Source organism: Osmerus eperlanus, chromosome 3 (genome assembly GCF_963692335.1).
Source record: "Osmerus eperlanus chromosome 3, fOsmEpe2.1, whole genome shotgun sequence".
Taxonomy (NCBI): Eukaryota; Metazoa; Chordata; class Actinopteri; order Osmeriformes; family Osmeridae; genus Osmerus; species Osmerus eperlanus.
In genome coordinates this window covers 16053366-16334373 of record NC_085020.1, presented here as the reverse complement: position 1 = coordinate 16334373, position 281008 = coordinate 16053366, and the positions used below count along the sequence as shown (strand labels likewise).

General features: G+C 41.2%; 5 protein-coding genes and 1 long non-coding RNA gene across 21 annotated transcripts; 2 read left to right on the top strand and 4 right to left on the bottom strand.

The window, feature by feature from the left end:
- Positions 1-16648: 16648 nt before the first annotated feature.
- On the top strand, positions 16649-31991 carry ndufv3 (NADH:ubiquinone oxidoreductase subunit V3). The gene is made up of 4 exons (XM_062457407.1): positions 16649-16758; positions 26409-26505; positions 28338-29966; positions 31688-31991. Exons 1-4 carry the CDS (start codon positions 16714-16716, stop codon positions 31855-31857), a joined length of 1941 nt encoding a protein of 646 aa, XP_062313391.1. The 5' UTR covers positions 16649-16713; the 3' UTR covers positions 31858-31991.
- Positions 31992-56719: 24728 nt separating this feature from the next.
- Positions 56720-96005, top strand: fkbp7 (FKBP prolyl isomerase 7). Its single transcript, XM_062457454.1, has 4 exons — positions 56720-56978; positions 94326-94477; positions 95278-95405; positions 95506-96005. The coding sequence occupies exons 1-4, from the start codon at positions 56770-56772 to the stop codon at positions 95665-95667; spliced, it is 651 nt and encodes a 216-aa protein (XP_062313438.1). The 5' UTR covers positions 56720-56769; the 3' UTR covers positions 95668-96005.
- Positions 95407-169408, bottom strand: stat4 (signal transducer and activator of transcription 4). Of its 13 annotated transcripts, none has more exons than XM_062457384.1 (24): positions 168871-169408; positions 168476-168607; positions 155933-156068; positions 154155-154253; positions 153619-153711; positions 153006-153084; positions 139787-139872; positions 139050-139201; positions 138408-138566; positions 138021-138128; positions 137611-137703; positions 137320-137340; positions 136712-136805; positions 136339-136422; positions 135822-135905; positions 122970-123068; positions 100464-100599; positions 99807-99859; positions 99582-99676; positions 98382-98518; positions 98053-98244; positions 97908-97953; positions 97523-97634; positions 95407-96721 (listed from the first exon to the last, which is right to left on the bottom strand). In XM_062457384.1, exons 2-24 carry the CDS (start codon positions 168601-168603, stop codon positions 96698-96700), a joined length of 2310 nt encoding a protein of 769 aa, XP_062313368.1. In that variant the 5' UTR covers positions 168604-168607; positions 168871-169408; the 3' UTR covers positions 95407-96697. The 13 variants fall into 13 exon arrangements, with proteins under 13 accessions (XP_062313368.1, XP_062313381.1, XP_062313376.1 ...); XM_062457397.1 differs by having other exon boundaries at positions 97523-97575; XM_062457392.1 differs by having other exon boundaries at positions 136339-136380.
- Positions 169409-210507: 41099 nt separating this feature from the next.
- LOC134016904 (uncharacterized) lies at positions 210508-211214 on the bottom strand. The gene is made up of 3 exons (XR_009929706.1): positions 210965-211214; positions 210769-210871; positions 210508-210579 (listed from the first exon to the last, which is right to left on the bottom strand). It is a non-coding gene; the product is annotated as an uncharacterized LOC134016904 (long non-coding RNA).
- Positions 211215-220646: 9432 nt separating this feature from the next.
- On the bottom strand, positions 220647-227618 carry LOC134017587 (ribosomal RNA processing protein 1 homolog B-like). The gene is made up of 16 exons (XM_062457372.1): positions 227402-227618; positions 227000-227082; positions 226836-226893; positions 226604-226689; positions 226416-226477; positions 226067-226196; positions 225925-225989; positions 225619-225824; positions 225401-225489; positions 225206-225303; positions 225056-225075; positions 224824-224964; positions 221686-222971; positions 221398-221571; positions 221055-221121; positions 220647-220887 (listed from the first exon to the last, which is right to left on the bottom strand). The coding sequence occupies exons 1-16, from the start codon at positions 227529-227531 to the stop codon at positions 220715-220717; spliced, it is 2868 nt and encodes a 955-aa protein (XP_062313356.1). The 5' UTR covers positions 227532-227618; the 3' UTR covers positions 220647-220714.
- Positions 227619-252824: 25206 nt separating this feature from the next.
- On the bottom strand, positions 252825-276640 carry wdr4 (WD repeat domain 4). 4 transcript variants are annotated; one of them, XM_062457367.1, is made up of 11 exons: positions 276480-276640; positions 276272-276340; positions 275858-276004; positions 275629-275785; positions 275425-275537; positions 260954-261014; positions 260709-260810; positions 260483-260592; positions 254065-254251; positions 253853-253922; positions 252825-253282 (listed from the first exon to the last, which is right to left on the bottom strand). In XM_062457367.1, the coding sequence occupies exons 1-11, from the start codon at positions 276560-276562 to the stop codon at positions 253074-253076; spliced, it is 1308 nt and encodes a 435-aa protein (XP_062313351.1). In that variant the 5' UTR covers positions 276563-276640; the 3' UTR covers positions 252825-253073. The 4 variants fall into 4 exon arrangements, with proteins under 4 accessions (XP_062313351.1, XP_062313352.1, XP_062313353.1 ...); XM_062457368.1 differs by having other exon boundaries at positions 252825-253285; positions 260483-260547; XM_062457369.1 differs by having other exon boundaries at positions 260483-260547.
- Positions 276641-281008: the final 4368 nt, after the last annotated feature.

Genomic DNA, 281008 nt, shown 5'->3' with positions numbered 1-281008 from the left:
AATATTTTCATCTGGTAAGAGCAGCGAAACTTATGCCAAATTTAGAATGAAGTGAATACAAATATCTCTACAAGCAATAGAGTGTGTGCGTGTTCACGAGCAGGGAAGTTAGATTTCGGCAGGGGGTCGGTTTTCGGCTTTCTAGAACACAAATAATAACTGGCACTGCACGTATTATTATTGTAAATTAAATTATAATGGTTCGGAAATTAAATAAGGTTAGACCAATTGAGAACCACTGGTGTAGGGTATATTGTATCAACTTCAATAGATTAGAGTAGAATATAATTAGCATAGCAAACTGGCTGGTAGTTACACTAGTAGATCCCTAAGTAATATGCTTTGGACAACTAGCTCTTACACTAACAGGATAACAGCTACAGTAGCGCTCATAGCAAGCATAATGTACTATTATTTATGCTCTTTCCATAGCATCACAACATGCTCAGCATGGGCTTCAATCAAATGTAGCTCAGCACTGTCCCATGAAACACAAGCGGACCAGCCAGAAAATCGGAGTCGTGGATGTAGGGGGTTAAATATTGGCCAAACATTTAGTCATTTAGCAGACGCTCTTATCCAGAGCAACTTACAGTAAGTACAGGGACATTCTCCCCGAGGCAAGTACATTTACATTACATTTACGCATTTATCAGACGCTTTTATCCAAAGCGACTTCCAAGAGAGAGCTTTACAAAAGAGCATAGGTCACTGATCATAACAACGAGATAGCCCCAAACATTGCGAGCAGCCAAAACATGAAGCATACATTGTGGAAAACCAAATAAGTGCCAAAGGGAAGAACCATAAGAGCATGCAGTTAAACAAGTTACAATTGAACAACATGAAACTCCCCACAAGAGTGCAAGGTAGAAAAAACAATCAACAGTAAAATATTTCACAGCGAGTACAAGAATTTGAAACCGTTACAACCAACAAGAGCAACAAGTCTCTCAATACGAGTCATTGTGATCCTGGAGGACACTAACATCAGGTCCAGCCAAGCATTCCAGTAGGGTGAAGTGCCTTGTCCAAAGGCACAACGTCATCTTGCACTGCCAGGAATCGATCTGGCAACCTTCTGATTACTAGCCCGCTTCCCTAACCGCTCAGCCATCCGACTCCAAAACAACCAAAACTAATTCCCCTATGGTTTAAATATCATGTAAAGCAAATTCCATGATTTGTTTCTCAGTACATTATATACGTGTGAAATGAGTTCCTGAAAGCATGTGCAAAGCGCGAAAACGTCGCACTGAAATGTGGAGTTAGACCGTTAAACAGTTTATCTTCCGTTTTCAGCTCAGGTTTTGTATAGGCGGAGCCAAAACCCGACCGATCTACGTCACAGCGATCTATGTCAGATCACAGACGGTTGCATTCTGTTACTCAGCTGGTACGATGCAAAGACAAAGTAATTAATACATAAAACACTCAGAGACTGCAGGTAGGTCTGTTCTGATATCTGCAATTGATTTAGCTAGTGTTGCTGTTGTTGCTAAATTCAATACATTTTAGGGGGCGGAGATTCAGCTCCTTCAGACGACATTCCCCCCCAGTCTCAAGCAGAGAAGACTGTTGATTTTCTCACGATTTCAAAGCCTAATTTAACATTTGTCTGTTTTTTTTCAGTCGAGTTTGGATGGGTAGTTAACAACACATTCTTCTGTGGTATGATGAACTTAAAACTCCTTTTCAATTCCACTTTACAGGATCTTTAAAGGAAGATGGGAAACTGAACAGTGTTTTAACATGAACCAAATTATGTCAATACTAATGGAATTACAGTTATTTGACTATGGGTTAAATCAGAGCAAGAATGGTCAAAGTAAGGTTAAAATGAAAACATTTAATAACATTACAAATGAATGACAAGGCAAACATGTTACAAGATGAAGGTTAACTCTTACCTACACTACCATTATCATTAGCGGCTGGTGATTTTTATTTATTTATTTTTTTGGGGGGGGGGCAAATAAACAGAAAGCATCACTTCGAAACTGTGCAAAACAACCACCACTACTTTATTTAAACAACTATGTATTTAAGAAGAGCAAGACGATACGATACAAAATTCAAGTTACAAACAACAGTGGCATCTGGTCAATAGAGGGCGCTAGGGCGCCAGCCTCTGGTGAAAAGTGTTTTAGATTTTTGTTTTTCATGTAATATATTTTCTAAAAAATAACTACTCATTTTAAGCATGACTGTGTTAAAAATACACAATAACGTGTTATGTATATATACATACTAAAATGCAGTTTTGGGATAAATGTACTTCATGCTCGACATTTGGGGCGCTAGAAAAATCGGCCATCGAAACGCCTACCAACCTGCTGGCGATAGGTGAATTGCTGACCGTTGCTAACAAGAAACACATATTTAGCCAATCAGCGTCCTCAAAAATGATGCCTAAAGAGCGCTGAAATAATCACCCCAAGCAACGAATTACAGTATAGAAGTGATTTTGCAACTGTAGGGCCTACTTTACGTAATTGAAAATGAATGACTCCGGACCGGACTTCAGCCATTCTCAAATTCTGTCAGATATCCTCTCCAAAATCCTTTTGAGAGGAGAACTTAAGTGGAGAAAATAAAAAGAAGAGTTTGGCCCAGATCAACCTGACATCAAAATTACACAACAGGCGAGCGAAAAGGAGCTAAATCCTACAAGAGAGGTTTTTCCCACGATTGGTAAGCTACAACAGAAAGGCCTGGCTAGCTGGATGCAGTCATGTCAATGCCTTATTTTGCTTCCCGTGCTTGCTTTTTATAACATTCGGAACAGATACAGCATGGACTGTTACAGGAGTTAAGGACATTAAACATGTATCTGAGAAACAAGTGCACAAAGGCACACATGGAGAATATCAAGCTAGCCATGCTAGGCAGAGACAATATCGCTATGCAACTGGACGAAGGTCACCGGCTTGGGGTGAGGAAACACAACGAAGAAGTGGATAAGAACAGGCACGTTCTATCAAAGATAAATGATTGTGTTAAATTCATCTATAAATCCTTAATAATTAGTTTTACAGTAATAGTTGTGTTGTGTTTCCTAATAATACCAGGGAGAGTGGCTCAAGTTCCCAGATGTCCGTGGTTTTCAATATTTCTGAACTGAGTGTAATGATATTGTAATAAACCTCGCTTCCGCTATGGAGTGTAGAGAGTCACTTCAGGCTATTGCGAGTACACAGCTGAACATAGGAGAGGGAACACTCGGGGTACAACAAGGTTACTTTATTAGAATTCATAAAATAAGGTACAGCATGGAGCCAGGCACACAGATCTTCCGGCGCACAAGTTAGAGAACCCGCACATAGAGACCCCCACCGGGCCAACCAAGGTGTCTGTCACTTGGACAGCCCCTCTTATATAAAGACCCCCACGGGGCACGGCACGGCACACTACAACCCCACGCTCAGATCCCCTTAGGGCACAGCACGCAATGGCCACACGGTGCTATCACGCCCACACTTCACCGCAACGTCACACGTGTCTCGGGACCGCTGGCAGGGTATTGTCGTGGAAGTTTTTGAGAGAATCAATCGTTTAAGCTGAAGTCGGGTGAAGTACAGAGTTAATGTTTATTTGACGTATGACGTGAACATAATAACGTTTTCAACATAACATCATTGACACACAAACATAAGACAATAACACAAAGACAATTCCATACAGCTCCATCTAGCATTCTAGAATGGGACTGCGAGAATCCAGCCCACCAGCACTACTGTACCCAGCTGATGGCCCTGAACCCCCCAGAACATTCTTCAACAGACCATTTTATAGATACGACAGTTCTCAAAAGTCATTGGTCCATCCTACAGACATGCAGCTATACCAAATCTCTTCTGTTATTGGTTAACTCCTAAGAACAATACAGTTGAATCCACATTGTCTACAGACCAACTGCTTCTTCCCCCCTGGTGACAAAAACTCTCCCAGGTTACCCAGACTTCCCGTCTCTAGACTTCACGTCTCCTAGTTAGGCGTCATAAAACTGCAAATGGCATCTCTACCAAATTGAGTTGAATCAACATTCATTGTATCAAGCTTCTTAACCAAATGTAAACTTCTCCTAAAACACATTCATTATACATAGGCCCCAAATTTATTTCACATTATCTCTGTCGTACGGGTGCACAGTTGCCTCCCGCGGTACTCTAGCTCTCTGCTCTACACTCTAAAATCGTGGCCTACCTAAAACTACCCGTGAGCGGTAGTGATGTTATGCTCGATACCGTGCTCACAAAGCGGTATTGACCATTCTAAACAATTTGTACTGACACAAACGTGTCGAGCGTGGCTTCAAATGGGCAAAAACCACGTGATCACCTGTCGAAGTGTCGAAGTGACGTCCGAAGCAGCTGAGACAAACAACGTTTTAGTCAAACGCTTAAAAAGACATCAGAAATCACTAATATTCGTAGGTTATAGAGGAGACAGGCCTATTTACGGACGCTAGGCTATAGAATATATTAATTGACAGAACCAGAGATACAGATAGATTGCCAGAGCTAGATAGACACAGAGCTAGATAGACACAGAGATAGATAAAGATGTGAGATATGAGAGAGTAGGTGTACACAAGCACATACATCTTTCTCTAGTTTTACCTTCAAATGTGGCCTTTCCCAGTTGCAAAAGCATGTTCCAAAACCTGAGCCGATAGTCTACATTATCAAACAATAAGTTATTCATTTACATTTAGTCATTTAGCAGACGCTCTTATCCAGAGCGACTTACAGCAAGTACAGGGACATTCTCCCCGAGGCAAGTAGGGTGAAGTGCCTTGCCCAAGGACACAAAATCATTTTGCACTGCCGGGAATCAAACCAGCAACCTTCTGATTAATAGCCCGACTCCCTAACCGCTCAGCCATCTGACCCCATTTAGCATATACTTCCTCTAAAACGAGGTCCCCGAGACTCGAACTCGCAAGATCAGTCTTTAAGGGAGAGCTCTTACCACGAGGCCATACGGAACCTAACTATATTTGAGAATATTGCTATAAGAACCGGAACAAAAATATTATGAATGTAAAATAGCAAAGACGTTACATTGTTTATAATACAACAAGATATATGCTAACATATTTTTGACACTAACAAATCGACTCATTTGTCACATAACCTTTATTTATCAAGTTGTCAATGACGATTGTGAGACTGACGTCTCGAGGACTTGACGTCACTTGATTCCTTCCATCGCTCGATACAGTCGCCATACCATAATTCGACCAGCAGATGTCCCTATGGAGAAGATGTATCGAACGCTTCGAACGCTGACACAATTGTGTCAAATAGCTCGTTGTTTCGGAAAGCTTCGTTTCCCCCATCACTAGTGAGCGGTAGCTTACACAGAATGGACAATTGGTAGATATTAAAAGCGCTATACTTAACTCTCCAGGGGTTTGAGACCCTCCCCTGGGGTCTGCGCTTTGTGAGGCCCAGACCAACAACCTCCCCTATCGATCTTCTCCCTTTTATACACCTCCCGACACTCCCTTCCACAGGTGCAGCCACTTGCTTGATTGTCAGCGCAGCGCTTGACTGCTCCCCCTAACTACTCCCATCATTCACTACAATATTTATAGTCCACAAATGTGGACATTTGCCTGTGTGCATTAATTAAATAATTACTATTTCACTGAGAACTTGTATCATGCAGTGTTTTTTTCAATTTTATTAGGATGGTTACTGAAGGATTGAAATTCTTTGTGTCTATTCCAATATGTAATGATGGTATTCAATGACACAAATCTGTGTTCTAGAAAGAGTGGTCTGGAGTCGCAGAGGTCCAATAATATCAGCTTTAATGCAGCAGTTGGAAATCAACAAGTACAGAGCTCTGGGGTTGTCTACGTTTCCCTACCCGCAACAGAGTTTGGGCTGGTTCACGAAGTCCAACTGGCTATCTTTCCCTGCCCCAGCATATCATATACAATGCAATTGAAACACAAGTATCAAAAAAGGGTTCAGCTTGTTCTCTCGTGCATCAGGGAGTTGTTCTTGCCTACGCGTCCCACCTGCTCGGGTGCCATCTCCACCCGGTTTCAAGGTTGTTTCTGAAAATGAAGAGATAGAGACACAAAGAACAGCCTGCTTCCAACACCCAGTGTGAGACCCAATGTTTAAGCCTGAGCACACTTCTAAGTTCATAACTTTAATAAGCACAATGCATAACTTTAATAAGCACAATATATTCTTTATTACTGAATTGACTGAATATTTCACAGCCCCACCTAGAATAATTTTCACCAGCCGCCACTGCATAAGTAGATAGTGACTCTGAGTTGTTGTTGTTTTTTTACTATATCCTACCATCCACTACCAAAAAGCATGTTAACTACTTGAACATCCAGGCAGCCAACACCGCTTCACATAACAAGAGCAGGTGAAGCCCCGGTTGTAGCGTCCTCGGTCACTAACCTGCTGCTGGATTTGTAAATCGTGTTAGTCCTTTATCCTCTTTCTTTTTTTCTTCCAGCGAACGTCTTTTGAAAGGCTTTTTTTGTAAATCAATGACAGAATTTGGTTTAACTGCTGCCATTAACTCAGGTTGCAAGGTTTTGGCAGAGTGACAGATTCGAGAATCAGATTGGATAAAATAACATGTATCCAAGGAGGAGAATCTTCAAGAAACCAATTAGAGACCAGCTTTAGGTCACATGCTTGCCAAAAGTTTAAGGACTTTCATAAACATTCATTTGTCCGTGCCCCTGAACTGCATGAAACATCTTGTATTTATATTACTTATTAAAACAATTTTTTTATTAGATGCTGAGGCGATTTCTACCAGCCAGCGCATCGTATGAGTAAACTATTTTATTTTTATATTATTTTTGTGTTTAAGTATACTTTTTTCTGGAATTTTGATTGGGGTGGCGCCCTTTATTAACGAGCTGCTACTGCTAGCAATGCTACAGTAAGTTACACAATGGGTTGTGAGAGCCATCAAGTTGGGAACCTGTCGAGCAACAGATTTTAGCATATGAGAGGTGGGGGCAGGTTGACACCCAGCATTACATGGATCTTGCATATTGGGGGAACCCCCTATTCTGTTCTAATATTTCTTTATCTCACCTGCCTCTCCAATCAGGCTTAAATCTATATATTTTTTTTAATCATATTTTCTTTTCTCTGCACACGCTTTTTCTCAACTTCTCAACTTCAAATCTTCAAGAGAAAACGATCCCTCATTCGTAAAACCACAGTCATCAATCCACATTTAAGTTTGCGATAAACTAGCGTTACCATAATTGTGTTTCATGTAATTTATGTTTGGACAGGTATCTGCTCCCAGACCGTTATTCATGCTCAAATTACAACCCATATTTAACCACGTTGAACAAACAATGACCTTAAAAAAAAAAGAATATCTAAATTCCCCCTTTTTTCTTTTTAAACCTGTAAGTTCCAACTTCACAATTTAACAAGTGTACACAACATAAGCCCGTAAAACACAAAACGTCTCACTTTTCTTTAACTTCTCACTTCCCAAGTCCTTCTCACTTCCCACATCCGTCTTACTTCATACAATACAGAATACCCCTTTGTCTCTGCCTATATTATTCGCTAGCCAGAAAGACTCAAATTCTACATCTGCACAGGACACTCCTCATCTCAGATTTGCTGTTACGCATATCTTAGTTCTGGTCGGTCTGTCCATTTGGTTAGGATTTATTTATATATTTTTATCACTCACTTTTCTACCACCAAACTCAGATACAACAACAGCAGCAATAAACTCACAAATGCAGAACTCTAACCTTAATGGGACTCAAAAAGCACACGGTCTATCAACTTCTCAGCCAACCTTCTTATTCATGATATTAACATGATATTTACATAGTTAGCACATAAACATATCATACTGACAATGATCGCTACCATATGAATGAGAGATTTTCCACTAAATAAATGTCAAGCTTATTTACGTTTTTGGGGGCATATTTTCAGTTAGCAGATGGTACTGTTTGAATCGCGATTCCATCTTCTACTGCCGGTAACGTCGTAGAATAATCTTCAAAGGGGGTTCTTTATTAATGAATGCAATATGAGTAGGCTACCCAGCTAACACATGACGTTGCGGCAACGTTGCCAGTAAGTGCTCAGTTGGTAACCCGCGACGTTACCTTCTGGCAACGTTGTGGCAACGTCGTAGCAACGTTATAAAGGGAATGTTGCCAGTTGGTCCCATGGACAACGTTGCCACAACGTCGTACCTTGGTCGGCTGGTTACGTTATTTTTAGACCCGTGGGCAACGTTGCCGCAACGTCGTACCTTGTTCGGCCGGTTACGTTATTATTAGACCCGTGGACAACGTTGCCGCGACGTCGTACCTTGATCGGCTGGTTACGTTATTTTTTGGTCCCATGAACAACGTTGCCGCGACGTCATACCTTGGTCGGCTGGTTACGTTATTTTTGGTCCCATGGACAACGTTGCTGCGACGTCGTACCTTGGTCGGCTGGTTACGTTATTTTTTGGTCCCATGGACAACGTTGCCGCGACGTCGTACCTTGGTCGGCTGGTTACGTTATTTTTGGTCCCGTGGACAACGTTGCCGCGACGTCGTACCTTGGTCGGCTGGTTACGTTATTTTTGGTCCCGTGGACAACGTTGCCGCGACGTCGTACCTTGGTCGGCTGGTTACGTTATTTTTTGGTCCCGTGGACAACGTTGTCGCGACGTTGTACCTTGGTCGGCTGGTTACGTTATTTTTGGTCCCATGGACAACGTTGCCGTGACGTTGTACCTTGGTCGGCTGGATACATTAATGTTGGTACCATGGGTTAAGTTGCCGTTAAGACGCTCTTTGGTCACAGGACAACGGATCTCGAGTGCAATATGGTTTATCCAGAGATGGTGATCACACTGGACTGCTCTCAGTTCTGACACTTTTGTAATGTAGCCATGGTCTACATGAATTTCAATCACACACAATATTAAATGTTGCACCCAGCAGGTAGAAATGTAGACAATGTATGTAATTCATGTGCAGCTCAGCCCCAGCATGTCATTTTCTCATATGCAGGAACATAGCTTTAATAAATAAAAGACTGAATTTGGAATATAATTTAGTCTTTCATTCTTTACTATAAACATGTACAAAAGCAATCAATGTGTGATGTGTAACATGATTAAGCAAACATTCTTTGTACAGCACACCAAAGCTGTATGACACACAATGCAAATTTGTGCTCCAATAATTTTGTAATACAAAATTGTTAAATGTGACCAAAAGGTAAGCGACTCTTAAGAGTTTCATTTCCAAAGACAAGTCATCACAGAATATTACAATTCTTCCTTACGCCTGGGACACACTGCCTGCGATCGGCTGCGATCTGCTGCGACGCGCCTGGAAGCGCCTCCTTTTTTCTTTCGGCGGCCATGTTATCAAATGGGACCGACCACACTGTCTGCGAAGCGCTGCGATCGCCTGCGATCTGCAGCGATCGTTTCGGCAGCTGGTCGAATTTTTTCGCGAGACGCTTGTGAAATCGGCTGCAGGATGATGAAATACACCATATTAGTTGATATATTTGAATAAAAAAACATGTTATTAAGATTTTACTCCATTAATTGTAGACTACGGTGAACATTTGTAAAGTTGTAGACTTTATAATTACACAATGTTGGTAACGAACGTCCTTTGTGGTTACCCTGATGAAAACGAATGAAAATAAACGGATTGATCCGTTGAGCTAGCATGCCCGTAGTTGTTTTGTTTGTTTGAGAGAAACGAGTTGTCACGCGTTGCACACAACACACACGCAGACATAGCCTACCGAGAGAGAACCCCCAAGTCGATTTCTAAAATCAGCATCAAATGAATTCTCGAAGTTGAAAAGCACAGGGAGTTGTTATATGTCAGCAACAATTTTACAAGGACAACGTAGATAAGGATCAATGCTGGGATATAGCCAATGCCATGTTTATGTACCATGTCAGCGTAAAGGAAAGCTCAGAGTAGCTGAAAGGCTTGGTGACCGGCGCGGAGAAATGCGCGTCTGGTGTGAACAGCTTTTGCTCAGTCGTAGCCGATCGTGGCGCGGCGCGTCCGGGCGCTTCGCAGCCAGTGTGTCCCAGGCGTTAGCAAACCTGCCCCTCAGTCTGCCCCACTTTGCGCATGCCCATTTCAACGCATCGCTGAAACTGGGGTTTCAGAAGAGATTTTGCAGGGGTCGCCTACCAGGAGAAATTTCTACTGGCGCGGATGTCGTCACATAGTGAAAAATTAAAATGGTCAGTTTCTCCGATTGATCACCTAGGCTACAAAGCGTTAACAATGTAACCATAGCAATGAATGTAACGGTAAAATGATTCTGTTTACGTCACGCGAACCTTGAGCACAGGCGACTGTTTGCCGAAGTATAAATGCAGCAGCCTGAGCGACACTTTTTTTTTTTCGGCGGCAACCATTTCAAAAGTGTCCGCGACCTAAGTATAAATTAAGCTTAACCCTCGTGCTGCCTTCGGGTCACATGACCCAAAGGTTCATAACGAACCATCGTTGTGTTTACCCAATTTTACCCAATACAAAAACAAATTAAAATAATTTTCTTTTAACCTTTGCAATGTGGGGGGTCTGAGACAGCCCAACGGTTAAAAGAAAATGCTTCACTTTGTCTTTGTATGCGGTAAATCTGTCGCAATACGACGGTGGGTCACAATGATTGATGGGTCAGAATGACCCGAAGATAACACAAGGGTTAAGCGACGGTTAAAAGTGTCGACCGAGACGTCATTTCTGTCGGCGACCTTTTCAAAAGTGTCTGCGACCTAAGTATAAATTGGGCTTTAGAAAAAACCTTGTCCCAAAATAGTTTATTTAGCCCTGAATTTTCAAAGACTGTGGAGCTACTGTAGCGTGGCTGATCACGTTTTGATCACAGTCGGTCATGGCATGCACAGCAATGGCGTCTATATAAGTATCATGTCACTAATTTTCCAATTTGTATCATGTCACTAATTTTCCAATTTGTTTAGATGCGTGAGTTCTAAATATTTCCGACGCTTCCACCAGTTCTTTTTCCAAAACGGCAGCTAGGTAGCTTTAATTAGCTTCCGTTACCTAGCAACCTAGCATAATACTCGTAGCAATGCTACTACCTGCTAGTGTTACTTGTTAGCCTACTAATTGTACATTTTGAAGCCATACTATAGCGTCTGTCATATAGTTTTTGTCTATCGGAAAATAGTCGGTTGGAATGTTCAGTGTAGCGTCACACTGTGGGGCCCTGCTTTCGAACGATCACATATGTGCAATGCTACTCCTTTAATATCAATATGCTAAAACTATGTACATAAACTACATTCGACTACAGAGCAGACACACTGAAGAGGTGCCAGTGATGGACCTACAGGTGGCCCAAACACAGGCTGAACTCCAAGACCTTGAGGAGCGCCTTAAGGTGCTGGAGTTGCGAAATAGACTGGTAAGTGTTTGGAGATGCCATGAACTATGGCTTACACGCAGCGTTCTACGTTCACATTGGTGCTGACAATAAGTTCATGACTTCTAATTCCAGACGCTGTGATGAAGTGGAAGACGGGACTGGGAGAGAAAGAGGAGACACTCAAACACACCCCGGCAGCCCATTCAAAACAAGCCAGGTGAATGAATCATGATTGCAGCTTCCATATCCAACCTTTCACATGGCTATGTGACAAAAATCTAGAATCACATATTTTTTTGATGTATATTATTTTAGATGTGATTTTTTTATGACTTGTATAGCCCCTTTTTACACGTGCAATTATGTTGATAGAACACTAACTTATTTTGTGCTTCATTGTCAGGGCCAACAGACAGGACCTGTAGCGGGGAATGGCAGAAGATTTTAATTCACTGTTTGGCACTTTGTTTGAAATAAAATGACAATGTTACATGGAAATGCTGCCTTGTTTATGATTAGCTGGAGTTAGGCTACACATCACACAAACATAGTCATCCTAAAGTTGGCTACCATGTAGCCTATTATACAAGTAGCATTTTGGGCAAATGAGGTCTGCATATGAACCGCCCCAATATAAGCAGTAGAATTGAGAAATATAGGTTACTTAGTTAACGTTGCAGTTACGGACTGGCAACGTCACAAAATTACGTTGCTAGGAGGTCGCGGTTACGGACTGGCAACGTCGGAAAATGACGTTGCTAGGAGGTTGCGGTTACAGACTGGCAACGTCGGAAAAAAACGTTGCCACGACGTCGCGGTTACGGACTGGCAACGTGATTTTGTGACGTTGCCATTACCTCATGGCGTCTTTCACTTCCCACGTTGCCGCAACGTCGCCGAAGACGTTGCGGTAACGTATGTTTGGTCATCGAATGACGTTGCGGCAACGTAAGGGCAACGTAACTGTGTTAGCTGGGTAAATGCCTGAAAATATCACGAGAAGGGAAAAACTTAAAAGGACGTTTAAGTCATAGAGATTAGGTCAATTTTTACACCGGTCTGCCAAATTTATTCGTTTTGATTCAGCTATGAGGCTGCCTCTTGCAGGGGAAATGAGAAGACATCTATTTCATTCTACACTTCACTCGTATTTTGAGTTGTAAATGAGCAGCAAAAAAAGGATGCTTTTAAATCTATGTAATCTTTATAAATAATAAGTATGCATTTTTATATAAAATATACAGAAATATCAGTTGTAAAAATGGCATTAAAAAACGGACCCCTGTGCAACCGACGCAAGCAAGCACACCCTACAATTTCCCCAGAAAATTGTACCCTCTCTAGTTAGGTAGGAGAACCCTATTGTTATTGGTGGTATTATTAGGGTTCCTCCGGTAGGAGAACCCTATTGTTATTGGTGGTATCATTAGGGTTCCTCCGGTAGGAGGGAACCTATTGTTTTTGTTAGTATTCCTATTATTATTATATTTCTCCGTTAAATGGCTAAATAACTCAAAAAGTCCTTGACCCGATTTTTTCAAATTTGGCCCAATGATACAACAGGTCACTCACTACTCCCAGACCGCTAATGGCCCATGTACGCCCATAGGTGGCACTATAAGCCACGCCCAAAGTCTACGTGATTTCCCCAGCGCCCCATTATTCCAAAATGCCTGAAAATTGGTATACATACCTTATTTCTCATGGGGAACAAAAGAGCCTCAAGAACCCATAAGGTCCACCATGATAGATTTTGCTGTACTGTCCAAATTTGGCACAACCTTCAAAACCCTTCTCCTCATGAACCATAGATCCAATTGACTTGAAAATTGTTACAGATTTGTAGAATACATGTCTTTCTATAGGGTCAAATTGAATAAGGAATGCAATACAAAATGGCTGAAAGAAGTGTATTTATGTAAATGTCCACATTGCCACAATATCTTTGTGTTAATAAATCAAATATAATTTTGACTGATGGTTTTTCAAACCTTTGTGCCTTCAAGATGACATCATTCTGAAGTACCATATGCAATTTCACCTTGATATGTCAATATATGATTGAATTCAATTGAATTGCTCCACAGCGCACATGCTCCAAATTCTCAGACTCATCCTGCCCCTTGACACTAGGGTGACCACCTGTCGCGCTTTGCGTTGTGTCGCACAGCATTTTCACCCCTTGTCCTGCACGTCCCATATTGAAAATGCTGTGCGATACAGCGCAAAGCGGGACAGGTGGTCACCCTACTTGACACACGCGCAAGCTTGGCGAGACGCACACACATCCTCTCTGGAAATTGTGTGCTGACCAAGCCCCCACCCTCGGTTTTAAGCTCCTGTTTCATTTCGCTTCCAATCGCAGATCGCCTTACGAATATAAATTATTTTTCGGCGGCCATTGTTGTTTTCAACTGGAATCGCCTGATAGTGTTGGAGGCAGCCACGTTCGGTAAGTCCTATTTTTACACATTTTAAGCTAGAATCAATGATTGGTTTCGTGAAAGTACACTACTCTTGAATTATGGTGAAGGTTTTAGCACTTTTAGACCTTTAGATCGTGAGTCTGAAGTGACGGAAAACCGAACTCGAAAAGTTGCTACTGTAGCTCTAGCTTTTTTCCTCTGTGTTTTTAATTAGTGAGTAATTTTGCATCTCGGCGAATTGTTCATCAAAAAGGTAGAGGAGGGCAGCCTTTAGGAGAAAAAGCAATTCCCCACAGACCTGTCGGCTCAGAATTTTGATTTGGGGCGTGAAAGTCTTTGTAATAAGCCTATGTGCCAGGGAGACCGCATAGGCTTAGGCGGCAGCCATGTTTTGGTCGCGTCATGTTCATAAGTTCACCATTTTACAGTTAGGTCTACACGAAAAAGGTCGAGGAGGGCAGCCTTTAGGAGATGTGGGAATTGTGCTTTTAGCCAGATGCCCCGATTATTTTTGTGATTTGTGGACTTGCAATTGGAGTGATACTGCGTCCCGGGGGTACATTGTTTTGACGTTAGCCTCAGAGTCAGGCTCGGCTCGCCCACTGGCAGTGTGTAAACAATTTTGTATTTCACTCAATTCTACTCCAAAAACGTCAGGGAGGACTGCTTTTTGTAGACAAGGGCCTGCTAAAGATAGCCAGTATATCTGACTTTTCAAGGTGAGCCTGTTTCATTCGTCATATGCCCTGAGAAAGCGACCTACGTTAGCCAGGCTAGTTTAGCCAATTTCAGTAAGTCAGGCTATTTAAAGGTCTCTGACAGTCAGAATCACTGTTTACAGGCAAGGGTCTAGCTGGTCTTTTGTCAGATGTGTATATATTGACCAGTTTAGAGCTAAATACTCTTGCCAGAGCCTGGAATCGAACCCGTGTTTTGAGTGACTTTGCATGGGTCTCCATCAGGTCAACACATTTGGATTCAAGTTCAAGTAATGCCACTGCATTTCACAGTCAAAACTGTAGTTTATGTCAAGTGTAGATGGATGTAACTGAACTGACATGGATCCTTTCTTCACTTTTACAGGTCTGCAGGGTCATGCAGAGGCCTGCTCAACAGAGTTCAACAGAGGATGCTGAGAGCAACAACAGAGAATGCTGAGGGCATCACAGACCCCTTGCTGGACTATCCCTCTCTAGCTGGACAGCTTCATTCAGCCTGGCTGCCCGCCCGCCCGCCCTTCCAAGATGGCGTCCCCATTCATTTCTATGAAAAGTGCTCAGTGGCGCAGCAGTGAGGCAAGCTGAAACTGGACCGCGCCATCTTTCCACTTCCGACTCTTCCGGTCTAGCTTTAAACAGTGGCTCTTTTTTTCCCTAGCTCCGAGACCTCGTGCACGCTTGCAACTAGCTGTACACGTCATACTTTGCGACAACCAGTCGCAAGCATAGATTTATATGGTTGCGAGCGTGTGAGCTAAGGCATTGCAGTGGCAGAATGGGGTACAAGTCCGATAAGAATCAGAGACATGATGCAAACTTTACGGAAATGTATGCTGTCACTGTATAGTATTCCTTTCACTTGGTTTTTAGAAATAGGCTATAGGGCTAAATATAGGGCTATTCTAGATGGAACTCATCACATATGTAGCTTTTTTTCTTGTGATGTGAGTATGATTTCCAACGCATTGTATCGGATTAAATAAACTGTTAACATGAACACCTAGCTCCGTCGTTGTTCTCGCCAGGCAAAGAAAGCTTAATAGTTATTTTGGTAACAGAAATCTTCCATAATGCAGACTTACCATAGCTTACTGTCAACTGTATATTCAAACGAAATGCCACAAAATTCACACTGCCTTCAATTTACATATCAGTGTAGAAATGTGGCCTGTGTTTTATATGTTCAACCTACAAAACCAAACGCCTATTAATGGATATAACGTGATCTAATAAGACCTGGAAATAATGTAATAAATAAAAGCTTGAGAAGCGTGTCTAAAATATACTTTTATTTAACATTTGCCTTTGAAAGGGGCATATTAACAGAACTAGGCCTATATACAAGACGTTTCCATCACATATAAGTGGGGGTGAAACATAGTCACTGAGGACCTTCATTGTCCCACAAAAGCAGTCTGGCTTGATGACACGATTAAAAAAAAACAATAATGGGTGTGTTTAACAAAAGCTTCTGAAGGCAAGACTAATCATATTTATATCATTTCTTATTGTGGTTATCAGTTAAAGTATTAATCTTCGTCTTTGCTCCAGATAGACATGTCAACAATCTATGCTCACGCTTAACATAATATATTTGCTATCATGTCATGAACGTAAAAACGTTCTTGACAGAAAAATCTAATCTGTTTTAAAATAACGGGAATAAACTATAACAACATTTCATGTATGTGTAACAACCATTTGCTAAACTTGCTACAACAGGGCAGGAAACTCAAGCCATTTCTCCATTCAATATGGCTCATTCAGCTCCAGGTAAATCGGTTATCGGCCAATGTGAACTTTTGTGCTCGTGCCCTGTTAGTATCCGCGAGCACATTTGCAGGCAACTTTTATTGATGTAAGCAAATAAATGGGGTGCTAGTTTACCCATTTCGGAATGGTTTCAAACTTAGCAAAAATCAGGAAAAATTATTCTATGAAAAAGCTAGTAGTATGAGCCAGGTTCGAGAATCGAACAAAAATTATTGGGGGAGATAGTTTTGTAAATGTTGACTGGAGTTAATAGAATAAAAACGACCGGAAAAGCCGGAAGTCTAACAAGAAATGCAATACCACCTACATCCACCGGGGCCGTTGCTTCAAGCCGATGGGTGGGGGCTTGGGTAGTAGGCTACCGAGCGGTCCATCGATACAGAAATGGCGACCTCAATACTTCGAGTAGGACGACTGACGTCTCTCAAGGTAATGCCTTTCAAACAACCAAATGTGCGCAGAATTGTTATCATTCTGAGATAATAATGAAATGAACTTTAACGCGTGGTTGTATAAAGAAAAAGCTATTCTTTTCCAGATATCTGTAATGTCCTTCCTGACCTATATCTTGCTAGCTAGCTATAGCTATCTGCTAGTAGCCTGTATATAAATGTTCGTTTTGCGGTGGTGCAGAAGCTAACTAGTAGGCTATTATAGGGTTGCCACCCGGTTTTCCCGGGATTGTTCTCTGTTTTTAACAACTGTCCTGTTTTTTTTAAAATTATAACCCTGGACACAAATTGACCCCTGGCCTTTATTTGTGAAAATGCAGAGCTGCCAAATGTCACCCCAAGGTTTTTGGAAAAGTTGGCAGCCCTGAAAATGTATTTCTCAAGTTGAATGTCATAGTTTTAAATAAAACGTAATTTGTAAGTTCCTTCTACTGCTATTCTTCCTGGCTATGTTAAAACATCCAATGTTGTGTCCGTAAATGGGTAAAACACAGCGAAGATTGTCCATGTGTACGACGTCGTCGTCCTAGTGTTGTGTCCGAGTGTGCCGGTGTTGTGCCACCCGACGCATGACTCGCTGGATAGGCACCCACTCGCGGGAGCTCGCGCGAAACCACTCGGAATCAAAGAGTGAAGGATTTCGTCTTGATATCGCAACCAAACAAAGGGGAGACAGAAGTCTCACATTATACTTTCTTTGTTATAGAATTCAAGAGAAGAATGTTGGTTATCTGTGTAAATATCAGATGCTATTTTCAGTCGCGCCCCCAGACATTTTTCATAGGGGTGGCCAGATCGGGCAAGGGAAAATCTTGGGGTGGCACACAAATCAAAACACATTTCAGGAATTATATTTTGCTCTCCTACTTAATAGGCTAGATGTCAATGTGAGAAGTAATAATTGTATACTGATATACTATGGTCTTTTACTGGTAGGCTACCGTATTTTTCGGAAAACAAGACGTATTTTCCTGGGTCAAAATGGGTCTTCGGTGCTCCAAAATATATATATATATATATATTCCTTTTTTTCTTCTTTTTTCTAATCAATGTATTTATTCTCCCGCAGAAACTAAACCTACATTTTGGAATAGGTTAATGTAATAGTCTAATAGCTAATGTAATATTGCACATATTTTCGTCCTATTTCCCCTAAAGCAATAAAGTTAGGCTACTTAAAGACACCTTACACGCATAAAGTTCTAAATGGCATAAATGCTGCCAATTAATAACTTATTGTAAATGGTCAGTAGCCTAGCCTATCGATTAAGGTAGGCCACTCTGAAGCATGTACACTGTCTGCTTCATTTGATCTTGATAGGCTAAGCATTCTGTAGCAAATATTAACAATAAACCCACTTTTTATTCATTAAAACTACTTCAGCATAATGCACCTAAAATACAAACCTGCGCAAGGGCAGCAATCGCTATCGAATCAACAGACATGTGCAATTTAGCTAGCAGGGGAAGAATACAAACAACGAAAATCACCAGTTAACTTGATTTAAATTTGCAAGAACTATAGACTTATACAATAACAGGCTTAAATGAACTGACAACATAAGTTATACAACTTACAGTTCTCAAGGACGCATACACGCAATCTCAACTGCGGTGTGAAGCGCGTGTCCGTGCAATTCTCCAACATGCACTCTAACAATCACTGCTGATAGACGGCCTAAAATTTTGTACAGCCTGATTTCTAATACCGTGGCGGCAGAAATTTAGAGGAAACGCTGCACTATATATTATCATTCCAGGTTAAGAATACCAATGGAGGCTGCGTTGGAAATCGTAAATCAAACTTTTGTCAGCATTTTGAGTGGAAATTTCATTTGCATTTCTACAGGTGTATTCGTGCACGTTGGGCTGGCCCTTGCAGCGGAACGACAGTTTAGTGGCCACTCTGTCCATTCGCGCACCTCACAGTTGCGTATTGATCAGACAAGAAGACATGCTTATCAACTCGATTACTATTGATCAAAACAGAACGAGGGTTCTTGAAACATACTATTGAGAACATATTCGCTGACAGGCATTGCACGCGTGATGAACACATCTTTAAAAAAATAAATAAAATAATAATCTCAGACTTTTTTTGACTTTGGCGCTCGGGATTTGTCATTGGCGCTCGGGAAAACGGCTTTGACGCGTGCCAACATTTTCTCTATGCAGGAAAAACCCTGGTCTGAGTAACCCACCCTACGGGGCAGGCTAACTGCATTAAAATCACATGCCTTTGAACCTATACATTAGTATGAAGAGCCATGTGAAATACTTTGAACCTGCTACACAAAATACATTTCCTTTGGTAATCATAGCTGGGGTATATTTCCTCAGAATGAGATGTCAAATGGAGCAAGAATGTTGGTTCGCGTTCGTTACTATATGGTTTGAATGACGAATTTGAAGGATTTTGTGTTGAAAATAGCATCTGATATTTACACAGATAACCGACATTCTTCTCTTGAATTTGTTGTGGCTAGCTTCCGCTAAAACCAGGTTGCTTCTCAAGAAAGGCTCGGGAGAGGCTGTTCAAGTTCCAGTGTTTCCGCTATGTTGATTTGGTATCACGGTATCAGAAATACGGCCATACAAAAGGCCGTCCATCAGCAGAGTGCATGTCGGAGAATAGCACGGACACGCGCTTCACACCGCGAGCGGGCACGTGCGCCACTCGGCGTTAAGGGGAGAGAAAGAAAAAAGAGACTGCCGCTGTCCGGAGGATAACTAGCCAGTTGAGATCGCGTGTGGGCGTCCTTGAGAACTTTAAGTCGTATAACTTATGTTGTCAGTTCATTTAAGCCTGTTATTGTATTAGTCTATAGTTCGTGCAAATGTAAATTAAGTTAACTGGTGATTTGATTGTCGTTGTTTATATTCTTCAACTGCTCGCTAAATTGCACTTGGCTGTTGATTCGATAGCGATTGCTGAACGCCCTTGCTCACGTTTGTATTTTAGGTGCCTTATTATGCTGAAGTAGTTACACGGCATTAAGATAATGTAATTAATAGAGTTTATTGTTATTATTTGCTACAGAATGTTTAGCCAATATGTCAAGATCAAATTAAGCAGACAGTTCCGTTTCATACGTTTTTTTTTGGGGGGGGGGGGGTGTTCGGACAGGCCTGCCCCCACTGCTAAAAAAATTCCTAGCGGAAACAGAGTTCAGATGCAAAGTTTCGTTTATTGACATCAACAAAGGATCATTCGTTAGGTCTCTCCAAGCACCAGAGAGAACCCAATTCAATGCATGAATACAGCAGTCATTTATACAGTTGATAGGCAGTCCTATAATTCGTACCTTGAACCTGCCTGTGTGAATAACTTTTCTGGTATCGATCTAAACAGTGTATGTCAGTTTGCCTCGGTCTCAGAAGTTTGGCACTATTTGCGCTAGCCGTTCAAAGTCTTCCTGTCGTCAGTTAAATATCTCACTATCTGGTCAGTAGGACCCACTCAGGGTCCTTCAATGGAAGATTTGTCTTCGTATGCTAATTGTCTCTTTACTCAAATATGTAATGTTCTCGTTATGACCTCTGGTGACGATCATTTCGATTACATGATCGTGTAATCAATAGTGCAATTTAGTTTATGCTTAGTGGACACATATATTAAAGCAACCTTGTTCAATTGGTAGTCTTTCGGCCTAAGTTTACCCCATAGGTTTAAATGGGTGTTTAATGCAGTTTTCGGCCCACGACAAATTCTATAACAAAGTAAGTATAATGTGAGACTTCTGTCTCACCTTCGTTTGGTTGCGATATCAAGACGAAATCCTTCACTCTTTGATTCCGAGTGGTTTGCGCGCGCTCCCGGGAGGGGGTGCCTATCCAGAGTCATGCATCGGGTGGCACAACACCTGTTTTTCACGATTCAAAGGTGGCAACCATAGTTAAGAGACTAGGCACTGAGTTATGAAAGCCAGATTACCTAATTTATTGTTTAGGCTAATACGTCAGAACGGTAAACGTTACGCACAAGCGTGGCACACACGCACAGAATTTACAAGAAATTTACAATCAGGATGACATATCGTGTACTACTCTCGCGCACGCACGCACACACAAGTTAATGTCCAGCATCAGAATGCAACCATCTTTATCCTTAATTATTGCATAGCGGCCAATAATGTTTGTCAGTCAGCAACAATTAAAACACACACTTCTCAATTGAATATGAAGGCAAATGGCTTGCAGTCGGCATTAATTCAACCACACTTATCAATTCAATATTAAGCCCAAAATAGTTTCTAAATCACCAATTGGTAGATTATTTGTACATAAAATACATCCGCCGCTCTGTTGCGGGGATTACGCTTACAATGTAGCTGGTGTAATGACGTAATATCTCCATTTTAATTGGTCCATGTTTGATATGTAACGTAGATGATTACTGGCATAACATTTATGTGCAAAGGCACAGCAGAGTTTTGCTTTTTGCCATACATGTTGAAGAATACAGGATTGAAGTGCGCAAAGTGCGAAGGGCTATTAGTGTCTGAATAAGTGGGGAAAGTGGTGAGACCAGCTAGGTTACATTTAAGGCCGATTCATACTTCTCTGTTTTTACGGAGACGGACACAGGGAACGCCCTCCAACGAGGAACTCCCTCTCTGTGCCCTCTCCGAGCCCCTCGGAGAGCTCTACGTGCATCTCCTGATTTTCCTGACTATCCGTATGTCCGTCCGTCATTTTACGGATACCCCTTGGCTGTGATTGGGCCGTATTAAGAACCGCTTGCGTCAGGGGTGGGGGCGGGGTTGCCGTGACCAACGAGACGAACCGAATCCTTTGACCGCCATTGCTGTAAGTTTTTACAATTCATATTTCAGCGAAACAGTACATGTAAATCAGCATCTGAATTAAAATGTGACGAGAAATGGGCAGTTTAGTTGCTGAAAATGTGCTTATTTTATTGATGAAACGGCTAATTTGTAAATTTGCTCCGACTTTTCGATAACCTAGCTAGCATTGCAGTGCAGCGCCACCTACTCTTCTGGCAGTGAATTGTTTTCAGCACCCACAGCCTTCGGAGTACTATAAATTCAACCAATCCGTCCGACCGTCTGTCCGTAACGGAGTCGGAGAAGTATAATTCGGCCTTTACATTTACATTTAGTCATTTAGCAGACGCTCTTATCCAGAGCGACTTACAGTAAGTACAGGGACATTCCCCCGAGGCAAGTAGGGTGAAGTGCCTTTCCCAAGGACACAACGTCATTTTGCACGGCCGGGAATCGAACTGGCAACCTTCAGATTACTAGCCCGATTCCCTAACCGCTCAGCCACCTGACTCCCTAGGTTAGCTAAGTTACTCTCCATAGAGGCTACATGTGTCGAACTTGCATAGTGTCAACCTACATAATAATTAGCAAATCCTTATCAAACCTATTTCATGTCAGCAAATTTATCAACTAGCTAGCTTAATCGGTAGCATCAAGTGGTTCAAAAGACATAGCTATGTAGTTTAAACGAAGGGCAGTTGCAGTTATTGTTTAAGAAACCAATGGGACCAAACCAAGGGACAAAACAATTATTGTCCACCTAGCTCTCGACGCTCATCACATTATATAAACGTAAACTAATATAAATATTTATTTCTACAATTGTCCACTACAGATGTACTATCCACAACCTGGATGAGTAACTAATATAAATGACTGTGATTGGTTGGTTGACAAAAAGTGACATTGACAAGCCGTCATTGTTCAAGACTTTCTGAAAAGTTTATCATGTTTCAACAAAAGGCACCTGACATAGCTAAATGACCAGCTAACCAAACCCAAACCTTCCTTTTCTCATCCCTATTTTGTTCTGTCTGTTATTGTTTAACAAGATGCTTAAGCAGCCCACAGAGCCATGCTCCTGGTGACTATGTTTTGAATGATCAGCAGCGGGGCGGGGGAGGCTAGTCTTTTTTAACGAGCACTGACTGTGCTTGTAAAAAAAATTCAGGTTCAAATTTTAGGGGCATATGCGAGTGAAATAGTTGCACTGTAGAGCCCTGGCTCTTATTATTGAGGCTTATTATTGTCAATGATGGATAGCCTACTTGCTACGAAGTTGGGGTGCGCTGACTGCGCTCACCATGCATACCTTGGGTGGAGGAGGAGGATTGTCCGGCAGCTGGAGTTGTCACTGTTGCTTCTCGAAGACAGTCGAATGCATTTTACCTTTAGCTGATGCACAACATTGAGGTGCTTATTCATTGCAGTAGTGTCCCCCCCCAGAAATGATCTTCGAACATATATTACACGTTGCTTCGTCCTTATCTTTGGCTTTATTAAAATGTAGCCAAGCAGACTGCTTACGTTTAGCCATCGTAGCTAGCAACAAAATGAGAAATGAAGCGAAGTAGGCCGTAAGCCAATTAAATAATAATTGTTTTAGTTTAAAGGCGGTTGGCAGGCCATTCGATTGAATTTTGTAATTTTATTAGACAATCGATGTATGTTTGTGCACCAGCGATTTGATTTAAATGACATGACATCTCTCGAGACATAAGTTACATTATATTGGCCTACCTAGTCTCGATAGCGGTATCGTAACAAGTTAAGAAAGCTTTATTACTTGCGCCCGGACGCAAGGAGACAAAAACATCATACGCCATTGTGCTACAAAGTTTGTCTGCTAGCATGTTGTGCTAGCTACCTATTTAAACAGACCCGCTCTTGACAGTCATTGGTTAAAACAAAGGCATGCAAATGTCCCATGGCTCTTCTTTCATTGGCTCCCTTGCATAGACCTGGCGCACGTGTGCGTGCGTGTTTACGTGTGTGCGTGTTTACGACATCAACCCTGATTGAAACACAACAACAGGATCTGCGGTCCTGATGTCGTAAAAGCTCCTTCACATAGGTGTCAAGCAAATGGTCACTAGACCTTGCGTCTATAGTCCTTGTCACACAGTATCTCCTTAAAACAACCAAAACCCCCCTCTGCTTAGTCCTCAGCCCCAAGATAAGGGTCTTGTATGTTTACCCAGAGTTCAGATTTGGGGTTAGGTCTGTCTTTGCACCCAAGGTATACTGAACTCAGAATCATTCTTATACAGGATAATAGTTACATCTTAAATTTTTCCAACAAAGTCCTGATCTGTGATCCTATCCAGTTTGTCTCTCTCCATTGGCTTTCTCAGCCGTGGATCCAACACTGCAGCTTGGAGAGCCGGATACTGTTCGAGGAATCTCTCAACCATCAGGAAGAGAGAGTTTCACCTAGTTTTGACGTCCAGTAGCATGGTGTGCTGAGGAAGTTTGAGGAGGAGCTGCTTCTCTTTCAGCACAGTCTTGGCCATTGTAGATCGCTTCATCCACACGATGACCACTCTTGATTTTGCTGCCCACCGGGTCACTGTGGCAATGCTGTAGACTTTTTGCGCTGCAAAGTGGAGGGGGCAAAGCATCCAAGTTTGAGGATGTTTAGCCTCTTCGCAGCAACATCCATGTTGGACGCATTGTCCACGGTCATCACAACCACCTTGTGCGCAAAGCCAAACTCTTCCAACACCTCCCCAATCTCCACTGCCTCTGTTTTCCCCCGTCTGCACCCGGTAGACAGCTTTGGTCCGCAAGACCTTTTTGGTGAAGTTTGCCTTGGCTGCTGTAATGGCCCATTACTGTGATGTAGTGGTCCTGCGCTAAGTTAGTCCACCCTTCGCTTGTGATGGCTACCTTGCCCACATTTGCCAGCTCTGTTATAACATTCTGCCTCTCCACCTCATATCATGCAGGGATGAGTGTGTTGGACAGAACAGTCCTGCAGGGAGGGGTGTAACGTGGATTAAGGGCCTTGGTCATCTCCCTATACCATGGTGATTCTACTGTTGCAAAGGAATGCAACCCTTTCACTATAAACTTTGTGACAGCCCTGTGACACTCCTCCACTATATCAGATGGCATCCTCCTGGCAGCCAGGGTGAAGGGAGTTTGGTGCACGGGGGGTGGAGCTGTGGACTCGCAAGCTGGGGTGAGCTTGAGCTGACCATCAAATGAATCAGTGTTTCCCCTACCATTATATAAAGGGGGCGCCCCGCCCCCCCAACGGCACCCCCCGCCCCCCCCTGGAAGGTCAAGTTAATAAAAATGACCTTTCCTATAAAACGTGTCTATAGCTTGCTTTTTTATTAAACAAACTAAATGGCCTTATGTTATTTTTCTTATTTACACGACAGCATGTCATTTCTGTCTACATGGTCGCCCCCGCCTGCCGCCGCCCCCCCCCCCCCCCAAACTGAAAACCTAGGGGAAACACTGAGAATGAATTTGGCAAATGTTAAACATATATATTAGCAGCACCCACACAACCCACGCCACACTTTATGTAAACAAGATTACTGAACAATATTTATAACAATAACTTAAAGGTCCCATGATATGCTGTTTTTGGATGCTTTTATATAGGCCTTAGTGGTCCCCTAATACTGTATCTGAAGTCTCTTTCCTGAAATTCAGCCTTGGTGCAGAATTACAGCCACTACGAGCAGTCCCACAATGAGCTTTCCTCAGGACGTGCCGTTTCTGTTTCTGTAGCTTTAAATGATAATGAGGAGGCAGTGTTTCCCACACATACACTAATTCGTGGCGGTGCGCCACAGAATCAACACCGGCCGCCACATATTGCGTTTTGTTATTTTATTTTATTTTTTTACGCTATTTAAAACACGCAGCTTATTCGTTCAGCTGCATTTCCTTTCCCTGCTCTCCCTCCGTCTCTCGGTCACTCACACGTCTCTCACATACAGACACGCAGTCACAACGTCAGCACACGTTAGCAACGACGCATAGATACGCCGTTCTAGACAGACAGCGATATCAGCGAGCCCTTAGCATTAATACCATAGCTAAAAGTCTAGGAAAGTTGAGGTTACTTTTCGCTAGGTACCTATGAACATCTTAATCTTCTAGACAAGTGGGTTCCTCTTCGTAATTTTGGTGAACAATCTCACATGCCCTACTTACCGGTGTCATGGAGCCGACCAGCTAAATGGTTATTTAGCACTAGCATTGCTACCTGCATATACCTACAGCTGGCAGCTCAGTTTTTCTCCTAGATTCAGACCTAGCCCCAATAAATTGTAGAGCTAGCTAACTACTACACTTCTGTAGTAGTGCAGTAACTACTACACCCCACAATTTCCCCAGAAATATTTTCAGGCTTTAACCAGTGCTGCTCAAGCAGAAAGACGGGGTCAGGCAGAGAAAGAGATAGATTTGTTAGGCATTGAAGAAAGAATAGGAGAGGAGGACAGCATCCAACATGCTGCTGTGAGAGAGCCAGCTGAAGCAACAGGTGAGATGGACAAACAGATGTAGAAACAGGCAGGTAAGAAAGCGGGTCTCAGGATAAGGGAACTCATTTCTATTCTTCCATTTCTGGCAGATAGGACTTGAATGGGGTGTGAATTTCGTATAGGGTGTTAAATGTGTGTATTTTGATTTGGGCGTGTGTTTCATTTTTGATAAATATTATTAAATATAATAAAGTTCTGTGTAACGAATTATTAACAAAGAAATTATTTTAACCCCCCCCCACCCTACTTTTTCAGTCAGTTGACCCATAGTGGATATCATGTTGGTTTAGTTTTTCCATATCTTTAGTATGAATTGATTTGCTTTTAAATAGTGTCTACAGCTCGAGAGCTGGGGCATTTTGGGGACCCCATCATTCTGCACCCAGGTGGACGAGCCGATGAAACCAGCTAAAAAAGCGAAAACTAAGAGTAAGGCCATTGATTTCCTTCTCATTACCTTTTGTGTTTTGGTTAATCTTTCAATGCTTTAACAGTTTTCTTACCTGATCAAAGCTGGACTTAGACAAAGTGTGTACTACCATGCTATTTTCTTACAATGACAATTCAGTTACTTCCAAAAATACAAAAAAAATGTTGATTTTGTCATTTTGTTGTGTTTATAAGGTGTCAAAGTTAATGGCATCAATAACTGAAATCATTCCATATTTGATTAATTTTATGTATTAACCAATTGGTGCTTTTTATTTATCTTATTTTGCGTCACTTATATCTATATTTGCATCTTTATTTTAAGTAGTTGCAGTAAGTCATGGGCATGTAGGTTAAGGAAAATTGAAACCATGCAGTGTTTTGGCTACATGCATTATGCAGCAGCGGCCCGCCTCTACCGAACCATTGCTGCCGCTGCTTTGGAATTCTATTAAATGTCACAAAATCGCAATTTTACAACTGCGGAGCTATTAGCTCCATGGAACTCAAATGAACAGTCGTCCGCGCTCTGTTAGAAGGATGAGCAATTAGAACTGTGACAGGACGTCAATCTCTCACAAAGTCATGACTTAATAAATATCATCGCAAGTACAGCAACGCATTTTCTCCTCTGCTCAGTCAGGCAGTGACAAACAGGGCAGAGGATATATCGCATTACACTACCGAGAACTAGAAAAAAGTTAGATTTAACTAGCTAACGTTGAGATATACTTTACAGTTTAAATTAACATTTGCAATGTATTATTTATTGATCATGGCTAACTAATTATACATTTCATAAATTGTGAAATGTTCCAGATAGCACTAACTTAAGATAGCACTAGCTAGCTACCGAGAATGTTTTTGAACGACTTTACTTGAGCAAATAAAATACTATTGATCTGATTTTCAAATGAGTTTATCATATTTTCTCTTTTTGGAGCAGAAGAGTCAAGAAAGAGATGAGAGCGAAGGAGGAGAGGAAAAAAAGACTAGGCACAGGCTGAGACAGTGAATATGTTCAAAAGTTTGTTGCACTAGTGCATAGTGCCTGTGATAAAATTGGAGGCACACACACATATTCCTGGTATTATAGATGGGCCACAGTGCCCGCGATAATGTCGGTGACACACACAGATTTCTTGAATTATAGGGCAATGCCCGTGATGCAGCTGTTGATGACAGTTCTTTTAAGTGGTTTTGGTACCTAATATTTCTCAGATCACAATTGAAATGATCTGTCATCTATGAAGTACTTGTTCAATCTCCACATCTATTCTAGTCAAATGGCCAATGCTGTGGTAGCCTACATTTATGCAAATGATTATGTAGCCTTCATTTGTCTGCTGTTTCCTATGTTATACATTTCTTATTATGTTGATCAAAATTTACTATATTGTTTCTCTGTTAAATTGTCTTACCACCACAAACATCCAAACATCGCGGTAGCCTACTGCACACTGTATTATAGAGAGGACACCTGCAAGATATGAACTTTGCAGACTGCCCGGTTCTTTCTCTGATCGTGGGAAACTATACCCATTCTAATTTGTACACACACACGTGCGCACCACCCATATTAAACAGCCCCCCCCCCGCCGCCGCCATGGAATCCAGTACATGATGTGGAAAAAAGACACATGTAAAATGTATTATTGATAGACAGTACACACACACCTGTACACTTATATCTCACTTAAGGTTGGTATACTGTAGTAGGGGACATTGAATGGTGAGGTTTTTTTCTAAGCTTCCCAATCGAAATAAAGTATACCATTAACTATGTACTTTTCATTGAAAGTCTCTCTCTGTCCCATTTGCCATTTCCTCAGTTATTGAGGCTCCAGGCGGGAGGGCTTCACTACTAGCCTACAAGACTGTTGTTGGCTTTCCAGTGAAGCTTTTTGCATCTGGAATTCTCCAAACCCCGGCCTTAAGTGAGATTGAATCGCTGACAAGCCCAGTTACTGTTGAAACTTTAGTAGATACAACAGGAGCAGCAGCAGCACCTGCCGTTGCCAAAGCTACATCTGCTGTGGTTGAAGAGCAAGCGACCACAGAGGAATCACTTGAGTGTGCTGCTAGTACTGTGGTAGATGTTGCCCCTCCAGTTGCCGCAGTGGAAGACTCGGTACCCTTGTCAGAAAGTGTTACAGTTGCCACCACAACCCCAGTGGCTGAGGAAGCCACTACATCAGCATTTGCTCTAGAAACAGCCACAGAAGCACCTACTCCAGTCGTTGAGACTGTAGCCAGGAAAGAGTCCTCTGCCTCTGCTGCACCCGTCATGGATTCAGCTCCTGTCTTTGAGGCTTTTCCATATTCTGAGCCTGTGAGTCTAGAGGAGGCAAGAGAATTAGTTGCCATTGAAGTAATGAGAGCAGAGCTTCCTGCCACCCAAGTAGCTATGGTTTTTGAAGCTGCCACAGTCTCCGATATTTCTACTCATGCAGCTCCTGTAGTGGCTGAGCCTGCAGTTGCCCCAAGTGCTGAAGCTCTTCATGAAGACATTCCAGTTGTAGCCTCTTCTACAGCTGATCCAGTTGTAGCTGCTGCTGCCTCCTCTAAGCCTGGAGCCCCACCTGTTGATGTATCCTCTTCCTCATCTAGTGACTCTGACTCTGACGATGAGAAGTCTGACGATGAGGAGTCTGAAGTGAAAACAAATGGTCAATCAAAGGAAGCTGACTTGGCTACACAGAAAGTTAAAGACCATATTGGTGAGACCGGGCCTGTATCAGCAATGCCGGCTGAAGATATTTTGTCAGCTGTGCCTGTGGTCACATCACCAGTGACTACAGAGGCAGACTACAGAGTTGTGGAAGCACAAGCTGCACCAGAAGTAACTGCAGTTAAAGAAGCTCCCACAGTCACTCCAGAAACTTTAGCCAAACCTACCTTGGAAGTCGCTGGAGATGGTGCCCTAACTGGAGGCTCTGAAGAGTTGATAGAGGCTGTACTAGAGATTGCTGCTGAACCTAAAGAGTTGATGGCAGAAGCGGCTCCAGGAGTTGAGGTGACCACTATAGAAAGCATAGCTGGAGCTGTGCATACGGTCCAAGCAGCAAAAGATGCATCTGAATCAGTCCCTGCAGAAGCTGTAGGTGAAGTTATATCGGTGGCTGAGGCTCCAGTGGAGGTTATCTCAGTTGAAGCTCTCGCAGAAGCTGCTGCAGAAGCCATACCAGCTGAACCTGCAGCTAAAGCAATCGCTGTTGAGGCTGCTGATGAAGTTACAAATGAATCTGCCCCTGCTGCTGAGGCTGCCCCTGCTGCTGAGGCTGCCCCTGCTGCTGAGGCTGCCCCTGCTGCTGAGGCTACTGCTGAAAATGTATCTGAAGCTCCACCAGTGGAGAGCACAGAGGAGCTAGTAGACCCTGCCCCAGTTGTGGCTGAAGCTGCAGGAGAGGAGCTGCAGACAGAGGCCCAGGCGGAACCTGAACCGGTTGAGGCGTCTGAGGGTACACACCACACCCCCCTAAACCCTTTTGTCTTCTCTGTGGACCTTTTCAACCACAAATGTTCATGCTTCCAATTTCATTCTGAACACATACTGTTAAATGGTAGAAATCTGTAAAATTCACGAATGCTTGAGCAATGTTTTCAGACAGTGTAACCAATTTTTCAAGATTCACATTAGAAACTTCAATTAAAAATAGCATTTTATGTAACAGAGGTTTGGCTAACAGTCACTTGCATGAATATTTACACAGCTCTGTTGTCTTGCTTTTGAACTTCTCTCTTCTAATGCACTCAACTACAGTTTCCAGTAGTTCCAGGAAGCTTGAGTTTGGTGTCTTCTTTTGGTGTTTTCAGGCTTGCCTGTCAATGGTCCTTGTCTAACAAATGTTCCCTTCTACAAGCTACCCAGACCATCACATTATAGCATGTCAATTATTGGGATGAGGGGGGGCTATAATTTAGGATTTGACAGGCAAATTTTGGATTCTTGTAACACAAAAAATAGCACAAATCTGGGGATGCACCAATTAATCCACCTCCTTCACTCGGGGTAGCACAGGCAGAAAACGTATTACTCTATCTGCTAACTACTTTAAAATTCCCAATTACTTGCGACCGATTGTGGTGTCTGAAAAGGCATCATGCTTAACTAACTTTTCTAAAATAGTAAATGTGGGCATATTTCAAGGTTTCAGATCAGGATAAAATAATTTCCTCTTGTAATTATATTTTTCATTTGAATTTATTTTATACGGTCTAAATGGGGTATAAGTATTTTCTTATTAAAATATATAGAGAAATAACCATAATCAGAAGCAACATTTTAATAAAATTTATGACGGTATAAGGTTACAAAAGTTTCAACATCGATATCGGCCAATGAATATGGTCTATCAGTATTGGCCAATTTTCTTATTGGTGCATCTCTACAAAAATTGAATCTTACTTGCACTTGACTCTCCCTCTTTCTGACTCAGACTTGCATTTATTTCTTAATTTTAAATAATTCTTTATTTCTATTTTACATCCAGTGTTTTGCATTGTTGCATTAATTAATTTCCGTTTTATATCTGATTAATATTATTTGCTAAGGATTTTTTGTGCACTGTGTACAAACGAACAGTACATCTACAGATACAAGATACATGTAAATTGTAGAGTACATGCTAACAGTAATTACACAGCGAACCAGAATGGAGCTCCAGTCTGAAAGCCTCACATCTTTTGACAATAATTCCACAAGAAGCTGGATGTGATTGAGATCTAAAGACGTTTGTTGTCATTATGTCTCCATTCATTGTTTTCCTTTCACTCTATCTCTCACTTCAAAATTACTCAGTCGATTTGCTCATGATTTTGTATGGGAATGGGTTTATTAATCTGTCTGTTTGGATTATGTGAATGACCTAATTTGTATTGGAGTACAATATTTTTTTATTTTGTCCAGTTTATAGTTTCAAATAAGCAAGTAATACAATTTTACTGTTGGATTGCAGTATTGCAAATGTAAAGTAAAGTAAATGTCCCTTTAGTCTTACTCACAATTATTCAATTTGGTCTGAAAAATAAATCTCTTTTTTGCCTTTTATTCTCTTTCACTGAGGAAAAAACTCAATTTAATCTGTAAGAACATGTTGGTAAAACAAGAGACAAAAGCAACAACAAAAGATGCCCGTTCTAGATGTCTTACTTCTGTGTTTGTTTTCCTCTTCCCTTTCAGAAGCAGCAACAGCACCCCAACAGGCTGAGCCAGAGCCATTTGACATCAGCACATATAAGAATTACCAACACCACAGTTACAACCCCTACACATTTGCAGACCTGGATTTGGAGATGTTCAAGTACCGTCTACCACAGCCCTCCTCCGGCAGACCTTCTCCTAGACATTGAGATTCACTTACCAGTCAGGAACATCGAGGGAACAACAAGGATGTTCCCTCTATTCTGCCGTCCTTGAGAAATGCTTATGATTGTGATAGTGAAAAACACTAACTACACAAACTATTAAAATACAGCTAGCTATTTTTCTGCTTAAGAGATTGTCATTTCTAATAGCAGAAAGATTATGGCTTTTTTGTTTTGTCCAAGGGGTTCATTTGAACAGTGCAGAGAATGCCAATTATCTTTACCAAATCATATCAACTGGATTCAGTGATGTTGACGCACATCAAATTGTTACCAACATTTGAATAGAAACTTTGACCAGTGTTGGTTATATGGATCCTCTATAATCAATACTCATTGATAATGGTATAAATCAATATGATTAAATATCTTATTACAGAGTTTTTGTTTCAGCTCTTGTATTAGAACAGTGGTCTCAGATTAGTTCGGCATCCCAGGAGGGTGCCTAGACACCTAAACACATCTCCCATATCATAAATATGCATGAGACAAATGCCATGCGTGTGCTTACGCGATGACGCAATGCAACAGCTGTGGGTCCCGATTGCTGCAGCCGCGTGTCAGTATGACGAAGATTGGCACTCAGGTAAACTGTCACTCAAAATCTTATTTTTCCAATCCCTATCAATCAATCAGGGCCGCGTTCTATAAGGCCCAGGGCAATACGGACACCAAAGAATAACTGGATGTTGTTAATTAGTGAAGCAACAGCAAAGCACGGAACAATTCGTTAAAAGGAGGCACAAATATGTCGGTGTTTTAGGGACAGAATAGGATTCTGGAAAAGTACGGGCTAGATTGACACAAGGCCCGAGCTTTCCCCTTCTACAGTTGAAGCGGTAGACAATTGACAAGACAAGGGGAGGGATGGGCAGCTGTCCCTCGCATGATTGATTGACCGTGGGACAGTATTTAAAAATATATTTATAAAATAAAAACCGGTATGATTATAATGCATTATAATCTTTAATTGCATGCATGCTAAAGATACAAAAAAGGTAAACTTACGGGCTAGCTAGCTGTCTTTTGTGTCTTTTCTTTGTCCTCTCCGGTATACGAGGGTTACAGTCCCTGAACGAGTCATTAATTGTGTGGAGTCAGATTGTGTTTTTTTTCTTTGACCAAGAAGTTACAGAAATCCCGAGGAGAGATGGAGAAAGGTGGGGGCTAAAAGAGTCCCGTTACGTTGAGATCTTACAAAGGTTATCCCAGAGGGTATACCCCTGGTTTATAAATTGGTTCTAATACAATTGGAAGAGTTATACTAGAGCAAAATTAAGTGAATAGACGGTAAACGCTAACCAGCTGTGTTGGTCAAAGAATGGTTTGAGGAAATGTATGTGAAAAATTATGAGGAAGCGATTAGAAAGTTACATCAAAGATTGGTTTAGAGAGGATCATGGAAGGTTATGAAATGAAACAAGAGAACGTTTTGTGGATGTGAAGAGGTGATTGGTTTAAACACTGATGTTTTGAAGAGGAAACTATGAATATACTTTGAGGGTATATGGGATAACATTTTAAGTCAAAATAGTAAAATCTAGGGTTTTTAAGAGTTTTGATAAAGGTATTAGATGTAATTTGGTTAAAAATGAGAAAGAGAAAATAACAAAATGTATTTTTATTTGGAGTTTAATTGTAATTTGGTTTTAAGTTTTATTTGAGAGTTTTATCAGAGCCTGGCATACTGATTGGGATAAACAGTTAGGCTGTGATAATGTTGTATTAATAAATGGTATTAGTGCATGAAGAGGGTTATTATAACATTCAGTTCTGAAATAATTTGGGAAGACTCAAGTCTGATAAATTGTGGTTATGATGGTTTGAGCTAATTGGCTCGTTTTGAACTGCAGCAAAACGAGTTATGAAGTTCTACCTATCTGACCTTTATAGAAAATATAGTTGGGAAAAATGTTTGGTTAATAGATACATTAAGAACATTATTTGGTCTATATTTCATTTAAGAAGCATACGGATTCTGGTTTGGCATAATGAAAATTGCTTTTACATTTACATTTAGTCATTTAGCAGACGCTCCTACCCAGAGCGACTTACAGTAAGTACATTGCCTTGCCCAAGGACACAATGTCAGTTGGCATGACCGGGAATCGAACTGGCAACCTTCAGATTACTAGCCCGACTCCCTAACCGCTCAGCCACGTGACTCCCGTGTGAGAAGTACTAGCCATTATAAAGGCTATCCTTTCCCGGTTTTCTGCAACCACATGGCGCGCACATCCAGAATGTTTACAAACAAATAATTGGTCTATTAATTGCTTTTTACCTGACATCTTTGAAAGGCAGCAATGATTAATGCATCCATAGCCAGGATATAATGATAAAATATGACATGATTTTAAAAGTGACATATAACATCGACTATGCAAAACACTTAAAATGTATTTAGTGCTAATAAAATTATTAAGCCTATTTGGAAAAATATGTTTATAATGTGACAATATGTTAGTCATTGTGTAATAACGAAAATATGACTAGTCCTAGACTCAGGGGCGATTCTAGGATCAGACCTTTAGGGGTGCTCAGCCCCCAACGACAATGTGACATGAATATAGTGCCTTGGAAAAGTGCTAACCCCCCTTGCTAATAACAGGCATGCAAACAGTTCAGGGGTGAAAAAGGTTAGAAGGATGCAGCAAACCCCCAACCTTATAGGGGGGTCCGGGGGCATGCTCCCCCGTAAGAAAAAAATAAATTGTAAAGGGGTGTTTGACTGTTTTTTGGGGGTATTTCACACTGTTCCTTAAGGTCTCCGAATATGGTATGTAACATTGGTTGGGCTGAAAATGGCCCGGGTGCTGTTCTATGCCCCCTGATACTTCCAGTGAATTTGTCCCGGGAAAAAACGCTAGGTTTTCTCCTTTTATGGTATGCTCATGAATATAAAGATGAGCTGCGCGCTGATTGGTTGTTTTACAACGAGTGAAGCTGCGGAGTAAAGACACAACACTGCCAACAGCACTCACTGAAACAAGAAGGTGGAGACTTGAAATAAAAAAGTACAAATAAATCTATTGTGTCTACACAACACTGTTTTCAACAGATTGACTAGATATCATTTGAAATGATTACGTTAGTTGTTTCCACTTCTGTTGTCGAAGCAAACAGGATCGACTTAGGTGGGTAACATTAGCACTACAGCTTAGCAAACAAACTATCGTGATTCAACTTCAACTGCTTCAGTTAGCTCTAGCTATCTTGCTGAAAAATAGATCTGGACAAACATGCATCTTGAATTGTAGATTTACATGACAACACAGGTTATTTATTTGAATGAATCACAGTCAGGAACATGAAATAACGTTAGCCCCATTGCCAATAAACTAAATCATCACACATTCTACCGATGCTAGATACAGGCAGGATACGTTAGCATTGGTAATAACTAGTGCTGTCAAACGATTAAAATATTTAATCGCGATTAATCGCATTAATGTCATAGTTGACTCGCGATTAATCGCAATTAATCGCACATTTTTATCTATTCTAAATGTCCCTTGATTTCTTTTTGTCCAATTATTTTTTCTCATTTTAATGCTCTTATCAACATGGAAAAGTGGATCGGATTGCTTGGTGCAAATGTAAAAAAAAAAAATTGAAAACAACATTGCAATCGCCTGGCTTTGACGAGGGGGCGGAGAATTCGCATCAGCTGTGGGCTTGCCATCAAGTGGTATTTCAGACAGGACGTGCTGTGATGATAGCTCAGTTCACAACGACAAAACACACAGATCACTTTGGTCTTGTCAATGGAACCATTTGGCAACTTTTTAAAAGTAAACTTTCCATTCAGAACTTATTGGCATCCATTTCGGCGTCTCGCGCTCGCCATCCACTCAAAACGTAACGTTAGCCTACTACTCTTTAGCCGGTGTTGGACCGAATTCTCACTCCCCCGCAGAATCCCACTCCCCTACGCGTGAACGCGCACTGCCTTCCTAGCGTATTGCTAGTTGTAGTTTGACGAACCGAGGAGATTTTTACAAGCCTAGGTTGGCGATTTTTACAAGCCTAGGTTCCCTCGTCTTAGGCTTTGAGGAAACTGTCATTAGGCTATTTAATTCATGTTTCATCAAAATATAAGTTATGTTGTGCTGCACTTTAGAGCCTATACGATTAGTATGTCGTGCTACTCGTAAAATCCGAATGATTGTCTCAAGAAAATAGACGTACTTTGGAGCTGCACTTGAAAAACGATGTTGATGTCGATGTTGTGCTACACTGTCCTATTATCGGAATGAGGGTAATATGTGAATTATGTTGTAGTTGCTGTTATGTCACTGTCTGGTAAAAGCCAGCATCCTTTGTATTCATTTGTACAAATCACTTTTAGTAGAACTATTCACTTGATTCTTGATTACATTGTACTTGCTGTTATAGGTATACTTACTAAATGCACTATATGCCAATTCATTGGCATATAATCGTCTGGTAAATGAGTATAACTACATTATTTTACAAATGTAGGCTATATAAAAAGGCCCCTGCTCACAGGTCCCTCCTACCAGAATTCTACTTCTATTTCCCTCTCAGTAAACTACTTTCCACACAACTGTTTTGTGTTTACAATCATATCCATTTTATAGATCCTGCTTCCCACAGCCTAGTTTGTGTCTTCTAACTTGCAATGTACAGTGCTTGGTTTTAGTACCTGATAAGCCAAGCCTGGACCCTCCCTTTGTGAATGGCTAGTGAAAAACATCTAATAAATGATGACATTTTGATTGGTTCCATCACATTTATTTTAAACAAAAAACTATAATGATATTTTTAACAATAGGTAGAAAAAAAAGAAAGAAAGTGATCATTTAAATAATAGGTTTTAACAAGTTTGAGGCTTGATCATGAAAACAGGTCAGGGATGTTTACGGCAGGCAGAATTTTGGGTAAACATTAAGATTAATTTGTGGAATGATAATGAATGATCAAACATTAGGAATGGCAAAAACTGTCACTGTCACCTATAATAACATTACCACTTATACAAAGAAATACCAATGCTTCATTATAAATGTGTCTAGTAGTGAAAAAGGTATTGTATTCAATACCAGTTGACAAGCTATTACCCAGTTAGTGTCGCCATCCAGATTGTCCACATCCCCGCATAGTTGGGGTGTGTCAGATCCTATAGCCCCAAGATATGGGGAGGGGGGGGGGGGGGATTTCAGCAGGTATGAAAAACTGTGTTGCCAAAATCCTACTCCACTTCTAACTTTTACATTTATGCAACTAGTATCAAAAACCTTTTATGGCACACTACAGGGCATGAGGAGCCATCAAAATAATTTGGGGGGGGGGTGTCAAATGTTATAATCCCAAGATATGAGGGGGGGAGGATTTCGGCAGGTATAAACAACAGTGTTGCCAAAATCCTACTCCCCTTCTAACTTTTACATTTATGCAACTAGTATCAATAGCTTTTTATGACACACTGTACAGGGCATGAGGAGCCACCAAAATAATTTTGGGGTGTGTCAAATTTTATAATCTCAAGATATGAGGGGGGGAGGATTTCGGCAGGTATAAAAAACAGTGTTGCCAAAATCCTACTCCCCTTCTAACTTTTACATTTATTCAATTAGTATCAAAAGCTTTTCATGGCACTCTACAGGGCATGAGGAGCCAGGTATGTTTTTCATACCTGCCGAAATCCTCCCCCCCTCATATCTTGGGATTATAACATTTGACACCCCCCCCCCCAAATTATTTTGATGGCTCCTCATGCCCTATAGAGTGTGCCATAAAAAGCTTTTGATACTAGTTGCATAAATGTAAAAGTTAGAAGGGGAGTAGGATTTTGGCAACACTGTTTTTCATACCTGCCGAAATCCCCCCCCCCCCCCCCCCATATCTTGGGGCTATAAGATCTGACACACCCCAACTATGCGGGGATGTGGACAATCTGGATGGCGACACTAACTGGGTAATAGCTTGTCAACTGGTATTGAATACAATACTTTTTTCACTACTAGACACATTTACAATGAAGCATTGGTATTTCTTTGTATAAGTGGTAATGTTATTATAGGTGACAGTTTTTGCCATTCCTAATGTTTGATCATTTATTATCATTCCACAAATTAATCTTAATGTTTACCCAAAATGCTGCCTGCCGTAAACATCCCTGACCTGTTTTCATGATCAAGCCTCAAACTTGTTAAAACTCTTATTTAAATGATCACTTTCTTTCTTTTTTTCTACCTTTTGTTAAATATATCATTATAGTTTTTTGTTTAAAATAATTGTGATGGAACCAATCAAAATGTCATCATTTATTAGATGTTTTTCACTAGCCATTCACAAAGGGAAGGCTACTAAAACCAAGCACTGTACATTGCAAGTTAGAAGACACAAACTAGGCAGTGGGAAGCACTGCCTAGTTTAAAGTAGTTTACTGAGAGGGAAATAGAAGTAGAATTCTGGTAGGAGGGACCTGTGAGCAGGGGCCTTTTTATATAGCCTACATTTGAAAATAATGTACTCATTTACCAGACGATTATATGCCAATGAATTGGCATATAGTGCATTTAGTAAGTATACCTATAACAGCAAGTACAACATAATCAAGAATCAGAAGTGAATGGTTCTACTAAAAGTGATTTGTACAAATGAATACAAAGAACGATGCTCGCTTTTACCAGACAGTGACTGTTGATTTTAGTGGGGGTCTTATGCTCTCATACAGTGATCTGATTGGACGTTACGTATTGCTGTATTGTATATAAGCAGGTGCATAATAAATGATTGTTCTCTTTCCGGTAAAGTAATTCCGATGGCGAGCTGTGTCACTTATTCCTCCGTAAATGTGTAGATAAAGTAAACCGGTTATCCTATCCTAAGATGTACAACGCAACAGGTTATGGGCCCAGGCGGGACGTTGGAAACCGATGGAGCAGGTTATGCTTTGACGGAGATGAAAAGAACTACGAGATATGGGAAACGAAGTTTTTGGGCTACCTACGTCTTCAAGGGCTGAAGGAGACCATATTGCAAGAACCAGGCGAGGACGATGTTAATGACGAAGTTAAAAACGAAGAAGCCTATGCCGAGTTAATACAGTTTTTGGACGACAAAAGTCTGTCTCTGGTCATGAGAGAAGCGACTGATAACGGCCGAAAAGCTCTGACCATTCTGAGGGATCATTACGCAGGTAAAGGAAAACCACGTGTGATAAGCCTATACACCGAGCTAACGTCTCTACAGAAGGCAGCTAATGAGAGTGTCACAGACTACATAATTAGAGCAGAGACTGCCATTACAGCACTTCGAAATGCCGAAGAAAACCTTAGTGATGGACTTCTAATAGCAATGATTCTGAAGGGGTTGCCGGAGTCATTTAAGGTATTTGCCATCCACATAACCCAGGGTGACGAGAAGATGGAGTTTACGGAGTTTAAAACCAAGCTGAGAAGTTTTGAGAGCACGGAGAAGCAAAATGCTAACTCAAGTGATGACGGTGTGATGAAGGTGACTGCCTCAACCTCGGGAGCTGGGGGAAGAGAGAGCATTACTTGCTTCAACTGCAATCAAAAGGGGCATATAGCTAGAGCATGTCCGAACGAGCAGCACCAGCGACCGAAGCAGTGGTGCAGTTTTTGCAGAAGTCCAACACACAGAAATGCCACGTGCAGACGGAGAATGGGAGATGATGCAAAGCAAGCGATTGATGCTGAAGAGGAAAACGAACATGGATATGCGTTCAAGATAAGTGAACGACAAATCAACGGATCAAGACAGAGAGGCCTGATGGTCGATACGGGCGCTACATCACACATAATAACTGACATTGAAAAATTCAAGAACTTTGACAACACTTTCCAGCCAGAGAAGCACGTTTTGGAATTGGCCGATGGAACGAGGACGTGCGGTGTCGCGTCAAAAAGAGGTGATGCAGAGATCTTTCTCATTAACAGCGAGGGCCAACGGGTGAAAGCGACGCTAAAAAGGGCGTTGTATATTCCATCCTATCCACAGGACATTTTCTCTGTGAAAACCGCGACGACCAACGGAGCTTCAGTGAACTTCAAACAGGGCCGTGACCAGCTCATCCACAAAGACGGGACCAGGTTTGACATCAAAGAGTACAACAGACTGTACTATCTGAACACTTATAGTGGTGAGAATGATGATGAGTGTAATGCATGTTATGATATCCAAACCTGGCACGAGATCCTAGGTCACTGTAACTATGATGATGTCTCTAAACTACAAAATGTTGTAGAGGGAATGAAAATCAAGGGGCCAGTCGATAGATCTAACTTAAATTGCGAGGTCTGCATACAAGGGAAATTTGCTCAGAGCAGAAACCGAGAACCAGATGAAAGAGCAAAGGCAGCACTTGATCTAGTGCATACTGATTTAGCTGGCCCTATCGAGCCAGAAGCAAAAGATGGTTTTCGATATGTTTTATCATTTACTGATGACTACACAAGCGTAGTGTTTGTCTATTTCTTAAAGGTTAAAAGTGATACTGCCAAAGCAACCGAGAAATTCATTGCTGACACTGCCCCTTATGGGAAGATAAAGTGTATTAGGTCAGACAATGGCACAGAGTACACAGGGGGAAAATTCCAAGCTTTGCTGAGTAGGAATAGCATACGACATGAGACCTCAGCACCTTACTCTCCTCACCAAAACGGAACAGCTGAGAGAAACTGGAGAACTCTATTTGAGATGGGTAGATGTATGCTTATCGAGAGTAACTTGCCTAAAGAATTGTGGACATATGCCGTGATGACTGCTGCAGTAATACGCAACAGGTGCTACAATAGTCGGGTCAAACAAACCCCATACTACATGCTGACGGGAAAGAAACCAGACCTTTCGAAAATGAGAGTGTTTGGAACGGCGTGTTACGCATACAAACAGGACAGGAAAAAGTTGGATCCCAGATGCGAGAAGGGAGTGTTTGTAGGGTTTGACAAGAATAGCCCAGCACACTTAGTCTACTACCCACATACAAGGAAAGTACTGAAGCACAGGCTTGTGAAGTTCATTACGAAGAATGTAGTTGAACATGAAACTCAGACTGACCTAGAAATGACAGATGATGCTCATGGGAAGAGATTTGCATCCCCCATGCCCAGACACCAGATAACTGATCAGACACCAAAAGAGGACCAAGAGTCTAACTTGGTAGATCCAGAAATGACTCTCAGACAAGAGACAGACAACAGAGGTGCCATACTGACAGAAGATAGTTGTACACGCTACCCCAGAAGGGATAGGATCCCTCCTAAATACTTGAATGATTATGTGTCTGATGTTGATAGTGAGGATCAGTTATTTGCCAATCTTGACTATTGCTACAGGATGGTGTGTAGTAGTGTACCACGAACTTTTGGTGAAGCCATGGATTCACCAAAGTCACTGATTTGGGCTGATGCTATGAAGGAAGAGATTAGTTCCCTCAAAGAAAACAACACATACACATTGACCACACTGCCAAAGGGTAAGACTGCAGTGGGGGGTAGGTGGGTGTTTGCCGTCAAAAACAATGCTGACGAGTCTGAGACGTATAAAGCAAGATATGTTGCTAAAGGCTACAGTCAAGTAGCTGGAATAGACTACAAGGAGACTTTTTCTCCAACTGCGAATATGACATCAATACGTACTCTGATGCAAATGGCAGCCCAATATGACCTTAAACTCCATCAAATGGATGTCAAGACGGCTTATCTTAATGCTCCTATAGATTGTGAGGTTTACATAGAGCAACCAGAAGGATTTGAAGTCAAGTCAGAGACAGGTGAAAAACTTGTCGGTAAACTGAACAAGTCACTATATGGTTTGAAACAGTCTGGACGGAATTGGAATAGGGTGTTACACGATCACCTCAGTGAAAATGGATTTACTCAGAATCCAGCAGACAATTGTGTCTACTACAAAGAAACAGCGAATGATAGGATCATACTGATCATCTGGGTTGATGATCTACTGATAGCAGCTAGGGACAGTGATTCACTCAATGATGTGAAGAAAATGTTGACAGCAAGGTTCAAAATGAAAGATCTTGGAGAACTTAAGCACTTTCTAGGCATAGATTTTAACCAGAGTGAGGGAGAGGTAAGAATGAACCAAAAGCGATACATATCAAAAATACTGGAGAAGTTTGGCATGTCAGAGTGTAAATCAAGGTCGACCCCATGTGAACAAAAATTAAACTTGGATGGTGATGAGGAACTTAGCGATTCTAGGAGATATCGAGAGGTGATAGGCAGCTTGATTTATGTAATGACATGTACAAGACCAGACCTAAGTTGGATAGTCAGCAAGCTTTCACAGTACCTATCACAGCCAAAACAACAACACATGATGGCGGCCAAACATGTGATGAGATACTTGAAATGCACAATCAACAAGGAGTTATGCTATAAGAAAAGTAAAGAGGCACTTAAACTTGTGGCATATAGTGATGCTGATTGGGCAGCAGACCTGAGGGATAGACGCAGTACTACAGGGTATTGTGTAGGTCTAACTGAAAAGGGTCCTGTTGTGTCATGGAAATCAAAGAAGCAGCCAACAGTTGCGTTATCCACATGTGAAGCTGAATATATGGCTTTGGCTGCGACTACTCAAGAATGCCTATACCTTATACAACTATTGAATGGAATGGATAGTGAGTGTAAATATGTGCCAGTCAAAATCTTGGAAGACAACCAAGGAGCAATTGCTTTGTCCAAAAATCCTGTAAATCGTCAGAGATGTAAACATGTTGATATTCGTTTTCATTTTGTTCGATCAGCACTCAATGATGGCAATATAACCATTGAATATTGCCCAACAGCAGAGATGGTAGCAGATGTTATGACTAAGCCTGCAACAAAGTTTAAGCTTGAGCAGTTTAGACATTTTCTTTTTGGAATGTAGCCTAAGCTGCCAAACAAACGTCAATGTGACAGATTGTTTTATTTTTGATTATTATTATTTATTTATTTTTGTGTGTGTATTATGAGAGCAAGTGGGGGTGTTGATTTTAGTGGGGGTCTTATGCTCTCATACAGTGATCTGATTGGACGTTACGTATTGCTGTATTGTATATAAGCAGGTGCATAATAAATGATTGTTCTCTTTCCGGTAAAGTAATTCCGATGGTGAGCTGTGTCACTTATTCCTCCGTAAATGTGTAGATAAAGTAAACCGGTTATCCTATCCTAAGATGTACAACGCAACAGTGACAACAGCAGTCGCAACTACAACATAATTCACATATTACCCTCATTCCGATAATAGGACAGTGTAGCACAACATCGACATCAACATCGTTTTTCAAGTGCAGCTCCAAAGTACGTCTATTTTCTTGAGACAATCATTCGGATTTTACGAGTAGCACGACATACTAATCGTATAGGCTCTAAAGTGCAGCACAACATAACTTATATTTTGATGAAACATGAATTAAATAGCCTAATGACAGTTTCCTCAAAGCCTAAGACGAGGGAACCTAGGCTTGTAAAAATCGCCAGCCTAGGCTTGTAAAAATCTCCTCGGTTCGTCAAACTACAACTAGCAATACGCTAGGAAGGCAGTGCGCGTTCACGCGTAGGGGAGTGGGATTCTGCAGGGGAGTATGGCGTGAAATTAGTGCCAGGAGAGCGAGCTCTGTAAAAACGATTTGTAACTTGCAAAAAAGATTTGTGTCTCTGTAGAAAATGATTCGTGTACTTGCAAAAAAAAGTTTTGTGTCTCCGTAGAAGAAGGCAAGATTTGTGTACTTGCAAAACAGATTTGTAACTTGCAAAAAAGATTTGTGTACTTGTAAAAAAAAGTTTTGTGTCTCCGTAGAAGAAAAAGATTTGTGTACTTGTAAAAAAAAAGTTTTGTGTCTCCGTAGAAGAAAAAGATTTGTGTACTTGTAAAAAAAAGTTTTGTGTCTCCGTAGAAGAAGGCGGGAACAATGCTCCCAAAACCGTATAAGCCAATCAAATATAGCCATTTCTGTGTCTAGTATCATTGGACATTTTCGTCTGTCTATCACACAAAGAACGTCAGCGAATAAGAACAAAACTAGAATGCTGATGATTTCAATGGCGAGTCATTTGGTAAGTAGTTCAAAATATCCATGGGCATGTATCTTTAATGCAACATTTAAAGATTATTCGGTTAGCACACTCTTAACAGTATAAATTAATGGATAAGAGTCGTAGTAAGTTGAATAGTTTTTTAATGTAAATATGTATTCGGATATTTAATTAGACGACCAGTCATTAAACCTAGCATTAGTTGGACAATGTGCAGCTAAATGGCAGGGAACTGCCGCGAAATCACTCAATATAGTTAGTGGTTTTCATTCGAAATGAAAGCTGCAGTAAATAATACACTCTAGAGTGAAAGATCCATATCTTTTTAATTTATGCGCTTAACTTTCCCAGCCAACATTTGAGATCTATCCAGTGTGTCCAGCTCATGTTTAGTTTAGCATGGCGAATACACCAACATTAAAAAACATGTAAAGTTGTGAACGCTTAGTATGATGCTTACCGGCTGCAATTTAGCTGCACATTGTCCAACTAATGCTAGGTTTAATGACTGGTCGTCTAATTAAATATCCGTATACATATTTACATTAAAAAACTATTCAACTTACTACGACATTAATTTATACTGTTAAGAGTGTGCTAACCGAATAATCTTTAAATGTTGCATTAAAGGTACATGCCCATGGATATTTTGAACTACTTACCAAATGACTCGCCATTGAAATCATCAGCATTCTAGTTTTGTTCTTATTCGCTGACGTTCTTTGTGTGATAGACAGACGAAAATGTCCAATGATACTAGACACAGAAATGGCTATATTTGATTGGCTTAGATGGTTTTGGGAGCAGTGTTCCCGCCTTCTTCTACGGAGACACAAAACTTTTTTTTACAAGTACACAAATCTTTTTCTTCTACGGAGACACAAAACTTTTTTTTACAAGTACACAAATCTTTTTCTTCTACGGAGACACAAAACTTTTTTTTACAAGTACACAAATCTTTTTTGCAAGTTACAAATCTTTTTTGCAAGTACACAAATCTTGCCTTCTTCTACGGAGACATAAAACTTTTTTTTTGCAAGTACACGAATCATGTGAGTGAGAATTCGGTCCAACACCGGCTCGCAAGCCCAAACAAGTGTGTGCGGCGTGCCTGTTGTTTTGTTTTCGGTCTAGCTAGATCCGGTGTGGTGTTGTAGTTTTTCTAACGTCAGTAGTTGTTGCAACAGCATGTGAAAAAAACTACAACGTTTGCTAGGCCAAAAAGAACGTTAATCGCGCAATAAAAAAATTGACGCCGTTAAAATGGGTTTGCGTTAACGCCGTTAATAACGCGTTAATCTGACAGCACTAGTAATAACTATTAGCGACAACATAATACTACAGCTTGCTGTTGTGATGAACATAAGGTCGGAACAGCACCTCTTTTCAGCAACAGCTTCATAGCAAATCATGCTTTACATTGTCCCAGGTTTTCAAAACTGTCCTCGGTGAAATAGTTAGAGCAAATGTGTAATTGAGGGTCGAACTGCACAGGGTTCTTCTCATAGCCAATTAAACATCACAGCCCGTCAAGTGTTTGATTCCTTAGGAAGACTCTGAAAAGTGTCAGCATTGCATGTACAGCCTGGAACACTGCATTTACCACCGTAGTCCATTTTCAATATGCTAGAAAAACATTCTTCTTTGTAATTCTGTGGAAGTACACAAAACAGCACGCTGCAATTTTTGGGGCGTGACAAAGGTACAAACCAGAGCCAAAAAAGGTGGAGGCTTTTTCAAAACGTAGCGTTTTTTCAGCTACAATTTTTAATTGTGAGATTTGCATAGGAAAGAGGTGTCAATGGACTTTGGGGTTCACTGTATGTCCATTTTACAACTGTGACAAGGTAAATTCGGTTCTGCAATCAATGACCCCTTTAAAGCTAAACGCATGAATCTGGTGCACTTTGAGAGCAAAATTAAGAGGCTAGATCTATGTAGAATCTGTGCTCTTGTAAACAATGTCATGTTCTTTTAACCATAAAGAATTTTTTTGTATAGCATTGGTTCCACAGCCAGTTGGGAAGCACGGGTAAAATGCTGTGTTGGCCACGGCCACGACCCTCTACGCCCCCCCCCCCCCCTCACTGGATAACAATTAATACATTTATGTATTATTATGCAAAATATTGAATGAATTAAAAAAATAAGGATGTCCCTTTCTTCATGAACTACCAGCATCAAATGATAATAAACAGCAAATGTTTACTCCTCGACAGGTCTGCAAACGCCTTTGTAAACCGAGATTTGCTAAAACGTTTGTTAACCGAGACCGTAGGTCTGTGGGTGACAAAACTTTCGTTAGACGTTGTAGCAGAATCACGTTAACAAATCCAGGATATGCTTTTTGTCCATTGGTTGTTGCGTTAAATCTTACCCAGAAACAATAGTGCTATTTTCTGATTGGCTATTGCGTAGACTCTTTCTTTTTTTTGATTGGGTGATAAGTGGCAGGCTCGACTAAGAACTCCAGGGGAGACGCGCTTGATTCCTGCCGGTTCCATAGTGAGAGAGGCGCGGCCAGAGAAATTTAGGTTGGGCACTGCGGCATATTAAATATATTATAAATAGTTTTTCAGCGTGAGAAATACATGGTGTGGCGGGAGTGTGTGACAAAAGACCGAAATGAGTGACTGTCACGCTCAATGCGTGACACTTGAGAGCCCTGTAATAATAAGAACACTGTGTTAAAAATAGTGGTGGGCATAGATAAACATTTTTTATCTAGATTAATCTCACTGTAATCTTGGCGTTAATCTAGATTAATCTAGATTAAAATGGCTCATTTTAACTCCGCCGAAGGCATTCAGAATGTGTGCTGCCCAAATAATGACTAAAAGTAAGTCTTTGAGAACGGGTTTCTCAAGCCAGGTGGCACATTAGACCAGGAGCTCATCTCCTGTTTACAAAATGCATCACAAACTGCTTGATAAAGCTGTTCTACTATGATAATTGGTGATGAAAATAAATTATGTTCAATAAGATGTACTTGTGTTTATTAACTGTTTATTAGATTAGTTAGCTTGGCTGATAGTGCCTCGGTTGCACTCAAATATCGTAGTTTGACGACGACTCTTCCCCTGCGTTACATCAGTGCTTGGCCCGGCATCTTCCGCATTAGCTAAGGGATGCTTTGCGTTTAGGTGGTATTTGAGACTGGAAGAACTCCTACAGTAAACTAATTCCGCATAGCACAAGGTGCAAACAACCTTAGTCTTGTCGAGGTTTCCATTGGGAAGCTTCTTAAAAATACATTTTCCCTGAAGCAAACCAGGCGGCTTCATAGCTGCATCCATGTTAGCACGTCACGTTTGATGTGATAATTTCATACACAAGGCATACACACAGGTTCGAAGACTCGTTCTCGCCCCCTACAGTGCAATTCGGCTAGGTATACATCCGTGCTAAAATATCAAGGTGAAAGTCATCATAGCTTGCGTAGTATAGACCCAGCTCCCAACCCAACTTTGAGAATAGATTAACGGCAATATTTTTTTTATCGCCCGATAACGGCCAACCACTAGTTAAAAAGAAATAGTTGCAACCATAAAGGGTTTGAAAAAGTTTATTTTGAACATAAGTTCTAATACAATCTCTCTCATTTGAATAAAAATCAATAATATGGCTGATGGTTAATTAGTATGTAGGTTAATACTACAAGATATGATGCTTCAGTTGCCTTGCAGTTTGTAGTGCTGAATGTTTCGACTACCTTCTTCTGTGTCTTTAGTTCCTTTAGCTTTGTACAAAAAAACTCTAGCGGCTTAAACACCAAACTTTGGTGCTTGGTCTCCAGATGCCTTCGGAGTTTGCAGGGTCTCATGCTATCGTTAGCCAGAACCTCTTTACCAGGGCCAGCCCAAGCCTTTATGGGGCCTTAAGCAGAATTGATTTGGGGGCCCCTTGGTGACGCAGAGGGGCATAATTTTTTTTAATCCTTGTGCTGCCTTCGGGTCACATGACCCAAAGGTTCATAACGAACCATCGTTGTGTTTACCCAATTTTACCCAATACAAAAACAAATAAAAATAATTTTATTTTAACCTTCGCAATGTGGGGGGTCTGAGACAGCCATACGGTTAAAAGAAAATGCTTCACTTTGTTTTTGTATGCGGTACAGTTGTCGCAATACGACGGTGGGTCATAACGACTGATGGATCAGAATGACCCGAAGATAACACAAGGGTTAAGCTGTAATTTCATGTGCTCTTGGGGGCCCTCTGGTGGCCACGGGGGCCCTAAGCAGCCGCTTAGTTCGCTTATGCCTTGGGCCGTCTCTGCTCTTTACAGACCACACATTATGGCTTTGGAACATCGGCTGGCCTTGTCCAAGAAAATCCCAACTTTAAATATACATCGTCATACTTTCTGCGCTTTCTGCTGGCTTCAGACATTAGGTGTTGTAGCAGAGCCAACAGACAAACCACGTACCATCACACCTTTCCCCTACCGCCGACAAGGAGAAAGGGGGTTTTCCCCCTTGTCCTTATCTCCAGAGCAGGAGCTTCAAAGCTTCTGGCCCAGCATGGGGTCAGAAGGTAGACCAAAATGGCCTTACAGTATGGAGACAAAGGATTTTAAGGAAGAACTAACTTTTCTGGATTTACAAACATATTCTCAAGGACTACATGGCTCATGGACACTATTTCAATGACAGTAGTTACATTTACATTTACATTTAGTCATTTAGCAGACGCTCTTATCCAGAGCGACTTACAGTAAGTACAGGGACATTCCCCCCGAGGCAAGTAGGGTGAAGTGCCTTGCCCAATGACGCAACGCCATTTGGCACGGCCAGGAATCAAACTGACAACCTTCAGATTACTAGCCCGATTCCCTAACCGCTCAGCCACCTGACTCCCAGATATCAAAATGATTCTAATCTACAAACTAAACCATTTATTAATATTGTATTGTTATATTTTGAAGTATAAGCAATACATGGACATTTGAAATAGCTGAACTCTGAAAAGTTATCAACCACTTCACACCCATACGTCAATCTCAGGATGGACGCCCAGGTGGGAGTAACTGACCAATCAAAGAGTTCACCTCCAAAAGGATACCCCCTTTCTCAAGGATTATAAAACCTTGACGCACAAGCAATCCTTGCTTTTTCGCAAGGATTCACCGGAAGTGTTCACGACACATCTGACCTATCCTTCTCAATCAGCAACTCACTGGACCACTAGGAACTTGAACGAAAGATTCCTTTGCTCTAACCGTTTGACAACGACGAACGGAACTTTGACTCTTCTTCTTCAAACTGACAACAGTAACTGCGATATTGCTACATTTCTTACTTGTGAACATTGGCATATTGTGATTTAATTTGTTACGTTTGATTTTAGTTTGCAAATGATTTAACCTAACTTTTGTTAGGATTAGTTAACATACTCTCCCATTGTTCTCCAGAAGCCTATCTCTCTCTCTCTCTCTTGCCCCTCCCCACACGCTCTCAACCTACCATCTTGTACCAACCCTCATCATAGTTTAGGACCTACTGTATACAGTTCAACTCAACTCACTTTCAACTAACCTATAACTTCTCTGGTATTTGTTCATTATAATTACATTTCCTTAAATAAATCATTGTTAATAATACTCGCGTTATCCCTCACGTTATCTGATCTGCTCTACTTTCATAGAATTCACTACTTAAGATTAGACTAATTATTACGAAGGCTATTATTCAATAAGGTTTCCTCTGTCCCTTTAACAAATAAGATTTGGTGCCCCTAAGAACTACATACTTAATTATAAATTAAGTATTGCTAATCTTAAACGAGCAAACCCCGCTACACCCACTTCATGCGAGCTTGCAAATGTCTTACTTTCTTAGCCTACAGCAACAAATATGAGATGCGACTTGAAAATCGGCAATAATGTTTGTGAATTTGTGACGAATCTGGTGATAGAGGCCGACGGCAGCTGCTGCTGTTAGGTGAACATACAGATCACATGCTTACGGAAACCAGGTAGTCTGGAAACTAGGGCGATAACCAGGGGCGTCGTTAGACCCTTTTTACTGGGGCACGTGCCCCAGTAAAAAAACTATTGATGTCCCTGCCAAAGCTGATATCAAACTTGCGTCCCTGAACTCTTGTATAGTGGGTTAAGCAAGGGGAGTTTCTATATCCTAGTAGGGCATTGTGCGCAGCAAGCTTGAAAGAAAGAAAAAAAGGGATATGAAGGGCCTGTGTCCCAGTAGAGTTTTATGTCTAACAACGCCTCTGGCGATAACACATCTTGATTTAATTTTTCTCTTACTTTAGGATTATGGAATGCCGTGTTAGTCAAAAATAAATAAATAAATATATAGGTAAATAAATAAATACATAAATAAATATGGCTATGAAATAAACCCAGAAATAAAAAAAACATGGCAATAAATATATAAATATAGCATCATATATTATATATGAATCCATTTACTTACATCAATAAATAAATACATTTACTTATTTCAAAATGATGTTTTTGTAAAGATGACATTTATTTATTTCATGGGACTTTTATTTCCTAACGCCACGTATATTTCCGAACACCACATTTATTTCTGTGCTCTAGTAGATCAAATTGATCAGCATGGCTTGTCAGGAGATATCATTTTGGCACACATTGAAGATATTGTAGAGGTACTTGGGCTGATAAGAACATAGCCATTGATCACAAAGTCTTAAATAGTTTGAGACTTATCGAGCACTGTGTTCGTGTGCAAGATGTACATGTAGTATGGGGGGTGATTAGTGACAGGTAATATTAGCTAACAAAGCTAGCAACCATCGCTACGCCTAAAGGCCGAATTATACTACTCTGACTCCGTTACGGAGACGGACGGAGTCGGATGGATTAGTTGAATTTATAGTACTCCGAAGGCTTTGGGTGCTGAAAACAATTCACCGTCAGAAGAGTAGGTGGCGCTGCACTGCGATGCTAGCTAGGTTATCGAAAAGTCAGAGCAAATTTACAAATTAGCCGTTTCATCAATAAAATAAGCACATTTTCAGCAACTACACTGCCCATTTCTCATCACATTTAAATTCAGATGCTGATTTACATGTACTGTTTAGCTGAAATATGAATTGTAAAAACTTACAGCAATGGCGGTCAAAGGATTCTGTTCGTCTTGTTCTTAATACGGACCAATCACAGCCCGTAAAATGACGGACGGATAGTCAGGAAAATCAGGAGGTGCACGTAGAGCTCTCCGAGGGGCTCGGAGAGGGCGTTCCACATCGGAGAGGGCGATCCCTGTGTCTGTCTCCGGGAAAACGGAGTAGTATAAATCGGCCTTAACAAAGAAGACAATCACTGCCACCGCTACGTCGCTACTTCTCCAAAGCAGACAATCATTGCCACTGCTACGTCACTACGTCTGCCATTATGTGGATAGCTAGGTCGATAAGAAGGCAGCTAGCTATAACTATCTAGCCTCACCATTATGCCATGCCGGTATTACCATTTAGTGAGACCTGAAGTGAAGCCAGACCATTCAAGACATTACCCATACCTTTGGATTTACTGCTTCAAATTGAAAAGTGAGGTGATCCTTCGATTAAAGTCAAGTTTCTTAACACGTTGTCAATATTAGCAATGAAAAGTTGCAACTAACCAAGACGTGTCCAGACCAAGACCCATTCAACACAGTACACAATACCCGAACCCATCCATCCATCCATCATCTTCCGCTTGTCCGGGGGTCAGGTCGCGGGGGCAGCAACCTAAGCAGGGAGGCCCAGACTTTCCTCTCCCCGGCCACTTCCACCAACTCTTCCTGGGGGACCCCGAGGCGTTCCCAGGCCAGCCGAGAGACATAGTCCCTCCAGCGTGTCCTGGGTCTGCCTCTTCCCAGTGGGACGTGCCCAGAACACCTCACCAGGGAGGCGTCCAGGAGGCATCCTTATCAGATGCCCGAGCCACCTCAACTGGCCCCTCTCGACGCGGAGGAGCAGCGGTTCTACTCTGAGCCCCTCCCGGATGACCGAGCTTCTCACCCTATCTCTAAGGGAGAGCCCGGACACCCTGCGGAGAAAACTCATTTCGGCCGCTTGTATTCGCGATCTCGTTCTTTCGGTCACTACCCACAGTTCGTGACCATAGGTGAGGGTAGGAACGTAGATCGACTGGTAAATAGAGAGCTTCGCCTTTCGACTCAGCTCCTTCTTCACCACAACGGACCGATGCAGAGCCCGCATCACTGCGGACGCCGCACCGATCCGCCTGTCGATCTCGCGCTCCATCCTTCCCTCACTCGTGAACAAGACCCTGAGATACTTGAACTCCTCCGCTTGGGACAAGATCTCCTCCCCGACCCGGAGATTGCACTCCACCTTTTTCCGGTCGATAACCATGGCCTCAGATTTGGAGGTGCTGATTCCCATCCCAGCCACTTCGCATTCGGTTGTGAACCGCTCCAGTGAGAGCTGGAGGTCACGGCCCGATGAAGCCAACAGGACCACATCATCCGCAAAAAGCAGCGACCCGATCCTGAGGTCCCCAAACAGGACCCCCTCAACGCCCTGGCTGCGCCTAGAAATTCTGTCCATATAAGTTATGAACAGAATCGGTGACAAAGGGCAGCCCTGGCGGAGTCCAACCCTCACCGGGAACAAGTTCGACTTACTACCGGCAATGCGGACCAAACTCTGGCACCGGTCGTACAGGGACCGAACAGCCCCGATCAGGGAGTCCGGTACCCCGTACTCCCGGAGCACCCCCCACATGAGCCCCCGAGGGACACGGTCGAACGCCTTTTCCAAATCCACAAAACATGTGTAGACTGGTTGGGCGAACTCCCATGCACCCTCCAGAACCCTGCCGAGGGTATAGAGCTGGTCCACAGTTTCACGGCCAGGACAAAAACCACATTGCTCCTCCTGAATCCAAGGTTCGACAATCCGACGGACCCTCCTCTCCAGCACCCCTGAATAGACTTTCCCAGGGAGGCTGAGGAGTGTGATCCCCCTAAAGTTGGAGCACACCCTCCGGTCCCAGAGCCTTAAGGAACTCCGGGCGGACCTCATCCACCCCAGGGGCCTTGCCACCGCAGAGCTTTTCAACCACCTCGGCGACCTCAGCCCCAGAGATAGAAGGGCCCCCCCCAATGTCCCCAGCCTCCACGTCGGAACGCGTGTTGGTGGGATTAAGGAGGTCTTCAAAGTATTCCTTCCACCGATCCAGGACGTCCCCCATCGAGGTCAGCAGCGCACCATCCCCACCATATACAGCGTTGACAGTGCACTGCTTCCCCCTCCTGAGTCGCCGGATGGTGGTCCACCGAACCCAGATAGTATAATTTATGTAATTCTTCAATATTAAATCAAACCACGACCACCCGACTCGTTTTAATGACCATGAAGTGGAATAATATCACACTGTTGTAATTATGAAAGATGGAGAATGAGTATGGATTATATTATTGAAGTATGCCTTTTAATCACCTTTGTACTTTTATACTTTTATATGTTACACTACTGGAAAAGCCTGATGCAAAGCCACTGATTGTTTAGTATTTCCCCTAAGATATAGAAGGAAAATTAAGCTCAAAAAGTGTTATTTTGGATGATTGGGGCTGGGTGTGAAAGAAGGCTATAAGATCAGGTTCCCACCATAGAAAAACAACAAAACGCCCAGTGTGTCTGGCCATCAAGGTCAGAGCAAGTCTAAAAAAAATAGGGGATTTCTCTTTGCACCTGTAATTTGAAGCCTCTAGAGAGAGAGACCAATAGAGTGTAAAATGAATTATGCATTTGTGATAAACAATATTGTACCAATAGCAAATGTACAGAACTGATAAGGTTTTGATATAAAAGGTTATGTCCGGAGAATATTTCTCAGTCTGATTCTGCAGAATTTGGCTCATGTTTGAAAGGAATCACCCTGTTTGTATTGGATTCTGATTAAACACTTTGCATCAAACTCTGGAGGTTTTTGTGCTGTTTTCAAAACTTAGAAAAATTAACCCAAGGACTTAGTACTTTGATTTTCTTCATCAACCAGTCAGTGACAAAACGGGTTTGGCTGCTCAGGTCTCTGCCAATACAGCCCAACATTAGCTAGCCGAAATGCCACACTGATGATGTCCTATTATTATTTTCCCCATTGATAGCTAGCCAGCCACTTAGCCTACAGTTGCCGACTTGAGACCGGTTATAGCTAACATACCACCTAATGGAAGACGTAGCGGTGGCTAGGGGCGTCTTAATAGCACTTGAGGCCCCTGGGCTATGGAATTTTCTTTCATTTTTTGAGGCCCCCCGCCCACAATCAATTTATTTTTGCCCCCCTAAGGATCCGTCAATATTTGGACTACATAGACAATGTCTGCGTCAAAAGTTTTGTCTTGGTTGCGATTGAGTTGCTTGTATTTTTTATTTACGTTCGGTTGCACGGTTTAGGCTGAAATTCAGTTTTTGTGGCAAAAAGTGCTTTGTGTCAACGAAGGGAACTCAGTGCTAGCCTACGTCACAACGTCAGCACACGTTAGCAACGACTCATGGCTCCAACGTGCATTGCTGTTGCACAGCAAGTATCTTATCGTGCCATGGTGTACTAGCAGCATTATACATTTAAGCAATTCAAGACTTGCGTTTACAGTAAGTAATGTCACATTTAATAATGTATTTAAACTAAAGCTTGTGTGGTGCGTCGCTGTCTTCAATGCCACAGCCTAAACTTTATGTAAAAAGAAACGTTTTTAATTTCAAACAATCCCCTCAGTGTAGTTTGGCTAGCAACAGCAACTAGGCTAGCTTGCTCGTAGCACAATTCAGCTTCTCCAAGCAGGGCTCTAGCAGGACTGAGACCAAAAAGTCGCGTTTGGGGGCATTTTTTCAGTTAGCAGATGGTACTGTTTGAATCGCGATTCCATCTGAAAAATACTGCCGGTGACAACGTTGTTAGAATATCTTGTCTCAAACGGGGTTTCAGCTTGTTTCATATTAAATGGACCCATCTGCAACCAACGCAAGCAAGCACACCCTACAATTTCCCCAGAAATTGTACCCTCTCATCTGAATGGTAAACCTCGGAAGCTCTAGCCCAGAAAATGGCTTCAAAGACGTTTTACCTTTTCACGCCTTCAGAGAGGTGTGGTCGTTTTGTGTAATCATTAGAAACGTCAAGCACCAGCCGCAGTGAAAAAATAGCTAGCAGGTGCTTCAGCACCCCCAAGAAAATCCAAAGCACCCCAATAGCACCCCCAAAAGTAATTTCTGGAAAATCCGATCGGAGAATCGGATGTTAATTGTATGGAGTCTGACACGTAGCAGTCCGCTGATACGTTTAAATTAACGTTCAAATTAGCATCATGAGGGGCCAAGTTTTGCTAATTTATTAATAGTATTTATATTTATATATAATATATATATATAATTGCAGCTCCCCCTGTCAATTATCTAGTACCCCCTCAGCACTTGCATTCAAAATTATCTGGTGTTTTATCACCCAGTATTTTTGCACTGACTACATTGTAACCTGGCCCGATTATGGTTTAAGTTATGTGTTAAGTTGTTGGTGCAAATCGCATTTTAAGAGTTTAACAGGTCAAACAAAGAAAAATGTATCCTGATTTGCCTATTCATTCTATTTAGTCCGTGGATGTAGGCTAAAACGAATGTATGACAAAAATGTATGGCGAACATGCAGAAGGCATGCTTGAAAGTTGACACAACTACTGGTGAAACATTATATTTAAAGGTACTTGACTCGAGACCAGGCGCACAGGAAGGTATTTTGAGTGGGGGTGCTGAGGTACTGTCTATAATCTAGGCTACAGTATTGCATGGGGAAAAAATAAGCATATATATATATATATATATATATATAAGTTGCATATGTAAAATAAAAACTCGGACATGAACATGAACACTCTCGGTCTCTCGCTCACTAGCGCTCGCTCACACACAAAAAGTTCTAATTGCCCCATGTTCGTTCACGTTCTTCTTTATTTTTCGTTAGCTAGTAACTACATATAAATCTTTTGAGGTTATAACCATCAACTACATACTTGTGCAAGGGAGCCCTTGCAACGTCTGCTGATAGAAAACAGGCCTGCCTGCAGTCCAGAACTTTCAACAGTTGAAAACATTTGGTGAATCATGAAACAAAATATGACAAAGAAAACCCAGGACCGTTGAGCAGCAGGAATCCTGTATCAGACACAAAAGGGACAACATTCCTCTCCCACAACTCCAGCAACTGGTCTCCTCAGTTCCCAGACAGATACAGACTGTTATTGAAAGAAGAGGGAATGATACACAGTTGTGAACATGGCCTTGTCCTAACCGTTTTTTTTTTTTTTTACCTTTCATCAGTTTAAACATTTGATATGTTTTCTTAGTGAATAACATTTGGGTTTATGAGATTTGCCAATCATTGTATTCTGTGTTTTATTAATTTTTTCACAACGTCCCAACTTTTGGGGAATTGGGGTTGTGTATTGATCAAGTTAAAGGGGAAACTTCTACTTTGAAAGAACAGGTAGTGCTGACTAATCATTTGGCCAATGACAGGCCTTTCACGTTTAGCTCCACCCACGTGAGAAAAATCGAAATATCAAGTCGTTTTACGGTTTATGTCTAAAAGACGAGATAACAAAATAACAAGTCAATATCCGTTTTTCCGTTTTTGAAAAAAAACGGATTCACAAACATTTTTATTATTCCTGCTTGTTCCGTTTTGATGGGATAAGGAATTAAACTCACGTACACGTGAGTTTAATTCAAATCAACTTGAGCCATTAACCTTGGCTCAAGTTGGATTTACTTTTATTTTGAAAATCCGAAAAACATTGCCTCTGGCAGTAAGGACATTTTCCAGACCCTCCTTGACTTGCCACGAACACAGCTATACTAGCATGATGAAGACATCGTTTATTTTTCAACGGTATTTTCTACAAATGTATGTCCTCGCTCATTTTGTTTTTTCTAATACATCAAACGGTGATGTGAAAATAGAGGTTTTATTCAAACCTGAGATCTGCACAGAGAGAAGCACAAAGGGAAAACTTCTAAACGCACACTATGATGGATACCTTGCAAAAGACGGATCTCAGTTCTACTGCAGGTATTTAACACAAGAAAGACTAAATCATCAGTTTTTAAGTATAAAGGTATTGGTTGTGTATGGGTTCATGTCATGGACATTATCCATGACATGAAATGTCACCACTATCAAATATTACAGACGAAAGTTTCAAATCCTATAACATTTGTTACTTCCAAGCCCTCACGGTGTTTCATATCGTTAATGGAGCGGTAAAATAATGTAGAAAGGTTATTGCCAGGGCTGTCAAGTCTCATACATTCGCCGTGATACTCACGCATTTCAACCATTTCTCAGCGAGGTGAAGATAGTTTCATATTCGACATTCGACATTCGTCTCACATTCGGAAAACGCTACTTTGCAGCGTCGAGTTAGGGACCGGGTGAAAATTACCCGTACAATTTTGAAAAATTATGACTTTTATAATGATTTTATGACTATAAAACCTCAAACAAACAGCAGAGTATTCCAACAATGTCTGGTATACTTCCACAGCCTTTAATTTTTCAATAATGTTTTTAAAAGAATGATATAAAATCGCTAATCTCTGAAAATAGCATGAAATCCTTGCTAATCTCAATATCTTTTTCAAATTTGTATAAAAAAATCTCAAATATACACCAGATTATTCTAATAATGTCTGGCCTACTTCCACACCCTTTACTTTTTCAATAATGTTTTTAAAAGAATGATAGAAAATCGCTAATCTCTGAAAATAGCATGAAATCCTTGCTAATCTCAATATCTTTTTCAAATTTGTATAAAAAAATCTCAAATATACACCAGATTATTCTAATAATGTCTGGCCTACTTCCACACCCTTTACTTTTTCAATAAAACTTTTTTTTAACCCTTGTGTTATCTTCGGGTCATTCTGACCCATCAGTCATTGTGACCCACCGTCGTATTGCGACAACTTTACCGCATACAAAAACAAAGTGACGCATTTTCTTTTAACCATTGGGCTGTCTCAGACCCCCCACATTGCGAAGGTTAAAAGAAAATTATTTTTATTTGTTTTTGTATTGGGTAAAATTGGGTAAACACAACGATGGTTCGTTATGAACCTTTGGGTCATGTGACCCGAAGGCAGCACGAGGGTTAAATGATAGAAAATCGCTAATCTCTGAAAATAGCATGAAATCCTCGCTAATCTCAATATCTTTTTCAAACTTGTGTCAAAAAATCTCAAATATACACCAGATTATTCTAATAATGTCTGGCCTACTTCCACACCCTTTACTTTTTCAATAATGGTTTTAAAAGAATGATCGAAAATCGCTAATCTCTGAAAATAGCATGAAATCCTCGCTAATCTCAATATCTTTTTCAAACTTGTGTCAAAAAATCTCAAATATACACCAGATTATTCTAATAATGTCTGGCCTACTTCCACACCCTTTACTTTTTCAATAAAACTTTAAAAAAAATGATAGAAAATCGCTAATCTATGAAAATAGCATGAAATCCTCGCTAATCTCAATATCTTTTTCAAATTTGTTTCAAGAAATTTCAAATATACACCAGATTATTCTAATAATGTCTGGCCTACTTCCACACCCTTTACTTTTTCAATAAAACTTTTCAAAAAATGATAGAAAATCGCTAATCTCTGAAAATAGCATGAAATCATCGCTAATCTCAATATCTTTTTCAAATTTGTATCAAAAAATCTCAAATATACACCAGATTATTCTAATAATGTCTGGCCTACTTCCACACCCTTTACCTTTTCAATAAAACTTTTTTTTAAATGATAGAAAATCGCTAATCTCTGAAAATAGCATGAAATCCTTGCTAATCTCAATATCTTTTTCAAATTTGTTTCAAGAAATTTCAAATATACACCAGATTATTCTAATAATGTCTGGCCTACTTCCACACCCTTTACTTTTTCAATAAAACTTTTTAAAAAATGATAGAAAATCGCTAATCTCTGAAAATAGCATGAAATCCACGCTAAACATCATAACTCTAATCTTTATTACTGTGGTATTAGTCATTTATTAAAACAGACATTATTTTTAGTGCAGGACATTTTCAGGCACTCCGTCTGTTGCAGGCAAGGCATTTCCAGTCTGTTTCTGTTCTGGCGGCGTTGAACTCTCTGTGGGTCATGTCCAAGCACTCTGCATGATACCACCTCATGCATTCAGAGCATGCAATCTATATAATGTCAAGTAGAAGAGTATTAATGAGAGTAGCAATTGTTTTTCATTCAGACGTCAAAGGATTATTCCAAACACTATTCACTGAATAAAAACTGTGTTTAAGATATAGCAAAACTGTTCATTACTATGGGATTAACATCATCCAATTTCAAAAGACTAGTTATACTTTCTCATTACAAGCTATGCAATTTGTAATACTGTAGTCTGACCTTCATGCCAGAGGGAGATATGTTGCCATTATCACTGTATGTTTAGCCTGGTTTTTATTGTTTTTAAAGTATGTAGAGACTCTCCAATCATCTGGTTGCTTTGTAGTTACACATTTCTAGACTAAACTGATAGTCATGCAGTTCCAGTGGAGACATACATTTAGTCATTTAGCAGACGCTCTTATCCAGAGTGACTTACAGTAAGTACAGGGACATTCTCCCCAAGGCCAGTAGGGTGAAGTGCCTTGCCCAAGGACACAACGTCATTTGGCACGGCCGGGAATCGAACCAGCAACATTCTGATTACTAGCCCGATTCCCTAACCGCTCAGCCACTTGACTCCCTTGACAATTTCTTCCACACTCTTCTTTCATTGGCTCCCTTGCATAGACCTGGTGCGCGCGTGTGTGTGTTTGCGTCATCAACCCTAGTTGAATCTCTGGTTCTGGTGTCGTAAAAACTCAACCATATAGGTGTCAAGCAAATGGTCACCAGAGTTTGCGTCTCCATCTAGCCCTTGTCAAACAGTATCTTTTTAAAACAAACAAACCCCCCCTTAGTCCTCAGCCCAAAGATAAGGGTCTTGTGTGTGTACCCAGAGTTCAGATTTGGGGGTAGGCCTCTCTTTGCACACAAGGAATGCTGAACACAGTATCATTTTATACAGAATAAAAAAGTTACATCTTCAATTTTTCTGACAGGCAGACACTCCATGTGATGGGGTGTGTCGAGGGGTTACATCAGAGTAATCTTACACATACCTCTCTCTCTCTCTCTCTCAGTATTGACTGGATTCAAAATATTCCTTACATATAAAGTGTTTTACCTAAGACTTGACAGCTGAGACTGTCAATGGAACCGTTGTGGTGGATGTGATCCTGTCTTCTTGTATGAAATGATTACTCGTCTTCTATTAGCGAGGATTTCATGCTATTTTCATAGATTAGCGATTTTCTATCATTTTTTAAAAAGTTTTATTGAAAAAGTAAAGGGTGTGGAAGTAGGCCAGACATTATTAGAATAATCTGGTGTATATTTGAGATTTTTGAAACAAATTTGAAAAAGATATTGAGATTAGCAAGGATTTCATGCTGTTTTCAGAGATTAGCGATTTTCTATCATTTTTTAAAAAGTTTTATTGAAAAAGTAAAGGGTGTGGAAGTAGGCCAGACATTATTAGAATAATCTGGTGTATATTTGAGATTTTTGAAACAAATTTGAAAAAGATATTGAGATTAGCAAGGATTTCATGCTATTTTCAGAGATTAGCGATTTTCTATCATTTAAAAAAAAGTTTTATTGAAAAAGTAAAGGGTGTGGAAGTAGGCCAGACATTATTAGAATAATCTGGTGTATATTTGAGATTTTTTGACACCAGTTTGAAAAAGATATTGAGATTAGCAAGGATTTCATGCTATTTTCAGAGATTAGCGATTTTCTATCATTCTTTTAAAAACATTATTGAAAAATAATTAAAGGCTGTGGAAGTATACCAGACATTGTTGGAATACTCTGCTGTTTGTTTGAGGTTTTATAGTCATAAAATCATTATAAAAGTCATAATTTTTCAAAATGGTATGGGTAATTTTCACCCGGTCCCTAACTTGACGCTGCAAAGTAGCGTTTTCCGAATGTGAGACGAATGTCGAATGTCAAATATGAAACTAACTTCACCTCGGTCCATTTCTCACGCAACACCTTGTATTTCTCAGAAGTAAGGGATAACTTGTTATCGATAAACGTATGGTAATGTCACGACAAACTTTTGATAAAACTTGAGATCCCTGGTTCTTGCCTTTACCGAATTAAGTAGGGCATTGAATGTTGTCCCAATTTTGCTTGTACATATGCAGACGTTTGAACGTATTGGGCACATAATGTTTTTTTGTAATTATTTTTAGCTGATTTCAAATATTCAGAGTACGTGTTAGTAAACATTAAATAAATAAATAGATAGGTAAATAAATACATAAATAAATATGGCTATGAAATAAACCCAGAAAAAAAAAAAAGATGGCAATAAATATATAAATATAGCATCATATAATTTATAGCATTTATTTATTTCATAGGACTTTTATTTCCTAATGCCACGTTTATTTACTTTTTGAGACTTTTATTTCGTAACGCCACATTTATTTCTGTGCTGTATTTATTTCCAATCCAACATGCAAACGAGGGGCGTGGTTATCTTCAGACCAAAGCAGCTGCACAAGATCGAAGGCAGGTAGGGACACTTGGATTGGAGAGATGATGGAAGACAGACTGAATCCCAATACTCCCCCTTACCCCTAGCCCTCGTTCACGTGCGTTCACGTGAGAGCTAGTGGTGTCCCAATACTCTTTTTGAGCTAGGGGTAGGGCTAAGACGAAGGGGTATACACCCCTTAAAACCAAGTAAGATCGGGAGCTTACTTGAAACCTAGGGCTATGTGAATACTGCGCGTCCGGCAACAATGGCGGCCAGATCATGCAGAGTCCGATAAATGTAATATTTTCGGCTTAATTAATTGATAAAAAAATTATGACAGTCTTGTTTTGTGCTATACACAGTCCTGTACATATTGTGACGATTCGCTATCTCCGTCACCGAGTACGTTCCCCACCCGGGTGCAGGACAGCAACAATGAGACGCTGAGACGGACAATTTGCAGCAATATCTCGGTTATATTTTCTTTTTCTTTTCAGCGGAGCCAGAACACTAGTAGACACTAGTAGTTTGCTACGCTAATGTTACTTGTATTGCTAATGTTGGAGATATCGATACGTGCTAGATGACGTACCCGTAACCAAGTGGCGTCCCATTTCTTAGGGAGATGTAGCCCTTACCCCTCAGTTTCGAGGGCCAAGGACTGGGGGTAAACTAAGGGCTAGGGGTAAGGGGTAGGGGTAAGGGGGAGTATTGGGATTCAGCCATAGTGTTAGAGATGGCATGCTGGCCTTAGTAGATCAAATTGATCAGCATGGCTTGTCAGGGGATATCATTTTGGCACACATTGAAGAGTTTGTAGAGGTACTTTGGCGGATAAGAACATAGACACATTGATCACTAAGCCTTAAATAGTTTGAGACTTATCGAGCACCGTGTTCGTGTGCAAGATGTAACTACAGGTAGTATGGGGGTGATTAGTGCCAGGTAATGTTAGCTAACAAAGCTAGCAAACGTTGCTACGCCTAAAGAAGACAGTCACTGCCACCGCTACGTCGCTACTTCTTCAAAGCAGACAATCACTGCATTGATGTAGGTAAATGGATTCAGCTATATAATTATATTATGCTTTATTTATTGCCATCTTTTTTTAATTTCAGGGTTTATTTCATCGCCATATTTACTTATTTATGTATTTATTAACCTATTTATTTATTTAATTTTGACTAACACGGCGTTCCATATACCTGATGGCAACCCGAATAACAAACTCAGTCACTATTCTTTAATAATTGACTATTATAATTGAATAATCATTTATTATTAGGATCTTATTGAGAGGAGGCGCAAATAATTTTGTTTTATGATCCACAATGACAAAAAAATATCATCATTTCATATCAAATGTAATTAACGCAGTCTCTTTCATTTTCAAATGTTCATTGCATGGATTATCCAAGCCAACATGTTTATGTGGGCCCCACATGGGTTACACTCAGGCAACAACGACATCTTACCTGAGGCCTGTTCCATAAGGCCGCTCAAAAAAGCTGGACTTAAAGTCCCAAACCTGACTTGAATTAGCTTAACAAGTCAAGCGGGGCTAAAGCGGTTCCATAAAGGCCAATTTCAGCTCACGAAATCCTACTAATTCAAGTCAGATTTAAGTTGTCAAGCTATGACATTGTTTTAATCAATACCTATCCAGTAGCCTAACTTTTTAACATGGTTTTTGTGTCGGGAAAATGTAAGATAGACGTATGGATGTAAAGGCCATATAGCAGGTTAAACACTACTGTTGATTAATGGGTACATGAAGCACTCAAGATATGTATATCATTTAAAATATCTCCAAATGGTGTCTCCAAAGGGTGTTAAAGACCAGTTTTTGTTGTTTTTGGTGTTAGCATTAGCATATTAGCGCAAATCGGCGATGATGTCACGTTTGGGGAGTCGTGGAGGAGAGAAGTCTCAGCCTAGTACTAGAGCTATGGCGACTGACTGGGATGAAGAGGTAGCAAAAACCACTGATGTGTATGATGGCCCGCAGCCGTATAATTTCAAACCAAGTAGACATGAGAGGGCAAATGAGGAATTGCCGAGACCTGATGGCCGTCAAAGCCAATAGAGCTCCGGACGTCACGTGACTTTACTGTTTACGTCGCCATTTTGGCAGGAAAGTAGTGGCTAAAATGAACGGCGCCAGCACGGATTTCAACCTGTCCGAGTTCACTGCGCACTTTAATTCAAAAGACATAGGCAGCTATAAAGCAAAACTTGATCGATTAAACATTAGTGATTCATATAATTCTCCCGGAGTTATTTTTACGACCTTTACGAGTGAAACGGAAGGCTTCCCTTACCTTCTGTATCCAGATATTTACAACTCTCTATCAACTTTAATTCGTCCTACTCTGGAGAGTCTTTGAAAGCCTACAAAAGCCTGGAGGGATATAAATGGACGCAATCAGCTGGATTAGTGATGAATATTCAGCTTTGAAGTCTACCGGCTACAAATTGCTATGTGTAACGTTAATGCAGTCAGTTTTATAACTTGTATTGCTAGCTAGCATTAGCTAGTCTGTAACGTTCGTCAACGGTTAGCTACTAACGTTTGCTAACGTACATTATATCACACTTTACAGTGTGATATAATGCACTATAATGTACACTTTAGAGTACACTTATAGTGTATTTGAGGTTTACTTTTGAATACTGTAAAGTAGCCTGTGTAGTGCACTTTCAGTTCATAAAGTATACTTCCTAAAGTACTTCAAAGTATACTTTGGAATACTCTAAAGTAACCTGTGTAGTGCACTTTCAGTTAATGAAGTATACTTCCTAAAGTACTTAAAAGTATACCTTGGAATACTCTATAACCTGTGTAGTACACTTTCAGTTCATGAAGTATACTTACTAAAGTACCTCAAAGTATACTTTGCAATACTTTCAAGTGCACTTTCAATTAATGTAACTTCAAGAAGTAAACTTAATAAGTGTCAATTTACTATGATTTACTAATATATTTAAATGTTTAGGGGACCCTCAAACGCCGCTAATCTTGCGTCATTTCGCGAGAAGAAGCCCTCGCCAAGTGACACTGCAGATTCTTAGCTGAAAGAAGCAATTAACTGTGTATGCACTACATTTAGTCATTTATCAGACGCACTAACTTTATAATAATACAGCTCTTATGAAACGTAACAGTCATTTAACTCATGGTTACAATGGTAAACCAGCACAACAATGACAATTACCACGCAACAAAACACTACATTCTAAGCAGACACATTTAAAAAACGAAATTCATGAAGTTACATTTGTATTTCGAACAAACGGCAAATTTTAACACTATTTACCGCCTTGCATCATGGGAATTGACCAGCCAATGAGGTCCGTGTACTTTGCGGCCAATGGATTTTCGTTTTGAAATAGCTGTTTCCCGACTACCATTTAGAAATAGGAAAACAAAAAACGGAAAACTACCCATTCCGTTTATATTATAGGGCTTCAAAATGTTTTGGCAGTAATTAAGGTTAAAGCTTCAGTACCAAAAAAGATTCAATGTGCAATGCATAATAGATTTTCCTAGACATGAATAATTAGAATGAGATGGATCTAAAAAATGTAACCTGTAATGTACTTTAAAATTATTGGGTGTGCTTTGCCTTCGGCAAGGGCACAACCTTTGTTCTCTCACATATATATTTATTATTGTGAGAATGCTATTCAGCATTCTCACTATTGTTTTTCAACTTCTTAGTTCTTCCGCTGGTTTTTTGGCCTTTAACTAGTCCTGCATACTTTCACCGATTCCTACAATTTTTGTATCAAAACGTTCAGCTCCTTCAGGAGATGTTGGCTATGACTTTTGGTATTTCTCACTTTTATACTTTTTAAGACATTAAGGTTTTTGTGCAAATTATTCTCCCATTAAAAGTAATGGTAAATCCTTTCAAATCATTAAAAAGCTTCCTCCTCTTTCAAACGTAACTACTTCAGCATACTTTCAGCTAGAGACACCATTCAACCTTTAAAATGTTCACAAGACATTCAGCCAATTTTGAATTATGACAGTTTGAAATACATTAAAATGTTTGCTCCTTCTTGATTTTTATGAAAAGTCCTTTTTCTGATATTCAACTAAATTGTCAAACAAATTCATCTAACGTTCATATAGTTTAACTTACAGAAACAAGTTATACCTTAAAATGTAGGAAAAATGTTCCTCTTTCAGCCAATGTAACTATTAAAGAGCTCACACTTACAGATTTTCAGCTATGAGCCTTGAAGCGAGAGCAGCCTTTCAAATTCTCTCACTAACTTCAATGGAGAGGTGTGTAAAATCCGTCAGAGAAAGCAAGAAGGAAGACGATTTCGAAACTGCCGGTAGACACATTTCTGACCGCACAGACATATAAAGGACATCTCTAGTTTCGGCAGAGTCTTGGGTCTCAGAAAATATTTTATTGATTGGACGTGTAGTTTTGCGTCTAGGTCAACTTGTTTGAGGTGTGGATGCTAGGTAAATGTTTGTTTTTCTCTCTGCCTAGCTCGTTAGCTATCACAGCTGCGCCATCACCGTGGCAACCAAACAGACACGCACCATGAAAGCAGAATTGGGTACACGTTTTCGAAACTGCCAAGAGTTGTATTTATGACCGCACAGTCATCTAAAGGATATCTATGGTTTCGGCAGAGTTTGGGTCTCGGAAAATATCCTTATTTTTTGGATTGGACGTATAGTTTTGCGTCTAGGCTAACTTGTTTGAGGTGTGGATTCTAGCTACATTTCTGTTATTCTCTCTCATAATCGAGCTAGCGCGATGGCTCTCCATAACTAAAAACGTTTAGACTTCTTTTCCACAATCGACCAAATTGGCCAAACATGGTATGTACATTGAGCTTAAAGTGTACATAATCTAGCTAGATCGTTTTTATTTTAGCAAGTTTCACAGAAATCTGCAAAAATTGAGGCTCAAGACTGTCAGAGCTGACCGTCACGAACAGCCAAACCGGGGCTGGGGTTGCTGCAGCTGGCGTTAATCCTACGAACAAACGCTTCGTAAATGGAAAGTTTTTACTTTTAATTGACGATATTGAACACAGATGTTAAGTAAATTGTCTTTACTCTAAATATCTTCTCCGTTTTCAATTTGAAGCAGTAAATCTAACACAGTAGGAATTCTCCCACGACATCCGCTCGCTCTGCTTTGACTAACAAATATGTTCTCAGTCCACCATAGCTACATTAGACGAGCTAATTTTCGAGCACTTTCGATACAAGATACAAGCCATGTTAGAGTTGATATATATATATATATAATTGTGTGGTCAATGTAGAACATCAGACAGATTTGACATATGATCTTTTGTTATGGCCATTCTAGTGACACTACGACTGTCATCATACGGCGAAACCAGGTCACATAGCTAGCTACGTTTTTCCAGACATAATATTTGTTACCTAGCTACAAACAAATGCTTCGTAACTGAAGAGTATTTACTTTTTATTGGCGATATTGACAACAGAGGTTAAGGAACTTGTCTTTAATCAAAAGATGGTCTCCGTTTTCAATTTGAAGCAGTAGATATGGCTTACTGTAGAAAGTCTCCCATTGCATCCTCTCTCTAGCTTAGCTTCGGCTACAGATGGACGACAATCACGATGCATGCATTATTCACGCCTACGGTGTTAATACAGTCTGTAAAAATACCACTTTGACACACTTGCAAGATGATCCGCTGGTTAGATGTAGCATGATCTTATTTACTACCCACAATAGTTCAACTTTTTTTGCAGCAGCATTTTAATCAGTTAGCTCCAGGTCCTCTCTAAAATACATTTCAGACCTTTTGAAACCTGAGCAAATGACTTTCTACTAAATTTTCAAATTCTTCTGAATTATTTCTCTTTTTGCATTGTTCTTCTCTTTTCTGTAGTTTTATGCCTTCGTCCAGCTCCTGCCCCTTTCAAAAATACCTTTCGGGTGCTTTGAAGCTTCAGCTTATAACTTTCTACAACATTTTTACTATTTTCAGCTTTTTTAGCATGGTCAGCTATCCCCATTCAGGTTTTCGGCATTCTCACTGCTGTTTCGCAGGAACAGCCTTTTCTAGTTATTAATTATTTTTGCCCCCCTAAGGATCAGTCAATATTTGGACTACATAGACAACCTAGGTGTCAAAAGTTTCGTATTGGTAGCGATTGAGTTGCTTGTATTTGTATTTACCCTCCGTTGCACGGTTTAGGCTCAAGTTAAGTTTTTGTGGTGAAAAGTGAAGCTAACGGTGGCTAATTTGCTAGCCACAGTCACTGACGTTACTAACGTCACTACGTCACTAACGTCTCGAAAACACGCGTGACAACCTGTAGCAGAACATTCGTTTCGCATCTGTTAACTTGGGGGATAGCTAGGCTAACTATAGCTTTACTGCAAGGCAGCTGCAGAAACGCCACAAGCAAAGAGGCCACTATTTACTCCTTTTACTTTGTGATGTGAAACACAATTGTGAAATGTAATGTACAATATTAGCTGATATTAAGGAAGTAGGCCCACATCTACTTTCGGAAACAGTAGTCTACTATTTCACTGAAGCATTAGCATCATGACATTAGCCTCTGTTGCCCAGGCAACACATACTACAGTGGTCTATGATGCATCTGTTTTCAATCGTTAAAATGAACATTACTCACAAATACATTATCGTTGTAGGATTTATGACATTACATTACAAGTAAACGATTTGTTGGTGAAATTATCATTACCTGTGGTTTCAAACCAGTGTTGCTCACTGCAACGCTGTAGCCTACACGAGACACACTACAAAAACATCTACACAGCTGTTTAGGAAGTCAAACGGCGACAACATGTTCGGCACTCCCCTTACTTAAATAAAAAGTCTTTCAATAGGTGAAACTATCTGACTACTAACCTGAACTTCATTGCCACAGCCTAAACTTTGTCAATCTGTTCATGAAAATAATTTCAGCCTAAAACGTACAACGGAACGTTACATCGAATTCAACCAACACAATCGCAATCGCTACGAAGACGAACACAGCAGTAGTCTAGTACTGTACTGTAGTAGTACAATTTACCGCAGTAGCGGTTAGAACTGGTACTGTACTGTAGCGAGTGGTACGTGACAGTGGAGCGAGTGGTATGTGACAGTAGCTAGTGGTGCATGCCAGTGCCTCCACTGGCACGTGACAGTGGCTCGTGGTACGTGCCAGTGCCTCCACTGGTACGTGACAGTAGCTAGTGGTACATGCCAGTGCCTCTACTGGCACCTAGTGGTACGTGCCAGTGGAGCTAGTGGTACGTGACAGTAGCTAGTGGTACATGCCAGTGCCTCCGATGGTAGATGACAGTAGCTAGTGGTAGGTGACAGCGCTTCCACTGGTACATGACAGTTACTGTTCTGTTGATAGTGGTATGCAAGTGTGTCGTGGCAGTTGCATTGGGTGTCTTGCAGCTTTTGTTTACTGTCGTGTAACTGCCCCGCGGCCATTTTAGATAGGAGAACAGGCTATAAACTTTTATTTAAAAAAATAAGATAAACTGTTCGTGCTAACAGACTCCAAACCATACTTTTGATGTCTCACTACAAGCTCACCATACAAAGTAGTCGATTTAAACATTATATTGCATATAGTGTAATTGTGTGACTGTAATATAAAGCAGACTTGTACACACGTAATGAATTAGTAACAAATTATTTTACTCAGAGTAACTGAATTTAAGCGTGCACATGAGCCACCGTTGTAGACTCTCGTCTCTAATGCACATCGTTGTGTTATCAGCGCCTCCTAGTGGCGTATATCATTAATTGTAATAACTGAAGTCAATATAGGTAGCCTACATTTGCATTTCGATACTCTGAGTAAATATAGTTGTTAACCTGTTTACGCTCCTGTTTCGCCCGCGAGACAAAAATGCTGCCTCCCCCTTCCTCAGTTACGACGCACTAAATTCTAAAAAATATATTTTTTAGACGCTACACATGTTATACATCGTTGGAAAGCTACGATTCTTGTGCTTCCATTGAAATAAACCAATTCAAGATCAAGTCGCAATAGCAAGCAAAGTCAACGTCTTTTTCCGGTGAACATTCCTTCAACAATGCCAAAGAAAAAAGTTGTACTCACCCTAAGTTGTTCAAATAGGTCCAGGTGTGCAAATCATGCCATCAAAACTTGATCTGCGTAAGTCCCAAGGGTTCAAAGTATCTAACCATGTAAAGTAATTCGTCCAAATACAATGTTTTACGTTCATGAATAGCCATTATCCTTTGTTTCATTATGCAAGTTAGCCGACGGAAGAAACAACTTGTTCACATAAAAGTGTTATTTTCTCCGATTTATCAACGGAGTATTTACAAAATGAAGGTCTCAAAATGTCCGTTGAACCCTCCCCTTTTGATTGACACCTTGTTCGACCCAATAGGAGCTTCCATGCCCCGTTGACAGCCCTCTAAAGCCAACTAGGTCTGTGCGTCCTGCCCCCCCCCGCCCCCCCCCCCCACACTCGTTCTAAACAAATTTCTCGAACTGGCTTCGACTGGCTCTGAAATTAGCTCGTTAGCCTTGTAGCTGACAGCTAGCTGAAAATGCCAATACCTCATTTGTATGCGTCTGTGGAGCCTTCAAAATAACAGTCGATTGCGCAATATGGTTGACAGAATCAGTGTTCTTTGTGCGCCAATCCTTGGAATCAGATAAAGCACTCCAATGTGTTCATGCTTCAGTTTTTGTGTTTCAGTATTACTAATTAGGGATTTAGCTATTATATATGATATTTCTAAGTACCAGAGATGGGCCAGAGATAACAATTATGAAAAATAATACCTTTTTATTTGACCTTGACCTTGGTTACAAAGGGTCATTTTGGAGTCTCCAAAAGACCCTTTTAGAAAATTCCTGGATGTACTCTTATAAAAACATGTGTCAAATATGAATATATTGTGGTATTATGTTTGACTTTTGATTTGAATTGGGTAAGGCTTCAACCTGTGGTCCAATTTAGTCTTCCAGATAATACCTACCACCTCTAGGCCTCTTCAGGCCTCTGTTTTCAAAACAAAATCTAGGCGGAAATAGAAATTTTCACTTTCCTTGTGTTCAAGCTTCTATTACTCAACACTAGAAGGACTGACAGGGGTCCTGACAACAGGGGACATAACTTCAGAGTGTCAGCTTTCAAAAGAGATCATTTACATGCATGTACTCCAAATGGTTCAAGAACAGCTTCCAATTTACTTTGGGTATGCTGTTTAGGCGTTTTCAGGCAAATTTAACAGGAACATGAAAAGGTTAATAATAGTTCATTATTTTCATATGAAGAACCTTGTCAATTAATGACACCCTATGATTGCAAATGTACTTTCTGGGTATTATACATATTGGAAACTACAAACTCTCCTGGATACAAATCTGTTTAAATCACTCAGATATCTTTATCACAACTGAAGTTACATCATTTTAAAGTCGACCTGTGTCAAAAAGTGATATGGGAGAAAATCCTTTTGTTCGTAATGACGTGAATGTAAATGTCAGTTTAAGTATAGGCTTCATTAATAACTTCTCAGCGAGTTATTTCATTGATCAGTTGTTATGGGCTGCTGCAGCACTCAAAAGAGCAGGCAAACTAAGCATTTGATTTGACATGGCTTGAAAATCTTTCTAGCTGACATGTCCAAAAACCATTGAAATTAATAGTTTTTCATAAGTAATCATATACTTTTTGTACATTACAATGAAGTTTAGGGTGTTAACGATACAAAACATAAAAAATCTCAATTTTGACAGAAAACGATTTTCGATCTTTTATGGCTTATAGGCAACAATGAGCGGCCGCGACATCCACGCGTTTCCGCAGGCCGCCACACATACTTAAACAATTCTATTCTAAAATGGCCGCGGGGCAGTTACAAGACAGTAAACAAAAGCTGCAAGACACCCAATGCAACTGCCACGAGACACTTGCATACACTATCAACAGAACAGTAACTGTCATGTACCAGTGGAGGCGCTGTCACGTACCACTAGCTACTGTCATGTACCAGCGGAGGCACTGGCATGTACCACTAGCTACTGTCACGTACCACTAGCTCCACTGGCATGTACCACTAGGTGCCAGTAGAGGCACTGGCATGTACCACTAGCTACTGTCACGTACCAGTGGAGGCACTGGCACGTACCACTAGCCACTGTGACGTGCCAGTGGAGGCACTGGCATGTACCACTAGCTACTGTCACGTACCACTCGCTCCACTGGCACGTACCACTAGCCACTGTCACGTACCACTCGCTCCACTGGCACGTACCACTAGCTACAGTACAGTACAGTTTCGGTTCTAACTGCCTCTCATTTACCGGGGCAGCTTCTCCACACAGGGCTATATCGCATTTTGCGTTGTTACTGACAATGATCGCTACCAGTGAGCTTTTTATGAATGAGCGATTTTCCACTAAATAAATGTCAAGCTTATTTACGTTTTTGGGGGCATATTTTCAGTTAGCAGATGGTAACTGTTTGAATCGCGATTCCATCTTCTACTGCCGGTAACGTCGTAGAATAATCTTCTTTATTAATGAATGAATGCAATATGAGTAGGCTAAATGCCTGAAAATATCACGAGAAGGGAAAAACTTAAAAGGACGTTTAAGTCATAGAGATTAGGTCAATTTTTACACCGGTCTGCCAAATTTATTCGTTTTGATTCAGCTATGAGGCTGCCTCTTGCAGGGGAAATGAGAAGACATCTATTTCATTCTACACTTCACTCGTATTTTGAGTTGTAAATGAACAGCAACAAAAAGATGCTTTTAAATCTATGTAATCTTTATAAATAATAAGTATGCATTTTTATATAAAATATACAGAAATATCAGTTGTAAAAATGGCATTAAAAAACGGACCCCTGTGCAACCGACGCAAGCAAGCACACCCTACAATTTCCCCAGAAATTGTACCCTCTCTAGTTTTGACTATTTTTGCTGTATAATAATAGAAAACGTACATCCTACTCCAGAAGTGTATACCATTTTCTGTTTCTAAGCATAATTCTTAAAAGTATATCATGTGAACTATTTTCAAAGCATACTTCTTCAAAGTATATCAAAAGTGAACTAAAAGTACTATCCATATTTTAGTATATTTATAGTATACTTTAATATACTTATTTTTTGTAAGGGTGGTTGTCAGGAATTATGGGGTTCTTCTCTCTGGATCTTAGGAATCCTATAAAATGCTCTCCCTTTATCTTTTCCCCGATGCTTCAGGCATCCCGGGGCACAGCAGCTATCCACCATGTTGGATCAACGTTTATTGAAATAGGCAGCAAATTAAACTATGTATAATATGTATGTAAGTATATATGTATGTACACTCTGGCAATCCACTTGGCTCTCCACTTTCCTGCCAAAATGGCGATGACCGGTGCATGCTGGGATTGCGTGATGTCAACTCCCGGAGCTCTATTAAATGGATGGTCCGAGGAGAATGAGTGGAGAGTTGGTGAAGTGTCCTGGTGAGTTGCTATCATTTAGCAATGCAGCAACGATCTCTGGAGCTAGTCTACGAACAGTAGTGCACATATAATTTTTTTTTTTTACTGTCAGTGAATAGCACTGAGTGAAAGTCAACATTTTCTTTATATCTAGTGACAGTGATCATTCAGGGCCTGACATTACATTTTTGAGGCACTTGTCCTTTGGACAAGTAGCCCTACATTTACGTTTCACTTTTCCATGCACAAAAGTCACGTCCAGGTAAAGATTGTGCCTTTGACCAACGAAGATGAGCTGTAATATTATACAAATGATAACAATTGAGGTGAAAAAATATATTTGTTACATTACACATTTACACAATTTCTGCAGAATGAAACACTTTCTGTTATGTACTGTATTGCAGCTTCGTCCCAATATATCTACAGACCGTGCAGCTAATTTAATGCTCAACACTTGAACGGGGGCTTGTTACTTGAAAGAGGAATTACTGCGTCTTCTCAGTTACACTATCAGGGCTTGGAAATACTGTGACTTGCAAAAGTAGGCAAATGGCTAGTAGAACATAAAATTTCAATATCATTTCAGTCAATCAAACAGCTGCAAGACCCAGTGAAATGTTATATTCAGCTAGCAAACTAACGTTAGCTAGCATCGCTAACGACATTGGCTAACTCAACTTCGGTAGGCTATCCTCAGTATTTGCAAGCTGGCCAGTGCAAGTACAGTAACATGGCATTTTATTTTGTTTGAGTTTAAACTTGTCCAGTGGGGCAGGTACATTTCTCTGCCCTACAATCCACTTGTCCTGGACAATCATGTCATTAGCTGTAGTTCAGATAAGTAGACTAGTACTACCGGTAAACTTATCTAGATCTAGAAAGATATCATGCTAGCTATGGGCTAGCTATGGGCTAACTTGCCAGTCCCACCTAGAAATCCCCCCAAGATCATCCATAATTAAATATTTTCCCCGACGTTGTAAACACATTTCCGATTAGGTGTCCCATGTTTTGATGGTACTAGCAGAGACCATATTAGACATTCTCTGGTACTAGCCTAGTGTTTATTTCTAATCGATTTCAATGGTCTCTAAGCAGGCTTTGGTTGGTCGTCTCCCCAACGTGACGTCATGCAATGCATTGTGGGGGAAAGAAGAATCATTGCAAAAAGTAGCTACTTTTTCGTATTATATTCAGTTTTGTGACACCCAACAACATCAAATACAATGGATAACAGTTTAAATGTTTATTACCAACAAGCAAATTCGTTGGAAAAATAAACCTGCCATATGGCCTTTAAGTCCGAAATATACTACGTTTTCACGGACACAGGGAACGGCCTCTCCGATGTGTAACGCCCTCTCCGAGCCCCTTGGAGAGCCCTACGTGCACCTCCTGATTTTCCTGACTATCTGTCCGCTAGTCCGTCATTTTACGGATACCCCGCCCCCGCTTGCGTCAGGGGCGAGGGTTGCCGTGGTTGCTGTGACCAACAAGACTAACAGAATTCTTTGACCGCCATTGCTGTAAGTTTTTACAATTCATATTTCAGCTAAACAGTACATGTAAATCAGCATCTGAATTCAAATGTGACGAGAAATGGGCAGTGTAGTTGCTGAAAATGTGCTTATTTTATTGATGAAACGGCTAATTTGTACATTTGCTTCGACTTTTCGATAACCTTAGCTAGCATCGCAGTGCAGCGCCACCTACTCTTCTGGCGGTAAATTGTTTTCAGCACCCACAGACTTCGGAGTACTATAAATTCAACGAATCCGTCCAACTCCGTCCATCTGTCTGTCCATAACGGAGTCAGAGTAGTATAATTCTAGCCTGGTCCTAACCAGACCCTAGTACATTTAATTTGTACAGAGGGTCTGGGATCGCTCCATTGACAAGCGTTAACTTCCTTGAAGGCGGGTACTCTGTTGAAGTTTAAAACTATTGGATCTGCCCAGAGCCACTCTGATCTGCCATAACCAATCGCTAGCGTTCGCCTTAGCCAACTCCTTCACCACTACTGTAACGGAGCTAGCTGTCGTAGCTGGAAAATCAAACTTTTCCCGAACCCCGTGGGGAGGAGGGCCACAACATCATGGCCACCCAAAAAACTTACCGCAGATTGTTTTTGCTCCGTCTTTAACTTTTGGATATTCGGCAGCGTTGCCACAACGGACCGAATGAATGGCTTAGCTCGCATCTTTCTCCGCTGCCATTACTGAACTACAACTCAAACTAGCACACAACGTCATCATTCTCAGCCACTCCCTCCGTTCGCTGATTGGCCCTACAAAAACCTTTTTTGAGAAAACCGACTTATGTGCCGAATTCCCAGACCTAGTACAGAAGCAAAATCTAAATTGAGCAGAAGTACATAGGAGGGCAGAGCTAGGCTGGTATAATTCGGCCTTTAGGTTTGTTTTGCAATTGTAGGCTACTGTTAACAATAATGTAGCAATGAAAATTATACTGGGATAATTTAGATTGAGATATAGGCCTATATGCCTGATGCCTAAACATTTTAAATCACAAAGTACCTATAGCCATATGTTTAATGCATTAGGCTAAATGTTGTAGCCTATGTATTTAAGTAGATTTTCTATAAATGTAGCCTACATATTGAACTCCTGCTGGGTCAGTGTTACAGTAACGTCTGGTTAAGCAACAACACAGGCTAAGCCCGACAGGCTAGTTTCGAAGTAGAAGTTGCCATAGTAACTGAGTTCTAACTACTTTGAGCTGGCTTTATGGAACCGAATGAACTAGAAATGAGTCTGACTAACTGACATAAGCCGGGTTTATTCGGTAAACTCGCTTTATGGAACAGGCCTCTGCAGTCTAACCCGCAATGTGTTTGACATTCTTTAGCCAATAAATTACATTTTGCTGAATGATTGAAGGGCTAGACAACAAACGCTTTAATTAAATAATCACTGACTAACAACACAGAAATAAATGACAGATCAACGAGAAGGCATGTTCATTTTCCGACCGTGCCATTGCTCTGTGCAACAAGCGGCATCTACAGTCATTACATGTCAGTAACAATGCCCCTCTCTGACTACTCAGGGGTAGTCAGAGAGCACTATAAGTAGGGAAAACATCAACTTTGTCATGCCCCAAAATTTACATTTACCCGCCCTCTGGTTTTCTGGTCCAGGAACATAAACGGAGGTCGCGTAGATCTCCAACACTTTTTTAGCTAACTGCGCGCTGCTCGGTACTTCCACAGGAATTACAAATAAGAAAGTTCATAAGTTTTCAAGATATTGAAAATGGAGCGCCGTAAATGCAGTGTTCCAGGCTGTACCGGGAGTCCTGACACTTTTCACTATCTTCCCAAAGAACAAGACACTAGACAGGCATGGCTGATGTTTATCTATGGGAATATCCCTATTAAGTAGCCTATGACACTAAAGTATTAATTTGCTCGAACCATTTCACCGAGGACACTTTCGAAAACTGGGGACAATTTAAATTCAGGATTTGCTATGAAGCTGTTGCTGAAAATAGGTGCTGTTCCGACCTTAGGTTCTTCACAACCGCAAGCTGTATGATGTTGTCGTTAACAGTTATTAGCAATGCTAACGTATCCTGCCTGTATCTAGCATCGGTAGAATGTGTGATGATTTAGTTTATTGGCAATGGGGCTAACGTTATTTCTTGTTCCTGACTGTGTTTCATTGAAATAAATAACCTGTGTTGTCATGTTAATCTACAATTCAAGATGCATGTTTGTCCAGATCTATTTTTCAGCAAGATAGCTAGAGGTAACTGAAGCTGAGTTGAATCACGATAGTTTGTTTGGTAAGCTGTAGCTAGTGCTAATGTTACCCACCTAAGTCGATCCTGTTTGACCTACGTTATAGACAACAGGGCTCCAGACTAACTTTTTCCCTTGGTTGCACTGGTGCGCCTAACTTTTTTATTTAGGTGCACCAGCACAAAATTTAGGTGCACCCACATTTTTTCTTGCGTCGCCACAATTTCAAGGTCACCTTTTTATCACGCTCCATATACATTCATATATATTATGTAAATGACCTTAAACAAGAATAAGGTGTAGGTAAATATTGGTTTTATTTGACGCACAATTAAACTGTATATAAAAATATTTTAAGTGCTTCGCTGAGCTGCCAAACTAAAACATTGCAAGCAAAATAAAACATTTTAAAATAGAAAGTGCTACTGTTTAAAAGTGCTTCCCTGAACTGAGACCTAACATTTCATGGCTCAAAGTCTTATAGCGGGTCCCCCCTTGCTGTCGCATGCCCTTCAGATGGCCAACACCTGTAATTTGGCTTTCTTGCCCTTTGGCCTTGGCTAAACCAGCTTGCCACACTCTCCCTAGCATCAACATCCTAGCTCCATGGGTTAGCTCCATGGCCCAGCTCCGTAACTCAGGGGTGGGCAATTAATTTTGACAAGGTGCCACATGAGAAACCTGAAATGTGTTGGAGGGCCGCATCAACGATAACTTGAACTTAATTCTGCTCACTATTCACTTTCCCCCATTGTAAAAAGCAGTAAAGTATATATTTTGATTAGCTGCTACTGGTTATCAGAAGAATAAGGATATTCTGTAAATATTTATATAAATATTTTACATGTTGGTCAACTAGGAAAAGACTATCGAAGTAACAGTAAAAACTAAAATAATTATTACATCAGTGTTTCATTTTATTTGTAACTAGTTAATCTTCACCAACACTGAAAAGTTGTTTTGCAGTATGTTAAAGATATGCAATTGATCAACTTTATACAAAAAGCAATACTTTTTTGCAGTTCATTTTGTTATGTGAGAGGAATCCAGTGGGCTTGAACAAGTGCATCGAAATCTGGCTGAATGTCTGAGGTGGATATGCGAAGGACAGCTGACAGGTGATGATCCGAGTGTGCAATTTACAGTGCCTTGCGAAAGTATTCGGCCCCCTTGAATTTTTCGACCTTTTGCCACATTTCAGGCTTCAAACATAAAGATATAAAAATGTAATTTTTTATGAAAGATCAACAACAAGTGGGACACAATCATGAAGTGGAACGAAATTTATTGGATATTTCAAACTTTTTTACAAATCAAAAACTGAAAAATTTGGCGTGAAAAAGTATTCAGCCCCTTTACTTTCAGTGCAGCAAACACTCCAGAAGTTCAGTGAGGATCTCTGAATGATCCAATGTTGACCTAAATGACTAATGATGATAAATAGAATCCACCTGTGTGTAATCAAGTCTCTGTATAAATGCACCTGCTCTGTGATAGTGTCAGAGGTCCGTTTAAAGCGCAGAGAGCATCATGAAGAACAAGGAACACACCAGGCAGGTAAGTTTAAAGCCGGATTTGGATACAAAAAGATTTCCCAAGCTTTAAACATCCCAAGGAGCACCGTGCAAGCGATAATATTGAAATGGAAGGAGTATCAGACCACTGCAAATCTACCAAGACCCGGCCGTCCCTCTAAACTTTCAGCTCATACAAGGAGAAGACTGATCAGAGATGCAGCCAAGAGGCCCATGATCACTCTGGATGAACTGCAGAGATCTACAGCTGAGGTGGGAGACTCTGTCCATAGGACAACAATCAGTCGTATACTGCACAAATCTGGCCTTTATGGAAGAGTGGCAAGAAGAAAGCCATTTCTTAAAGATATCCATAAAAAGTGTTGTTTAAAGTTTGCCACAAGCCACCTGGGAGACACACCAAACATGTGGAAGAAGGTGCTCTGGTCAGATGAATCCAAAATCGGAACTTTTTGGCAACAATGCAAAACGTTATGTTTGGCGTAAAAGCAACACAGCTCATCACCCTGAACACACCATCCCCACTGTCAAACATGGTGGTGGCAGCTTCATGGTTTGGGCCTGCTTTTCTTCAGCAGGGACAGGGAAGATGGTTAAAATTGATGGGAAGATAGATGGAGCCAAATACAGGACCATTCTGGAAGAAAACCTGATGGAGTCTGCAAAAGACCTGAGACTGGGACGGAGATTTGTCTTCCAACAAGACAATGATCCAAAACATAAAGCAAAATCTACAATGGAATGGTTCACAAATAAACATATCCAGGTGTTAGAATGGCCAAGTCAAAGTCCAGACCTGAATCCAATCGAGAATCTGTGGAAAGAACTGAAAACTGCTGTTCACAAACGCTCTCCATCCAACCTCACTGAGCTCGAGCTGTTTTGCAAGGAGGAATGGGCAAAAATTTCAGTCTCTCGATGTGCACAACTGATAGAGACATACCCCAAGCGACTTACAGCTGTAATCGCAGCAAAAGGTGGCGCTACAAAGTATTAAGTTAAGGGGGCCGAAAATTTTTGCACGCCCAATTCTTCAGTTTTTTATTTGTTAAAAAAGTTTGAAATATCCAATAAAGTTCGTTCCACTTCATGATTGTGTCCCACTTGTTGATTTTTCACAAAAAATTAAATTTTTATATATTTATGTTTGAAGCCTGAAATGTGGCAAAAGGTTGAAAAATTCAAGGGGGCTGAATACTTTCGCAAGGCACTGTAACTAGCAAACCATCAGCCCGCGCCCACTGAATCAGTCAAGTTCTTATGTCTGCGTTAGTTTTTTTCTTGAGTCCCTTAGTGCCGATTCAAATTGTAATCCTTCAACACAGCGACCTGTTCTCCAAAACTAAGAACACAGCTTTGACTTTGACCTCAGTAAACAGATACTTAGAAGTCCATGTCTTGTTAAAAACTCCACATTCTGTATCAACCTTTCGTTTTCGAGGGCTAACCGCCTAACTCTCCTGTCGGTGAGGTTGCGCAAGCGCACATATGTAAATTGCCTGATCACTAGTGTTTCAAGACTACATATTTACAACCGCTCAACACATTTATTTATTTTAAATTTTAGATTTACCTCACGCAGGCCGGATTGGAACAGCCTGTGGGCCGGTTGTGGCCCTGCGGGCCGTACAATGCCCAGGTCTGCCATAACTGATTCTCTGGTGCTCAGGTCGTAATTTCAATCACACAGCAGGGAGCAGTGTAGGCCTACAGGAATATCTGGACCACAGCCAATCAGAGGCAAAGACCCGCCCCATCTCTGTCTCTGATTAGTTTAGACCACGATATGATCCAACCATGAGTGCGAGTTCCGTCAAAGAAGAAACAAACGCTTCGTTCCTGGAGAGGCAGCGGATGCGAGGAGGTTAGGTGCACCGGTGCGACCTAGTAAAAAAAATTGTCGCACCCGTACAAATTTTGGTCGCATATGCGACCAAAATCTGCAAGGAATTGATGATTGATTTGCAAGTGTGATGTGATGATTTAGTTTATTGGCAATGGGGCTAACGCGTTATTTCATGTTCCTGACTGTGTTTCATTCGAATAAATAATCTGTACATGTAAATCTACAATTCACGATGCATGTTTGTACAGATCTTTGGCAGGTTATTTTTTATCTAGCTAACTGAAGCTGACTTGAATCACGATATAGTTTGGTTGCTAAGCTGTAGCTAACGTTCTACCCACCTAAGTCGATCCAGTTTGCTTCAACAACAGAAGTGGAAACAACTAACGTAATCATTTCAAATGATATCTAGTCTATCTGTTGAAAACAGTGTTGTGTAGACACAATAGATTTATTTGTACGTTTTTATTTCAAGTCTCCACCTTCGTTGTTTCAGTGAGTGTTGGCCGTGTTGCGTCTTTGCTCCACAGCTTCACTCGTTGTAAACCAACCAATCAGCGTGCAGCTCATCTATATATTCATGAGCATACCATAAAAGGAGAAAACCTAGTGTTTTTTCTCGGGAAAATTTCAGAGGATGTATCAGGGGGCATAGAACAGCACCCGGGCCATTTTCAGCCCAACCAATGTTACATAACCTATTCGGAGACCTTAAGGAACAGTGTGAAATACCCAAAAAAAACAGTCAATCACCCCTTTAAAACTCCTCATTCAAAATGCATTGTAATGAGCGTGAACCAATACCTTTCTTGGTCCACAGCGTTCTGAGGAAATATACCCCAGCTATGATAACCAAAGGAAAGTTATTTTGTTTAGCAGGTTCAAAGTATTTCACATGGCTCTTCTTACCAATTTCTTACCATGGCTAACCCTTAGCCTGCGCGTAGGGTAGGTTACCCAGACAGGTTGAAAACAACAGCCTTCTGATCCAGAAAATCAGCTGTCCTGGAAACGGACCAAAGGTTCACATGCCTATAGACCTTTTTTGGAATGTAAACAATAACGGATCAGGCTAGCGTGTTTCGTGCATTAGTCGCTAGCTACTCTACCATCGAGTTAACATGACTAGCGCTTATTACCATCAATTAACTGTCTGTGAATAGCAGCGATACATCGAATAGTGTCCCCTAACCGACCCACTGAATCAGAATGTTATTTGTTTTAGGGTATAATTTATTTTTGGCTGATCTGAAATTGATAGCCTACCTAAGGTAGAGCTAGAGCTAATCTATCCCGATGTCTACCACTATTTCAAATAGTAGGCTAGGCTAGCTACCAATACAAGTACCCTACCAAATAGTATTTGGTAGAGTGCGTTTACAGTCAGTAAAGAGGCTATTGAAGCCTACAAAAGTCTGATGCCTACAACAATTTTTTATGGGAGTCAACAAACAATGTAGCTACATATTAAGACAGACGGCTTAAAAATACCTAAACCAGTTGTAATGCCTGCATACTAAAAGCAATGGGGAGGTGTGTGTAGGGCAGGGGTTTTCAACGTTTTGGAACTAAAGCCCCCCCAAGCCTTCCACATCATGTGTCACGCCCCCCCCCCCCCGCCCCAAGCCTTCCACATCATGTGTCACGCCCCCATCCCCCCATACACACACACCCTATATTTATAATAGATAGATGGGCGGGTGGGTGGGTGGATATAGAAGGATATGTTTTTTTTTGTTGTGTTTTTGTACTTTTTTAATTACATGGGTAGGTGGGTGGATGGATAGAAGGATATTTTTTGTTTTTACATGTACATGTTTTTGTACTTTTTAAATTTTGGGTGGGTGGGTGAGTGGTTGGGTGGGTGGATGGATAGATAGAAGGATATGTTTTATTGTGTGTTTGTACTTTCTCAATTACTTGGATAGATGGGTAGATGGTTGGGTGGTTTGGGTGGATATAGAAGTATATGTTTTTTTTGTGTTTTTGTACTTTTTTAATTACATGGGTAGGTGGGTAGATGGGTGGATGTATGGAAGGATATTTTTAGTTTTTACATGTAGGCCTACATGTTTTTGTACTTTTTAAATTTTGGGTGGGTGGGTGGATGGATAGATAGAAGGATATGTTTTATTGTGTTTTTGTACTTTTTTAATTACTTGGGTAGATGGGTGGGTGGATGGGTGGGTGGATATAGAAGGATATGTTTTCTTTGTGTTTTTGTACTTTTTTAATTACTTGGGTAGATGGGTGAATGGGTGGATGGATGGGTGGATAGCAAGAGCTAAAGAGGTGTCGCAGTCTGGTGTCGCTCTTTAATTCGACTAACTGCTCCTCCATGGCAACTGAAAGGTCTTTTCCTGGACAACTGAAGGGATCCCTGACCCAAGCAAATGAGGTAAAATCCTCAATGAAATAACGGCTGAATTGTTGTTTCAGCCCTTCAACATGTTGAGCGACCATATCAATCAAAGGAGAGATATTTATCCCTGTCTCTTGAACACAGTCAGTGAAGTTGGGAAACATGTCAACATTTTTATTAATCAGCTGATCACGCCAAAGATCCAATTTGCCAACGAATGCATTAACTTTGTCTGACAAAAGTAAGATGTTGGCATCTCTTCCTTGCATCGATGTGTTCAACAAATTCAACCTATCGAAAATGTCTACAAGGTAAGACAACTGCGCCAACCAAAGGGGGTCGTCCACCTGGACGACCCCCTTTGGTCGGACTTTGCATCCACAAGAAACGTCTTCACCTCGGAACGCAATTCGTAAAGGCGATGTAAAACCCGACCTCTGGAGAGCCAGCGAACCTAATGGGAGAACCTGAAATAGGAGCTGCTCATGTTCGGCTCCCATTTTCTGACAGAGCAAGGAAAACAGGCGTGCATTCAATGGCCGTGCCTTGATAAAATTGACTATTTGCACTGCCTGCTTTAAAACTGAGTCCAGACACTCAGGCATTTTTTTGGATGCGAGAGATTCGCGATGAATCATGCAGTGGGTCCACTTGATGATAGACGCAGAGGGGAAATGCAGAGGCAGAGCGGACGCAGTTTGTAATACTTTAAACTACTTGTTTTTGTACTACTTTAAATGCAATAAAAAAATACACAGAGTACACAAAATATGCTTTGTCTAATTGTAATTTTTTCTTGTAACGTTAATGGCGCCCCCCCTTCCGATCTCTACGCGCCCCCCCTGTTGAGAACCGCTGGTGTAGGGGGTTAAATATTGGCCAAACAACCAAAACGAATCCCCCTATGGTTTAAAGGAAGATGGGAAACTGAACAGTGTATTAACATGAACCAAATAATGCCAATACAAATAGAATTACAGTTATTTGACTCTATGGGTTAAATCAGAGCAAGAATGGTCAAAGTAAGGTTAAAATGAAATACGCATTTAATAACATTGCAAATGAATGAAATCAATTACAAGGCTTGAAGGCTTTAAATCTTACCTACTCTACTATGATCATTGTAAATCAGAGAGAAAGCATGAGGTGACCAAGGAGTAGGCCAGTAGGACAAGGGAGAACTGAGGAGAAGGTCTCAGGAGATGAAGAATCCACAGAACAATGCATTACAATTCCCTTTATTTACATTTAGTCATTTAGCAGACGCGCTTATCCAGAGCAACTTACAGTAAGTACAGGGACATTCTCCCCGAGGCAAGTAGGGTGAAGTGCCTTCGCCATACCGGGAATCGAACTGGCAACCTTCATATTACTAGCCCGCTTCTCTAACCGCTCAGCCACCTGACTCCTTTATACACAAGACCAAACAATCACACCAAATCTTGAATGGGGTGTGAGAGCCATCAAGGTGAGACCGTCCAGAAACTCCGGACTTTAGCATATGAGAGGTGGGGGCAGGTTTGACACCCAGCCTTACATGTGTAGCGGGTATGTTTATTTGCTGGTTACTTATTGAATAACTGCTGTGAAATTGTAGTAATTAATAAACACACCGATAAATATTCAAATTGATCTGCTGTTTTTACATCACCCACCTGTCATTTCTGAACCCAGTGTATGGTCGAGGGTTAAAAAACAGGTTGAGAGTCAGTAGCCTATAGGACTACACATGGTAATGTCAGATCCACAACAGAGTTATCTCTACTGAAGTATATTTATTGTTCAGGTGGATCCCTTGCCTGTTGCGCAAATTCATTTTAGTAACCTAAGCCAGGACACATCGCCACTGATGCTAGGCATGATTGGAAATTCCCTTCCATGACAAGTGATGGCACCCCAAACCACCCTTTTAAAGCACTATAAGCCATTCTTTACAGCAGCAACCCAGTCATCCCGTTGTCCCGTTTTTATAGGAAATGTAAACTTGTTGACAACTTGTTCTTCCCCAATCTCAACGAACAGCCGAACACAGCAACAATTGACATTGTTTAAAAAAAAAAAATTTTACCACAGTAAACTAACTAACTTAACTTTCTCACTTTTGCTTCTAAATTCGCTGACTTCCATCAAAACAATCATTCGCGCTTATGAAACCGGAAGCTTTCAAGGGCCAAACTTGACAAACGAACATTCAACTGTTGACTATAGACCTTGTAGCCTACAAAAGACAAGTAGACCTCTCTTTGTGTTTCTCAATCTGGGTTGATAAATACAAAAACAAATGGCCACCAGGTACATGGACCCACTGACCATGGATCAGTACAGTGGATATAAAAAGTCTACACACCCCTGTTAAAATGCCAGGTTTTTGTGATTAGACAAATTAGACAAAGATAAATCATGTCAGAACTTTCTCCACCTTCAATGTGACCTATAATGTGAACAATTCAATGGAAAAACAAACTTAAATCTTTGAGGGGGAATTATATATATTGTTTACAATAACCTGGTTGCATAAGTGTGCACACCCTTAAACTAATATTTTGTTGAACCACCTTTTGATTTTATTACAGCACGTCGTTTTGGGTAGGAGTCTATTAGCAAGACTCTTTGCAAAAGTGCTCCAAATCTGTCAGATTGCGAGGACATCTCCTCTGCACAGCCCTCTTCAGATCACCTCACAGATGTTCAATTGGATTCAGGTCAGAGGCCTGTTCCATAAAGGCTGCTCAAAAAAGATGGAATTAAAATCCCAAACCTGACTTCAATTAGCTTAACAAGTCAAGGGGGCTAAAGCGGTTCCATAAAAGCCAATTTCAGCTCACGCAATCCTACTAATTCAAGTCAGATTTAAGTAGTCAAGCTAATTGCGCGTGCAACCTATTCTTAAGCAGCCCGAGAGGTAGAGCATGGATTATATCGATCCACCACGGCAAAAAGCAATCCACACAGTCACGTGACTTCTTCCAGAAAGAACCTTCACTTTAAGCAGCTCCCTCATCCACCACATCAAAATAAAATGACACGCCATGATTGACATGAACGATGGCTACGTAGGTAGAGGTCCTTTTTTATTGACCTTTACTTTATTGATTAAAAAACATGACTGTCTTCACTGTGTTCCATGGTATATCTAATGCTTTGTAAATTATTTTCTACCCTTCTCCTGAAATATCTTTCAACAATGAGATCCCTCTGATCCTTTGGAAGCTCTCTGCGGACCATGGCTTTTGCTCTGAGATGCAACTAATGCTGGGTACACACCACAAGATCATCGGGCAGATTTTGGTCCGATTTCCCCCTTCCGACAATCCTAGGTAATGTCCCGACAATCCTAGGTTATGTCCCGATTATCTACAGATTATTTTATCAGATTTTCCCTTGGTGTGAGGTGTGTTAAGAGTGACCGAACTTGCTCGGAAGAACGTCGGAGCCGCCCGATCGTGATCAGAAATCCTGATGTGTGGGGGGAACCCCGAGGACAAACACCACACACTATAGGAGCAAAATGGTTAAATCTAGGATTTTTTTTTCTTATGTTTGTAGTTTCTCAAATTTTTTAAATTTTAAAATCTTTTAGTGTGTACCCAGCATAAGAAAATGTCAGGAAAATCCTACTGGAACAGTTGACCTTTATTTTTTAAATATACCCCAGCGTCAGAGTCACTTTAAATGATGGCCAGGTGTGTAATGACTTCTATTTAACATGAGTTTGAATGTGATTGGTTATTTCTGAACACAGCCACATCCCCAGTTATAAGAGGGTGGGCGCACTTATGCAACCAAGTAATTGTAAGGTTATTTTTTCCCCTTCGAAGATTTCAGTTTGTTTTTCAATTGAATTGTTGTAGGTCACATTAAAAGTGGAAACAGTTCTGACATGATTTATCTTTGTCTCATTCTTTTACATTACAAACACCTGGCATTTTAGGGGTGTGTAGACTTTTTATATCCACTGTAGGTGAAACCAGCTCAGAAACAGTGAGTTATTTAGATGTAACATTTATTCTTTACAAATAAACATACTGTGAACATTTAACTTTGTTTAACATTTCTGTCTCAAATGTGAGGACATTTTTCTAAATGTGAGGAAAGTGAGCTAAATATTCAAAATACCAGGCAGAACATTTTAACATCATTTTTTTTGGCACCCCATATGAATGTAAGTTTCAGCTTCCAAAGGTAATAGAAATTAATGGAAAATATAGCTGCAAGCAGCGATCACTGGGGCCAAGCGCAATGCAGAGCCTGAAGAACATGGAGGAGAAATAAAATGTACATGAATGAATAAAAAAAGATATGTTCAGAACCACAGCAGAATAAGATGACTTCCCTCGAGCCTCTGAAGGTGAAGTTTCCCCAGGTGAAGTTTAAACACACGTTTAACTTAAAGTTAAATTTGTAATGAATGTAAAGTAGCCTATGCTAAAGACGATTCAGCATCAGCAAAAACAGCGAGTCTATTACGTTAGCCAAAAGTCAAATCGATCCCTCATGATTTGTAAGAGCACTCTGCCCTTTGATTAATTTTGATTTTAGTAAAGACAAGAACAGCTCAATATAAAATATAAAATCTTGTTTGTGTCCATAACGTTTACTGATGGCCGCTGTTTTGTCGACCTTAGGCTACGTTACAACACACAATACAGTATAATTTTTATATGATCAGCTAAGCAGTCCTATAAAATCCACTTAGCCTTCTCTCACATATCGTTTGTGAAACGTTTTGCTGCAAAGCACAACAACCGTCGCCTTAAGCTTAACTAAAAAAGATGGGTGATCATGGGTCATTTACATTTATTTGTGGACTGTAGCCTATAAGTTTTTAATTATAATAAGTACTTGAGTATTGTATGCTGTTTTATACTTGTAATCCACTGCATCTTGGACCGAAGATTGGAAAAAATGTGAAGGAGTAGCGAAAAAACTTGTTTTCTTAAAATTCAAAATGGCGGAAATTCTATATAACCGGAATTTGACGCCATAGGGTGTGTTGAACTCGTCTTGATCCAGTGAATCCAATGGTATCCAAATGTTTGAAAATTGGTCATACGGTTCAAAAGTTGCGTGTCTAAACACAAGTCCAACTTTGACCCGTTGGTGGCGCTAGAGTGGTCTAATGGGAGACATGAAACTTGGTATGAATAAAGAAGGGACTGTCTTTAATGTGTGCCAAATTTCGTAAAAAGTTACCATATGGTTCTAGGGGCTGCCATTGACTCCCATGGTACTAGAATAATAATAAAACTAACAATAACAATGGGTTTCCTCCTTACGGAAGAATCCTAATAAAACTAACAATTACAATAGGTTTCCTCCTTACGGAGGAATCCTAAATATAGCTGCAAGCAGCAATGGCGGATTCCTCCAAAACATTGCAAACCATTGAAAAATGTATACTGTATTTCTTCGAATAAACGGCGCCCTAGAATAAACGCTGCACCAAAAATGAACGTTGTGTAATAAACGCTGCCCTCGAATAAACTCTGCACCCAAAAAATCTGAAAATGGTTATGTAATTGGTTAAATTCAACCCCAGTATTTATTACACATGTACATAACTTTCAGTTTGAAAGCTAACGTGTATGAACATTTAGGCATGCTGCTTCTGATTTTGAAGGATTTTAAATTTTGTGTCTATTCCAATATGTAATGATAGTATTCAATGACACAAATCTGTGTTCTAGAAAGAGTGGTCTGGAGTTGCAGAGGTCCGATAATATCAGCTTTAATGCAGCAGTTGGAAATCAACAAGTACAGAGCTCTGGGGTTGTCTACGTTTCCCTACCCGCAACAGAGTTTGGGCTGGTCCACGAAGTCCAACTCGCTATCTGTCCCTCCCCAGCATATATTTATACAGTGCAATTAACAGAAATTAACAGAAAGATGAAAAAAGGGTTGAGCTTGTTCTCTTGTGCATCAGGGAGTTGTTCTTGCCTACGCGTCCCACCTGCTTGGGTGCCGTCTCCACCCGGTTTCAAGGTTGTTTCTGAAAATGAAGAGATAGACACAAATAACAGCCTGCTTCCCACACCCTGTGTGAGACACCATGTTTAAGCCTGAGTACACTAAATTTCATAAGACATAACTTTAATAAGCACAATATATTCTTTAATTTCTACACAATGTAGAACACCTGTATTTGAGACAGTTGTACTACCAACGCACACCTAATTGATAGCCAATGAGAAAGGGAGTTGCCGCACTCATAGACAAACAAAGAATAGACAAATGAAACCTGCGTTTTTAGCAGCATGATTCATTTGTCACAATGCCAGCAACAAAGTTGTCTATGGCTGCACTGCAGCTACAATTCACGAAATCACCCTTACTAATTAAACACCGCCCTCAAATAAACGCCGCACCAAAAATGAACGTTATTTAATAAACGCCGCAGCGTTTATTCGAAGAAATACGGTATTCTTCACAAATTGTCACAGTATATAAAAATGCATGCTGCAGACTTACCAATGGGATAACAAATCTGAAATGCAATACCATCAAGATCCACAAGGGCCTTTGCTTCAAGCCAAGGAGTGAGTGGGGGCTTGGTCAGCCCACAATTTCCTGAAATGTTGTGTGTGCGTCTCGCCAAGCTTGTGCGTGTGTCAAGGGACTCTGTCCCCTTGAGTGTGTGAGAATTTGGAGCATGCGTGGGGAGGACTAGAGGGACAGGATTTTGGGAAAGAGCCCTAGAAATTTAGCCTGGCTCTGCCCTCCTACGTACTTCCGCTCAATTTTGATTTTGCTTCTGTACTAGGTCTGGCCATGAGGTACGCAAGTCAGATGTCTCCGGTTAATTTTCTACCGGCCAATCAGCGAACAGAGGGAGTGGCTGAGAACGATGACGTTGATGTTGTGCGCTAGTTTGTGTTGTAGTTCTGTAATAGCGGCGGAGAAAGATGTGAGCAAAGCCATTCGGTCCGTTGTGGCAACGCTGCCGAATATCCATAAGCTAAAGCCAGAGCAAGAACAAGTTTTGCTGAGTTTTGTTGGTGGCCATGATGTTGTGGCCCTCCTCCCCACGGGGTTCGGGAACAGTTTGATTTTCCAGCTACGGCAGCTAGCTCTGTTACAGTAGTGGTGAAGGAATTGGCTAAGGCGAACGCTAGCGATTGGTTATGGCAGATCAGAGTGGCTCTGGGCAGATCCAATAGTTTTAAACTTCAACAGATTACCCGCCTACAAGGAAGTCAACGCTTGTCAATGGAGAGAGGCCAGACTCTGTACAAATGAAATGTACGAGAGTCTGGTTAGGACCAGGCTACTAGAAATTAGCCAAGCATGCATGTTTAAAATATTCACAAAAAATCTACTTTTCATCTTACAGTCAACTTTTTCTCTCATTTGTGTACTAAACATTCTCAAGAGTCTTCATATGAACTTGTGATTGAATCAGAGTATCAGTTTTGGACCGGTAAATGTGTAAAGCATTATTTTAGCGCTAGCGATAAATTATATTTCCTTTATTTCCATCATTTTCGAAGATATTAAGTTTCCTTTGCACATGGGAACATGTTTTAGTGTCTTCCATGTGACATACCAAGTTTGGTGTTGATATCTCAAAGATTTGCTGAGATTTTACCCAACTTCCTGTTTGGTTGCTTTGTTGCTGATTTTGATTTGACCGGACAAACGGTTTTGAAACTCAAAAATCCTTCGATGATTTGAGTGAGGGTTGCTCTGGTGATGATCTGTGCCAATTCTGGGGAAGATTGGACCAGAATTGAAGGAGGAGTAGCGAAAAAACGTGTTTCCTTAATCTCTATTGTACAGAAAAATCCAATATGGCGGCTGTTATAGGTTCCTGAGGCTTTTTTGTTCCTCATGAGAAATAAGGCGGGATGCAAATGGAATCACTTTGAAAATTGGCAAATTGGGGCGTGGCTGTAGAGCAGGGGTCACTAATTGGCGGACAGCGGTCCGGGTCCGGACCCAGGCGGTTCCCTATCCGGACCCGGACCTATAACCGATATATTAGTATGGAATTAATTGATTTTGACGGAATGTTTCCATTTTAACCGGTCTGGATCAAAGTCCAGGGCCTATTTTTACTCCCAGTGCGTCCCTACCGCCCCACAACATTAAGCACCCCCCCCCCCCCCCCAGCAGCACCCCCCTGATAAAATAGCTTATGTTCCCGCGGCTATGGTCACTATGACACAAAGCATGGACACTTTGAACAAAATTACCCCCAGATCTCTGAGGTAAGGGCCAGAAAAATAAACCATAATTGTTCCGGACCTTGGACTGAATGGAAATTTGGTTAGTGGACCTTTTGGGTTTCTAATTGAGTACCCCTGCTGTAGAGGTTTAAAAGGCTACCTCTGCCTAAACTGACATGCACCAACTCAGAGCATTGAGTTTCACATCCTACTCATTGCATTCACTTTTATTCCCATAGCTATTGTGGTCTCAAACAAGCATAACTACATGTGGCCTACACATCAAACCACATTTTTAGTCAATTGGAGTCATGGTTCATAAGAAGATACTTGTACGTTTTCAAAATGTTCACCATACATGGTGGACTGTATGGGTCACCACTGTATAGTTTCCCATGATACATGCCTTATTTATGGTTTCCAACATTTTAGACTGATGGGGTGGAAATGCCAACACTTTGAAAATGGACAATTGGGGCGTGGCCGTAGCGCCACCTATGGGTAATGGTGGGTCATTTGTGGTGTGGTAGTTACTCATGGCCTATACCAGGGGTCACTAATTGGCGGACCGCGGTCCGGGTCTGGACCCAGGCGGTTCCCTATCCGTACCCAGACCTATAACCGATATATTATTATGGAATTAATTCATTTTGATGGAACGTTTCCATTTTAACCGGAACATCTTTTTGTTCATTTGGTTTCTATCTTCCGTGTCCAGTCCAAAGGTCAGATCAGGAGCTGTAATACTGTCATCACCATGACAACTCACTCACTCAACGTTGGCCGCAACCTGTGGTTGCACACACAACCACGCAGGTTGTGTGTGTCATTCGCAACAAAGCAGGCTAATCGATTTGCTAACGGTACCTGTTTCTTCCTGAGCGAAAGACATGGCGTGCTTTTAACCTGACAAAAAGCGAAAAGTTGATTCCAAAAATCGCTAATTTCAGACAAGTATGCATTTGTGCTGCCGGTGGGGAGCACAAAACCGATGTGTTTAATGTGCAATGAGACAGTTGCCCGCCTTGTCAATAGTGGTAATGTAAAACATCACAAAGCATGGACACAACAAAATTACCCCCAGAACTCTGAGGTAAGGGCCAGAAAAATAAACCATCACTGTTCCGGACCCTGGACTGAATGGACATTTGGTGAGTGGACCTTTTGGGTTTCTAATTGAGTGCCCCTGGCCTATACTATAAATGTTTCAGGATTTGGAGAACTGTTTACCATTGCATACAAAATCGGAAATGCAATACCATCAAGATCCACAAGGCCTTTGCTAAAGACCAAGGAATGAGTGGGGGCTTGGTCAGCCCACCATGTAGTGTCTTCCTTGTGACATACCAAGTGTAGAGGCCAAAGTACAATTCATAGTAATGTGAATAAGACTTAATGTTAAAAGGGCAAGTAATTTCATTTGGAAGTTCATGTAATGGTTAACCTGTTAAATAATTCATAAAAGGTTAAAAGCATACTAGAATTCACGTTTTTATAGGATTTTGTACAAATTGGTAAAATAATGTACTGCCTCTTTAAGAACCAGCCAACTCTGGCTACGTTACGTTGATTTTTATTTTGTGTGATTCAGATCTTGAGAGCTGTGGAATAGTGATGGGCATTCCGGCTCTTTTTCGTGAGCCGGCTTGTATGGCTCAGCTCACCAAAAAGAGCCGTCTCTTTTGGCTCCCGAACGGCTCTTTAAAAAATACATATTTTAACTATGAATTTGACTATGATGGGTGTGAAAACAATTTGAATTAAATTATTAAATGAAATCATGCTTGACCGTAACCACATATCTTTAAAAATGCATTGATTTGTCATGGCTCTCCTCCGAGTTTTGACTACTCTCTGACTGTGTGTGAGTTGGCTCGGCCCTCCCTCATGCAGGATTGACAGGAACAGAATGTGAGGATGATCGTGTGCGCCTTTAAGCCTACAAGTATTTTTTTGTTGTTCTTTGAATTAGTCAATTATTTTAAATACAATTAAAATTCATTATTTCATAATCATTTCGTTTTTATAGGCTGTATTAATCTATTAAAAATAGAGTCGGCTCTTCAGATATGCGAGCCAGCTCCCGACGTTCACCTTCAAGAGCCGGCTCTTAGAGCCGGATCGTTCGCGAACGACCCATCGCTACTGTGGAAGCGAACGGTTTTCTTACCTGTTAACTGCTAATTTCTAGCTATTTCTATTAAGAATTTATTTTTATCTCATTAGCAACTATAATAAGTGTATCAGTCAGCTCACATTCTCTCTTGTAAAGAGAGAGATTTTCATATTTTATTTCAACAACGTTGTGGAGGTGGATTTATTGGACTGTGTTGCTGGGTTTTCAATGGACATTGCAAATGGGATTAGCTGCTTGGAATAATGTTGGATAGTTACAGCGTAAGCCATTGCATATCTCAAGATTTCAAACCTCTACACCAAGTTTGGTGTTGATATCTCAAAGATTTGCTGAGATTTGACCCAACTTCCTGTTTGGTTGCTTTGTTGACGATTTTGATTGACTGTACCGGACAAACGTTTTGAAAATCAGAAATCCCTATAATACATTTTGTGAGGCTTAGTCCGGAGATCATCTTTGGCAATTAAAAAAAAATCGACCAAAAATGTAGGAGGAGTAGCGAAAAAACGTGTTTCCTAAATCTTTATTGTACAGAAAGATCCAATATGGCGGCTGTTATAGGTTCTTGAGACTTTTTGGTTCCTCATGAAAAATAATCCACATGTAATGAATTTCTGAATATTAGGGACTTATGGCATGCAAATGGCATCACCTTGAAAATTGACATATTGGGACGTGGCCTGTAGTGCCATCTACTGTCTCACATGGCCCATGTTTGGTATGGTAGTTACTAATGCTCTGCAGTTTCAACATGCCAAATTTCACAACTTTTTACAGTTCTGGTCTAGGAGCTGCCATTGACTCCCATTGCACAAGAAAAAAGCCAACAATAACAATATGGTTCCCTCCTACCGGAGGAACCCTAATAACAATAGGTTTCCTCCTTACGGAGGAATCCTAATAATATATATGTGAGAGAACAATGGTTGTGCTCGCCGAAGGCGTGAGCACACCCAATCATTCAATTTCATCCATCAAAAGTAATGGGGTGGGTTAAAGTCTCTAAAAACCTGAATTGCAACTTCTAAATCAGAATTATTCATTAGTCAGAATAAAACATTTATATAGTAAAGTAGCCGGCTGGATTTAAATGATTAGTCGGCTGTTTGGCCGGCAGCCATCTCTTACGGAAAGCCCGGTATTTTAAAGAGAACGTACTTTCAGGGACAGGTCACGTGACCATACACAGGGCCGCTGTCTCTTTACCATTGCTTTTTTCCACGGAGCATCGCTTTGAACCATATTCCACCTCTCAGGCCACTTAAGAATAGCATGCAATCGCAATTTTGATTACCTAAACCCGTCTTGAATTAGTCTGATTGTGTGAACTTGAATTGAACTTTTTTGAACCTATTCAGCTCCAACTGATTTGTTAGGTTAGTAAGGATTTGGACTGCCACTTTTCATAGCATGCTTTCGTAGCGTGCAACAGTAATCAGTTGTTTTATGATTCATGCACATGATGAAACCCAATTACATTGTAAGTGATCATACATTTAAATGTGTTTTTCAGTCGCTCAGACAAAGCCGGACATCCTCAGTGGTTTGTGCTGGGCGTTGGACAAGTAATCAAAGGTCTTGATATTGGATTGAATGACATGTGTCCTGGAGAGAAGCGTAAAATTACAGTCCCACCTGCTTTAGCATTTGGAGAAAAAGGCAAAGGTGAGTTGAGCCTACAATTTATCTTTACTGACCTCATAATGCACTTCTCAAAAAACGTTATTCCTGTCTACCGTGTTGTGTGGTTTTCTGTTTGTTTCACAGCAAATCTTGAGGATAATCCACCAGTCTATGTACAGTGCACACAAATCAGTCCCCAGCTTCTAGTGTTGTGGCCTGAAATGTACGCGCATGTCTAACAATTTTTCTTGAAAATGCATCCAACAGCTTTCTTACATTGTGAGTAAAATGACCTTATTAACAACTGTCATTTTTAACTTTTGTTTGTCTTTCACTGTGTCTAAATAAACTGCACAAACAAGCCATGTCTAGTGCTTTAAATTCCATTTACCAAAACTAACCCTTAACCACATGGGAGATACATGTCTACCCTAACCCTTGCACTATATATTTGTATAAATGCAAGCTGTGAGAAAATAATACTGTGAACTTTAACCCTTGTGCTGCCTTCGGGTCACATGACCCAAAGATTCATAACGAACCATTGTTGTGTTTAATTTAATTTAAATTAAATGTACCCAATTTTACCCAATACAAAAACAAATAAAAATATTTTTCTTTTAACCTTTGCAATGTGGGGGGTCTGAGACAGCCCAACGGTTAAAAGAAAATGCTTCACTTTGTTTTTGTATGCAGTAAAGTTGTCGCAATACGACGGTGGGTCACAATGACTGATGGGTCAGAATGACCCGAAGATAACACAAGGGTTAATCATGGTTCCAAAACGGACATAAGAATATTTTTTTATATAACATTTTCATATTTATGTTTTTTTTAAATAGATCCAGTCCCACCCAATGCTACTTTGATCTTTGAGGTGGAACTCTACTCATTGTCCAGAGGACCACGCAGCATGGAATCCTTTAGAGAGATAGACGTTGATAATGACAGAACTCTCACGAAGGCTGAGGTACCATATAATATCTTTAATCATTAACAAGTAGGATTTATGGGAGCTGGACAATCTTCTCACTAGGCACTTGGACATTGTTTTCTACTTTCTATATCAGGTCAAAGCATACTTGAAGATGGAGTATGAGAAAGGTGATGGTCAACATGATGAGGACTTCTATGAGAAGATACTGGCTGACATATTCCAAAAGAGTGACAACAATGGAGATGGATCAATTACAGCCAGGGAGTACAATGTTTATGGACATGATGAACTTTAGTACTAACAATGGCTCATTTCTAGTACTAGTTTGTTAGAATTTTCTAAGGGGAAAACCAAGACAAGTGCTTCTTTTTTCCCAGTCAATTCTCCATTTTCACAAACGTGACTTTTTGGTTGTGAGAAGAAAAAAAACATTGGGGTCAAAACAATGTTAATTAAGATTATGCCATAGGAAGTGTATTTTCGTAAGGACAAAGACAGTATAGTCTCTGGAAGAGCATGCTATGACAATCAATTGTACAAAAATGCACATAAAAATTACATAGTTGAAAAGCCAACAAATGTAGGACTCACAAAATAAATGTATATCTGATTGTACATTTGAGCTACACTCAACTAGTTTTGAAAATTGTTTGTAAATTGAACAACTCCGTTTTAGATTACACTCTTACACAAGTGACATGTCATATATTAATAAGTGCTCAAAATAAGAAAAGGAAAATATTTGGAACACAAAATAGCATTTTGCCCAAAATGAACATAGCATCAAGTTAAAATAAAAGAATATATATTTCAATGAATATACCTATAGTTGTCGTGTCTTCATATAATCTAAATTTATAGGGGATAGAAAAAACCTTAATTTTAACTTAATGTGTTCTATTTCAGAAATAGAAACAATGTTAATTTACTTTTCCCTTTTGTCCCTTTTCTTATACAATAATAATGATCGTAAAATGGACACCTTACTTAATAGTGCCTTTCCAGATGCTTAAATAATTTCTGATTTGTGTCACCTTTCTGACACGTCTGACAGGCTTTCAAGATCACATTGGGGCAATATTTTGACATTCAACATAATGGTGTTTCACTAGTTTAATTACAAATTAACTTTCTGGGAAACTGGGCTCCAGTAAAAAAAAGAAAAAAAGAAGCAATGCCCTTACATCTAAAAGAAATCCAATCGTTTTCTGAATCCTTCCCTTAACCATTCCATGTTACGAAAATCTTTTGTTTGTGGGAATAATGTGTAATAAACCAGAACGTCTCTGAGAGAAGAGAGACGTTTGTATTTCAGTCAATGTGTGTTACTCTGGGTATGGTGAATTCATCTGGAAGAAAAATTAAAGTAGGAGTCAGACAAATTTATGTCCAAGTTGTTAGTGTCACGGTACATCACTCATTAGTGTCAAAATGTCAACCATTCTGATTGTAGCTAGTTTCAAAGTTATTTAAAAGATGTATTTACAAATGTGTTCATCTTTTTATTGTTGTTGAGATGAGTGTTACTGATTTAAAACCTGAATTCAAAATGGTTGAAAGAGATGTGTTTCTTTACAATTTACACAGAATACCCCATATGAACAGAGAGAAAGATGTATAAACTCAAAGGGGTGTACAATTTGCATCACCAAATTGTATTGGCTTTGGAAGAACATTTATTATCCTAACTTTCTTTGATGTTTTAACTTCATTTTTACCTAGTTTCAGACCATTGTGTGTGTTATAAAGTAACAATTGTTGTGCAACAAGGGAAGTGTTGCATTGTTGTACTAAACCTTACCCTAGCCATAACCAGATCACAAATATGACTTTTTTGGCCTAACATTGGCATTGCCATCACTATTTACAAGTGTGTAGTTAATAACAGTTTGATTATGAACAGGAAACACCCCTATTAAAGCCTTAGGAAATACTTTATACATTGGCTAATTGTTTAGTCTTAACCTTTAGAGTGTGTTGAAATAAAACCAATGCAGAGGGAGTCCTATCAGGCTGTTTCCGTGTTCAAGCTTTTTGAGTTTCCATCTTTCAGTTTTCTTTAGGTGTATTTTTCCCTTATGTGTTGCATAGGCTTTCTGCAATATGACATATTGGGTATAATGGGGGTGGATAAAGGGTGACATACTCACAGCTGTCTCAATCTCAAAGGGCCTCAGTTGCTGGTTGAGCATGTCAAACATTCCTGGTGTCATAGGAGGTTCAGGGGATGAGCAGAGGGGCAGTGTACTGCTGGGATTAGGGCTAGGACAATTACAATAGAATAAACTGCACCAAACACAACCTATTATCTAAGCCTAATACTTTTTCATAGAGCCAAAGTGACCCAAATTACAAAAATACACTATCAAACCAAACATTTAACAAGCACTCCGAACTATTATGAATCTTAATACTGGTATACCATTATCATACATTATTATCACCACAAATCACTTCACATTGCATGTCTTGTAGCATATAGACAGTAAATCCACAAAAAAATTGGATAGTTATCAAGATAAATTGTGTACTCACTCCAAAGTGGACATGGGGACCAACATTGATGGTATGTATGGAAAGACTGCAAGAAACCACAATGTGGACTTTTAATAGCAAATGTCAACATTGAAAATGCTTACAGAAGCTGTAATTTTAAACTGAGTCACAGACAACATCTTGCCTTTGTTTTGCTGGCTATTATAATGCCGGCCAAATGCCTCGTCTTTGGGGATGTCGGGGTAGAGAAACTTCAATGGGTTTTCAGGCACTACCCCATCAACCATGACCTTGTAGTTGCGGATGATGTCAGCAAACGGCAGTGCACTGAGTCGGTTTTTTGTGTATGGCTCAACTGAAATTAACTTAGCCTCCCCTGCAGACACACACAATGAGCATTTAGTTGTCATTTGTACCAACCAAGGTGGTAAAAGTGCCCACAAGGCACAGTTGCAATAAACTTTTTCCTTCTCAATTAATCATTAGGGAATTGATAAGATAGGCAGGCCCTACCATTATCATTGTGCTCCACCCAGGTGAAAGTGATGCCGCCCAAGTGGCTCTCGCTGAAGCGTAGCAGGAAAGTCCCAGGCTCCTTATCCTTTAACAAGGCCCTCTCTGTTTCCTTACTCACAAAACCCATGATGTAACTATAGAGAGCAAAGTCACCCATTATTAATGAATAATCACATACAATTGTAGGATTTTAGCTAAATCAATGCTTTGACATTTGTTGGAATGGCTATAACATCTGAAATAATCATAGATGTCAAAAATGTATCCAAAATGTCTGAGATTTGAACCACCAGTATAATATTCCAAGCTGATATTGCAAACTATACTGCCATAATGAACGCAAAACTGTCTTTCTTTAAAGGTCCCATGACATGAAATGTTCACTTTAGGAGGTTATTTAACATTAATGAGTTCCCCTAGCCTGCCTTTGGTACCCCAGTGGCTAGGAATTTCGATAGGTGTAAACCAAGCCCTGGGTATTCTTCTCCGCCTTTGAGAAAATGAAAGCTGAAACGCTCAGTTTTGAAAATGCTGGTTTTATGTCGTCATAAATACGAAGGTTACCTCCCCTTTCTCTGCTTTGCCCGCACAGAGAATTTGGCCCACCAATGAGAAAATGAGCTACGACCGTGCAAGCGCAATATTGGTTTCCCTCGAGACATTATGGCTTGCAAACGACTGAAGCATGGCAGTTAGCCCCGCCTCTTCTTCCTCATAGCATTTAAAGCTACAGACACAGAAACAGCACATCCTGAGGAAAGCTCATTGTGGGACTGCTTGTAGTGGCTGTAATTCTGCACCAAGGCTGAATTTCGGGAAATAAACTTCTGATACAGTATTAGGGGACCACGAAGGCCTATATAAAAGCATCCAAAAACAGCATGTCATGGGATCTTTAATGGGAGAGGGAACATAGTCATTTATTTGCATGCAAATAACGTGTTACAACATATAATAGACAACAGCATTTTGGCTGAAGAGCTGCTCTACTGTGGTTTTTGAAGGAGGAGCACTCTTCTTCTATACCACACTAAAAAAGTGGCAGTTTGACCTTGTTGTCCAAAGTGCGACATGGTGAACATGGTTTTGGACAGTTTTCTATCCCAACTCCGAGAAAATGTGATGTTCAGTACAGCAGCTTTTGAGCTAGGCATAAATAAATACGAGATTTGAAGTTTGGCACACTTGGAGTCTCACTTGTCATTCCAGATCGGAAGAAGATGCTTCTTGATAAGCTCCAGGATAGAATCCAACCACATCCAAAAACTGAATGGTTTACCCAGAATATTCTCCTGTAAAACAGACCAAAAATGTATTATGTGCATCCCATTTTTTTTAATAACACATTATTAGGTATTTTTTTCAATAAATAAATAAATATCTAGTATTTTACAAAAGAAGCCTGAAACTACAAACACATACTTTGCAGAACTTGGACCAGGACACCTGACAGTCACTGTGAGAGACTTGCTGACCTAAAGTATGAAATATGAAAAGTAGAAAAGTAGTAGAAAGATAAATCATTGTATATATTTCGACTTTTTTTTTTTTTACTTCATTGAAACAATTATTATTACTCAAAGCAATTAGTGACAATAGCCTTTAACCTTAACAATAACCCATATCACATCTGCTGCTGTTGTAGTTATATAGCTATGATCCAGTTTAGTTGACTTAGGGTTGAGAGCAAAGACATTGTGATAGAGACACAGAGAATCTCTTTTCAAGGGGAAAAGAAGGCGTAAAATACACAAAGACACAGTCTCACTAGTCAAAGTCTTTAGAATTGTAGATTAAAAGTAATCCATTAATATGTTATTAAGCTTTATTACTCTTACAAATACAAATTGTATTATTGCTATGTTACAATCACTGTCAGTAAAATGTAAAACATTTAAATGTAAAAAAAAGTCCCTCCTCATTCTCAGTATTGTGCACTACCAGAAGTGTCTATCTGAGCAATGATACATCAAATATACTTCCCAATGCTCTTACTGTGATAATAACAACCCAACCCAAGACAGTGGTATACATATGTTGCATATGTTGTAGTCTGAATGTGCAATCAGCTAAGCATACCCAAGAGTTTTTCTCCAAGCATATTTAACTGTTCCTTGTTAAGACCTCGTCCAGTAAAGGTAAAGAACTGCCAGCCGAGGACCTCAGATAGCTGGTTCCAACTAGCACGGGGAGGGCTGCCAAAGAACCCCATATTCTGTTACATCAGAGAAAGAGAGAATATTTATTATATATATATATATATATCTATATAAATAAATAAAAATTATGACGCCAGCAAGAGTAACTAAATCTCACAGATAAGGAACATTTTACAACTAAACAAATTGTGGACATGTGTATCACATGTACGAAATTAAGTTTCGACATGTAAAGGGGTAGATTAGAAATCAAGAGAGTTGACTAACACAACCACCAGAAGGCAATTTATGCTCATAAGACAGTAGATTTTTTTGGGCCTAGTTTAAACTGAGCTGATTGAGCACTGACATGGTGTGTTTCATTTGCAGAGTATGGGAACTTTTAAAGATAACTTTTAATACTGGTGTTGAAACGTTTCGACAGTGGGGCCTGGAAAGCTCAATGAGTGGAGGTGATAGTTGTACAATTGACCTTTCGCAAAAGCCCTGCCCACCTTAGTTACAGTTGCTAACCCGTCAAGCTTTGCTTCGTTTACAGTGGCGTCTCTGGCACTGAATCCCTGGTGGGGCACAATAAACTTTGTATCGCCATCATCCAAATCGTCAATGAAACTACATAGCCTACTTGCTCAATGATTCTGAACACAAACGCACCATATCATTGAAATCACAAATGCACATAACCTAATGTGGAGAGAGGGATATGGCTGACATCGACAGTAATGGCATTTGATCTCACACAACCAGTATATTCACATAATATACAGAATCGCATTACAAATCCAAAGGTATCCAGCAGAATGGTCTGTGTACCTTGTGGCCATTGGTTTTTCTATTTTGCAAAATAGGGCCGCAATATCGTTTTGTCACTTTAGTAAGTCGAACACACATTTAAGTATAACGGCTTGTTTTTGGTTGTTTAAATTTTTTTGGGAATAATGAATAACCATATAACACAAATGGTATAAAGAGCCATTAATCGATGTTTTGATTATTCCATATCCTTTATGCTGATATCTGCAAAAGATGAAAAATAGGCTCGTAATATCGATTTTTCCATTTCGGATGTCAGAACCAGATGATGGGGAAATGCGTGGTTTCTGTTGTTTTGTTTTATTTTGGAATAACGGAATAACCATATAACACAAATGGTATTACGAGCCATTTACTTGTTTGTTTGATTATTCCATATCCTTTATGCTGGTATCTGCAAAAAATGAAAAATAGCCTCGTAATATCGTTTTGCCCATTTTGGATGTCAGAACCAGATTAGGGGGAAAGGCTTGGTTTCCGTTGTTTTGTTTCATTTTGGAATTACGGAATAACCATATAACACAAACGGTATAACAAGCCATTTACTCATTTGTTTGATCGGCCGTATTATGCATACTGGCACAAGTGAAAAAGAGAGAGGGGGAGAGACGTGTAATGATTGGGGGTGTTATTACTTGCGAACACCAGAGGGCAGCAACGACTAGCTTTAAAAAAAAAAATCCAGTGATCTGTAGGCCTACAATCTTGACGACATAGCAGCAGGTTCTTTAAGACACACACACCAAACTGGAGGCACATGTTGACCGAGTTTGCTAGTTAATAAATCTTTGATGAACCCAAGTTTCTTTAATATATATTAGAAACATTACAAGACGGGGCTCCAGTGTGTGTTCAAACAAGGCCAAAAGTGCCATACGGTATCAGTTGAAAAAGACAATCAGACCCGTGCAAGAAACACTCCCCAACCCTCCACCTAAATTACCGCTTTCAGTTCTGTTGTACGTTTTAATGAAGTGCATTAAGGCAATCATAGTAATAAAGTTGAGGTCATGTGGGCTACCTTTGCAGTTTACATAGACACACAACTGACAGAGACTGTTGTGGATACTTTTTTCAAAGTTCTGATCATAATCTATGTCCAAATTCAAGTTCTTCAAAGTCCAAAAACAGCCCGGAGCAGCAACGAGAGGGTTCCCCGGAAAATCTGATTTCCCTTGTCTGTGTTGCACATTTTATATCCAACAAATTACACCCCTGAACTTTAATGAAGTGCATTGAGGCAATCATTGAGCAAATCTTCCCTTTTTATTTATTAAAAAAACATTATTTTCTCACGTAACTTTTATTCAGTTTGGATTAAATGTAGAGTTAACTTGACCTAAAACATTACATTTAAATCTATTCAATTGTGCAAAAGGCCATTGTAGTGACAATACAATTGTTGTCCTTACATCCATCAATGTACAACACGTTTTAGCCTACATCAATGCATTCATACCCTGTTACACACAATTAAAAAATGTCCTTTGAAAGAAAATTACTGTTCTGCTTGTGATGATTCGTATATCAGCCTACACTTCTGTGCTTAAAGTTAGTATACTAGCTTGAGACCACCATAGCTATGGGAATGAGAGTGAATACAATTAGAGTGGTGGCTGTGTCTACATACAATTTTTCTCGTTGTTTGTTTATAATTTGCATATAAATGTGTACACAACAGTTAGTTCCAACCAAGTAGGTCTACCTTAATTGGACAGGAGGCATTCCATGAGTGCTGACATTTGACAGCCTCAGACAGCAGGGGGGGGGGGCAGTTACACTGGGGCCAGAGGTTCTGTTAGAGGGGCCAGTTACATTAAACATTATTGTTGTCATATAGTTTTCTTCACTGCAGTGCAGGCATTAACAGGCAAAAGCAGTGGCACACCCAGAAATGTTTTATAGGAGTGGCCAGATGGGGCCACTGAAATCCTGGGGTGGCACTCCAAAATCAAAAGCCATAACTGAATTTCAGGAATTGTATTATGCTGTTGTAGTATATAGGTTAGTTGAAAACAGCAGCGGACTGGGGAAGGGTGACAGGATGACAGGATCTGAGTGTGGAGATACGTGGATTTATATGCCGGAATGTGTCATGCCCCTGGCTGTGACGCTGTTTTCTGTTTCTCTTTTCCTTTGTGTTCTCCTCCCTCCCTTTCCCTGTGTGTGCATGGGCGGAGTCTCCCGGGACAGACAACCATCCTCACCTGTGGCAGATCAGAAATCAACAATCTATGTGGACCCTGCTCACCATCCAGACTCTGCCAGATTGTTAACTCCGCTAGAACATAGAACATTAAAGACTACCTTTTGAAACTTTTTGCCTCACAAGTCCGTTTTTAAGGTCCGACCATTGCTGTACCGTAACAGAATGTTTTATATACAGTACACAGTCATCTTTTGTGCATCTTTTTAGAGTATAGAGACTTGTTTAAACAATTGGAAAGCGTGAGAAGGTAAAGAAGTGAGTGGAGAAAAAAGAAGCAGAAAAGTGCAACACCCTCCCATTACCATTATCTCTAATTCACTCTCCTGAGTTTCATCTGTGTTGTATGTCTGCAAACTGCTATAGTATGGGCCTACATGAAAGTAAGTCATTGGACTTGTGTGGGGAGGGTTTGACAAGTGTGATGACTGTATTCCTCCACAGATACCATGGGCTTGGACATGGAGTTGGACCAGTTACTATTCACTTTGACTTGATGGGTGTGACCTGTGAAGAATAAATGGCACCATGCAATGGTGAAGGGCTATAACCCAGGGTTGATTGCAACTGGTGTTGGAAAACACATGTAGTAGGGCAGAATAGAGGAGCTGGGCACAAGGTACTGGTTTGGTCCCTGGTTAGTCCCCAAAAACGTGGCAGAAACAGCAGAAAATATTAGATGGCATTGCATCAAGGCCCAATTGGAGCAGAAGTCATAGGATATTTACAATTGTAGTAGGCCAATAGATCTGTTTTAAAAGTTCAGGGGTGTAATTTGTTGGATATAAAAGGTGTAGCACAGACAAAGGAAATCATATTTTCCTGGGAACCCTCTCATTGCTGCTCCGTGCTGTTTTTGGACTTTGAAGAACTTGAATTTGGACATAGAATATGATCAGAACTTTGAAAAAAGTATCCACAACAGTGCCTCTGTCAGTTGTGTTTCTATGTAAACTGCAAAGGTAGCCCACATGACCTCCACTTGTTCACTATGATTGCCTCAATGCACTTCATTAAAACGTACAACAGAGCTGGGGGGCACAGATGGCTGAGCGGTTAGGGAGTCGGACTAGTAATCTGAAGGTTGCCACTTCGATTCCCGGCCGTGCAAAAATGACGTTGTGTCCTTGGGCAAGGCACTTCACCCTACTTGCCTCAGGGGAATGTCCCTGTACTTACTGTAAGTCGCTCTGGATAAGAGCGTCTGCTAAATGACTAAAAATGTAAAAATGAAAAAAAAAGGTGAAAGCAGTCATTTAGGTGGAGGGAGGGAGGGTTGGGGCGTGCAGTGTTTCTTGCACAGGTGTGATTGTCTTTTTCAACTGATACCGTCTGGCACTTTTGGCCTTGTTTGAACACACACTGGAGCCCTGTCTTGTAATGTTTCTAATATAAATTAACTAGCAACTAGCAAACGCGGTCAACATGTGCCTTCAGTTTGGTGTGTGTGTCTTCTACTAAAGAACCTGCTGCTATGTCGTCAAGATTGTAGGCCTACAGATCACAGGATTTTTTTTTTTTTTTTAACCCTTGTGTTATCTTCGGGTCATTCTGACCCATCAGTCATTGTGACCCACCGTCGTATTGCGACAGATTTACCGCATACAAAGACAAAGTGAAGCCTTTTCTTTTAACCGTTGGGCTGTCTCAGACCCCCCACATTGCGAAGGTTAAAAGAAAATTATTTTAATTTGTTTTTGTATTGGGTAAAATTGGGTAAACACAACGATGGTTCGTTATGAACCTTTGGGTCATGTGACCCGAAGGCAGCACGAGGGTTAAAGCTTGTCGTTGCTGCCCTCTGGTGTTCGCAAGTAATAACACCCCCAATCATTACACGTCTCTCACCCTCTCCCTTTTTGACATCGATTAATGGCTCATTATACCATTTGTGTTATATTGTTATACATTATTCCCAAAAAAACGAAACAACCAAAAACAAGCCTTTATACTTAAATGTGTGTTCGACTTACTAAAGTGACAAAACGATATTACGGCCCTATTTTGCATTTGTCAACACGGGTTGCAAAATAGAAATTAGAAAACTTATAGAGTTGTATACTGAGAATAGAAGCGAATAGAATACTGAGAAGAAATCGATAACCAATAAATTAACAGTGGATTTGTGCGATCACGGACGACTCTTTCTCGCCTTAATGCCATATCCATATGTTGCCTATAAACAAGACACGCTGCATGTGCGATCAAACTGTTGTACATTATAATTACCATGGATATTAGTCCGATTTTCCAACTTACACCTGCTCCACACTAGGTGTAAAATTGATAACCAATATTGATAACCACATAAAGGGCTAACCCTAAGTCTAACTGGTGCACTAGTCGTAAATTTAAGTTGGTCGTAATTTTCAGTTCTATGTCGGACGTAGCGCCAGGCGTACGCCCAGCTGGTGCACTCGGTTCCTGAAGACTGTGCAGATATATTCAACATGTGACTTCACGAAATTGGAATTCTTCTAAGTGATGCTATGAATTGGACTGGTTGCTAATTAGCCTTGCTGGACTTTGCAGACTCCCTGGGATATGATTTGTTTATGCATTTGTTTTGTAGTAGTGTATGTGTACTTGTATGTGTTGTTCCATCCATCCATCCATCATCTTCCGCTTATCCGGGGATCGGGTCGCGGGGGCAGCAACCTAAGCAAAGAGGCCCAGACTTCCCTCTCCCCGGCCACTTCCACCAGCTCTTCCTGGGGGACCCCGAGGCGTTCCCAGGCCAGCCGAGAGACATAGTCCCTCCAGCGTGTCCTGGGTCTTCCCCGGGGCCTCTTCCCAGTGGGACGTGCCCAGAAAACCTCACCAGGGAGGCGTCCAGGAGGCATCCTTATCAGATGCCCGAGCCACCTCAACTGGCCCCTCTCGACGCGGAGGAGCAGCGGTTCTACTCTGAGCCCCTCCCGGATGACCGAGCTTCTCACCCTATCTCTAAGGGAGAGCCTGGACACCCTGCGGAGAAAACTCATTTTGGCCGCTTGTATTTGCGATCTCGTTCTTTCGGTCACTACCCACAGTTTGTGACCATAGGTGAGGGTAGGAACGTAGATCGACTGGTAAACAGAGAGCTTCGCCTTTCGACTCAGCTCCTTCTTCACCACGACGGATCGATGCAGAGCCCGCATCACTGCGGACGCCGCACTGATCCGCCTGTCGATCTCACGCTCCATCCTTCCCTCACTCGTGAACAAGACCCCGAGATACTTGAACTCCTCCGCTTGGGACAAGATCTCCTCCCCGACCCGGAGATTGCACTCCACCCTTTTCCGGTCGATAACCATGGCCTCAGATTTTGAGGTGCTGATTCCCATCCCAGCCGCTTCGCATTCGGTTGCGAACCGCTCCAGTGAGAGCTGAAGGTCACGGCCCGATGAAGCCAACAGGACCACATCATCTGCAAAAAGCAGCGACCCGATCCTGAGGTCACCAAACCGGACCCCCTCAACGCCCTGGCTGCGCCTAGAAATTCTGTCCATATAAGTTATGAACAGAATCGGTGACAAAGGGCAGCCCTGGTATGTGTTGTTTGTAACTGCAAATGCTCTCAATATATTAATAAAAAAAATAAAAAGACATTAGTGGAATACATGAAAAAGTCATTTGGGTCACAACTTCCAGGTCACCAAAAACAACATTTCAAAATCATTTTCGGACAATAGCCCGTTTTTCGATTTTGGTTTCTCAATTGAATAACAAGAAAAACAATCGTTTTTGGTTTCTCAATTGAATACCGGAAAAACGAATAGTTTGTGGTTTTTGGTTTTCGGTTTATCAATTGAAAAATTAAAGAACAAATGATACACGGATTCAGCAGATACAGTTATGATCATTGTGGTCTGCAACTGTGTTGTAGCACCTGGCACAGTGACAGGGTGGAAGTGGGTTTGACCAAAATTGTTGACATAAATGATTGACATAATTAGGCTAACAGTGCAAATCGGATATAAAAAGGCTTTTGCACAATATCCATCCAGCTAGCTAACCAGGGGCGTCGTTAGACCCTTTTTACTGGGGCACGTGCCCCAGTATAAATCTGCTGTGCCCCAGTAAAATCTAAAGTTAGAGTTTTAACAATTTACTTCATTAGTCAGTGCATTAATTTAGATTTAGATACACAGTATCCCAATCAACGCTTGTAAAAGTGTTTAACCGAAAACACAAACCTATATGCATGCAGAATTACGTCAGCGCGCTCTTCTGAGCTTTCCAAATAGCCACTGCAGCACGGACACAGAAGTCCAGGGGGGTATTCCAGAAGGCAGATTATGCAACATAGCCGGGTAAATTAACCCACCAGCAATGTTGCTACAACACTGGGTGTCAGCTGGGGAGTTAACTTACCCGGGTATGTCACATAACCTGCTTTCTGGAATACCCCCCAGGTGTCGGACTCGGCACACAAGTCAGAATTGGGGTAGGATAAGAAAACATTACAAAACTAAAGATAGTTTCTAAATTATAGGCCTACCGATCATCTTATTTTGACTAGAACATAAAAACAATATTACATGAAGCTCAAAAAAACTGTATTTGTGCTCAAATTAATGCAAAGAAATGTGCGCGCTTGCGTTAGCTATTGATGTCTCTGCCAAAGCTGATATCAAACTTGCGTCTGTTGTAGAAAAAACTTCACACTGCTGTAATTATGACGATGGAGAAATGATCATGGTTTATATGATTGATATAGAACCACTTAATCACCTTTTTTACTTATATATGCTATATTATTGAAAACCAGATGCAAAGCTGTTGATTGATTAGAATTGCCACTAAAACATAGAAGAAACAAAGGCCAAATGTGGAAGACCAGATAGATAGAGTTTAAGTGCCAGAGAGAGAAGTATGTGTGTAGGCCTCTCCCATGAAGGACTACATAGCTCAGATATTGAGAACTACAACCGCCTGATGTCAGGGGACAGATTTATGTCCTTAGACTCAGTGTCCCTGTGCAGCTGGGCGGCATGGCCCCACGTGGGCCTTGGAAAGAGAAAGTAGAGGAAAAGTACTGGCAATGTAAATTTTGTGACGATTGACCAACAGGGTGTGAAATACATAAATGCATCTGTGACCAGAGATAATGTACCAATGACAAAAGATCTTAAAATAATGGAAAGTAGATATATAGGCAAATGTCCGGAGAAAAAGGCCAGTCAGACTCCGGGGTCTACTCACGTTTGTTGGAATCAATCCTTTGTGTTGGATTCGAATAAACACTTTGCATCTTACTTTGCTGCCTTTTCCGTGCTGTTTTAAAACTTGGATATTGGATAAAAAACTTGGATATTGGATAAAAACTTGGATTATTGTACTTCGACAATTTGGCGAGCTAGCATCCAGGAGAATTAGAGGATCCCAGTCCCTGTGCGGGGAAGCCCTCGGACAAACGCCCCGGCCACCAAATTTAAAAGGTAAGCAGATTTTTTCTTTTTAATATCTGCTCAATTATGTGCGTGTCCGAGGTGTGAATCAGCCCAGGCAAAACTGATCCCTTTTTCCAAAAGAACCTATTTTCTTCAGATAAGATTAATACATTCATAGAGCACGGAGGCCAAAGTACGATGCAAACATTTTTCTGTCTATATGTACTCTGTGTGTCCTGCCTGTTGAGAAACCATGGTGCGGAAATATTGAATGATTAACATGTCACGTACAGCTATAATTTTCTGTTTGCTTGCTTGTTTAACATTCGCTATCATCTTAATCTGGATCGCCATAGCAGCAAAACACTGAGATTAGGTTCAAATTAATCGTTGCTGTGCACTTGATCTGCCAAACAACTGCTGAAGCGCATAGTTTGGGAAAGCACAGACGGCTCAGACAGGACACCCATGGTCATTTAGTTCACAGACAGGGGGTAAAGTAATCCGTGTACGGTAGCAGTATACGAGGTAATAGCCGGCATATTCCCTTGGTAAAGAGGGAATGGTTCTCTTGGTAAAAAGAGAATAATAGCATACTCCTTTGGTAAAGAAGGAGTGAATATTCATATTCCTTTGGTGAAGAAGGAATGTATGTTCCCTTGGTAAAGAGGGAATGAATGTTCATATTTCTTTGGTAAAGAAGGAATATATGCTCTCTTGGTAAAAAGAGAATAATAGCATACTCCTTCGGTAAAGAGGGAGTGAATATGCATATTCCTTTGGTGAAGAAGGAATATATGCTCTCAGGGTAGGGAAATAGATAAATAAAAAGGCCAGAATTCTTGCATGTAAATACGCTTATGTAAAATAATGAGTAGATATTAGATTAAAGTCATATAAAGACTGTATATCACTATAAATAGAGAGACGAACTCAGATCCAGTTTACACAAGTTGTAATTTGGTCGTCTGGAACTTCCGTTGGAGACAGACGGACACTGTCCCTCATTACTGTTTAAAAATTTGAGAGGAATAGACTCATCTAATTGGTTGTTAAAAAGTATATATATACAGTTTTAAATTTGGCTAAAATTCCCCCGATTGTCCTTTAAGGATTTAGTATTAGTGTGGCATTATTCAAACCGGTGAATAACTGCAAACCAAAAAGCTTGTGTAAACTGTATTTTTTACTGACAGTGGAAAAAAGTGTAAAAACCATAAACTGAGCAGCTTATTTTCTCACAAAATATTTTCAACTTGCTTAACATGAGAATGTTTTAACTATAAAACGGAGAAAAATAGGCTGACATATAACGTTTAAATAACATCCCTGACCCGCAAAATATTAATTTTAATCACAAGCCGCCCCGTAAATAGAAATAGTTTCCCTTAAACCCGAGAAATTATATTTTAGAGCGAAAACGCATGTAAAACTAGGTGAAATCCGTATAAACCTGAGGTGATCGGAGAAGCGAGAGTTTTGTGAAAATAATTCATTTGAGTGAACTAGGAGGAGAGCTCATTTTCAATGCTTCATGGTTATCGTGAGTTTATAATTGAACGTACCGACTGAACTGTTCATAAGCAGTGTATGGCCAGAAACAGCAGTGGGTTGCCAGAGGTCCCGTACCCGCAGTCAGATACGACTAGGAGTGTCAACAGTGTGATAGTCTGTGGCATCATTACTGAATACATTTTCTAACACCCACTCTCTCTTCGGGACTCTCCCTCGCGCCCAGCGCAGGGCTGCGCCTAGCTGCTGTCTCAAAACTGAAGTTGATACACTCCCCTGTTGCCCCCACCCTCGCATCTCTCTGAACTCTCTCTGAACTCTCTCCGAACTCTCTCCGAACTCTCTCCGAACTCTCGAAATCTATCCAAACTCTATCCAAACTATCTAAACTCTCAACTCTCTTTCTCTCTCTCTCTCGCCCTCTCTCTCTCTACTCGCCCCCACCCTCTCAACTCTCCCCCACTCTCCCCCTCTCTCCCCCACTCTCCCCCTCTCTCTCTCTCTCTCACACACACACACCCTCTCTCTCACATGCACACCCTCTCTCTCACGCTCTTTCTTTCACACACACACTCTCCCTCACTCACTCTCTCTCTCACACACACACACCCTCTCTCTCACACACACCCTCTCTCTCTTTCACACACACCCTCTCACTCTCTCTCACACACACACTCTCTCTCTCTCTCTCTCTCACACACACACACACCACACACACATTCACATTCACACTTCCACACCTCCACCCGTACACACAAACGTCTTTACACACACACACATACACACACACACACCCGTGCATAGGGATGGGTATCGAGAACCGGTTCTTGTTCAGAACCGGTTCCCAGTGAATCGATTCCTTGGAATCGTTAGCAAAATTCCTTAACGATTCTGTTAACGATTCTCTGTGCCGTTAAACAATTAAAATGCTACGTTTAATAAGGGATTAAAAATCGATATGCTCAGTTTAATAATGGGACACGCGAACGTCTGTCTGAATAAACTATAAAGGTTCGCGCATAGACAGACTGCAGCAAATATGGCAACTAGGAAGACGCGTTCTAAAGTTTGGTTGTATTTCACACGACAAAATGACAACAACGCCACTTGTAACGCATGTAAAAAGTCAATTTCGTCGAAGGGAGGAAATACTACAAATATGAAGAAGCATTTGAACACACAGCATGTAAAAAAGTTACTGGAACGTCATGTGTTCGATGCATGCAGCAGCGCAGCTAACGTTCGCGCTTCATCTCTAACTATCTAAGACAGAGCTAAACTGCTCAAAAGTGATCACAACCACTTGTTACTGTGTGAAGCAATTTGCCTTTATTGTGTGTAGTCGATCTAGTTATCTTCTGTCCCGTCGTTTGAAGCATACATTTTAGCTCCGGCATTCGTCTCCCATTAGTATTGATCTTATTGATCATTTCACGTTATCTTGGCGGCGTGTGTTATCAGCAAACGTTCGCGTGTCGCATTATTAAACTGAGCATATCGATTTTTAATCCATTATTAAACTTAGCATTTTAATTGTTTAACATTTTAATAATCCTGTTAAATGTTCCTGAAAACGCCTAAACAACATACCCAAAGTACATTGAAAGCTGTTGTTGAACCATTTGGAGTACATGCATGTAAATGGTCTCTTTTGAAAGGTGACACTGAAGTTATTTCCCCTGTTGTTAGGACCCCTGTAAGTCCTACTGGTGTTGAGTAATATCTAAGACTCGAGAAGATCCAGTTGAAGTCGGTGTGTCACTCTAACGAATTGACATACTAGATAATAGTGATTCAATTCCACCCACACCTATTCTACCATTGATTGAAACAAACACACACACATATTTATAAATTGATTTATAAACTAACACAGACGCTCAGCTGAAAAACTCAAAGCTTGGCAGAACACCAAATCATTGATACAGCCCCAAAAGAAGGTTTTCCCTGGCGTGTCTTGGCAACAAGCATTATATCATTGGTTTGACTCTACCGTCCAGGCCAGAGTTTGGAACAGACTGCAGTAGGCTCGATTCTGGTGACTTCCGTTTAAAAGTGCCCGTAAGGCAGACCATAGCAGTACAGGAAAGGCCAGCCACACATCCATCCCTCAGTATTACCGTTGTTCCCAGTAGGTTAAGCAAGGATTATAAAACCTAACCTCCAAGAAATGATAACACAGAGAAGCTGGTGTAGGACCCCAACCAAGCTTCAGAAAACTAACTAGGACAACTAATAAGCTATTTGGTATAAAGTAAGAAAATTAGGGAAACGGAAACAGAGTTTCCCAGGTCCTTGGTCAGCAGAACACAATACATTTATACGGGGATCATTCACGGGAAAAACAGTGGGAAAGCTTTGGATAGCCAGGTGATGGCTCCAGTGGAGGTAATACAAATAAAAAATTAAAACGCCACCCAGACGACAAAAAGTTAATTCAACAGTTCATAAAGAAATGCAATTCAGTTTGGCCGAAAGGAGGATCCATTGATTTAGCGTGCTGTGAGGAGGTGGAGGTCAACATAAAGACCCATAAATTTAAAAACCAGAGCAATAAGAGATCAAGACAGAGAAAATAACCAATCCTACAGAGACAGGAATAAAGAAAGTATAGGGACAGAGCCCCCACCAGTATGACCATTGGAGTCACCCCCATATTTAGACAGTAAATGCTAGCTCACGTATCCTTAGTATAGTTTAGACCTCATATTAAAATGTTTAAGATTCCTATATGTTTAATGTATGCACCTTCCTGCCAAAGCAAATTCCTTGTCTGTACAAACTTTCATGGGATTAAAAACCTATTCTGATTCTGATTCTAAGGAAACTAACGCAGCATCTCCAATGCAACAATCAACAGATCGCTCATTAGGGGAACGCCCCAAACTAAAAAGCAGAGAGCGATCGCTGGAAGAGTGGGACAACATTAATCAGAAATGCCAAGACTGGGAAGAGTCATTGCAAAGGATGCAGTATGAAATAAACAACCAGATGACAAAATTAAGAAACCGCTGTGACAAGATGTCCCCACCCTGGCCAACATCTGAAGTCAGACCAAACGAGGACCCCCACAGCGCATGGCAACAGCTCAGCAGCAGGGGCCGTGCACTTAAGTCATACAACAGCAGCACTGGGTGAGAGATGGAGGAAGACTGGGGAGCCAAGCAGGTGGAGAAATGAGACTGGGAGTGCCTGGAACGCAAACAACTGGCGACTCCGGTGGGACAACACCACACAGAGACAGTTTATGCTGATGAGGATGAAGGCAATGCATCAAGATGTACAAAAGTGTCTAGATGGTGTGCTAGGCCTGATGAGAATGGACGGGCCAGGACACATAGTGCATCACGTCGATAACTGCAGAGAAGAAAAACAGGAACCCCAGGCCCCAGTGATGTTCCAGCCATCACCCCAACCTCCTGCTCCACCAGGACCAATGCAGGCAGCACCAGTCAACCCCCCAGATCCCAGACTGCCACCAATCCAAGTGCATGGTGGCCCCTCAGATGACAACTATCAATCCTGGAAGGGAAGAGGTGGACCTATGCAACGCGGAGGGAGACCCTGTGGGGGAGGACGAGGCCCACCCCAACAGCAGGACAGACAAATGCAGTCCAACCACAATCTGACTGACAATCAGCAAACAGGGGCATGCTGGAGATGCGGGCATCAAGGACATATAAGAAGAAACTGTCAAACAAATCCGTACTTGGCGCCAGCTGCAGGCTGGCAGTAGAGGTTTCCAGAGGAGCCTGAGGGGGAAAAGATGTCACCAATAATCTCACTACCAAAAAAAAAAATACAAAAAGAGGGTAGAGATGGCTTCAATCTCCCCCTCTCAAGTTCATCCCACCGAACTGTAGGCTTTTCTGGGAAAACACAAGTGAAACCACTTACGGAGCCACTCACAATGCAAATTGAAGGAAAAACGATTGTAGCACCTCTACTGTACTCAGCACACACTCCCATCAATCTATTAAGAAAAGACATTCTCTGCATATTAAAAGCCAATATCGTGTGTACCCAAAACGGCCTGCAAGTTGAGTTGCATGAAAATCACTCAGCAAACCAGATAATGCCAGTGATGGTTGAAAAATAACTACAAAATGTCTTAAGTCCATTAATGAATGCAACAGCAGAAAATCCCCACAGCCAGACACCACAGCTAGCGTACTGGCTACATTTGTGGCCCCACAAGAATCTTTATTGATCCAATCATGGAAAAATGGGAACCATGGGTCCAAGCATTAGTAGGGAAACCGAAATCACAACACGTGCCGCTCCACTGCACTCTTCCATATGACGAACATCAAAGTTACACAGACTATTTTATTTTTATTTATTCATTTATTTTGCAGAGACATAGCACACCAATCAACAGCAAAACTGTACGTTAGCCAGAGTTAGCCTGAGAGGCTAATTTGTATCTACTGTCCTCTGCCAGATGTTTTAAGGCAGCCTAAAATTATGCAGACTGTTGGATAGAGTTGATGATTAAAAAAAAATCAACCAGGATATCTTTGTAGGCCCCGAAGGAGCTGCCACAGCTATAACACTCTCACCAAAATGACAAGAATGGTACCAAGTACAGGATTCTGCTCCTACGTTACATTAATGACAACTGAAGGCCATGGATCTCATGAATTAGGACCAATAATAAAAGTAGCTTTAGAGGTATTAGAATGGAGGCCCACAAATAATACACACATCCCTTGACACACGTTATTCTAGAACCTCAAGACAAGTTACAGTGTAGGGACAGCTGAGACAGTGGTAGTGAATATAAAAACACCAACAGAACCATGTAAATGTAAAATGTAAAAATATAATGTAATGTCAACTTTTTGTTGTCAATATTTGTTAGGACAGGTATCCCCAACGTTATGTTACCCTACCAGAGACAACACCCTCTCTGACACCACGCTATAGACGGGATTAGACCCATTTAGGGTCTAGTGACTGCAGGAGCACCGATAGAAACAAAAGCTCCTGTAATACACCCATCTTTCCAATAAAGAAGCCACACTAATGATTATCAATTGGTACATGATCTGCGGGCTATTAACTCCACTGGAGACTTTCCAAAAACGAATGTTTTTGATCCACACATATTACTAACATTCCGTCAGGCGCAAAATGATAAACAGTTGTTGACCTGTGCTCTGCATTTTTATGTTTCAGTACATCCAGACTCATGATACCTGTTTGCTTTCACCTTTGAAGGTAAACACAGTACTTAAACCCTATTACCCCAGGGATTCCTGGACAGCCCAGATGATTTTGATCAAGGTTGGCCCAGGACCTGCAGAATCTGCAGGTTACCAGTACCGTTATCCAGTAGGCTACATAAAGTAAGTAGAGACATATTACAGTTTTGTCAGACAACAGTAGATTATCTGGGAAGGCGGCTTAGTGGGGATACGAGACAGGTATCTTTGTCACAGATAGAAGCCATAGTCAACGCTCCAAAGCCTCAGACAGTAGGGTAAATGCTTACCTTGGTGGGAATGGCGGGATACAGCAGACCATGGATTTGTGATTATGCCCTCAAATCAGCACCTTTGCGAGCCCTTACTAGGGCTGCAGGGCAGACTTGTAATGCTGCTATATTGCAGTGGACCAAAGAGGCGGAGGGAGCTTTTTCAGCTCTCAAAAGTGACATGCAATCCGCCTCCGCCCTTGGCAATCCCGATTACTCAAAACCATTTCATCTATATGTTGCAGAATGATCTGGATATGCTACTGCTGTATTGTTACAGGACACGCCCATGGGGAAACAACCTTAGCCTATTACAGTACAGAACTGGATAGAGGCAGGACTGCCACCCTGCTATCAGGGACTGGCAGCCGCTGCTTTTGTTTTCAAACAAGCATCATCACTGACGATGGGACACTCAGTAACTTTCTACACATCCCATCAACTATACGCCTTACTCACAAACCCACATTTTGTCTTAACACAGGCCGGAAGACCTGATTACGAGGTCATACTGTCTGCACCAGAACTAACCATTCAAGGGTGTGGCACGGTGAACCTGGCAACTACCACACACCTGTGTTCATGTAACTGATGTATTTGCTATTAGGAATTCGCATGGTGGTCACCATTGCGCCAGGGGGATAATTATATGTCATCTTTAGGTCGTATGGGGGACACCATATTTAGAAGCTGCAGTCGATAGTGTACTTTGCACATTATGATGTTTCTCAGTTCAGTTTCGGCTCCCATTTCACACAGTCCAACACCAGACGGACCATTTAGGCATCTTATAGACCAGTGCTTCTCAATATTTTTTCAATAATGTACCCCCTATACATTTTTTCTCAGCCAAGTACCCCTTGACTGGCCCCAAACATGGGTGGTAAAAACTATATAAATAATATATATACATATGTATATCATGGTCAGGGTGAATACTCAATTCTGATTGGCTGCAGGGGTGGTGGACACCTACTAAGTAGCTCCAGAGAAACTGTTCACCGTTCCAAATTAGTGCGCTGACTACATAGTATGAGCCTGTTAAGTGTCTGAAATAAGTAACCATAACAACAGGGCCACAAAGCCTCCATTTACAATTTTGAAAGACTTTAACAAGTCAAAAGGTAATTACAACAATGAGTGACTTCAATATTTCTTTTAACCTTTTCTGAATTTACGGTGTCAGTGTCACGTAACCGCTTATCTCACATCCCATTCACTATTCACTGCACAACATGCCAATTTTTTGTTCATAAAAATCTTGATTTGGGGACAACGACATGGCTAGCTAGCTAGTCTTCTTGTCAAACATTGTAGCATAATTTTAGCCATCATGGAAGATTTTGTATCTATTTTTAAATAAACTTGTTTATATAAATCTCACGTACTCCTTACAGTACCCCCATTTGAGAATCACTGCTATAGACTGTGTAGACAAGACGCAACAACGTATAGGAAGACTGAGATACATCTTGGTACTAAGTGATCTGTCGGTTCAGTAGATGGGTAGAGAGGCAGTGCCAACTGCAGATCCAGATTCCCGATCAGTAGCAACATTTTCTGTGTAGAGGTCTTTCCGAGACTTGGGATCGCAATGGACCGCATTTTGTGGCCGAAACATTTAAACTGGCATTCAAACTGTTAACAATCAGACAAAGGTCTGGCTGTGTTTATCATCCACAGTCACAAGGGACAGTTGGGAGAGCAACGGTACCTTGAAAATCAAGGTAACAAAGATCATGGCTGATGGTAAGTTAAACTGGGTAGGCCTACAGACCTTACCGCCGGCACTAACGGTAATGCGCCCGAGTACCAACCGCCTGAATACTAACCACCTGAGTACTAACCACCTGACATTTCTAACACTGCATGAGACGCTACTGGAAGACTTTTTCCAGTTCCTTATTTAAGAGGACCCCTCGAGGGTCCTCCCCTCAATGGATGTGGAGAGGGAGGTAGTGTTTCAACAGGTGAAAGGTGCCACAAAGGAAAAGGAAGCAGAAATTCCAAAGAACCTGCAGACGGTTGCACCTGGAGATTGGGTCTACGGCTGAATGACCAACAACCCAGACCGCCGGCAGAGACCCATCTCCATCATTCAGCACACCAGGACCATAACACCGAATCCAGCGGCTCGATGACCCAGGAACCACCAGACTACGATCCAATGACTAACCACCAGGACCGCACGGCGAATTTTAGACGTGTCACTGGCGAAATTTAAGAGCCTCCAGTGACGAGGGTCCAAAAAGATATCACAACGTTTCAATACTGCATTGAGAGGACGCGCACTTCTAGGGTGGAGGCGTCATTACAAGGAAAAAGAGCGTCAGCGAGATGAGGTGATGGCACTTCAGCACCAGAAACAGGTGCTGACTTGCAAGAATGAGAGGCTGAGTATGACGTTGGATAACCTGCAGCGACGTTGGGGTGAATATCAACCCGTGCACCCAACAGTTCCACCAGCACAAGCTTATTATGAGTACGAGTGATTGTATTCCTAAAGAGAAGCCTTGGCTGTGGAGGATGTCATCCGACCACTTGGTCTGCCCCACCCTGGACAATTCTGTTCCCCAATTGCATATACTGCCCACTCTTGGATGCCCCTCCTTGGAGAACCAGCCCCTTCCCCAGAACCTCATCACACATCCCCTTATCCCAGAACCTCATCACACATCCCCTTTTCCCTGGACATCATCAGACATTCACCTTCACCACTTAGTATTAGTCACAATGTTTCACAGTCACGCACCGTTATTATGTATGGCATGGAGCGCTGCCCCACTGTCTCAATTCATTCAAATTCAAATATGTCATCTCCATGTTCTTGTTCCCCTGTTTTGTTTTAGTTTGTTGTCACCATATTGTATTGTTTTGTTGTCATTGCAGCAGTTTTTGTATTAATGTCATTGTTTGTTTTGTTTGTCGTGTATACTGTTCAGAGATGCCCTTAAAGTTTAGGCCCTCAGCACAAGGATGCAAGGTTATGTGGGATGTGTAAAGGTGTTAGTGTTAACTGCAACTTACTTCTGCAGGGTACAGTAACGATACAAGACCCTGTTGCTCACAAGCCCATCATAGGACCAACAGACCTTGTGTGAGAGATATTAGCTGTCATGATGAAACGTAACAAACACTTATGCTAATGAAACGGACCAATTTTAATATAAGGATTAGAACCTCAGTGCTGAGCTACTCAATGTGGATGGTGGATGGACCCTTTTACTTAACACCCCGCTATGCGTTGCAATAAGCTGATAGCTTAATCAAGTGTTGGAAAGAAGGAAAGTCCACCAGGTCGCCACGGTTGAGCTTCGCACATGATGACATTTATGTATAAGATTGAAATTAATAATACCCTGTTCCGTATATGTGATGGATCTACTGTTACAATGCATACTTGGGAAGTGTATGATTTAGTTGCCTAAGGTGTTTTTGAAAGTTTTGTATTCAATCAGCATTTATGTTCTTCCAGTGTTTCTATTGAATAATTACAGTAGTGTTTCCAGTATGGGTTGTGTTGGGACTTTGTCAGTCCCACAGGGGGAAATGTAGAAAAACTGCTGTAATTATGACGATGGAGAAATGATCATGGTTTATATGATTGATATAGAACCACTTAATCACCTTTTTTACTTATGTATGCTATATTATTGAAAACCAGATGCAAAGCTGTTGATTGATTAGAATTGCCACTAAAACATAGAAGAAACAAAGGCCAAATGTGGAAGACCAGATAGATAGAGTTTGAGTGCCAGAGAGAGAAGTATGTGTGTAGGCCTCTCCCATGAAGGACTACATAGCCCAGATATTGAGAACTACAACCGCCTGATGTCAGGGGACAGATTTATGTCCTTAGACTCAGTGTCCCTGTGCAGCTGGGCGGCATGGCCCCACGTGGGCCTTGGAAAGAGAAAGTAGAGGAAAAGTACTGGCAATGTAAATCTTGTGACGATTGACCAACCGGGTGTGAAATACATAAATGCATCTGTGACCAGAGATAATGTACCAATGACAAAAGATCTTAAAATAATGGAAAGTAGATATATAGGCAAATGTCGGGAGAAAAAGGCCAGTCAGACTCCGGGGTCTACTCACGTTTGTTGGAATCAATCCTTTGTGTTGGATTCGAGTAAACACTTTGCATCTTACTTTGCTGCCTTTTCCGTGCTGTTTTAAAACTTGGATATTGAATAAAAACTTGGATTATTGTACTTCGACACGTCCCTGAACTGTTTAATAGTGGGTTAAGCAAGGGGAGTTTCTATAGCCTAGTAGTGCATTGTGCGCAGCAAGCTTGAAAGAAAAAAAGGGATATGAATTAGGGGCCGGTGCCCCAGTAGAGTTTTATGTCCAACGCCTCTATAGTTAACCTTCACCCCCAGGGTGAGCAACCAAACTACCCAGGCCAACAACACACATTTCAAGAAGTTTAACATTACAGACTTAGACAATGCTTCCGGAAACGACATGACCACCCCAACATAGTCCATTTTTACCTGCCGCAAAGAAAGCAGAAAAGTATTTTTTTTGCTTCACTAGCCCTTAGCCATTTTTTCCTCTTGAACCACTCTGAATTGAAGGAGCAATTGTTGTCCTCTCCAGACTGAAGGATATTAAAATCCTCTGGCTGGTGTGGTCCCAAATGTTTAATCTAAATGTTTTTGCCTAATAAATTGTCAACTCAATTCATAATTGTAGTAGTGGCTGGCCAACATACGGTAACTGTGAATGATCAAGGATGACAGTTTTGAATTTGGCAACTAGCTGGGGAGAGGAAGGTAGGTAGCTAGGACTACAGAGACATTTTTGGAATGTATCGGACAGCGTTAGATTTGTCATATGTAATCAATGCGCAACAATGTTGTAAGGCTGGGTGTCAAACCTGCCCCCACCTCTCATATTCTAAAGTCTGGAGTTTCTGGACGGTCTCAACTTGATGGCCCTCACACCCCATTCAAGATGTGGTCTGATTGGTTGTCCTTGTGTATAAAGAGAATTGTAATGCATTGTTCTGTGGATTCTTCATCTCCAGAGACTTTCTCCTCAGTTCTCCCTTGTCCTACTGTCCTACTCCTTGCTCACCTCTTGCTTTCTCTCTGATTTACAATGATCATGGTAGAGTAGGTAAGATTTAAAGCTTTCATATTGTAACATGTTTGCCTTGTAATTGATTTCAGTCATTTGCAATGTTATTAAATGTGTATTTCATTTAACCGTACTTTGACCATTCTTGCTCTGATTTAACCCATAGAGTCAAATACCTGGAATTCTATTTGTATTGGCATGATTTGGTTCATGCTAATACACTATTCAGTTTCCCATCTTCCTTTAAACCATAGGGGAATTCGTTTTGGTTGTTTGGCCAATATTTAACCCCCTACAATGTTAATTGCAAATATTTACAGATTAAATAAAGAAGAAAAAAAAGATACTAAATAAATAATACCATATGTGCACTGCTCCACAGCAACATCTGGTGGGGCACCAGGCCACTAATGTAAAGACGTCCCTGTTTGTTGATTATAAATAAGTAGCTGGCTAGTAATCTGTTGTCCTTATCTAGCTAGAACTATTAGAACTGCTAATAGTATCTTACTAGTAGTAAGTAGGTCAGGTGGCTGAGCGGTTAGGGAATAGCGCTAGTAATCAGAAGGTTGCTGGTTCGATTCCCGGCCGTGAAAAATGATGTGTCCTTGGGCAAGGCACTTCACCCTACTTGCCTCGGGGTAATGTCGCTCTGGATAAGAGCCTCTGCTAAATGACTAAATGTAAATGTAAGTAGAGCTAACATCAACTAGTTGACGCTATGTTAGCTCTATCTAACTCAACTTTACAGTGGCTAGTTTAGTTTGTTGGTAATAGTAACAACTAGCTACTAGTAAGATAATATTAGCAGTATTCATACTAGTAAATAGTAACCATCATTTTAAAATCCAGTTTTGCAAATGTTCTATCACATCTAATACACTGTTAGGTTTAGCTATACAACAGATTAACCAGCTACTGTGGCTTTCAAAATGGCAGAAAAAGTAAATAATAGTAATATTAGAATTATATTTGATTTCTTAAGACATTACTTTATGTTTAAGGGGGGGGGGGGGGGGGGAGTAGCCTACTGTATTGCCTCCTAAACCCACAATGAGCAAATCAAGCATAACATTTTTATTGAAATGTAATTACTTTGTTAAAAGTTCATAACGTTTTAAACTATAGTTCATAAATCAAATATAATTTCATGGAGGTAACAAAAATGCATCAGTAATATTAAAAAACACGCTTCAACAGACAGCGTGATGGGTCATGTTAAGACAAAATGGCAAACTGTCATTCCGAAACTGACATTCATCAAAATAATTCCGAAAAATAGCGAAAGTATCTTCGGGAGTACTCATGTTTTCAAAATAGGCGTTTTTCCGTGTTTTTCACCTCTCCTTCCTGTTTAAAGACAGACAGTCCGTCTGTCCAATCAGGAGGGTCCGTCCTCTGCTAGATAGGCCCTACCTTTTCCGGTAGAAGTTAATGTTGTTGTCTTTTATGATTTGTTGAAGTGTTTTCCTATTTGCAGTTTTGTTTTCCTATTTGCGATTGTGCTTTATGATTTGTTGAAGTGTTTTCCTATTTGCTGTCGTGTTTTCCTATTTGCTGTCATGTTTTCTTCTTTGCCATTGTGTTTTATGATTTGTTGAAATGTTTTCCTATTTGCCGTTGTGTTTTATGATTTGCTGTTGTGATTTGCACTTCAGGGCCACCGTAGGTCACTGCATACACAACAAACTACGCTCTTCCAGACTTAATTAACAGCGGCATTAAGCCGTTACAATAGTAGGCATTGTTGCTATCGTGTGCCAGATTGTGACATCATATGCTAACTGTGGCTAGCAAGAAACCTACTGTTGGCTGTCCTTTTCGCCACAAAAACGTAAACGTTTCCTAAACCGTGCAACGAAATGTTACAAAAAATAAGGGGCATCATGGCAACAAGATACACATTTTGACACCTTTCATTTCTACCGAATGCAACAACTGGTGACAGCTTACCCTGGGTTCATTGGTCAGTAGGTTGTACCACATGACCGAGGCCCATCCACCTGGCAGCTGGCTCACGTTGGAGATGACCACTAGTGGCAAGGAGCAGGTCTGAAAATATGCAAAAACATCCCACACAATTGATGTCAGTAAAACATTACGGTACCACTTTATCCAAATGTGTAACGTATTATACAACATTACTGTAATGTGTCCTCGTAATGCCTTACAATACAGTAATAACGCAGTATAAACATAGTTATAGACACTTGTAAAGACTCATGAAGACTTGGGATGTATACCAATACAATAATGCATTATACTTATAATTATAATAATTATAACTACCTATAATGTCACAACAATGTTTGATCGATATTGTGAATACATGAACCCAAGTCTGCACGCTTGGCCATGACTACAACAGTGACCTTAGAGAACTACAACTCTGTATTAATTTGTCTAACGCCCCCGAGCGTGGTGTACTGTGGGAAGGCAAGCGGTGCAGAGCGTTAAAAAACGCTGTAGTGTTTTGAATGAATTGGAATGAATTGGAAGCCGACGCGTCGCCCGTTCCGCTGTAGTGGACACGCACCGTAACGACGCGTCGGCTTCCAATTCATTTTCAATGAAACAATACCCTGCGGGAGCGTCAATGCCCGGTTTAATTGAAAATTATTTGGAAGCCAATGCCGACGCGCCGCCCGCTCCGCTGTAGTGGACACGCACCGTTAGTCTTCAGACAGGGACGTTGTTATTGACAAGTAATGGTCGCTAGATGGCGCTTCTGGCATGGAGCAAAGGCACAGTCGGAAAATTTACGTGCCTTCGTCAATCTGTCATTGGGTGTGCTTTGCCTTCGGCAAGGGCACAACCTTTGTTCTCTCACATATATATTATTATTAGTGTGTTTGCTGCAAGCAAAAACACTATTGTTATTCTGTATTGTTTTCCTGTTTCTCTTTATTATTGTGAGAATGCTGTTAAGCAGTCTCACTATTGTTTTTCAACTTCTTAGTTCTTCCGCCGTTTTTTGGCCTTTAACTAGTCCTGCATACTTTCACCGATTCCTACAATTTTTGTATCAAAACGTTCAGCTCCTTCAGGAGATGTTGGCTATGACTTTTGGTATTTCTCACTTTTATACTTTTTGAGACATTAAGGTTTTTGTGCAAATTATTCTCCCATTAAAAGTAATGGTAAATCCTTTCAAATCATTAAAAAGCTTCATCCTCTTTCAAACGTAACTACTTCAGCATACTTTCAGCTAGAGACACCATTCAACCTTTAAAATGTTCACAAGACATTCAGCTATTCCCAAATGATTCAGCTTTTTCAAATATTCAGCCAATTTTGAATTATGACAGTTTGAAATACATTAAAATGTTTGCTCCTTCTTGATTTTTATGAATGAGCAGCAAGCAGAGTGGCACACTGCTGGCTGTTCTTTTTCTGATATTCAACTAAATTGTCAAACAAATTCCTCTAACTTTCATATAGTTTAACTTACAGAAACAAGTTATACCTTAAAATGTAGGAAAATGTTTCCTCTTTCAGCCAATGTAACTACTAAAGAGCTCACATTTTCAGCTATGAGCCTTGAAGCGAGAGCAGCCTTTCAAATTCTCTCACTAACTTCAATGGAGAGGTGGGTAAAATTCGTCAGAGAAAGCAAGAAGGAAGACGATTTCGAAACTGCCGGTAGAGACATATTTCTGACCGCACAGACATATAAAGGACATCTCTAGTTTCGGCAGAGTCTTGGGTCTAGGAAAATATCCTCATTTTATTGATTGGACGTGTAGTTTTGCGTCTAGGTTAACTTGTTTGAAGTGTGGATGCTAGGTAAATGTTCGTTTTTCTCTCTGCCTAGCTCGTTAGCTATCACAGCTGCGCCATCACCGTGGCAACCAAACAAACACGCACCAGGAAAGCAAAAGGAACACGTTTTCGAAACGGCAGGTAGAGTCGTATTTCTGACTGCACAGACATATAAAGAATATCTCTGGTTTAGGCAGAGTCTTGGGTCTCGGAAAATATCCTTATTTTTTGGATTGGATGTATAGTTTTGCGTCTAGGTTAACTTGTGTGAGGTGTGGATTCTAGCTACATTAGTTATTGTTGGAATGCTGCTTCAGCATTCCAAGTATTGTTCTTTGAATCTTTATTCAACTTCTTCTATTTCTTCCAAGACACCTTTCAGCGCCTTCAAATCTTCAGCTATTAAAACCGTTCAGCTATCAAAAAATTCAGCTGTTTCAGGCCATGGGTGCTATGACTTTTCAGCTTTGTACCTCTTATGCTTGAATTAATATAAATCAATATTCATAATATTTTTAACATGGGTTTCCAATGGAGTTTTCTTTCAAATCCTCTCAAACTTCTTTAATCTTCTTCAACTTCCAAATCCTTCTTCTTCCTCAATCTTTCAGCTAGAGCCACCATTTAAACTTTAAAATGTTGACAAAACCCTAAACTATTTTTAAATAATTCAGCTTTTTGATATCTATTCAACTTTTTTCAATATCACTGATTATGTTTCATGACTTTTTCAAGCCGTTTCTGAGATTTACATGGGTGTGTACGTGAAACCCTAGAGTGCAGACTGAAACGCTTAGAGTGGAGGGCAGCTTCGGATATCGTTGAAAAAATATTTCTAGTTTGCCAGCATTGCCACAATTTTCGCTCTTCATGCTTCATTTTTGGATCAATAGATAGCTAATTTTGTGCTGGTCATAGACAGTTGTCTGTTGAATCCAACAGACGTACACATTTGTTCAGAGCCCCACGAAAGCGAGACAAAGTCCAACTCTCGCCCCATAGAGACCAATGCAAATCTGGTGACAAAATCGTCAGAGAAAGCAAAAAGAACAAGATTTTGAAACTGCCGGTAGAGTCGTATTTCTGACTGCACAGAAATATAAAGGACATCTCTGGTTTCGGCAGAGTCTTGGGTCTCGGAAAATATCCTCATTTTATTGATTGGACGTGTAGTTTTGCGTCTAGGTCAACTTGTTTGAGGTGTGGATGCTAGGTAAATGTTCGTTTTTCTCTCTGCCTAGCTCGTTAGCTATCACAGCTGCGCCATCACCGTGGCAACCAAACAAACACGCACCAGGAAAGCAAAAGGAACACGTTTTCGAAACTGCAGGTAGAGTCGTATTTCTGACTGCACAGACATATAAAGAATATCTCTGGTTTAGGCAGAGTCTTGGGTCTCGGAAAATATCCTTATTTTTTGGATTGGACGTATAGTTTTGCGTCTAGGTTAACTTGTGTGAGGTGTGGATTCTAGCTACATTTCTGTTATTCTCTCCCCTCAGCGCGTTAGCAATCATAGCTGCACCATCACCGTGGCAACGACAGACACGCACCACTCAGTCTCACGCAGGTGATTGGTATTAGCTGATTAGTGGAGTCACAAGACAAAGTTTGATAGTATTTCAACCTAATACAATTTACAAGAGGTGACTCTGCAGGTGCTGCTAATATCTCCTTTACTACTATTGCTAATGGAACTGTTATATTCTACTACGCCCCTGAGTGCGTTTACTTGACCATGAGAAACACGATTACTAGCAATTGTCGGTTTATGCCATACGATTACTCCGTTTACATGTGTAATTAGTTATGCGATTACTCAATAAACACGTCTACATGATTCTTTTTTATTAATCGTTGTATGCTCCACGGACAAAACTTGCACCATCATCCTTCTGCAACAAAGTGTCGCCGTGTCTTCCTGTATCGGCCCTACTGCTGTATGTTTCATTCCATCAACACATTGAATCCAACTAAGAAAGCCGAGTAAACGCATAGGCTACATCTGCTACTGCTAATACTATCCCAACTATAATTTAATCTGTTAAAACGATAATATTCTTGTTACGACTAGCTAGCCTACTTCTTCTTCTGTTTAACAGTTCAGCTTTCAGCTTCTCCCACATTGTAGGCTATTTTAGCTCTTAGCTTTGTTAAGATGATGCAGTTCAGCTTCCACATTGCCTCTTTTGTGTGACTCACACATTTTTGAAATTCATTTCAGCTTGCGGGTATTTTCTAATTTCTCACTTTTATACTTTTTAAAATATTAAGGTTTTTGTGCAAATTATTCTCCCTTTAAAAGTAATGGTAAATCCTTTCAAATAATTGGGTGTGCTCAAGCCTTCGGCGAGAGCACAACCTTTGTTCTCTCACATATATATTTATTTATTATTGTTTATTTTCGCCCCCCTAAGGATCAGTCAATATTTGGACTACATACACAACGGCGGTGTCAAAAGGTTCGTCTTGGTAGCGATTGCGTTGGTTGTATTTTTATTTACGTTCCGTTGCATGGTTTAAGTAGAAATTGCGTTTTTGTGGTGAAAAGTGAAGCTAACGGTGGCTAATTTGCTAGCCACAGTCACTGACGTTACTAACGTCACTACGTCACTAACGTCACGAAAACACACGTGACTACCTGTAGCAGAACATTCGTTTCACGTCTGTTAACATGGGGGATAGCTAGGCTAACTATAGCTTTACTGCAAGGCAGCTGCAGGAACGCCACAAGCAAAGAGGCCAGGGTGATAACTATTTACTCATTTTACTTTGTGATGTGAAACACAATTATGAAATGTAATGTACAATATTAGCTGATATTATTAAGGAAGGGGCCCACATCTACTTTTGGAAACGGTAGTCTACTATTTCACTGAAGCATTAGCATCATGACATTAGCCTCTGTTGCCCGGGCAACACATACTACAGTGGTCTATGATGCATCTGTTTTCAATCTTTAAAATAAACATTCCTCACAAATACATTTTCGTTGTAGGATTTATTATGACATTACATTACAAGTAAACGATTTGTGGGTGAAATTATCATTACCTGTGGTTTCAAACCAGTGTAGCTCACTGCAACGCTGTAGCCTACGCGAGACACTACAAAAACATCTACACAACATGTTCGGCACTCCCCTTACTTAAATCAAAAGTCTAACTACTAACCTGAACTTCATTGCCACAGCCTAAACTTTGTCAATCTGTTCATGAAAATAATTAATTTCAGCCTAAACCGTACAACGGAACGTTAAATCCAATTCAACCAACACAATCGCTACCAAGACAAACACAGCAGTAGTCTAATACTGTACTGTAGTAGTAGAATTTACCGGGGCAGCTTCTCCACACAGGGCTATATCGCATTTTGCGTTGTTACTGACAATGATCGCTACCAGTGAGCTTTTTATGAATGAGCGATTTTCCACTAAATAAATGTCAAGCTTATTTACGTTTTTGGGGGCATATTTTCAGTTAGCAGATGGCACTGTTTGAATCGCGATTCCATCTTCTACTGCCGGTAACGTCGTAGAATAATCTTCAAAGGGGGTTCTTTATTAATGAATGAATGCAATATGAGTAGGCTAAATGCCTGAAAATATCACGAGAAGGGAAAACTTAAAAGGACATTTAAGTCATAGAGATTAGGTCCATTTTTACACCGGTCTGCCAAATTTATTCGTTTTGATTCAGCTATGAGGCTACCTCTTGCAGGGGAAATGAGAAGACATCATATTTAATTCTACACTTCACTCGTATTTTCAGTTGTAAATGAGCAGCACCAAAAAAATGCTTTTAAATCTATGTAATGTTTATAAATAATAAGTATGCATTTTAATATAAAATATACAGATATATCAGTTGTAAAAATGTCATTCAAAAACGGACCCCTGTGCAACCGACGCAAGCAAGCACACCCTACAATTTCCCCAGAAATTGTACCCTCTCTAGTTGTTGGAATGCTGCTCCAGCCCCTTTCAAAAATACCTTTCGGTTGCTTTGAAGCTTCAGCTTATAACTTTCTACTAAATTTTCACTATTTTCAGCTTTTTTAGCATGGTCAGCTATCCCCATTCAGGTTTTCAGCATTCTCACTGCTGTTTCGCAGGAACAGCCTTTTCTAGTTATTGGGTGTGCTCAAGCCTTCGGAGAGAGCACAACCTTTGTTCTCTCACATATATATTATTGGGTGTGCTTTGCCTTCGGCAAGGGCACAACCTTTGTTCTCTCACATATATATTATTGGGTGTGCTCAAGCCTTCGGCGAGAGCACAACCTTTGTTCTCTCACATATATATTATTATTTATTATTGTTTATTTTCGCCCCCCTAAAACTCAGTCAATATTTGGCCTACATAGACAACGTAGGTATCAAAAGTTTCGTCTTGGTAGCGATTGAGTTGCTTCTATTGGAATTTACGTTCCGTTGCATGGTTTAGGCTGAAGTTAAGTTTTTGTGGCGAAAAGTGAAGCTAACGGTGGCTAATTTGCTAGCCACAGTCACTGACGTTACTAACGTCGCTACGTCACTAACGTCACGAAAACATGCGTGACTACCTTTGGCAGAACATTTTTTTCGCATCTGTTAACTTGGGGGATAGCTAGGCTAACTATAGCTTTACTGCAAGGCAGCTGCAGAAACGCCACAAGCAAAGAGGCCAGGGTGATAACTATTTACTCATTTTACTTTGTGATATGACACACAATTGTGATGTGTAATGTACAGTATAAGCTGATATTATTAAGGAAGTACATCGACTTTCGGAAACAGTAGTCTACTATTTCACTGAAGTATTAGCATCATGACATTAGCCTGTGTTGCCCGGGCAACACATACTACAGTGGTTTATGATGTAGCGTTATCTGTTTTCAATCGTTAAAATAAACATTCCTCACATATACATTTTCGTTGTAGTATTTATTCTGACATTAGTAAACGATTTGTTGGTGAAATTACCATTACCTGTGGTTTCAAACCAGTGTTGCTCACTGCAACGCTGTAGCCTACGCGAGACACACTACAAAAACATCTACAGTACACAGCTGTTTAGGAAATCAAACGGCGACAGAACATGTTCGGCACTCCCCTTACTTAAATCAAAAGTCTCTGACCACTAACCTGAACTTCATTGTGTAGCACAGTCCACAGACAAAGCACGGTACCATCACACCTTCTCCTACCCCCGACAAGGAAAGGGTCTTCCCCCTTTGTCCTTCTCCCAGAGGAGAAGTTTCAAAGCTTCTGACCCAGCATGGGGTCAGATACAGAGGCCACACGGCCCACAGTATCAGACAAAGGATTTACAAGGAAGAACTTTCTTATGTGGATTTACAAACATATTCTCAAGGACTACATGGCTCATGGACACTATTTCAATGACAGTAGTTGATGTGTTATAATGTGTGTTTTTCCCATTTACTTAGAACGTTGTTTAATTGAGGTTTGATTATAACTTCCCTTCAAGTATAGTTAAGTCAGCCAATCTTGATATCAAAATGATTGTACCATACTAACAAAACCATTTACGAATGTTGTATTGTTATATTCTGAGTTTGAGCATTCCATGGACAGTTGAAATAACGGAACTCAAAAGGTACAGCTACTTCACACCTAGGCAGATCTCAGGATGACGCCCAGGTGGGGGGAAACTGACCAATGAAAGAGGTCACCTTCACGGGGACCCCTCCCCTTGTTCTTTGGAGTATAAAACCCCCAAACGTACAATCAACCCCGCTTGTTCGTAGGAATTAAACTGAAGTGAACGCGTCATTTCTAAACTATTCCTCTCAACCTGCAAATTCACTGAGCGCCCGGAACTTTGGCCAAGGATTCCGTTGTTCTATTTTCGTTGGACGATAACGAAACCATTGACTCTACCCTTCTTCAAACCGACAAAAGTAACTACGATTTGCAATATTTCTTACCTGTGACATATTGGCATGTTGTGATTAAATTGTTGATGTTTGATTGTAATTTACAAATGAGTTAGCTTAACCCTTGCTAAGTCAGTTGCCCTTGCTCGTCCATTGTTACCACAAAGGCCTACCTGTCCCTCTCTACCCCTCTCTCTCCCTCCCCCCTTTACACGCGCTCTACACAGCCATTGTGTTGCTCGCCCTCATTTGCATCCAGCCACTGTACTACTCTGACTAACCCATAACTTATCTGGTATTTGTTCATTATAATTACATTCTCCTAAATAAATCATTGTGTATAACATTCGCGTATCACTCACGTTATCTGATCTGCTCTACTTTCATAGAATTCACGATTTAAGATTAGACTGATTATTACGAAGGCTATTATTTAAATATTATTCAATAAGGTTTCCTCTATCCCTTTAACAATAAGAGGTGGTGCCCCCCCCAAGAACTACATACTTTATTATAAATTAAGTATTGCTAATCTTAAACGAGCAAACCCCGCTACAATTGCCACAGCCTAAACTTTGTCAATCTGTTCATGAAAATAATTAATTTCTGCCTAAACCTTACAACGGAACGTTAGATCGAATTCAACCAACGCAATCGCTACCAAGACGAACACAGTAGTCTAGTACTGTACCGTAGTAGAATTTACCGGGGCAGCTTCTCCACACAGGGCTATATCGCATTTTGCGTTGTTACTGACAATGATCGCTACCAGTGAGCTTTTTATGAATGAGCGATTTTCCACTAAATAAATGTCAAGCTTATTTACGTTTTTGAGGGCATTTTTTCAGTTAGCAGATGGTACTGTTTGAATCGCGATTCCATCTTCTACTGCCGGTAACGTCGTAGAATAATCTTCAAAGGGGGTTCTTTATTCATGAATGAATGCAATATGAGTAGGCTAAATGCCTGAAAATATCATGAGAAGGGAAAACTTAAAAGGACGTTTAAGTCATAGAGATTAGGTCAATTTTTACACCGGTCTGCCAAATGTATTCGTTGATTCAGCTATGAGGCTGCCTCTTGCAGGGGAAATGAGAAGACATCATATTTCATTCTACACTTCACTCATATTTTGAGTTGTAAATGAGCAGCAAAACAAAGATGCTTTTAAATCTATGTAATCTTTATAAATAATAAGTAGGCCCTATGCATTTTTAGATAAAATATACAGAAATATCAGTTGTAAAAATGTCATTAAAAAACGGACCCCTGTGCAACCGACGCAAGCAAGCACACCCTACAATTTCCCCAGAAATTGTACCCTCTCTAGTTATTATTTTTATTTCTTTTTGCCCCCCTAAAACTCAGTCAATATTTGGCCTACATAGACAACCTAGGTGTCAAAAGTTTCGTCTTGGTAGCGATTGAGTTGCTTCTATTGGGATTTACGTTCCGTTGCATGGTTTAAGTGGAAATTAAGTTTTTGTGGCGAAAAGTGAAACTAATGGTGGCTAACTTGCTAGCCACAGTCAATGACGCTACTTACGTCACTAACGTCACGCGAACTCGCGTGACTACCTCTAGCAGAACATTAGTTTAGCAGCTCGTTAACTTCTGGGAGATAGCTAAGCTAACTGCTTTACTGCAAGGCAGCTGCAGAAACGCCACAAGCAAAGAGGCCAGGGTGATAACTATTTACTAATTTTACTTTGTGATATGACACACAATTGTGACGTGTAATGTACAATATAAGCTGATTTTATTAAGGAAGGACATCTACTTTCGGAAACAGTAGTCTACTATGTCACTGAAGTATTAGCATCATGACATTAGCCTCTGTTGCCCGGGCAACACATACTACAGTGGTCTATGATGCATCTGTTTTCAATCGTTAAAATAAACATTCCTCACAAATACATTTTCGTTGTAGGATTTATTATGACATTACATTACAAGTAAACGATTTGTGGGTGAAATTATCATTACCTGTGGTTTCAAACCAGTGTTGCTCACTGCAACGCTGTAGCCTACGCGAGACACTACAAAAACATCTACACAGCTGTAGGAAGTCAAACGGCGACAGAACATGTTCGGCACTCCCCTTACTTAAATCAAAAGTCTATCTAACTACTAACCTTAACTTCATTGCCACAGCCTAAACTTTGTCAATCTGTTCATGAAAATAATTTCAGGCTAAACCGTACAACGGAACATTAAATCAAATTCAACCAATGCAATCGCTACCAAGACGAACACAGCAGTAGTACTGTACTGTAGAAGTACAATTTATCGGGGCAGGTTCTTTGCGTTGTTAATGACAATGATCGCTACCAGTGAGCTTTTTATGAATTTAAGAACGTCGCTGCTAACCCAGACAATACGATCAAAATACGCGCAACACAACATGGAAACATTCAATTCCTATGCGATTTCGTGTAGCCTATGACTCAGTGTTTCTTCGCTATATCTTTTGAAATCAATTCATTTCATAATTGCATATTCTGAACAAATGTAATGAGCACTACAATACAGACATTCACGCTATAATAAATGGAAGATAAGAAAATAAAAGATTCGAGTGGGATTCGATCCCACGAGCAAAAACACATGCCTTGGTATAATCCGTTGCATTTACACCGCGAGCTACTGATGCACATGAGTGTTTCAGGAATTCAGTCAACAATTTGTTAACTACGTTGGCCTTCAGGCAACATGTTGTTTTGGTTCTTCTGAATCAACTAGTTACCGTAGACACTACCCGAATGTAGGCTATACTCATCACGTATTTGGAGTTCCATTTATTATGGCGTGAATGGCTGTAATGTAGTGCTCACTACATTTGTTCAGAATATACAATTATGAAATGAATTGATTTCTATAGCGAAGAAACACTCAGCCATAGGCTACACGAAATCGCATAGGAAACGAATGTTTCCATGTTGTGTTGCGCGTATTTTGATCGTATTGTCTGGGTTAGCAGCGACGTTCTTAGTATGAATTTTTAATATGTGGTGTCAGAAGGAGCTGTGATGTCGTGGAAAATACGACTATTGCCTCGAAACAACCCCAAATACGTGTATAGTAGCCTACATTCGGTTAGTGTCTATGGGAACCAGTTGATTCAGAAGAAGCCAAATCAAAGTGTTACCTGAAGGCCAACGTAGTTAACAAATACGTAACGATTTAGCCAAAAATGTTGAGCTTGTATAGCTCGCTGTGTAAATCAATGGACTATGGTGCGCACGTGTTTTTGCTCTAGTGCGATCGAATCCCACTTCATGCGAGCCTGCAAATGTTTTATTTTGTCTCCATTTATTTTGTCGCGAATGGTAGCCTAATGTAGTGCGCACGTAGCCTATAGGCCTACTTTCATATTTGCCGCAGCAAATATGAGATCCGACTTGAAAATCACCAGTAATATGTTTGTGAATTTGTAACGAATCTGGTGATAGAGGCAGACTGATAGGTGCACGCACAGCTGGGGAACCAGTTAAATTGGGAACCAGTTGGGACGTAACACCGGCAGTAGCTATCTCAGATGGAATCCCGATTCAAACAGTACCATCTGCTAACTGAAAATATGCCCACAAAAACGTAAATAAGCTTGACATTTATTTAGGGGGAAATCGCTAATTCATAAAAAGCTCACTGGTAGCGATCATTGTCAGTAACAACGCAAAATGCGATCCCTGTGTGGAGAAGCTGCCCCGGTAAATTGTACTACTACAGTAGCCTAGTACAGTTACCTGTGTTCGTCTTGGTAGCGATTGCATTGGTTGAATTCGATTTAACGTTCCGTTGTACGGTTTAGGCTGATAATCAATTATTTTCATGAACAGATTGACAAAGTTTAGGCTTTGGCAATGAAGTTCAGGTAGTCAGATAGTTTCACCTATTGAAAAACTTTAGATTTAAGTAGAGCTAAGGGGAGTGCCGAACATGTTCTGTCGCCGTTTGACTTCCTAAACAGCTGTGTGGAGATGTTTTTGTTAGCTACTATACTAGTGTCTCGCGTAGGCTACAGTACAGCGTTGCAGTGAGCTACACTGGTTTGAAACCACAGGTAATGATAATTTCACCAACAAATAGTTTACTTGTAATCTATTGTCATAATAAATCCTACAACGAAAATGTATTAGAGGAATGTTTATTGAAAACGGATGCATCATAGACCGCTGTAGTATGTGTTGCCCGGGCAACAGAGGCTAATGTCATGATGCTAATACTTCAGTGACATAGTAGACTACTGTTTCCAAAAGTAGATGTATTTCCTTAATAAAATCAGCTTATATTGTACATTACATGTCACAATTGTGTGTCATATCACAAAGTAAAATTAGTAAATAGTTATCACCCTGGCCTCTTTGCTTGTGGCGTTTCTGCAGCTCCCTTGCAGTAAAGCAGTTAGCTTAGCTATCTCCCAGAAGTTAACGAGCTGCTAAACTAATGTTCTGCTAGAGGTAGTCACGCGAGTTTTCGTGACGTTAGTGACGTAAGTAGCGTCATTGACTGTGGCTAGCAAGTTAGCCACTGTTAGCTTCACTTTTCGCCACAAAAACGTAATTTCCACTTAAACCATGGAACGTAAATCCCAATAGAAGAAACTCAATCGCTACCAAGACGAAACTTTTGACACCTAGGTTGTCTATGTAGGCCAAATATTGACTGAGTTTTAGGGGGGCAAAAAGAAATAATAATAATAATAATATATATGTGAGAGAACAAAGGTTGTGCTCTCGCCGAAGGCTTGAGCACACCCAATAATAAGAGAGAGAATATAGGTTGTGCCTTGCCAAAGGCAAGCACACACAAATATAATGCATTATGAGTATTGGTATACAACATTACAAGTCTTAATGAGTCTTAACGAGTGTCTATTACTATGCTTAAACTCCATTATAACTGTATTGTAATTAATTACGATTGCATGTATAATGCTGTATAATGCATTACACATAGACTTTAAATAAAGTGTTAACAAAATTACTTGTGCAATGACTTTTAGTCACTTATGATTTACTGTGTGGTTGTTTATCAGACCACTTTGACTATTCTCATTTTGTCAGTTTGAATTCAGAAGTTGGTAACATTATATATATTGTGAATGTGTACAGTTTTAATGTGTGTCTGTGTGTGATTAATGTGTGGCATGAAAGTCACTCACTTCCAGGTCGACGCTAATGCCCTGGATGGAAAAATTTGCCTCGAAGCTGAGAGTGTGAAGCTCTTCTGTCACAGAGAGAAGACCCTGGAAATGTGTTTACATCACAGCCATGTTCAATTTGACTAACCTGTTCACACCCCATCTCCTAATCCTTGACAAACTACTATCCCACAATACAGTAGATGTTGTCTCAAGTAGGGATAGGATGTATGGGGGCTAGCAGTAATAAGTGATTGTGTCACTGTAATCCTCTAGTAATTTCTCTGTATTAATTCTGGCAAGTGGTACTGGCAAGTTAGCTGTACATCACTTTTTAGTAGTACACGGGTGGCCTTGGACTGCCCATTCATGTCTCCCCCCTGAGCTTCAGGACCAAGGTGCAGAAAGGAGCAGGCACTTGGCATTAAATACATTTATAGATATTCTAATGCAGAGAAATCTACATATTAATGCAAAGCATGAGAAGCTGCCTCAGTCTCCCCTACTTCAATAAGCTTTATTTATTTAACTTTCTCACCTCATTCCCCTTGGTTCCATTGATAACCTTCTTCTCTTTGAGCTGCTGTACAAAGTTAATTTCTTTATATTTAATTTCTCCATTCTGAACAGTGAAACAATGAAAATGAGAACAACCCACAGTGTGTACATATCAATAAAGGTTTGATCATCTAAAATTATGATCATTCTTAAGACAACCCACCCATTATGAAACATTTACCGGAAATGCTACGTGCACACACAAAATGATAATTTCTATTGAATTATTATTTCTATTGAATTCTTGCATATGCATATCAAAACTGGTTTGAGTAGCTTTACTATCACTATTTTTTGATCCAACACTAGTCTCTGGTAATGGATCTAAATGCAACAGGAGGGAGAGTTGTTACCAGATGTCTGAAGTCCACAGTGAGGCAACCATTAGAAGATTCCTCAAAATCCATGACTTTAGTGTTGTTGGTCAGGATGAAGAATTGCCGATTTCTAAGACAAGGGGTTGTAATGCCATTGCGACTCATTTAATCAAAGTGTGAGAGCTTTGCCTAATACTTGAACACATTTGATCAAGTATGGCATGTAAGACTTTCCTTTCCTACTTCCATCCAGAACACAGGGTTCTATATGTTTATTGAATCGAAATGAGACTGTTGGTTTTCACATCACTTAATGCTATCTTATACAATTTGATACAATCTGTATGGGTAAAAAAGGCCATTGGTCTCAGACTCATTGATGTGGCAGCCCAAGAGCCATCAACATATTTTTTCATCTGGTGATTTATGTGCCAAACTTGACATTGGCTAGCTACTGTTTTATGCAAATGAGAACCAACTTATTTTTCAATATTGTGTACATGTATTTATTTAACTTCAAATAAACAAAACTTTGAATCAAAGGCAGATGGATACACCACCTGTCATTCTCAATCATCTTTAAGCACTAGATGGAGTCCAAGACTAATTTATTTATTTTGAAACTCTGACTTGTGTTTACTCACACTCTGCCTGGAGGTAGGTCCCTGCAAACACAAACAAAGCATATTAGAGAGAGCTAAATTGTCTTGCTGTGTTGTTGTGTAATCAGTTGTAGAAAATATATCAGCCAAATCAACATTGTTACAACATTAAACTTTTACCATGGAGCAGTGACCTTTTTATCATTCCGTTACATTCATTGAATGAAACTACAGAATATAAAAGAAAAACAGTTTGGATTGCTTGTAATATACAAGCTATTTCAATGTAAAAGGTAAACGGTAAAATTACCAAAATAAAAAAGGGGCACTTACTTATCAAATGTTGTCTTCATTTTCAGCTGATAATCAACCTCTGGGAGTTTAACAAGCAGTCTGAACACAGAACATTTGGAAAAAAGTGAAATGCTGTTGAAAAACACATGGAAATGTCTATACTGTTGGTATTGTTGCAGTTATAAAAACGTTTTATCCACATATAACAAGGGTTGAAGCGTCGCTCGTCAGTTGAGCTTCCTGCCAATGTTGTGCACACCGGGGTTGGAACTCAGGTCCTTTGACTTGCCAACTCAACGACCACCCCTTTAAAAACACAGCTTTAAACAGAGATGGACAGACGACAATCCCAATGCCGGATCAACATCATGATGTCTGTCAGCCGTCGGTGATGGACTCAATCCTAGTTGCCTACTTTGAAGTTTAGGTAGCAGGATGTTGCTACATACCTGACTTTTGTGGAAAACTGTACACCAGTCTTGATGATAAGGGGTTTCTGAGGGTGAGTGGGCATACAAGGTTGCTTTTCTACCACCAAAGAGCTGGAAAAAAAAACACTTAATAATACATTCATATTAGTAATCATTATTATTAATCGCCACGTTTGACAACTACAGTAGATGAAACAGATCCATAATTGGGGGTAGCCTAAGGCAGTAAGAAACAAAACAATTTTCATAAATAGGCTAGAGAGGAATTTTCTGAGGATTCAGATCCATCCCATTTGCCTGATTGCAAAATGGGATCTTACATGCATAGAAGTTAGTTGCATATAATTTATTTCCCACACTCCTTTGTTAAATATTTAAAAAGTGCTGTGTGGCTAGACTGATTACCTTTTAATGAGGTGGTAAATAAGGAATTTGACCTGTTCCTCCATCTGTGGTTTCTGAAGAGGGATGGGGTCACTCTCATAGGTTACTTTCAGGATAAGCTCACCTAGCTTGTCCAGTTGACGCTTGATCTGAAACAGACTCTGGGCCATCAAGGTAAACCTGATAGAAAGACAGAGAAAGAAAGACAGATACAGATGGAGGGAGACAGAGACACATACACAGTACAGCTGTAGTACTAACATTTAAAAGACACAAGACTAAGGATTACCACACACGGCAGGTGATTAACAGGCAACAGACAGGGCGGTCGACAAAATATGTGACATGGTCCAGCGAAAAGGGGCTGTTGTCGGCATTCCATATTGTCCACTAGAAGCCAAAAACCTTTTTACAGTTTTCATTTTCTTGCATATTACAAAAGTTCAAGTGTTGAAGAAGCCACTCAATATAATAATCAACATGTAAGGATCACTAAATACTTGTTATTGTTTACCTAAGCTTCCAGTTGAGTTGTGGGCGCGTCATGCATGATGTGATTTGATTTGCATCACGGTGCAGACGTTTTTTCTCTAGGCTACTTATGGTGGTACTAGCTGTAATGTAAAGTAATGTAAAGTAATGTAAGGATGATGAATATTTTACCAGCTCTGGAGCTGGTCCAAAGAGGTGAGCAGTGGTCCACCAATGCAAGCTATTTGTTGTCTTCGCCTCCAATCCATCAACTCAGGATTGAGTTGAGATCCCATTAGAAGCTCAATCTCTTTAATCACGTCCCTCATTTTAGACAGTATCTCCTGTTGGACAAATACAAAGAAAAATATTGCATATTTCTGCAACTACAGTTTTTAAAGCTAGTTTCTCTTTGAGAAGGCCTGTAATTCATAGCACTTATATGTTGTACTTTTTATATACAGTACCAGTCAAAAGTTTGGACACAAAATGTGTCTGTATATTGACTGCTCTTTATTAACTTTTTTAATAACCTGTTTAGTCCTGTGATTGCTTGACAATGAAGGCAGCGCTATAAATAAAATGTTGAATTATTAATATATAATGTCAGTCCATCCGAAAGTGCCCAATCAAACAGTAAAGGACATGGCTCTGTGTGAATAACTTGTTTTATTAAGAATTCATGAATATTAAAAGATCATTGATCTTAACCAGAACATCCTGAATAGGCAATGACTACATACAGTATTTTGACATTCGGATGTCCATTGTTTGATACCTCCGATACCAACAAGATCTGATTACATTTTGCTATGCTGGAAATTAAGTTTTGAAACTTTTTATGGCATATGTAACCATTTAATTAAAATGGTGAGTGTATAGGAGTGTAATGATGCAAATAATTATTTCTCCCTCTAGATTCAACATACCTTCCTCTTAAAGTCTAGCCTGTTGAGCATTTCCTGGAGTCGTATCACTTCCTGTTCCATCACCTTTGTGTTCCTCTCAACAGGATCTAAAATACATGATACCAGGTATGACAGTGAGGAGCATATTAATGCATTTACAGTTCAGGACACACACACACCAATCAAAGGATCTGAGCAGGTTTTCAGTAAATGTCCCCAAATAAATAAAAGATTTGTACAATAAGATAACAGGTTCTTTAACTTGTTTATCCATAGTATCCATATGGACATTTAGGGGTGCACCAATATATCTGGTTTCAATTATTTTAGGATATTTTAATTTAAGATTGTTTATCATCTTGGGTAATAATACGTCTGTGACTGTACCAGTGCATCAGGGTGCATCAGGGTGTTCCACAGGGGTCAGTGTTGGCCCCACTCTATTCAGCATTTATATGCTTCCCCTCGGGCAGAATATTAGGAAGTATGGTCTTGGTTATCACTGCTATGCTGACAATCCAAAAATCTACATCAGCACTTGCCCTGATATTAGCTGCACATCAGGGCCAGTATCATGATGGTACGCAGGGTGGTCTAGTTTGCAGTAGTTTGCTGCAGTTTTTGGACAGGTATGGACATAAGCGTTTATTTCATTTCAGCTTTGGTAGTGACATAAATATAGAAAGTCCCCCAAAAATTCATTAATTTGTGTGCAAATACAGTTTCTTAAGCTTTATGTTTTGTAAACATTATACTGGACTTATTTTGTTATTCTGTCCAGTCAGAGATCAATTTGTAAGTTTGTTACATTCTGGTTTGTTTAATATGCAATTCAGTGGGTGAGTGAGCCTCATCATGGATCAACACAATGGTTAGCAAGCAAGCAAGATAAAATCACCAAGATAGCACCAGCTAGTTTACACTTGCAAAAGGCATTTAAAGTTAGCCAACGCAAAGTATTATAATTTATACAACTATGTGTGTACAGAAAAAAATACATATTTTATTCCCTATTGTTCGAGAAATACAATCTTTTTTACTGTTATTCAAAATTCCCGCTGTCCATTAACTGTGCTGACGGAGGGTCTGCATGAAATTAGTACTTGGATGCAGCATAACTTTCTGAAGCTGAAGTGTTCCAAAACTTCCGAAGAGCTCTTGATAATTTGGTACACAGCCTGTGACATGTAACATTGACCTAAATCTTAAATTGATTGTTGACAACTAGGGTTGGGCGATTGTCGTATCGCCAACCGTCAATGCTTCTATCTAGTGATGGGAAGTTCGGATCATTTTACTGACTAGTTCTTTCAATCTCTTTCAGTGAAATGAGCAAATCTTTTTTTGAGTTATTTCCTTAATTCTTTCGGGCTCATATTTTTTTCTTGTCAACTTCGCAAATACATCCACTGTTGCAAACAATGTTTTGTTGCAAACAGAAATCAATGCATCTAAACCACCCAAGATAAATTACAGTACAAGACAAATTGTTCATCATTTGACTGGGTCTTCGATAATAAGTCTTACTTAATTTTCACATAAAAAGTGAACAAAAGACCCGAAGACACAGTCGAGAGCCGGTGAACGGATCATCTGTTTCCTCTACTGAGCCTATGCAGGTCACATAAAAAATTAACAACTTGAATACAGTCAAGAGGTGAACGAATCGTTACATTTTCACGTGACTGGATATGCTGGCTGAACTGGTAGCACTAGCTAATTATAGTATGGATCTCAAAAGAAACCAACTGGGCCTCGATATGAAATGAAGGCAACACGGGGGCCAAATAGATCAAGGGTCGGTATACTGTTGTATGAGGAAGCCGTCAAGAGAGGTAGAGCGTGGGTTAACTTTATATCTGTTAAGCCATGTGAATCTACCCTGCTGCGTCTTTATTCTATATCTTAAGAACCCAACACGACAATATCCATCCCCACATAGCGCGTCTAACGTTAACTAGCTAGCTACCCACATACTAATGGGTTGTAGGCTATAGCCAGCTTACTAAGGCTAACTGACAAGGTTACATTTGGCAAAGAGTTAGATTATTGGATGTGTTTGCCTTTGACAAGGCGCAACCTATATTCTCTCTCATATTTATTAGGTATTGGTTTTGTTAGTATTATTATTATTAGGATTCCTCTGGTTGGAGGAACCCTGTTGTAAATATAGCTGCAAGCAGCAATGGCGCGTGCCTCCTCAACATTGCGAACCATTTCAAAATTGACATGGTACAGACATGTATTTCATACATGTACACAACATTTCAAGACAATTGGAGCAATGGCTGATTTTTATTTATTTATTTTTTCTTCACAAATTGTCACTGTAGAGAAATCCATGTGGCAGACATTCTTGGTTCTTGAGATGTTTTTGTTCCCCATGAGCAATTAGGCATGCATACCAACTTTCAGACATTTTGAACTGATGGGGTCAAAATGCCATCTTTTTGAAAGTGACAACTTTGAGAAGTGGTCTGTAGGGAAACTTATGCTCTACCCAGTGGTTCTCAACCTTTTTTCCCCACTGTGCTGCATTACAGTCCAAGTGCAAGTCTCAGGGGCCACATTTAATTTACATAAAACACCATCAATGCAAATGTACCAGATTTAATTTTATGGTTAGACTATTAGCTGTTAATACTATGATATATGTTCACAGACTAGAGTTTGAGACTACTCACCATTAATGGGACACCTGATGTTGTCGGGAGCTGACCAACTGAGTGAAATGCACACGGAAGCGGGACTTGATGCGGAGAGAATGTGCTGTTCGCAAATATATGTTGAGCCAAATATGGAAAGCACTTTAGCATTTAGTAATCTAAGGTTCTGTCCAGGGACGGTTCTCCACATTTCCGCAGCTGATGATGCTTGCTGCACTGTATGGGTGTTTCATCTTGCCTGAAGATCCATCATTTCATCTTCAAGTGATTGGCGGAGCAAACCGAAAGTTTCAGCCAAGGCCTTGATTTTTTCCACAGGGAAAGTGAATGGCTCTCTGAAATGTCCAGCAAATTTTTGTTTCTCAAAATCTGAGTCAGTCTCCATAACCTTCATGAGGTATCCATCAGCTAACTTGCTGCACAGTGCTTGCTGGTGGACAATACAATGAAATGCTAACAAGTCAATAGAATTTCTACACATTTCAGCAACAAGACCCTTGTGTTTTCCCGTCATTGCCGGTGTGCTGTCAGTAGTGACTGAGACAACAGAGGATGCCAATATGTTCATTTCTTTGCAAGCTTCACTAAGTGCTCTATGAATGTCCTCCCCCTTGTTCGTTCATGAAGCAATTTCATTGACAACTAGAGAGGGTACAATTTCTGGGGAAATTGTAGGGTGTGCTTGCTTTCGTCGGTTGCAGAGGGGTCCGTTTTTGAATGACATTTTTACAACTGATATTTCTGTATATTTTATATAAAAATGCATACTTATTATTTATAAAGATTACATAGATTTAAAAGCTTCTTTTTTGCTGCTCATTTACAACTGAAAATACGAGTGAAGTGTAGAATGAAATAGATGTCTTCTCATTTCCCCTGCAAGAGGCAGCCTCATCGTTGAATCAAAACGAATAAATATGGAAGACCGGTCTAAAAATTGACCTAATCTCTATGACTTAAACGTCATTTTAAGTTTTTCCCTTCTCATGATATTTTCAGGCATTTAGCCTACTCATTGCATTCATTCATTAATAAAGAACCCCCTTTGAAGATTATTCTACGACGTTACCCGGCAGTAGAAGATGGAATCGCGATTCAAACAGTACCATCTGCTAACTGAAAATATGCCCCCCAAAACGTAAATAAGCTTGACATTTATTTAGTGGAAAATCGCTGAGTATGAGTAGGCATTTAGCCTACTCATTGCATTCATTCATTAATAAAGAACCCCCTTTAAAGATTATTCTACGACGTTACCCGGCAGTAGAAGATGGAATCGCGATTCAAACAGTACCATCTGCTAACTGAATATGCCCCCAAAATAAGCTTGACATTTATTTAGTGGAAAATCGCTCATTCATAAAAAGGTCACTGGTAGCGATCATTGTCAGTAACAACGAAAAATGCGATATAGCCCCGTGTGGAGAAGCTGCCCCGGTAAATTCTACTACTACTGTACAGTACAGTACTAGACTACTGCTGTGTTCGTCTTGGTAGCGATTGCGTTGGTTGAATTCGATTTGACGTTCCGTTGTACGGTTTAGGCTGAAATTAATTATTTTCATGAACAGATTGACAAAGTTTAGGCTGTGGCAATGAAGTTCAAGTTAGTAGTCAGATAGTTTCACCTATTGAAAGACTTTTGATTTAAGTAAGGGGAGTGCCGAACATGTTCTGTCGCCGTTTGACTTCCTACAGCTGTGTAGATGTTTTTGTAGTGTGTCTCGCATAGGCTACAGCGTTGCAGTGAGCAACACTGGTTTGAAACCACAGGTAATGATAATTTCACCAACAAATCGTTTACTTGTAATGTAATGTCATAATAAATACTACAACGAAAATGTATTTGTGAGAAATGTTTATTTTAACGATTGAAAACAGATGCATCATAGACCACTGTAGTGTGTGTTGCCCGGGCAACATAGGCTAATGTCATGCTAATGCTTCATTGAAATAGTAGACTACCGTTTCCGAAAGTAGATGTGGGCCTACTTCCTTAACCCGTTAAGGAGTAGCGTCACACATATGTGATCGTTCGAAAGCAGGCCCCACAGAGTACCGTCACACGTGTGATTCTGAACATTCCAACCGACTATTTTCTGATAGACAAAAACTATATGACAAACGCTATAGTATGGCTTCAAAATTTACAATTAGGAGGCTAACAAGTAACACTAGCAGGTAGTAGCATTGCTACGAGTATTATGCTAGGTAACGGAAGCTAACTAAAACTAGCTAGCTTCCGTTTTGGAAAAATAACTGGTGGAAGCGTCGGTAATATTTAGAACTCACTCCTTAAAAGGTTAATAATATCACCTAATATTGTACATTTCACAATTGTGTTTCACATCACAAAGTAAAATGAGTAAATAGTTATCACCCTGGCCTCTTTGCTTGTGGCGTTTCTGCAGCTGCCTTGCAGTAAAGCTATAGTTAGCCTAGCTATCCCCCAAGTTAACAGATGCGAAACGAATGTTCTGCTACAGGTAGTCACGCGTGTTTTCGTGACATTAGTGACGTAAGTAACGTCAGTGACTGTGGCTAGCAAATTAGCCACCGTTAGCTTCACTTTTCGCCACAAAAACTTAACTTCAGCCTAAACCATGCAACGGAACGTAAATAAAAATACAAGCAACTCAATCGCTACCAAGACGAAACTTTTGACACCTAGGTTGTCTATGTAGGCCAAATATTGACAAAGATTTAGGGGGGAAAAAATAAATAATAATAATAAATATGTATGTGAGAGAACAAAGGTTGTGCTCTCGCCGAAGGCTTGAGCACACCCAATAATAACTAGAGAGGGTACAATTTCTGGGGAAATTGTAGGGTGTGCTTGCTTGCGTCGGTTGCACAGGGGTCTGTATATTTTATATAAAAATGCATAGGGCCTACTTATTATTTATAAAGAATACATAGATTTAAAAGCATCTTTTTTTTGCTGCTTATTTACAACTCAAAATACGAGTGAAGTGTAGAATGAAATATGATGTCTTCTCATTTCCCCTGCAAGAGGCAGCCTCATAGCTGAATCAAAACGAATACATTTGGCAGACCGGTGTAAAAATGGACCTAATCTCTATGACTTAAACGTCCTTTTAAGTTTTCCCTTCTCGTGATATTTTCAGGCATTTAGCCTACTCATATTGCATTCATTCATTAATAAAGAACCCCCTTTGAAGATTATTCTACGACGTTACCGGCAGAAGATAGACTCGCGATTCAAACAGTACCATCTGCTAACTGAAAATATGCCCCCAAAAACGTAAATAAGCTTGACATTTATTTAGTGGAAAATCGCTCCTTCATAAAAAGCTCACTGGTAGCGATCATTGTCAGTAACAACGCAAAATGCGATATAGCCCTGTGTGGAGAAGCTGCCCCTGTAAATTCTACTACAGTACAGTACTAGACTACTGCTGTGTTCGTCTTGGTAGCGATTGCGTTGGTTGAATTCGATTTAACGTTCCGTTGTACGGTTTAGGCTGAAATGAATTATTTTCATGAACAGATTGACAAAGTTTAGGCTGTGGCAATGAAGTTCAGGTTAGTAGTCAGATAGTTTCACCTATTGAAAGACTTTTGGTTTAAGTAAGGGGAGTGCCGAACATGTTCTGTCGCCGTTTGACTTCCTACAGCTGTGTCGATGTTTTTGTAGTGTCTCGCGTAGGCTACAGCGTTGCAGTGAGCAACACTGGTTTGAAACCACAGGTAATGATAATTTCACCCACAAATCATTTACTTGTAATGTAATGTCATAATAAATCCTACAACGAAAATGTATTTGTGAGGAATGTTTATTTTAATGATTGAAAACAGATGCATCATAGACCACTGTAGTATGTGTTGCCCGGGTAACAGAGGCTAATGTCATGCTAATGCCTCAGTGAAATAGTAGACTACCATTTCCGAAAGTAGATGTGGGCCTACTTCCTTAATAATATCAGCTAATATTGTACATTACATTTTACAATTGTGTTTCACATCACAAAGTAAAATAAGTAAATAGTTATCACCCTGGCCTCTTTGCTTGTGGCGTTTCTGCAGCTGCCTTGCAGTAAAGCTATAGTTAGCCTAGCTATCCCCCAAGTTAACAGATGCGAAACGAATGTTCTGCTACAGGTAGTCACGCGTGTTTTCGTGACGTTAGTGACGTAGTGACGTTAGTAACGTCTGTGACTGTGGCTAGCAAATTAGCCACCGTTAGCTTCACTTTTCACCACAAAAACGCAATTTCTACTTAAACCATGCAACGGAACGTAAATAAAAATACAACCAACGCAATCGCTAACAAGACGAACCTTTTGACACCGCCGTTGTGTATGTAGTCCAAATATTGACTGATCCTTAGGGGGGCGAAAATAAACAATAATAAATAATAATAAATATATATGTGAGATAACAAAGGTTGTGCCCTTGCCGAAGGCAAAGCACACCCAATAATAAAACTAACAATAACAATAGGTTTCCTCCTTACGGAGGAATCCTAATAATAAAACTAACAATAACAATAGGTTTCCTCCTTACGGAGGAATCCTAATAATTATAAGAAAAGGTAGAAACCCTTAAGGTGGCTTCTCCCCTTCGCGGCTTGGCCACCAATAAATCTCTGTTACCTCAAACGTTCCTGAATTTACAAATCTCACCCAAATGCAAAGTTTAGAAGCGTCTCCGATGTCTGTTGATTCATCTGTTGCTAAACTGAGTGCTGAAGCTGGGGCGAGCTTAGCTTTTAGTTCTGTCAAGTTCTCTGACATGTCTGAAATTCTATGTGTCTTAACTGAGCTGCACATTTTTTTATCCTGCGGATTATTTCGCTCTTGTTGCTCAGATCATCAAACAGACATTGTGATTCCAGAAAACAGTTTTTAACCCTTGTGTTATCTTCGGGTCATTCTGACCCATCAGTCATTGTGACCCGTCGTATTGCAACAAATTTACCGCATACAAAAACAAAGTGAAGCATTTTCTTGGAAATGCATTTTCTTGGAAACCAATGGAAATGTACCAGTTCAATGAGCTGGCGAGAGTTTAACTGGAAAAATTATGTAAGATATTTCATTACACCATCTCAGACATCTCATTATAGCGTTCCAGTCCTCCTGCACCCCGGACTGGAACGTGCTACAAAAACGCAGACAGGCCCACCTATCCCATTAGCGATGTTGAAATGTTAAGACATGTTTTTGTATAATTTGTAATCTTTTTGTAATTATTTCATATTTTGTTCCAATATTGCTGGTTCAATTGAATGTTGAAAAGAAGAAGAACTGGGCAATATATATATATTTTTTATAGCCTACATTTAATGTACAAATAGGCACTTATTGGATACCTTATTTTAATATTGCTGGTTCAATAGCATTGTTTTTCATTGTTTAAAACTTTAGTACTAATTGTTTAGAGAGAAGTGATCACTCAGTCTGAGACAGCTTATTAACAATGGCTGTAGGCCTACAAGTTCTGAAATAACAATAAAATATAATTTATAAAATAACAATAAAATATCCTCATTAATGTTCAATAATGGTCAAATCCACCTTTATTTTGTGATTTAAGAATAATGTCTATTGGCTTGGGTCGGGAAGGCTTGTGACTTTAAAAATATTGGTCCCCAGAAAAAAAGTTTGGGAAACACTGATCTACAGTACATAATATAATAAAATAATTTTGAGAATCTGGAGAAATCTATGTGTAAGGGACAAAGGATAAAATAAGTACTGCATGCCTGTGATCTTCAGGCACTGCAAAAACAGGCATGATTCTGTAATGGAAATCATTGCATGGGCTTAGAAACACCTCCAGAACTCATTGTCTGTGAACACAGTTTGCCGTGCCCTCCACAAATGCAGGTTAAAGCTCTATCATGCAAAGAAGAATCCATATGTGAACATGATCCAGAAACACTGCCATATTATTTGGGCTAAAGCTCATTCCAAATGGACTGAGGTATAGTGCAAAAACTGTTCTTTGTTCAGACCAATTTAAATTTGAAATTATTTTTGGAAACCATGGACCCTGCGTCCTCTGGACCAAAGAGGAGAGGGACCATCCAGCCATCCGGTTATCAGCGCTCAGTTCAGAAGCCTGCATCTCTGATGGTATGGGGGTGCATTAGTGTCTATAGAATGGGCAGCTTGCACATCTGGAAAGGCACCATCAATGCTGAAAGGTATATAAAGGTTTTACAGCAACATTTGATGCATCCAGGCAACATCTTTTTCAGGGAAGGCCTTGCATATTTCAGGAAGACAATGTTAAATCACATCCTGCATATCATGCTGTTGTAACATCTGAGACGTCAGTGCTCTCATCCCAGAAGAGTCTGGGTGCTGAACTGGCTTGCCTGCAGTCCAGACCTTTCACCAGTTTAAAACATTTGGTAGATGATGAAACGAAAAATATGACAAAGAAGAACCAGGACCGTTGAGCAGCAAGAATCCTGTATCAGACACAAAAGGGACAACATCCTCTCCCACAACTGGTCTCCTCAGTTCCCAGACATATACAGACTGTTGTTAGAAGATGGAATGCTACACAGTGGTTGTTACGGCTCCCACTCCTGCCTGTAGGGTGTGTGTGTTTTGTTTGTATGTCTTGTCTGTATAGGTGTTCCTGTGTATAGTATAGGTGTTCCTGTGACAGTGCTGGTGATGACGTCGGAGTGTGTGCCCCGACGTCGAGATCCGGAACTGGCGCGGCTGTGTCTAATCAGGCCAAATAAGACACTGTTGTCACGCATAAATGTGTTCTGTTTTGTCGTATGAGAGGAGGGGAGTCGCGCTGGGCGGCTGTTTTTTTTGTCCAGATGTGTAAGAAGAGAAGGGAGATAGTGTAGAGACCCATGGGTATACTCCTCAACACGTAGATAACTGATGTTATGCACAGTAGTTTAGGAGCGGTTCCACCTGAACCCTTTGTAACTTAGAGTTTAGAGTAGTCAGGTTAGAATTGAAATGCTAGTAGGTAGTTAATGGTTTTCCAACAGGGCCATTTTGGTCCTTAGCATAGTGCACTTTGTTTGTCTCATTGGGAATCGCTCATAGTCCCTTCTCCGTGTCTTTTTGTTCTGGTACGTCCCTTGTCTATTTGTCATTGTATTTTCACTACGGCTTGGTGCGGCTTGCCAATACCTTTTCGCAGCTATGATAATAAATGTACATAACCCATCCGTAAGACCCCGCTGCATTGCTTGTGCCTCCCTACACCGTTGACACCCTCCGCTGGCACAGTACTGACAGTCAAACATTGTTACCTTTAACATCGTACGTAACAGTGGTGAACATGTCCTTGTCCAAACCTTTTTGAGACGGGAGTCAGGTGGCTGAGCGGTTAGGGAATTGGGCTAGTAATCCGAAGGTTGCTGGTTCGATTCCCGGCCGTGCAAAATGACGTTGTGTCCTTGGGCAAGGCACTTCACCCTACTTGCCTCGGGGGGAATGTCCCTGTACTTATTGTAAGTCGCTCTGGATAAGAGCGTCTGCTAAATGACTAAATGTAAATGTGTTGCTCCCATCAAATTCAAAATTACAGTATTTTTTCCTTAAAATTGTATATTTAATCAGTTTAAACATTTGATAAGTCCCAACTTTTTTGGAATTGGGGTTGTACATTTCAGTCATTTTATATTATATTCCCTTTTGCTGAATATATGTATCCTTCACATACATACCGAGTTTTAAGTCAATTGGAGTCATGGTTCATAAGAAGATATTTGTACGTTTTCCCAAATCACCGTACATGGCGGACTGTATGGCTACTCTGTTCCCCGTGAGAAATAAAGCATATATAGCAATTTTCAGACATTTAAAACTGATGGGGTGGAAATGTCATCACTTTGAAAATGCAATGGTGGGCCATTTGTGGTACTCTTGGCCTATACTTTCAATGTTTCAGAATTTGGAAAACTTTTTACCATTGAATACAAAATCCACCAAGGTCCACCAGAGCCTTTGCTTCAAGCCAAGGAGGGAGGGGTGGGGGCTTGGTCTGGGCAGCCTTGCCAAAAGGTTTGGGATGTGTGTGCGTTGCTCCAAGCTTGCGTGTTTGAAAGGGGCCTGGATGTGTCAGTGAGAATTTGGAGCGCACGCACACTGTGGCGCGGTGTGATTGAAGGCTAATTTTAACCAAAAATCTGCATTAAAGTTAAGAACGTGAAGATGCAGTTTAACTGGTTATGTAACGTTGGATAGAAAGTTGAATTGTCACTATCAGCTCACAGCAGCCACGTACTGTGCAGTAGGCTAATTAGCAAGAAATTAAAACAGGTCGCACCGTAACGATTATTTGCATTGGCACCAGGGGCGGTTCTACACGGGGGCCTACAGGGGCCCCTGTAAAAATGATCGTCTCTTCCAATTTAAGCCAATCACATTAACGTGTCTATGTGGACTTCAACAACCTGCTATAATAACGGACATTGTCTCCTTCAGATCACGAGCAATGTCGTCTGGTAGCATGTAGGTGAAATATTGCTTGTTAATCTTATTAAACCGATTATCATACGTTATTGAATATTCTTGAGAATGGCAGGATCCATGTTTAGTCATTTTAAGTGTTTCCTAGGCTAACGTTTAGCAAGCTAGCTGTGATTGGCTAAAATTGGAAGAGACGATCTGCAGAGAATATCTTTTATAAAAAATGCATTTGTGAATCTAAACGCATCAGGAAAGTTCCAAAAATCCACACACAAATGCAGGGATTTGTAACTCGTGTTTGTCCGATTTGTAACTCGTGTTCGTCAGGTTTCAAACAAATGTAATGGGGTCATTTATTTGTGAATCACGAAATACATTTGTGAATCGCTTACATTTATTTGTGAATCGTGAAATACATTTGTGAATCGCGTTACGTTTGTTTGTGAATTATGAAACTAATCTAACTCCAGATCTACATGCCTCCGAGTGCGCAGGCAAGCGTCAAGGAAGCACACGTGTGCTCGCCGACCAGATACTGAGTGTTGAGCGAGCAAATCCGGATTCCTTGGTTATTGTACTAGGCGACTTTAACAAAGGCAATGTCACCCATGATCTCCCCAAATACAGATAATTAATTAAATCCCCTACCATGGAAGGGAAAACTCTGGATCACTGCTACACTACAGTCAGTAGAGCCTACTACACCGTCCCCCGAGCAGCACTGGGACACTCTGACCACGCCATGGTCCACCTAATTCCTGCATACAGGCAGAAACTAAAGCTCTGTAAACCTGCTGTGAGGACATCAAAACAGTGGACCAGTGAGGCTATGGAGGATCTGCGGGCGTGCTTGGACTGTACTGACTGGGATACGTTCACGACTGCTACCAATAGTCTGGATGAACTCACAGAGGCTGTGACGTCGTACATCAGCTTCTGTGAGGACTGCTGTATTCCAACAGGCACTAGGGTGAACTTCAACAACAACAAGCCCTGGTTCTCAGCAAAGCGCAGAAGGTTGAGGTTGGAGAAGGAGCAAGCGTTTAGGAATGGGGATAGAGACAGATTCAAGGAGTCGAAGAACAGGTTTAGCAAAGTGGTGAGAGAGGCTAAACGACTGTACTCAGAGAGACTAAAACACCAGTTCTCTGCTAACGACTGTGCTTCTGTCTGGTGAGGGCTCAGGCAGATTACAAACTACAAGCCCAGAGCCCCCCACACCACTAACGACTCTCACCTGGCCAATGACCTGAACAAATTATACTGCAGATTCTCAAGACAATTGGACTGTCCTGTACTACATCTTACCTCCCAAGAGGCCTCCCCCCCCACCACTGACTATAGGTGGGAAGCTGACAACCTGGTGACCAACTTAGAGCTCAATGCTCTTAAGACAGTGGAGATGAATGTGGACTTCCGGAAGAACACAGCCGCACTCACACTCACCCCCATCACCCTGTGCGGTCCATCAGGACCAAAACCTCACGCCACAAGAACAGTTTCTTTCCATCTGCTACTGGCCTCTTCAACAAGGCCAAGGACTCCCACTGACATTTAACTATTATCTATGACAAGTCCATCTGACAACCATTGCACTATGCACAAGCCACCTTGATCTCTTTTGCACCTTATTATTCTTTTTATATATATTTAAATTGTTTTAAATAATAAAAAAATGTTATTGTTTAGTTCTTAGAATGAGTTACAATACTGTATTTTTTACTTTTAATTCAAGATCCGTATATGTTTATTGTTTGCACCTTCCTGCCAAATCAAATTCTGTGTTTGTGTAAACCTACAAGGCGATTAAACCAAATTCTGATTCTGATCAGCCTTTGATATGAAAAGGGTGACCAGTGTTCAATTCAATATTAATAGCATTTTCATATTCATAGTTCCGTACCCTACAACAAACACTTCACCATCACAATGGTTATTAAATTACCGCGCCAATGATGCAAATTATTTACAGTTATAATGGGATTTCGCTTCCTATATTGTATGTGTGTACATGACATAAATACAATAATCTAAATACATTCTAAAGCTAGCTAACCAGTGCAATTATGGGTGTGATGTGTGGTATTCTAGGTTTTTGTAAACAAGACAGTGGAATGTTACAGAAATAAAGCCACGCACATACACACACAGGCTCACCTCGAGACTGAAGGGTTTTAAAACGGAAATCAAAGTCATCTTGCATGTCCTCTAAATATTTTACAGCTTGGTCCATCATCTGTAGAAATTAAACAATGAGGAAAACCAAAGACTGTTTAACTTTTTGGTCCCCAACCATACCCCCTGGTAACCCTTAAATTAGACCTGTCACCTACACCAAGATTGTGAAAACAGCTGCAAGCAACAGTTGATCAACAGCTGGTCTGTTCCTCACTGCTAATGGCATTTTTCTTTTGCATGGATAATGAGGATGCGTTCTCAAGGAAACACTAAACCTTTTGAGGGTGGTGAACTCCATTCTTCTCTTTTACAACTAGGGCTCAGAAGATAAATGAATTACAGTTGTTGTGTTCTACAGTGTTGTGTTCTAAGATTTTGAGCATTTTATTTAATCATAAATTCTTATGAAATATTATGAAAAGTTGCATGTCCAACACTGGAGGATCTATGTTTATTTGATTGCTGATCTATGTTTACTCTTTCTGCTTCTAAGCAAGAGCATAGTGTTAATTGTTAGTATTACTGTGTAAGTAGAATGCAGCCTGTCAAATGTCTGAACACTTCTAGTTAGAACAGCAGAGAACTTGGTTACCTGCACACTACTCCTTATCACAGCAACTCTGTTGTCCATGTTCTTCTGCCTCTCCATGGCCTCCGAGTTCTGCATTGACTTTTCTAAAGGACCCTGTGAAAGATTACCCTGTAATAGTTTTTTCCACGTTCTTACTACACCATCTAATCAACTCTAAATGATGGCAAAAACTGCATGAAAAAAGACAGGTGTATCACATTACTAGCATTCCATTAACAGCTATATCATTGCATCTAAACATTACTTTTAGAATAGGCTATGAAGGCATATGGAGTAAAACGTTTCTTTTTTCCAATGTCCATTTTTATCATGCAGAGATTTTTGGGAAAAGAGACTGAATTCTGAATACTTTCTGGCCGTGGTACTTTCACCTGTCATTTAACAACTAGTGATGTTAAATAGATTATGTCAACTAATACTGAACAGAATAATTAATTCCCAGCTACTAGTTTAACATCTCATTCTTAAATGATCAGGAATGGAAAATTAAAGAGTGAATAAAGGAATATCTCTGTCTCCATAATAATATGTCATACCTGCTCCTGCATACAGGCCGTTGAGATGATACGTCGCTCCTCTCGAAGGCAGGTAGAAATCACTCCCGCCATGAGCTGAGGGTTATCCTTGTATTTCCTCTAAGCAGGGAAAATAAATGGACAGAATGGACATTAAATTAATACACATTCTGTACACAAATAGTAATCATGTTGCCTAACTGACACGTTTGGTGACAGGTTTCCAAGCAACATGCACCTGTGCATTTCACTGTCCATGCCATTCTGTTCACAAGCTATTGCCATTGCCATTCATGCCTTCTGGCAAGTGCACGCAATTTAACAGTAGACTTTATGTAAAAATATGATAGAAATATCATGGCCCGTATCAGATTCAAGACCCTGGTACTGACCTTCCGAGCAGTGAACGGGACTGCTGCCGACTACATCAAGTCTCTCCTCCAGCCTTACACCCCCACCTGCCACCTACGGTCGTCTTCTGATAACCGTCTGGTGGTCCCACCTCTCAAGAGCGCCCGCTCCCAACCCAAGCTCTTCTCCTGTCTGGCCCCCCAATGGTGGAATCAACTCCCCACTTCCATCAGAGACACTGACTGTCTCCCCACCTTCAAGAAAAGGCTTAAGATGCACTTGTTCCGGGAGTACAACGGTACTTAGGAATGATTTGCTGGACCTGATGTTAGCTTCCCCCAGGAACACAATGACTCTTACTGAGAGACTTGTTGCTCTTGTTGGTTAGTTGTAACTGATTTAACTTCTTGTACTCGCTGTGAATTATATTATTGTTGCTTGCTTTTTTTTCTACAGGTACACTCTTGCACTTTTGAGGTTCATGTTGTTTAATTTGTAACTTGTTTAACTACATGCTCTTATGGTTCTCCCCATTGGCACTTATTTGCTTATCACAATGTATGCTTCATGTTTGGCTATTCGCAATGTTTTGGGGCTATCTCGTTGTTATGATCAGTGACCTATACTCTTTTGTAAAGCTCTCTCTTGGAAGTCGCTTTGGATAAAAGCGTCTGCTAAATGAATGAATGTAAATGTAAAAGAAATAAGCAAGACTTCTACACTAACAATTTAAGGAGTAAGAAGTATGATGTTTTGTCATGACAAAAATTGTGCCTACAGAAATAATGTTAAATGCTGAGGTTGCTTGAGCAAACAATGCTATCATAGACAAACAATTCTTGTATTCTAAATTTGACAAATTCTCAAAACATTTTAAGTTACTATTACGAACTGCTGTGATAAAATATTTTTTTCACATAACATGTTTCTGTTTGTATGTTTATACAATTGGCAGGTGCTAAAGGGGACTGAAAACAAAAGTGCCCTGTAAACATTCAGAGCTGAAGTTCCTCTACCCTGCACCAAACCTCTAAACCTGCGCTTTCACACTTCCTCTTGAAAAACATCATATTATGTACACACAAGCACAGGAAATAGCTGTTAAAACCTCAAGGTTCCACGTTGGTATGCTAAATGTATTTCTTTCCTGTCAGTTGATGAGAAACTGTTCCAAGAATTAAACCACACCCCTGTGAACATGAATAAAAAAATTCCAATGCTTATGAAGAGCCTCTTTTTTTCTATTCAAATCTCATGGAAACTATGCCATTCAGTTTCAAGTGAAAGTATCAGAGTACATTACTGCAATGTCTGAGCATTATTACTCTTTACATACTATAATAAAGATATCATAAAAACATAATAAAGAACTGACATTGAAAATACATTTGTATTCTCGCTATCAGACATTGTAAAATGTATTGTAGGTTTAATTAATAAGTTGGCACCTGTAATTGCTGGTTGATGATTTTCAAATTGTGTCTTTGCAGGAAGTTCAGCTCCTGCGAACAGTGTCTCTCCAGTTGAGATAGGAGATTGCTGAGGAGAACTGTAGCCATGGACTCATAGTTTGCAGCTGTGTCCCTGAGAGCACAGATTTGACAGTGTTCTGTATCACATTCACAAGTCGTTAAAGTGCACATTCTCAGATTTTATTAAAGGGTATTTTCATCAATTCTGTTTTCAACATGTAGAAATGACCTTTTACACAGCCCCCCATTTGAGGGCATGATAATGTTTGGGACAAAATGTTAAACAGGTGTCTGTGATGAAAGTTGTATTCATTGTAGGATTATGATAACCTGTGTGAGTGTCTTGAAGCAGTTTGTCATTATGAGGACCAGAATTGTAATGAAAGTCAAGCAAGCCATTATAAGACTGAGAAACAAGAAGTGCGAGACATTGGCCAAATCTAAGGCTTACCTAAATCAACAGATTTGAAACATTATTAAAAAGAAAGAGAGCACTGGTGCCTGGATTTGAATCCAGCCTTGGCTGTTTGCTGCATGTCTTTCCCTCTCTCTCCCTCTCCCTGCCTGCTGGCCTTTCCTGGCACACTTCACTTAGAAACTGTCCAATAAAGCATGAAAAAGGTGCTGTAAGAGACCAAAATGAACAGAGTGATGGAAAGAGCAAAGTATGGAGGCAAAAAAGACTACCAAATACCACCTCATCTGTGAAATGTGGTGTTATGGTCTCTGGGCATGTATGAGTAATTGTGTTGTCAAGGACACAAACCCGGGTCCACTGACTCACAAACGCGACAACTACCTCTGAACACCAAGAAAAACAGCGTTGTCACTGAAAAGTTCACTCTTTCCTGCCACGGGTGGGTGGTATTTATACTACTGAGGAGTGAGTTTAACCGATTTGATTACATTCACCCCTCTAAACTCACTCCAACACACCAGTGGCCCAAGTCGGTTGAGCTCTGTCTAACTGTGTGTATCCAGTGTGCTTCGGTAACGAGGCCAACGGGCTGCCAGGCCCATGGCTGACAAGGCCCCCTTGTCACACCAGGTCAATGGCACCTGGTGTAACAGATGTCATCACTAGGGTTGCCAACTTTGTCACTATGAAATACAGGGCAAAGGGTGGCCTGCCGCAAAAGTGCGGGTTCGGTTTTGTGTGTATATAAAGTGTATCGTTTTAAGCCATTTCTCATAATGGTAGCTAATTGGCGAATTGGCGCATTTACTTAACGTATACTGATGCGTGTGAGGGGGGGCTGTCAGGGCCGGATTAACCATTAGGGAAACTGGGCACTTGCCCAGGGGCACATGACAACTAAGGGGCCCTGGACAATGTCAACTAAAATGTTATATCACGTTATGAACGCAGTCCTGACTTTCCTTAATGTGAGTACTTTATTGCAACTCGTTCGATCAAAATGTTATGTTAAATCACGTCAAAAACAGTGTTTGTGTAGTCTAGTAGCCAGTGCCGCCGCTCCCATAACACTCACTACGCGCTGTGCGTAGGGCACCAACTCCTGAGGGGGCACCAAAAAATAGCCAACTGAAAAATCATCATAGTTATAATACCGATATTATTTTAGTATAGAAATATTAGACATGTATATTACAAAACAGGCAGAACAAGAGATGTATTTAAATGCTCACAAAAAGTTACAATGGTGCCCCCCCCCCCAAACAAAACATAAACAAATAGGCTACACACTCAACTTCCCAAGCTCGCTGTGGGTGCCCTTCCCTCAGTGGGCTGACGAACTTTGACAGTAGGCTAGGTCAACTTTTCTAAAATGGGCTTAAAAAGATAACAGGAGTCAGGGGAAGGAAAAAAAGAAAGAAAGAGACTGCGAGATGGTGCCCGTGCATCACTTTAAGGTAAGTTTAATCATTGTTAAATACGGGAAATGTGCTGCTAATTTAATGGTTAGCCTATGCATACACCTCAAACTTGCTGACGTTATTGCTAATGTTAGCACACTCAAATATGTTTTAACTTATTTAGGTGCAAGCTAGATTGAGATTTTACTGTTAAACATTATCTATGCATTTTACAAGTAACTGACGCCAGCTAGCTGTTACTTTCTTACCTCCTGTCTGACAAGATTTTACCAATTGAAAAACGGCTTGTAAAATGTGTATTTTACATAAAGCTCAAAAAACTATTTTGCGCTCAAATAAAGGCCCCAAAAATTCGCTTGCGCGCTTCGCACGCACGCATTCATTTTTGAAATCCGTAACTAGAATCACATCAAACACAGGGGGGGGGGGGGGGGGGGCTTAAGCCTTGTTGCCCAGGGCACAGAAAATTGTTAATCCGGCCCTGGGGGCTGTGATTGGATGATGACAGGAGTTGGTGATCATTCTCAAGTGTCGTGATAAGCACCAGTGTTTCTTCTATGAGGTTTTGTTGTGAGGGGGGGGCTTTTTCTTTTCCTTAAAGATTTAGGGGCATCCGACACTGGAATGCAAACCCATGCCACCAACTCACAAACGCAATGACCACCTCTTAACACTGTGTAAAAACAACTATTCCACAGAAAAGCCTGCTCTTCAATGGTTCAACAATGAACAAGGCAATGCCTTCTACGCCAACACAACTAAAATCCTGTAGTTTGTAAGTAGCCTAAACAGAGTTGACTAGGGCCAATACATCAGCTGGTCAAAAGACTGTTTCAGTCAGAGTTGTATAAACTAGATGACTGAAACCAGCTAGGTACTGTACTTGTGACTGGATAAATAGTTACCTAAAGTTGTTATCAAAGCTATGGCTAAGATAAAATACAGCCACTAAATGACAACGTTATACTTGATTCCAGTGACGGCTGGTGACTCAAAGAATTTGGGAGGACAGGAGGACAAGCACCAGCTATGTAGTGTAACATGTTCAAGTACTTATGTTCAAATGTATCATTAATCCAACTAGCAACCTAATGCAAATGTATATAACAAGGGTAAGGTAATGTAGGGAGTCAGATGGCTGAGCGGTGAGGGAGTCGGGCTAGTAATCTGAAGGTTGCCAGTTCGATTCCCAGCTGTGCCAAATGACGTTGTGTCTTCACCTTACTTGCTTCGGGGGGAATGTCCCTGTACTTACTGTAAGTCGCTCTGGATAAGAGCGTCTGCTAAATGACTAAATGTAAATGTAATTAAAGTAATCTCGCCCATCTGCTGCTAGCTAGCTACTCAGTTAATTAATTACACTCTAAACTCTAAAACCAAGAAATAATATACTTCCTCCGTCTCCTGAAATTTGAAAAAACTAATTTGAGTTGAATAACATTACAAAAATGCTCAACTAATACTCGATCAATTTAGCAGGATAAGAGCGTCTGCTAAAATGACTTAATATCCAACAACAAATGTCAACAAACTTCCCAACGCAGAGAGTACACCCAATTGAAGTCTTTTCCCACAATAATGCTCTGTGGATTCTATTTTATGATTGGATGGATGGATGTCAGTCCATACTTCGAAAGCTTTGGTTGGTGGGAGGATGTCCTTTGGAAGTTTTATCAAATTCAGCAGAAAAGCCACCAAACAGGAAGTGAAGTCATATCTCAGTAGTTCTTTGAGGCAGTGACACGAAATTTGGTACGCCGCCTCGGAACCTTATTCTGAGGATGTCCTCCAAAGATTGTGTCATGTGACTAAAAGGGGGCATGGCAGGAATCATAATTTTTGTTCAATTTTTACCAAATTTGGCACAGATGATGTTTAGACCCAGTTTGAAAAAAGGAATCAGATGGATTTTCAATTTTCAAAAACGTTTGTTTGGTAGAGCCGATCAAAGGCGGCGGGGAAGACGCCAAACGAGACGTGAGAGCATATCTCAGCAACCATTTGTCCGATTGTCATCAAACTTGGGTTCCATCATTCCCACGAGGAGCAGAGGAGGGCTGCGGTGTTATACAAGTGCTATGGTGCCATGTCCTGCTCTGGACTGCTTGGCCCCTCCATTGCTGCTTGCAGCTATATTTAGGGTTCCTCTGTCAGGAGGACCCTATTGTGTTTGTTGGTATTATTAGGTTCCTCCGGTAGGAGGGAACCTATTGTTATTGTTGGTATTCTTATTATTAGGTTCCTCCGGTAGGAGGGAACCTATTGTTATTGTTGGTATTCTTATTAGGTTCCTCCGGTAGGAGGGAACCTATTGTTATTGTTGGTATTCTTATTATTTTTCTTCTCCTTGCGCCCCAATATCTCAAAAATTCCCTAGTCATAAATTTTCTAATTTGGCACATTGATACTACATCCAAGTGGGTACCCCCACACCAAATATGGGCCACATCGGACCATAGGGGGCGCCACAGGCCACGCCCAAATGTCCGATTTTCAAAGTGATGGCATTTCCACCCCATTGCTCCAATTCTTCTGAAACTTGGTGTGCATGCCTTATTTCTCATGGCGAACAAAAAAGCCTCAAGGACCCATAAGGTCCGCCATGATGGATTTTCCTGTACTGTCATAATTTGGGAAAACCTTCAAAATTCCTCTTCTCTTGAACCAAAGGTGAAATTGACTTGAAATTTGGTACAGATATGTATCATTGACATATTTAAAAACGTTACTTAAGGCAATTGAATCAAGTACAAAATGGCTGAAATGGGTGTATTTATGTAAATGTCCACATTGCCTCAATATGTTTGTGTCACTAAATCAAATGTATTTTTGAAGGATGGTTCAAACCTAATAAGCTTTAAGGTGACATGCCTCTGAAGTACCATGCAAAGTTTCACCTTGATATGTCAAAATATGACTGAATTACAGCTGTTTGAACTTGGACCAAATCTGACAATGCTCGCCATTGGAGAAACAGCTTTTTTTAATTATCCAGTTATTGAACTTTGTGTATTCCATGCCTGGGAATGGCTCAATTGGCTGAGATGTTGTGCTGGTAATCAAGGTTCAATACCAGTCAGAGGCATAGTTTTTAATTTTTTATTCTGACCAAACGGTTTCTAGTCTCCCGATAAATCCTCCGGTTGTAAAACATAGCAATGCGTGTTTATTTGAGCCCATCACAACACTCCAATCATCTGTTTAGCGAGACTGTGTAAACCACTGCAAAACAAGCCAGGTTCACCACAGTAGCTAGCTACTTGTAGTCTACGCATGGTAGAGATAACTCTAATGGTTATCTCTAATGAAGTAAATTAATTGTTCAGGTGGATCCCTTGCCTGTTGCACAAATTCATTTCAGTAACCTGAGCCAGGACACATCCCCACTGATGCTAGGCATGATTTGAAATTTGACAAGTTATGGCACTTCTAACAACCTTTTTAAAAAAAACTATGAGTAAGTTATTCTTTACAGCAGCAACCCAGTCATTCCGTTGTCCCGTTTTTATAGGAAATGTACAAGCAGTTTCAACTTTGGACGAATCTTACAATGCTTACCACAGGAGAAACAGCTTATTTTTTATACAGTAACTGAACATGACAATATTCAGCACTGAGAATATCTCAATGTGCTGGGATGGTGACCTGTAAAGTATAAGGTCGTAGGTTGGAATCCAGTCATAGTCTTTTGGCCTGTCATAATTTTGATTATCTGTTCAGTTCAACAGGATGACATCATTCTGAAGTACCACAAACAATTTCACCTTGGTATGTGAAAATATGATTGAATTAGAGCAGTTTCAACGTTGGCTGAATCTAACAACGCTTACCACAGGAGAAACAGCTTACTTTTTTATACAGTAACTGAACATGATAATATTCAACACTGAGAATAGCTCAATGGGCTGGGATGGTGATCTGTAAAGTATAAGGTAGTAGGTTGGAATCCAGCCATTATCTTTTGGCCTGTCATAATTTTGATTATCTGTTTAGCTAAACAGGATGACATCATTCTGAAATACCATGCACAATTTCATGCAATTTCACCTTGAAATGTCAACTGTTTCTTAACCTTTGTCCCAATGTTGACCAAAGCTAATACTCTGCCCTTTCTATTCAAAGAAACAGTTCTATATCTCAACAGTTGGTGTGTAGCAGAGAGGATAGAGAAACTGCTTTGTAACCTTATGCTCATGAGTTCAAATCCCCATTCAGCCTGTTGTTGGCCAAACATGAAGTAGTTTTGCTCTCTTGTTTTCCAACTCTCGATCTTCGATAGTGTACATGTTTATAATATTTTGCCATTTTGCGGAGGAACCCACATCGCTGCCTGCAGCTATATTTATTATTATTATTATTCTAGTAATTTATCTCATGAACACATTGGTAAAAAGTTTTGAAATTTGGCATATTGATACAACATGCCACAACTACGGCCCAAACACAGACTGGCCCACATCAGATCATAGGGGGCGCCACAGGCGACGCCCAAATGTCCGATTTTCAAAGTGATAGCATTTCCACCCCATTGCTCAAATTCTTCTGAAACTTGGTGTGCATGCCTTATTTCTCATGGCGAACAAAAAAGCCTCAAGGACCCATAAGGTCCGCCTGATCGAGTTTCCTGTAGAGTGATAATTTGGGAAAAACTTCAAAATTCCTCTTCTCTTGAACCAAAGGTCTAATTAACTTGAGATTTTGTACAGATATGTATCATTGACGTATTTAAAAACGTTACTTATAGCAATTGAATAAAATACTAAATAGCTGAAAGGGGTGTATTTATGTAAATTTCCACATTACCTCAATATGTTTGTGTCACTAAATCAAAGTTCATTTTGAATGATGGGTTTTCAAACCTAATAGGCTTTAAGGTGACACGCCCATGAAGTACCATAAACAATTTCACCTTGATATGTCAAAATATGACTGAATTACAGCTGTTTGAACTTGGACCAAATCTGACAATGCTCGCCATTGGAGAAACAGCTTTTTTTTGTAGAGTAACTGAACATGCCAATACTCAACACTGAGAATAGCTCAACGAGCTGGAACGGTGACCTGCAAAGTACAAGGTCGTAGTTTCAAATCCAGCAACACTGAGTCTATCTTAATTTGAATACATGTTTAGTTAAACAGGATGACATCGTTCTAAAGTACCATGCGCAATTTCACCTTGATATGTCAAAATATCATTGAATTACAGCTGTTTAAGCTTTGGCCGAATCGAACAAGCCATGCTACAGGATATACATCTTTTTTTCGGGGGACAGAAACTGATCAGAATTTCTCAGCCTTGCGGGTAGCTCAATGGGTTGAAGCGTTGTACTGCAAAGCATAAGGCCACAGGTTCGTTTCGAGGCACAGTCTTTTGGCCTGTCATAATTTTGATTACTTGTTTAGTTAAACAGGCAGACATCATTCTGAAATACCATGCGCAATTTCACCTTGAAATGTCAACCGTTTCTTAACCTTTGTCCCAAAGCTGACCAAAAACTAATACTCATATCACGCAGTCGGAGCACAGCTAGATAATCAGCGTCAGCACCCTTGGGTACCCAGCATGCAGTGCGGCATATCAAAAAACGCAAAGACTTGTGGAAAATAGTTGGTTACAACAGCCGTGCAAGGGATTTCAGTTGTTGTGTTCGTTCAGTTAGATGTTTGTAATGTTATTGTTTGTTAGTTAATATAATCTTGTTGGTCACCCTGATTGTGCATGTTGTGTAGTTTAATGGGACCAGAGAGTCGGCTGCTGTACTGTCACAGGCTATTCTCGCAAGGAGCTGAATATGAGTGCTACCCTAGCCCAGTTGCCCACATGACTATTGTTTGTTGTGCATTGACTAAGAGTCTGGAAGGAGATCAACTCAAGAAGAGTTTCAGTATCCTGTAAAAAGTTAATAATCAGGCCTTACTAATCATAAAATCTCAGCAGTTGGTGTGTAGCAGAGAGGCTAGAGAGACTGACTAGTAACCTTATGCTCATGAGTTCAAATCCCCGTTCAGCCTATTATTGTTGGCCAAACATGAAGTAGTTTTGCTCTCTTGTTGTCCAAGTCTCGATCTTCTACAGTGTACATGTTTATAATATTTTGCCATTTTGCGGAGGAACCCGCATCGCTGCTTGCAGCTATATTCTTTATTTGTTTTTATAGAAGATACACGGGTTAGTAAGACGTTAACAGTACAGTAGTCTTTTAGCTTGGTTAGCCATCGATTGTTCTTTGCGTGCGTGTTTGTACAAAGAAAAACCTTTTATCATGCATCGATTTCTGATCCCCAAACCATCTACTACTGTCCCTGCGACAAGGGATATTAAACTCATACTCCAGAGCAGGCAGAGTGTGCTGGTCCTAGTGGAAGTACTTCCCAGTCTCTACATTTACATTTACATTTAGTCATTTAGCAGACGCTCTTATCCAGAGCGACTTACAGTAAGTACAGGGACATTCCCCTGAGGCAAGTGGGGTGAAGTGCCTTGCCCAAGGACACAACGTCAGTTGGCATGACCGGGAATCGAACTGGCAACCTTCAGATTACTAGTCCAATTCCCTCACCGCTCAGCCACCTACTCTAGGTAGGCCTACCAACGTTACCGCTGCTGTGGGTGAAGGTGAGCATGGTTTGAATGACAGCACTCCAATGCAGCCTGTTCTACAAACGTACCCCATGCGCATTTTCAGCCAAGGTCCTAGGGCATCGCTCTCGAACTTGGTTAGAGTACTCAGCCAAGCTAGATGCATGTTTCTGCTTCCCCTGTCAACAATTTGGAGCCAGAAATGATAAAGTCACCTTCAGTAGACAAGGTTTTACCAATTGGAAAACGGCTATGTTTATTTTACATGAAGCTCAAAAACTATTTTGCGCTCAAATGAATGCCCAAAAATTTCGCTTGCACGCTGCGCGCCCTCGCATAAACTGTGGAGGTCCTTATCCAGCATCACATCAAACCCATGATCATGATACCGTAATCATGATACCCCCCAGAAATGTTCACTGCCCCCCCCAGTCAAAGCAGGCTGCATCCGGCCCTGGTGAAAAGGTACCCTAAAAACAGGCCCAAATAGGCGTTAGTGAGAAAATGGGTAGATCAAAGCCATCTGGTTGGAGGTAACTAAAATCTGATTGTATGTATTTGTTAAAGTCACGTAGGTTACATAAATCTTGAAAAGAAAAAGAGATACACACAGTGATTCCTGGAAATATAGTGTATTGATACTGCAGTCCATGTGTCTTTGATGCCTTGCCCATGATGCAGCTAGTGATTAAAATGTCATTTTGTTGATTCGGTGTTGCCTTAATTGAAGTTTGTGTGCAGTTGCATACAGGCAGAGTTTTGCAGTAGATGCATTATTTCACTAACATAACACAATTCACTGATCTATACTGAAAATAAAGTATCCACTTTATATTGTCTTGATATTACATGCTAGTCAATATTTCATCCATAGCAAAATTAAGAAAACCCTTTGAATCATATTTAAAATTGCATGTCCCACTTTTGTTCTGGCCACATCTGTGCTGGAGACTAATAGCAATACATAAATCAGATTTCTTTGTGACAATATGGCCCAAAAACGTATTTTTCAATTGCCAATTTAAATATTGTTGAGCAATTAGGTGCCCTCGTTTTATGATGCCTAGCAAAGCAATGTAAATCAAATCCCTGCAGACAAGCCATCGCAAGGGCTGTGCCCAAAACAATATAACAAATTATTATAATTTTTTTTCTATATTGCATCACTCACTGCGAGGAAGGAGAAAAATGTTGACTGCACTAGAGTGTGGACAAGTCAAGTGCTTTTTTTTGAAGAAGGTAGAATTCAAGAAGTCACTGCGAGGATTGCTGGATACATTTGTCAAAACTTCCAGAGACGATGTGGCTGAGCAGATGTTCAAAGCAAGTGGTTGTGAACATGCTAATGTGGCAAAAATAAAGTGGTTTCAAAGTTTGTTTTTATTTGTTGACTATAACAGTAAAAACATGGAAGATAGAGAAAAGTCATGCTGTTATGTGCATGTAACCCTAGTTCATCCCCATGTATGTCAATGAGCAAGACCTAACATTTCAAGTTCGCACAGGACGATGCACCCTCCATGAAACAAGCCTAAACTGTCCTGAGTTGGTTGTGTAGCCTACACAGCATCACCTGCAATACTATAAATGCAATCAGCAATCATCGGGGCCAAGCACCAAAGGCGCAGCAAGCGCAATACAGAGCCCAAAGAACATGAAGAGGATAAATAGAATGTACATGAATGAATAAAACATAGGTTCAGAAGCACAGCTGAAAATTGAGACTTTAGGCACCGGTGCCGTTTTAAAAGTATCTATTTGGCACCGGTATCATATGTGTATATTTGTTTTTACGTCACACATTTTATATCTCTAGAACACTAGGTGGCGCTGTGTTAAAAGCTCTCACATACTTAGAGGGTATGCCATGAATGACCCCTACCACACATGTTAAAGGATAAATCAATATATGATTAATTAAAAAATGGTGGACTGATGGTTCGTCTTTTGGCATGGATCCTCTGACCATGCTGCTGATGAAGAGTACCGAGTTTCATTACGACTGATCAAAGTATGGCCGAGATACAGCCTCTGATCCCATGTTGAGTCAACATTCTTAAATTAATTTGCAACATCATAACTTTTGAACAAATATTAATATTAAAATTGTTGTTTAGAGTTGGTCCTTGAGACCCCACCGTTGGTCCATATACTATTCATGGTCATATCTATGAGTGTGTCAAATTGCATAATTTTCCTACTTATGTTCATAGGGCTGCCATAGACTCCCAGTGGGGAAGAAGAAGAAAAAGAAGAACAATTGGCCTCTAATTACAGAATAAGTGTTTCTCACTTTTGCTATTCTGATTCCGGCGGCAGACTATGGAGTCTGGTGGCCTGCAATACTTTTCACTTGAGGCAGCTGTTGGCAGAGTCCGCTTTAATGAGTTTCCCATAAGCTGTGCATTTTATGTGCCTATTTTCCCCAACGTGTGCTGCTCATCCGAGCAATACACTTATCGCATTTCAACTTCATGTCATGAATGTTTGGATGACCAGTTAGCTTTTGCAAAAAATAACTACAACCGTGTTAATGTTGAGCAGCCATTTCTATCGCCATTATGAGATGAAACTAGGATACTGATTGGGTGATCGATGGCAACATCCCGTTGCAACATGGTCACATTCATAAGCATTTTCTTATTGCAAAAAAAGCAAATCATTTCAATTAACTTCACCTGCCTTCACCGCACATCCTTGGATCCTGTTCAGTTCACCAGCGCATTTCAACTTCCTTCTATGCCCGGTTTGCGAGAATCAAAAGTCTCATTACCTAGCTAGTCATTAACGAACTTGTCTTACTTAGGCTTCCTTGCTGAACAACATTTGAGTTGGCAGTTAATTTTTTTTTTTATCCAGCAAACCAGTTATGTTAACCAGTAAAAAAAAATACATTTCAGCTTTTTCAGGTTTTTGGTCCTAGGCTAATTTACGAATCACTATTCCGCACTTGCATATAAGCGAGAGTTGCCTCTTGTTGACAAGTGTGGAGACCTCAGCTCCTGTAGCACTACAAGCACAGTATTCTTTCCAGAGAGCACTGCATTTCAAATGCTCCTTGCTGGATGCATGTCTTGCAAAGCCTTTTGTGCTTTCCGTTACTGATTTCCAGTTAGAGAAGCCAGTTTCGTTAAAGGTTTTTGTCAGCATTAGCCTAGACCCAATACTAAACTTCCAACATGAAAGGCAAAAGGCAGCATCAGCAACTACTGAATATTCCAGCCAGTCTCTACCATTAAACCAGCTTCTGCAAAACAAGTGTTTTGGAGTTTTATTAAACATTCGAGTGGGGTATGCTTGAAGTTAGGCTACACCAGGGCTCTGTTCCAAGATCGACAGGAGCAGTCGGAGGAGCTGGGGTGGGCTGTGGGGACACTTTTCTGACCTTGCTTGCCGCCGGGCGGGTGAAGTATTCTGCAGCTGGTGGAGATGGTAGTCCTATATTAAGTTGGGGCTCATTGGTGTTGCTGGGGCTACTGGCCTCTGCTGGGGTGTATTTGGTATATTTTGTTTTGTGTTTTAACTTCTTCTTTTAATTTTTTACAAAGCCACATTCCGATATCCATCCTTATTTTGTGATGTTGAAAGTTGAACAACCTAGCTGTGTGTTAACAGTGTTACTTTTTTCACGGTTTTAACATTGCCTACAGCCGTGAAGTTCAAATCGGATAAATAAATCTCTTGAAAAGGCACAACAAACATCAATGTCCATGGTGGTCCGATACCGCTTTGTTTCAGAACAATGTTTTAATGCTGTTTGTGCAGTGGGAAAAGAGACTGGATCAGATAACAAGCTTCAAATATTTTATGTGGGAAGATCTCAAAAGGTGTTTCATTACTGTCTCTATTAAAGCTAAGGGGGCATAAAATAAAACTGATGGAGCAAAGTCCCCCCCAGGGTGCAGGGCCTGCAGGAACCACTGTTCTATGTTCCCCTATGTTTTACTCCAATTCCAGTTATTTAGCATTTCAACCAGCTAATTATTATAATACATTTTGCTTAATCAAGTGTGCTGGATTAGGGTTGGAATGGAAACTACAGGATCATGATAGCTCTGTCTACAGGAACAGGTTTTGAAAGCCCTGTATTATACACTCACCAGTCCTGGCTCTCAATCCAGTTGGCAAGCACCTGCCGAATGTCCATAGGGAAGTTGTCATCATACAGATAGTCCACTTGCTCCAGATATTTTATTTCAAGTTGCTGAATCTGTTTCCATTGACTCATGCTGCTGAATAATAGAATAGTAAAAACGAAAAGAGTAAGGGTTGAATCTATCAAAATGTTTTCATCTTTAGGCTACAATGTACTTTATTATGTAATATCCCAAAAGTCAAATGTTGAACGATACAAAGGACAGACAGACAACTAGAAGAGAAAGTAACTATTCTTATACCCGTCAAACCCTAATCATAGTCACTAAATTCTAGAAACACCATGAGATTCTTGGAGGGGGGGGGGTATGTTTTTTAGAAAGCATAAATCAAACCCTACCTGAGTTTTTTGGTCTGCAGGTCTCAAAATGTCGATTGAACCTATGGTATTGTCTATGGAAACTAACACAGTATGACCTCCTTTCTATGCTTCCTGTATCTTTTTTACATAGACACTCCTACCACTAAGTTGAATTTCTCAATTACATTGACACAATGAATACACTGTATGCCAGAGCCAAATGCATCATATTCTACAATGTCCAGAACTATGCTTCTATTGACTTATATTTGATAAAACAGTTTGTCAAAGTTTGATATGAAAGAGGCTACGTATAATTGTCAAGATTCATTCATCAGTTTATCAACGATGTCACTAAACTTCCGGTGGCGCTGCTCTGCGGAAGAAATTGATCGTTGCTTGATAAAATAAGAAAGTAAACAAAATGTTCACTATCCTCCTTGGAACAAAAAAATGGTCCCAGTTCTCTTTGAATGTTAGACATGTGTTTAAAATGTAATCAGCATATTTATGCACACTTTAAAGTATTTTAAATCATAATGGGGAGATAATTTTCAAAGCGAATCGAACGACATTACGTAGACCTCCGGTAGAAAATCTCTTAGTACTGTGAAAATGGCCACGATATTCCTCATAGCATTTCCGGGTTTGCGAATTCGCCTTCAGAATTAGAGCAGGAATAACCGCTGGAATAACTAAGTAATAGTATAGAGTTTACCCAGACTGTGAAGTCAACACATTATATTTAGTAGTGTGACCATATTATATATGTGATCTTATTAAGACGATGAAAGCTGTCATTCTTGCCGCGGGAAGATTTAGCCACAGAATAGGTGCATTCGACATGGACTGCGGCTGCATGAAACGACCGGCTAGAGTAGCCGCTTGCAGTCGGGGAGGAGTTAAAAACGACTCTGTGAAGTCGGACATTCCAGCTTCTCGTGTTTGCTGCGTTGACGTCAGTCATGGCCGATCAAGCGCTGTTTGCTTACTTTACTTTATTTATAATTAAACTTAGTGTTTCCGTTATAACTATTATTTACTATAGTGAAGAGGCGGACTAAAACCCTTTCTTTAACACATTTTGAATTCAATTAAACAGTTTGGTCCGGATTGGAGTATTGGCAGAGCCTGTTTAAGGAGAGCCTGTCCACTCCCTATTAACCCTCGTGCTGCCTTCGGGTCACATGACCCAAAGGTTCATAACGAACCATCGTTGTGTTTACCCAATTTTACCCAATACAAAAACAAATTAAAATAATTTTCTTTTAACCTTTGCAATGTGGGGGGTCTGAGACAGCCCAACGCTTAAAAGAAAATGCTTCACTTTGTCTTTGTATGCGGTAAATCTGTCGCAATACGACGGTGGGTCACAATGACTGATGGGTCAGAATGACCCGAAGATAACACAAGGGTTAAGCCCCATTGTACCGAATTTTGTTGCAGTTCCACCAGAGTTCCACTGGGAATGATCGCGGTCGAGTGCAAAATGAATGGGAGTCTATGGAGCTAATCGGCTAAATTTGTCTCTTTCACCTGATTTTCGTTGAGAAATCTCAGATTTGATTGTAGTTTTTGCATGTTCAACATGGATTATAGTTCAAAAGTTGAATGAACGAGTACTTATGTCCTTTCGATTTCTTACAGGGTGAGTAGTTGTCAGTGATGCCGGTAACGCGTTACTCTAATCTGACCACTTTTTTCAGTAACGAGTAATCTAACGCGTTACTATTTCCAAACCAGTAATCAGATTAAAGTTACTTGTCCAAGTCGCTGTGCGTTACTATTTTGTCATTAATAGTAAAATATATAGGATTTGATTTCTTCTTGCGTCTCTGGGAGTTAAGCCTATGCGACAATTAAGTCAAGTTTTCAGCAGGGTCACGTACATACATAGACCTAACACTCAGCGACACAAACAACAATGTAGCAGGAGAGAGAGAGATGCGCATTTTCGAGTTGGAAATACAATCACTATTTTGAGTATTTGTCAGCTAAAGATGGAAATATCAAGATTCGTTGTACACTCTGTGCTGGTGGCGACAAAGTGCTATCAAGCTACAAAAACACGACGTCAAATTTGAAGAAACATTTGGAGTCGCAGCACTGCACAGTCAAACTTATAGAGACGGTTGTCAATAGGTGTGTTCGACTTCATGCAGGACCGGCGGCGCCGACAGCCGGCTGCAGCCGACTGCCTTGGAGTTGAGAATGCCATTGGCTGCTTCAAGTCAGCCGGGCTGCAGGCGGCTGCCGCCAACACCCCCGCCAACACGCCGGGGTGTTGTCGGCAGCTGCTGAATGTAACTAATAAAGTAACTTGTAATCTAATTTAGTTACTTTTAAAATCAAGTAACTTGTAAAGTAACTAAGTTACTTTTAAAATCAAGTAATCTGTAACGTAACTAAGTTACTTTTTCAAAGTAACTGTGGCAACACTGGTCGTTGTTGCCCATAACATATGGCGTGAAATTAGTGCCAGGAGAGCGAGCTCTGTAAAAACGATTTGTAACTTGCAAAAAAGATTTGTGTCTCTGTAGAAAATGATTCGTGTACTTGCAAAAAAAAGTTTTGTGTCTCCGTAGAAGAAGGCGAGATTTGTGTACTTGCAAAAAAGATTTGTGTACTTGTAAAAAAAAGTTGTGTCTCCGTAGAAGAAAAATATTCGTGTACTTGTAAAAAAAAGTTTTGTGTCTCCGTAGAAGAAGGCGGGAACACTGCTCCCAAAACCATCTATATGGAAGCAAATCGTTACCAAAATTCAAATGCAAATGAATTTCCAGAAATGCATTTGCATTTTAAGAATGTGGCTGCATAATTTGACTCATAAATGAAATTAGTAATCAATCATCCTATTTGCATTTTAATTTTCTTCTTCAAGAGTGCTCAATCTTTCACTTAATTAAAATGAAAAAGAAATAGACATTTGAGATTTAATTTTCAAAACATGCCCCAGCAAATAGATACCAAAATTCTATTTGAAATGTAAAATTTGAAAATTAAAATGCATTTCCAGAAATGCATTTTCATTTTAAGAACGTGGCTGCAAAATCGTGACCACAATTCAAATGCAAATGCATTTCCAGAAATGCATTTTCATTTTAAGAACGTGGCTGTAAAATCGTGACCACAATTCAAATTCAAATGCATTTCCAGAAATGCATTTTCATTTTCAAGAACGTGGCTGCAAAATCGTGACCACAATTCAAATTCAAATGCATTTCCAGAAATGCATTTTCATTTTAAGAACGTGGCTGCAAAATTGTGACCACAATTCAAATTCAAATGCATTTCCAGAAATGCATTTTCATTTTAAGAACGTGGCTGTAAAATCGTGACCACAATTCAAATTCAAATGCATTTGCAGAAATGCAAAATGAACGAAAGAGCATTCTGAGCGGCGCAGCAGAGTGACGTCAGTAGCCGCTCTTCTTCAGCTCCCTGCTGACCGAGCTATCCATCTTGTTCGGTAGGGGGCGGTGTGCACATCTGCATTGCATTACATTGCAAATGTGCCTGGAAATTGATTGAATTGCCGGGTCTTTAGAGGACGCATCACAGACTGAGCAACTTGATGTCAAACAATGAATAAAACAGTGGCAGAGCTACTATTAATGTGTAAATCTGTGACGGCAGAGTATGCAGCCAAGCTCTCTATGACTTGTTCTACTCGGTCACGGGCATCAGACTCAGATATATTATTAGATTCTACCTGTTCAGCTAATTCTAACAGTGTTTGCACAATTTGAGGGAGCGCCATGGTCTGTGATGCGTCATCTAAAGCAGCGGTCCCCAACCTTTTTTGCGCCACGGTCCGCTTTCATGTAAGACATATTTTCACGGACCGGCAGAACGGACTGGGAGGAAAGATAGGCCCTGGACAGCTGCGCTGCTAATGCATGTACATTCTGGGTATGATGTGATACTAGTTAGTGACTTCCACACCTAATGCGAGCGCGCGAGAAAAATAGTTTAGCTGATTTGAGCGAAAAATAGTTTTTTGAGTTTTATGTAAAATAAACAGCCGTTTTTTCAATTGACCCATCTTTAAGTTTCTTAGCCTGGTTTTCCATCGTTATATTGTTACTAGCTAGCTTTCGATGTGTCAGTCCCACTGTTGTGTGTGACTATAAGCTACGACAGTGACACCCGAAGTGCGTTCCTTATATCCAGTTCAGGCCTATTCCAAAATTTTGTTTGATTGCTGTCACGGAAGAAAATCCCGCTTGATGTTGGAAATGGAAGCAGGGTTTTCAGTGCTTTAGTGGCGATCTCAGGATAGCCTTCATCCAAAACACCAACACTGTCAAGAGGAAGAGACGAGCATGATACCGTTCAATAAAGCCCACAAACTTGCTAAAAAATGAGTAAACACACGTCTTTGCAGAGCTTTTTTGCTCAGGGGAAAAGGCCCGCGGAGAAAATCAGGTCATTTTTCAGAATAAAACGTCTTTCAGACTCTGATAATCAATTAAAAGGAAATAATGTTATTAATTCTTTTTTTGTGCGGCCCGGTACGAAATGACCCGCGGACCGGTGGGCACCGGTTGGGGAACGCTGCTCTAAAGACCCGGCAATTCAATCAATTTCCCAGCACATTTGCAATGTAATGCAATGCAGATGTGCACACCGCCCCCTACTGAACAAGATGGATAGCTCGGTCAGCAGGGAGCTGAAGAAGAGCGGCTACTGACGTCACTCTGCTGCGCCGCTCAAAATGCTTTTTCGTTCATTTTGCATTTCTGCAAATGCATTTGAATTTGAATTGTGGTCACGATTTTACAGCCACGTTCTTAAAATGAAAATGCATTTCTGGAAATGCATTTGAATTTGAATTGTGGTCACGATTTTGCAGCCACGTTCTTGAAAATGAAAATGCATTTCTGGAAATGCATTTGAATTTGAATTGTGGTCACGATTTTGCAGCCACGTTCTTAAAATGAAAATGCATTTCTGGAAATGCATTTGAATTTGAATTGTGGTCACGATTTTGCAGCCACGTTCTTGAAAATGAAAATGCATTTCTGGAAATGCATTTGAATTTGAATTGTGGTCACGATTTTGCAGCCACGTTCTTAAAATGAAAATGCATTTCTGGAAATGCATTTGAATTTGAATTGTGGTCACGATTTTGCAGCCACGTTCTTAAAATGAAAATGCATTTCTGGAAATGCATTTGAATTTGAATTGTGGTCACGATTTTGCAGCCACGTTCTTGAAAATTAAAATGCATTTCTGGAAATGCATTTGAATTTGAATTGTGGTCACGATTTTGCAGCCACGTTCTTAAAATGAAAATGAATTTCTGGAAATGCACTTTAATTTTCAAATTCTACATTTCAAATTGAATTTTGGTATCTATTTGCTGGGGCATGTTTTGAAAATTAAATCTCAAATGTCTATTTCTTTTTCATTTTAATTAAGTGAAAGATTGAGCACTCTTGAAGAAGAAAATTAAAATGCAAATAGGATGATTGATTACTAATTTCATTTATGAGTCAAATAATGCAGCCACATTCTTAAAATGCAAATGCATTTCTGGAAATGCATTTGCATTTTGGTAACGATTTGCTTTCATACATCTAAGCCAATCAAATATAGACATTTCTGTGTCTAGTAACATTGGACATTTTCGTCTGTCTATCACACAAAGAACGTCAGCGAATAAGAACAAAACTAGAATGCTGATGATTTCAATGGCGAGTCATTTGGTAAGTAGTTCAAAATATCCATGGGCATGTACCTTTAATGAATTAGTTGGATAAATTAATGGATAAGAGTCGCAGTAAGTTGAATAGTTTTTTAATGTAAATATGTATACGGATATTTAATTAGACGACCAGTCATTAAACCTAGCATTAGTTGGACAATGTGCAGCTAAATTGCAGCCGTTAAGCATCATACTAAGCGTTCACAACTTTACATGTTTTTTAATGTTGGTGTATTCGCCATGCTAAACTAAACATGAGCTGGACACACTGGATAGATCTCAAATGTTGGCTGGGAAAGTTAAGCGCATAAATTAAAAAGATATGGATCTTTCACTCTAGAGTGTATTATTTACTGCCAGCTTTCATTTCGAATGAAAACCACTAAATATATTGAGTGATTTCGCGGCAGTTCCCTGCCATTTAGCTGCACATTGTCCAACTAATGCTAGGTTTAATGACTGGTCGTCTAATTAAATATCCGAATACATATTTACATAAAAAAACTATTCAACTTACTACGACTCTTATCCATTAATTTATACTGTTAAGAGTGTGCTAACCGAATAATCTTTAAATGTTGCATTAAAGATACATGCCCATGGATATTTTGAACTACTTACCAAATGACTCGCCATTGAAATCATCAGCATTCTAGTTTTGTTCTTATTCGCTGACGTTCTTTGTGTGATAGACAGACGAAAATGTCCAATGATACTAGACACAGAAATGGCTATATTTGATTGGCTTAGATGGTTTTGGGAGCAGTGTTCCCGCCTTCTTCTACGGAGACACAAAACTTTTTTTTACAAGTACACAAATATTTTTCTTCTACGGAGACACAAAACTTTTTTTTAAAAGTACACGAATCTTTTTCTTCTACAGAGACACAAAACTTTTTTTTACAAGTACACAAATCTTTTTTTCAAGTTACAAATCTTTTTTTGCAAGTACACAAATCTCGCCTTCTTCTACGGAGACACAAAACTTTTTTTTGCAAGTACACGAATCATTTTCTACAGAGACACAAATCTTTTTTGCAAGTTACAAATCGTTTTTACAGAGCTCGCTCTCCTGGCACTAATTTCACGCCATAATAACAAGCTAGCATTCTGCTAATGAATGCTGATTGGTTAGTGAAGGACTGACTACAACCAGAGATCCCACTTGAGTTCCATATGAGGGCACTAACGAGCGAGTGCAGAATGAATGGAGGTCTATGGAGCTATACCCCTCAAAATCCACTTTTCTCAGGATATAATTTTTTGTCTAGTAATTTGAATTCTGAATTTGAAAGGGGAGGCAAAAAAATACACACTGCTGGGTGTTATATTTTTTTAAGGTTGCCTTTCTGTTCTAAAAAGCCTTTTAAAATGTCAATGACGTCATACACATCGTACGATCAGATACTCCTTTACGGCAAGCTCTGGTCGAAAATGAAAATGCATTTATGGAAATGCATTTGAATTTGAATTGTGGTCACGATTTTGCAGCCACGTTCTTAAAATGAAAATGCATTTCTGGAAATGCATTTGAATTTGAATTGTGGTCACGATTTTGCAGCCACGTTCTTGAAAATGAAAATGCATTTCTGGAAATGCATTTGAATTGTGGTCACGATTTTGCAGCCACGTTCTTAAAATGAAAATGCATTTCTGGAAATTAATTAATTTTCTGGAATTTAATTAATTTAATTTTCAAATTTTACATTTCAAATTGAATTTTGGTATCTATTTGCTGGGGCATGTTTTGAAAATTAAATCTCAAATGTCTATTTCTTTTTCATTTTAATTAAGTGAAAGATTGAGCACTCTTGAAGAAGAAAATTAAAATGCAAATAGGATGATTACTAATTTCACATTGTACGATCAGATACTCCTTTACGGCAAGCTCTGGTCACTTCCTTTTTTCTCTCGAGGCATCGACAACACAGCTGACAGGTTAGGCTCTCCCTGTCAATACACATACTAGAAAGAAAAGAGTTTTGGCTTTCTAATGTTGTTGCTAATGTTGCAAATGCTCTGACATTCTGATTCTGCTTCGGATGCCATCAAGCGGGATCTCTGGTCACAGATGTATCCAGGACATGGGCTACACAGCAAAATCGCTAGTGTTAAATTAACACCCAGTGTTCATTTTAACACCAGAAAAGTGTCTATATGCATCCACACTGTACCGTGTTAAAGTAACACTTTTAAAAGTGTTAAAAAGCTAACACACAATTTTAGTTGATTGAACACTCAAAATTGTTAAAAATCAACATTGCACCAACACTATATAACACTTTACGGTGCTGTATTCACACTACACTGGTGTTAGTGTTAAAATAAAATGTTAAAAAAGAACACTGTTTTTAACACCAACACCAGTGTAGTGTTTAGACAACACTCAGTGTTTAAAATAACTAATACTAACACTTCTGGGTGTAAATAGGAATAACTATTTTGGGTGTAAAATTCCCCATACCCCTCTAACTTCAATAAAAAATGAATGGCAGAAATTTGAGAGAAAATGACCTTTGTATTTAATACATTTACAATTTCAGACTTTACAATTCTACGCATATCAGACAAAACTGCAGTAGGGCACAATATGTTATCTCATCGTTGTCAGGTGAAAACTGCCTGTCATAAGGTCTATAATATAACAGATCATTCACACAAATGACAGTGAACACATCATCCACCTCCTCAATGCTGAATGCATTCAGGTGATCATCGAAATACATTGTCATAACTTTGGTGGTCAAAAGAAATGCTTCATCATCCTTTATAATGATATTGATAATCCTATTAAAAATAGGCATTTCATCTTCAACACTAGTGCAGACAAACATTCCAATCTGATACTCTGTTCCATAATATTTCACCCAGGAAGTAGTGGAGACAAATAAATAAATGTGACAAATAAATGTGTAGAAGTTGAACAAGGCCTCATCATAGGATACAGCAAACACAAAGTGAGCCTTAAACAGTTCATCGAAGGCAGCTACAGTTGTCTGCGCCATGCAGGGAATGGCCTTCTGGTCAAGGATGACGTAAAACGTCTGGATACTATTCTTCTTTTCTCCAACGCAGAGGAGGAAGGGCTGTGCTGATCCAACCTTTTCAAGGAAGGTCACCATGCTTGTCCCCACCTAAGAGAAAGGGAGGGGAAATTAGAAACTGTGTTTTGTTCACACCGAAGATAAAAAATATTTTCCACCTTCCTTTAAGCTGGTCAGGTGTTAAACACCTCTAAATGATTTACACATTGCATGTTGAAGACCAGATTACAACCGTAAAACACATTTAGAAAATGCAATGATGAATAAAATAAAATGAAACATCCCATTTTCGACCCATCCCTCACTAAGAGGCGTTTTCTTTCAATAGCTTTGAGGGGGTGAGATACACACAGCTGACCAAAAAAATGACAAATCATAGGTCTATCAAGTGATGTAAGAGGCGAAGCAACATTCATCATCTATGTCTAGAATATATACCTTCATGAACTTGACCACATGGTCAACAGCTTCAATGGCACTGATTTTCCCATGTCTTTTTCCTTTTGCAGTTGGAGGCAGGATGTGAACGAGCATGAATCAGAATGGGATTTATTTGCCATGAAAGTTTGCACAGACAAGGAATTTGCTTTGGCAGGAAGGTGCATACAATAAACATATACCTAAAATTTAAATATGTGGACTATCTATACTAAGGGTACATAAACTAGCAGTACTAAGTGGGATTAGAATATAATTAAATATACAATAAAATAAAATATAAGTTGCCGTAAATTACAATATAAAAATACAAATATTACAAAAAATACAAATGTACAAGATACCATTTTGTAATGCAGTGCAAAAAGCAGTGTGTTTTAACCCTTGTGTTATCTTCGGGTCATTCTGACCCATCAGTCGTTGTGACCCACCGTCGTATTGCGACAACTTTACCGCATACAAAAACAAAGTAAAGCAATTTCCTTTAACCGTTGGGCTGTCTCAGACCCCCCACATTGCGAAGGTTAAAATAAAATAAAAATATTTGTTTTTGTATTGGGTAAACAAAACGATAGTCGTTATGAACCTTTGGGTCATGTGACCCGAAGGCAGCACAAGGGTTAAGCAAGAAGTCATTAGAGTCAGTGTGGTCCCTTGGCCTTGTTGAAGAGGCCAACAGCGGAAGGGAAGAAACTGTTTTTGTGGCGTGAGGTATTGGTCCTGATGGACCGCAGCCTTCTGCCGGAGGGGAGTGACTGAAACAGGGAGTGTCCAGGGTGGGAGGAGTCGGCCACAATCTTCCTCGCTCGCCTCAGGGTCCTCGAGGTGTGCAGGTCCTCGAGGGTAGGCAGATTGCAGCCAATCACCTTCTCAGCAGTGCGGATGATACGCTGCAGTCTGCTCTTGTCCTTGGCAGTGGCAGCAGCGTACCAGACGGTGATGGAGGAGGTGAGGATGGACTCAATGATGGCTGAGTAGAAGTGCACCATCATTGTCTTTGGCAGGTTGAACTTCAGCTGCCGAAGGAAGTACATCCTCTGTTGTGCTTTCTTGATGAGGGAGCTGATGTTCAGTTCCCACTTGAGTTCCTGGGAGAGGATAGTGCCCAGGAAGCGGAAGGACTCCACAGTGTTGACTGGGGAGTCACACAGGGTGATGGGGGTGAGTGGGGCTGTGTTCCTCCTGAAGTCCACAACCATCTCCACTGTCTTAAGAGCATTGAGCTCTAAGTTGTTCTGGCTGCACCAGGTCACCAGGTTTGCCGCTTCCCACCTATAATCAGACTCGTCTCCACCAGAGATGAGCCCAATAAGGGTGGTGTCGTCCGCAAACTTCAGGAGTTTGACGGACGGATGACTGGAGGTGCAACTGTTGGTGTACAGGGAGAAGAGCAGAGGAGAAAGGACGCAGCCCTGAGGTGATCCGGTGCTGATGGACCGGGAGTCAGAGACTTGTGTTCCCAGCTTAACACACTGCTTCCTGTCAGACAGGAAGTCTGTGATCCACCTGCAGGTGGAATCAGGCACGTTCAGCTGGGAGAGCTTGTCCCGAAGCAGGGCGGGGATGATGGTATTGAAGGCAGAGCTGAAGTCCACAAACAGGATCCTGGCATAGGATGCTGGGGAGTCCAGGTGCTGTAGGGTGAAGTGGAGGGCCATGTTAACTGCATCGTCCACAGACCTGTTGGCTCTGTAGGCAAACTGGTACAGTCCAGTAGAGGGTCTGTGATGGATTTAAGGTGTGCCAGCACCAGGCGCTCGAAAGACTTCATTACCACAGAGGTCAGGGCGACGGGTCTGTAGTCATTATGTCCTGTTGGCCTTGGCTTTTTGGGCACAGGGATGATGGTGGAGGACTTGAGACAGGCTGGCACAAGGGAGGTGTTAAAGATGTAGGTAAACACCGGAGACAGCTGGTCAGCGCAGTGCTTGAGGGTGGCTGGAGAGACAGAGTCCGGCCCAGCTGCTTTGCGGGGATTCTGCCTCTTGAAAAGTCTGTTAACTTCACCCTCCTGAATGGAGAGTCATCACTGTAGAGGGGGAGGAGGTGGGAGGCCTCCTGGGTGGGAAGGGGTAGTTCAGGACTGTCCAATTGTCTTTCAAATCTGCAGTAGAACTCATTCAGGTCGTTGGCCAGGCAGGAGTCGTTAGTGGAGTGGGGGGCTCTGGGCTTGTAGTTGGTAATCTGCCTGAGCCCTCTCCAGACAGAAGCAGAGTCGTTTGCAGAGAATTGGTGTTTTAGTCTCTCTGAGTACAGTCGTTTAGCCTCCCTCACCGCCTTGCTAAACCTGTACTTCGACTCCTTGAAACTGAGAAATAGCTGAAACTGAGGATAGCTGCCAAGTCACTGTCCCATCCTAGTGAATTAGAATGACAAACGCCCACATCCTATGAGTATACACAGTCATAGCTCATAGGCGCATTGAATACTGGTGAACACAAACATTTGTGTACACTTACCATAATCATTTGATTCCTCAGACAGAAGGTCATCCACAGGAGTACCAGTGTGAAGGCCTTTGCAGACAGTGAGAATCCTCGGTTTGTAGAAGGTTGGCCACTCTGCGATAAACTTGCCTGAGATGTCTTCTCCAAAGAGCATTGTGAAGTCTTGGTCAATCTAACACACAAAAAAACATGTCAAAACATGATCTAATAATAAGTATAACAATCTAGTCTCTATTTTTCTTACCAAGCCTGGTGTATCCAAGAATCGGGGGAAGTCATCTAGGATGAGTGAAGACTGGTCTGGATCATGTAGCATTTTCTGACGGTGCTTGAATGTCGCCTTCATTTTCTCATTGACAACTGGGCGGTCCGCTGAATGCTTTATTACGGACATCGCTTCTCTGCATTCATCACCTGACAGCTGCTCAGATGTTGATGTCTCGCGCAAGGTTTTAGGGCCATCTTGATAAACAGACTTGGAGCTCCTCTTGTAGACACTTGAACTTTTGCGCTGAACCATCTTCAATCTGTAGGCCAGGTAACCCTAGCCACTGTGAGGATCATAGTAATGTTCCTGTCAGAAAAGAAGGAGACAAGACACATTGTGAATATTAATATCCATCAAAGCTGTAGCACAACCTTAAAATAAGTATTGTCTCTATACATGAATACATTAGAGTAAATGAGGGGTTCCTGCTATGTAATACTCACATAACCAGTTGGTGAAGCCTTATCCTTCAAATAGGTGAAAAGGGTGACTATTCCCAGGGCATAGGTAATGCGGACATTGACTGTTGGAACCCTCCTAACATGACAAAGATTAGATTAGTGAAATGTACTTAAAATATGTTTAACATGGTCAGTGTAAAAGGTTAAGAACAGAGTATGGATATTTTAACAAGTATTTCAGTTACTGAAGTAGACTACAATTTATTGGTCACTTACCCATGACTCTCGATCATATCCGCCACCAAGATGTTAACAAGTTTCTTTCTTGTTTGATCAGAAAGGCCTTTGGTTTTGTTGTACTCTTTAAATATGTCTTCACCCCCTGGTTTTTGATGAAGCGCTACATAAACCATCTGCAATAGTGGTCAGATGTAAACCTACAATGCATTTTTAAATTGGTTTGACATTCTACCAACAACCTGAGAACAACTCATATCTTTTGCCACCTTACTGTCAGGTGGTCCTTCTACCAGTTGCCTTCTCCGTGCTTTGGTGCACTCTGTAATTACAGTGGATCCTGAACTCACAGACTCAATAGATGAGAATGACCCCTCACCTGAGCAAAAGGAGGCCTCAGACACCTCCATCTCAGCTAAGGGGACAAGAGGGGGAGAGATTCAGTTGCATAATATTTAACTTCAGTAAAGCCACATCACCAAAGTGGCCGATTTGCTCTCAAATTATACCAATAGTGATATATTGTTGTTTCTCTTCCTACTGACAAACTAATTGTAAATAACTTTGGATAAAAGCTTCGGTTAAATGCCCTACATGTAAGTGCAATGAGAGGGGTGTTTCTGTGTCTTACCAGAGCCCCCAGTTAACACCTTGAAAGACACTGCAGCAGATCTCACTAGCTCATCAAAAATGTCATCAGCCACATCGACTCCCGAGGAGTCCTTCAGGTCCACATCACTTCCATTTGGCAAGTTAAACTTAGCTGAAACTGAGAGCCAAAACCTTTACTGTAATTTCCTGACTATTAGCCACAGTTAATACAGTGATTTAGTAAAATGTCTGCAGCCGGTGCAGCCTGTATATGGAAATGCATTTGTATGTCACTGGACTATTAGGCACCTGGTAGTTAGTAATGTGCTACTTATAGGGCTCTGCGATATGACGATATAAACCGGATGATAACATAAAAAACTGTAATGAGGTTTATACAATTTGCGGTTTATAGTCGGTAAAATACTCAGATTAGCATGCAATAATAGGTGTGACGTGAAAAATCAGTGGGCTGCCCCTTTACTTACCTTCTTGGATGAATTGGAGGTAATCATAGCTGTCATCCTTCATGGGTACGCGTACCCATTTCAGGATTCCCTTGCACTCCACTTGAACCAGCATGTCTGTGTAAAAAAAAAAAGTTTTAAACGCACAAATTTCAGGTCTCGACTACACAGATATATCATTTTTTCTAAACGGATATTAACAACATCAGTTAAGAAATAAAACTACTGACAGACACGGAGTACTATAATTGTCAAATTATGTCGCGCCAATCTAGCATACACGTTTTTACTAGTTAGCTATCTCAGCATGCAGCAACCACATGTCGCTGGCTATGTTAGCCAGCTTGCTAGCACAGCCTACTAACTTCGCTTTTCCAGTTCAGCATACCATATACTGGCGTTTAGACAGTCTGTTCATTACCTGACGGCTGTAGCTAAGCACCTTGCTCTGGAAGTGGAATCTGAGTTGCTATTAGGCTAGGTCTTGTTCATTTAGCTAATTGCTATTTAGTTCAATACAAAAAACTGACGGTTACAACTTAAAAAAGCAGAAGTTAAGAAACACATATCATTTATCATAAACATGATAATTGCGTGATTATGTGATTAAGAGAGTCTCGCTTACCTTGTGATAAAATGTACTATCTTCCTCGCGTGAAAGAAAATGGCGCAGGTGGAAAAATTATGAGACCGTTTCCCAACTGCCGTTTTCCAAGGATACGTTATGTGAGGGCGTGGCTTTGACCTACCCAATGGGCGTTAATTTTAACATCAGTGAAAAATACACTCTGATTTGACAACGTAAATGAGTCACAGGCAACACAAGCAGTGCTATTTTATAACTGTGGTGTTGTAACAACACCAACACTCTCGATTCAACACTGTCCCTAACATTTTAACACTCATATTTGCTGTGTACAACTGTCGCATTCCTCGTGTCAAGCCACTCCTGAACCAGAGACGACGTCAGAAGCGTCTTACCCAGGCAAAGGAGAAAAGGGAAAGGACTTGCTCAGTTGTCCAAGATCCTCTTTTCATATTATTTCATATATATATATTTATGTATTAATTTTTTTAAGAATGACAATTAAATCTATCTAGATAAACTATGCTGGGCCTGCGGAACCTATACTTCTTCCACAGATACTGGTCAGGGAAGCATTACTTCTGTCTCTGAAGACCATTGGGGCTGGTGGGATAAACGCTCTTTGTATAATCTGAGCACCTTCATCCACCCCAGGGTTGTCAAAGAACGGATACGCCATAATTGATTGTAACTTGTCTAGATGCACTGCTTAGTTTCTAAGGCCTTATTTTATGTCAATTAACCAATGGCTTTTGAAAACAGTTAAAGTGACATTATTTCTTAACTTGTTTATTTAAATTAATATATTTTTTGGAGATGAAGTAAACACGTAAATCATTCATGTCTGCACTTCAAAAAGTCTGAATTTACGTTTCCGAACACGGACTAAAGTGCTTTGCGCGCAGGAATTTACTCGACGGAACTGTCTTTTGAGATCCGCCTGTTTTAAATTATTTGCAACACATTTTAGTTTAGCTTGACTTTTAGCCTGACACGGACCAGGCTAGTTCCGAAGTATAAGTTACCTTGGTTACGTAGCTAGAACTAAAATAAGCCACCTTAACGGAACGGAACTCTCGCTAAAGTAAGTGAGACTTGGCGAAATAAGTCTCGCTTTTCCTTAATCGACGTTGATGGAACACCCCCCTGTACTCATAGTTCAAGCAGTGCATTTGTAAGGGTGCGTGCTGCACATTTGTCATTATCAACAGCATCTGGAAAATCAACCGGCACATAGATGCAACAGGAGCTGTACTCCAATTTAACCCTTGTGCTGCCTTCGGGTCACATGACCCAAAGGTTCATAACGAACCATCGTTGTGTTTACCCAATACAAAACCAAATAAAAATCTTTTTCTTTTAACCTTTGCAATGTGGGGGGTCTGAGACAGCCCGACGGTTAAAAGAAAATGCTTCACTTTGTTTTTGTATGCGGTAAAGTTGTCGCAATACGACGGTGGGTCACAATGACTGATGGGTCAGAATGACCCGAAGATAACACAAGGGTTAAGAATATCTTGATACCCTTCATGTGTTGTCATTAAATGTAACTTGCAAACACGTAGTTTGTTCTGCATCTTTATTTAATATTACCCTACTTATTCCTTTTTATTGAATCATCAATAACTGACAGCACGCAAGGTGATTATGACCATGTAAATAGAAATAGAAAACAGTTGAATAACATTTTATCCCACTCTAACCCATGTGTAGTGCACAATGATTAACCCTTAAGGACTTGGTTGTGAAAGGCTACAGTACAACTACATAATAGTCAACATGACTATTCAAATATGTACACGTTATTTTAGTCTCTGCTATGACAAGAGTGTACAGGGTGACACAACAAAGGTAATGCCTTTGTCTACACTGCGCTGTCTTGGGCTTGCACCTAGCATCTTCAATTTCATAATGGTTGGGTGTGATGCATGGGGATGTATTGCATGCTCCTAATAGTGAGTCGTGATGTAGGCTACAGCTTCCCAGCTGATAGTGAGAGGAGAAAGAGGTGGTTTGCTAAAGTCAACAGGAGCAAACTCAATAACAAACGACCACAATTAAAAGCATAGAAATGACAAAAATACTGTGGTTTAAATATAAGTCAGCCCACTCCATCACATTTTCCCTCATCCAGCTCTCTCTCATCCAGTGGTCCCCCATCCAGCGCTCCTTCATCCAGTGTTGTCCCATCCAGCGCTCCTTCATCCAGTGGTCGGACATCCACCTCCAAGGCACTGGGCCTCCTTTTCAGCTCACGTCAACCTCAGTAGCAATGCCAGACTGCAAGGGCCATAGAACCACACACAAACAGACAGTAAGATGTAACTAGAAAGGCATTTCCTGCAGAAAATGCGTTGGAATGCTGAAAGATGAAATTATTATTTTTTAAATTGCAGAAAATACAGAAATGAGAAAATACCCGCAAGCTGAAATGAATTTCAAAAATGTGTGAGTCACACAAAAGAGGCAGTGTGGAAACTGAACTGCATCATCTAACAATGCTAAGAGCTGAAAGCTGAACTGTTAAACAGAAGAAGAAGTAGGCCTAGGCTAGCTAGTCATAAAAAGAATATTATAGTCAGCTGAAATTATAGTTGGGATAGTAATAGCAGTAGCAGATGTAGCCTATCATTGAGTGTGTTTACTCGGCTTTCTTAGTAGGACACGGCGACACTTTGTTGCAGAAGGATGATGGTGCAAGTTTTGTCCGTGGAGCATACAACGATTAATAAAAATAATCATGTAGACGCGTTTATTGAGTAATCGCATAATTAATTAGACATGTAAACGGAGTAATCGTATTATTGGCATAAATCGACAATTGCTAGTAATCGGGTTTCTCATGGTCAAGTAAATGCACTCAGTGGCGTAGTAGAATAAAACAGTTCCATTAGCAATAGTAGTAAAAGAGATATTAGCAGCACTTTGCAGAGTCACCTCTTGTAAATTGTATCAGGTTGTATCATTGCCACGGTGATGGTGCAGCCAACTATGATTGCTAAAGGCCGAATGGCAGCTGACTGCTTTCTGTAGACAAGAGCCTGCTAAAGATAGCCAGTATCTCAGATTTTTCAAGCCCAGCCTATTTCATTTGTCACATGCCCTGAGAAAGCGACCTACGCTAGCCAGGCTAGTTTTGCCAATTTCACTAGGTCAAGCTATTTAAAAGGTCTCTGACATTCAGAATCACTGTTTACAGGCAAAGGTCGAGCTGGTCTTTGGTCAGATGTGTATATATTGACCAGTTTAGAGCTAAATACTCTTGCCAGAGCCTGGAATCGAACCCGTGTTTTGAGTGACTTTGCATGGGTCTCCATCAGGTCAACACATTTGGATTCAAGTTCAAGTAATGCCACTGCATTTCACAGTCAAAACTGTAGTTTATATCAAGTGTAGATGGAAAAAGCTTCATTTTTAACTACTAACATGGACACTTCACTTTTACAGGTCATGCAGAGGCCTGCTCAACGCAGCATGCTGAGAGCAACAACAGAGGATGCTGAGTGTAACAGCGGATGCAACAGAGGATGCTGAGAGCAACACAGACCCCTTGCTGGACTACCTCTCTCTAGCTGGACAGCTCCTCTACAGCCCTGACCCCAAGACGGCTTCATCCAGCTGGCCTGCCCCCGCCTGCCAGCCCTCCAGAGACAGTCATCCGCAACACAGACCCCTTGCTGTACTTCCCTTCTCTATCTTGACAGCTTCTCTTCAGCCCTGACCCCAAGATAGCTTCATCCAGCTGGCCCGCCCTGCCCGCCCACCCTGCCTGCACACCCTCCAGAGACAGACAGTCACCCCACAAACTACTGTGTTTACTGGCTCTGCAGATTGCTTTTTTGAGGACATTGATGAAAAGGGACAAACCAACATTTTTTACCTTCATGTCTAAATGTTTAATCCTTTCCATGTCCCAGCATGCTGACTTTGAGTGTCTTAAGTGATGAAACAAGTTCAATTGATAGACTTTTGACCTGAATCCAATGATTATTCATCTGAATAAAAAACACTCAAGAGAATTACTGCTTCTTGGATGATTTGTGCTCCACATCAGTACATCTCACACATCTGCCTTTGTTTCCATGGGATTCATGGAATTGCTAGTTTTTGCTCCACCATTTCCACCATAGTGTAATAATAAAAATAATTTAGGACAGCAATTAGATTTTTGTGTCATCCTTTCGCATTACACACATTTAGTCAATGTTCTTAAACTCAACCGATTATTGTCATTTTACCATACTGTTCATATTGAACAGACATCAGTGTTTACTTGGAAAGATTACTGTATATTTCCATCGTAAGTTTGGTCTTTAATTTCATTTGGAAGTGGTATTAAAAGGTCTTAAAAAGTCTTAAATTTGACTTGTTTATACCTGTAGACACCCCTGAAGCCCCCACCCCACTCCAGAGACAGTTGGTGACAGAGAGGTGCAGACATTAAGTTAAACATAGTGATGCCTTAAGAGTCGAGTAAAAAAGGTAGCGTTTTAAACCTCTAGGTTTAAAAATAATTAAGATTTGATTGGAACTCTCTCTTTTATACATTTATAGTTGGATTTGACATTTAACAGACATTTAATTCATTTAGCAAGTTGTTTAACTCAAACAAACATAACATAGTACATATGGTATACAAAGCTGCAGTCAGATTTGGCGAAATTGTTATCTTGGATGTTATTTTTACATATAGATGGGGTCTTGATGATGATGCGCACGCAGCTTCAAGGCAGAAAGACGCGTTCCATTTCACTTTTACTGTACCCTACACTTTTAATGTTCCCGCCACCCCCCTTTCTGAATAAAGTTCGATTGATCTGATTTGTTGATTTCTGTTGCTATGAAAACCAGTTTAGCCAAGCTAACTAACATTGTTTTTAGCTAGCTTCCATTACCATTCAATCGCTAACAAAACATTAGTAAAAATAGCTTGCTAATGCAGCAGAACTGGTTCATGCAGGAGACTCCGAGACCTGCGCTGGGAGAGAGGGAAACAGTATGGATGGGGATAGTGTGCGGGCAGATGTGTCTTTATATAGGGTGAAATGGAATAAGAAAGAAAGGGGTGTATTTATGTAAATGTCCACATTGCCTCAATATCTTTGTGTCAATAAATAAAATATAATTTTGACTGATGGTTTTCAAACCTTATTTGCTTCAAGATGACATCATTTTGAAGTACCATGCGCAATTTTATGCAATTTTACCTTGAAATGTCAACCGTTTCTTAACCTTTGTCCCAAAGCTGACCAAAGCTAATACTCTGCCCTTTCTATTCATAAAATCTCAGCAGTTGGTGTGTATCAGAGAGGATAGAGAGACTGACTTGTAACCTTATGCTCATGAGTTTAAATCCCCATTCAGCCTATTGTTGTTGGCCAAACATGAAGTAGTTTTGCAACGGACCGAATGAATGGCTTCGCTCGCATCTTTCTCCGCTGCCATTACTGAACTACAACTCAAACTTGCACACGACATCAACATCATCGTTCTCAGCCACTCCCTCTGTTCGCTGATTGGCCCTACAAAAAAATGATTTGAGAAAACCGACTTATGTGCCGAATTCCCAGACCGAGTACAGAAGCAAAATAAAAATTGAGCGGAAGTACGTAGGAGGGCAGAGCCAGGCTAGCTAAATGTCTCAATAGATTTTTTCAAATTTGGCCCAATGATACAACAGGTCCGTCACTACTCCCAGACGGCTAGTGGCCCACGTACACCCATAGGTGGCACTATAAACCACGCCCAAACTCTAAGTGATTTCTCCAGCGCCCCATTACTCCAAAATGCCTGTAAATTGGTAGACATGCCTTATTTCTCATGGGGAACAAAAAAGCCTCAAGGACCCATAAGGTCCATTATGATAGATTTATCTGTACTGTCCAAATTTGGTACAATCTTCAAAACCATTCTCCTCATGAACCATAGATCCAATCGACTTGAAATTTGTTACAGATGTGTAGAATACATGTCTTTATATAGGCTGACATGGAATAAGAAATGCAATACAAAATGGCTGAAAGGGGTGTATTTGCCTCTAGCCTGGGTGCCAGCCAAACTTAGCCCGCCCACAAAAGAATTTGGTCGGGAAGTTGGGCCCTCGGTTGGGGAAAAACTATGTCCGAACCGAACAAGAGCTGTTCGGACCAATCAAATTGTCAGGGCGGGCTTTATACGATGATGGACAGATGATCAACAGTATCGTAATCAACCACATCATCAAAGAGCGCTTGGGTTGAATTCGTTTTCAACAAACAACATACTACGCTGCTCTGATTGGTTGTAGGTCTATCCAATTGAGTGAAGAGGCATTTTTTTCCGGGTTCGGTTGAAACACGCCCAACGGAGCAGTATCAGACTCATATTCTGACAGAATTATGAGTATGACAACGTCAGGCTACATTGCCTCAATATCTTTGTGTCAAATCTAATAGGGTTCAAGATGACATCACTCTGAAGTACCATAAACAATTTCACCTTGGTATGTCAATATATGATTGAATTCAATTGAATTGCTCCACAGCGAGCGCGCTCCAAATTCTCAGACTCATCCTGCCCCTTGGCACTAGGGTGACCACCTGTCCCGCTTTGCGTTGTGTCGCACAGCATTTTCACCCCTTGTCCAGCACGTCGCATATTGAAAATGCTGTGTGATACAGCACAAAGCGGGACAGGTGGTCACCCTACTTGACACACGCGCAAGCTTGGCGAGACGCACACACATCCTTTCTGGAAATTGTGTGCTGACCAAGCCCCCACCCTCGGTTTTTAGCTCCTGTTTCATTTCGCTTCCAAAATCGCAGCTCGCCGTTACGAATATAAATTCTTTTTCGGTGGCCATTGTTGTTGGCAGGAATAAGAAAAGCGTTTGTGAATCCGTTTTTCAATTTTTGGGGGAAAAACGGATTTTGACTTGTTATTTTGTTATCTCGTTATTTACACATAAACCGTAAAACGACTTGATATTTCAATTCTCTTGGGAGTTCGCCCTTCCAACTTCATTCAGTGCATCTACTATTTCATAATTGATGTAGGGCCTACTGATATATATAAATAAAACTAATGCAAAGATGCTGTAGTCATGTTTTTCCATTTGTATTTGTATTAGTAATATTATAAGATCACAGCAATTATCATTTGTATTGCCGTTAGTGTGGTGGTGTTGCTGTAAATGGTTAGCTAACTGATAGTGCTTATAGATTCAACACCCCCTTGAATTTTTTTCACATTATAAGATTAGATTAAACTTTGTCATTGAACAGTACAAGTACAGTACAACAAAATGCAGTTAGCATCTAACCAGAATTTCAAGTAGTATTTCCAAGTATGTTACACTTACATTTACATTTTACATTTACATTTATTCATTTAGCAGACGCTTTTATCCAAAGCGACTTCCAAGAGAGAGCTTTACAAAGTTCATAGGTCACTGATCATAACAACGAGATAGCCACAAAACATTGCGAGTAGCCAAAACATGAAGCACACATTGTGAACAACCAAAGTAAGTGCCCAAAGGGAAGAACCATAAGAGCATGTAGTTAAACAAGTTACAATTAAACAATATGAACTGCTATAAGTGCAAGTGTACCTGTGGAAAAAAAGACAAGCAACAATAATAAAAAACAATATATCACAGCGAGTACAAACAATTTTAAATCAGTTACCACTAACCACAAGAGCAACAAGTCTCTGAGCAAGAGTCATTGTGATCCTTGAGGAAACTAACATCGGGTCAAGCGAACCATTCCTAAGTACCGTTGTACTCCCGGAACAAGTGCGTCTTGAGCCTTTTCTTGAAGGTGGAGAGACAGTCAGTGTCTCTGATGGAGGTGGGGAGTTGATTCCACCACTGGGGGGCCAGACAGGAGAAGAGCTTGTGTTGGGACCGGGCGGTCTTGAGCGGTGGGACCACCAGGCGGTTGTCTGAAGAAGACCGTAGGTGACGGGTGGGGGTGTAAGGCTGCAGGAGAGACTTGATGTAGACGGGTGCAGTCCTGTTCACTGCTCGGAAGGTCAATACCAGGGTCTTGAATCTGATACGAGCCATGATAGGTAGCCAGTGGAGAGAGATGAGGAGCGGGGTAACATGGGAGCGTCTGGGTAGATTGTAGACCAGGCGGGCCGCTGCGTTCTGAATCCTCTGAAGAGGGCGGGTTGCACATGCTGGGAGACCAGCGAGCAGCGAGTTGCAATAGTCCAACTTGGAGAGGACAAGTGCTTGGACTAGCAGCTGGGTGGAGTGCTCAGACAGGTATCTCCTGATCTTCCGGATGTTGTAGAGGGTGAATCTACACGACCGGGAGACCGCAGCAATGTGGGCCGTGAGGGAGAGCTCGTCGTCCATGGTAACCCCAAGGTTCCTGGCAGAGGATGAAGGGGTCACCGTCGCAGATCCCAGGGTGATTGAGAGATCGTGGGAGATGGAGGGTTTAGCCGGGATGATGAGAAGTTCTGTTTTGGCGAGGTTCAGCTGGAGGTGGTGCTCGGTCATCCAGGCGGAGATGTCTGTGAGGCAGGCCTCAATCCTAGCTGAGATCCCCGGATCGGTCGGGGGGAACGACAGGTACAGCTGCGTGTCGTCAGCGTAGCAGTGGTAGGAGAAGCCATGGGAGGTGATGATTAGTCCAAGTGAGGTGGTGTACAGAGAGAAGAGGAGGGGTCCAAGGACGGAGCCCTGTGGGACACCAGTGGAGAGCTGGCGAGGGCCTGACAGTTTGCCTCCCCAGGAAACCTGGTAGGATCTTCCCGACAGGTAGGATGAGATCCACTGGAGTGCAGTGCCAGTGATGCCCATCTCAGAAAGTCTGGCGAGCAGGATCTGGTGGTTAACCGTATCAAACGCTGCAGAAAGGTCCAGCAGAATGATGACGGATGACCTGGAAGCCGCTCTGGCAGACTGGAGGGCAGTGGTGACTGAAAGGAGGGCAGTCTCTGTGGAGTGGCCAGTCTTGAAGCCCGATTGGTTGGGGTCAAGCAGGTTGTTCTGAGAGAGAAAATTAGACAGTTGGTTAGATACAGCACGTTCAATTGTTTTCGAAAGGAAGGGTAACAGTGATACCGGTCTGTAGTTCTGGAGGACGGCAGGGTTAAGGGAGGGTTTTTTGAGTAGAGGGGTAACTCTAGCCTGTTTGAAGGCAGAGGGGAAGGTGCCAGAGGTAAGAGAGGAGTTTAGGAAATGGAGAAGAAAAGTTATGATGGAGGGGGAGATGGTTTGAAAGAGAGGGGAGGGTATAGGATCAAGGGGACAGGAGGTGGGGCGATGAGAGAGAATGAGGTCAGAGATCTCTGCCTCAGACAGGGGAGAAAAAGAGTTTAGACATTTAGTTGGGTCAGTCATGGAGGGTGAGAGGGTAGGAAAGGTGGGTTTAGGGAACCGACTGCTAATGTCAGCGACTTTTTTCTCAAAGAAGGAGGAGAAGTCCTCTGCTGTCAGGGTGGAGGGAGGGGGTGGGGGAGGTGGGTTAAGAAGGGTGGAGAAGGTAGAAAAAAGTTTGTGGGGGTTTGAAGCAGAGTTAATTTTGTTCAGAAAGTAGAGGGTTTTAGCACCAGTTATGTGAGAAGAGAAGGATTTGAGGAGGGAGTGATACTTATCAAGGTCCAGACCGCCTTTGGACTTGCGCCATCTCCTCTCAGCTGCCCGAAGGGTGGACCGTTCTTCACGAATAACATCCGTAAGCCACGGGCAGGAGGGAGAAGATCGTGCAGGCCTGGTTGACAGGGGACAGAGAGAGTCAAGTGATGCAGTTAAAGTGGTTAACAAGGTGTCGGTGGCAGTGTTAGTGGGGTGGGACGAGAACTCGTCAATGGGGGGGAGGGAGGATGTTACAATAGAGGAGAAATGGGAGGGGGATAGGGAGCGGAGGTTGCGCCGGAAAGTTACAAGGGGAGGGGAGGTAGAAGGAGTTGGAGGGAGAGAGATAGAGAACTTGAGATAGAGACACTTGTATATGTATATTACAAGTGAAAGTCAAATGAAGACAAAGGTTGCATGGGCAACCGGGATGCGGAGATAGCCGTCGTTGGGTCACCGAGGTAGACATGCGTATGTAACAACTGTAAAAATATAAACATGATGGGAATTCTAAATGTGCAGAGGAAAATTTTATGTGCAAGGAGCATGTGCAACTAAAATGCAGGGATAGCAGCAGTGAGGTTCTAATGCACTGATGATCCTGTGCACCCTGCTCAGACACAGCTTGTGCCTGCCACCAGGCGCTTGACCTCCTCCCTGTAGTCTATCACTGCCACAGAGTTTCATGCATCAACATTTCCCCTAACTCATCTACACACCATACTCCACACATGTAAGGGATACTTTTAAGTGGAAAAAAGTCACACTGTATTAATAATACAGAAGTTCTTTACCTTTTTATTCCTTAGACCAGTGGTCACCAATCCTGTTGCAGGACAGCTCCCTTTGTGTATAGGTTTCACTCCACATGGCCTTAGCTGCAGTTAGTGAGTGGTTGCACAACTAACTAGCACACACACTTTAATGTGTCCTTTTTCTGTTCCTTTGTGATGCAACATTCAAGTACCATACAAAGTCAAATTACTTTCAACACCTAACTGCTGCCTTTTTCTTTCTGCATGAAATACTCTATCTGAAATATATCCAGATGAATGTATTGGTGATACTACATTAATTTAAGAACTCAGAAAAATACTAAAAATACACAGCTGGAGGAACATTTTCATCATGTTACCTTAATCATTGCATGGGCTCAGAAACACCTCCAGAACTCATTGTCTGTGAACATAGTTTGTCGTGCCATCCACAAACGCAGGTTAAAGCTCTATCATGCAAAGAAGAAGCCATATGTGAACATGATCCATAAACACTGCCATCTTCTCTGGGCTAAAGCTCATTTAAATGGACTGAGGCAAAGTGGGAAAACTGTTCTGTGGCCCTGATTTCATCAGTTTAAACATTTGATATTTTTTCTATCGTGAATAACATTTGGGTTTATGAGATTTGTCAATCATTGTATTCTGTGTTTTATAATTTTTTTCCCAACGTCCCAACATTTGGGGAATTGGGGTTGTGTATTGATCAAGTTAAAGGGGAAACTTCTACTTTGAAAGAACAGGTAGTGCTGACTATACATTTGGCCAATGACAGGCCTTTCACGTTTAGCTCCACCCACGTGAGAACATTTTTAATATCAAGTCGTTTTACGGTTTATGTGTAAAAGACGAGATAACAAAATAACAAGTCAAAATCTTTTTTCAGTTTTTGAAAAAAAAACGGATTCAACATTTTTCTTATTCCTGCTTGTTCCGTTTTGATGGGATAAGGAATTAGTATTTGTAAATTGCAGGGCCAGTCCTTCCTATAGGCGACATAGGCAGCCGCCTAGGGCGGCATGAAGAGGGGAGCGGCATTTTCCGAAGTGCATCCATTAATTTACCCTTCCGCTCTACCAGCAAAGGGCGCGAAATTGTTAGCTTGGATGTTATCTTTACATTTAGATGGGGTCTTGATGATGATGCGCACGCAGCTTCAAGGCGCGTTCCATTTCACTTTTACTGTACCCTACACTTTTAAAGATCCTGTAAAGTCAATTCCATGATTTGCTTCTCAGTACATTATATACGTGTGAAATGAGTTCCTGAAAGCATGTGCAAAGCGCTAAAAAAACTTTGTCGCACCGAAATGTGTAGTTAGACCGTAGAACAGTTTCTCTTCCGTTTTCAGATCAGGTTTTAATGGGCGGGGCCAAAAAGTTACCCATCTACGTCATTTCGACCCATCTACATCAGATCACTGACTGCTGTACTGTTATTGTAGCCTACAACAGCTAGCTAGCTAGCTTCAGGATGTCTCCCTCCACCCGCAACTGCATCTTCCCTGGATGCAAAAACTTAAGCTGCGCTGCAACACAATTTAATTTCCCTATTGATGAGGAAAGGAAAAATAGGTGGATTGATTTTGAGAAGAGCCACGCTGATGGAAAGCTTCGGATAAACTCCAACAGCCGCCTCTGCAGTGGATAAGAGAGTCTGCTAAATAACTAAATGCAGTGACCATTTCACGGCGGATAGTTTTAACATGGACCAGAGACAGACGGGGTTCGCGGACACACGGCTTCTCTTGCAGCGCGGAGCCTAATTTAACATACTTGTCGGTGTTATTTTTTTATTCCAATTTGGATGGGTAGTTAATAACACATTATTCTGTGGTGTGGCAAACTTAAAACTCGTTTTCAGGTCCACTTTACAGGATCTTTAATGTTACCCCCCCCCTTTCTGAATAAAGTTCGAATGATCTGATTTGTTGATTTCTGTTTCTATGAAAACCAGTTTAGCCAAGCTAACTAACAATAGGTGCGTTCGACATGGACTGCGGCTGCATGAAACGACCGGCGAGAGTAGCCGCTTGCAGTCAGGGAGGAGTTGAAAACGGCTCTGTAAAGTCGGACATTCCAGCTTCTCGTGGTTTGCTGCTGTCAGTCATGGCCGATCAAGCGCTGTTTGCTTACTTTACTTTATTTATAATTAAACTTAGTCTTTCCGTTAGTGAAGAGGCGGACTAAAACCCTTTCTTCAACACATTTTTTATTCAATTAAACTGTTTGGTCAGGATTTGAGCGTTGGCGAAACTGAAGGTGTCAGAATAATTACAAAACACGCGTCAAAGTTGTCATGTGTGAGTCTGGCCAATCATGAAATAGCTGTGTCGTCATTAGAACCCTTGCAGTTGCTCTTGAGAAAATGCGCTCGGCTACACAGCCGGCAGTTCTCGAATCGATCTCACGGTACTTTGATGGCTACGTCACAGTGACCTAGCCTCGGCGCCGTCTCAAGTCGGACAAAAAGTCTAACCAGAATTCACTGTTTCAAGTCAGCCGCCTGCAGCCGGCTGCAGCGCTGCATGAAGTCAGTTCATGTCGAACGCACCTAAAGACAGAAATCCCATGCCTCTCGTCAGTAAACCAAAAGGGGTTAACTTGGTTTGTTATGGTAAACGTCCGGTGGAAATCTGCGCAGAGTCCGCGCCCATAAAACCCGACATCATTTACACCCAGTTTCTGTTAACTGGCTTGGTCTCTCTGACGGGGACGCAAGCTGGTCACCGGCCCATACAGATCCTAAGAGACACCGGTGCGGCGCAATCAGTTATGCTTACGGATGCGCTGCCTTGGTCTGCCTAGGGAGTCAGGTGGCTGAGTGGTGAGGGAATCGGGCTAGTAATCTGAAGGTTGCCAGTTTGATTCCCGGCCGTGTCAAATGACGTTGTGTCCTTGGGCAAGGCACTTCACCCTACTTGCCTCAGGGGGAATGTCCCTGTACTTACTGTAAGTCGCTCTGGATAAGAGCGTCTGCTAAATGACTAAATGTAAATGTCTGCACGAGACGTATTGTGGTTCACATGTTATGCTGCAGGGTATTGAAATGGAGACAAAGTCGGTGCCCTTGCATTGGGTCCCTTTGACATCCGACCTAGTGTCAGGGCGTTTCCGTGTTGGACTCATGGACAGTCTGCCTATAAGAGGGGCCGCGCTGCTGTTGGGAAATAACATAGCAGGTGGTAGAATGACACCAGTATTAGAAGTGTCAGACAAACCAACCCCTGAGGCAGAAGAGGAGGACCTGTCGAAGACGTTTCCAGATGTTTTCTCGGCGTGTGTGGTTACCCGAGCTCAGTCCCGAAGGCTCGGTGATGTAGTGAATTTGGCTGAGACCGTTTTTGGCCGAGATGCCAAGGGTGAGGAGCAATGCCTGTCATACATGTCAGTTGATGGGGAAGCCTAACCAGACTATACCTCGGGCTCCTCTCCACCCCATACCTGTGATCGGGGAGCCATTTGAAAGAGTAATAGTAGATTGTGTCGGCCCATTGCCCGGCTGTCCTCCCTGAGTCGGCTGGTTTGAGCCCGGCTGACCGAAGAGGGGACGCAGTCAGTAAGCCTGCCCATGTTAGATGCGTTTCTTGTGTCGATCACCCCTGAGACAGTGATTGAACAGCAGAAAGACGATGTGACTCTTTGGAAATGCTTTGCTTCTGTTGTGTTGCTGGAAGATGCGAGAGATGAGGAAACAGCCTACTTCTTGGAGAAGGGGGTTCTCATGAGAAGGTGGGCAGCACATACGCCAGACAGAGCTTGGAGCGCAGTATACCAGGTAGTAGTCCCTACACCGCTTCGGCAGCAGGTGTTGTCCCTGGCCCATGATCACGATTGGTCAGGCCACCTAGGGATAACGAAAACGTATGATCGTCTCCTTCGGCATTTCTTTTGGCCAGGGATGAAATCCGACGTAGCTAAATACTGCAAAACCTGTCATACATGTCAGTTGATGGGGATGCCTAACCAGACTATACCTCGGGCTCCTCTCCACCCCATACCTGTGATCGGGGAGCCATTTGAAAGAGTAATAGTAGATTGTGTCGGCCCATTGCCCAGAACTAGAGCTGGTAATCAGTTTTTATTAACCGTGATGTGCAGTGCCACTAGATATCCAGAGGCTAGTCCTCTTCGAAAGATCACTGGCAGGGCTGTAGTCAAAGCATTGATCAAGTTCTTTTCTACCTTCGGTCTACCCAAAGTGTTGCAAACAGACCAGGGAACAAACTTCCTGTCTCAGTTGTTTGCAAAAGTGTTACAGATGTTGTCCATAACCCACAACATATCAAGTGCGTACCACCCGGAGAGCCAAGGTGCCTTGGAGCGCTGGTACCAGACCCTCAAAGCGATGCTGCGCAAATATTGCGCGGATGCCCAGAAAGACTGGGACGAGGGTGTGCCACTAGTGCTGTTCGCCATACGCGAGACAGTGCAAGAATCCTTAGGGTTCAGTCCAGCGGAGCTTGTGTTTGGACACACGGTTCGTGGACCCTTGAAAGTCCTGAAGGAACAAATACTGGCTCCTAACACAGTAGGCTCTGCTAAAAGAAGCGTGGTAGACTACGTCAGACAAATGCGTGACAGGCTGCATGATGCATGTGCGGTAGCCAAAGAGGCCCTGTCTGCCTCACAACAAAGAATGAAACACCGGTATGACAAAAAAGCGGTAAGCCGTGACTTGAATCCAGGGGATCAAGTTTTAGTCCTTTTGCCGATCCCTGGCTCTTCTCTGTCGGCGCGTTTTTCTGGTCCCTACGTAATCGAGAGACAGTGAGACAGACTATGTCGTTAAGACCCCAGACCGGAGACGTTCATCCCGCGTTTGCCATGTGAACATGTTAAAGACCTACCATGTTCGAGAGTCGGGAACCTCACATATGTCGGCCCACCCAACTGTCGTGCCTATGGCTCACGTAGGGATTAATACAGACCCTATGGCAGAGGATGAGCAGGAGGATGGGTTGGTGGTGCGTAACACTCTCCAGCAATGTGAAAGTTTGTGTAACTCCCAGATGTTAAGGGCTCTCCACTCCCAGTTGGGGCATTTGGAGGTAGAGCAAACAAAGGACCTTATGGGTTTAATCACTGGTTTTCCCAGCCTGTTTGGGGATGTCCGTAACTGTACATCTGTTTTGGAGCATGACGTATATGTGAGGAACGCTGCTCCGATCAAACAGCATCCCTACCGTGTGAACGCTGTGAAGAGAGCCGCAATGAAAAAGGAAGTAGGTTACCTGCTAGAACATCAGATGGCAAAACCTAGCATCAGTCCCTGGAGCTCCCCTTGTATTTTGATACCCAAACCCGACGGTACCTTCAGGTTCTGTACGGATTATCGTCGGGTAAATGCAGTCACAGTGCCCGACTCGTTTCCACTACCACGTATTGACGACTGCGTCGTCACAATAGGTGCTGCAGCGTATGTCAGTAAACTTGACTTACTAAAGGGGTATTGGCAGGTGCCTCTGACCTCTCGTGCCTCTGATATTTCCGCCTTTGTTACTCCTGACGTATTCCTACAACACACGGTAATGGCGTTTGGGATGCGCAACGCCCCCGCCACATTCCAACGACTGGTCAATATTGTGTTAGGTGACGTACCCAACTGTACCGCGTACTTAGACGACTTAGTCATCCATTCTGCCGCGTGGTCTGACCATATCTCCACCTTAACAGACGTGTTTCAGAGATTGGAGAAAGCGTCCTTGAACGTCAACTTGGCTAAATGGGACTTTGGCAGGGCTACGGTCACCTACTTAGGCACAGAGGTTGGACGTGGACAGGTGCGGCCCGTGGCTGCCAAAGTGGAGGCTATAGTTGACTTTCCTGCCCCTATGACCCGTCGCCAGCTACGCAGGTTTCTGGGGATGGTAGGCTACTACCGTACCTTTTGTCGTTACTTTTCCACTGTGGTAGCCACTCTAACCAGTCTGCTTAGCCCCAAGACACCTTTTCAGTGGTCTTCCAGTTGTCAGACTGTTTTCGACTCTGCCAAAATTCTGCTTTGTAGTGCCCCAGTTCTTGCTGCCCCTAATTTTGAGAAGCCTTTTAAATTGGAGGTAGACGCTAGTGCCATTGGGGCTGGAGCGTCTCCATCCTCTACAGGAGGATGGAGACGGAGTGGACCATCCTGTCTGTTTCTTCTCACAAAAGTTCAACCCCTGCCAATCCAGGTACTCTACCGTTGAGCAGGAGGCCCTCGCCCTGTTGTTGGCTTTACAATTCTTTGAGGTGTACGTGGGCTCGAGCACATTACCTGTGGTGGTCTTCACGGATCACAACCCCTTGGTGTTCCTGAGCAGGATGTACAATCAGAATCGCCGCTTGATGCGGTGGGCCTTACTTGCCCAGGGGTTCAATCTGGAGATCTGCCATGTGAAAGGGTCTAACAATGTAGTGGCCGATGCCTTGGCATGTGTGTTGGGTAACACAAACTAGGGGTTTGTGTTTTTTTGGGGGGGGGCGTGTTACGTGTCCCACCCTGTCTGGTGTGTTGTGTGTGTGTGTGTGTTCTGTCTGTTTTCTTAGGCGATGTGGGGAGTGGCCTACACCCAGCAGCGAGTCATCACCATCACGTCATCACCAGCTCCCACCTGCATCCACTAATCATCCGTTACCAATCAACCAAGCGCATCCGTTTGTACTATGATTAAATAGGGCTGTTTTCCTTGGCAGTGGGGGGAAGAGACCAGGGGGGTGTTCCATCAACATCGATTAAGGAAAAGCGAGACTTATTTCGTCAAGTCTCACTTACTTTAGCGAGAGTTCCGTTCCATTAAGGTGGCTTATTTTAGTTCTAGCTACGTAACCAAGGTAACTTATACATCGGAACTAGCCTGATCCGTGTCAGGCTAAAAGTCAAGCTAAACTAAAATGTGTTGCAAATAATTTAAAACAGGCGGAAACAGAATCTCAAAAGACAGTTCCGTCGAGTAAATTCCTGCGCACAAAGCACTTTAGTCCAAAAAAAAATACATAAATATATATATATGAAATAACACTTTAGCAACTCTTAAGGATGGCAATGAACACATAAGAGCAGCCTACCATCCTTTGTAAAAAGTAATAGAAAGGAGAGTAGACTATAATAGTAGAAAGGAGGGTAGTAGACTGCAGTCTATGTAGGTAGGCCTAGACTATGTAGTCTGCTGGAATCACACACAAGGAAGCAAACCCACTGTAGCCAAGCCTTGACACTGTTCAGTCTGTCTGCATCTGTCTATGTCTTTGCATGTGGGACATTCTTGAACGGGCAACTATGCCAGGAAATATGAAGGGTATACCTTGCTCCAAAGCAGTACCTGAATATTATCATCAGTTTTTCAGGTAATCTTGAAACACAAAGAATCAAGGAGGACTTTTTATTCAATTGTATAAAGTATTTTCATTGTTTAAAGTAGCCTATATGTTGACAAGCCTGTATATTACCTCTCCTCTGGCTTCCCCAATATTATAGGTGCAATATACTGTCCCCATGGGTGTATCCAGGCCCACTGGAAGACTCAGGGGGTGACTGCCTGGTTGAAAAGGTGTTTCTAAAATGCCCTCTAGAGTGGCAAAAATTAGACCAAGTGCCCTACTGTCTGCCATTCACATTGTGAAATATGCTTGAGTGCACAGGATGCCCCATGCAATAAATGACAGTGTGCCCTCTATAAATGTAAAAAGAGTTCCTTTATAGTATAGAAAATGTGATGCAGTACCCTATAAGGTGCCCTTACAATGGCCTAAATTGGACTGTTCCCATGCCCTTACTTCCAATGGAAAAAGGTGCTGTTATGAAGTGCCCTTTATGCTGCCCCTACATGACAGTGTCCCAAATGTTGCCCTTTCCAAAGAAGATAATTAGATTCTGTGCCCAACAGTCTCCCCTAATGTTCCCAGTAGGGCATGCTTTCCCAAAGTGAGGCTGTGACAACACTTGGCACAGCCACAGTCTGTCACTGTCCAAGCCCCCTCTGGATCCGTGGAGGCAGACTATGTTAATTGGAAATACTCGTAATATAATAATGTTAGTTAGCCTATCAGTTAATAAATGTGTGTGGCAAAGTTATTTTGAAGTAATTTTTGATTTTGTTCAAGATGTGAAGACAAAAACATTATTAGCCCACATCAAGTGCAATTAACCATGGCCTTCTTCAGTGTTTTGAATTTTATCCTACAATTTTCAATTGCTGCCACGTTCTTTTTTGGGCTATTATTGGGTGTGCTCAAGCCTTCGGCGAGAGCACAACCTTTGTTCTCTCACATATATATATATATATTTTTTTTTATTATTTCTTTTTGCCCCCCTAAAACTCAGTCAATATTTGGCCTACATAGACAACGTAGGTGTCAAAAGTTTCGTCTTGGTAGCGATTGAGTTGCTTCTATTGGAATTTACGTTCCGTTGCATGGTTTAGGCTCAAGTTAAGTTTTTGTGGCGAAAAGTGAAGCTAACGGTGGCTAATTTGCTAGCCACAGTCACTGACGTTACTAACGTCACTACGTCACTAACGTCACGAAAACACGCGTGACTACCTTTGGCAGAACATTCGTTTCGCATCTGTTAACTTGGGGGATAGCTAGGCTAACTATAGCTTTACTGCAAGGCAGCTGCAGAAATGCCACAAGCAAAGAGGCCAGGGTGATAACTATTTACTCATTTTACTTTGTGATATGACACACAATTGTGATGTGTAATGTACAGTATAAGCTGATATTATTAAGGAAGTACATCTACTTTCGGAAACAGTAGTCTACTATTTCACTGAAATATTAGCATCATGACATTATCCTGTGTTGCCCGGGCAACACATACTACAGTGGTCTATGATGTAGCGTTATCTGTTTTCAATCGTTAAAATAAACAATTCTCACATATACATTTTCGTTGTAGGATTTATTCTGACATTAGTAAACGATTTGTTGGTGAAATGACCATTACCTGTGGTTTCAAACCAGTGTAGCTCACTGCAACGCTGTAGCTTACGCGAGACACACTACAAAAACATCTACACTACAGTACACAGCTGTTTAGGAAGTCAAACGGCGACAGAACATGTTCGGCACTCCCCTTACTTAAATCAAAAGTCTAACTACTAACCTGAACTTCATTGCCACAGCCTAAACGTTGTCAATCTGTTCATGAAAATAATTATTTTCAGCTTAAACCGTACAACGGAACGTTAAATCCAATTCAACCAACGCAATCGCTACCAAGACGAACACAGCAGTGGTCTAGTACTGTACCGTTGTAGTACAATTTACCGGGGCAGCTTCTCCACACAGGGCTATATCGCATTTTGCGTTGTTACTGACAATGATCGCTACCAGTGAGCTTTTTATGAATGAGCGATTTTCCACTAAATAAATGTCAAGCTTATTTACGTTTTGGGGGGCATATTTTCAGTTAGCAGATGGTACTGTTTGAATCGCGATTCCATCTTCTACTGCCGGGTAACGTCGTAGAATAATCTTCAAAGGGGGTTCTTTATTAATGAATGAATGCAATGAGTAGGCTAAATGCCTGAAAATATCATGAGAAGGGAAAAACTTAAAATGACGTTTAAGTCATAGTGATTAGGTCAATTTTTACACCGGTCTGCCAAATGTATTCGTTTTGATTCAACGATGAGGCTGCCTCTTGCAGGGGAAATGAGAAGACATCTATTTCATTCTACACTTCACTCGTATTTTGAGTTGTAAATGAGCAGCAAAAAAAAAGATGCTTTTAAATCTATGTAATATTTATACATAATAAGTAGGCCCTATGCATTTTTATATAAAATATACAGGAATATCAGTTGTAAAAATGGCATTAAAATCCTTGTACAACCGACGCAAGCAAGCACACCCTACAATTTCCCCAGAAATTCTACCCTCTCTAGTTGGGTGTGCTTTGCCTTCGGCAAGGGCACAACCTTTGTTTTCTCACATATATATTATTGGGTGTGCTTTGCCTTCGGCAAGGGCACAACCTTTGTTCTGTCACATATATATTATTATTCTTTTTATTCTTTTTGCCCCCCTAAAACTCAGTCAATATTTGGCCTACATAGACAACCTAGGTGTCAAAAGTTTCGTCTTGGTAGCGATTGAGTTGCTTCTATTGCGATTTACGTTCCGTTGCATGGTTTAACCCTCGTGCTGCCTTCGGGTCACATGACCCAAAGGTTCATAACGAACCATCGTTGTGTTTACCCAATTTTACCCAATACAAAAACAAATTAAAATAATTTTCTTTTAACCTTCGCAATGTGGGGGGTCTGAGACAGCCCAACGGTTAAAAGAAAAGGCTTCACTTTGTCTTTGTATGCGGTAAATCTGTCGCAATACGACGGTGGGTCACAATGACTGATGGGTCAGAATGACCCGAAGATAACACAAGGGTTAAGTGGAAATTAAGTTTTTGTGGCGAAAAGTGAAGCTAACGGTGGCTAACTTGCTAGCCACAGTCAATGACGCTACTTACGTCACTAACGTCACGAAAACTCGCGTGACTACCTCTAGCAGAACATTAGTTTAGCAGCTCGTTAACTTCTGGGAGATAGCTAAGCTAACTGCTTTACTGCAAGGCAGCTGCAGAAACGCCACAAGCAAAGAGGCCAGGGTAATAAGTATTTACTAATTTTACTTTGTGATATGACACACAATTGTGACGTGTAATGTACAATATAAGATGATTTTATTAAGGAAGTACATCTACTTTCGGAAACAGTAGTCTACTATGTCACTGAAGTATTAGCATCATGACATTAGCCTCTGTTGCCCGGGCAACACATACTACAGTGGTCTATGATGCATCTGTTTTCAATCGTTAAAATAAACATTCCTCACAAATACATTTTCGTTGTAGGATTTATTATGACATTACATTACAAGTAAACGATTTGTGGGTGAAATTATAATTACCTGTGGTTTCAAACCAGTGTTGCTCACTGCAACGCTGTAGCCTACCCGAGACACTACAAAAACATCTACACAGCTGTAGGAAGTCAAACGGCGACAGAACATGTTCGGCACTCCCCTTACTTAAACCAAAAGTCTATCTAACTACTAACCTTAACTTCATTGCCACAGCCTAAACTTTGTCAATCTGTTCATGAAAATAATTAATTTCAGCCTAAACCGTACAACGGAACGTTAAATCCAATTCAACCAACGCAATCGCTACCAAGACGAACGAACACAGGAGTAGTCTAGTACTGTACCGTAGTACCGGGGCAGCTTCTCCACACAGGGCTATATCGCACTTGGCGTTGTTACTGACAATGATCGCTACCACTGAGCTTTTTATGAAAGCGATTTTCCACTAAATAAATGTCAAGCTTATTTACGTTTTTGGGGGCATATTGTCAGTTAGCAGATGGTACTGTTTGAATCGCGATTCCATCTTCTACTGCTGGTAACGTCGTAGAATAATCTTCAAAGGGGGTTCTTTATTCATGAATGAATGCAATATGAGTAGGCTAAATGCCTTAAAATATCACAAGAAGGGAAAAACTTAAAAGGACGTTTAAGTCATAGAGATTAGGTCAATTTTTACACCGGTCTGCCAAATGTATTCGTTTTGATTCAACGATGAGGCTGCCTCTTGCAGGGGAAATGAGAAGACATCTATTTCATTCTACACTTCACTCGTATTTTCAGTTGTAAATGAGCAGCAAAAAAAAAAGCTTTTAAATCTATGTAATCTTTATAAATAATAAGTATGCATTTTTATATAAAATATACAGAAATATCAGTTGTAAAAATGTCATTCAAAAACGGACCCCTGTGCAACCGACGCAAGCAAGCACACCCTACAATTTCCCCAGAAATTGTACCCTCTCTAGTTATTATTTTTATTTCTTTTTGCCCCCCTAAAACTCAGTCAATATTTGGCCTACATAGACAACCTAGGTGTCAAAAGTTTCGTCTTGGTAGCGATTGAGTTGCTTCTATTGGGATTTACGTTCCGTTGCATGGTTTAAGTGGAAATTAAGTTTTTGTGGCGAAAAGTGAAGCTAACGGTGGCTAACTTGCTAGCCACAGTCAATGACGCTACTTACGTCACTAACGTCACGAAAACTCGCGTGACTACCTCTAGCAGAACATTAGTTTAGCAGCTCGTTAACTTCTGGGAGATAGCTAAGCTAACTGCTTTACTGCAAGGCAGCTGCAGAAACGCCACAAGCAAAGAGGCCAGGGTGAGGCCAACTATTTACTAATTTTACTTTGTGATATGACACACAATTGTGACGTGTAATTTACAATATAAGCTGATTTTATTAAGGAAGTACATCTACTTTCGGAAACAGTAGTCTACTATGTCACTGAAGTATTAGCATCATGACATTAGCCTCTGTTGCCCGGGCAACACATACTACAGTGGTCTATGATGCATCTGTTTTCAATCGTTAAAATAAACATTCCTCACAAATACATTTTCGTTGTAGGATTTATTATGACATTACATTACAAGTAAACGATTTGTGGGTGAAATTATCATTACCTGTGGTTTCAAACCAGTGTTGCTCACTGCAACGCTGTAGCCTACGCGAGACACTACAAAAACATCTAACTAGCTACACAGCTGTTTAGGAAGTCAAACTGCAACAGAACATGTTCGGCACTCCCCTTACTTAAATCAAAAGTCTATCTAACTACTAACCTTAACTTCATTGCCACTGCCTAAACTTTGTCAATCTGTTCATGAAAATAATTAATTTCAGCCTAAACCGTACAACGGAACGTTAAATCCAATTCAACCAACGCAATCGCTACCAAGACGAACACAGCAGTAGTCTAGTACTGTACCGTAGTAGTACAATTTACTGGGGCAGCTTCTCCACACAGGGCTATCGCACTTGGCGTTGTTACTGACAATGATCGCTACCAGTGAGCTTTTTATGAAAGCGATTTTCCACTAAATAAATGTCAAGCATATTTACGTTTTTGGGGGCATATTTTCAGTTAGCAGATGGTACTGTTTGAATCGCGATTCCATCTTCTACTGCCGGTAACGTCGTAGAATAATCTTCAAAGGGGGTTCTTTATTCATAAATTAATGCAATATGAGTAGGCTAAATGCCTTAAAATATCACAAGAAGGGAAAAACATAAAAGGACGTTTAAGTCATAGAGATTAGGTCAATTTTTACACCGGTCTGCCAAATTTATTCGTTTTGATTCAACGATGAGGCTGCCTCTTGCAGGGGAAATGAGAAGACATCTATTTCATTCTACACTTCACTCGTATTTTCAGTTGTAAATGAGCAGCAAAAAAAACCTGCTTTTAAATCTATGTAATCTTTATAAATAATAAGTATGCATTTTTATATAAAATATACAGAAATATCAGTTGTAAAAATGTCATTCAAAAACGGACCCCTGTGCAACCGACGCAAGCAAGCACACCCTACAATTTCCCCAGAAATTGTACCCTCTCTAGTTGGGTGTGCTTTGCCTTCGGCAAGAGCACAACCTTTGTTCTCTTACATATATATTTATTATTTATTATTGTTTATTTTCGCCCCCCTAAGGATCAGTCAATATTTGGACTACATACACAACGGCGGTGTCAAAAGGTTCGTCTTGGTAGCGATTGCGTTGGTTGTATTTTTATTTACGTTCCGTTGCATGGTTTAAGTAGAAATTGCGTTTTTGTGGTGAAAAGTGAAGCTTACGGTGGCTAATTTGCTAACCACAGTCAATGACGCTACTAACGTCACTACGTCACTAACGTCACGAAAACACGCGTGACTACCTGTAGCAGAACATTCGTTTTGCATTTGTTAACTTGGGGGATAGCTAGGCTAACTATAGCTTTACTGCACGGCAGCTGCAGAAACGCCACAAGCAAAGAGGCCAGGGTGATAACTATTTACTCATTTTACTTTGTGATGTGAAACACAATTATGAAATGTAATGTACAATATTAGCTGATATTATTAAGGAAGTAGGCCCACATCTACTTTTGGAAACGGTAGTCTACTATTTCACTGAAGCATTAGCATCATGACATTAGCCTCTGTTGCCCGGGCAACACATACCACAGTGGTCTATGATGCATCTGTTTTCAATCGTTAAAATAAACATTCCTAACAAATACATTTTCTTTGTAGGATTTATTATGACATTACATTACAAGTAAACGATTTGTTGGTGAAATGATCATTACCTGTGGTTTCAAACCAGTGTTGCTCATTGCAGCGCTGTAGCCTATGCGAGACACGACAAAAACATCTAACTTACACAGCTGTTTAGGAAGTCAAACGGCGACAGAACATGTTCGGCACTCCCCTTACTTAAATCAGTCTTTCAATAGGTGAAACTATCTGACTACTAACCTGAACTTCATTGCCACAGCCTAAACTTTGTCAATCTGTTCATGAAAATAATTAATTTCAGCCTAAACCGTACAACGGAACGTTTAATCGAATTCAACCAACGCAATCGCTACCAAGACGAACACAGCAGTAGCCTAGTACAGTAATCCCTCGTTTATCGCGGGGGTTACGTTCCGAAAATGACCCACGATAAGTGAAATCCGCGAAATAGAAAACTTTTTTTTTTTTACAATTAGCAACTATTACATGTATACAAATACAGTGACTCACGTGTAGGCCGTTTCATCGACATTATGGGTTTAGGAGATGTTCGAAATTACAAGATAATTTGGCCAACTTAATGTAAATTTGCCAAGCTGTTTTATGTACGTACACATAACTGCACGAGACGATGATATGATATGATACGATGATAGCACAATTCGTAGCATGTTTTGATACAAGAAGCGGGAGTGAGTTTTTAGCGAATCAGAATGCAGAGCACAATGCACCAAAAAAAAAAAAATGCATTATGAAAATCCGCGAAATAGCGAATCCGCGATAAGTGAACCGCGAAGTGGCGAGGGATCACTGTACTGTACTGTAGTAGTAGAATTTACCGGGGCAGCTTCTCCACACAGGGCTATATCGCATTTTGCGTTGTTACTGACAATGATCGCTACCAGTGAGCTTTTTATGAATGAGTGATTTTCCACTAAATAAATGTCAAGCTTATTTACGTTTTTGGGGGCATATTTTCAGTTAGCAGATGGTACTGTTTGAATCGCGATTCTATCTTCTGCTGGTAACGTCGTAGAATAATCTTCAAAGGGGGTTCTTTATTAATGAATGAATGCAATATGAGTAGGCTAAATGCCTGAAAATATCACGAGAAGGGAAAACTTAGAAGGACGTTTAAGTCATAGAGATTAGGTCCATTTTTACACCGGTCTGCCAAATGTATTCGTTTTGATTCAGCTATGAGGCTGCCTCTTGCAGGGGAAATGAGAAGACATCATATTTCATTCTACACTTCACTCGTATTTTGAGTTGTAAATGAGCAGCAAAAAAAAGATGCTTTTAAATCTATGTAATATTTATACATAATAAGTAGGCCCTATGCATTTTTATATAAAATATACAGGAATATCAGTTGTAAAAATGGCATTAAAATCCCTGTACAACCGACGCAAGCAAGCACACCCTACAATTTCCCCAGAAATTGTACCCTCTCTAGTTATTATTATTATTTCTTTTTGCCCCCCTAAAACTCAGTCAATATTTGGCCTACATAGACAACCTAGGTGTCAAAAGTTTCGTCTTGGTAGCGATTGGGTTGCTTCTATTGGGATTTACGTTCCGTTGCATGGTTTAAGTGGAAATTACGTTTTTGTGGCGAAAAGTGAAGCTAACGGTGGCTAACTTGCTAGCCACAGTCAATGACGCTACTTACGTCACTAACGTCACGAAAACTCGCGTGACTATCTCTAGCAGAACATTAGTTTAGCAGCTTGTTAACTTCTGGGAGATAGCTAAGCTAACTGCTTTACTGCAAGGGAGATGCAGAAACGCCACAAGCAAAGAGGCCAGGGTGATACCTATTTACTAATTTTACTTTGTGATATGACACACAATTGTGACGTGTAATGTACAATATAAGCTGATTTTATTAAGGAAATACATCTACTTTCGGAAACAGTAGTCTACTATGTCACTGAAGTATTAGCATCATGACATTAGTCTCTGTTGGCCGGGCAACACATACTACAGTGGTCTATGATGCATCTGTTTTCAATCGTTAAAATAAACATTCCTCACAAATACATTTTCGTTGTAGGATTTATTATGACATTACATTACAAGTAAACGATTTGTGGGTGAAATTATCATTACCTGTGGTTTCAAACCAGTGTTGCTCACTGCAACGCTGTAGCCTACACGAGACACTACAAAAACATCTACACAGCTGTAGGAAGTCAAACGGCGACAGAACATGTTCGGCACTCCCCTTACTTAAATCAAAAGTCTATCTAACTGCTAACCTTAACTTCATTGCCACAGCCTAAACTTTGTCAATCTGTTCATGAAAATAATTAATTTCAGCCTAAACCGTACAACGGAACGTTAAATCAAATTCAACCAACGCAATCGCTACCAAGACGAACACAGCAGTAGTGTACTGTACTGTACAATTTCCCAGCTAACACAGTTACGTTGCCGCAACGTCTTTGGCGACGTTGCGGGACCGTGCATCTGTGGGACGCCAGTCCGTAACCGCGACGTCGTGGCAACGTTATTTTTCCGACGTTGCCAGTCTGTAACCGCGACCTCCTAGCAACGTCATTTTCCGACGTTGCCAGTCCGTAACCGCGACCTCCTAGCAACGTCATTTTCCGACATTGCCAGTCTGTAACCGCGACCTCCTAGCAACGTCATTTTCCGACGTTGCCAGTCTGTAACCGCGACCTCCTAGCAACGTCATTTTCCGACGTTGCCAGTCCGTAACCGCGACCTCCTAGCAACGTCATTTTCCGACGTTGCCAGTCCGTAACCGCGACCTCCTAGCAACGTCATTTTCCGACGTTGCCAGTCCGTAACCGCGACCTCCTAGCAACGTAATTTTGTGACGTTGCCAGTCCGTAACTGCAACGTTAACTAAGTAACCTATATTTCTCAATTCTACTGCTTATATTGGGGCGGTTCATATGCAGACCTCATTTGCCCAAAATGCTACTTGTTCTTGTATAATAGGCTACATGGTAGCCAACTTTAGGAGGTTTGTGTGATGTGTAGCCTAACTCCAGCTAATCATAAACAAGGCAGCATTTCCATGTAACATTGTCATTTTATTTCAAACAAAGTGCCAAACAGTGAATTAAAATCTTCTGCCAGTCCCCGCTACAGGTCCTGTCTGTTGGCCCTGACAATGAAGCACAAAATAAGTTAGTGTTCTATCAACATAATTGCACGTGTAAAAAGGCGCTATACAAGTCATAAAAAAATCACATCTAAAATAATATACATCATCAAAAAAACATGTGATTCTAGATTTGTGTCACATAGCCATGTGAAAGGTTGGATATGGAAGCTGCAATCATGATTCATTCACCTGGCTTGTTTTGAATGGGCTGCCGGGTTGTGTTTGAGTGTCTCCTCTATGAGGAGCTCCACAGCTTTCTCTCCCAGTCCCGTCTTCCACTTCATCACAGCGTCTGGAATTAGAAGTCATGAACTTATTGTCAGCACCAATGTGAACGTTGAACGCTGCGTGTAAGCCATAGTTCATGGCATCTCCAAACACTTACCACTCTCTTTCGCAACTCCAGCACCTTAAGGCGCTCCTCGCTTAAGGCGTCTTGGAGTTCAGCCTGTGTTTGGGCCACCTGTAGGTCCATCACTGGCACTGGCAGTGTGTCTGCCCTGTAGTCGCCTGAATAGGAGAGCCTCTCGCTGGTTCTCCTCCAATGTCTCCATCTTCCGGAGCATAACCTGTAATGTGTCTGTCATTAAAGACAAGTAAAACAAGTTTACAAGAGTTAGCATGATTGGCATACACTGTGGTTCTTCTAGATTAGCTGTAACATTTATGTAAATAACAAATGTTACCTTGAATGGTTGTATACAAAGCATATATTTTTTTGAGTGTCTTATATTTGCACTTGCCTGGCTGCCAGCTGTTTTCCTGGGCCCCCAATTGGTTCACCTCCACCAGACCAGAGTTGACATCTAGGGGTATGGAATCTGGTGATGCAAAAGTTTTAAGTCATGCTTTTGCTTCAAAACATAGCCTTTAGGTTGCCATGGCTCATACAATTATTGTCACTGTTTTAAACGGTCATTCATTACTTTACCATCATTTCCCAGGGACACAGTGCTAGGCCGTGTGACGGTGGTAGGATAATCTGTACAGAAATGAAAATGGAATGTAGTTTATGTACATAGTTATAGCATATTGATATAAAAGGAGTAGCATTGCACATATGTGATCGTTCGAAAGCAGGGCCCCACATCGTAGCGTCGCACATGTGTGATTCTGAACATTCCAACCGACTGTTTTCCGATAGACAAAAACTATATGACAAACGCTATAGTATGGCTTCAAAATTTACAATTAGTAGGCTAACAAGTAACACTAGCAGGTAGTAGCATTGCTACGAGTATTATGCTAGGTTGCTAGGTAACGGAAGCTAATTAAAGCAACCTAGCTGCCGTTTTGGAAAAATAACTGGTGGAAGCGTCGGAAATATTTAAAACTCACGCATCTAAAAGGTTAAAACGAATAAACTTATCCAAAAAAAGATGTCATGTACAAATTGGAAAAATTAGTGACATGATACTTTTATAGACGCCATTGCTGTGATTAAAACGTGATCAGCCACGCTAGCTCCACAGTCTTTGAAAATTCCGGGCTAAATAAACTATTTTGGGACAAGGTTTTTTAACAGTTCTGAACGTTTATTTTCACTGATTCTTTTGTGGGTGATTTGTGAGAAGCTAAACTTTGAAAACATGTAGGCCTATGCATTTTCAGTATTTCAACATAACTTTCTGGAGGGTTTAACCTCTACTATACTGTAGCTATCGAAATCCTAACGTAAACAATGTGAATCTGATAGCACATAAACAGGCTAAATGGCCTACATTTCAAACATATACGTATAAGTATGCCCCATCAAATTTCTTAAAATATGTTTATATATTTCTGTAAAGAAACTCACCTTTGAAGTAGCTCATTTCCAGTTGAAATCCAATGCGTACAAGACAGTGTTGAACCCCTGCAAAATCTCTTCTGAAACCCCAATTTGAGCGATGCGTTGAAATGGGCATGCGCAAAGTTGTTGCTCAGGGGCAGACTGAGGGGCAGGTTTGCTAAGGAAGAATTGTAATATTCTGTGATGACTTGTCTTTGGAAATGAAACTCTTAAGAGTCGCTTACCTTTTGGTCACATTTAACAATTTTGTATCACCAAAATTATTGGAGCACAAATTTGCATTGTGTGTCATACAGCTTTGGTGTGCTATACAAAGAATGTTTGCTTAATCATGTTACACATCACACATTGATTGCTTTTGTACATGTTTATAGTAAAGAATGAAAGACTAAATTATATTCCAGATTCAGTCTTATTTATTAAAACTATGTTTCTGCATATGAGAAAATTGATGACCAATGACATGCTGGGGCTGAGCTGCACATGAATTACATGCATTGTCTACATTTATACGTGCTGGGTGCAACATTTAATATTGTGTGTGATTGAAATTCATGTAGACTGGGTACATTGCAAAAGTGTCAGAACTGAGAGCAGTCCAGTGTGATCTCTCCATCTCTGGATAAACCACTATATGCACTCGAGATCCGTTGTCCTGCGACCAAAGAGCGACTTAGCCGCAACTTAACCCATGGTACCAAAATTAATGTATCCAGCCGACCAAGGTACAACGTCTCGGCAACGTTGTCCACGGGACCAAAAAATAACGTAACCAGCCGACCAAGGTACGACGTCGCGGCAACGTTGTCCACGGGTCTAAAAATAAGGTAATTAGCCGACCAATGTACAACGTCGCGGCAACGTTGTCCATGGGACCAAAAAATAACGTAACCAGCCGACCAAGGTACGACGTCGCGGCAACGTTGTCCAGAGGACCAACAAATAACGTAACCAGCCGACCAAGGTACGACGTCGCGGCAACGTTGCCCACGGGTCTAAAAATAACGTAACCAGCCGACCAAGGTACAACGTCGCGGCAACGTTGTCCAGGGGACCAAAAAATAACGTAACCAGCCGACCAAGGTACGACGTCGCGGCAACATTGTCCAGGGGACCAAAAAATAACGTAACCAGCCGATCAAGGTACAACGTCGCGGCAACGTTGTCCAGGGGACCAAAAAATAACGTAACCAGCCGACCAAGGTACGACGTCGCGGCAACGTTGTCCAGGGGACCAAAAAATAACGTAATCAGCCGACCAAGGTACGACATCGCGGCAACGTTGTCCAGGGGACCAACAAATAACGTAACCAGCCGACCAAGGTACGACGTCGCGGCAACGTTGCCCACGGGTCTAAAAATAACGTAACCAGCCGACCAAGGTACAACGTCGTGGCAACGTTGTCCATGGGACCAACTGGCAACATTCCCTTTATAACGTAGCTACGACGTTGCCACGACGTTGCCAGAAGGTAACGTCGCGGGTTACCAACTGAGCACTTACTGGCAACGTTGCCGCAACGTCATGTGTTAGCTGGGTTACCGGGGCAGCTTCTCCACACAGGGCTATATCGCACTTGGCGTTGTTACTGACAATGATCGCTACCAGTGAGCTTTTTATGAAAGCGATTTTCCACTAAATAAATGTCAAGCTTATTTACGTTTTTGGGGGCATATTTTCAGTTAGCAGATGGTACTGTTTGAATCGCGATTCCATCTTCTACTGCTGGTAACGTCGTAGAATAATCTTCAAAGGGGGTTCTTTATTCATGAATGAATGCAATATGAGTAGGCTAAATGCCTTAAAATATCACGAGAAGGGAAAAACTTAAAAGGACGTTAAAGTCATAGAGATTAGGTCAATTTTTACACCGGTCTGCCAAATGTATTCGTTTTGATTCAACGATGAGGCTGCCTCTTGCAGGGGAAATGAGAAGACATCTATTTCATTCTACACTTCACTCGTATTTTCAGTTGTAAATGAGCAGCAAAAAAAATCTTTTAAATCTATGTAATCTTTATGAATAATAAGTATGCATTTTTATATAAAATATACAGAAATATCAGTTGTAAAAATGTCATTCAAAAACGGACCCCTGTGCAACCGACGCAAGCAAGCACACCCTACAATTTCCACAGAAATTGTACCCTCTCTAGTTCTCAATCTCCTGTTGTTCGTTCTTTCATTTTTCAATTGATAAAACAAAAAACAAAAATTATTCGTTTTTCCGTTATTCAATTGAGAAACCAAAAACGAGAAACGAAAAACGATTGTTTTTCTTGTTATTCAATTGAGAAACAAAAATCGAAAAACCAAATCGAAAAACGGGGCACTGACCGAAAATGAGAGAAATTATGAGTGCCACTGAATGCATTTGATCATTTTATTAACATTGTTGCCATGAAAAACATAAGCACAATACATACAACAAAATATACATGGATGTATTCCCATCTGCTGCAGAGTTTCGGAAATCTCTTTATGCGTCTTCCCAGTTAGAAATAAATCCATAATTACATCAAAGTAACGTTCCAGTGCGGCCATATGGTGTCGACACCATACCACTGTTACTCACAGTGGCTCTTAGCGCAGCGCTGGGTTTATAGGCAAAATATAGATAGGCTAACCTGGAAGGTCCTGCCGATTTTTTTGGTTGTCATCAGGGTTCTAAATAAACTTTTTCGATCACCAGCCAATGTGGCTATGGTAACAACCAGAATTTCCACTAACCACATTTTTAGGTGAAAATAAGAGAAATTATGAGTGCCACTGAATGCATTTGATCATTTTATTAACATTGTTGGCATGAAAAACACAAGTACAATACATACAACAAAATATACACTGAAAGTGCAAACATTCCATTTCAAGTTTGGGATCTATCTATCCAGGCCCGTAACGGATAATGTAATACACAGACAAGACCTTAATATAATAATAATCCCATGTAATTCAAATTGGATAAAAAATGGCCCCCCATCCCTGCGAGGCCTGTCATAGTCAGCATGACTATCATTATTATATTACGAGTATTTCCAATTAACATAGTCTGCCTCCACGGATCCAGAGGGGGCTTGGACAGTGACAGACTGTGGCTGTGCCAAGTGTTGTCACAGCCTCACTTTGGGAAAGCATGCCCTACTGGGAACATTAGGGGAGACTGTTGGGCACAGAATCTAATTATCTTCTTTGGAAAGGGCAACATTTGGGACACTGTCATGTAGGGGCAGCATAAAGGGCACTTCATAACAGCACCTTTTTCCATTGGAAGTAAGGGCATGGGAACAGTCCAATTTAGGCCATTGTAAGGGCACCTTATAGGGTACTGCATCACATTTTATATACTATAAAGGAACTCATAAAGACATGTTTTTACATTTATAGAGTGCACACTGTCATTTATTGCATGGGGCATCCTGTGCACTCAAGCATATTTCACAATGTGAATGGCAGACAGTAGGGCACTTAGTCTAATTTTTGCCACTCTAGAGGGCATTTTAGAAACACTTTCAACCATGGGGGCACCAGGCAGTCACCCCCTGAGTCTTCCAATGGGCCTGGATACACCCATGGGGACAGTATATTGCACCTATAATATTGGGGAAGCCAGAGGAGAGGTAATATAGAGGCTTGTCAACATATAGGCTACTTTAAACAATGAAAATACTTTATACAATTGAATAAAAAGTCTCCTTGATTCTTTGTGTTTCAAGATTACCTGAAAAACTGATGATAATATTCAGGTACTGCTTTGGAGCAAGGTATACCCTTCATATTTCCTGGCATAGTTGTCCGTTCAAGAATGTCCCACATGCAAAGACATAGACAGATGCAGACAGACTGAACAGTGTCAAGGCTTGGCTACAGTCGGTTTGCTTCCTTGTGTGTGATTCCAGCAGACTACATAGTCTAGGCCTACCTACATGGACTGCAGTGTACTACCCTCCTTTCTACTATTATGGTCTACTCTCCTTTCTATTACTTTCTACAAAGGATGGTAGGCTGCTCTTATGTGTTCATTGCCATCCTTAAGAGTTGCTAAAGTGTTATTTCATATATATATATATATATATATTTATGTATTTATTTTTTTAAGAATGACAATTAAATGTATCTAGATAAACTATGCTGGGCCTGCTGAACCTATACTTCTTCCACAGATACTGGTCAGGGAAGCATTACTTCTGTCTCTGAAGACGGGATAAACGCTCTTTGTATAATCTGAGCACCTTCATCCACCACAGGGTTGTCAAAGAACGGATACGCCATAATTGATTGTAACTTGTCTAGACGCTCTGCTTAGTTTCTAAGTCCTTATTTTATGTCAATTAACCAATGGCTTTTGAAAACAGTTAAAGTGACATCATTTCTTAACTTGTTTATTTAAATGAATACATTTTTTGGAGATGAAGTAAACATGTAGCTAAATAATTAATGTCTGTACTTCAAAAAGTCTGAATTTACGTTTCCGAACACGGACTAAAGTGGTTTGCGCGCAGGAATTTACTCGACGGAACTGTCTTTTGAGATTTACGTCAGATCACTGAATGGCTCCTCCTGCTGTACTGTTATTGTAGCCTACATCAGCTAGCTAGCTAGCTTCAGGATGTCTCCCACCACCTGCAACTGCATCTTCCCTGGATGCAAGAACTCCAGCTGCGCTGCAACGCCATTTAAGTTCCCTATCGATAATGAAAGGAAAAATAGGTGGATAGATTTTGTGAAGAGCCACGCTCATGGAAAGCTTCATATAAACTCCAACAGCCGCCTCTGCACTGACCATGTCACGGCGGACAGTTTTAACATGGACCAGAGACAGACAGGGTTCACCAACACACGGCTTCTCTTGCAGCGCGGAGCCGTACCGAGCATCGCCCCTCCGGCCGTTCATCCTCCGGTCGCACCTGGACCATCCACCGCCGCCAGCAGTTCATCACTCAGTTCTGTGTGCTTGTCATAATTATACTAGATAACTTTTCCAGAGGTATCTCTGCTATGAGTTAGTGCAAACCGCTAAATTGATATTAGGCTACTCGGTGTAGAATGATGGTATTTTGGTGAAATGATAGCTAATGTGTTAGAAGTAGCCTAGTTGGAGAGCTCACTGTCTCTGGTGTCCATTTTTACTGTTACAGCTCAGGGGAACATTTCATTTATATGCATCTGTATGTTTCAGTCATTGAACAAATAAATTCTAATTCTATACGGTTTTGTTCGGCTTGACATAGCGTCCATTATCTGGGTCCGAGGTAGGCACTAGGCAGCGAGGGGCAGAGCTTCAGCTCCTTCAGGCGACACGCCCCCCAGTCTCAAGCAGAGAAGACTGCTGATTTTTTCACGATTTCAAAGCCTAATTTACATTTACATTTAGTCATTTAGCAGACGCTCTTATCCAGAGCGACTAACAGTAAGTACAGGGACATTCCCCCGAGGCAAGTAGGGTGAAGTGTCTTGCCCAAGGACACAGCATCAGTTGGAATGACCGGGAATCGAACTTCCCTCACCGCTCAGCCACCTGACTCACCTATATTATTAACAGGGGCGGTTTTAGGCACGGGCGGACCGGGCAGCCGCCCGGGGCGGCATTTTTTCATGTCACGTGTGGGGCGCACGAGCATAAAATAAATAAATAAAAATCTCTGCGCCGCGAAGCGGTTTTCTCTTTTCTATCATTTCACTGTGTGGGGAATTGGCAAATTGGCGCCCCCTTCAGGCAGCTGCAGGCACCCCTGCTTGCTGAGAAGGTGCCGTGCACAGAAGCTGTGTGAAAAAGGGAGAGGGACAGACAGCTCATCTGACTGTGTCTCCCAAATGGAACGGACAATTCATAATATTATAAATATAGGCCTAAAGTTCCTGCACATTTTTGTTTTTATAAATTGTGTGAAATGGCGAATTGAAAAAAATGGGTATAGGCTAACTCTTACGTTTGTTAGCCTTTTTGCTATGATGCTTGCTATGCAACAAATATATTTCGGTTTTAACTCAACAAACACGAGATAACATTTCACCATAATAGTGTGCTTTGCAACAAAACTGTTACAAGTTCAGTTATTATTTATTTTCATTATTTAGGTTAGGCCCTGTAATTAGCCAACGGAATTTTCAAATCTGTAGGTAGTTTCAAAGACGAACATTTGCTATTTGCTACAACTATTTCGTGACAAAGTATAGTATAACGTCATAACTAAAAGTGTTCCTCCCTAAAAGTTATATTAATATAGCATGTAATAACAGACATTTAGCGTGTAAGGGCATGTTTATGTAACCCTCCTATTATGTTTGGTGTCAATTTGACCCCAGGCTGTTTTAGCTGTATAGAACATAATCGGTCTTACCATAACGGCGAAGGGCGTCTCGCCCTGGGTGTAATTCAATGTAGAACCGCCACTGATTATTAACATACTTGTCAGTGTTATTTTTTAATTCGAATTTGGATGGGTAGTTAATAACACATTATTCTGTGGTGTGGCGAACTTAAAACTCGTTTCCAGGTCCACTTTACAGGATCTTTAATCAACGTTGATGGAACACCCCCCTGGGCGGACCACCCCCTGTACTTATTTTAGGTAGTGAGCCTAGCAGGTATGGCAGGCTAGAAAGCTTAGGGGTCTTTTGGATATTTAATTTCTTTGCTTATTGGTTCCGCCCAGCCCCTTTTCCCATTTACCGTGTTTTGGTTTGTAATAAACCTAGTTCTGAACGGTACCCCCTTGTTTGTCTGCTTGGTCTCCCGCACCACCTCACCTCCTCAACCACATTGTAGTGCCCACGTGTGGCGGCGCGTTAAGGCCGATATATGCTTCTGCGTTTTTCGAAAAACGGACACATGGGAACGCCCTCGTCTCCGTGGAACGCACTCTACGAGCTCTCCGTCAACCCTCGGAGAGCCCCGGAGAGCTCTACGTGCACCTCCTGATTTTCCTGACTATCCGTCCGTCCGTCATTTTATGGATACCCCTTGGCTGTGATTGGTCCGTATTAAGAACCGCTTGCGTCAGGGGCGGGGTTGCCGTGACCAACAAGACAACAAAATCCTTTGACCGCCATTGCTGTAAGTTTTTACAATTCATATTTCAGCTAAACAGTACATGTAAATCAGCATCTGAATTAAAATGTGACGAGAAATGGGCAGTGTAGTTGCTGAAAATGTGCAGATTTTATTGATGAAACGGCTAATTTGTAAATTTGCTCCGACTTCTCGATAACCTAGGTAAATAAACACTCGACTTACAAAAAACCGTTGCGCCACCTACTCTTCTGGCGGTGAATTGTTTTCAGCACCCACAGCCTACGGAGAACCATAAACGAAATCTATCCATCCGTGCGCCCGCCCATCCGTAAACGGAGACGCAGAGGCATATTTCGGTCTCCTCCGTCAGAAGGGGAGTGCGTAACAGGGGCAATTTTTGCCCCTCTCCTAGTGATATCAGGGGCAAAATGATATTTCTTAGGGGCATTTTTGCCCTTTGCCCTCCTGTATTTCCGACGCTGTCCTGTATATTTCTGCTGGCCCCAGTAAAAAAAAAAGAAAAAGCGTTTGAAAAATTTAGTTTATTAGTCAGTGCATTAATTTAGATTTATAAGCTCAGTATCCCAATCAACACATGTAAAATCAACAGTTTAACTAAAAATACAAACTGATGCGTGGCCACAGAATTCCATGTCCACACACTGATAGCCACTGCAGCGGCACACAGAATTGAGGTAAGCTAAGAAAACATTACGAAACTAAAAGTTTCTAAATAAAAGGCCTACCGATCACCTTATTTTGACAAACATGAATCCAACATATTACATGAAGCTCAAACAGTATTCGCGCTCAAACCTTTCAAAAAATAAATAATTGGCTGGCACGCTCGCATTACCTATTGATGTCACTGACAACGCTAATATCAAACTTAAGCCCCTTAACTGTACGTATACTGGGTTAAGCAAGGTAAGTTTGTATAGTGCATTGTGTTGTACACTTCCTGCACACAGCAAGCACAAGAAAAATTGATTTGAGTAATGAAGGGCCTGTGCCCCAGTAAAGCTTTATGTCTAGCAACACCCCTGATTCCCAAAAAATTATAAAGCCCAAAATGATTTATAGAATCATCACTGGAGGACCTATGCCTACATGTACCACTTTGTAAAACTGCTGTCCAACCCTTTCTGATTATGAGTCTGGTTTTATCAATATAGGAGTTTTATTCAAATGTTTGCTAATTTAGAACAGCCAAAAAACATTGAAACATAAACCCTACAAAAACCTGTTTGTCAAACTCGAAAGACATGGTTGTAAAATGTTTTATTTTCACTGGGATTTTAATCCATGGTCAGTCATGCCCACGCAAGAGCTAGAAAAAGTCAGCAGCAGTGGGACGTCCGTTAGGGGTGCTCTTGGTGCTGCCGGTAAAAGATAACGCAGGGGACTTTAAGACTCCAAACAGGGGCTTCTGTTGGGGGTCAAAGGGCACTCGAGATGGCCCTTCTGGACTCAATAGCAGGCTGCGATCATTTTTCCTGAACTCTGTATGGCACGTTCGTGAAGAAATCAGTGAAATGTCAAAGGTAAAGAATATCAAAACCTCAGACTATGGATCTTAAGTCAGTCATGGAAAACAATTATATTGGACAGATGTCCATGTCTTATTGGACATAATGTAAAAATAAAGCTGCTTGTAAATGGCGTCTTACCTGCAGTTTTGTTGTTTTTCAGGCCAAATGTTACCTTCTTGGATTCAGATTTTGTTATCTGACACTTCTGTAAGACATGTATGCAAGCCCCTGAAGTTTGCTCTTTAATGTCTTTTTTAAACTTAGCAGAAATTAAGATATTTATTTGAATAAGACTGGCATAGAATAAGAATCATAGCCAAGAACATTCCATAATTGTTCCAAAATGATTTTCTGGTGATTACATCCAGAAGACTTGAAGGGTTCTCTTCCTTTTATATAACAAATAATGTACCAAATAATTAAGACAATGTCCTAATTATTAAGCCGATGAACCCCAACATACTAGCCATGAGTTATTTACCTTCTTACTGGCTGAATCTGTGCTGGAGCCTCCACTGGCAGTCTTATAAAAGAGAGGTGTTGGGATGGTGGCGTTATTCTGGAAGATAATGAAGTCATTCCTTGAGCCAGCTTTGTCCTTTATAGTCTTCTGCAGCTTCTTGGTGTTTATTGTGGCGGTCGGCTCCTGTCCGTCCTGAAAGTTTTAATAAATTGACCGTATTTAAGTTAAATTTGCTGCAATCAATTTATCACTTAGAATACAAAAGTGTGTAAAATAGAGGACAGGTTTACTACAGCATATGCTTACATTGTTCAATTTGGGCTTTTTGTCTCCTGGCTCCACCTCAGGCTGAGTGCTCAGGTGAGCAGCCTCCTCCCCCACTGCCTCAAGTTCTTTGGCCACCTCCATCATCACAGATGTTTTTTTCTTTTTGACCTTCTTCAGAGTCACAAGCAGCTCATTCTCTGCTGGTACCTCACCATCACCAACACAGCCCTTGTCAACAGCTGGCTGATTCTGATCTTTGGTCTCTCGTTTCTGGATGGTGGACTGGTGTTTGCGTGTGTTTTTAATGGTCGTCATCGCTGTGACCCAACCCCTTGGGCAGGTGGTTTCTGATTCTGGCGGTGTTTCACCATCCTCATCAGCCACCTGGTAGTTAGCCTTTGACACCCGTTTCCTCTTTTTCAAATGAACAGCATTAACAGTTGTCTCCTCAGTATGTGTCCTGTCTATGTCCCCTGATGTTTCAGCAGGTGTTATATTTGTTTCTGCACTCTCCTCTTGTGTCACTACATTCTGCTTTCTAGCTCTCTTTCTGGTTTTCAGTGGAGCTTCTTCTGTTTGGGGTTCCTCAGTGTTAGTTGGAGCAGATTGGAGTTCAGTTTCTAGACTCTCTTCTCTCTCTGCCGTCGTCTCCTCAGACTCCTGCTGTTTGTTACTCTTCCTTCTGCACTTCTTGCCTCCAGGGATGTTGGCTATAGGAGTCTGAGTAACAGTTTGTGGCTCTGCTGCACACGTGATGGACTCCTCCTGGGTACCAGACTGGCCTTCCGCTGCCTCGGCAACCTCCACACTAGGTTCCTCCACCTTTGGGTCAGAGGCTTTCTTCCTTCTAATCTTTGAAGAAGCAGTGGCTACAAACACAGTCTCTAACTTGTTCAGTGGCTCTTCCATTATAGCCTTAATTTCTGATTGGTCTTTCTGATTGCCCTCAGCTGCCTCAGTGAATGTCACACAAAATCTGCTCCCCACAACTATTGTGGTGGCCAGTGGTGTTTCCGATTGGTTATCCATGGTAGTATCAGTCTCTCTGGCTTCTGATAGGGCAGTGGTTTCAGTCTTTACTTCAGTAGAGCTCAGTAAGGGCACTAGTTTCTTTACGTCTTTATCACTCGTTCTTTGTGAAACTGATGAAGCGGGCAGGATTGAGTCTTCAGATGCTTTAACCTCTGACTCTTCTACCTCTTGAGTATGCTCTTTGGCATGTTGGCCCTTTTCTTTTTCCTTGTTCTTTTTCTTCATTCTGGTGGCATCACTCTTGGCATCTATTGGTTTGCCTTTTTCAGAATTTGACTTGTTCTTAGTTTTTCCTAAGAAAGTGCATAAAAGACAATTATAAGCATAAATACATTATTTTGACAGATTATTATTTTAGCACTGTTAAAGCTCCTTTTCACTCCATGGTACCGTCTCATTTTGTCTGGGCATGTTCATTGTCGTTCGACAACTGGTAGATCACCCAAGCAAGGCTTTAATTGGCGGACTGCAACAATCTTAACCTTTTCATGTTCCTGTTAAATTTGCCTGAAAACGCCTAAACAGCATACCCAAAGTAAATTGGAAGCTGTTCTTGAACCATTTGGAGTACATGCATGTAAATGATCTCTTTTGAAAGCTGACACTCACACACAAACTTGACACTCACAGGGGACAAGTTATGTCCCCTGTTGTCAGGACCCCTGTCAGTCCTTCTAGTGTTGAGTAATAGAAGCTTGAACACAAGGAAAGTGGAAATTTCTATTTCCGCCTAGATTTTGTTTTGAAAACAGAGGCCTGAAGAGGCCTAGAGGTGGTAGGTATTATCTGGAAGACTAAATTGGACCACAGGTTGAAGCCTTACCCAATTCAAATCAAAAGTCAAACATAATACCACAATATATTCATATTTGACACATGTTTTTATAAGAGTACATCCAGGAATTTTCTAAAAGGGTCTTTTGGAGACTCCAAAATGACCCCTTGTAACCAAGGTCAAATAAAAAGGTATTATTTTTCATAATTGTTATCTCTAATGAAAGGTGGTACTTAGAACTATCATATATAATAGCTAAATCCCTAATTAGTAATACTGAAACACAAAAACTGAAGCATGAACACATTGGAGTGCTTTATCTGATTCCAAGGATTGGCGCACAAAGAACACTGATTCTGTCAACCATATTGCGCAATCGACTGTTATTTTGAAGGCTCCACAGACGCATACAAATGAGGTATTGGCATTTTCAGCTAGCTGTCAGCTACAAGGCTAACGAGCTAATTTCAGAGCCAGTCGAAGCCAGTTCGAGAAATTTGTTTAGAACGAGTGTGGGGGGGGGGGGGGCAGGACGCACAGACCTAGTTGGCTTTAGAGGGCTGTCAACGGGGCATGGAAGCTCCTATTGGGTCGAACAAGGTGTCAATCAAAAGGGGAGGGTTCAACGGACATTTTGATACCTTCATATTGTAAATACTCCGTTGCTAACCGGAGAAAATAACACTTTTATGTGAACAAGTTGTTTCTTCCGTCGGCTAACTTGCATAATGAAACAAAGGATAATGGCTATTCATGAACGTAAAACATTGTATTTGGACGAATTACTTTACATGGTTAGATACTTTGAACCCTTGGGACTTACGCAGATCAAGTTTTGATGGCATGATTTGCACACCTGGACCTATTTGAACCACTTAGGGTGAGTACAACTTTTTTCTTTGGCATTGTTGAAGGAATGTTCACCGGAAAAAGACGTTGACTTTGCTTGCTATTGCGACTTGATCTTGAATTGGTTTATTTCAATGGAAGCACAAGAATCGTAGCTTTCCAACGATGTATAACATGTGTAGCGTCTAAAAAATATATTTGTTAGAATTTAGTGCGTCGTAACTGAGGGAGGGGGAGGCAGCATTTTTGTCACACGGGCGAAACAGGAGCGTAAACAGGTTAAACCGCATCTCGCCACCTACTGCATAGTAGTGTCGACAGTAATCTCGCGGATGTTGGGTGTGAAAATTAACAAATGCATTTATACGTCACATTGATGTCACCGATCTGTTTGCTATTGGTCGATGAATCGATTACCGATTGGATAGTTATACCCCTACAAAGAATCTATAAGTACTGGAGTAGAGAACCAAAACTAAATTGCTCCAAATGCTTATACAGGCCACTATATTTTGAGTTACCGTTGAGTTTTTTCACACCATTCTCTTCCTCCTTCTCCCCTAGGCCCATCTCCCTCTTCATCCTCTTCCTGCTTCCAAACATCTCATCGTCATCCTCGTCCGTTGATACCTCCTCTGGGTATTCATCTTGTGGAAAGGCTCCTAAAAAAGAGGGGGAGATGGAGAATAAGAGCAAACGCAGATGCCATGGTCATTAATCACTAGGAATATTGATAAATTAATGGAAAACTACCTTCGCTGAGATCCCGCAGCCTAAAGGAGAAAAGCGCATAAATCCTCAGTCAGAATACATTACAATCCAAAAGATGTCTCGTGTGTGTGTGTAGCATTGTAACAGTATATATATTACTCATAATATGAAGGATCAGGAGGTGATACTGACATTTTGATAACTTTGTAGAGTTTCTGGCGGTTAAAGCTAGGAGTGTTGTTACGACTGGCGAGCTGAAACAGCTCATCTGCCAAGGCACCATAATCAAACTGAAATAAAAAACAGCTGTCAGAACAAGGTAACTTGAATTCTGTAGGTGCAATTACTTGTTTGCAATAAAACCATGCCAGTGCGTTAAACAATCACCTGGAGAACCGGTCCAATTCCCTCGTCATCTGGTAACTCAATGTCCAAGCCATCCTCCAGGTTGAACAATTCGTCTTCCTCTTCGTCATCTTCATATTCAGTTAATGAGGTGTGCAAGTGCAAGGACAGAACAGAGGGAAAAAATGCTGGCAGTTCTGAGAGACACGGGTGCAGGCCTCAAGTATTTTATCAATTGTTTGTAGTTGTGCAAAGCCTACCATTTGTTGGCTTTCCTGAAGATTTCATGCTGGTTTTTTTGACAGTTGGTTTGGTTTTCACATTCTCTTCCTCGGATGCCTGGCCTGAATCTGAATCTTCTGTTTGTGCATTCTTCATTTCTTTCATTAAATCCTCAATAGCAAATGGAGCCTGATCTACAATGACACTGAATATGCTGTTGCAGATGGCTCTAAGCAGGATGCGACTGGAAGGAAGGAAAGATGGGTGAATAAAAGGAGGGTGACAGTTTGTTAAAGCATTTTGGGGGGGGGCAGAGTGGGTTGCAGACTTGTTAAGCTACCTACTCCTTGGTTTTGGCTGCTGACTTGCAGAATGGTTTGATGAAGGTCAAATTTTGTTCTGCAGTGAGCTGTGAGGACAACAGAAAAAGGTTAAAAACACAACCCAAGTCAGCAGTTACAGGGTTGAAATAGCCACAACTCGTACCTCAGCTGACCCCACGCCAGCCAGCTCTGTCATGTAGAGGTCCATGATGTGAAACAGAAGTCCACAAGGTGCTCCACTGGTGCTCTGGAGGACCTGTGCTGTGAGAAGTTCCAAAAACCTGGCAAGTACGCTGTGGAAGAACAAACGGCATTCAATCAGAAAAGTCTGTAGTGACATTGTTAAGTACATTAAGGCAGTTCTATCCAGATATTTTTATTTACAGGATTACATAAGAAACAACCAAAAAAGGACCATATATACTACAAGCTACTAGTCTTAACGATCAAATTCAATGAAGGGATGCCTTTAACTAAAAAGTTTGAGGTAAAATGGTTGATTCAGCCATTACCTAGTCTCCCATCCTTTCTTCTTTAGCATCTCAAAAGTCTGCCTGAACACCAAGCGAACCAGCTGACAGATGAATGGGACTCATAAGAATTTGTAATACACCCAAAAATACAGAACTATTGTCAAGTGTGCCATTATTATTTTTTAATTCAGATAAAGGTTCTCCTACCATATTCCACAGACACTGACCTGGTAAAACTTGTCCATGCGCAGTCTGTCAATGCCAGTCCACTCCCTCTTGATGGTCTGCAAGAAGGTCTCCAGATACTGAAACTCTATAGAAACAAAACAATTATCATAGTGTGTGGCCAGGAAGATTCGGTCAGGGCTGTGCAAATAAAATGTAAATTATGATAATGTATATACAATGTTAATATGGCCTACATGACTGCATATACAATCTGACAGATGGTGGACTTACGGCTGTCAACACTTTGAAAGTTGTGCAGAAATCCTGCAATTTGATTTGACAGCTCCTCCTGGGACAGAAAGTGTCCATTAAGAATTCAAAAGTTAAGAATTGAAAATGTGAATGCAGTCACTTGCCCATGTGGAGCCATATAAAAATAACGTAGAAACACTCACCTGAAGAAGTGGTTTGTCCTGCATCCACAGACAGTAAAAAAGGCCCTTCCATAATTTAAGTAACTCATCCCCGCTGAAACCACCTACATTCAAAAGGTGGGAAAGTAATACATTGATGCCAAAGCAGTGTCTGCGCGTGCGACTGTTTACCAACCAGTCAGCAAGGTGTTGCATGCAAGTATAAAGTCAACTTGGTAAATCAGATACAATGTGTGCAGTATTCAGCTAAACCAGATTGACAAACACTCGTTGTGCATGTTCTAAACTAAGCTAAGTTAATTAGCTTAGGAAGCAGCATGGCAAAAGGAAAGCTAGGTCATGCCATCACTAAAGCATGATGGTGAAGGTTAGGATTTGCCTTATAACCAGCTAACGACGATAACGAGTTGACCTTCGTCTTACCTTTGATTCTCTGGGACCTTACATTTATATATTTTCTGAGCTTCTTTATTGCTTTTGTCCTGATATGTTTCTCGTTAGATGCTAATCTTTGAGCAAACTGGATCTCGGGTTCTTGTTGTATCGGCGCCATGTTCCCAACACTACACGTGGAACGCTTATCACTGACGTCCTTTTAGTTAACGAGCGTTACTTTGAGCGGCGCAAACAGATGACGATTACCTTTCTTCTTCCTTTGTGAATTTTTACGGCAGTTGGCATCCACTACGTTGCATTACTGCCCCCTAGTGATGGGAATTTAAGAACATTTTGCTGACGCTTCTTTGAATCTCGTTCAGTGAAATTACCAATTATGTTTTCGAATAATTTCGTTCATTTTTGAAAACACTTACGTGTTTCTACCTTTTCTTATTGGTGGCCAAGCAGCAAAGTTGCGGAGCCACTTAAGTGTTTCTACCTTTTCTTAATATTATTATTATTATTACACATCTTCTCCCGTCGGAGTCTATGGCAGCCCCTAGAACCGTATGGTAAAAAGTTGTGTAATTTGGCACACTCATTAAGCACAGTCCCCTCTTTATATTCACCAAGTTTCATGTCTCCCATTGGAGCACTCTAGCGCCACCAACGGGTCAAAGTTGGACTTGTGTTTACACACGTAACTTTTGAACCGTATGACCGATTTTCAAAAATGAGGTACCGTTGGATTCCCTGGATCAAGACGAGTTCAACACACCCTATGACGTCAATCCGGTTATATAGATTTTCTGCCATTTTGAAATTAGTGAAAAAAAGTTTTTTCGCTTTTTGGCACACATCATCATCATAGCAACCCTCACTAAAAATTTCGAAATGATTTTTGATTTTCAAAACCGTTTGTCCGGTACAGCCAATCAAAATCGGCAGCAAAGACACCAAACAGGAAGTTGGGTCATATCTCAGCAAATCCTTGAGAAATCAACACCAAACTTGGTATGATGACTCGGAACTCTCTTCTGAGGATGTCCAAACAATTTGGTGTCATGTGATCACTGGGCGTGGCCGCAGGAAGCAAAAATGTGTTTTGGCCAATAACTGTTGATTTGTTTGCCTTTATTAAGTGATTCCTTTGTCTCATGATATATTGGGACATACACATTTTATAGCAATTTGTACAGCTCGAAGTGTAATGACGAAACCGCCACTCAGAATGTTAAAACTGTCAGTATGGCTGACAAACATTACTGCGACTCCCGTCTTTTTCTAGCGGAGGTTGTTGAATCGATTGCTCTACTTAAAAACAATACATCTCCCGGCACTGATGGTTTAACTGCGGAATTTTATAAAGCATTCTCAAATCAATTAGCTCCATTTCTACTACAGGTTTTTACAGAGAGTGTAGAGAATAATGTTCTTGCTCCCAGCCTTACTCAGGGTCTAGGCTATTCCCAAGCCTAATAAAGATGTGGGTCTCCAGACCCACATAGCGTTAGCAGTTTTTCTGGCCACTTGATGGCCAAGCACACAGCTGATGGGAATTCTCCGCCCCCTAGTCAAAGCCAGGCGATTGTTTTCAATTAAAAAAAAAACATTTGCACTAAGCAAGCCGATCCACTTTTCCATGTGAGCATTAAAATGAGAACAAATTATGGGACAAAAAGAAATCAAGGGACATTTAGAATAGAAAAAAATGTGCGATTAATTGCGAGTTAACTATGACATTAATGCGATTAATCGCGATTAAATATTTTAATCGTTTGACAGCACTAGTTGCAAATAATTTCAAACAGGCAGAAACAGAATCTCAAAAGACAGTTCCGTCGAGTACATTCCTGCGCGCAAAGCACTTTGTTTGAAAACATAAGTGCAGACTTTTTGAGGTGCAGACATGAATGAATTTATGTGTTTACTTCATCTCCAAAGAATGTATTAATTTAAATAAACAAGTTAAGAAATAATGTCACTTTAACTGTTTTCAAAAGCCATTGGTTAACTGACATAAAATAAGGCCTTAGAAACTAAGCAGAGCGTCTAGACAAGTTACAATCAATTATGGCGTATCCGTTCTTTGACAACCCTGTGGATGAAGGTGCTCAGATTATACAAAGAGTGTTTATCCCACCAGCCCCAAGGGTCTTCAGAGACAGGAGTAATGCTTCCCTGACCAGTATATGTGGAAGAGGTATGGTCCAGCAGGCCCAGCATAGTTTATCTTGATAGATTTTATTGTCATTCTTAAAATATATATAGGTAGCCTACATAGAAAAACAGTTTAGCAACTCTTAAAGGGGTCATTGATTGCGAAACCGATTTTACCTTGTCATAGTTGAATAACGATGGGTTCGGTGGGTAAAATGGACCTACAGTGAACCTCAAAGTCCATTGACACCTCTTTCCTATCTAAATCTCACAACTTGAAACTGCAGCTGTAAAACGATCGGTTTTGAAAACGCTGTATTTGTGACGTCACAAATAAGGCATCACCTTTGTCACGCCCAGACCTCCACCCCTCGGATTGAGGAAACGGCCCCGGTGGATGTAGGTGGTATTGCATTTCCGATTTGCTACCTGACTCGTCCGGTCATTTTTATTCTATTAACTCCAGTCAACATATCTAAAAGTATCTCCCCCAATAATTTTAGTTCGATTCTCGAACCTGGCTCATACTACTAGCTTTTTCACTGAATAATTTTTCCTGATTTTTGCTAAGTTTGAAACCAATCCGAAATGGGTAAACTAGCACCCCACTTATTTGCTTACGTCAAGAAAAGTTGCCTGGAAACGTGCTCGCGGATACGAACAGGGGACGAGCACAAAAGGGAACATCAGAGAGAACAAGGAGAAAGGACTTGATAATCTACAGTTGCCTGCCTTTATTGTAGCAAGTTTTACAAATGGTTGCACACATACCTGACGGTTGTTTGTAGAGTTTATTTCCGTTATTTTAAAGCAGATTTAACCATTTTGTAATGAACGCTATTATGCTCATGGCATGACAAACGTAATTATAGCCTAATATAATTAGTTATAATATTGTGGCATGTTATGGCGTCATTATAGATTGTTGACATGTTATTCTGGAGCAAAGACGAAGATGTGTAAATCTTGTCTGATAACCACAATATTGTTATGGTCGTTATAACGAATATATATATTCTTAGAACTTTATGTCAGTTAACACCACAACGATGGCATTAACAATAAGCTAGTAATAGTAAGCAACACTCATCATCATTATAATAGTAACAAATGTAGGCTCAATTTAGCTTGCTTTGCCGAGCTAGAACAACGACGGAGCCAGATATTCAAGTTTACAGTTTCTTTAATCCGACACAAAATTTAAGCAGTCAAACTAAAAACACGAAGCAAAAAGAGCAACGTATAGGCCCTGCATGTATAATACTACTAATAGTATTGATTTTCGTAAAGTTCACTTGATCGTACCAGTTAGCAGAGAATGTCTAATATGGTCTCTGCATCAAAACATGGGACATCTAATCGGAAATGTGTTTACAACGTCGGGGAAAATATTTAATTAGGGATGATCTCGGGGGGATTTCTAGGTGGGACTGGCAAGTTAGCCCATAGCTAGCCCATAGCTAGCATGATGTCTTCTTTCTAGATATAGATAAGTTTACCGGTAGTACTAGTCTACTTATCTGAACTACAGCTAACGACATGATTGTCCGGGCCATTGGATTTTTGTGTAGGGCAGAGAAATGTACCTGCCCCACTGGACAAGTTTAAACTCAACCAGTTAGCCAATGTCGTTAGCGATGCTAGCTAACGTTTGCTAGTAGTGATGGGTCGTTCGCGAACGATCCGGCTCTAAGAGCCGGCTCTTGAAGGTGAACGTCGGGAGCTGGCTCGCATATCTGAAGAGCCAACTCTATTTTTAATAGATTAATACAGCCTATAAAAACTAAATGATTATGAATTAATTAATTTTAATTGTATTTAAAATAATTGACTAATTCAACGAACAACAAAAAAATACTTGTAGGCTTAAAGGCGCACACGATCATCCTCACATTCTGTTCCTGTCAATCCTGCATGAGGGAGGGCCGAGCCAACTCACACACAGTCAGAGAGTAGTCAAAACTCGGAGGAGAGCCATGACAAATCAATGCATTTTTAAAGATATGTGGTTACGGTCGAGTATGATTTCATTTCGTAATTTTTACAAGCCTAGGTTGGCGATTTTTACAAGCCTAGGTTCCCTCGTCTTAGGCTTTGAGGAACTGTCATTAGGCTATTTTATTCATGTTTCATCAAAATATAAGTTATGTTGTGCTGCACTTTAGAGCCTATACGATTAGTATGTCGTGCTACTCGTAAAATCCGAATGATTGTCTCAAGAAAATATATACGTACTTTGAAGCTGCACTTGAAAAACGATGTTGATGTCGATGTTGTGCTACACTGTCCTATTATCGGAATGAGGGTAATATGTGAATTATGTTGTAGTTGCGACTGCTGTTGTCACTGTCTGGTAAAAGCGAGCATCGTTCTTTGTATTCATTTGTACGAATCACTTTTAGTAGAACCATTCACTTCTGATTCTTGATTACGTTGTACTTGCTGTTATAGGTATACTTACTAAATGCACTATATGCCAATTCATTGGCATATAATCGTCTGGTAAATGAGTACATTATTTTACAAATGTAGGCTATATAAAAAGGCCCCTGCTCACAGGTCCCTCCTACCAGAATTCTACTTCTATTTCCCTCTCAGTAAACTACTTGCCACACAACTGTTTTGTGTTTACAATCATCCCAAAATTACAAATTTCTTTTTCGACCAGCCGGTGAAGTATGCACTCATCTGCCAGAAGAGACAGGTATTGTACTGTTTGCTATAGCTATCATTACTGTACCACGTAGCTAACGTTAGCCTATACTTTGACAGCTGTACTGCTCTGTCTGTGTTGTGCTTCCTAGCGTTAACAGAGCCTCCTTTCCAAGAGCCAGGAAAATTAGCCTTGCTCCTTTATTGACTTCCTATCAAGCTGACAACATTGAAAGGGAGTGAAACTACAAAAAAAAGAGAAAGTAGAAAAAGTGATTAATTATAAAATATATTAGCTACATAACTGACATTATTAGCAAACATGATAACGTATGCGACAGTAGTATCGTTCAGTTGCAGCGATTGCGTTTGACTATTTAAACATACAAAAAACATAATCAAAGTTACAATAAGTCATTGTATTTCAGTTATATACATATTATGATCGTGTAAAACGTACAGTCATTGCTTTCTACAAGATTCACACGACAAAAAATGGCTCCATTTAGCGAACACGCTAATAATAAAACACACCTCCATACTATCAAGTGTGCCTGATGTAGCCACGGCCATCAAATTATTTCTGACAATACCCGTGACTGTCGCAAGCGCTGAAGGGTAATTTTCCAAGCTGAAACTGATCAAAACATATCTCAGAAGCTCCATATGTCACAAGAGAGGCAGGTCTGGCCATCCTTAGCGTAGAAAATGAATGTGCGTGCAGTTTAGATGTAAAGAGTGTGGTAAAAGACTTTGCACACAGATTTGCTAAAAGACGCGCACATGTGTAGGCTATTCACATGCAAACCGTTTGAGCGTTTTTTTCTTATTGAATACATTTCCCTCACAAGACAAGCTTGAGTTTTGATATCTTGCATTTATTACACGGCTCTTCAGAATGTTCCAAAAAGAACTGAACTTTTTGGAACATTGGTTAGCAAAAATGAAACGCTAACCCTAACCCATTGGTTAGCGGGGTCCTGTTAGTCCCGTCGGTATTTGTATTACATTATCCGTTACATATGTGGTGGGGGGGGGGGGCTCTCAGGTTTATTCTGCGGGGGGGCCTCATGTGTTTCCGTTACGGGCCTGCCTTCAGGGGACCAACCTATAATGTGTTTTCGGTCCTTATCCCGTTACCTGAACCACTATTGGAACAATATTGCTTCATCTTTATAGCAAATGAACACGTATAGGCTACATCAACTTTGATAGAAATATAAGGACCACCATGGGCTATTAGCAGTACTGTAGCTCAGTGGCGGCTGGGAAGCCCCCGCAGCCCCCGCAAGGCGGGGGGACCCCACTTCCTAAGGGCCCCGCCCTGTATATCAAAAAACAGATTGGGCCTATTTAAAAAATATATATATATATATAAAAAACAAGGAAAACTCTTTTAGGGCGCTCATTGCTGCAGTTCAAAACGAGCCAATTAGCTCAAACCATCATAACCACAATTTATCAGACTTGATGAGTGTTCCCAAATTATTTCAGAACTGAGTGTTATAATAATCCTCTTCATGCACTAATACCATTTATTAATACAACATTATCACAGCCTAACTGTTTATCCCAAACAGTATGCCAGGCTCTGATAAAACTCTCAAATAAAACTTAAAACCAAATTACAATTAAACTCCAAATAAAAGTACATTTAGTTATGTTCTCTTTCTCATTTTTAACCAAATTATATCTAATACCTTTATCAAAACTCTTAAAAACCCTAGATTTTACTATTTTGACTTAAAATGTTATCCCATATACCATCAAAGTATATTCATAGTTTCCTCTTCAAAACATCAGTGTTTAAACGAGTGGCCCCACGTTGGGCGCCACTCTTCACATCCACAAAACGTTCTTGTTTTATTTCATAACCTTCCATGATCCTCTCTAAACCAATCCTTTATGTAACTTTCCAATTGCTTCCTCATATTTTTTCACATACATTTCCTCAAACCATTCTTTGACCAACACAGCTGGTTTGCTCTAGTATAACTCTTCCAATTGTATTAGAACCAATTTATAAACCAGGGGTTCAATTTCTGCATTTTTACTGAATACCATCACACATCACAGATTTTCCGCCTATAAATCCAAGTTCTGGTCGGAAAGGCTTCAAAAAACCTCCCTGTTTGGCTAGGAATTATAACAAATGTTGATCACGCATTTGTTAACCACCAAACTTGGGATTCATCTAAACGAACACATCTATCAGCATTAATACTCACATAATTATGCAGAACTATACCCTCTGGGATCACCTTTGTAAGATCTCAAGTAACAGGACTCTTTTAGCCCCCACCTTTCTCCAACTCTCCTCGGGATTTCTGTAACTTCTTGGTCAAAGAAAAAAAAGCACGAGATTGATAAAAGTGAATGATCTCACAATTTGACAACTTGTTAAATTTTGCACTGAAGGCAATTATGGTCCTTGGAGGACACCTAGTGGATCTTTTTATTTTTTATTTTATTTTTTAAAGAACGACAGATCTGTTTAAAATACCGTTCAACTCAACCCGACTCCACACAAATATTACTTTTTCACATCAATTCAATTCTGTAACCCTCTTGTACCGGAGAGGACAAAGAAAAGACACACCACACTCCTCTCTATTTTTATTAAACTCAATCTGACTCACTGACTATTTGACACACAAATAGACAGTGTTCAGGGACTCTAACCCTTGGAGAGGACTCTAACCTCCCTCTAGACAAAGACAACAAGTTCAGGGACTCTAACCCTTGGAGAGGACTCTAACCTCCCCTTGGACAAAGACAACGAGTTTAGGGACTCTAACCCCTGGAGAGGACTCTAACCTCCCCTTGGACAAGGACAACGAGTTTAGGGACTCTAACCCCTGGAGAGGACTCTAACCTCCCCTTGGACAAAGACAACGAGTTTAGGGACTCTAACCCCTGGAGAGGACTCTAACCTCCCCTTGGACAAGGACAACGAGTTTAGGGATTCTAACCCCTGGAGAGGACTCTAACCTCCCCTTGGACAAAGACAACGAGTTTAGGGACTCTAACCCCTGGAGAGGACTCTAACCTCCCCTTGGACAAAGACAACGAGTTTAGGGACTCTAACCCCTGGAGAGGACTCTAACCTCCCCTTGGACAAAGACAACAAGTTTAGGGACTCTAACCCCTGGAGAGGACTCTAACCTCCCCTTGGACAAAGACAACGAGTTTAGGGACTCTAACCCCTGGAGAGGACTCTAACCTCCCCTTGGACAAAGACAACGAGTTTAGGGACTCTAACCCCTGGAGAGGACTCTAACCTCCCCTTGGACAAAGACAAAACACAAAAACGGTTGATTTCCCACCACTGTTGGTTTGACTAGGTACGATGAAACATAGTAATCGTCTAAATTTGGTTCTCAGTTCCGAATAGCAGTACTTTGAATTAACAGGTGTCTGCTTACCTTTTTTTTTTATGTTGAGGCGCCTCTGACGATTACTTCTGCCTCCTCGTACCGGTGTATGGGTCTCTCTCCCGATCTGTCGGTCGGGCCGGAACCCTCTGGACTCCCTCTTTTCAGCGTCGGGGTCACCATTTGAAGGATTCATATATCTATGTGTCTATTCCAATATGTAATGATAGTATTCAATGACACAAATCTGTGTTCTAGAAAGAGTGGTCTGGAGTCGCAGAGGTCCGATAATATCAGCTTTAATGCAGCAGTTGGAAATCAACTAAGTACAGAGCTCTGGAGTTGTCTAAGTTTCCCTACCCGCAACAGAGTTTGGGCTGGTTCACGAAGTCCAACTGGCTATCTGTCCCTCCCCAGCATATATTTATACAGTGCAATTGAAACACAAGTATCAAAAAAGGGTTCAGCTTGTTCTCTCGTGCGTCAGGGAGTTGTTCTTGCCTACGCGCGTCCCACCTGCTCGGGTGCCGTCTCCACCCGGTTTCAAGGTTGTTTCTGAAAATGAAGAGATAGAGACACAAAGAACAGCCTGCTTCCCACACCCAGTGTGAGACCCAATGTTTAAGCCTGAGCACACTTCTAAGTTCATAACTTTAATAAGCACAATGCATAACTTTAATAAGCACAATATATTCTTTAATAGCAAACAGTACAATACCTGTCACTTCTGGCAGATGAGTGCATCCTTCACCGGCTGGTCGAAAAAGAAATTTGTAATTTTGGGAAGTTTGGCATTTAATTCAGAAATGTTCTGTTTTGAATGCTGCTTTTGGGCACCGCTTTTAAATGTGCGTTTCATTTTTCCTACGCTACGCTACAGTTAGCGTCACTGTGTCCAATCCCGACCGGTTTTTAGCTAACATTCTGATAAAATGCCACTTCAAATATTGATAAAAATAATCGTATCACGTTTTCAGCTGATTTACTGATTTCACGTTAAGCTTTAACTTCTTACCTTTCGAGCTAAATATTGTTTAAAAATTTAGAGTTAGCTTAGCCTTTACTAGAGCCGGTCAAAAGACGCTGGCGCCGGTAAATTAGCCGTGCGCTACCCTTGTCCAAACCCGACCGCACTTCTAAACACTGGCCGCTGCTGTTTTTCTGGGGATATTAACTTGATCCAGGGTCACCAAACTGACCATCAATGCTGTCAACATATCCAGGGACGTAGTTATGTCCTCCACAATAAGATATCACGCTTCAACATCTCCAAACTATGCGCTAAAATCTCAATTTGACTGTATACCACCACCTGCTGGATGTTTTGTTGAACTCTTCTCAAAGTTTGCTAGCCCCCATCCCTTCCTCCCCTCGACTACAGATCACGTCACACATGATCGTGTATTTTCATTGGCAAGACAAAGTAGTGTTAAGCTAGCATTGAAATACACTCATATGCTAACCCATAGTAGCAGTACGATGACAACACAGACACTCTTGTCAGAGTAAAGATCGTCGCCCAAGCGTCGCCCGAGTGTCGCCGAGTGGTCTTTCGGCCAAAGTAACTTTCCTATATTATTTAGACATGTAAACGTCCATATATGTTCATGAAATTTTACACGTAGATTGTTTGGTATGCCTAAAATAATAATACTTACACTTTGCTGGCGATAGCAAAAGAAAATGCTGGCAAAAAGACCGGAAACTGAGTGTCCAAACCCCGTTCGGGTTTGGACAATAGTAATTTACAGCGGTCGGGATTGGACACAGTGACGTTAGCTACCTATTTGCAGCGGGCTCGCCGGTCTGTGTGACCATCTGACCCATGATCTGACCTACTTCGTCATGTCACTTACCTAGCTAACAAAGAAAGCACAATTAAATATACTTTACTTTATTTGTATATCAACTCTGGAAACACAGACAAGACAAGACCTTAATATAATAATAATCCCATGTAATTCAAATTGGATAAAAAATGGCCCCCCATCCCTGCGAGGCCCCCCCGCGGTGCGGGGGCTGCGGAGATATTTACTTGAGATATTTTAAATGATATACATATCTTGAGTGCTTCATGTACCCATTAATCAACAGTAGTGTTTAACCTGCCATATGGCCTTTAATATATAAGTCTATGGTCACGCCCCAACATTTATACAGACCAGCCCTCTGGTGTTCTGGCCCAGGATCTCAGACACTAGTTTAGCTGTGCGCTGCTCTGTGTACTTCCACGCGAACAACAAAGGAGAACGTTTTAAAGTTTTTCAAGTATATTGAAAAAGGACCATCGTAAATGCAGTGTTCCAGGCTGTACTGGGAATGCTGACACTTTTCAAGATCCCTGTGAAGTTCGACACTCATTTATTCATTTGCTCGAACCATTTCACCAAAGACAGTTTTGAATGAAAACCTTGGACAATTTAAAGAAGGATTTGCTAAGCCGCTGTTGCTGAAAAGAGGTGCTGTTCCAACCGTATGCTCATCACAAACGCAAGCTGTAAGTATGATTTTGTCGCTAACAGTTAGCCTATTAGCAATGCTAACGTCTCCTGTATCTAGCATAGGTAGAATGCTAAATATGTTTCTAAACACATCAACATATCTTACTTAGCAAATGACTCTAGCTAGACTAGCTGTAGTCGGCATTAGAAGGGAAGCTTCTTTGCTCCGCAGCTTCACTCGTTGTAAACCAACCAATCAGCGCGCAGCTCATCTATATATTCATGAGCATACCATAAAAGGAGAAAACCTAGCGTTTTTTCCCAGGAAAATTTCACTGGACGTATCAGGGGGCATATAACAGCACTCGGGCCATTTTCAGCCCAACCAATGTTACATACCCTATTCGGAGACCTTAAGGAACAGTGTGAAATACCCCAAAAACCCAGTCAATCACCCCTTTAAGGATGGCAATGAACACATAAGAGCAGCCTACCATCCTTTGTAGAAAGTAGTAGAAAGGAGAGTAGTAGACTATAATAGTAGAAATGAGGGTAGTAGACTGCAGTCTATGTAGGTAGGCCTAGACTATGTAGTCTGCTGGAATCACACACAAGGAAGCAAACTCACTGTAGCCAAGCCTTGACCACTGTTCAGTCTGTCTGCATCTCTGTGTGTGTCTGCATCTCTGTGTGTCTTTGCATGTTGGATATTCTTGAACAGGGTTGGTGACTTAAAAAGGTTTAGCAAAGGCAACTATGCCAGGAAATATGAAAGGTATACCTTGCTCCAAAGCAGTACCTGAATATTATCATCAGTTTTCCAGGTCATCTTGAAACACAAAGAATCAAGGAGACTTTTTATTCAATTGTATAAAGCATTTTCATTGTTTAAAGTAGCCTATATGTTGACAAGCCTCTATATTACTTCATCTTCTTCTTCTGGCGTCCCCAATATTATAGGTGCAATATACTGTCCCCATGGTGTATCCAGGCCCACTGGAAGACTCAGGGGGTGACTGCCTGGTGCCCCCAGGGTCTAAAAAGCGTTTCTAAAATGCTCTCTAGAGTGGCAAAAATGAGACCAAGTGCACTGTCTGCCATTCACATTATGAAATATGCTTGAGTGCCCAGGGTGCCCCTTAATGCAATAAATGATAGTGTGCCCATTTCAAAACATGTCTAAATGAGTTTCTTTATAGTAGAGAAAATGTGATGTAGTACCCTACATCACATGCTTCTGTCTGGAGAGGGCTCAGGCAGACTAACTACAAGCCCAGAGCCCCCCACTCCACTAACGACTCCCGCCTGGCCAACGACCTGAATGAGTTCTACTGCAGATTTGAAAGACAATTGGACAGTCCTGAACTACCCCTTCCCACCCATGAGGCCTCCCCCCTCCCCCCCTCTACAGTGACAACTCTCTCCATTCAGGAGTGTGAAGTTAACAGACTTTTCAAGAGGCAGAATCCCCGCAAAGCAGCTGGGCCGGACTCTGTCTCTCCAGCCACCCTCAAGCACTGCGCTGACCAGCTATCTCCGGTGTTTACCTACATCTTTAACACCTCCCTTGAGACATGCCATGTGCCAGCCTGTCTCAAGTCCCCCACCATCATCCCTGTGCCCAAAAAGCCAAGGCCAACAGGACATAATGACTACAGACCCGTCGCCATGACCTCTGTGGTAATGAAGTCTTTCGAGCGCCTGGTGCTGGCACACCTTAAATCCATCACAGACCCTCTACTGGACTGTACCAGTTTGCCTACAGAGCCAACAGGTCTGTGGACGATGCAGTTAACATGGCCCTCCACTTCACCCTACAGCACCTGGACTCCCCAGCATCCTATGCCAGGATCCCAGGGGCGGTTTTAGGCACAGGCGAACCGGGCAGCCGCCCGGGGCGGCATTTTTTCACGTGGGGGGCGCACAAGCATAAAATAAATAAAAATCTCTGCGCCGCGTTTTCTCTTTTCTATCATTTCACTGTGTGGGGAATTGGCAAATTGGCGCCCCCTTCAGGCAGCTGCAGGCACCCCTGCTTGCTGAGAAGGTGCTGTGCACAGAAGGTGTGTGAAAAAAGGGGAGGGGGACAGACAGCTCACCTGGCTGGGTCTCCCAAATGGAACGGACAACGGGGGGGGGGGTCCACTGTATAGTGCAATACTCTAAATTAGTGGGCTAAAGTCAGTTGCACCTCGACTTTCTTCCAAATAACGCACATCATTTCATTATTTAGGTTAGGCCCTGTAATTAGCCAACGGAATTTTCAAATCTGTAGGTAGTTTCAAAGACGAACATTTGCTATTTGCTACAACTATATTTTGTGACAAAGTATAGTTTAACGTCATAACTAAAAGTGTTCCTCCCTAAAAGTTATATTAATATAGCATGTAATAACAGACATTTAGCGTGTAAGGGCATGTTTATGTAACCCTCCTATTATGTTTGGTGTCAATTTGACCCCAGGCTGTTTAAGCTGTATAGAACATAATCGGTCTTACCATAACAGCCTTTTGATTTAAATGGGGGGGGGGGGGGGGGGTGTAATTCAATGTAGAACCGCCACTGCAGGATCCTGTTTGTGGACTTCAGCTCTGCCTTCAATACCATCATCCCCGCCCTGCTTCAGGACAAGCTCTCCCAGCTGAACGTGCCTGATTCCACCTGCAGGTGGATCACAGACTTCCTGTCTGACAGGAAGCAGTGCGTTAAGCTGGGAACACAAGTCTCTGACTCCCGGTCCATCAGCACCGGATCACCCCAGGGCTGCGTCCTTTCTCCTCTGCTCTACTCCTGAAGTTTGCGGACGACACCACCCTCATTGGGCTCATCTTTGGTGGAGACGAGTCTGATTATAGGTGGGAAGCAGCCAACCTAGTGACCTGGTGCAGTCAGAACAACCTAGAGCTCAATGCTCTTAAGACAGTGGAGATGGTTGTGGACTTCAGGAAGAATACAGCCCCACTCACCCCCATCCCCCTGTGTGACTCCCCAGTCAACACTGTGGAGTCCTTCCGCTTCCTGGGCACTATCCTCTCCCAGGACCTCAGGTGGGAACTGAACATCAGCTCCCTCACCAAGAAAGCACAACAGAGGATGTACTTCCTACGGCAGCTGAAGAAATTCAACCTGCCAAAGACAATGATGGTGCACTTCTACACAGCCATCATTGAGTCCATCCTCATCTCCTCCATCACCATCTGGTACGCTGCTGCCACTGCCAAGGACAAGAGCAGGCTGCAGCATATCATCCGCACTGCTGAGAAGGCTGCAATCTGCCTACCCTTGAGGACCGGCACACCTCGAGGACCCTGAGGCGAGTGAGGAAGATTGTGGCCGACTCCTCCCACCCTGGTCACTCCCTGCTTCAGCTACTCCCCTCTGGCAGAAGGCTGCGGTCCATCAGGACCAATACCACACGCCACAAAAACAGTTTCTTCCCTTCCGCTGTTGGCCTCTTCAACAAGGCCAAGGGTTCACACTGACTTCATGACTTAATGTCCTTAAAACACACTGCTTTTTGCACTGCACAACACAATCTTGTACCACTTGTATTTTTTTTTATATTTGTATTTTTATATTGTAAATTACTGCAACTTATATTTTATTGTATAGTTTATTTTAATTCTAATTCCACTTAGTATTGCTAGTTATGTACCCTTAGTATAGTTAGTCCTCATATTTAAATTTTAGATTCCTATATGTTTAATGTTTGCACCTTCCTGCCAAAGCAAATTCCTTGTCTGTGCAAACTTTCATGGCGAATAAAACCCATTCTGATTCTACAAGGTGCCCTTACAATGGTCTACATTTGACTGTTCCTGTGCCCTTACTTCAAATGGAAAAGGGTGCTGTTATGAAGTGCCCTTTATGCTGCCCTACATGACAGTGTCCCAAATGGCGCCCTTTCCAAAGAAGATGATTAGATTCTGTGCCCAACAGTCTCCCCTACAATGTGCCCACTAGGGCATGCTTTCCCAAAGTGAGGCTGTGACGACACTTGTGGTGTCGTCCCATTCACATTGTTACAGTAGCAGCCCTTTAAATTTTTCCGCCCCTGCCCTTCAAACAGCCAAAGTCTGCCACTGTCCAAAGCCCCCTCTGGATCTGTGGAGGCAGACTATGTTAATTGGAAATCTGGAAATCTGGGGCAGCTGTCCATACACTGTCAGCCAGAATAGTAATAATTGGATTCGGATTAAATATGCACGCTTAAAATAATAATAATATATTCTTAGTCATGCTGAGCAATTTTAATTGACTGTTCTGCCAAGCAGTGTGCTACAGTTTGGGTCGCCTTCTGATCTGAAAGTTTGTGCTGGATATGTGCAATAATACTTATTTCAGTGAATCCCCATTTTAGTCATGGTTATCTTTCCCTTTTATCTTAAAGCTATCTTAGAGCGTCTGCTAAATGATTAAATGTAAATGACTAAATGTAAAGCTCAGCATTTACCACTCTGCTGTTTTACGCTTTGCTTTTTGCGACATAACTCCTCTTTTCGATGAGCGCCTGATCTGGGCTGCACAGTCTAAGCTTATTGAGGTCTAGCTTGAATTAGCGTTGCCTGTTAGTGGAACGGAATGTTAGTGAAACGGCTTGAGGCTTAAGTCTAAATTGACGTTTACCCAAGTGAGACTTATTCGTGTAAGCGCGACTTGCGTTAGTGACGTTGATGGAACACCCCCCTGGTGTCTGGCTGCAGTCCCGCCCCCTCCATGTTTGGAGGACAGTTTCAGAGTGATCTTCGCAGAAGCAAAACATAAATGTGAAAATGTTTTTTTTTTTTTACCATATAATGATTAGCAGGGTAATATCTGTGTACAATTCTAAATGACACCTCCTTCACCTTGTTCAGAATAAGGTACTTTTCTCCAATCAATGTTATCCAATATGACATGTGGAACAGATACAATGTATTTCTGAAAAATGCACGTATGTCCTTATTACTGTGAGGATGTTGAGAGAAACACACTTTTCCAACTGGCGACTCGGCTGGATCGGGAAAGGAGGCAAAAGTATGTAGAGGTCTGAATGCATTTCTAAAAAGTAGTGCTGTCAAACGATTAAAATATTTAATCGTGATTAATCGCATTAATGTCATAGTTAACTCGCAATTAATCACACTTTTTTTCTATTCTAAATGTCCCTTGATTTCTTTTTGTCCCATAATTTTTTCTCATTTTAATGCTCACATGGAAAAGTGGATCGGCTTGCTTAGTGCAAATGTTTTTTTTTAAATTGAAAACAATCGCCTGGCTTTGACGAGGGGGCGGAGAATTCGCATCAGCTGTGTGCTTGGCCATCAAGTGGTATTTCAGACTGGACGTGCTGCGATGATAGCTCAGTTCACAACGACAAAACACATAGATTACTTTGGTCTTATCAATGGAACCATTTGGCAACTTTTTAAAAGTAAACTTTCCATTCAGAATCTTATTGGCATCCATTTTGGCATCTCGCGCTGGCCATCCACTCAAAACGTAACGTTAGCCTACTACTCTTTAGCCGGATCGCAAGCCCAAACAAGTGTGTGCAGTGTGCCTGTTGTTTTGTTTCCGGTCTAGCTAGATCCAGTGTGGTGTTGTAGTTTTTCTAAGGTCACTGGTTGTTGCAACAGCATGTGAAAAAAAACTACAAAGTTTGCTAGGCCAAAAAGAACGTTAATCTAGCAATAAAAAAATTGACGCCGTTAAAATGGGTTTGCGTTAACGCCGTTAATAACGCGTTTAACTGACAGCACTATTTGCAACACATCTTAGTTTAGCCAGAGGCCGTCTGTTTAGCTCGACTTTTAGGCTGACACGGAGCAGGCTAGTTCCGAAGTATAAGTTACCTTGGTTACGTAGCTAGAACTAGTATAAGCCACTTTAATGGAACGGAACTCTCGCTGAAGTAAGCGAGACTTGGGAAATGAGTCTCGCTTTTCCTTAATCGACGTTGATGGAACACCCCCCAGGGGGCGATCGAGATGTTTTGGCTTCACTTTCCATAGCTGGTATACCGTCCAGTTTATGGTTGTGACCACATCAGTACTTTATGTACAACATGTATGTATATCGTGATGCATTACGTTGTGGTTTGACATCACTTACAGTCCTCCTCATGAATGTTGATGTATGACTGCCTTGAATCAACGCCCCCTATTGGCCACAACCAGAAAATACATGAGTCCAAAACATACATTTACATGTAAACACTTATTTTTTGGTCATGTTAACATGCTCTTTTAAGACGTTAAAAGCACTTAAAGATCCTTTAAAGTGGAATTGAAAACGAGTTTTAAATTCACCACCATCATTCTACACCGAGTAGCCTAATATCAAGTTAGCGGTTTGCACTAACTCATAGCAGAGATACCTCTGGAAAAGTTATCTAGTATAATTATAACAAGCACACATAACTGAGTGATGAACTGCTGGCGGCGGTGGATGGTCCAGGTGCGACCGGAGGAGGAACGGCCGGGAGGGCGATGCTCGGTACGGCTCCGCGCTGCAAGAGAAGCCAGGTGTCCCTGAACCCCGTCTGTCTCTGGTCCATGTTAAAATTATCCGCCATGAAATGGTCACTGCAGAGGCGGCTGTTGGAGTTTATCCAAAGCTTTCCATCAGCGTGGCTCTTCACAAAATCAATCCACCTATTTTTCCTTTCCTCATCAATAGGATAATTAAATAGCGTTGCAGCGCAGCTGAAGTTCTTGCATCCAGGGAAGATGCAGATGCGGGTGGAGGGAGACATCCTGAAGCTAGCTAGCTAGCTGATGTAGGCTACAATAACAGTAGGCTACAGCAGGAGGAGCCATTCAGTGATCTGACGTAGATGGGTCAAAATGACGTAAATAGGTAATCTTTTGGCTCCGCCCCTTAAAACCTGATCTGAAAACGGAAGAGAAACTGTTCTACGGTCTAACTCCACATTTCAGTGCGACAAAGTTTTCACGCTTTGCACATGCTTTCAGGAACTCATTTCACACGTTTATACTGTACTGAGAAGCAAATCATGGAATTTGCAGAAATGCTTGGCTGGACCTGATGTTAGTTTCCTCCAGGATCACAATGACTCGTATTGAGAGACTTGTTGCTCTTGTTGGTTAGTTGTAACGGTTTTAAATTCTTGTACTCGCTGTGAAATATTTTACTGTTGATTGTTTTTCTACAGGTACACTCTTGCACTTTTTTTGAGTTTCATGTTGTTTAATTGTAACTTGTTTAACTGCATGCTCTTATGGTTCTTCCCTTTGGCACTTATTTGTTTTTCACAATGTATGCTTCATGTTTTGGCTGCTCGCAATGTTTGGGGCTATCTCGTTGTTATGATCAGTGACCTATGCTCTTTTGTAAAGCTCTCTCTTGGAAGTCGCTTTGGATAAAAGCGTCTGCTAAATGCATGAATGTAAATTTGCTTTACAGGATCTTTAATGGCCTTCCATACAAACCCAGAGCCATAGAGAAAGAGTTGCTTCAACTGAGGGTCAGAAAGCTAGGTGGCCACGTGGTTCCAAACAAAGCAGAGCGGGATTTAAATGAATGGAAAGACTCACCAAAGTGATTGCGGATCTCCACAAAAACAGTATTTTGGTAACTACTAAACAAAATAATATGCGAATTGGTAGCTAAAGATGTGGGCCGAATTGTGGGATCTCTGTAATATTCATGAGTTATGGTAAACTAACACAAATGTGTAAATAGTTAGCTAGCAAATGTCCCATGTAGGCTACTTATCCTGGTAGCTAAAACGTGTAGCTATTCACATCTCCAATATTGCTCATTAAACATTTAATTTCTAAATAGATTAATCATTTTGTACTCTGGTTTTTGATGGTTCCTAGACATTGTGTATAATCTCATCTAATTACCTACAAACTCCCAGATTATTCGTGCAAAGCGATTACAGTTGGAACAATTAAATACATATTTTTGTGACAATTGTCTCTCCATAATTATAGTTCTAAATAATGCACTAAATTACACTAAACATTAGCCTACATAATAGCTCATAACTAGCTTGGGTGCCAGCCGAATTTAGCTCCGCCCACAACATTTTTGGTCGGGAAGTTCGGTCTGGGGTTGCTCGGTTGAGGAAAAACTATGCCCGAACAAGAGCTGTTCGTACCAATCAAATTGTCAGGGCGGGCTTTATACGATGATGGACAGATGATCAACAGTAACGTAATCAACCACATCACCAAAGAGCGCTTGGGTTGAATTTGTTTTCAACAAACAACATACTACGTTGCTCTGATTGGTTGTAGGTAGGGATGAGACGTATGGCACTGATGCATCGATGCTTGTGTCGCAAAACCAATACGCACAGTTTCGAAAAAGTGTTTTGGAGCTTGTATCAAATTACGAAACCACGTGATAGATGACGTTCAATGCTTCAAACGTCACAAACTGGTTCGAAGTTTTGCCGCTCTTCTGAACCAGAGCCATAGAAGGAACGAAGCCACCGCTTCTTGTTAAAGACAAATCTCACATTGCCAGAGAAGCAGCACCAGGCATCGCTCGAGTTTCTTCCATCAGTCATTATTATTTTGCCAAATCCGTATTGTAATAATTATAAATCTGTGCACTTGAGTGTTGTGTTATTTTATTGAAATGAAACGTAACATGATAGGACTAGGTAGGTCTATACAGTGCCCAGAAAACAAATGTTGATGATTCGTCAACATTGTCAACAGTAATAATAATTAGTAAAAAATAAAGTCCCTCCAGTTCACAATAGGCCTACATATCACAAATGTTAAGAATAAGAATAAATCTGTGTAATCTAGTTTAATTGATATAAAAACCGTATCGTATAAAGTCCGTCCACCCGCATCAACAGGTAACGGCTTTTTCGGTGGTGTAGCTGGTTAAAGCGTTGTACGACAACGTATTGATAATGCGAGGCTGGTTACCCGAGTTCGCGCCCCAGTGCAGGGAACCTCGGAAGATATTCTTTTACTGTGAGAAAATGATATAATTCTAACGGCCTTCAGATGTATCACAACATTTTAATGTGTGAGCACTAATATCAGATAAAAATGAACACATGTAGCCTTAATTAAAATATTAAATAACGTAGGGTAGTCTACCGTCGGAGACAACCACTACGCCTCATTCAGACAGTTTAAACGGCTGCTATATGACGCTGTTCATTTTCAATGCGCCGATAGTTCGGCTCTTTGGGCCGGCACAATCCGGAAGAAACCACCAAAGCTTCACAAGGCATCGTTCGCCCATCCCTAGTTGTAGGTTTATCCAATTGAGCGAAGAGGCATTTTTTTTCCGGGTTCGGTTGAAACACGCCCCATACTCACAGCCCAACGGAGCGGTATCAGACTCATATTTGGGTGTGCTCAAGCCTTCGGCGAGAGCACAACCTTTGTTCTCTCACATATATATTTATTATTATTATTCTTTTTGCCCCCCTAAAACTCAGTCAATATTTGGCCTACATAGACAACCTAGGTGTCAAAAGTTTCGTCTTGGTAGCGATTGAGTTGCTTGTATTTTTATTTACGTTCCGTTGCATGGTTTAGGCTGAAGTTAAGTTTTTGTGGCGAAAAGTGAAGCTAACGGTGGCTAATTTGCCAGCCACAGTCACTGACGTTACTAACGTCACTACGTCACGAAAACACGCGTGACTACCTGTAGCAGAACATTCGTTTCGCATCTGTTAACTTGGGGGATAGCTAGGCTAACTATAGCTTTACTGCAAGGCAGCTGCAGAAACGCCACAAGCAAAGAGGCCAGGGTGATAACTATTTACTCATTTTACTTTGTGATGTGAAACACAATTGTGAAATGTACAATATTAGCTGATATTATTAAGGAAGTAGGCCCACACAGGGCTCTAGAGTGCGACCAATTTGGTCCAAAATGTGTACGGGTGCGACTAAATTTTTTCCTAGGTCGCACCGGTGCACCTACCCAGACAGCAAAATGTGTTTGGGCCAGATTTGGACCAGGTCTTCATTAGCATTTGGCGCAGATCCGCTAAACGGACCTGGACCGGGCTCATCCTTTCCAACGGCCCAATACCGGAACAGGTTCGAATTACGGATCAGAGACAGATCTGGGCCAGAAGTGGCCCAGTACAGTTATTAATGCCATGACGTGTGGTGCGGATCTGGCCCAGATCCGCGACTCACATCAAGAGCTCATCTGGCCCTTGTCTGTGATTCATACTTAGGCTATTATGGGCCAAACAAATATCCACGCAATTTGTAATTTTCAAACGTTTTATTTTATTTTAAAACAGGCAAAAGAGAACATTACAGCATTTAAAAAAACACGGGAATTGTTACGGGAATATGCACCGGTTCATTTAAATTTAATTTCATAGTGTGTTGATGTTGAAGACTATATGTGTATAATACAGTGAGACTTTGGATATGGTACTGACGTCCGAACTAGTTAATGTATTTGGACGTGAGAAGTGGGCGCTAGCAGTAGCTAGCAGCGATCCCCGCAGGCTACTATAGTAGTATTTTGTATTTTGCTATAGCATAGCAGCTATGCTAGCTAACTAGCTATGCTAGCGCTAACATGGCTACGATGTTGCAGCTAACACACAATGGACACGATATTCAGCAATGTTGGTAAATAATAAGCAAAGATAACCGTTTTGGCCTTATGTTCACATTAGTTGTGTAGTTGTGTTGTGTTAGCTAGTTGTGTTGTTTAAAAGAACCTACTGTACCAGCTAACCGTATATGCTACTAGCTTGTCTAGGCACGTACGTCTGAGGTTGTCAGAATAATGTGGTGTAAACTAAGTTTGTAAACTTTTATGTTTAACCCTCGTGCTGCCTTCGGGTCACATGACCCAAAGGTTCACAACGAACCATCGTTGTGTTTACCCAATTTCACCCAATACAAAAACAAATAAAAATAATTTTCTTTTAACCATTGCAATGTGGGGGGTCTGAGACAGCCCGACAGTTAAAAGAAAATGCTTCACTTTGTTTTTGTATGAGGTAAATTTGTCGCAATACGACAGTGGGTCACAATGACTGATGGGTCAGAATGACCCGAAGATAACACAAGGGTTAATATAAATATTTAACAGACTAACATGACATCAACACCAGTTAACTTTTACATTTTTACTTAGGCCTATAATGCACTTACCAACAATCACAAATCACAACAATCACAAAGACGGTGCAGCCTGCGGTCTTCCACTCTACAGTCAGATAGAGTGGCAGGTTTATGTGGGGGAAAAGCTTTCCGTTAGTTGTGGCGCGTCTGGTCTGCGCAGCTCCCGCGTATCCGGCCCACACCCGCCGGGCGGACTCGATTCAGTTGTGGCGCGTCTGGTCTGCGCAGCTCCCGCGGATCCGGCCCAGAGCCATAGAAAATGATTTATTATCATCTTTTTCTATGGCTCTGATCCGGCCCACACCCGCCGGGCGGACTCGATTCAGTTGTGGCGCGTCTGGTCTGCGCAGCTGCCCCGGATCGGCGCCGCAACCGCCGGACGGAATGTTACAGCCAGAATTGCTATAGAGGTCTGGCGCAAATTTGGTGCAGATCTGCATAGTGAGTGCGACTGCTGCGCGAATCTGCTGATTCGAAAACGGATCTGGCACAGATGTAAATGCTGTCTGGGTAACCTCCTCGCATCCGCTGTCTCTCCACAAACGAAGCGTTTGTTATCCTAAGACGGAACTGACACTCATAGAGACAGAGATGGGGCGGGTCTTTGCCTCTGATTGGCTGTGGTCCAGATATTCCTGTAGCTCCGTGCTGTGTGATTGAAATTACGACCTGAGCACCAGAGAGTCAGTTTAGCAGACCTGGGCATTGTATGGCCCGTGGGCCATAACCGGCCACAGGCTGTCTCAATCCGGCCCACGTGAGGTAAATCAAAAATTTAAAATAAATAAATGTGTTGAGCGGTAGTAAATATGTAGTCCTGAAAGACCTCACCGACAGGAGAGTTAGCTGTTGGTTAGCCCTCGAAAATGAAAAACTTTGCCACTGATTAACTTTTAACAAGACATGGACTTCTAAGTATCTGTTTACTGAGGTCAAAGTGAAAGCTGTGAAGAAAAAAAACTAACATATACATATACAGTATGATTGTGCTTCAAATAAAAAATGTTTTTACCTACACCTTATTCTTGTTTAAGATCATTGACATAATATATATGAATGTATATGGATCGTGATAAAAAGGTGACCTTGAAATTGTGGCGACGCAAGGAAAAATTTGGGTGCACCTGTCGTGTGGGCTTGTCTTGTGTTGGGGGGGGGATGACTATTGCATGTGAATAATATGTATGAGGAATGGAAATGTTTGGGTTATAGTGCAAACTGGACAATACGGGTCTGTGCTTTCTGCCTTCCATACGCTCATGAATAGACGCTCCGCTATTGCCGTGCGGGAGACTAATTAATAGGACACGGCTGCGGGTCTTTAGCGGGATTGAATGGCCAACACGGATTGGTGGAGGCCCAATTGGGCTAGGTACAAGAAGAGACTTGCAGCAGCGAGATAGGGGGTTCTGGAGACAGGATTACACGACCAGCCACGGCGACGAGTTGGGATTCTACAGTCGCTTCCTCCGCGATACCAGGCCATTCACGGGCTGCTGCTGTCCGGGGTAAACGCGGTCTACTACGTTCGAGCCCGAGAGGAGGGGAGCGGAGACATCGGACGAGAGAGATTACTCTGCGCTTTCAAACACTAGAGAAAGGAACGGTGGCTCCAACATCCTTTGCTGCATGAACGGGTTGCGGTGGGTCTGGACCCTTGAGGATTCACCGTTTGTTTTCCATTGGCAGGTTCAAAGCAGTACGGATTCCACCGCCTGGACTTTACGGAGAGACCCAGAGGAGTGACGTCACCCAGGCAGAGGGGAATCCACCGCAAAGGAACAACTTCGGCCACTCGTGGACCAGTGGTGCAGCCTGACTATTCCAGTATCTAGGTTGGACAGTTTTGTGTGTATATATTTTTGTTTGGTCGGGAGGGACCCCGACCGAACGGACGTGTTTCTTTTCTTGTTTTTCTGTATGGTTGTCTGCTGGCCTGGGCAGGGGGTAGTGTTGGGGCTGTGCTCTATGGGAGGTGCAGGTAGAGGCTTGGGGATCCCTGTGGGCACGTGTAAGCCTTGATGTGTGGGTTGCTACCGGTGTTGCTGAGTGGCTATATGATTCTTTTTAACTGGTGTGCGGAATTGACCGGTGAACCTTTGCTGAGTGCCGTTTGCTGTGTGCCCCTTTGCCGTGTGGTGTTTTACCCTAGTATAAATACCCCATCTCTACCGGGTGCCCAATATTGGCCTATGCCCTTCATGTGACCCGTTCCAGGGGTAGTTTTATGAATTCTAAATAAAAGTTTTTTCTTAACAACACAAAGAAACCCTCCTGTCTCTGTTGTGGTGTGTCCTGGGATTCTTTGCCTAGTGGGTTGTTCGTCTGTCCGGCGACACACCTAAATTTTGTGCTGGTGCACCTAAATAAAAGTTAGGCGCACCAGTGCAACCAAGGCAACAAGTTAGTCTGGAGCCCTGTCACATCTACTTTCGGAAACGGTAGTCTACTATTTCACTGAAGCATTAGCATGACATTAGCCTCTGTTGCCCGGGCAACACACACTACAGTGGTCTATGATGCATCTGTTTTCAATCGTTAAAATAAACATTTCTCACAAATACATTTTCGTTGTAGTATTTATTATGACATTACAAGTAAACGATTTGTTGGTGAAATTATCATTACCTGTGGTTTCAAACCAGTGTTGCTCACTGCAACGCTGTAGCCTACGCGAGACACACTACAAAAACATCTACACAGCTGTAGGAAGTCAAACGGCGACAGAACATGTTCGGCACTCCCCTTACTTAAATCAAAAGTCTTTCAGTAGGTGAAACTATCTGACTACTAACTTGAACTTCATTGCCACAGCCTTAACTTTGTCAATCTGTTCATGAAAATAATTAATTTCAGCCTAAACCGTACAACGGAACGTTAAATCGAATTCAACCAACGCAATCGCTACCAAGACGAACACAGCAGTAGTCTAGTACTGTACTGTACAGTAGTAGTAGAATTTACCGGGGCAGCTTCTCCACACAGGGCTATATCGCATTTTGCGTTGTTACTGACAATGTTCGCTACCAGTGAGCTTTTTATGAATGAGCGATTTTCCACTAAATGTCAAGCTTATTTTGGGGGCATATTCAGTTAGCAGATGGTACTGTTTGAATCGCGATTCCATCTTCTACTGCCGGGTAACGTCGTAGAATAATCTTCAAAGGTGGTTCTTTATTCATGAATGAATGCAACGAGTAGGCTACATGCCTGAAAATATCACGAGAAGGGAAAAACTTAAAATGACGATTAGGTCAATTTTTACACCGGTCTGCCAAATTTATTCGTTTTGATTCAACGATGAGGCTGCCTCTTGCAGGGGAAATGAGAAGACATCTATTTCATTCTACCCTTCACTCGTATTTTCAGTTGTAAATGAGCAGCAAAAATGAGCAGCTGTTAAATCGATTTAATCTTTATAAATAATAAGTATGCATTTTCATATAAAATATACAGAAATCAGTTGTAAAAGTCATTCAAAAACGGATCCCTGTGCAACCGACGCAAGCAAGCACACCCTACAATTTCCCCAGAAATTGTACCTCTAGTCTGACTAGAATTATGAGTATGACAACGTCAGGCTAGCTCATAACTGATAGTTTCGCTAGACTACAGTAACCTCTTAACCATTGTTTTTGGTAGCAGTAGTCTACATTATAGCATGACATCTCAGTACTTTAAACTAACAGGAATCTGTATGTACAATTCAGAATGGGTTTAGTTTCCCACGATCACCTCAAGAACCAAGCGAAATCGGTCGAGTTGCTTCCCACGTTTAATGGATCACATTAAGTTTCATTATAAAAGGAAGCAAAACTTTGTACAACAAAATGAAATTTATAGAATTCATCAGATACATAATTTTGTGTCTTGTTGAGGAAAGAGTGTTGAGATCAATCCTAGATATAGTATGCATTTAACTGCAGTTGCATTGGACTGAAAAGCAGCTTGCTAACAAACAAAATAGGACAGTAGAATAATGTAATCATTTTTCCAGTTGGTGGTTTCAGCTGGAGGCTTCGTCTCCTCCCTTGTCTTCTGATTTGGCCTTCTTTCTGGCCTGCTTGATCTGCAGTCCTTTGCCTGCTCTTCTTTTCTTCCCCCAGTTTTCATTCTGCTGCTGTAGCCTATGCTGCTTCTTTTCCAAGTAGGAAGACATGTTGTCGAAGTTGACCTTGTACAGGTGCTGGAAACGGCTCTCCGCTGCACCAAAAGCTGCTGAGGAGAGGTAGCCATGAGTGTTTAGTATTTTTATAACTGGGTGTGCCTCAGCCAATTACCTTAACCCTTGTGTTATCTTCGGGTCATTCTGACCCATCAGTCATTGTGACCCACTGTCGTATTGCGACAAATTTACCTCATACAAAAACAAAGTGAAGCATTTTCTTTCAACTGTCGGGCTGTCTCAGACCCCCCACATTGCAATGGTTAAAAGAAAATTATTTGTATTTGTTTTTGTATTGGGAGAAATTGGGTAAACACAACGATGGTTCGTTGTGAACCTTTGGGTCATGTGACCCGAAGGCAGCACGAGGGTTAATGTCTAAGTGAAATTCCCCAAACCAGTCCCCTATAGAGTACGCATGTATTGCCTGTGTCAGTGTAAGCAAGGGCTTCAAAAACAACTTAGAGATCACAAAATACTAAAATGCATGTTTATATACCCAAGTAGCAGAGTAGGCTGAGTAGTGTTTTAGAGTGGGAGGTTACAGAGGGGCCAGGCTTATAGGAGGGTATAATGTCACCTACAACTGCTATGAGTGCATGTGTTTTATGCCGACTCACTCTGAAGAGCATTCCAGTGGGGCTTGAGGGCCTCGGACACTCTGCTCAGCTCCAGGCAATGACTGTCACACTAGTAAGAACCCACAGACAAATCAAAATAACGTGAGTTTTAAAGACTACCACTTACATGCTGGTATTCATTCACATCAATTTAAGAGTCCTATGCCTTTATAGATTGGGTAAAGTATGCACATACTATCATAAAAGCCTACCTCCCAGCGGTCCTGCATGCACATGTAAATCTGAAATGGTGTGACCTGGCTATCCAGCAGGACCAAGAGCCTGCCTTGGAGGTCAAAGGTCAGATCCAGGGGACTGTGAGGTAGGGTCAGCCTACTACAGGGAGTTAAATGCTCCTCCACCCCTTGGTCCATCCCAAAAAACTGAACTATGGGAACTCTGGAAAAACAGAAAATGTGTCACATGTAAAGTTGTTTTGATGAGCAAGTTAGCAAAATAACATGTATACACTAGGGATGTGCATCTCCATCACTGAGGACGATGCGATACACATCTCGATGCACTGCCAACGATCCGATACATTAAAGATACATATGCGATACGATACACCCCTATTGCGATGCAGTGTGATTCGACACGATGCGATTCAATGAGATGCAAAAGAATATGATGCTATGCAATTTAATATGGTAAATAATGATTTACTTTGTCAGACAGCAAATCATCAATTAACTAAACAAGTGAAAGGTTTACTTCACATATTAACCCTCGTGCTGCCTTCGGGTCACATGACCCAAAGGTTCATAACGAACCATCGTTGTGTTTACCCAATTTTACCCAATACAAAAACAAATTAAAATAATTTTCTTTTAACCTTTGCAATGTGGGGGGTCTGAGACAGCCCAACGGTTAAAAGAAAATGCTTCACTTTGTCTTTGTATGCGGTAAATCTGTCGCAATACGACGGTGGGTCACAATGACTGATGGGTCAGAATGACCCGAAGATAACACAAGGGTTAAACAAAGTCTCTGACAAAAGATAAAATAACATCAGGCCTGGACCTTGCCTTAAACCAGTCCTTCTTTCCTGTTGTATCAGAATCAGAATGGGATTTATTCGCCATGAAAGTTTGCACAGACAAGGAATTTGCTTTGGCAGGAAGGTGCAAACAATAAACATATATAGGGACATAAAATTTAAATATGTGGACTATCTATACTAAGGGTACATAAACTAGCAGTACTAAGTGGGATTAGAATTGAATTAAATATACAATAAAATATAAGTTGCCGTAAATTACAATCTAAAAATACAAAAAATACAAATGTACAAGATACAATTTTGTAATGCAGTGCAAAAAGCAGTGTGTTTTAAGCAGGAAGTCATTAGAGTCAGTGTGGTCCCTTGGCCTTGTTGAAGAGGCCAACAGCGGAAGGGAAGAAACTGTTTTTGTGGCGTGAGGTATTGGTCCTGATGGACCGCAGCCTTCTGCCGGAGGGGAGTGACCAGGGTGGGAGGAGTCGGCCACAATCTTCCTCGCTCGCCTCAGGGTCCTCGAGGTGTGCAGGTCCTCGATGGTAGGCAGATTGCAGCCAATCACCTTCTCAGCAGTGCGGATGATACGCTGCAGCCTGCTCTTGTCCTTGGCAGTGGCAGCAGCGTACTAGACGGTGATGGAGGAGGTGAGGATGGACTCAATGATGGCTGAGTAGAAGTGCACCATCATTGTCTTTGGCAGGTTGAACTTCTTCAGCTGCCGAAGGAAGTACATCCTCTGTTGTGCTTTCTTGATGAGGGAGCTGATGTTCAGTTCCCACTTGAGGTCCTGGGAGAGGATAGTGCCCAGGAAGCGGAAGGACTCCACAGTGTTGAATGGGGAGTCACACAGGGTGATGGGGGTGAGTGGGGCTGTGTTCTTCCTGAAGTCCACAACCATCTCCACTGTCTTAAGAGCATTGAGCTCTAAGTTCTGGCTGCACCAGGTCACCAGGTTGGCCGCTTCCCACCTATAATCAGACTCGTCTCCACCAGAGATGAGCCCAATAAGGGTGGTGTCGTCCGCAAACTTCAGGAGTTTGACGGACGACTGGAGGTGCAGCTGTTGGTGTACAGGGAGAAGAGCAGAGGAGAAAGGACGCAGCCCTGAGGTGATCCGGTGCTGATGGACCGGGAGTCAGAGACTTGTGTTCCCAGCACTGCTTCCTGTCAGACAGAAAGTCTGTGATCCACCTGCAGGTGGTTGAACCCTGTTCCTGGAGACCTACCTGCCTGTAGGTTTTTGCTCCAACCCCAGTTGTAACTAAACTGATTTAACACATCAGTCTGCTAATTATTTGAATTTAGTGTGCTAGATTAGGGTTGGAGCGAAAACCTACAGGAAGGTAGGAACGGGGTTGGATACCTTAAGTGCGTACTTGTGTAGTGCCTATTGGTGGCTCGGTAGGTCCATGGCTCCATCGCTTGGTGCAACTAATCATGACGGTGAATGCGTGTATACTAGGGATGGGAAGATTCACCGGTTTGCATCGATGCATCGGCATAAAAGCTCACGATGCGATGGCCCGGATCAAAAAAGTGTGCACCGGATACAATGTGGGATGAATCGCGATGCACCGTTTCTAAAATTTTTGCATCGGTATAATCCGATGTATTTATATAGAATCGTGTGTAGGTGAACACCATTTAGTATTTAGAAATGTGACCAATGATTTGTGACCAATAATTTTATATTTGGATAGATTCCTCCTCTAACTGTTTCTTAAGCGCGCTCTCATCTCCACTGCTGTCAGTGGCCAATTTTCATCACGTCTCTCGGCCAAGTTTCGTGCGAGTTGGAGGCGTGTTCGGGTGAGTGTTATCATGGTGAATTACACGTCCCTACGAATTGCAAAAATCCAAAGTTTGGCAACATTTCGGATTTTACAAGAAAGATGGGCAATTTGACAAGACCAATGCAATTGGCAAGATATGTCGTGCTGCTATAAAGTTCACAGGGAGCACGGCTAATTTAGCTAATCACCTGAAGAGGCTACATGGTATTTGTGTGGAGATGTCTGCCTCCCCCTCGGATTCAGCTATGGATACAGTCAGTGGCTAGCTCCACCGGTACCCCTATCAATAGGAAGCTATTCTCTGAGAAACAAATCCCTGTTGTGTACGACAAAGTAAGACGAGAGATAGCTGAGTCATTGAGAAAAAACAAAGTAGGAAGTATGAGTTCAATTTAGTGTGTGGTGTTATGAGTGTTTACAGCATCTTGTGACTGCCAGTAATAGTTTACCCTTTTTTACATTCAGAGAACATATGGCGCCATCTTGGCGCCGATGAAGGCTGCCTCGGTCGTTAGGTGCGCTCTTTTTTGTCTTGTTTTGTCTGTTAATTCAGTGTTCTGCCAAGATTTCCGGGGTTCTCTAACAAGAGAAGTACTTCTAAACATCAGGACTACAACTCCTGTGGATTTATTTCCCACTTTTCTGCTTCCAGCGGCAGAATTAGTAGGAATTATAGTCAAAGCCACCCTCGGCTTTGTCCTAGCAGCGAAGCGTCGTAGGAGAGGCAAACGAGCCGGTGCTCTGGTGCGACTCCGTCGGCGTGGGGCACGCACAGCGTTACCGGGGATATTTCTCTCCAACGTGCGTTCACTGAGCAACAAACTGGATGAACTTCAGCTACTGGTGTGGAAAAACAGAGACTTTCATTCATCTTCCGTTTTGTGCTTTACGGAGACATCGCAGAGTGAACTGATCCCAGACTCTGCGCTACAGCTAGCAGGTTTCAAACGGCTGAGAGCGGATCGTGACCCTGTGCTCTCTGGCAAAACGAAAGGCGGTGGTATTTGTTTTTACATTAACAGTGGCTGGTGTGAAGATGTGAAAGTGATTCTGCAGCACTGTTCTCCTGATCTGGAATCATTTTTTATTAACTGTAGATCTTTTTACTCGCCACGAGAATTTGCATCATTCATTCTGGTTGGCGTCTACATGCCTCCACAGGCTAGCGTCAACGAGTCTCAACGTGTGATCGCCAGCCAGATACTGAGTGTGGAGCATGAAAATCCGGATTCCTTGGTTATTGTGCTAGGCGACTTAAACAAAGGCAATCTCACTCAAGAACTCCCAAAATATAGACAATTCATCAAATGCCCTACCAGAGAAGGAAACACCTTGGATCACCGCTACTCTACAATCAGCAAAGCATACCATGCAGTTCCCCGAGCAGCACTGGGTCACTCTGACCACGCCATGGTCCACCTGATTCCTGCATACAGGCAGAAGCTAAAGCGCTGTAAGCCTGCTGTGAGGACATCAAAACAGTGGACCAGTGAAGCTATGGAGGATCTGCGGGCGTGCTTGGACTGCACTGACTGGGACATGTTCAAGACTGCTACCAATAGTCTGGATGAGCTCACAGAGGCTGTGACATCATACATCAGCTTCTGTGAGGACTGCTGTATACCAACACGCACCAGGGTGAGCTACAACAACGACAAACCCTGGTTTACAGCTAAACTCAGAAGGTTGAGGTCAGCGAAAGAGGCTGCGTTTAGGAGTGGGGACAAAGACAGTTTCAAGGAGTCGAAGAACAGGTTTAGCAAGGCGGTGAGGGAGGCTAAACGACTGTACTCAGAGACTAAAACACCAATTCTCTGCAAACGACTCTGCTTCTGTCTGGAGAGGGCTCAGGCAGATTACCAACTACAAGCCCAGAGCCCCCCACTCCACTAACGACTCCCGCCTGGCCAACGAATGAGTTCTACTGCAGATTTGAAAGACAATTGGACAGTCCTGAACTACCCCTTCCCACCCAGGAGGCCTCCCACCTCCCCCCCTCTACAGTGATGACTCCATTCAGGAGGGTGAAGTTAACAGACTTTTCAAGAGGCAGAATCCCCGCAAAGCAGCTGGCCAGACTGTCTCTCCAGCCACCCTCAAGCACTGCGCTGACCAGCTGTCTCCGGTGTTTACCTACATCTTTAACACCTCCCTTGAGACATGCCATGTGCCAGCCTGTCTCAAGTCCTCCACCATCATCCCTGTGCCCAAAAAGCCAAGGCCAACAGGACATAATGACTACAGACCCGTCGCCCTGACCTCTGTGGTAATGAAGTCTTTCGAGCGCCTGGTGCTGGCACACCTTAAATCCATCACTGACCCTCTACTGGACCCCCTGCAGTTCGCCTACAGAGCCAACAGGTCTGTGGACGATGCAGTTAACATGGCCCTCCACTTCACCCTACAGCACCTGGACTCCCCAGCATCCTACACCAGGATCCTGTTTGTGGACTTCAGCTCTGCCTTCAACACCATCATCCCCGCCCTGCTTAAGGACAAGCTCTCCCAGCTGAACGTGCCTGATTCCACCTGCAGGTGGATCACAGACTTCCTGTCTGACAGGAAGCAGTGCGTTAAGCTGGGAACACAAGTCTCTGACTCCCGGTCCATCAGCACCGGATCACCCCAGGGCTGCGTCCTTTCTCCTCTGCTCTTCTCCCTGTACACCAACAGCTGCACCTCCAGTCATCCGTCCGTCAAACTCCTGAAGTTTGCGGACGACACCACCCTTATTGGGCTCATCTCTGGTGGAGACGAGTCTGATTATAGGTGGGAAGCGGCCAACCTGGTGACCTGGTGCAGCCAGAACTTAGAGCTCAATGCTCTTAAGACAGTGGAGATGGTTGTGGACTTCAGGAAGAACACAGCCCCACTCACCCCCATCACCCTGTGTGACTCCCCATTCAACACTGTGGAGTCCTTCCGCTTCCTGGGCACTATCCTCTCCCAGGACCTCAAGTGGGAACTGAACATCAGCTCCCTCATCAAGAAAGCACAACAGAGGATGTACTTCCTTCGGCAGCTGAAGAAGTTCAACCTGCCAAAGACAATGATGGTGCACTTCTACTCAGCCATCATTGAGTCCATCCTCACCTCCTCCATCACCGTCTAGTACGCTGCTGCCACTGCCAAGGACAAGAGCAGGCTGCAGCGTATCATCCGCACTGCTGAGAAGGTGATTGGCTGCAATCTGCCTACCATCGAGGACCTGCACACCTCGAGGACCCTGAGGCGAGCGAGGAAGATTGTGGCCGACTCCTCCCACCCTGGTCACTCCCCTCCGGCAGAAGGCTGCGGTCCATCAGGACCAATACCTCACGCCACAAAAACAGTTTCTTCCCTTCCGCTGTTGGCCTCTTCAACAAGGCCAAGGGACCACACTGACTCTAATGACTTCCTGCTTAAAACACACTGCTTTTTGCACTGCATTACAAAATTGTATCTTGTACATTTGTATTTTTTGTAATATTTGTATTTTTATATTGTAATTTACAGCAATTTATATTTTATTTTATTGTATATTTAATTCAATTCTAATCCCACTTAGTACTGCTAGTTTATGTACCCTTAGTATAGATAGTCCACATATTTAAATTGTAGGTCCCTATATGTTCATTGTATGCACCTTCCTGCCAAAGCAAATTCCTTGTCTGTGCAAACTTTCATGGCGAATAAATCCCATTCTGATTCTGATCTTGGGGGCTCGCAAGATCCATGGCTCCAACAGGCACTGCACTAGCCTGAGCCACGTGTGGGCATTGCACTGGTAACAAAAGTAAAATACAATACACACAAAGAAATAAGCTGGATGGTCGGTGTTCATTGTGATAACACTACCTCTCACACTGCACGGCAACGTGACAACCGTCCGGGGAGGTGGCAATCTTGCTGACAGCAGACCTCTGGGAAACAAGACAAATACAATAAATATACGACCTCACTGAGCACTGTAAAAGAGAAAAGAATGTGATTAGAATGTGTATTTGGACAAATCATTTACAGAAATGCCCTTTTATGCATCAGCAACATGGGCATACATGATTAGACCCCAAAAAGTATTCACCTCTTCATTAGCTTGAGTACTCGGCGTGTCCCTCAGCTGCTTAAGGTCCCAGCTCTGGATCCTACGACCAGACTCGTACTCCCACAGCTTCATGGTCCCATCCTGACAACAAACCGCACTCAAATGATGTGCACTTTCTAGGATGGGTGGACCTCAATCAGGAATAAATAATCAATGGTGCAACAAGCTGGTAGACAGCATCCATTTGTCACCTGACAAATTGGATAAAAGCTAGAGACCCCTACCCCTGATCCAGACAGTAGCCAATGAGGATGCATGGGTAGGACCAACAGAGAGCTGACAAACCTATAAGGAGAAAGAGGACAGCTTCCAACAGTGAGGTTCAGGTTACTTATTTGTAGATATTGTTTGCAGTGGACGAGTTCATACATTTTGACACATCTAATAACCAGAAATCTGTGTGTACACAAATTAGAATGGGTTTAGTTTCCCACGATCAGCTCCGGCCACTCTGCAAAGTTCATATTCTGCATGTGTCCTCTTTATAATCCATCAGAGTGCAGTGCCGCGATTTACATTGTTTGGATGTAAATGCGGAAATTCAAGCGGCACTGTGTAGATTTGAATAGTCAAGAGATGGCGGTTACAATAAATTTATTTTGCTTATACAGATCATGATTTAACAAAGTACTTTGTGATCAGTCATAACGAAGGAGGTGCTAGCCACAGGTCGTTCGCCAGAGTGATACAGAACAACCCCAAAACCCTGCCTTATATAAACTTTAGATCAAATGGTTTTTCTGAACTCTGTGATTGGTCAGCACTGCTCAGTGACAGTTAAGACAATATAACCCCCCAGGTCAAGTGACCAAAGTCTTTTGATGTCACGGCTCTTTCTCTAAATGAGGACAGTAAAGATACCCTTAATGAAACACAAACAGGACACAATCTCCTTGGCCAAAAGGTCAGGGCTGCTAGATCAACTGATCCATCTACCCATCTCCCTTTAGGCCACAGAACTCAAACATCCCGCAAGCTCCGTGCCCCTAGCTTCTCAATCAGGCATCATAACCCAACACCATAAATACCTTAAGACCAACTGCAACATCCATTTGTTTAAACACAACCTCAGTCTATTAAAAATACATTCTTAGTAACTATATAAAAAAATGCCATCACATTGGATAAGCATCGACATAAAACAAATAATTTGCCGCTGGTTTGGCTTGCTCTCTTCGCTCTGGACTCCCATCTTGAGTTGACCGAGCTGCACTGAGCTAGCTCTTGGTAGCCGAAATGATATGGATATAGCGAGCCAAAAACAGGCATGAGACATGATCAGAGGTTTTCCTGGCTCAAAAAATGGCTTAGGTTGTGGGTCGTCTAACACCACTCCCCCCTCCCTCCCACTTGCACAGTCGTAATGTGTTCACCTCGCTACTTCATGTTGTGCTTGTTTTGTGAAGTAAGAAGTAATTTCCCCTTTTCTCTTGATCTGTCAACGACAAGAACAATGAATAACCTCTAAACCTTTTGGTGACCAATAGTTAAAAAATATATATATTATTTGGTGTGCTTGCCCTTGGCAAGGTGCAACCTATATTCCAACCTGAAGGAAGGAATACAAACTGCTTATATCCTACTAGAATCCTTTGTTCCCAAACACCGAGGGCCTCATTTACCAAGACCTTTGCGCCTGTTTCCAGGCGTAAATTAATCGCAAAGACTGACTTAAGCGATGCGGGCTATTTACAAACAGGGCGCACTTGCATAGAATCGCTGATTGCGTGCCACATGAGCGAGTTGCGCTTTCAATATGCGTTTGTGGGAGGGTCATTGGGAAAGTGGGAGTTCCACCCAAAAAAGGTGGGAGGATACGTGTAAAGTGCGCCTAATTATATATTCTGCGTTATATACAAAGACTGCCAGTAAGAGTGCGCCTCTTTTGCGGGTGAAATTTACCGCCTCTTAAAAGCAGGTGTAAACCAGGAGCGCTTTTTCCTGTGTGTACAAATTTACCTTATTCAATGGCAGCAGTGATCTGAGTAGGCTAAGGCGAAGACAGGCCAATTTTTTTTTTCGGAGTGTGGATGTTTTTCATGTTCGTATGCTTCATGTTTTGGTTACCCGCAATGTTTTTGGGGCTATCTCGTTGTTTATGATCATTGACCTACTTTTGTAAAGCTCTCTCTTGGAAGTCGCTTTGGATAAAAGCGTCTGCTAAATGAGTAAATGTACATAAATACGTAAATGTTTTGCACTGTAATATGTTCAGGTTTGCGGTTACTGCACGTCACTAAATTTAAGCTTGCGCTTTCTTTTTCCCGTAGGAAGATCCATGATAGAAACATGCGGGCCCATTGTTCTTTTAGAGGCGCGATAATTGCGCTTGAGGGCGGAGTATGCGCTGATTGCCTGATGAGTCAGGTTTGATAAATACTACGCAAAATGAGGAAGCATAGTGGGCGATATTACCAAACTCGCATAAACAGACGCAGCGTAAACTGCGCATGTGTTAGTAATAGGGCTGTCCCCGACTAAGATTTTCTTTGGTCGACCAATACTCGACTAAAACGTCTGAAAATCGACTAATCGAAATTTGATCGATTTTTTTTTGCAAACATTTTCCCGATCTGACTCAATGGCTGCTGGACATTGCATTCAGCCGCTAATATCCTACTAATAAGACTCGTATCACCAGTCCTGTTGTAACCGAATGCCGATGGTATTTAGTATCTCTTACAATGTACTACAAATTAAAAATATTGTTTGTTTAACATGCAAATCATCAGAGCGCGCTTATCACTGCCTGAAAACTTGCAGCATGCGAACTTAAGTAGAAGCTGAGTGGGGAACGATGCAACAGAGAAAGATGTTGTTGTCTTGGCCGGAGAAGATAATGTCATTCGATTTGGATGTGATTCTTATAATAGGCATATTCATTTTTCAACCCAGCGCGTTAGCATGAGCGAAGTAGGGCTAGGCCAACTTACGTTTTCAGGTGGTAGGCTACATCATATTCAACGTCGAACTATGAAAAATAAACCGTTGTTGGCAGAGTTTGCATTCAACGTTTTTCGAGTCACCCGGTACTTTGTAAATGTACTTTAATGAAATGCAGCCATACCACTGATTTCTTTGCCATTTTGACTAATAACACCGACAAAGTAGGCTATGGCAGAGTTTGTAGTTCGGCAGCCAATTGTGCTCGTGCCGTGTGCAAAATACCAAAACAAAGCGCAGATTAACGAAAGGGAAAACAGTAACACCTTTTCTTTTAAATTACATATTTTTAGAGTTGCTTTTTTTGTCTTAAATAATATAATCTACAATTTCTGTCGAAAATGTTGTTAATTCAGCAATGATGCACAAGCGGCAATCAGATCTCACACTGCCATACAGCAGCTCAACTAAAAAAAAATCTTAGTCGACTGAGTGGGGACAGCCCTAGTTAGTAAATGAGGGCCTGATTATTAAATGTGATGTTACATAATTTCGTAATTTTGGCGGAAAATGTTGCACTTCCGCATTGCGTTCATGGGAAAACCATACTTGAAGTGAATTTATATCTTATCTTATTCAGTTTTTCCGATTTGGTTTAGAAACGGAAAAATGAAAGAACGAAGGGTACACTGATTCCGAAAGCGTTTCTTGGATTGGCTTTTACGTTCCATTGCACGGTTTAGGGTTTTTTTCTGTGGAGAAAAGTGAAGCCAACGGTGGCTAACTAGCCAGCCAGTCAGACATGCACTCGCAATTACCTATAGTAGAACACTAGTTTAGCAGCTTGTTAACTTCTGGGAGATAGCTGTGCTAGCTACCTAAAATGGCAAGACAGCTGCAGAAACGCCACAGGCAAAGGCCAGGGTGATAACATGTGGCTAGCTGTGTTTACAGACTGATTTCAACACCCTGTATTTTTGTACGCCCTTCGACTGGTTAGCTCCAGCGATTCCCACACAGCGGTAGTCAAGTAGTAAGGTAGCTCAGCTGTACAACTTACCGGGGGTGAAGTCTGAAACTAGGAGCAAAACAGAGCACAGCTGGCTTCTCCAGGCAGGGCTGTAGACTGCAACCAAATGGTCACATTTTGCTGTTGTTGTTATTGACAACGATCGCTTCTAGTACATTTACATTTTACATTTAGCAGACGCTCTTATCCAGAGTGACTTACAGTAAGTACAGGGACATTCCCCCGAGGCAAGTAGGGTGAAGTGCCTTGCCCAAGGACACAACGTCATTTGGCACGGCCAGGAATCAAACTGACAACCTTCTGATTCGTAGCCTGATTCCCTAACCGCTCAACCAACTGACTCCCTGTTAGTAAACTTGTTATATTAGCCAGTTTTCCATAGGGATGCACCGAATCCAGATTTTTGGGGTTCCGCCAAATACTGAATCCACTGGTCAAGATTCGGCCGAATTTGAAACCGAATCCTACTCCCATCCATTAACACAGTAAACACATTAATGAAGTAAACAACGTCCATAGCAGTGTATTATTATTTTTTTTACTGTAAAAATAGGCAAAATTATGCCAGGGGGGGTGTTCCATCAACGTCGATTAAGTAAACAATACTTATTTCGGCAAGTCTCGCTTACTTCAGCGAGAGTTCCGTTCCATTAAGGTGGCTTATTCTAGTTCTAGCTACGTAACCAAGGCAATTTATACTTCGGAATTAGCCCGTGTCAGGCTAAAACTGTTTTCAAAAGCCGTTGGTTAATTGACTAAGCAGAGCGTCTAGACAAGTTACAATCAATTATGGCGTATCCGTTCTTTGACAACCCTGTGGATGAAGGTGCTCAGCTTATACAAAGAGCGTTTATCCCACCAGCCCCAAGTGTCTTCAGAGACATTAATGCTTCCCTGACCAGTATATGTGGAAGAGGTATAGGTTCAGCAGGCCCAGAATAGTTTATCTAGATAGATTTTATTGTCATTCTTAAATATATACATAGAACACTTTAGCAACTCTTAAGGATGGCAATGAATACATAAAAGCAGCCTACCATCCTTCGTAGAAAGGGGAGTAATAGACTATAATATCAGAAATGAGGGTAGTAGACTGCAGTCTATGTAGGTAGGCCTAGACTTTGTAGTGTGCTGGAATCACACACAAGGAAGCAAATTCACTGTAGCCAAGCCTTGACCACTGTTCAGTCTGTCTGCATCTCTGTGTGTCTTTGCATGTGGGACATTCTTGAACAGGGTTGGTGACTTAAAAAGGTTTAGCAAAGGCAACTATGCCATGAAATATGATGGGTATACCTTGCTCCAAAGCAGTAGCCTACCTGAATATTATCATCACTTTTCCAGGTCATCTTGAAACACAAAGAATCAAGGAGATTTTTATGCAATTGTATAAAGCATTTTCATTGTTTAAAGTAGCCTATATGTTGACAAGCCTCTATATTACTTCATTCTCTCCTTCTGGCTTCCCCAATGTTAGGTGCAATGTACTTTCCTCATGGGTGTATCCAGGCCCACTGGAAGACTCAGAGGGTGACTGCTTGGTGCCCCCCCAGGGTTGAAGTAGCGTTTCTAAAGTGCTCTCTAGAGTGGAAAAAATTAGACCAAGTGCCCTACTGTCTGCCATTCACATTGTGAAATATGCTTGAGTGTCCAGGGTGCCCCTTAACGCAATAAATGAGTGTGCCCTCTATAAATTAATACAAAACATGTCGTAATGAGTTCCTTTATAGTAGAGAAAATGTGATGCAGTACCCTATAAGGTGCCCTTACTATGGTCTATATTTGACTGTTCCCGTGGACAAGGGTGCTGTTATGAAGTGCCCTTTATGCTGCCCCTACATGAGTGTCCCAAATGGTGCCCTTTCCAAAGAAGACGATGAGATGCTGTGCCCAACAGTCTCCCCTACAATGTTCCCACTAGGGCATGCTTTCCCAAAGTGAGGCTGTGACGACACTTGGGGTGTTGTCCCATTCCCATTGTTACACTGGTGAGAGCCCATGTCGTGCAGTAGGTGCCCTTTTAATTTTTCCGCCCCTGCCCTTCAAACAGCCACAGTCTGCCGCTGTCCAAGCCCCCACTGGATCTGTGGATGCAGACTATGTAAATTGGAAATATGGGTCGGCTGTCCATACACTGTCAGCTAGAATAGTAATAATTGGATTTTGATTAAATATGCATGTGTAATATAATAATATTACTAGTCATGCTGAGCAATTTTAAATGACTGTTCTGCCAAGCAAAGTGTGCTACAGTTTGGGTCACCTTCTGATCTGAAAGTTTGTGCTGGATCTGTGCAATAATACTTATTTCAGTGAATCCCCATTTTAGTCATGGTTATCTTTCCCCTTCATCTAAAGCTCGGAATTTATCATTCATCAGTTAATAAATGTGTGTGGCAACGTAATTTTGAAGTAGGCTAATTTATAAATTTTGTTCAAGATGTGAAGACAAAAACATTATTAGCCCACATCATGTGCAATTAACCATGGCCTTCTTCAGTGTTTTGAATTTTATCCTACAATTGCTGCCATGTTCTTTTTTGGGCTATTATTCTCAATCTCCTGTTGAGAATATTGGCCATATGCTACTGTCAGAATGGTTTCAGACAGCTCATCAAATCACGCTTATTATCAGTAGGCCTAACTGCATATAGTCATGTTAAGTAGATTTGGTAGGCCTACAATTTACGCATTTTAACGGTCGTAATGGTTTGACAAGTCGTCTCCCTTGCCGTGTTAATTGCGGCAACATTGCCCTTTTTGGGAACAACTCCCCCAAAAATCAATTTACGCTGCTGAAAATAACACCCCTCTGCTGGTTTACGCTTTGCGACATAACTCCTCTTTTCGACGATCGCCTGATCTGGGCTGCACAGTAAAGCTTATTGAGGTCTAGCTTGAATTAGCGTTGCCTATTAGTGGAACGGCTTGAGGCTTTAAGTCTAAATTGACGTTTACCCAAGTGAGACTTATTCGTGTTAGCGTGACTTGCGTTAGCAACGTTGATGGAACACCCCCCCCAGGAAGACAAGTGGGAAAAACTATTTTGACTATTACCATATGCCTATGTTTACCCTATCTCAAGATCCAATCAATATCCAAAATATTAGCCTTTTAGATTTATTGAATTTCTTTTGGATGTTTCATACGCAAATGTTTTAACAGCGGATGTGTATTGTTTAGGGTCCTTGCCACCACGAGACAAATCGGCATTGCAAATTGAACATGCATCTCGCCTTCTTTTGACTGAAAGTACTGCCAAACAACACTTTTTCTGCTCACAAGTTCCATTTTCACTTTCTCTCAGCCTACTGCATTGAATGGTCCACCTACGTAAACACCTTCCCGTAATCAACGGCGGTGTCATTATGTCGACCAGCGTAGCGTGCGTAGTTGCAAGCGTAGGGTTCGGTGGAAAGAAATTGTAAGGTTTGGCCGAAACCGAACCCCGTCAAAAAGCCCAATATTCGTCCGAATCCGAAACCTGGTTATGGTGCGTCCCTAGTTTTCCAGAAATACATTTCAAGCTTAGGCTATATACATTTCTGGGGGTACATTTTCAGTTTGCAGGTGGTACTAGAATCGTGATTCCAGCAAAGATACTGCCAGTGACAACGTTGTTAGAAATCAGCTTGGTTCAAAGAGGGTTCTTTATTAATGAAATGCAATAGCCATGAGTAAATGTTTAAAAATGCCACTAAAAGAAATACTTGAGGGAAGTCCTACCTGACAGCCAAATTTCTGAAAATTCCATTTGGTTGTAGAATATGATATTAATATAATATTCATATTTACACTCATTTTCATATTAAATCATACACCTGGGGCCCGTTCTCCGTACGTCGCTAACTCAGTTAGCTGGATTTGATTGTTGACGATTTGTCATTATCTTGGATTGTTCGGTTCTTCGAAGCTCATTCTGGACTTGCTGTCATAGCAACAAGTCCTTTATCTTAAACCTGCTCGGGAGCAGGCTTATTTTATGTAAACAAGATTTGATTGCGGCTTTATAAGCAGAGGTGATAGAGGAAGTCTGTCACAGCCATGTCTTTTCCGTTTTTATGACAACAACCTGTTACAGAAGGTGCAAGAATATTTAGCAGAATTTAATATGAACCCGAATTAATCGTGCATTGCGTTGTCGAAGTATAATAATCCAAATTTGTATCCAATATCCAAGTTTTTAAAACAGCACGGAAAAGGCAGCAAAGTATGATGCAAAGTGTTTATTAGAATCCAACACAGAGGAACGATTCCAACAAACGTGAGTGTGGTCTCGAGATCAGACTAACTTTTTCTCCGGACATTTGTCTATATATCTGCTTTCCATTATTTTGAGATCTTTTGTCATTGGTACATTATCTCTGGTCATAGATGCATTTAACGCCTGGTTGGTCAATGGTCACAAAATTTACATTGCCCGTACTTTCCCCCTACTTTCTCTTTCCAAGGCCCACGTGGGGCCATGCCGCCCAGCTGCACAGGGACACTGAGTCTAAAGACATAAATCTGTCCCCGGACATCAGGCGGTTGTAGTTCTCAATATCTGGGCTATGTAGTCCTTCATGGGAGAGGCCTACACACCTTTTCTCTCTGGCACTCAAACCCCAAGTATCTGGACTTCCACATTTGGCTATTATTATGTTTTAGTGGCAATTCTAATCAATCAACAACTTTGCATCTGGTTTTCAATAATATAGCGTATAAAAGTAAAAAAGGTGATCAAGTGGTTCTATATCAATCATATAAACCATGATCATTTCTCCATCGTCATAATTACAGCAGTGTGATGTTTCTACAACAGCGTGAGACAGAGCCTTTAGCACAGTGAGACAGGCTATAGCCTACTTTTTGAGAGATAGCCTATCTGTTTTCTCATGAGGGTGTCATTTACATCATAATTTGTTGGAACCAGATTAAGTTATGACATTAAAGATGATAAAAGTAATTATGAAAATACAAAAACATACACGCTTGGCCTAGCCTACTGTAGCCTAATAAGCGATAAAACATCTATTCGTAGTCACTACTATACATTTAATTTGTCTGCTACTTTTTGCCAGCCCTCTCTCCTGGAGTTTGCAGACTTGGGTGTTCTCTGCCGTTCTGATTAAATCATCAAGATTGTCATCTTGGATTTGTCATTTTATCTTGGATGTAATAAGCGACGTACGAAGAACGAACCCCTGAACTGTTTTACATTTACATTGTCATTTAGCAGACGCTCTTATCCAGAGCGACTCACCATATTGAAAATAAATAGGGCTTTCTAATGATATAAATATATGTATGGTTATTTAAGGCAAATCATGCTATATCAAGAAAATTTCACGAGGCAATTGTTTTACACAAATCTTCTCTGTCCGCCCATACTTCAGACAACTTCATTTTCAACCACTTATTTCAAGATACAGGAAAACTATGTATATTTCATATGAACTATGTGGCCCATGTACAACACCAGATTGGAAATATAATATTGTTTTAAAGTTATGACCATTCTAATGATTAGTGGAAAAACAGGGAAAAAACTAAATTCCCCTCCAACTAGCAAGCGCTGGCGCTAGTGGTGATATTGGGTGGGCAAAAAATGTGTAGGCTATTATACATGCATCAATAGTTCACGTTGCAGCAAATGCAGCGTGCATTATGTCCGAGATACCAAGTTACAACCACAGAAAAGCGAATTCAGTCCTTTCTTTCAAACCAACTTTCAGAGAACGTACAATTTTGTCTTTTGTGTAACTTGAACAGTGTCCCAAGTCACTTCAGCCATGTCAACGATCACATTCCCCACTCTCACACACTAACCACTACCACCTGACTGTACTGTCATACATCTGCCGTCATTGGTCTAAAAGTCAATGGCCTGTGTGGCTGAATGAATTTAGCCCAAATGGACAACAAATCACGAGGGCGTGCCAGACACCTGTCCCTCACAAGTCCCCCCTCTTGTACAGTAGCACCCCCGGCTGTCATTGGTCAAAAGTCAGTAGCCTGTGGGCTAAATGAATTTAGTCCAAACTAGCAGCAAATCAGCTTGCCTCAAAACTTATCACACACACGATGGTAGCTGATGCCTTCGGGCAGGAAAAAGGAAGCCCCTTTAGATATTTTTAGCTTTGTGATTATTTGGTGTTGCTGCTCTAGGTGCCACCAAAATTGTAAACAATCTGTTGCAAGTAAAAAAAAACGAAAAAAGAGTTTTCTGAACTTTATTGTAAAAGATAGGGAGGGCTTATCCCTGTTAGCCTATACCAGCCGCCCCTGCTAAAAGGTTTACGTTCTAATGTGTGCCACAGGAGAAACAGCTTACTTTTTCTATAGTAACTGCATTGCTTCCCAACACTGAGAATAGCACAATGGGCTGAGACGGTGAACTGCAAAGTGCAAGGTCATAGGTTCAAATCCAGCCACAGCCATCGAGCCTGTCATGATAGTGATTATCTATTTAGTGAAACAGGTATCTAGGTACACCACAGTAGCTGTCTAGCTGCACAATCATAAAGGGTAACAATGTTTCATTCTGAGGGGATTACTACACCGGAAGAGCCAGAACTGTCTGGCCCTTTTTTAACTTGTCTTTTGTAGATAAGATCCCGCTTCATCTAGAGACAGTGCATCGGATTTCTTGCACTGTGTGTAGAAAACCTACATTTGTTGTAGATTTGTATCCTTGGTGTAGGATACATGTCTTTCAAAGCAATATTTAGCAAAAATGAATACAAGACAATATGGCTTACAGATGACATTCTGTACCATGCGCAATTTCACCTTGATATGAAAGATGACTGAATTAACTGATAACTGCTTAAACTTTGTCCTAAAGCTAACCAAAGCTAATACTCTGCCCTTTCTAATAATACAACTAAACAGTTGATATGTAGCAGAGAATAGAGAAGCTGACTTGCAACCCACAGGCTCTTGAGTTTGAGTCTCCATTCAGCCTGTTTGCAAAGCATAAATTAATGTTGCTCTCGTTGTCCAACTCTTGACCTTCTACAATTTACATTTTTATAATATTTTGCCATTTTGAGGAGAACCCTGCTTGCAGCTATATTTTGTTCTGTTCATGAACTAATGTGATTAACAAAGGTATTCACAATTTAAACTAAGCGCTTAACGCACCAGAGTAAGGGAAATTTAGCTTTGTTAATTAATGCAACTAGCTCCACCTCAGAGTATTCTTACAGTGTGTGAAAGATACGAGCAAAATCGGTAACTTTCAGTGCAGAATTATTGGTTTGTTATAGACATAGTAGCCCAAGATTAGCCTATCAATACGTAGGCTAATATTAAACAAAATTGATACAGAAACATGCCTTCAGAGCAATAATATAAAGGCATGTTCAATTACATTTTGATCAACAAATTGATAACGTAGAAAACAGCAGACAGAAGGCTACATTGTCAATTTGATGAGAATAGATGATGTGGAGGTTGAACAAGTACTTCAGGAGATAAATAATTTAAATTGTGATCTGGGAAATATTCATAGATGCCACCCACGTCACTTCCAAACAGACCGCCGTCATATGCACTACCGATCTCGCCCAGTATGGCCGCCCACACTGCCGATTTCAATGAGAAAGTGAGACAGATATGTCGAAAAAAAGAAAAAATCAATTTTAAGCTCCGATCCTTAGCCTATTTGTTACCCCCAGTTTTCTTTGGTTCCTTATTATCTGCCCCAGGCTTGTCCCAATTGGCTTTCCATGAAAGAGCTAGCTATAAACATTTATCTTGTACATAACCCTCCCCATACAGTGGGGATAGCTTGAAGGCTTTCAAGAGTACGGATGTTTATCAATATGCTGTGGCTGGATGGGTGAATGATGTGAAAGTGCGGCACATGGCCACCAAGGACTTATATTTAATCATGGGAAAGTTATTTATTATTTGAAAGAAATCAAATGTATGTTTTTGGTGGTAGTTTACTCTGACTAGGTAGCGAGTTGTTAGCTAAGTGGTTAAGAGCTAGCAAGCACTCATCTTAGTGCCACTTAAGCTCACGGCTAGCTGTCATTAATCTTGACAATGTTCTTTAAAGGGGTGATTGATTGCAAAACCGATTTTTCCTTGTCCTAGTTGAATAACGACAGTTCGGTGGGTAAAATGAACATACAGTGAACCTCAAAGTCCATTGACACCTCTTTCCTATGCAAATCTCAAAATGAATGAAAATTTGGCTGTAAAACGCTAGCTTTTCAACAAAGCCACCGGACTGACGTCAGTCCGGGGACCGCCTTTTTTGGCTCTGGTTTGTATCTTTGTCACGCCCCAAAATTTACATCCAGACCAGCCCACTCACTGGTGTTCTTGCCCAGTCCAAGGTAGCATAGATCTCTGATGCTAGTTTAGCTGCGCGCTGCTCTGTGTAGGCTACTAAGCAATTACAAAGAATAATGTTTTGAAGTATAACAAGGATATTGAAAATGGACCATGGTCGTAAATGCTGTGTGCATTCGACAGGCATGGCTGCTGTTTGTCTATGAGAAGATCCCGGCGAAGTTCGACACAATTATTCATTTGCTCTGAACATTTCACCCAAGACAGTTTTGACAACCTTGGACAATTTCAAGCAGGATTTGCTAAGAAGCTGAACCTGAAAAGATGTGCTGTTCCGACTGTACGCTCATCGCAACCGCAAGCTGTAAGCAGGCTACAGTATGATTTTGTCGGTAACAGTTATTAGCAATGCTAACGTCTCCTGTATCTAGCATAGGTAGAATGCTAAATACGTTTCTAAACACATCAACATACTTTACTTAGCAAATGACTCTACCTAGACTAGCTGTAGTCGGCATTAGAAGGGAAGCTTCCGAAAAAATAGCCAGAAAACAAATAGCAGTCTGGCCTATTGCTAACGCCTGTCTAGATTATCTATTTGAAAGAACTGGAGAAAGGCAGGTGCTAGATACAGGATACGTTAGCATTGCTAATAACTGTTACCGACAAAATCATACTACAGCTTGCGGTTGTGATGAACGTAAGGCTAACGCACCTCTTTTCAGCAACAGCTTCATAGCAAATCCTGCTTTAGCTACATTGTCCCAGGTTTTCAAAACCGTCCTTGGTGAAATGGTTAGCGCAAATGTGTCGAGGGTCGAACTGCACAGGGATCTCCTACGCTACGGTATAGACAAACATCAGCATGCCCGTCTAGTCAATGTTAGCTAGACTCTAGCTCATCTGCTTTTTATTAACGCTGATTTGCAAGGAATGCAAGAACAGCTAGATAGCGAAAACACCCAGACTGTAGGCATGTAAACTAGTTTAGCTTGCTAACGCAAGAGCATAGGTAGAATGTGTGATGATTTAGCCTAGTTTATTGGCAATGGGGCTAACGTTGTTTCATGTTCCTGACTGTTCCATTCAAATAAATAACCCATGTTGTTATGTAAATCTACAATTCACGATGCATGTTCGTCCAGATCTTTGTCAGGTTATTTTTCAGCAAGATGTCTAGAGCTAGCTAACTGAAGCCGAGTTGAATCACGATCTAGTTTGGTTGCTATAAGCTGTAACGTTCTACCCACCTAAGTCAATCCAGTCTGCTTCGACAACAGAAGTGGAAACAACTAACGTTATCATTTCAAATGATATCTAGTCAATCGGTTGAAAACAGTGTTGTGTAGACACAATAGATTTATTTGCGCGTTTTTATTTCAAGTCTCCACCTTCGGTGTTTCAGTGAGTGCTGTTGGCCGTGTTGCGTTTTTTCTCCCCAGCTTCACTCGTTGAAAACCAACCAATCAGCGCGCAGCTCATCTAAATATTAATGAGCATACCATAAAAGGAGAAAAGCTAGTGTTTTTTCCCGGGAAATTTTCAGAGGATCTATCAGGGGGCATAGAACAGCACCCGGGCCATTTTCAACCCAACCAATGTTACATACCCTATTCGGAGACCTTAAGGAACAGTGTGAAATACCCTTAAAAACCCAGTCAATCACCCCTTTAAAATCAAGATGCAGGGCTTGACATTTTGAGGCACTTACGTTCTATGCACAAAAGTCATTTGTCCGAAACCTTTAAATAGCCTGACCTAGTGAAACGGTCAAAACTAGCCTGGCTAACGGAGGTCGCTTTTTCAGGCAAATGACGAATGAAACAGGCTTGGTTAAAGAAATCCAATATTCTCGCTATCTTCGGTAGGCTCGTATCTACCAAAAGCAGTCCTCCCTGACATTTGTGGTGTAGAATGGAGTTAAATACAACATTGTGAACACTGCCAGTGAACGCCCGAGTCTGACTCTGAGGCTAACGTCAAAACCGGGGGACCAAGGCATGGCTGCCGCCTACTACTATGCGGGCGACGCATTCTCACTCAAATTGCAAGACTTTCGTGACCCAAATCAAAATTCTGATGCGACAGATCAATAGGGAATCGCGTTCTCTCTTAATGGCTGTCCTCCTCGACCTGAGCAGAATTCACCGAGATGAACTTCACCGAAACAGAGGGAAAAAGCAGGCATATTGCAGGCATTTCTAAGGCCGAGTAGGTAGGTAAGATGGCGGCGCAAAGCTACAGTGACGTCATGTGAATCAAATCAATAGGTACCAAAACCACTGACAAGTACTGTCATCACCAGCTGTATAACAAATGCACCATCTATAATTCCAAAGATCTGCGTGTGTCACCGACATCATCGCGATCATTACAAACAATCTGATAAGTGCTCCAAGTTCCCATCATTAAACATGGATAAAATACCATAATAAAAAAATACTGGGTGGTTCAGCATGGATTTGAACAGATAATCCAAGTCGCCATACTCACTCTCGATGTCCTAGGCAGAATGATTGGATGTTGTAGGGTGACTTCAAGTAGCTGACCCGGATTTTCTCATCTCGGTCAGCTGTGATGACATACTTGTCATTGGGGCTCAAAGTCTGGAAGTAAGCAGTCCCAAAATAAAAATTACTAAAAGAAAGTCTTCAGCATGCCACTCAAGTAAACTTGGTGAAAGGGGTGCGTATTTACCATGGCCAGCAACATTGACAGGTGCCCAAGCTTCAACTCCCCTGCCTTTCTGGGCTCCACCACAGAGAGGGAATAGACATCTCCTGACTTGTCAGCTGCCAGTAACTCCTCCTCAGTCTGTGTGAACACCAGAGAGGTGCACCGTCTCACCAGCCTCCTGGAAACACATGTCAGCCATTTTACACGTTCACACAGCACACTGAGTAAAATGCGTTTTGACTTCATATACCTTGTACTAATACACTGCCAGGAGGGTTCGGTCCCAAAAAGTACAAGCCGTTTGTTGTTATCTGTCAACGCCACCAGCTTCCCAGACAAGGAAACTGCAAGCGCCAAAATTGTATCACTTCCTTTTTCTTCCGAAGCACAACTATGCCTACAAAAATAGGGATACATACACATAAAAAAATAAATGCTTTTAAGGTGAGGCATCGTGATGATTCCTTTGGTCCAAGTACATTATACTTACAATGAGGGAAAACATTTTATTATTTAAAACAGTGCGAGCCAACTTCTTACAATTTAGTAGTTAGGCTAGCTATATCATAATGTGGGTGCATCGCTTTAAGATGTTCTTATTGGGATCAATATACAACTTCGACAGGGGTTATACAAGGGATTAGCCAACTATAACTAATACTACCCTTTGTTGTCAGTTCTTGTGCCTTTTGGCTTGTTTTCCGCTGTGCTGCAGTCAAAAACAAACGGGTCTCTGAAATTTAAGGGCAGAAAACACTCAATGGAGGCATCCTGCTACTAGCTAGCCATCTTAGCTATATGGCCACATTGTCATCTGCTATGTAAAAGTAAATACAAATAAAAGCAAGCATGCAGTGAAAACTCTACCCTACCTGTTATGTTTGGTATGTACTGCAAGTAATAATTTGTCACAGCTTGAAAGATACCACTCTCCCCCCACACAAACGACTGCCATAGCTTTAGCGTCGACTCGCTAACATTGGAAGCTAGACCACTGGCTGCTTTTGAGCCGTCACGCAAGCACGTGGGGCTCTGAAGTAGTCGCGCAAGATTCACGTCTGTAAACTAAAGTTGGCATGTATGTAATTCTGATGTGCATATCTCGGGACTGGGAGATTCGTAATTTCATAAATCTTGAGAAGTGATTGCGCATTCAACATTTTAAATTAAATGGGGAACCTGTTTTGAAATAAATGGGACGCACTCTATGTTGTATGTCACTGAAATCAGATCAAACTTTTTATATGGCTCTGACTGAAATCATTTCAAACGTGTGTCCAGAGAATTAGGTGGTGGGCCGAGCCCGCGTATCTGCTTTAGTTTTTTAAATGACCTGTCCCCATCGATGGAGGAGCTGGATTTTTATAATTATCAACATCGTTTTTTTCTTAAAACATTTCATTCTTGCACATTCTTTCTATAGCTTAGTTCAAAGTTTGCAACTTTATCAGGCAATCCTCTCAACTACCTAAACTCTCCAACCAACCAGAACTCGTGTATCATCTTGTTACCTAATCGAATTGCTCCAGGATCAGCTGATACTAAAAACAACCTGTAACCATGCATCAAGAAGCTAGCCTACAAGCCTCGGCTCCGAAATAATGGTAAGTCGGTTGAGCTTTAATTAAATACTTGCTTTTCGTGTCACATAGGGGTTTGTCTTTAATTGGTGGCCAAGCCGCGAAGCGGCGCAGCCACCTCCAGTGTTTCTACCTTTTCTTATAATTATTATTATTAGGGTTCCTCCGGTAGGAGGAAACAATTGTTATTGGTGGTATTATTATTATTAGGATTCCTCCGTAAGGAGGAAACCTATTGTTATTATTAGTTTTATTAGGATTCCTCCGTAAGGAGGAAACCTATTGTTATTGTTAGTTTTATTATTATTATTAGGATTCCTCCGTAAGGAGGAAACCTATTGTTATTGTTAGTTTTATTATTATTATTAGGATTCCTCCGCAAGGAGGAAACCTATTGTTATTGTTAGTTTTATTATTATTATGATTCCTCCGTAAGGAGGAAACCTATTGTTATTGTTAGATTTATTAGTATTATTATTATTATTATTAGGATTCCTCCGTAAGGAGGAAACCTATTGTTATTGTTAGTTTTATTATTATTAGGATTCCTCCGTAAGGAGGAAACCTATTGTTATTGTTAGTTTTATTAGGGGCCACGCAGCGAAGCTGCGAGGCACCTATTGTAATTGGTAGTATTATTATTATTAGGGGCCAAGCAGCGAAGCTGCGAGGCACCTATTGTAATTGGTATTATTATTATTATTATTATTCTTAGGACTGGGTGTCTATGGCAGGCCCTAGAAGCGCTTGGTCGAAAGTTGTGAAATTTGGCACACTCATTAGGGACAGTCCCCTGGTCCAATTCACAAAGTTTCATGTCCCATACTTGGGCACTCTAGCGCCACCAATGGGTCAAAGTTGGACTTGTGTTTACACACGCAACTTTTGAACCGTAGGACCCATTTTCAAAAATGAGGTACCATTGGATTCCCTGGACGAGTTCAACACACCCTATGGGGTCAATTTCCGGTTATATAGATTTTCCGCTATTTCCGGTTTTATCAAAAACCTTTGAAAGCCTATTCCTCCTACAATCTTTGTCAAATCTTCTTCAAAATTACCAGATATGCTCTTCAGACCAAACCGCACAAAGGTTATGGTAGAGCATTTTGATACCCACAACCGTTTGTCCGTGACAGCCAATCAAAATCAGCAGAAAAGCCACCAAACAGGAAGTGAAGTCATATCTCAGCAGTTGTTTGAGGCACTGAAACTCAATTTGGTACGCCGCCTCGGAACCTTATTCTGAGGATGTCCTCCAAAGATTGTGTCATGTGAGTAAAAGGGGGCGTGGCCGGAAGCATAAACGTGTTTTGGCTAATAACTGTTGAAGTGTGTACCTTAATAAAGTAATTTCTTTGTCTCTTGATGTCTTGTGAGATATCAAGCCTGACTATTAATAACTTTTCATAAACTTCGAATGGACGTGGCCGCCATTTTGGATTTTATGGAAAAGTGTAAAAACCTTTTGCACGCCCCAATTTTTGTCCAATGTTTACCAAATTTGGCAAAGATGATCTTTAGACCTAGTTTCACAAAAGGAATCAGATGAATTTTCAATTTTCAAAAACGTTTGTTCGGTAGAGACGATCAAAAGCGGTGGCAAAGCCGCCAAACGAGGCGCAAGAGCATATCTCAGCAACCATTTGCGCGATTGTCACCAGACTTGGGTTCAGGATCTGAGATGATCTTCAGACCAAGCCTCACAAAAGTTATCCCATGGCGTTTTCATTTTCTAAACCGTTTGTCCGGCACAGCCAATCAAAATCGGCAACAAAGCAACCAAACAGGACGTTTGGTCAAATCTCAGCAAATCTTTGAGATATCAACACCAAACTTGGTATGTCACGTGGAAGACACTACAACATGTTACCATGTGCAAAGGCAACTTCATACCTCTAAAAATGATTGATAAAAAGCAAATCGATCGAATTTATCGCTAATGCTAAAATAATGCTTTACACATCCGCCGGCCAAAAACTGATACTCTGATTCAATCACTAGTTCATATGAAGACTCTTGAGAATGTTGAGTACACAAATCTGAGAAAAAGTTGACTGTAACATGAAAACTCGATTTTTAGTGAATATTTGAAACATGCATGCTTGGCTAATTTCTAGGGCTGTTTCCCCAAATCCTCTCTCCCTTTGCTCCTGTGCGCGCGTGCTCCACATTCTCACACACACAAGGGGCCAGAGCCCCTTGACACACGCATGCTTTATTGAAATTGTGTGCTGACCAAGCCCCCACCCTCGTTTTTTAGCCCCTGTTTCATTTCTCTTCCAATCGCAGCTCGCCGTTACGAATATAAATTCTTTTTCGGCGGCCATTGTTGTTTTCAACTGGAGTCCCGTGAAAGCCGTGTTGGAGGCAGCCACTTTCGGTAAGTCCTGTTTTTACACATTTTAAGCTAGAATTAATGATTGGGTTTGTGAAAGTACACTACTCTTGAATTATGGTTAAGGTTTAGCACTTTTAGACCTTTTAGATCGTGATTCTGAAGTGACGAAAAACCGAACTTGAAAAGTAGCTACTGTAGCTCTAGCTTTTTTCCTCTGTGTTTTTAATTAGTGAGTCATTTTGAATCTCGGCGAATTGTTCATCAAAAAGGTCGAGGAGAGCAGCCTTTAGGAGAAAAAGTAATTCCCCACAGACCTGTCGGCTCATAATTTTGATTTGGGGCGTGAAAGTCTTTGTAATAAGCCTATGCGGCAGGGAGACCGCATAGGCGGCAGCCATTCCTTGGGCGCGTCATGTTCATAAGTTCAACCTTTTTACAGTTACGTGTACACGTAAAAGGTCGAGGAGGGAAGCCGTTAGGAGATGTGGGAATTGTGCTTTTAGCCAGATGCTCCGATTATTTTTGTGATTTGTGGACTTGCAATTGGAGTGATACTGCGTCCCGGGGGTACATTGTTTTGACGTTAGCCTCAGAGTCAGGATCGGCTCGCCCACTGGCAGTGTGTAAACAATTTTGGATTTCACTCAATTCTACTCCAAAAACCTCAGGGAGGACATCTTTTTGTAGACGAGGGCCTGCTAAAGATAGCCAGTACATCTGATTTTTCAAGGCGAGCCTGTTTCATTCGTCATATGCCCTGAGAAAGCGACCTACGTTAGCCAGGCTAGTTTTGCCAATTTCAGTAAGTCAGGCTATTTAAAGGTCTCTGACAGTCAGAATCACTGTTTACAGGCAAAGGTCGAGCTGGTCTTTTGTCAGATGTGTATATATTGACCAGTTTAGAGGTAAAAACTCTTGCCAGAGCCTGGAATCGAACCCGTGTTTTGAGTGACTTTGCATGGGACATTTGACAACCTCAAGAAAAGGCTCTTGTCTTCATTTGCAATGCACCTAGACCATAAGGGGCAATGCTGGGGCCACTTGTAATGTTAGAAAGGCCAGTTACATTAAACATTATTGCTGTCATATACCATGTTCCTTTGATTAAACGCTGCAGCGTTTATTACACAATTATCATTTGTGGTGCAGCGTTTGATAATAAAAAAATAAGAAAAATTGTAGTGCAAAAAGATATTTCAAGGACAGTTCAGCATCCAGATGGCATGTGGGTAAAAACGATCCCTGTATCTGCTGGTACAAGTCCTTATGCTCTTCTATCGCCATCCAGAAGGCAGGAGGGAGAAAAGACTGTGGCAGGGATGACTAGGGTCAAAAAATGATTCACTTGGCCTTTCTCCTGCAGTGCTGGCTGTAAAGGTCCTGAATGCAGTCCTTGTAATACGCTGTGCAGATTTGACCACTCTTGTAGTGTCTTCCTGTACTAGGCAGTGCTGTTGCCAAACCATGTTGTAATGCCACC

Excerpts from the sequence above, each read along its gene's own strand:
- fkbp7 (XM_062457454.1), top strand. The coding sequence starts at position 56,770 with ATGATGAAGACATCGTTTATTTTTCAACGGTATTTTCTACAAATGTAT. Across the intron at positions 56,979-94,325 it reads GGATCTCAGTTCTACTGCAG|TCGCTCAGACAAAGCCGGAC; the intron begins GTATTTAACACA and ends TGTGTTTTTCAG. Across the intron at positions 94,478-95,277 it reads ATTTGGAGAAAAAGGCAAAG|ATCCAGTCCCACCCAATGCT; the intron begins GTGAGTTGAGCC and ends TTTTTTAAATAG.
- stat4 (XM_062457384.1), bottom strand. The coding sequence starts at position 168,603 with ATGAGTCAATGGAAACAGATTCAGCAACTTGAAATAAAATATCTGGAG. Across the intron at positions 156,069-168,475 it reads TGGATTGAGAGCCAGGACTG|GGACACAGCTGCAAACTATG; the intron begins GTGAGTGTATAA and ends CTGTGCTCTCAG. Across the intron at positions 135,906-136,338 it reads ATGGAACCAAGGGGAATGAG|GGTCTTCTCTCTGTGACAGA; the intron begins GTGAGAAAGTTA and ends ACACATTTCCAG.
- ndufv3 (XM_062457407.1), top strand. The coding sequence starts at position 16,714 with ATGGCGACCTCAATACTTCGAGTAGGACGACTGACGTCTCTCAAG. Across the intron at positions 16,759-26,408 it reads GACGACTGACGTCTCTCAAG|TGTCTACAGCTCGAGAGCTG; the intron begins GTAATGCCTTTC and ends GCTTTTAAATAG. Across the intron at positions 26,506-28,337 it reads TAAAAAAGCGAAAACTAAGA|TTATTGAGGCTCCAGGCGGG; the intron begins GTAAGGCCATTG and ends CCATTTCCTCAG.
- LOC134017587 (XM_062457372.1), bottom strand. The coding sequence starts at position 227,531 with ATGGCGCCGATACAACAAGAACCCGAGATCCAGTTTGCTCAAAGATTA. Across the intron at positions 226,478-226,603 it reads GCATGGACAAGTTTTACCAG|CTGGTTCGCTTGGTGTTCAG; the intron begins GTCAGTGTCTGT and ends TTCATCTGTCAG. Across the intron at positions 221,572-221,685 it reads AAAAGCCCAAATTGAACAAT|GACGGACAGGAGCCGACCGC; the intron begins GTAAGCATATGC and ends TAAAACTTTCAG.
- wdr4 (XM_062457367.1), bottom strand. The coding sequence starts at position 276,562 with ATGGCAGTCGTTTGTGTGGGGGGAGAGTGGTATCTTTCAAGCTGTGAC. Across the intron at positions 276,005-276,271 it reads ACAAGAACTGACAACAAAGG|GCATAGTTGTGCTTCGGAAG; the intron begins GTAGTATTAGTT and ends CTATTTTTGTAG. Across the intron at positions 253,923-254,064 it reads GCATGCAGGACCGCTGGGAG|TGTGACAGTCATTGCCTGGA; the intron begins GTAGGCTTTTAT and ends GGTTCTTACTAG.